The sequence below is a fragment of the Delphinus delphis genome, chromosome 2 (genome assembly GCF_949987515.2).
Source record: "Delphinus delphis chromosome 2, mDelDel1.2, whole genome shotgun sequence".
Classification (NCBI taxonomy): domain Eukaryota; kingdom Metazoa; phylum Chordata; class Mammalia; order Artiodactyla; family Delphinidae; genus Delphinus; species Delphinus delphis.
This window is the reverse complement of record NC_082684.1, coordinates 42,226,971-42,515,328: the sequence shown is the minus strand read 5'-3', so window position 1 is coordinate 42,515,328 and position 288,358 is coordinate 42,226,971. Positions and strand designations below refer to the sequence as shown.

Below are 288,358 nucleotides of genomic sequence, written 5' to 3'. Positions count from 1 at the left end.
TTTAAAGGGCATGTGTCAGAAACTTCAACAAGAAGGGTCAGAAAGATTAGAAGTATCAAAGTTTTAAATAAAGGCAGAATTAGTAACAGTGCCATTCTGAGCCATGTTGAAGTCTGAAGCAATAGGGAAAAATCAGTCATACTGATCCTACCTTTATTTTAAAATTCGATATTTTGTTCTTCATAGATTTTTTGCATACCTTTTTTTATTTTACAAAATATTGCACTAGCATATGATATACCTTAATGAGAGCTTTGGTGCTCCCTTAAATTTTGTGTGAGCTGGTGAAATTTGAAGAGCTGAAAATTTTCACAAGCTCAGAGAATAACTTACAAAATGTTCGTAAAGTATGAGACAAAAGTTTTTATGTGTAAGTCAGTCAAGAAATTGACTCTACAATAAGACAAAAACCCACAATATTTCTCACATGAAAATCTCAACAGTATAAACCAGGGACGATATAGCAGTTTCTAGGCTCCTAGCTTGTTGCTCTGCCATCTCTTAAAATGTTTTCTGGGCTTCCCTGGTGGCACAGTGGTTGAGAGTCCGCCTGCCAATGCAGGGGACACAGGTTCGTGCCCCGGTCCGGGAAGATCCCACATGCCGCAGAGCGGCTGGGCCCGTGAGACATGGCTGCTGAGCCTGCGCGTCCAGAGCCTGTGCTCCGCCATGGGAGAGGCCACAACAGTGAGAGGCCCGCGCACCGCAAAAAAAAAAAAAATGTTTTCCTCATTCATAAGGTTGAAGATGGTTCACTATGTTTATGCAAAGGCAGGATTGTACCTATTTGCCTCCCTGCCAGCTTAGTTAACTGTTTGGGACTGAGGATGGGAAAGGTTAGAAACACACAAGTACAGAATATGGAACGTAACGGGAACTTAAAGCTAAATGAATGAATAAATAAATACTTACATTGTTCATATCACTACCAATAGTGTATAAGTATGACTTCCACTTATAACTATAAGCAGAACATGAAAAATTATGAGGCGTATGATTAAAATCTATAGTTCAAAAACTTCTTTTTAAGCTCACTGGTTATGAATTATTTGTCAGTTCTATGGGGAAGAAGATTTTGACACTGATATCTGTACCCTCTGCATATCTTTTTTTTCTTAGTTATAAATTTTCATGTATAGCAGACTATGAACAATTCTCATTAAAATTTTTAAAAGTTAAAAACAAGCGGCAAAGCTAGCATACAAATGGCCACCACTGAAGCAGAACTGATTGAGGAAAGAGAAAAGTGTCTTAATGATTCAAACTCATCCTTTAGTTTGAAAGTATAAAATGAGGTCACGCAAAAAAGCAAAAGAACAAAAAACAGAAAAAACCTGTTACTCAAAATATTAAAAATAAAAGGCCTAGAAGTATTAAATACTCAATAGAGATGAATACTAGAATGGACACCACTGAAAATGTAAATTAGAAGAATGTCAAGAAAAATTTATCCGGAATTCAGAGGGAAAAAAAAAGAAATATAGAATTAAAATGGCAAATACAGATGTCAAAAAAGATACTTTTAAAGAAGAAAAAACTCAATTATCATTTTGAAAAATGACCCCCTGCCAATGCCTTCTGCTAAAATTCAGCATCTCAGAGAACACTTCATAATCTAGAAGGAGATGGAAGGTCCCTTTGCTTGATAGACAGTGTCTTTCAGAATCAGAGATATACCAGAGAGAGTCCCATCTAAGTTTGAAAAAATTCCGTTGCCTTTAATTACCACTTAAACATTATTCTGAAGATATTTGATGCATAAGATAAAGAAGGACTAACAAATTCTAGAAAGGATGTCAATTATTACTGTTTCCCTAGAAAATCTAAGAAAACAACTAAGAAACTATCTCAACTAAAACTTTAAATCAAGTAGGAATCAATCATAAGCATGCCATGTTAGAATAAAAATAAATATATAAAATCTAATAATTTTTGCATACCAAAAATGATTTTTAAAAAGTAGTGCAGACATGAAAAATGTTCATCTCCTGTCTTCTTCAATACTCTGTTTGGGTAAACCAGATTGGTGAAGAAAAGGGAAGGGACATCATTAGGAGACAAGCGATTTCAACAAATTTCTGGAAAAAATTTCTAGATGATAGCATAGGAGAAAATCTAGGTGACCTTGTGTTCAGTGATGAGTTTTTGTATATACAACATCAAAAGTGCAATCCATGAAAGAATATTTGATAAGTTGGACTTCATTAAAATTTAAACTTCTGCTCTGGCAAAGACAATGCTAAGAGTAAAAAGACAAGCCACAGACTGGGAGAAAATATTTGCAAAACACATATCAAAGGACTAGTATCCAAAATGTACAAAAAAGTCATAAAACGTAACATTAAAATAATTGGGCAAAAGATCTAAGCACACATCTCATCAGAGAAGATATACAGATGACAAATAAGCTTAAGAAAAGATGCTCAACATTAAATGTTATAAGGGAACTATAAAACAATATTTAGATAAAACTACATTATTTGTTAGGATGGCTAAAATCCAAAGCACTGCCAACATCAAATGCTGGTAAGGTTGTGGAGCAACAGGAACTCATTTATTCATGATGGGAATGCAAAACAGTAGTCACTTTGGAAGACAGTCTGGCAGTTTCTTACAAAGGTAAACATAGTCTTACCATACAGTCCAGCACTTGAGCGCCTTGGTATTTACCCAGCTGAGTTGAAAATGTATGTCCACACAAAAACCTGCACACAGATGTTTATAGCAGCTTTTTCAAAATTGCCAAATAGGTGAATAAAGAAACAAGTATATCCACACATGGAATATTACTCAGCAATAAAATTAAATGAGCCATTAAGCCGTGAAAAGACAAAGAGGAACATTAAATGCATATTGCTAAATGAAAGAGGCCAGTCTGAAAAGATTACGTATGTATTGAGTGATCCCAACTATATGATGTTCTGGAAAAGACAAAACTTATAGAGACAGTAAAGAGCAGTGGTTGCAAGGGGTTCAGGGAAAGAGAATGGGATGAATAGGTAAATCACAGGGGATTTTTAGAGCAGTGAAACTATTCTGTATGGTACTGTAATGGTGGATACATTATATTATGCATTATCAAACCCCACAGAACTGTACAACACAAGGAATGACCCTTAATGTAAACTAGAGGACTGTAGTTAATAATAATGTATCAATATTTGTTCATGCATTGTAACAAATGTACTATGCTACTGCAAGATGTTAGTAATAGAGGAAACTGCTTTGGGGAGGAGAGAAAGAGGATGCATATGGGAATTCTCTGTATTTCTGCTCCATTTTTCTGTAAACCTAAAACCCCTTTTTTATAAGTTTATTAATTTAAAAGGCACTGAATTAGTATTTCTGAGATAAATGTGGTATTTTAAAAAACCCTAGGATTCCAGAGAAAATAGAAAATTCTTTATGTTATGAGTGAAATCTGGTCCCAATATTTGCCAGGGTCAGAAGAAACCTTGCATTAATCTCCCATAAAAACCACTGTGCAGTATGTATACTTCGTGGTGACATTTTTTTTTTCTGACCCTTCTTTTTGCACTATTGTGAAATAAAAGGTTATTTTCTTGTAACTTCAACTATGACTGCTCCCAAGAAGCAATCCTTTAGCATAAAAGGATTATGGAGACTCGGTTGGCTGGTTGGTTTCTGGAGTGGACTTTAAAACATTTCATCCTTAACCTAGCAAACCTTTCCAAGCACCAGAAGCATCCAGAGATCTTTGCTTGAATATCAACCTTGAGGTGCTCCACCAATGTCTTCCTCCAAACCACTGTAGTCTCTAACTTAGAGTCATACATAAGCTTCCTGACTGGACTCTGCCCTTTCCACGATCTCAGTCTATTCCTTTTTTTTTTTTTTAACATCTTTATTGGAGTATAATTGCTTTACAATGGTGTGTTAGTTTCTGCTGCATGAAAAAGTGAATCAGCTATACATATACATATATCCCCATATCTCCTCCCTCTTGCGTCTCCCTCCCATCCCCCCATCCCACCCCTCTAGGTGGTCACAAAGCACCGAGCTGATCTCCCTGTGCTATGCGGCTGCTTCCCACTAGCTATCTATTTTACATTTGGTAGTGTATATATGTCCATGCCAGTCTCACTTCATCCCAGCTTACCCTTCCCCCTCCCTGTGTCCTCAAGTCCATTCTCTATGTCTGCGTCTTTATTCCTGTCCTGCCCCTAGGTTCTTCATAACCTTTTTTTTTTTTTTTTAGATTCCATATATATGTGTTAGCATACGGTATTTTTTTTTCTCTTTCTGACTTACTTCACTCTGTATGACAGTCTCTAGGTCCATCCACCTCACTACAAATAACTCAATTTCATTTCTTTTTATGGCTGAGTAATATTCCATTGTATATATGTGCCACATCTCATTTATCCATTCATCTGTCGATGGACACTTAGGTTGCTTCCATGTCCTAGCTATTGTAAATAGTGCTGCAATGAACATTGTGGTACATGACTCTTTTTTGAATTATGGTTTTCTCAGGGTATATGTCCAGTAGTGGAATTGCTGGGTTCTATGGTAGTTCTATTTTTAGTTTTTTAAGGAACCTCATGCATCTCAATATCAAAAAACAAACAGCCCAATCCAAAAATGGGCAGAAGACCTAAATAGACATTTCTCCAAAGAAGATATACAGATTGCCAACAAACACATGAAAGGATGCTCAACATCACTAACCATTAGAGAAATGCAAATCAAAACCACAATGAGGTATCACCTCACACTGGTCAGAATGGTCATCATCAAAAAATCTACAAACAATAACTGCTGGAGAGGGTGTGGAGAAAAGGGAACCCTCTTGCACTGTTGGTTGGAATGTAAATTGATACAGCCACTATGGAGAACAGTATGGAGGTTCCCTGGAGCTTTTGCCTTTGGGAGTGCCTCTGTCTGGTGTGTTCTTCCCCCAGATATACCTCTGGCTTGCTCCCCCACTCTCTTTAAGTTTTTCCTTACACATCACTTTTACAGTGTGGCCCACATTAACCACTACATTTTAAATGTTTCCCTTTTTTTTTTTTGATCTGTAGAAATTATTATTTTTTAATATACTATTTCACTTTGTTGTTTATTTATTTATTACATTTATTGCCCATCTTTCTTTCCTGAACTGAAAACCCCATGAGGGCAGGGATTTTGTTTGCTTTGTTCACAGCTCTGTTCCCAACATCTAAAAAGTTGCTTGAAACATAGTAGATACTCAATAAATATTTATTGAATGAATAAAATGGGTAATAGTGCCCTCTAAGAGCAAACTTTTTGAGGCTTCTATAGCAACACCCATAATAAATCTGCATCGCTTTATAAACTGATTTACTTTTACTTGGTTTTCATGGGCATGAAACAATGTTTTATCTGATTTACCTTTCCAGTGGAATGGCCCTAAATGTGTACTGCACAAGAGTAGAATGTAGAAGATGTTAGATGTGGCCACTGATTATCTTGAATAATTTTTGAAGACCCATAGCCTACATCCCACAATCATGTAAATAATAATTGTTTCTTCCAAAAGCAAGTGTTAAATATAACCCTCTTTTCATATTTTGGTTAAATGTGTCCAAATTTCTTGTAACGGTACTTCCCGATTCATGCACTTGATGCATATTTTTCATTACTAGTTTTATAATACAATGTCTTCTGAATTCAAAGAAGCTGATCTGTTTATTACATTTCTAAAATTGAATAATGGTTATTGTATATCTGCAATGCTATTTAATGCATAAGAGTAGAGTAGCACGTAACCATCTTATTTGAGTAACTGCCTCAATCGGTTGAGTTCATACTGACATCTGGAGGCCGGATTTGGTACTACATAAGAAGTACCAACATTACATATTTCATCAGTGTCTCATCCTCTTTAAAATAAGTTTAATTAATTAGTTAATTTATTAATTAGTTAATTAATTTTGGAGATACACTTACAGTCACAAAGTGATAATGGATATAAAATATTAAAATAAAATTTTTAAAATATCTGAAATATTTAAAATATCAAAACGTAGTGGGAAAAAAGTTTGATTTGAATGTTTTTCGTGTCTTCTACATAGAGCTCTGTTACTTGGGAAAAGAATAACAGTACCTGTGGCTAACATTTCTTGAGTGCCGGTTAGATGTTAGGCAGTGTGCTTTACTTGCAACAAGTCATTTCATTTCAGACCACCCTATGAAATAAGGACTATTATTATTCCCATTTTACAGTTGAGATACAGGCTCAGAGAGGTTGGCAATTTCTCAAGGTCACTTAACTAGTCGTGGTGAAGCAGAACTTGTCCCCACATCTGTGTGACTCCAGAACCCAGCTGACAACTGTTGCAGAGGTTCTGCAGCTGGGACTGTGTTATGGAATCAAAAGAAATTCCTGTGAAAAATAAAGCTCTCTGAGTCATTCCCACAAGGAGCTGAGTTATACCACTTCTTAAGTCATAAACACTGAAATATGCCATTAAAAAATGTTTCTTAGGAGGATAATTGATGGGAGAGGACAGGAGTGTCTCAGAAATAATATCATCACTTGCCAACCAAGTCTGAGGTCTACTTGTGAAGTACATTCTTGGGTCAAGTGAGTTGGGCCCAGCTCTATCCTAATGGGGATCTCAGACCATTTATTTGAGGTCCACATTTGTGAAGGGCCTCAAATATCAGTCTCCAAATGGGATACACTGAACACATTGAAAGACAATGACTTTCATCCTACATTTTCATGCTTGTATCCCATTAAATGGCAGTCTAACCCCATCACGTATTATGAATATATAACTTTTGCAAATGTAATTACCTTCTAAATAGCATAATTATGTTTTACTGTATTTCTGTATTAAAAGTATTGTTATTAAGTGTAGAGATGTTAATCTTCAAGTATTATAGCTATTTTGACATTTAAAAATTTTTAATAAATTAAGAGCCTCCAAAGATAGAAGGGGCCCATGTCTCTATTGCCCTTTTAAGTGCCCTAGATGCACAGCTATACAATTCTACAGCTGAATTTTAAATGCATTGGAACATTTAGCCAAGAAAGTCCTAAACTTTGATTTAAGGATGCTCTTCCCAAACTCAGCCTCCTCTTCTAGTACTTTCTGTAAGGTATTGGCAGGCCTTCACTGATGAGTCAAAATACTCAAAAGCTAAAGGTGTGGTTGAAGATAACGTCTAAGAAACTAGAGGGAGGTGTTTGCTTTGGTAAACTGGTTGATTAAGTAATGAACTTTATCCAGAGCATCTTGGCCAATGTGAGGTTCTTGTACTTGGCTAAAGGAACTTAGCTCACATCAGTGTCTCTCAGTGATTTTATACTCCCAATAAGGAGGTTATGCTTTTTTTAGAAAGAGAAGGCCTTTTTTTTGTTATATTAAGGTGGTAACAATTAATGAACATCTCAAAAGAGAGAAAGTCAAATTTTTCAATCAGAATTCATTGTAGGACTGGTAAATGTCAGTAGGCTCAGTGTTTCCTCTCCTCCTGTTCCTAGCCATATGCACAGAGATCATAAAGCAGGGAAGTACTTCTTACGCTGATCCCTCCCGTACTTTCCTCTGTTACAAACTCATCAACTCAGTATGTTGATGATAGCAGTCTGGCAAGTGCCAGTTATCTGTCTACCAGCTTGGGAGAGAAAGGAAGATCTGTTAGGACCAAGACTGTCCTCTTCTCAATGGCACTATATATAGTTTCTGCGAACCAATAAAAGACACTTACTTCAAAACCCTTTATGTCTCCTATCCTGTGCAAATGCAATCTGCTGTTATCGTTATTACTTAGTGAGAATCATACATGATACTGTGGGTAGTTGGGGTGGAAGATACCCAAGCTGGAAACCTCAGTCATCCTTGACTCCTTGCTTTCTTTATTCATACCACCCCAACCTCTCCCACCAAAGATAGAGAGAGACAGAGAGACAGAGAGACAGAGAGACAGAGAGAGAGACAGAGAGGTGCCACCTAGTCTTTTTGATTCTCCTTCATAAAAACACTAGAATAATTCCAAGATCTTCATGCACACTGTCACGGTCTTGTAACTGTGTTCCTGCCTCTAGTAGACAACTCCTCAAATGTGCCTTCCATACTACAGTTAGGGTGATCTGGTTAAGGGTGGTGTCGCTTATGTTAAGTAGATTGGAGTTTGAGCCACAATCCTATCATCTACTAGCTGGGCAAGCTATTTACCCTTAATTTCCATGTCAGTAAAATGAGGATAATAATTATATTTACCTCATAAAGTACATGAATACATTCCCATAAATGGCTAATAGAGGCTTCTATACAACTTCATTGAAACGTTAAGAGTTTATTGAAATGAACTGACCTTTTAATAGGTCATTTTCGGTTGGAAACTGTGATGGGTAATTGTGTCACCTTGGCTAGGACATGGGATACCCAGATATCAATGTTTCCTAGCTAAGCATTATTCTAAGTTTATCTGTAAGCGAGTTTCTGAATGAAATTAACATTTGAATGGGTAGATTGAGTAAAGCAGACTGCCTTCCCCAATGTGGGTGGACCTCATCCAATGTGTTGCAGACCTGAATAGAACAAAAGGCAGGGTGAGGAAGAGTTAATTCTCTCTCTGACTGTTTTTGAACTGGGACATTGGCTCTCCAGGTTCTCAGACCTTTTGACTCAGACTGGAACTATACCGCTGGCTCTCCTAGGCCTCCAGCTTGCAGACAGCAGATCATGGGACTTGTCAGGCTCCATAGTCATGTAAGCCAATTCCTTATAATAATAACAACCTCTTTATATAGATACAGATATACATATACATATATATATATATATTCTCTATATGTATTCTGTTTCTCTGGAGAACTCTAATACAGAAACCAAGCTAGAAGCTACAGTAAATTGTGTAAAATATTCTGAAATATTTGTAGTTAATGAGCAATTTCAAATGAATTAATGTTTCTAGGCATTATAATTTATTAGATCTTATGTCAGAAGAAAGACATGTAGAACATTAATTTTTGCCTGTTTAGGTGAAGAAGTTACGAAACCAATTGAAAGAGTTTGACTTTGTATATTAATTAAGGAATCTGCCTGGGTGTGAGCAAGATAATTCACTAGAAACTGCTCAAAATTTTTGTTTGCAAACTTAATTTGGTAGTCATAGTGTTTCAAAGTCACCACTTCGGAATATATACTTTAGATATCATAAATCATTTTATACTAACTTGGAAATCATCTTTGGTATTAGACTATAAAAATAATAAAGTAAAATGTTTGGAATATATAGAAAGTATCATATCACTTAAAATTGACCACCACAGAGTGTCCAACACAAAGAATGAACCCTACTGTACACCATGGACTTTAGTTAATAATAAATATCAATATAGATTCCTCACTCGTAACAATTGTACCACACTAATGCAAGATGTTAGTATTAGGGAAAACTGTGCAGTGAGATAGGAGGTAACTGGAAATTCTCTGTACTCTGTATTCTCTGCCCAATTTTTCTGTAAACCTAAAACTTGTTTAAAAAAAAAAAGTGTATAAAACTTAAAAAAGGGCTTCCCTGGTAGCGCAGTCGTTGAGAGTCCGCCTGCCGATGCAGGGGACACAGGTTCGTGCCCCGGTCTGGGAAGGTACCACATGCCGCGGAGCGGCTAGGCCCGTGAGCCATGGCCGCTGAGCCTGCGCGTCCGGAGCCTGTGCTTCGCAACGGGAGAGGCCGCAACAGTGAGAGGCCCGCGTACCGCAAAAAAAAAAAAAAAAAAAACTTAAAAAAAGTAAACCCATACATCTATGGTCAATTTATTTCTCCACTCTCACTTCTATTCTGTTGGTCCATATATCTATCCTTGTGTGAGTACCACACTGTTTTTATTGCTGTAGCTTTGTAATTTTTTAATCCAGGAAGTGTGAGTCCTTAAACTCTGTCTTTTTCAAGATTGTTTTTACTGCTCTGAGTTCCTTGAATTTCCACATAAAATTTACAATTAGCTGGTTAATTTTTGCAAAAAAAAAGAAGTTGAAATTTTCATAGGAAAACTCATACATTGAATCTGTAAGCGTTCTCTTAAAATACTCTTAAAAGAATATTCTTATCTTACAACATTGTCTTCCAATAAATAAACATAAATCTTTCCACTTATTTAGGTCTCCTTTTTTCAAAAATGTTTCGTAGCTTTCAGTGTGCAAATCTTGAACTTTCTTGGTTAAATTTAGTCCTAAGTATTTTATTCTTGTTCCTGCATTTGTAAAGGGAATTGTTTTCTTAATTTCATTTTGAGATTTTTCATTGCTGGTGTATTGAAATACAGCTGATTTTTATTTATTGATATTGTCTCCTTCAACCTTGCTGGCTTTCATTTATTCTGCATTTTAATTATTCCATTTTTTAATTCTGGAAAGTTTGCTTGATTTTTAACTATATTTTGCTGCTTTATGTAGTTTCTGGTTCACAAATAAATGCATCTAATGATATATCTAGTTTAGTTAGGGAATCACTGTATTACTCTGCTGGGATTAAATTATATACTATCAATAAAAACCTGTGAGGACTATCTTTTTTTTTTTTTTAACATCTTTATTGGGGTATAATTGCTTTACAATGGTGTGTTAGTTTCTGCTTTATAACAAAGTGAATCAGTTATACATATACATATGTTCCCATATCTCTTCCCTCTTGCGTCTCCCTCCCTCCCACCCTCCCTATCCCACCCCTCCAAGCGGTCACAAAGCACCGAGCCGATATCCCTGTGCCATGCGGCTGCTTCCCACTAGCTATCTACCTTACGTTTGGTAGTGTGTATATGTCCATGACTCTCTCTCACCCTATCACAGCTCACCCTTCCCCCTCCCCATATCCTCAAGTCCGTTCTCCAGTAGGTCTGTGTCTTACCCCTAGGTTCTTCATGACATTTTTTTTTCTTAAATTCCATATATATGTGTTAGCATGCGGTATTTGTCTTTTTCTTTCTGACTTACTTCACTCCGTATGACAGACTCTAGGTCTATCCACCTCATTACAAATAGCTCAATTCCGTTTCTTTTTATGGCTGAGTAATATTCCATTGTATATATGTGCCCCATCTTCTTTATCCATTCATCCGATGATGGGTCCTTAGGTTGTTTCCATCTCCGGGCTATTGTAAATAGAGCTGCAATGAACATTTTGGTACATGACTCTTTTTGAATTTTGGTTTTCTCAGGGTATATGCCCAATAGTGAGATTGCTGAATTTTATCAAAAGCTTTCTCTGCATCTATTGAGATGATCATATGGTTTTTCTCCTTCAATTTGTTGATATGGTTTATCACATTGATAGATTTGCATATATTGAAGAATCCTTGCATTCCTGGAATAAACCCCACTTGATCATGGTGTATGATCCTTTTAATGTGCTGTTGGATTCTGTTTGCTAGTATTTTGTTGAGGATTTTTGCATCTGTGTTCATCAGTGATATTGGCCTGTAGTTTTCTTTCTTTGTGACCTCCTTGTCTGGTTTTGGTATCAAGGTGATGGTGGCCTCGTAGAAGGAATTTGGGAGTGTTCCTCCCTCTGCTATATTTTGGAAGAGTTTGAGAAGGATAGGTGGTAGCTCTTCTCTAAATGTTTGATAGAATTCGCCTGTGAAGCCATCTGGTCCTGGGCTTTTGTTTGTTGGAAGATTTTTAATCACAGTTTCAATTTCAGTGCTTGTGATTGGTCTGTTCATATTTTCTATTTCTTCCTGATTCAGTCTTGGCAGGTTGTGCCTTTCTAAGAATTTGTCCATTTCTTCCAGGTTGTCCATTTTATTAGCATAGAGTTGCTTGTAGTAATCTCTCATGATCTTTTGTATTTCTGCAGTGTCAGTTGTTACTTCTCCTTTTTCATTTCTAATTCTATTGATTTGAGTCTTCTCCCTTTTTTTCTTGATGCGTCTGGCTAGCGGTTTATCAATTTTGTTTATCTTCTCAAAGAACCAGCTTTTAGTTTTATTGGTCTTTGCTATTGTTTCCTTCATTTCTTTTTCAATTATTTCTGATCTGGTCTTTATGATATCTTTCCTTCTGCTAAGTTTGGGGGGGTTTTGTTCTTCTTTCTATAATTGCTTTAGGTAAGGTTAGGTTGTTCATTTGAGATGCTTCTTGTTTCTTGAGGTAGGATTGTATTGCTACAAACTTCCCTCTTAGAACTGCTTTCACTGTGTCCATAGGTTTTGGGACATCATGTTTTCATTGTCATTCGTTTCTAGGTATTTTTCGATTTCCTCTTTGATTTCTTCAGTGATCTCTTGGTTATTAAGTAGTGTATTGTTTAGCCTCCATGTGTTTGTATTTTTTCAGATTTTTTCCTGTAATTGATATCTAGTCTCATAGTGTTGTTACTTGATATGATTTCAATTTTCTTCAATTTACCAAGGCTTGATTGGTGACCCAAGATAAGATCTATCCAGGAGAATGTTCCATGAGCACTTGAGAAGAAAGTGTAATCTGCTGTTTTTGGCTGGAATGTTCTATAAATATTAATTAGGTCCATCTTGTTTAATGTATCATTTAAAACTTGTGTTTCCTTATTTATTCTCATTTTGGATGATCTGTCCATTGGTGAAAGTGGGGTGTTAAAGTCCCCTACTATGATTGTGTTACTGTAAATTTCCCCTTTTATGGCTATTACCATTTGCCTAATGTATTGAGGGTCTCCTATATTGGGTGCATAAATATTTACAGTTGTTATATCTTCTTCTTGGATTGATTCCTTGACATTATGTGGTGTCCTTCTTTGTCTCTTCTAATAGTCTTTATTTTAAAGTCTATTTTGTCTGATATGAGAATTGCTACTCCAGCTTTCTTTTGATTTCCATTTGCATGGAATATCTTTTTCCATCCTCTCACTTTGACTCTGTATGTGTCCCTAGGTCTGAAGTGGGTCTCTTGTAGACAGCATATGTACAGGTCTTGTTTTGTATACATTCAGCCAGTCTATGTCTTTTGGTTGTAGCATTTAATCCATTTACATTTAAGATAGTTATCGATATGTATGTTCCTACTACAATCTTCTTAATTGTTTTGGGTTTTTTATTGTAAATCTTTTCCTTCTCTTGTGTTTCCTGTCCAGAGAAGTTCCTTTAGCATTTGTTGTAGAGCTGGTTTGGTGGTGCTGAATTCAGTTAGCTTTTGCTTGTCTGTAAAGGTTTTACTTTCTCTGTCGAATCTGAATGAGATCCTTGCTGGGTAGAGTAATCTTGGTTGTAGGTTTTTCCCTTTCATCACTTCAAATATGTCCTGCCACTCCCTTCTGGCTTGCAGAGTTTCTGCTGAAAGATCAGCTGTTAACCTTATGGGGATTCCCTTGTATGTTAATTGTTGCTTTTTCCTTGCTGCTTTTAATATTTTTTCTTTGTATTTAATTTTTGATAGTTTGATTACTATGTGTCTTGGCGTGTTTCTTCTTGGATTTTTCCTGTATGGGACTCTCTGCGCTTCCTGGACTTGATTGACTATTTCCTTACCCATATTAGGTAAGTTTTCAACTACAATCACTTCAAATATTTTCTCAGTCCCTTTTTTCTTTCTCTTCTCCTTCTGGGACCCCTATAATTCGAATGTTGGTGCGTTTAATGTTGTCCCAAAGGTCTCTGAGATTTTCCTCAATTCTTTTCATTCTTTTTCTTTATTCTGCTCTTGGTAGTTATTTCCACTATTTTGTGTTCCAGATCACTTATCCATTCTTCTGCCTCAGTTATTCTGCTATTGATTCCTTTTAGAGAATTTTTAATTTCATTTATTGTGTTGTTCATCATTGTTTGTTTGCTCTTTAGTTCTTCTAGGTCTTTGTTAAACCTTTCTTTTACTTTCGCCATTCTATTTCCAAGATTTTGGATCATCTTTACTATCATTACTCTGAATTCTTCTCAGGTCGACTGCCTATTTCCTCTTCATTTGTTTGGTCTGGTGGGTTTTTACCTTGCTCCTTCATCTGCTGTGTATTTCTCTGTCTTCTCATTTTGCTTATCTTACTGTGTTTGGGGTCTCCGTTTCACAGGCTGCAGGTTCATAGTTCCCATTGTTTTTGGTGTCTGCTCCCAGTGGGCGAGGTTGGTTCAGTGGGTTGTGTAGGCTTCCTGGTGGAGGAGACTGGTGCCTGTGTTCTGGTGGATGAGGCTGGATCTCGTCTTTCTGGTGGGCAGGACCAGGTCTAGTGGTCTGTTTTGGGGTGTCTGTGAACTTATGATTTTAGGCAGCCTCTCTGCTAGTGGGTGGGGTTGTGTTCCTGTCTTGCTAGTTGTTTGGCATGGGGGTGTCCAGTACTGGAGCTTGCTGATCGTTGAGTGGAGCTGGGTCTTAGCATTGAGAAGGAGATCTCTGGGAGAGCTCTCTCCGATTGATATTAAGTGGGGCCAGGGGATCTCTGGTGTTCATTGTTCTGAACTTGGCTCTCCCACCTCAGAGGCTCAGGCCTGAAAGCCAGCCAGAGTACCAAGACCCTGACAGCCACATGGCTCAGAAGAAAAGGGAGAAAAAGAAAGAGAGAGAGAGAGAGAGAGAGAGAGAATTTAAAAAATAAAGTTATTAAAATAGAAAACAATTATTAAAAATTAAGAAGTAATCAAAAAAAAAGAGAGAAAGAAAGAAGAGAGCAACCAAACCAAAAAAAGAAATCCATCAATGATAACAAGCCCTAAAAACTACACTAAGCAAAAAAACAAAAAACAAAAATGGACAGTTAGAACCCTAGGACAAATGGCAAAAGCAAAGCTATACAGACAAAATCACAGAAAGAAGCATACGCATACACTCATAAAAAGAGAAAAAGGAAAGAAAAAATATATTTGTATATAAAATAAAAAAGTAAGAGAGCAACCAAATCAATAAACAAATCTACCAGTGATAATAAGCTCTAAATACTAAACTAAGATAAGCATAAAACCTGAAACAAATTGGATGCAGAAAGCAAACCCCAAGTCTACAGTTGCTCCCAAAGTCCACTGCCTCAATTTGGGGTGATTCGTTGTCTATTCAGGTGTTCCAGACATGCAGGGTACATCAAGTTGATTGTGGAGCTTTAATCTGCCCCTCCTGAGGCTGCTGGGAGAGATTTCCCTTTCTCTTCTTTGTTCACACAGCTCCTGGGGTTCAGCTTTGGATTTGGCCCTGCGTCTGCTTGTAGGTCGCCTGAGGTCGTCTGTTCTTCGCTCAGACAGGACGGGGTTAAAGTAGCAGCTGATTAGGGGGCTCTAGCTCACTCAGGCCGCGGGGAGGGAGGGGTACAGAATGTGGGGCGAGCCTGCGGTGGCAGAGGCCGGAGTGACGTTGCACCAGCCTGAGGTGCCCCGTGCGTTCTCCCAGGGAAGTTGTCCCTGGATCACGGGACCCTGGCAGTGGCGGGCTGCACAGGCTCCCAGGAAGGGAGGTGTGGATAGTGACCTGTGCTTGCACACAGGCTTGTTGGTGGCTGTAGCAGGAGCCTTAGCATTTCATGCCTGTCTCTGGTGTCTGCACTCATAGCCGTGGCTCACGCCCATCTCTGGAGCTTGTTTAGGCAGTGCTCTGAATCCCCTCTCCTCTCTCACCCCAAAACAATCGTTTCTTGCCTCTTCGGCAGGTCCTGAGTTTTTCCTGGACTCCCTCTTGGCTAGCCATGGCGCACTAGCCCCCTTCAGGCTGTGTTCACGCAGCCAACCCCACTCCTCTCCCTGGGATCCAACCTCTGAAGCCTGAGCCTCAGCTCCCATCCCCGCCCGCCCCGGCGGGTGAGCAGACAAGCCTCTCGGGCTGCTGAGTGCTGGTCAGCACCGATCCTCTGTGCAGGAATCTCTCCGCTTTGCCCTCCGCACCCCTGTTGCTGCGCTCTCCTCCGTGGCTCCGAAGCTTCCCCCCAACCCCCCCCCCCCCCCCCACCACCGTCCCTGCCAGTGAAGGAACTTCCTAGTGTGTGGAAACTTTTCCTCTTTTACAGCTCCCTCTCAGAGGTGCAGGTCCGGATGTGTTGTTTCTGGGATCCCAACAGAAGGCCTAGGGTGTTTACCAAATCCCTCTAACTTGTTGAGCCTTAAATTCTGATTTTTGTCTCCCCAGCACCAGACTGCTGCTGAAGTCTCTGCATAGCTTTTTACAATCACAGATGCTGCTTTTGTTTGTTTTTCTGAGGTCTTGCTTTACACATGCACAATTTAGGAGTGGACCCAAAGCTTGAGAGGAATTCATAGCAGATTTAGAATCTGGGGGCTTTCTCACTCTGAAGAGTTCCCTTCTTTGTGATTTTCTTCTCAAATTCCAATCACTGTTAGAGTCCCCAAGTTCTGACTTCCTGATGCTTCAGCCCAGTAGAATTGCTGCTTTCTGCTAGGGCTCATTTTCCCCTCACCAAGCTGGGTTAATGGGATAGTGCTCACAGAGGAAAGGGCAAGGAAATTTGGAACTCAACTCACATGCTTTCTTTATTTTTATTATATTTTTAATATAATTTAATATTTTTTAATTTTTTATTGGAGTATAATTGCTTTACAATGTTGTGTTAGTTTCTGCTGTACAATGAAGTGAATCAGCTCTATGTGTACCTATATCCCCTCCCTCTTGGACCTCCCTCCCACCCCCATCCCCCGCCATCCCACCCATCTAGGTCATCACAGGGCACCGAGCTGAGCTCCCTGTGCCTTACAGCAGGTTCCCACTAGCTATCTGTTTTACACATGGTAGTGTATTTCTGTGCTTTCTTTAAATGGTCATCCCCTTTTGGATTCCGCCTCCTTAGCTTACCCTGCTCTGTTTTCCATTCTCTTTGTAATAAGCGTTTTGTTTTATAATTGTTATCAATGGTACACTTAGTCCAATGCTATATTTTCTCCCCTGACCCTCAGGATATCTTATGGAGTTCCTATACCCTTGTGATGTCTGCTCTGTAATTTTTCCTCTTATCTGTATCAGTCTTACCCCTTTACATTCTTTTACTGTTGTCTTTATGTTTCCTATTACTATAAGGCCTTGTCTTTTTTTTCCATCACTCTTCAGATGACAGAAAATTAGTGCTATTTAGGTAAAAACACACAGGAAGGCATTCTGTAAAGTCTTCTATCTACAGCTCTCTTTCACACAATTGGCAAATTTATAACTCTCCAAACGAAACCCCTTTATCTCTTACCTGCAAAAAGATTTCAAGTTCTTCTGAAGTTATGTTGACATAGTTCTTCATTAAGGCTGTTTCAGCATCCAGAAAGGAATTTTTCAACTCTTGCTGAATGTCTGTCTCCAAAGCTTGAAATATCTTTGCTCCCATCAAGTAGTAGCACATACAAGCAATCAACAGTATGTACCTAGAGACTTAAGGAAGCAAACGGCTCTGTTAAAAAGCTAAAGACCAGTGCAATGACAAACAGAGGAGGTCAGATTGCTTTAATATAAAATGTCTCCTCCCACAGAACAAAACAAAATTAAAAAGGTCTCTTCGGGCTTCCCTGGTGGCCCAGTGGTTGAGAGTCCACCTGCCGATGCAGCGGACGCGGGTTCGTGCCCCGGTCCGGGAAGATCCCACATGCCACGGAGCAGCTGGGCCCGTGAGCCATGGCCGCTGAGCCTGCGTGTCCGGAGCCTGTGCTCCGCAACGGGAGAGGCCACAACAGTGAGAGGCCCGCGTATCGCAAAAAAAAAAAAAAAAAAGGTCTCTTCCCCATAAAGAAAAAGAGCAATCTTATATTTAAACAAATATACAAAAGTAAACAATCCCAAAATATTCATGGCAAAATGAAATTTGACCTCCAGTTGTATCCTGACATGAAATATTTGAAAACTTAGGGGGAAAAAATTCTGTTTCTGGGGATGTTAGTTAACTTAAAAGTTGAGGAGGGGACTTCATCAAATACCACTATTTAATCACTCACATGCTGGCATTTAGAGGCAGATGAGTCCAATACAGCTATTCTTAGGGAAATAATTATTGTAGGTTCAAAAATATGTATTGTTACTTAGTTTGCCAAATCCAGATGAATTTGGATGGATTATTTACCCAGAGGTCTCTTTTTCTAATCCTCATTTCCTGTTCCTCTCTGTGCTGCTCAGTATGAAGGAATAAAAACTACCTATTGAGTAGAAAGATAACCATTATCTTGCTGAGATCTGACTCTTAATATTAAAGACAAGGCAGGGCTTCCCTGGTGGCGCGGTGGTTGGGGGTCCGCCTGCCAGTGTAGGGGGCGCAGGTTCGTGCCCCGGTCTGGGAGGGTCCCGCGTGGCGGGGAGCGGCTGGGCCCGTGGGCCGTGGCCGCTGGGCCTACGTGTCCGGAGCCTGTGCTCCGTGGTGGGAGAGACCACAGCGGTGAGAGGCCTGCGTACCGCACACACACACACACACACAAAAGACAAGGCAGCCAAATGATTGTCTTGATTCTCAGAGAAATTCTTTGTAAATATCCTTGATTTTTATATAGTGGTCCCATCAGATCAAACCTTCCTCCCTACTAATCTCTTCCATCGGAAACTGAATCAGATCTCAATAGTATAAGCCTCTGGGACTGTGGGATAACTTTGTTACTATTTGATTTACAAACTAAAAATTAGCCTTATATTATGGAAATGTCGTAGTCCTAACAATTAAAAACACTTCCTCAAGTATTAAATATTGAAGTCAATATACCAGTTGGAGTAAATACTTTAAAATACCAAGTGTACTAGTATAGAAACAGATAGATAGATAGATAGACAGATGATAGATACATAGGTAGGTAAATAAACAGATATTCTTCAAAGGACAATAAATTTAATCTCTCTATATACAAATAGTTCAATTTATGTAAAAAGAATAAAAGTGGGTACTTTAATTTTCTTCCAGATTTTGGTATGATAATATTGTTTTCCAGTCTGTGTTTAAACTAAAGAATAATATTAGGTTTCAAAAGAAAGAGACCTGAGTTAAGTAGGATCTATCAAATTCATTTTTATTTATATTTTAGTTTATAAATAAGGTAAAAAATTAATTCTAAGATTCACCATGAGAGTATTAAAAATGAAAATGCATCCAGTGATTTGTCAAGAAACACTTATTATACTCTTAGGAGAAAACAACCCCCAGGGAAGTCTTCACCCAAGACTAGGCTAGAGCTCATCAGGCTAAGCTTCCACTAAAATAGAGCATCTTAAAGCAGTCCTGCCTTTAAAAGAAGATTTTCCTTCATCTTCATTTATCATGCTTAGGCAATAGTCCTTCAGCATCTGAGTGGTGATTTAGAACACTTTGAGTAATCTCATGTCAACATCATAATTCTTTCTGGAATCTTGGGAGCAGCTAGTTCTATAAACAGTCCCCCTCCACTTAGTTACAATGTACTAGTTTCCCATGATTGCTGTAACAATTTACCACAACCTCAGTGACTTAAAGAGCACAAATTTATGATTACAATTTTGGAGGTCATAAATTCAAACTGGGTCTCATGAGCTAAAGTCAAGGTGTTGGCAGGACTGCACCCTCTGGAGGCACTAGGGGAAAAATCTGTTTCCTTGTCTTTCCAATTTATGGAGGTTGTCTGCTTTCATTGGCTCATGCCTCACCCTCCATCTTCAAAGTCAGCAGTACAGCATCTCAAGTTTCCCTCTGATGCTAACTTCACTGCCTCCCTCTTTCACATGTAAGGACCCTTGTGAAATTGTGCCTATTCTCATCATCCTGAGTAATCTCCCTGTCTCAAGTTCAGCTATGTCTTTAGAGAATTGAAAATTAAAACAATTATGAGATGCCATTACACCTATTAGTGTGGTCACTGCCAGCACCAGATGCTGGTAGGGATGTGGGGCAACAGGAGCTCTCATACATTACTGGTGGGAATGCAAAATGCATCACCACTTTGGAATACAGTCTGGCAGTTTTCTACAAATCTAAACAGACTCTTACCATATGATCCAGCAGTTATGTCCCTTCCTATTTACCCAGAATAATTAAAAACTTATGTCTATATAAAAACCTGCACATAAATGTCTATTACATCTTTATTCATAATTGCCAAAACTTAGAAGCAACCAATATACTCTTCAATAGGTGAATATAGTCAAACTGTGATAAATTTATACAATGGAATATTATTCAACATTTCAAAGAAATGAGCTATCAAGCCATTTAAGACATAGGGGAAATATATATTGCTAAGTGAAAGAAGCCAATCTGAAAAGACCACATACTATATGATTCGAACTACATGACGTTCCAGAAATGGCAGAACAATGGACACAATAAAAGACCAGTGGTCAACAACCAAAAAACAAAAACCCCAATTCAAATATGGGCAACAGACTTGATTAGACGTTTCTCTAAAGAAGATATACAAATGGCTAAAAAAGCACATGAAAAGATACTCAACATCATCATCATCAGAGAAATGCAAATCCAAACCGTAGATAGGGACTGATATATTGTAGATGACCACTAAGTTCAAACTGTAAATATTAATAAATGGTAACTGTTATTAATCACAGAATTATTATGTTTGATATGGGTCCTGAATCTTATTCATCTAATATTTCTCACAATAATTTTACAGTGATACTTAGTGATTACATATCACTGTGTATATTATGTATGGGTCTGCAGTATATGTCTGCTCTATGGATTGATTAGTCAGGATTCATTTGGTTAAAAGTGATAAAAACCCAACTCAAATTTTCTCAAACAAAAATAAGAACTGTATTAGCTCACATATCTGAAAAATCTAGTCATGGATGACCCATGAGGCAGACATTGGGGCTTGTCCAAACACGTATCTCTCTGTAGTAAAATTCTGAGGACTTTTGTCTGGCTTTGGGAACAGGCCCGGCCATCAAGCATGGCAAGGCAGAAGTCTCAAAGAGTTAATGTCCCTGAAAGCAACAACAAAACAATGATACACGGGGAGCTGGTGAATCAATCCTCCAGCTTCCTCACCGCTCAGAGAGGATGACCCTTACACACGGCCTGTATGGTCTCCCAAGTTCCTCAGTGGGACTGAGCCTCAGTTGCCCACATGCTTGAAAACGTATCCTTGACAGTCTTCCTTCAATTCTCAATCTCAATTTTCCACTTCCTTTCCAGTATTTTCCGTGTTCACTTCCCAACTTAATTACTTACGCTCAGTGTCATGGCATCACCCCAACATATGAACAGCAACTGTAACCCCACCAAGTATTGCCTCTAGCTGGGGTCATTCCTAGGTCTTAGTAAGGCATTCTACTAGGCAAGGGTCAGAGTGATGAGGAACGAGCTCAGAGGGTTGAGCTTCTCGCAGAGTCAGAGTTGGAGGGGAACAGAGATTTAGGGAATTGACAAATGATGGAATTCATCCTAGTGGTTTCTTGGTCTCTTAATCTTCTTAGTCTTCCTTAGTCTTAGGGAAGGTGGAAAATCAATTTAATTTTGGTGTCCTCCTTGATACTAGTCTATCAGGAATCTTGGAAGAGTCAAAGGAAGAATGTTGGAGAAGTGGGAGTGGGGACATTGCCCCAGGAGCTGGGGGAGAGGTTATCTTCCTAAGAGGATATAGAATTCTGTAGCCAAGGCCATCACGTACAGCCTGGGAGACTGTGTATGACTCGACTCCAGAGCCCACCATCTACAGAGACTCTAGTGTTAATGGCAACCCCTGGAGTTGTGCCATGCCACATCTGCATCTATATAGAAAGTCCTTATCTGTGGCTCTCTCTCATATTTTGATAAAATAGTTAAAGCTTGGGAAGGGGTGCTCTTACCAGGAACATTGTTAATAATAGTGAGAAATTAAAACAGCCTAATCAATAATGTTTGTTAGTAAAGAGAATCTAGCAGACTTTTAAAAATGTGGTACATCTATATAAGACGTGGAAAGGTGTATGGATGTGTAAAGTAGAAAAGGAAGGGTATAAAATTGTACTTATTTTTTATTTACATTTGTATTTAAATGCATCTGTATGTTTTGGTATCGACTCAAAAGGACTGTGACAGATATAATGAGTCCTAGGACAGAATTCTCATTGCTGTATCTCCTGATGCCAAGCTCTAAGATAAGAGGCCCTTTGAAAGCTTTATGTAGGCTTTCAGTGAAGCTGCCTGCCATCTGTCTAACTCAGGTCCGGGATCATGCTGCCCATGTTTTTATAACTAAACCTGCTAGACACAGTCCCAGGAAAAAAAGATGAACAGGGTAAAGATTAAATATAAAAGCACAGTGTTGAGTGTATCTTACCATGTGAAATGAGATATAGCCAGTCGTGCTCTGTGAAGTCAGCTGGGAATTAGGATCATACCTGCACAATAACTGATGCCCAATTTCTGAATTCTCTAGACCTGTGTACCTGTCTGCCATCCCTGACTCACCTTCTCAAGTGGACCTACTGACTAGAAATGAAACCTTAGGTAGGGACTTGGTCTGTACACAGTGACATCCTTGACAAAGCTCCCATTTTGATTGTCTTCTTTCTGTGTTTGAATTGATCACACACACACACACACACACACACACACACACACACACACACACACACACACACACACACACACACACACACAATGCACCCCACCCCTGGCCAAGAAAGCTTAATGTTTAGTTTGAGTCATCTGACTGTGTTTTTCTACTCCTTTGTGAAGAGGAAGTACGCAGCCATACTTTAACCTATTTGATGTGACTGTAAATGTTATGGATCCTCAAAAATAAAAATTGGTGTTGCAGTGATAATTTTGGTTGTTCATTTTTAGGCATGAACTTGAGATCCAAGGGAGTACATTAACTGAAATCCAATGGATTTCTTATTTTTGCTGTATGAGAAAATAACAAAGCCCTTTAAAAAAAATCTCAGCTAAAAAATTGTAGGGATTCTCAGTTGAATCTAAAAGATTGTCCAAAGTTCCTTGGGAAAAAAGTGAAGCTATCCCAACCTGATGCCAAAGAGCTTCTTTATATATACAATTAGAAGAATGTCAGTTTGTTCAAGATATGGCAGAAAAAGTTGATTTTTAAAGCTCATGATTAAGGGGGAAAAGTTCCATGTCTTCATTAGTTATATGTATGCTATCATGTTCAATAATTTATATTTTCTATGTGTATGTTATGTTGTTTGTTTCCTTTTAAAAATAAGTTCTTGAGCTTTCTAAAAGAACTCTAAACTTGTAACTCTGAATTTGTGGCTTTAATGTAAACCATCTGGGTTTTTAGAAGGTGTTTGAATGTCTCTAGGCTTCAAAAAATGTTTCTGTTTGGAAAAGATACCTTCCAAGTCACCAATTAAAATACTTGAGAATATAAAGCTTCCATTTATAAAAGGAGTACAAACAAACATTTTTTCAAACTTCTGTTTGAAAGAATATGCATAACTGTTTTTGCATGAAAAATGAAAAGATATATATGTTTCTCATTTCGAGATGAATTCCTAATCAGTTCATCTAAGATGTTATTATAAATTAAACTGTGGGTTGTTTTTTTTTTTAGTGACTAGGGTGATGAACTTGTGAGCTGAGAAACTGTGTTTTAACTAATACTTTTCTTTCTCAACAAAAAATTTATGCAAAAAAATAGTTTTATTTCTATACATTTCAGAACTGTAGCATGGCAAAATCACTAATATATAATCTTACGTATGTAAATTGGAATATAGGTTCAGCTGTACATAACAGAGATCCAAAATAACCGTACCTTGAATAAGTTAGTTAGAAGTTAATTTTTCTCTTGTTCACCAGACTGGAAGTAAATGGTGCAATCCTGGCTTAACAGATTTACTCCATGAGGTCATTCAGGGACCCAGACTCCTTCTACGTGGTTGTACCATCTCTAGGATGCTCCACTTATTCTCATGGCCCATGATGGCTCACCACCTTATCCACAGTTGAAGCAAGGTAGAAAAAAAAGGGCAGAGTAGAGCACACCTCCTCCACTTTAAAGGCACAAGCCTAAATTTACACACACTACCACCATTTATATACCATTGTCCAGAACTTAGTCTCATGGCCATATCTAGGTGCAAGGGATGCTGGGACTTGGAGAAAATTCAAGATCTCTCTTATTATAGAGGAAGGAGAGTTGGTATTAGGGACAGCTAGAAAGCAGTCTCTTCCACAGACTACCCCTTCAGCTACCCAAATATCCAAGTGCACATGACTTACTTTCCTTTTTCCCACAGAAGATACTCCCAAAGTCCCATCCAAGATATCATCAAGTTCATAGTCCAGATCTCTTGGCGATGAGCATTTCTCTCCATTATGTGGCTCCTCCTGGTCTGATTGGCTACAGTCTAAGAAAAGTTCTATTCTTACCAACAGTGATAGATTTGGAACAGAAAAGGGAAAAGGAGGAAACACAGCACAGTCACCATTTCCATAGCAGTAATCAAGTCCTTCTGTTCACCAATCGTGAGGATCCCTGTCCTGATGATGGAGCAAGTCCCTGATTTAGCTCTAAGAGGAACCCCGTAGTGTCTAAGACTCCTAGTTCTGGGAGGTAATTCCTTGCCCCCTGGCCCCTGCAGCCACATCTGAAGGGCACTGGAGAGTAAATGTTTCTTGGGGAACAAACAGCTTGTTTGTGCAGCCTACTTCCTGTTGGAGCATGTTTACAAGTTTGGTGGGGGCTTAGAGAAGCAAGACTACTACATATGAATCATAAGTTCATACTCGTACTTCCAATTCCAATCAAACACTACAAGATTCTTCATCTCCTTGTCCCACGTTATGTTTGTACCACCTTAATCTTTCAGTAAGAGCCTGCTTCCCATCAATATCAATATAAGTATCTATCCATCCATCCTCATTTGCTCAGTTCTAAAATATGCATAAATAATTTCAGGATGACTACATCAATATCTCTACTACTATTAAGTAATGTTTAATATTTCTTTAAGTCCTTTTTGTCCTTGGAATATGTTCCACTAAGGGTGTACATCAAAGCACTATATTCAAAAGTCACTTGGATTAATTATTTTTGCTCTGTGCAGTTATGTTATTGTTTTGATACATGTTGAGGTTCATTTGTTTCTGTTTGTATTCAATGTCAGGGTTTTTCCCATGCTTTCTGAATTATCAATTATTTTTGACCAATAGAAATACCAGTGAAAACATATCCCCCAGAAAAGGAGATTATATGGAAAAGGTTGATTTCCTTGGTGTTTAAGGTACATTTCTACACCCCTCCCCCCCCAAAATAGGCAAAAGACACAGAGATTCAGCGAGAAAAATTATAACTGGTCAGTGAATATATGAATTAATAGCACCTACCTCATTGCACTATTCTGAGAAGAAAATAAGATGCTTGGTTATCACAGTGGTTGGCCACACAGTAAGTCCTAAATTAATGCTAGCATAATAATGATCACAATCACTGTTCTGGGGAGTAATCTTAAAAAAAACGATATACCATTTTTCACATTTCAGATTAGACAAGTTTTTAAAAATTATTTTTAATATAATGATAATAGGTAGTATTGGTGACAATATTAAGAAAACAACTATTGTCATATACTTTTGTGGAGGTATAAATTATTATCTTTTTGGCAGGCAACTTAACAATATGCATCAAAAAACCTTAAAGTTTTATAAACTCTTACTCAGTAACTGCTTTTTAAGGCAATTGCCATAAGGGTGTAATCAAATAAATATGACAAGATATATGTACAAGTGTGCTTGCAGGCCTAGAAACTAAAAAGAGCCAGAAATAAACTAAAAGTCTATTTATAAAGAATTGGCTACATGAATTATGATGCATCCAGCCTGTTTTAATTTTCTTTAGACCCACTGAATAATTCAACTGTTTTAAGGTCTTTTTACCATCAGACATTTAAAAAGAAAAATAATTCTAATTTTCTTTTTAGAACAAAATGAAAGCTACAGCTATTGCCAGTGACATTCCCCACCCCTCCCAACCCTCTCACTTTTGTTTTAGTGAAAGACTTTCATGGATTCAGATATATTCCCCTTCAGAATTAATGTGTTTTTCTCCTCCTGGGTCATAGGTCATCTACGAAAGTTCACAAGATTTTCAACTTAGAATGATCTAGAAGGAAAAGTTTGAGCAGGGTTTCATCCAAGTAGGATACAGATAATACTGACTGCAACAGCCCCAGTGTATCCAGAGCTTGCAGCATTTATAGTGACTCCCCAGATTTCTGTCCACCAGAATTGATAGCTTTTTATCCCAGTTCAAAGCTATTACATCAGAAGGAGTGGGGGCATTAACTCCCTTTGGTATATATTTCACTTTAAGACTCAGGAAGAGAGGAATAGGTCAAACTAACATTGGCTCAACTGTTTTATCTAACATAGGGAGACAAGTCTAATAAATTAGAATATTCTTCTGCCTGGGTCCTGCTGACCTTCACAAAACTATCTTTTAATTCATGAGAATTCTCATGATCTTAACTCTGAATATGTGTATGGTCTTGGTTACTGTTTTTTTACAGCAAGAGGAAAAGCATCTGTAGAGGAAAATTCCCACTTAAAGACAGACTCCTGTTCACCATCATAGTCCCAGCCCCCAAGTTAGATCCTTACAATCAGGATGGGAAATCTGTCACTACCGCATACAATGGAATCCTATACAGCCTTTAAAAGAGATGATATAGATCTATATTTGTTGATGTTAAAATATACATCTGGTAAAATTTTAAGTTAAACAACTTGCAAACAACTATGTGTGGTGTTATACCATTTTTATGGAGAATCTAGAAGGATATATAATGAAATACTATCTGAAATATTCCTTAAACTAATTATTTTTATGGCTATTCATACAATCTCTATATTTTTAATCTGGTTGTTTTATTTTTATAATTATTGAGGTTTTTTTCCTAATCTTAATCATTCTTGACTTTTATTACACCACTTCATCTCATTTTATAACACTTTATCTCAACATCTTCTTTGTATGTGGAGGTACAAAGTAAGTTCACATCTCCTTTTAAGGTTTCAACTAAAGGTTTGAGTCTACATCTTCCCTTAGCAGAGTGACCCCTTGATGATGACACCATATGTCCCTGGGACCCTGTTTTTGGTCTAAGGCATCAGGCCAGAGCTGGAGCTACCCTGTGGGGCAGGACGGGTTCCTGTCTTCACTCCACTAGACCCAACACATCAGTCTTCCTTGGCAGTCACTTCATGCTGCCTCTTTCTCTCCATGTGATGATTTAAATATTTCTTAGTGTGTGTTCCCATATAGGAACCTGCTGGGCAAGTCTATTTGTAAAACAATTTAATAGCCTTCCTTGTAAGAACAGATAAAAGGGGAATGTACCACTTTATCATCCAATAAACAAAGATGTTCCTTTGGTTTTGACTTTAAAAAAAAAATGTGTGGCCTAACAGTTTGCCCTAGGATAGTCTATTTAGTAGCTAGAAATCCATTCTTAAAGTGTCTTTTTCAATCCCAGATTACTCCCTTTAAATCTGAGAATAAAGCATACAAATTGATATTTTCTGTCATTAACACAAAGACCCTCCTCCAAAGCAGCAATCCTTGAATTGTAATCTACAGGTCAAATAAATCAGATTCTGGCGTAAACCTAATGGTGGACTTAAGGAGTGCTTTAGGTTCTATATCACATTTTGACTGATTTCAAGTGAAATCACACAGTCATGTCTTTAGAGATGACAGTCAATCAAGATCATCATTGCCAGCGTTCAGACCTCCCTGTGGACTTTCCACGCATGACAGCGGCAGGTTTCCCCACCTGTGAGCTGCTTTCCCAAACACCTTCGCTGCCTTCATCATTCAGGTCCTCTCAGCTTTGTGCCCCTTGGTTATACACCTTACTAACTTTGGCTCATCTCCGTGGGCCTTAAGAAGTATTAACTCCCTTTATGAAAATGCATTGTAAGTAGCCGGGCGACGGAGCGTGTGTTTCCAAAATGGCGGCAGCGATGGATGTGGATACCCCGAGCTGCACGAACAGTGGCGCGGGCAAGAAGCGCTTTGAAGTGAAAAAGCGGAATGCGGTAGCCCTCTGGGCCTGGGATATTGTGATTGGTAACTGTGCCATCTGCCGGAACCACATTATGGATCTTTGCATAGAGTGTCAAGCCAACCAGGCGTCTGCTACTTCTGAAGAGTGCGCCGTCGCGTGGGGAGTCTGTAACCATGCTTTTCACTTCCACTGCATCTCCCGCTGGGTCAAATCACAGCAGGTGTGTCCGTTGGACAACAGAGAGTGGGAATTCCAAAAGTATGGGCACTAGAAAAAGAATTCTTCCATCAAGCTCAACTGTTTCATTAGCCATTTAATGACTTGCCCTCCTGTTACTTAATTATAAATTAGATAGAACCGTGTTTTTTCTGCTTTGTCTTTTCAGTTTGCTATTCCTGCACCCATATTGTATTCTGTGTCAAATAAAATCCAGTTGGATTCTAGAAAAAAAAATGCACTGTATGATGATTTACTTTAACTACACAGGTTTTGGGTTTTTTTTTTTTTTTTAGCACAATCCGCTCTACAAACTCTTTTCAACAACATTTTTAAGCAGTGAAAATCTCCCTCTCCCCAACAGGAAAGCATTACATGGAACTTCAATAGATGAGAAAGATCAAAGCTGCTCTGGTTAGAACCAGGCAGGGGGTTCACCCCTAAAATTCTATTCATCCCTACTCCCAAACCAAGGAGCCCCCAAATAATTTCAGAAAACCTGTAAGCTTAAAAACAAGAGGTAAAAATATAAACAAACCATAAGTTTATATCAAACAGAAATTTGGTTCACTGAAAAAGGAACTGAAAGCAGCCATCCAAGTATACCTGAAGCACTCGCAAGTTTTAAAAAAAAAAAAAAAAAGGTCTTAAGACTTCAATTTGGGGACTTCCCTGATGGCGCAGTGGTTAAGCATCCACCTGCCAATGCAGGGGACACGGGCTTGAGCCCTGGTCTGGGAAGATCCCACATGCAGCGGAGCAACTAAGCCTGTGTACCACAACTACCGAGCCTGTGCTCTAGAGCCCGCGAGCCACGACTACTGAGCCCACGTGCCACAACTCCTGAAGCCCGCACACCTAGAGCCCGTGTCGGCAACAACAGAAGCCACTGCAATGAGAAGCCCACGCACCACCACGAAGAGTAGCCCTGGCTCACCGCAACTACAGGAAACCTGCGTGCAGCAATGAAGACCCAACAGCCAAAAATAAATTAAAAATAAATAAATTTATTTATTTATTTATTTTAAAAATTAAAAAAACCCTTTAATTTGTTCCGTTCACTTAGCTGAAGCTGGTAATGAAGCCAATAACATTTTACTTTGCATATGCTTGCATCTAGTTCAGCTCAGACTTTATTTCATTGACCACATTCTATGGGCAGATCTTATCATGTTCTGAGTGTTAGAGAATGGCTCTGTCCTGCCCCATTGCCATGAATAAGTCAGATTGTAGTAGCTTTACTTAAAATACAGAAGAATACTAAAATAAATGTGTGCTTTACACTTGTGGTAGTCTAGAATTCAGACAGAGATAGGTTATCCTGGAAGGCAACAATATTTACCCAGTGTCCAGTGACTTACAGGGTCACCTGCCTTGTTCCATACTTCTTCTGGAAAGAAATGGTAATAGAGCAAGTTCTTTTACGTGTGAAGTTGTTCGTTCTTGTTTGTTAACATTATTCTAATCATGCAGAGACTTTCAGGCCTCATATGGTGCTACATTATGGTCTTGTTTTTATCAACATTTGTAACAAGGCACATCGCCTATATTTATTAATATGGTACATACAGGTATAAGTCAATTCAATTGTACTTTAGAATTTAGGGTCAAACGACAGGATACAGAAGCACAGGCTAATATACAACTAAGTAGATTATCTCATACAAACTGTAGTGCTTTGGGATTTTTCCTTGGGTACGAGGATAGTACCTATGCGCTCTTCATCCAACTGAAAATTCCAATAGACCCAGTTAAAACATGTAAAGCGTTTTAATGGCAAAGCGGACAGACATGTATGCAGGTGGTTACACAAAGCCAGAGACAAGCCAGCATGCTCTCAAACAAAGGTTCAGCTCCCAGATTCCCACAAGGATTATCATCAGCACTGAGTGAGAATTCCACCAGGCAGAGGAAGCTTCTCTTCATTCCTCTGCCCACCCTCACTCCCACCATTCTTTCCCACCTGCTGCCAACTGCTCTGAGCACAACCTGTTCACCAGGTGAAGGAACAGATACAAAACGACCCCAGCACGTTTCTGAATGTTTACTGTGAGACAAGGGAAGGAAAGGTCAGTTTCCCAGGCACAGCTTCCCTTCACGGGCTTGGACTTTAGGCCCACCAGTTTAGTTCTGCAACATGATCATGCAGACAGGATAAAATGGATTTTAAGATAAAAAATGGTAACCAGGAAGTGTAGAAGGAGACAGGCAATCCCACCTGAATTATTTCGAGGATAGTGAAACTTATTGTATAGGTTCCCTAAGTTAATGCCTTGCCAACTGGTTTGGGGGTGATCGTCATTTTATTTATTTAGTTTCGGCATGTCTTCTAGCCCTGCCTGTAGTATATAATGAAAAACAGAACCAGGTTCATGGAGTCTTCTCTGTGCCTGTTTCGCAAACTGTTCATAAAAGCAAGACTTCAAAAAAAGAGACCACAAATGATAGAAAGGGAAAGAATAATTTGATGGTTTTATAAATGTATATAGTTTACCTTTGACCAAGATTTAAAATGGAGGAAAAAAATCACAGATTTTCTCATACTGGTTACAAATATTGATTTGAAGGAAAGATTAAAAATAAAATATAATTTCATAATGTAGTATAGACCATAGTGAGACTCAACATTAATAACCAGGTAAGAATCCACCTTGGTACACAGAGACACAATATAGGGATAGAAGACTTGTTAGCAATGTCAGGTAAGGACAAACCTCAAATGACTAAACAGGTCCCTAGAGAACACTATGTAGCACACAAGTATTTTATTGTTTGGCCAGCTGGTTATATCATTAGCTGCTGTGAGCATGCATTGGGCAGCATATAGAAATAAATGGTTTGTAATACGTTTTGAAGACAGAAAGTCTTCAGTCCCTAACCAGACTGTCTTGGAATTTGCCTTATGTGTGGTATGTTAGCAGTCCCATGATGGTTGAAATCCACTATTTCATATTAACAAAGAATTACAACAATGCAAAATTTTCTCTTTCCTCCTCTTTTTCCCCAAGCAAATGAAGTGTGTTTGTTTTCTGTGTGGGGTCTCCAAATCCACAAAACGTAATTTACCTCTGTACTCTGTGACTCATACTGCTTTTAGTTAATATCATCTGGCCTTGTGCTAATTTTTATTATTGTCTAGTTCAATTTTTGGAAGTTAGTTCTCCGTCATTAACATAATAAACTTAAATAATGGCTTTTGGCTGAAACAAGAGGAGCATCTGTGAGAAATCTACAAAGATTAAGACATCATCATGCCACCCGACAGAGACAGAAGTGTGACAAAATCTCACAAGAAAACCTAGTGTTATTATGCCAGGACAGGAATGGTGCATTCCAGAAGGGCTGGCATTTCCCTGACTCCGCTGCATCCACTGTGTCAGCCCTATCATTCATCCTGCTTAAAGGGAAACCCAGAACACCTCCATTTCTGTCCCTATTCAAGGAACAGTATCTTCAAGGATATATATAACTTGAGAAACAAAATTCTGAAAAGTGTACCTCTTCAAGTCAAATTCTCATGTCATGGAGAAAACCTAAAAACACATGACAGGATAACACTCTAAAAATGAGGGTCCCATGAATTCTCTAATGTGGTTTAATTTACATAGAGCCAAAGGAAGCACAAGGACCCAAAATGTGGCTATAAAATCTCACTTATTTTGTAAAGTTAGAATAAAATTGGCATAATACAATTATCCTCGCCGTTCTTCTAGGGTCCTTTCATCTGGTGTCTGTCAATGAAGGATGCAGTTTGTCTTGGGTCCGCTTTCCAAGAAAGGACAAAAATCTCTTCTTTTTTTTTTTTTTTTTTTGCATATAGCCTTAAGCAATTGACTTTTTTTTTTTTGGAATGAGATGTCAATCCTAGCTTTATTTCCTTAGTAGGAAACTTTCTGCCATATAAAATGCAGGCACAATGGAAATCTCTTTATACTTTAGTTCCCTCTCCCTTTTTTTTAAACAAAATACTACATGCCAACTTGCAGGTGAAGCTTTGGAAGCCCTAATTTTTCTCTTCGAACCCTCAGTTGCCAAGGGTGGCGTTGGAGAGGAGAGATGCTATTTCACATACATACCCAGCCAGGTTTCCTCTCAATTACTAGTAACACCTGGTATCCCTCTAGGGTCTATTTGAGACCCATAGTTATTTCTTTACCATGTAAATGATTAAAAATACCCCTTTCCCAATACCCTGGTTCTTCCAGACTTCACTACTGGCACACCAGTGTAAGAAAAATAAATAAGTCAATTCCTAATTCCATGGTTGTGATCTCTGCCTCACAAAATGATAATCAACAGGAAGAGTGGTTCATAAGTCTGAACTAGCGATTCTAATACCAAATGTAAGATAACTGCTTTCCTTAGAAACCATCAATCTACTGTTCTCTCTTCACTATTCCTTGTGGATCCAAGACCCCTCTCTCCAGGGACATGTTTGGCTTTCAATAGTGTGGGGAAAAATTCTTTAAAAAATGCAAGTAATTTTAAAAAGACCACCCACTTTTAATTTACTTCTATGCTTTATCTTTCTATTGGCAGGAAAGCCAGATTTTCAAACCAATATCTCATTTAGGCCTGGGAAGATATTTAGCCTTAATGGATATGCCAACTCCTGTCTCCTGAGTATAAAGAAGTTCCTTTAACCACTGGATACATTCAGGTTGGAGCAAGAAAGAACACTCCTTGTACATGAAGCGACATGTGCTTTATAAGCACCTCAGAAATTACTACCAGCCTTTTTACTGAGCTGTAGGAGAATTCTAAACTCAACTCTAAGGTCAAAGGAAATACATCAAAAATCAATATTTACATGCATGTGTCTTTAGCAATTGTAACAAAATACAAATTTTAAGATAGAAAAAAGTCTGAGATCTCACTATGCCCGAGATTAGCGGTTTATAGAATCCTGCCTGACATCTGTGGACCATCCTTCCTTAATTACGCAGATATTCTGGTGTGTTCTGGGGGGTTTGCAATGTACCACTTCTCCTTGAAGAGTGGTCTGAGAGCTGTGCCCGCCTAAGTGTCTGTGACTCTTTCCTCCTCGTGACTTATCAGTAGATTGGGGCAAGAGCCTGATACACATTAAAGAGCGAGAGCTGTTATTCTGTCTCACCCCGAGAACAGACCATGGCACACCCAGCAGGACTTCACTATCTGTGCAATGAAGGAATGAGAGAAGACTTTAGGACAGTCGATCATCAAAAGCTTCTCGAATGTGTGGGGCTATCTGTAAATATGGGAGCAGTTCTAAGGATGAGCTGAATAAATGGACTAGAGTGAATGGAACAGACTTATCAGAGGAGATAAGACTTGAACTGACCATGAGGGCAGAGTAAGTTTCCTGTAAGTAGTAGGCTCTTCATAGAGTCGGGTGGGGTAGGGGACAAGAGCCAGGGCCAGGAGTAAAAGGGGATCGGCAGGGAGATCCCTTCTCTCTTTACATTCTCCACAACCTGTCTGGACAGTGCAAGGTGTTTAAATCCTGGTCCACCATCTGGGGCCTGCCTCCCTACATGCACCATGCAGCCTTCCCTGTTGTAGCCACTTCCCTGGACCCCTTCTTGGAAGCCACATACCAGTCCCCTTGTGACTCCACAGATGGGCAGAGAGGAATGTGCAGGATCCCCAGTCCTTCCTCCCTTCCCAATCCTCAGTAATCTCTCCTGTGTGTCTCCACCTGGTCTCTCAAGAACATTCTCTCTCTCTTTCTGGACACCCAGCATCACCTTATCAATGGGCTTGAAGTTTTGTGAAAGATAGGGAAAGCTTCTGGGGCTTGTGCTTTCCACACCACAAAGATTCCTGGGCTGGACTTCCAGTAGCTCCCTATTAACAAATCTTGGAGAAAAAACAATTCAGGGGGAAAACATAAATAAATATTACAACTAATGAAGCTTCCACAATTTCTGCCGGTAGCTGTAGGTCCTCTTCCTACCTCCTTAACACACTTTAAGTATATATAAATAAAAGTACAAAGTAAGTTGTCAAAATAAAAAAAAAGATGGAAATCAACCCCGAATGCTTGGTTCAAACCCATTCTCTGGGGAACTTAGAATCTAACAGAAAACCTCCAGCACAGCCAAGACCTTTCTTGTCGATGACCATGTTAATTAAATACTACAACAGGGGCTGGTCTGGGAATAGGACTACATGTGACTAAGATAATTAAATTGAGGAAAATACAAACTGAACTGAAGCAAAGAGGTTTGATTTCCTGCATGAGTCATTGAAAGAGAGTGATGATTTGCCTATTTGAGAGATGAGATTAAGTAACTCAGAAAATTTAGTGACATCGAAATTCAGCACCACTAATTTTCTCTCTGCAGCCTGCCAGTTTAGTCTCCTGAGACTTCCCAGTGTCCTGGAAATGAATACATCATGCATGTGCGGCAGCCATGCTAAGCTGAATAAAAGAAATATTTTGTTTGATTTGTACAGTAAAACCACAATTAGCTGAAGTGCTTGGAGAATAGAATATCATGGTTACCTCAGGGTTAGGTAAAGGGTGCTTTAGAAAATGCTGGCGAATTCCCTCTCTCTCTCTCATGACTTTATGTAAAAAGCTGGAGAACACTTTATAAAATCATTAGACTCGGACTTCCCTGGTGGCACAGTGGTTAAGAATCCGCCTGCCAGTGCAGGGGACACGGGTTCAAGCCGTGGTCCAGGAAGATCCCACACGCCGCAGGGCAACTAAGCCCGTGCACCACAACTACTGAGCCAGCGATTTAGAGCCCGTGAGCCACAACTACTGAGCCCTCGTGCCACAACTACTGAAGCCCGCGTGCCTAGAGCCTGTGCTCCGCAACAAGAGAAGCCACCGCAATAAGAAGCCTGTGCACCGTAACGAAGCGTAGCCCCCGCTCGCCACAACTAGAGAAAACCTGCACTCAGCAACAAAGACCCAAGGCAGTCAAAAATAAATAAATGAATAAATAAATTTATTAAAAAAAATCATTAGACTCAGTGAGCCCACTTTCCTGCCTCGGTAAGCAGGGCATGGTGAATTTTAAAAATCCCTTTTAAATTATAAGGAATTTAATATTATATATGTATGTATAATATGTCAAGGAACTTAATATAGTTAAATTATTTAAGTAACAATAATTCTAAAACTTACATGGCCTCTGAGTCACGTTTCAGTGCACTAAGGAAACTAGTCTCACCCTGCTGATTCCGCTATCCCTCAACAGAGCCCAGAGTATCGTCTGGAGAGGAGTGTTGATGAAGAAGGGGATTCATGCCTCCAACTCCACAGAAAATATGTTGCACAGTCATCTAGTCGTTCACACCAGATTTTAACTTGCCCTGGGAATGTTTTTTGAAATGCTCAAATCCATGTATCATGGCTCTTTTGTAGTTTTTTGAAAACTACTGAAAAAAGTATCCATTTACATAGAAGCTCTAATTACTTGAGCTCCAGTTAACTGGGGTTTTCCAGTTTCCCAGCCTCTGTTCTCTCCACTTGGCAGCACTTTGTAGAACAAGATAAAAAGGGCAGCTTCCCCAAGTTGTGGTCAGAAGGGAGTACCGGGAGGGGGCATGCACTGATTTTAGTGAAAAAGAATAATTCGTACTTTGGTTCTGAAATCACTCAATCAATGATGATCGAGTGGCATATTTGCCACTTGGTATTCTAGGGAGTTTCCATTTTATATTAATGCTTAAATTGGGGTCATTGTTATTTCTATTTCACTTGTTCTCATGGTTGTTGCTTTGCAAGTGTGTGTGTGTGCGTGTGTTTAAACCGAGCCTCTGAACAGTACTGAGGCCAGCACTGGTGTAGGGGTGGAGGCTGCTGCAGAGCAGAGTTTCCACCTCTGGTGTCCATCTCTAACATGGGTGGGCATGGTGCTCTTCTGGGCGTTTGCAGGGAGCTAAGCTGACTTTACACAGAGGTTGAGAAAAGTGGAGGCGATCACTGATGTCCTCCTCGCTGCTCAGGCAGCACCATCTCGCTTATTTGGTTAGTACCCATCTCCTGGTTTCCCTGTGGTGCTTCCTGCCTCAGGGCTGTCATTCCTAAACCTTGCCCCTCATCCCCCCTTAGCCATTCCCATGCCCCAGCAGTTCAAAATGCGTGTTGTCCTGCTCCTTTCTTAGGGAGCCTGCTCTCAGCTAGCTATCCTGTGGGATGGGATTTGCCAAGCCTAATTCACACTAAGATTTTAGAGATTAACAACTTAATATGTAAATTCTCCTAAGTAACAAACTCAAAATTTTTTATATCTTTATTGGAGTATAATTGCTTTACAATGTTGTGTTAGTTTCTGCTGTACAACAAAGTGGATCTGCTGTATGTATACCTATATCCCCATATCCCCTCTCTCTTGAGCTTCCCTCCCACCCTCCCTATTCCACCCCTCTAGGTCATCAAGCTGATCTCCCTGTGCTATGCAGCAGCTTCCCACTAGCCATCCATTTTACATTTGGTAGTGATTATATGTCAATGCTACTCTCACTTCATCCCAGCTTCCCCTTCCCCTTCGTGTCCTGAAGTCCATTCTCTATGTCTGCATCTTTATTCCTGCCCTGCCACTAGGTTCATCAGTACTGTTTTTCTAGATTCCATATATGTGCATTAGCATTCGGTATTTGTTTTTCTCTTTCTGACTTACTTCACTCTCTGTGACAGACTCTAGGTCCATCCACCTCACTACAAATAACTCAATTTCGTTTCTTTTTATGGCTGAGTAATATTCCATTGTATATATGTGCCACATCCTCTTTATCCATTCATCTGTTGATGGACATTTAGGTTGCTTCCATGTCCTGGCTATTGTAAATAGTGCTGCAATGAACATCGGGGTGCATGTATCTTTTCGAATCATGGTTTTCTCTGAGTATATGCCCAGGAGTGAGATTGCTGGGTCATATGATAGTTCTATTTTTAGAACAAACTCAAATTCAAACTAGTATTCCTCAAACAGTGTTTTAACCTCCCTTATCATCCCCGTATAAGCATCTGATGGTGGACTTTTAGAAATACCAATAGGGAAGAAGTTTGAAGAAAAAATAGAACTTTCCTGATATCCCTCTGTTGTCACCCTTAAAGTGCCTGCCTACTTCTATGAGAGAGGAAGGGCCTGTGTGGTATCCCCCATTGTACAGAGGTAGCTGCTGTGTTGTTCTAGGATTTATAGTCCATTTGGCTAGTTGCTTTACAGGGTCCCCCTACTAAAGTCTCAGAACCAGGAGTAGCAAGGATGTCAGCTTAACAGAATACCATGTAAGAGAGCTGGTGGAGGGCTTCCCTGGTGGCACAGTGGTTGAGAGTCCACCTGCCAATGCAGGGGACGTGCCCCGGTCCAGGAGGATCCCACATACTGCGGAGCGGCTGGGCGCGTGAGCCATGGCTGCTGGGCCTGCGCGTCCGGAGCCTGTGCTCTGCAACGGGAGAGGCCACAACAGTGAGAGGCCCGCGTACCGCAAAAAAAAGAGCTGGTGGCCTGTAACAACCTAACTGAGAAAAGAATTTGAAAAACAAGAGATACATGTATATGTATAACTGAATCACTTTGTTGTACAGCTGAAACTAACACAACATTGTCAATCAACTGTACTCCAAAATAAAACAAAAAGTGAAAAAAAAAAAGAGATTTGGTGGCCAGAGAACTGTGATTGAACACTCACTGCATTTTTCTCACTGGCTTGCAGCCCACTTTTTATCATGCTTGTTGCAGTTGTTAACGTCACCAAAGTGGGTCACAGAAATTAAATCCACACCTCAGCTGACCTGGGTAAAGCTAGGACAAAAGGAGAGCTGTTTGTTTTAATTTATTTTACAGTGACTCAAACCCTGTTTACTGTCTCTGGTTATGTTGCTTAGAAACCTCATAATTCTGACTTGACTCCAATTTACAAATGGAACATTTGGAAAACTATGGAAAATTGTTCTTGGAACTCTAGCATCATTCGAGAAAATTTTTTCCATGTTAACTCTGCGTATCTCTTATACGTAAGGACAACTGCATAGATGTAACTTAAAACTATAATTTTGGTTGTTAATCCATGTGTCATAAAGGAGGAAACATTTTCTTCTTTTCCCCAAGTTCCTGCCTCAGATGATAAAAGAGACAATTCTACTAAATCAAAGAAAGGTTTCACCCTCATTTCCTCTATTCATTCTTTCTAGGGAGGAAAGTGACCAAAACTAATAAGCAGACCTGCCCTCTGTTAGGCAGCAACCATTGCCCACCTGTGGCCTCTTGTTCTCTCTGCCACTGCTGGTGCCCACCTCCCTTCCACGTTGTGAGCCCACTGGGGAAGGACCTGTCCCTGAAGCTAAAGGCCAGTGCTTGTCTAGCTGCTTCACCAGGACCAGGTGGGTAGATGTAATTCAAGGCAATAGAAGGAACTCTTGGATCCTAGTCCAAGCTACACTCTCCAGTCCGGCCTTACCAGTAATCGTGCTGTTATTTTAATAGGTTTCTTATTCCTACATCTATTTCTCAGTCTGCCCAGAACTTGAGAGAAGAGTGAATCACTCAAGCCCAACATTTTAATATAATGAAATCATAGAATAGTAGTATATTTACCCCTGGAAGTAATCTTAGAGATCATAATTCCTTCATGTTCTATGAGGAAATGAAGACCTGGGGGCATTAAGCTCCTTGCGCAAAGTTACTTAGGTAGTCAGCGACCATGATGGGATGAAAACTCAGTTCTCTGGACTTTGGATTCAGTGATTGTTCCATTACTGTTATGTTATTCAGAGCCAGCCTTGGTCATGAGCACTTGAAATATTTGTGTCTGTCTCCGTGTCATCCTCTTGGGGGTCTTCAACATCCAAAGATGGCCCTTTAGCAGACAGGTCTTTTCTGACATTCCTCAGCTCCAATGAACCTTTGTCACCACCTCGCTTGAGCCAATCGCTATGAGTCATGCACAGAATACTGTCAATAGCTGAAGTTTCTCTACCACCAAAATCATGAATTTAAGTACTTTTATTTTCTTCTTAGCCTCTTGCCCATCCTTCCTGCTTGCTCATAAGTCACTACCGTTGCAGCTGTGTTTTAACTACACTGAGACCTCCATCAATTGACTCTCTAGCTTCTCCTCCTTGTTTTCACTTTCTCAATATCAAGCTTAGATTCCAGGGCCCTTCATTTCCATCACTCTTCTTATTTATTCCCCTAATCCTACTGATCCTTCATCTTTTCACTAGACCCTAACCAAACAACCTGGGATGAATTTAACTATTCAACTTCCCCGTTCCTGAACATGGGCAAATGAATATTGCTGAAGAAGATCACACAGCCAGGAAAACCTGTCGTGTTATCAATTCAAGGTCTCTAACTTCTCATGTGAAGGTACCATAGCCCAAGAATCTTACTCTGTTTCTCCAGTCATCTCATTCTCATATTCTCAAACCTTGTCCATGTTCCTCAAACCTGAGTCCCTTTCTCCCTCATCTCTCAACAGCAGTTGCCTCCTTGTTTAGGTAAAATACAAATCACCAGGTGAGAACTCCTCAACTTTGCATGATCAAACTCATTTTCTTCTCTTCCCGTCACAAAGGAGGAGGCATACCTCCTTCCCAAAGTCAATTCCTTCACCCATGCTAGGAGCCCCTCTCTCTCACCTCCTGAATACCCTACACAGGTGTTTCTCTCCCAATGCGCCAGAGCACACTTGAGACTCTTGGACTCTTCACACGCCTGTCAGACAAATGTATCTTTGCTATGACTAAGAACCCTCACAGTCATTGCAGAATCTGTCAGACAAAATATCAAGGGATACTGGTCCAGCAACCTAAAGTATTCTAGCACATATTTAAAGTGCGCCATCCCACTCATATAAAGCCAATCCCTCTGTGATAGATTATTTCAATAAGCACTTAAATATGCTGGAGACTCTATCATCTTCAAAACAAGAAAATGTATGAGCAGTGGACAGAAATGCTCCCTCCATTCTTCTTTATGTCTCTACTACCTTATCTTCTCAAAAGGATGTCTGCACTTTCTCCTTCCATTTCCTCACCTCCCTTCACTCTTTAACTCTCATCTGTTTGTCTCCCCACCTGCCCCTATAACCACCCCTTACTAAGCTCACCAGAGAAAGTTCTCTTTCTCTTCTCACCTTACTTGGTGTCTCAGCAGTATCCATCCCAGAAGACCATCCCTTCCATCCTAAAACATGAAGATGACGTTGTCCTCTCCTCATTTCCTTCAGAATCCACAAGCCGTCTGTCTCTCAGTCTGTTTCACTCCTTGATTCTGGTGGGCACTATGATTACCTCCTTAATATCCAGGCTCCTTTATTTTGATAACTGAACCAGTGTTGTCCAGATAGGCAAGCCTCAGGCTCACAACCAATGAGCAGTAGAGAACCTAACTTCACTCTCAACGTTTGTGTACGTTGTACATGGTTCAAATTAATCACCATAATCCCATTCTCAAGTTTACCAAATTTTGGCTCAGAGATAGACATGTGACCCAACTCTAGCCAATGAAAGGAGAGCTTTCCCTGGGGACTTCAGAGGGGGAAGCCTCCTCCTTCTCTGAGAAAACAGCAGACCCACTCTCCCTTTTCAGTGTGGAAAAAGATGCATGTAGCCTTCGAAATTGTAGGCAGCCATCCTGAGACTGCAGAAGGACTCAGCCTTAGAAGGAAGCTAACACCACATGAGGCAGCACCGAGAAGTGGGAGAAAAGAGAACTTGGTGACACAATTAAACTGATGAATCTAATTAAAGCCCATGTCGCCACTGGTTGTTCTTATGTCATAACCCTCTATTGTTCAAGCCAGTCTGAATTGGTCTAATATTTGCAACCAAACTCATTTCTGACTCACTGACTGGCCTTTAATCTTTGGATTTCCTCTAGTATCTGGTTGTTTTTTCTCTTCCCAATTTTCATCCATCCCCATGGCACCAGTAACCGTTTATATGTTGACAATCAAAATTATATCTCTAGACCAGACCTCTCCTCTAAAGGCTAGCTATATATATTTCAACTGCTGACTAAGTATCTCCCTCTGCATGGCTCATAGGTAGCTTATACTCATCAAGTCCAAAACTAAAGTTATCTACTCCTCCCCCTACTCACCCAGGCACTCACATACAACCCATTCCTCCTACAGGTTCCCTGGCTTAATAAATGCACCAAGTCTGAAACTTTTGAGTCCGCTATATCTCTTCCCTCTACCTCACCCCTCATATTCAATCAATTTTCACATTCTGCCAGTTGTACTCCTGAGTAATTCTAACCTATTTTTCTCCATCTTTACTTCTCTCTTAGTCTAAACCTCTGATATCTTTGCCTGAAATATGCAATAACCTCTCCTATCTGGTCTCCCACCTCTACACCTGCCACTCTCTAGTGTAGCCACTTTGCAGGCTGAAGGAACTTTGTAAAATGGAAATTCATCATGATGTTCTCTGCTTAAACTTAGTGCCCAAAATCATTATAGTTAATATTATAATCTCACATAAGTTCTTCCCCAAAGCAATAGTAACTGTTATCGCTTTCTATTTCATTTATTTGGCTCATTTATCAAACTCCTAAGTTCTTTGCAATATGTCATTTACTCTTCCCAAGAACACTGTGGAGAAGCTTATATGTTGCCATTCATTTACAAGGGAGGAAACTGAGGTTCAGAGAGGAGATTAAGCAGCTTTCCCAAGGTTACCCAGCTGGAAATAGGAGAGTTGGAATTTGCTCGGTTCCAGTGGTTGAATTCTGAACTGGTACTTAGTATGACTACAAGCCTCTGTATGACTTGGTCCCTCCTCACCATTCTAGCTTCATCTCAGGAAACGCTTCACAGCTTAATAATCCAGTCATACAGTCTCTTCCTGTCTCTCAAATATGTAGCCCTTCCTCACCAGTTCTCTATGTCTGGAATATTCTCTCCCTTCTCTGAAACAGATCAGGTATCAGAACTTGCTGATGGGGTGTCTCATAGATATCATCAAAGACCCAGGTTCTTGGGCTTCCCTGGTGGCGCAGTGGTTGAGAGTCCGCCTGGCGATGCAGGGGACATGGGTTCGTGCCCCGGTCTGGGAAGATCCCACATGCCGCGGAGCAGCTGGGCTGTGAGCCATGGCCACTGAGCCTGCGCATCCGGAGCCTGTGCTCCGCAAAGGGAGAGGATGCAACAGTGAGAGGCCTGCGTACTGCAAAAAAAAAAAAAAAAAAAAAAGACCCAGGTTCTTTACGCTCTCTGCTGTGACATCCACAGCCTCTGTTTCATCCTTCTGGGCCATGAACTAGCACATGCAGTATTTAGACAAGCAGTAGAAAAGGCTGTTTGGTTCATTTATGGGATTTCCTGGGTCTGATTTTTCTTACAATGATTTGGGCCATTTGCCCTTGGGATAGTTTGACACTTTGGGGCCAGTGGATATAGTTTAAATTGCAGGAATATATTCTTGATAGACTGTATAGTACAACATTAGAGGCTGAAGTTGACAAAATTGCACCACAGCTTGCTGCAAAGGCTTGTGTGGACCTGAGAGCCAGTTCAGTGTTTGACAGCAGGTGGAATTTGAAGATAGCCTCCATGGTCATTATCAATCCACGCACCCTTCTCATGGAAATCAAGCTGAGCACTTCCATAGACTTATCCCTCAGGCTTTCAAAATTAGAGAGATCTGTTATTGCCCACCACTTTCTGGACCAGACCCTCGATTGCTATTCAAACTCAACATGAAGGATTTTCTTGAAGAATCAGAGAAAGAAGACCTAAATATCACTGTTAAGAAACAGAAAATTGATACTATTCTCATTCAAGAAACCAGGAGCAAATACTGCTACCATGTATAGTTGAGAAAAGAACAAGTTGATTTAAAATTTGTAAGACACAGGATATATGAAGAATGCAGCAATCCTTATCTTTTTTATGTTACTTTTAAAAAAATGATGTTTGAAATGAAAAAGAATGAATATTCAGCATCAAATCATGCAATTACTGGTATTATCTAAATTCTTCTACTAGGTGTTTATTTTTCATAAAATATTGATGTATTTTAACCTATTTAAAATACCTTCAATGAGGAAAATGCCATAGAATAAATTTGTATTGTACGATTTTTTTTAAAATTCTGTAAACTTTCATAGGTATAAGATATGGCAACATGCTTCCTCTTTCACATCTGGCTGAAGAGAGAGTAACTGTTTTTACCCAACTATGGAACAACACTTCTTCCCCCTCAAAACTGAGGCCACCTTAGGCCATGGGCTCTCTACTGCTGAACAAGTAATTGTCACTAGAAGTATGTCATCTGTGACAAGGGGTATGGGATTACTAATGTGGCTTAGACCATTAGTATGTATCCTGGAAGCAGAGGCCAATTTCCCAAACTGTATTGCTGTGACACGGTGACCAAGGGGATGGAGTAGACATTGTTGCATCAGCTGTAATGTTCTCAATATCAACCCTAAACCAGCTAAGTACCATTAATATTTCAAGTCTCAGTTTTAAACTGAGACCGAAAATTAATTCATTCAATGCATATTTTTTGGATTCTAGACATTAAGCTAGGCACTAGGTTTACAATGATGAGCAGAATAGATAGGATCCCTGTCTTGTGGAGCTTATAGTTTAGGGGGAAGGATAGTAGAAACTGAACCCAAGCAAACATGTAATGATAATGCATGGTGGGTGCTCTAAGGGAGAACAATTAGTATAAGAGTAATGGTCAAATTAAGATATGGTGTTAGCTACCAAATGTAAAATAGATAGCTAGTGGGAAGCAGCCGCATAGCACAGGGAGATCAGCTTGGTGCTTTGTGACCACCTAGAGGGGTGGGATAGAGAGGGTGGGAGGGAGGGAGATGCAAGAGAGAAGAGATATGGGAACATATGTATATGTATAACTGATTCACTTTGTTATAAAGCAGAAGCTAACACACCATAGTAAAGCAAGTATACTCCAATAAAGATGTTAAAAAAAGATATGGTGTTAGAAATGTCCGTCTTGAAGAAGTGCAGATCAGCTCAGACCAGAAAGATGAGTAGAAAATTGCCAGGCAATAGGAGAAAGAAACAGCAAGTAGAAACAAGTAAGGAAAAAAAAAAACAAAAAAAACCAGCCCAAGGTACCTGACAAGCAGTCTGGTCTCCTTTCACTTCACCAATCATTTGCTTCTTTATTTTTCCTTTCCAAAGGATGTGAGCATCTGTGGAGACTCGTAACATAAAATTTGTAAGCCTATATATTATCAATATAAAGGCATCACTTCCAGCAGGTGGAAGGGGGAAGTGGGGAGGGAAGATCAAGGATGGTAAGGGTAGCTAATGTCCCATTTATACAGAGAGGCTTGAAATACTGGCTAAATCAATGGGACTAGAAATAAGAGTATAAATATGTTATCTTTAACATTTTTAAGATAGACATCAGGTTTAATATTAAGTGAGCAAAGGCTTTCTGTGCCTTCAAAGTCCCAGTGAAGAAAAAAATATAGAAGTGCTAAGCTGAAGAAAATCGTAACAAGATAGCAGGGAAACAAAGAGGGAGGGCAAGACCCTGTCCTTGGAATTCAGGCCATGGTTAACCATATAAAAATGTCAGTTGTTCCTAAGAAAATATCATATAAACTCTATTAATAGAAGTTTCTCTGCTTTCTGTAAAGTGAAAGTAAATAAGTGAATAGAGTGTCCTTTTCAATGATTCCATCTTTTTAAAGCAATAAATGCTGAATCCCAAGCCAGATACAAAACAACTAACCTGTGCTCCTTCTACTACTGTTGTGTTGCATCATGACACTAGTTTGTCACCCATGTCTAAAGTAGAAGAAACCAGAGGTATTTCCTATAAAGACTTCAGAAGTGTTTGAATATTTTGTTAGCTTCATTTGACAATTTGAAATTATATACTGCAATCTACAGTATTTTGCAAAATATGTTTAAAATGATGTATTTTAAGTAACAGTGGCAGAAATTCACTGAATCAATGAAAGCGGATCATTTAAAGCCTGGTGTTGTTTTGGAGGAAACTTGAGAAGTTCTTCAAGGTTGGCAATTGCTTTTGCTCCTCTCCTACCTGGCAACAAAATTCAGGAAGTACAAGATGAATCACACATTTGGCAAAAGCTGTGAGATGAATCAAGTCCTGGGTGAGAAAATTTAGAAGTACCATCCATGGAAAATCTGAGAAAAACAAGGCCTTCCAGCAGGAAGGCTCAGCTCTCTAAAGCTCTACAGTCTCCCTGGTATGATCTCGGTTTCAAGTCTCTGCTATTTTTAATTTAAAGTGTGCATACTGCCATTGCTTTCACGATTATCAGCAAACAGAGTCAAAGGACTATTAGGTTTCTAACCCAAGGGGGGGAAATGGGCAAAATATATTTTAAACAGTTAATATTACCAGATATTTCACACATCCAAATAAGCAGATGGCGATTCAGCAGGACTGGTCTAAGTTTCATGTACATGGAAGTTATCCAACTTGGAAAAAGCTCAGATTTAGGCTCTGACAACCTAGGTTGCAACCCCAGCTCTGGAAAATTTCCAGCTTTTAATCATAGAAATAAAATTAATGTATATTGCACAGGGTTGATTTGAGGATCATTTGAGATCATGTGAACATTTTGTAAACCATGGCACACTGGGCACTGTGTCCTCCATCCCCACTTACCTGTTTCTAGGTCATATCCTTTCCACCTCCACCAGGTTTTTGTTCCATAAAGAATTCCCGACACACACAAAGGAGAATGCCATGTAAAGATGGAGACAGAGATTGGAGTGACGTGTCTTACCAGCCAAGGAAGACTGATTGCTGGCAACAACCAGAAGCTGGGAGAGAGGCATGAAACAGATTTTTCTGTCCAATCCTCTAGAAGAAACTACCACTGCAGACACCTTGATTTTAGATTTCTGGCCCCCAAAATGTGAGAGGCCAGACCTCACACATGGTTGTTTTAAGCTAATAAGTTTGTGATTACTTGTTAAAGCAGCCCTAGGAAACTAATATAGTTTTTCATCGAAAAGGTAAATATTCAAATTTCTTAACACTCAGCAACCCCATTTCTAGGAATATGCCCAAAGAAATTTTGCACGTGAACACCTTATTCATAAAATGATGCATTTTGTTCACAATATGGTACAACATATTCCACCATTGATTAGACAATGTGACACAGTCTCAAAGGGAAATGTTTATACAGCAATGAAAATGAATGAATTATGGCTACATGCAACAACACGGAGAAACCTTGGTAATCTAATGTTGAGTAAAAGAAAGTAAGTCTCAGAAGACTGCACATGGTACAATTTTATTTTTATAAGACACAAATGCTAGCAAGATTAAGCAAAATATCAACTATACGTGTATCTGTGATTAAGCAGTTTCTTAAAAAATAACTAAATATGTGTTTACCATCTGATTTGGCAATTTTACTTTCAGGCAATTATCCCAGATAAATGAAAAGTTAGACTTACACCAAACCTGTACATTAATGTTCACTGCAACTTTATTTGTAATAGCCAAAACCCAGAAACAAACTATATGCCTCCAACAGGTAAATAATTAAGCAAACTGTGGCACATCTATACCACAGAATACTACTTACCAATTAAAAAAACCTATTGATAAACATAACAACTTGTATGGATTGCAAGAGAATTATGCTGTGTGAAAAAAGCCAATCTCAAAAGGTTGCATTTTATATTCCATTAATATAGCATTCTTGAAATAACGAGAGGACAGATTAGTGGTTACCAGGGGTTAAAAAGGAGTAAGGGGGCAAGGAAGATGACTTTGGCCATGAAAGATGGCCTGAGAGATCCTCGTGATGAAACCGTTCTGTCAGCAGTGACCACACAAATCTAAACATGTGATAAAATTGAATAGAACTAAACATACACACACACAAACAAGTGCGTGTAAAACTAGTGAGATTTGAATAAAGTTGATAGACGGTATTAATGTTTTTAAAAAAAACAGTTGAATTCCCTCTTTATTTCAGTTTTCATTCATTCATTTCATTTGTTCATTCAACAGCTATTTGCTGAGTATACTGTATGCCAGCCACTATGTGGTCAAACTAATTCATCAAAGTTGCGAGATATGTTAAAATGGAAAAATGTCCGATGCCTTCAAAATGTAAAACAGGGAGACCTCGCTCTGTCATTTGTGTCAGTGAAGTCTTTCCTGAGAGAGAAAGCATTGCTTAAGCTAAAACTTAATGGATGAGTTAGTAGAAGCTAGGTAAATAGCTAGGATCCGGCTTGGGGGGAGAAACTGTTTCAGGAGGAGAAAATGTATGTGTTCTCTCAAGTATTGCCTTGAGCTGGGAAGCAACATGGCTTAGAAGAACTGAAAGATGTTCAAGACAGGAGCACAGAGAGTGACAGGGAGAGAGGTGCAAGATGCAGATGAGGAGATATTCAAGAGCTAGATCACCCCATCAGAGTCTTGTAGGCAAGTGCATGAGTGGGGTGGCTGGGGAGAGTGAACAAGGTCACTGGAGATGAGGGTACCAAGGAACGAAGACATCAAGGAGTTGTATGGGCCTCCATATGAACAATGATGATTGCAGACACCCAGTCAAAGAGGGGATGGGTGCCAGAGTCTTCAGCAGATGATTAAAAGTTTCAATCATGGTACCAAGGAGTGGCTGGGGAAATTTTATTTCCCGCCCCATAATCTCCATCAAACCTCCCAAAGTCACCCAAATAGTAGTAGTAGTCATGGTAGCAAAAATATCAATATGGACAAGAGATCATTTGTTCTGTGGTGGGGCGGGAAGTTAGGTGTCAACTGCTAGATCAGGTTGATGCCTGGGGAAGGTACCCTTTTTTAAAAAGTGTTTATTGGAGTATAGTTGATTTACAATGTTGTGTTAGTTTCAGGTGTACAGCAAAGTGAATCAGTTATACATGTACCTATATCCACTCTTTTTTAGATTCTTTCCCCACATAGGCCATTAAAGAGTATTGAGTAGAGTTCCCTGTGCTATACACCAGGCTCTTATTATTAGTTATCTATTTGATTTATAGTAGTGTGTTTATATCAATCCCACTCTCCCAATTTATCCCCGCCCTTATCCCCTGGTAACCATAAGTTTGTTTTCTATTGATACATCTGTGACTCTACTTCTGTTTTGTAAATAAGTTCATCTGTACCCTTTTTTTTAAGATTCCACATATAAGCAATATCATATATTTGTCTTTCTGTGTCTGACTTACTTCACTCAGTATGACCATCTCTGGGTCCACCCATGTTGTTGCAAATGGCATTACTTTGTTCTTTTTTATGGCTGAGTAATATTCCATTGTATATATGTACCACATCTTCTTTGTCCATTTCTCTGTTGATGGACATTTAGGTTGCTTCCATGTCCTGGCTATTGTAAATAGTGCTGCAATGAACATCAGGGTGCATGTATCTTTTCGAATCATGGTTTTCTCTGAGTATATGCCCAGGAGTGGGATTGCTGAGTCATATGGTAGTTCTATTTTTAGTTTTTTTAAGGAACCTCCATACTGTTCTCCATAGTGGCTGCACCAATTTACACCAACAGTGTAGGAGGATTCAAAAGTGACCCTTTTGATAGGGCTCTACTGTCTTCAGCTTCTCCCTCTCTACTGGATTCTTTCAGTTTGCAGATAAGTTCAAATCTTCCTCATTGCAATATTCTCCCTTAACCCTGCACCCACTCTGGCAACTGCTCACAGCTAAACTTGCTGAAATGCTGATGGCTGTGGATGATGGTGTCAGATTTGTCCTTGGGGACAGGAGAAGGAACTTGGCTGTAAAGGTCACCTCTGTCACTGTCATTCAACTCCCACTTCTATACCAGGCTATGGGTGTCCACTGAAATGGTGGAAGATTCTTTATCTTTTAGCCTGGCTTATGAAGAGAGAGGGAAAAAAAGCTGGGAAAGACAAAAGGCCACTTCTTGTCCTAAAAAGGCAGAGGAAAACTTTCTGAAGGTGTGAAGTTGGGCAGCCTTATCTATCTAGTTACAAAAAGTAGCCACAGGGAGGTCACTACTTCTTATCCAAGTGAGGTGAGATGGACCACTTCTGCTTATCCACCTGATGGGAGATAGAGCAATGTAGAAAACACATTAAAGGCCAAGCAGAACACAAGTAAGGCTAGAGTCACCTGATGACAGACCTGAACCTTCTGCAAAGGACGTTGATGGCTGAGGGCCGTTTCTCTCACAGCACAGCCTTCAGGGGAAAATAGCACCTGCCAGGATTTCAGGGTGTCCTTAACAGGAACCCAAGTGCTTGAGCATTTTAACATTAGAAGAAGAAAAATTCAACAGAGCTGTGTTTTGGATGCAAAGCCCCCAAAGATAGCAAAACAATAAAAGAGAAGAAAGGGCACCAAAACTGCAGTTCTACAGAGGATGTAGTGTTCCTTGTGGCTGACAGTGAAGGAGGGAAAAAATGCAAGCAAACAATGAAAAGCTGAAAAGTCAGACTCCGTTAAGGTCCAAGAGAAGAGACTCGTTATAGACGGTGCCTCTGGAGTGAGGTCAGAGCCACAGGGCTCCTCCCGCATTCAGACACAGCCACACCCTGCTTAATGTTGGGATGGAAGTCTGCAGAAAACACACAGAAAGTCAGATTTTCAATGTCTAATCTTCTGCCCATAGACTGTTCATTTCCAGAACTTTCTCCCCCCAGAACTCTCTGATGGCATTCAGAAGGAAATTATGAATAATTAAAAAGGAAACCAAGTGAGTGAGGATTCAGATAGCACAGAAAAGAAAGGAGAAGAGAAGAGGGGAAAAAACAGGAGAAAAGAAAAAAAGCAAACCTGTGCGCTCTAATAGGGCTATCATCAAATAATTCCCTGGGAGGAAAGGGGTTGCCAGGATTAGGAGACAGTCACTGTGACATTTAAAACACATATGTCCCGGGCTTCCCTGGTGGCACAGTGGTTGAGAGTCCGCCTGCCGATGCGGGGGACGCGGGTTCGTGCCCCGGTCCGGGAAGATCCCACATGCCACGGAAAGGCTGGGCCCGTGAGCCATGGCCGCTGAGCCTGCGCGTCCAGAGCCTGTGCTCCGCAACGGGAGACGCCACAACAGTGAGAGGCCCGCGTACCGCAAAAAACACATGACTAAGTCACTAGAATTAACTAGTAGACTAATCTCCTAGGTGTTTAATCTCCTCCAATGAAAATTAAGTTACCTGGAAAAACAGTTTTAAGCAACTATCATTTGCTTCTTTTTAAGTTCAGAATTATAAAGTATAAATTTAATCCAAGTATGTTATATGTAATATTAATCTATAAGAACATGAAAAAGAATGCAAACTCTACTTAATATGAAAACCTGAGGCTGCCTTTTATTTGAAACATGCATGATTAATACTTTGATTTGCATATTTCACGAATTCACTTATGGTGTGTCAGTTACACACCTCTCTAAATGAAACTTTATGTGTAACACTCTGCAGTTAACAGACTGATGTCTTCGTACTAGCCAGAGAAATTTCAGATTTCCATTTTATGAAGTGAGAGACCAAATTATTTTTCCTGTTTTTTAAAAAGTTATGAGTATATATATCAACTGGAGTGTATGAAAGCTTTACTGTTTTATTTGTTTATGATAGAAAGCATTACCCATCTCTTTTCAATGACCAAGGATTTATCCTTTGGTTCATAGTGATACATGAATGGAAGTTTGTAACATCTGATTGCAGGAAATCAATAAGATCAGTATATGCTGTGATAATGTATTGAACATCATCCGCCCATGCGGACTCTGCCTCCTCAGTGGATAGCAATATGACCTTTTCTTCCACCTCTGTGTTAAAACTGTTGGTAAACCCATTTGGTACCTATTTGTACCCTCATATTATTAAACTTTATAAAGCCTTGGGTCCCTTGATCACCCTTCTTATATATCCCTACCGTCTTCCCAGACACTACATCTTTCTGGTTCCCCATCTACTGCTGTAGTTCCTTTTTCTAAATCTGCTCTGTGGGCTTATTCCCTGCCCACCCCCCATCCCCCCGCCCCAACTGAGTTCAACCTCCAAATATTTTTCAAGGTTCCATCCTCAGTTCAATTCAACAAGGGTTTCGGAGTACCAACTAATGTACTATGCATAATGATCAATGCTGTACATGCAAAGATGACTAAGACGTGCCAATCATGAGAGAGGCATATAAACAAGTATAATCTAATCTATACTTAAGTGCTATAAGAAAGATGTGTACAAGTGACTCACCCACAGCGCCTCTGAGGAGAGACTAGTGAGCCTTGTCGTCTTCTCTCTTTCCCTACTCTTCTGGGTGTCTTAGTTGGACCCTTTCATTATAAGAGAGAGGTTCACACAAGCAGATTCAAACAGGGAAGCGTTATTATGATTACACACATGGGGCAATGAAGGAAAAAGGTTTCTGAATGGAAAGAAACAACAGGGTGTGCTCTGTTTTCCTCTGCCACATCACTCATGCTACATTATGATTTCTGCTTCCTCACAAGATACAGTTTGCACACAGACCATCGTTTTTCTTTCTCTATCTTGTAGCATTTTCTCAGTGTCAGCAACCACTACCAATTGCCACATTTCCTCCATGTTTGTCAACACCAGCTCCTGAAGGAAAGAATCCTGATTGGTCCAGCTAACCTTTTTGCACTAGGCTTTCTCAGCCTCAGAATGGACCCCACTCCCAGCCCAACCCACTGTGGCTGGGAGTGGAACATGATAAATCAGATGTTGATAACCCCCTGTTTACAAATCCACAGAGTCTTGAAAGAACTCTGTCCTCTTCACCATAACCTACACGGCCCCACATGATCTGGCCTTGCCTGCCTCTCTAACTTCATTTCAGGATGAAGTTTGTAAACCACATCAGGGGTTTTTTCCTGCCTAAGCGCTACGCTATATGCTCTTCCCGCTGCCCATTCATGACTAGAATGGGAGCTCCACGAGACAGAGACCTTGTGTGCCCTATTCACCGTAGAATCACTCATGCTTGGCACAATGTCAAAGACAATGGGGACTCAGAAAGTGTTTGTCAAGTGAATGTTGAACTAATGGTAGACACACAGCTGCCTAAGGCAGTGGTTGGAAAAGATACTTACTGATATCTAGCTCATTGGCTGAGAGCATCTCCTCCCATGTTCTCTACTGCTGTTTTCCACTGACTATATATTATCAAAGTTCTATTCCCGATTTCTGATCCGCATTTCCATTCCTCTGAATATCTTCAACTAGACATTCCTCACTGATGTCAGGCTTATACTGGTCTCACAACCCTGCACCTCCTTCTGTGTTCCTTCATTCTTATGTTTTCTCCACTTAACTGCTCACCGAAATCAGAAACCTCATAGTCATCCTTTGTACCTGCCCATTATTTACCCCTTAAATCAATTCTCTTATGAAATTATTTTTACTTTCCCTTTTTAAATAGCTTTCAAATTCACTCTCCCTTCCCTGGTCTCATAGCTGATCCCTTCCTCCCTCTCTTGCACATTTCCCACTCTTTTCTCCTGCCCTTGCCCATTGTTCCCCTGTGATACTGAATGCCTTATTCTTTGAAAACTCCTATATTTATGTGCATCCTGTTTCCTCTACTTGGAATGCCTTTCCCAGCCACCCCTGGTAGCCTTAAACTCCCAGGAGAACCAGTCAACCTTTAAACACTAAATGGACAAACCCTCTCTTCCGGAAAGAATGATGAAGGAAGTTGAAGAGGAAAAAAAGTTCCTGCTATGTTTAAAGTCTTTAGGAAAAAGTAAAAGAACTTGGAAGACATGAAGTCCAAATATCTGAGTGTTTTGCCCACGGGACACTCTTAAAAGCAAGGGGAAGATTACCAAGACAATACTAAACACTGTCACACAGAGCCTAGTAGATGAAACTGGGATGACTAAAATGGCAAGAAAAGCTAGCAACTACTACGTTCCTGTGTTAAATGCTCCAAATTAGCATTTGTCATCAGGATCAGAGGTGCTCATGACATGAGCCTTTAGGTCTGAAAGATGTTGCACCTTCTTCACTGTCACCAAGTCTTCAGTGGCTAGTCTGTTAAGCTCATCTCATACCTGAAGTAAGTAAGTGAACTGGTCCTCAGCATAGTTGTGACAAAATCAATAATCTCTTATTGCACCATCATTCACTAATTCTGACACCGTCTGCATAAAGGATCTGATCTATACCTCTATAGTTGGAAAACATTTCAAAGAGACAGACAACTTATTATGGCCTTTAAGTTAATTCTGCATGGGGTGGGGTGAAGAAAGAAACCACCCGTTTAAATTTTTTGAGGAGGACATACTGTTAACAGGGAAAACCAGACCATTTTAGATCATATTAAAAGAATGAACCAAAGAGTCCACCAGTGACATGGATGTCATCTCTTCTGTGAGCCTTTTCATTACGCTGTACATCAGGATAGAATTCATGCTCCTATGACCTTCTCTTGCATATTTATATTATCACACACATCTCACTCCGCTGTGGTTATTTGTTTATGTATCTGTCTCCCCTATAGGATTGTAACCTATTTAAGGACAGAGACACTTTGCACCATTTGTCCTCTCTGTGTCTGCTCAGGCTTGACCCTGATGAACTAACTATACTAAACTTAACTAAAAAAGGACTCTCTGTGTCCTCCCAGAGATGTTACTGGCACAGGAATACTCTAAGCCAAAGTAAAGAATATGCATGTATTTTATTGACTACAACTCTGATGCCTAAGTAGGAGCAATGTCCAAAACAAAGCCAAGTTTCCTAACAGGACTTTAAATCAAGTGTTCTCTGTTTTTGAGAATCTATCCCAACCTCTTGCTCCGTCTGTCTAACTCTTGATGATTGCTTAATGCTCTGCAGCTGTTTTCACTTCCAAGATTTTAAGTTTTTCTTTCACTGACCAAAAGACACTGAACAGCTTATAAGGAAATAGTATTTTGAATGGAATTACTTCTCCTCTTTCCCTCCCAATTTTGCTCCCCTGCCACCATCTGCCGCAAACATAATCTAGCCTTTCTCACACGGTCCATCCAATAGCTACCTGTGAATTCCATCACCTTAAATTCCTGTGCAGAATTCCTCACTTATGCACCAGCTCAGCACATCCATCTATCCCAAGGCTTGTTGGTGATGTAGTTTCTACTCTGCTTTCCTTCATACATGCTGCACATCATCGGACAATCCATAAACTCAAATTGTCTATGAAAATGCCGCCGAGGAAGCACAGTCCGTAAATCTTTACCTGGAAAAACTACTAGAGGAGATGGCCTAAGGATGACTTGGGTCAAGTCCCAATAGCCCAATAGAAAGCGTTTCTTTTGCAAGATAGATTGTCTAACTGTCCCGTTAAAATGATGTTCTCTTTGCATATTCTTTGCCTGGGATGTTTAGCCAAGTGCCAAAGCCTAAAGAAAAGAGCAGAGGGCTAGAAGTCCTGAAGCCAGGGCTCTAGACTCAGCTTGAAACTAGCTCTGTGATCCTGGCCAAGTTGCCTACTTCTTTCAATTGTCATTGTTGAGTTCACCAGGCAAGCGCTTGGGCTAAGGAAACAAAAGTACTGAACCTGTGATAAAGGTGCTCTTAATAGTGTCAAGAACTGTGAAGGGTCTGAGATTGTAGCTTACTTAAAATATAACAAGTTAGTCTGCCATAATTTTGTGGATGCTGGTAAAAAACAAACAAACTATGAGATTCCTGGATCAGAGACCAAGGACTTTACTATCATGACTTAGCAAGCAGCATGAGCACCTGCACATTTGCATCAGTTCCCCTTGCCCCCAGGTTGCACAGGTATGACGCAGATGGCCCCAGAAGGAAGCCTGTGTACCACTGATTGGATTTCAGGACAGGGGTCCTGAGTTTATGGATCCTGGGAGTAATGCAGTATTCTAAAGAACAGTTTCTGCCAGAAGGTGAAACTTGGCTTGCTGTGGATACCACGTCATCAGGGACTAAAGTTTTGTATATTTTTCTGGTATGTCTCTGACAGATCTGAATACAAATCACTGGTATATTGTTTTAAATTTTATTGAAGTATAGTTGATTTACAATGTGTTAATTTCTGCTGTACAGCAAAGTGATTCAGTTATACATATATATATTCTTTTTCATATTCTTTTCTATTATGGTTTATCACAGGATATTGAATCTAGTTCCCTGTGCTATACAGTAGGACCTTGTTGTTTATCCATCCTAAATCATTGATATTTTATTTAATGATTTCATATGTGCTTTATAAATATAATAGGAGATCTAATTCTAGAGAAATGAGACAAGTATCTTATATTAAATGAAGGACATAGATAGGAAATAAGAAAAAGTAGAAGTTGTGATATATTTCAGGTTGATGTTTAAAGATTATTTATTGTTCCCTGTCTGAAAATTGCAATATATAACCATGTGCTTTTCCATTTTGCTATTCAGATCCTGTCTTCTAATAATGAGCCAAACAATGCCTTTCATGCCCTCTACTGGATGTTGGAAGTTAAACATCGATAACACTGGAAGGCAACCAAAATAATAACACACATAATCATCAAAACCTTCTTTCATAGCGTTTTAAAATTAAAATTCGGCTACACTGGTTCATGAATGTCAGAATTCCTTTTTCTGTGCCTAAAATGCAAATTTCAGCATCAGCTTTTCCTACTGCATAAAAATTATTGGTTGAGGGGAAGGGAGTGAATACATGTAAGGCTTGTATCACTGCCACCTTTGAGGCATCTCTAGAGTGACTGTTCCGCTGTGATATTTAGGAAGCCTCTATTTTATTGCGGTCCTGGTTCAACAATAATATCTAATGACAGTTGAAGCTTGTATTAGAAGGGCAGCATGGTAGAACAAGCCCATGACTGAAGAACTTCTCCATATTAGTTGCTTCATCGCACAATTAGAATCCATCAGAAGGAGGGCACCGCAGTACTTTACTTGATCATCCGATCTCCTATGACCGTCCCTACAGAATACCTTGGGGGTGTCTGGGAAGATATCCCCCAACCTCAATTCAGCTCATCCACTCTCTCCCAAGAGCTGAATATTACTCAACAGAGAGAGCCATACTAGTTATTAAATATTGAAGTATTCCATAACAGTTGGTACACAGACACTGTCCTTGGCTACCACATGCCACTCACCGTATTTTACTTTCAATCAAGTAATTGAAAGGTCTAGACCTTGTCTACACACTCCAGGAAATTGCCTGATCCAGTCCACCCAGCTGTCTGGAGCCTTCAGGCCCTATGCACCCACTTGGGTGCAGTCCTGTCTGACTTAACTGTGACCTCCAAACATCACTCCCATAATGATATTGCACACCTACAATTCAGCAGGGTCAAGGAAGAAAGCAGGGCTATACTTTTCTCTCTACGTAGCAGAAGTAGGTAAGATTGAGGGAGCACTTATATGCCAGGCACACTATGCATTATTTCATTCACTCTTTACAACAGCCTTATTTTACAGATGAGTAAACCAGAAACATCTACAGATGGTTCCTGACTTATGATGATTCGACATGATATTTTGACTTTATGATGATGTGAAAGCGATACCCATTCAGTAGAAACCATACTTTGAATTTTGAATTTCCCAGGCTAGAGATGGGCAGTGTGATCCTCTTTCTTGATGCTAGGCAACAGCAGTGCTGAGCCTCAGCTCCCAGACAGCCACACAATCATGAGAGTAAACAACCCATGCACTTACAGCCATTCTGCACCCACACAGCCATTCTGTTTTTCACTTTCAGCACAGTATTCAATAAATTACTTGAGGTATTCAACACTTCATTATAAAATAGACTTTGTATTAGATGAATTTGCCCAACTGTAGGCTAATGTAAGTGTTCTGAGCACATTCAAGTTAGGCTAGGAGTAGTAAATGCACTCTTGACTTATGATATTTTCAACTTATGATAGGTTTATCAGTACATAACCCCACTGTAAGTATAGGAAGAAATGTAGTAATTTCCACAAGATCCCTCAGATGGTACATGGGAGAGCTAGACTATGAAGCAAATCTGACCAATACCAAAGCCAGATAACTAGTGAAATTCACCCAACGCTGCAAACCCAAGGACAGTCAAAAGAATATGCAGCTGGCTCTGCAAGCACTTCCAGCAGAGGAGCTTCAGAAATGGTTTACACAGAGGCAGGATCACTAGGAAGAGCATGGAGCCACCCAACAGGGAGAGCACATCGAGATGGAGACAGTCTCTTATCTTTGTTTTCATATAGTCTCGGTCACTTTCAGTCGCACCCTCTACTCCAAGGAGGGCAAGGGAGCTAAACTTTGGATTACCTGTGGTGCATCTCCACAGGTAAGTGGGAAGGGCCCCAGACTACCCCTCCATTTGTTTCTTAATACTGAGAGTTAAAGGAACTTAAAAAAAAAAAAAAACACAGTCATAACTCTCATACAAATACAAAACAAATATGTCAAAGCTTTCATTTGACTCGTTAATTAAATGAGGCAACTGGTAAAATGAGGCCTCAACAGGGAATCCCATTAAATAGATAGAGTACAATTGCTTGGTGGTTGACAGAGTACAGCTCCAACAACAACCAGTTCCAAGGAGAAGCCAAAAGGTAGAGACGTTTATAAGTCAGGAATATTGAAAAGAATTTGCAAATGGAAACAAAAACAAACAAAAAACAACAACTGGTGCTTTTTGCTCGGAGGGGGGGAAGAAAGTCAGTCAACTCTCTACTGGACAGAATTTATCTGTATGTTTATTGACATATTTGCATTGCTCTCAGTTTTCTGCAAGTTAACTTTAATCTCTGCAGAATTATAAAACAGCCTAGTCAAAGACGAAGGTGCATATATTTCTATAGGCAAATAATCCCCAGTGGTTATAGCATTCCCTTGAAAAGATACTAATCTTGTGTGCTTATTCCAATGTCTCCAGTGTTTCCTTATGTGGATCAAGTGGAATGAAAATGAATAGGATTGATCCATGAGTACTTTCCTTCCCTTATGAGGTGCTATCGGGCTTGGATTGGAGAATCAGCGAGAGATCAGGAAAATTAACTATTTACTCTTCAGCATCAGAACCAGCAGAGTATTTCAGAGATGAATTATAAAAGCAAAGACATTTTCACATTCATTCATTCAGGCAACTAATTCTTGTTGATACCTACTATATGCCCCGCTCTAGGGAAGCTGTGGGTCCAGGTGAGGTTCCAGGGAACTCACCCCTGCAAGTTACAGTCACAGTTACTCCTGTAACTGAAAATATTTAACCCCGAGTAAGGTGAGCTGCAGGTCTAAAAACACGGTGTGGAAAATCCTGTTCACCTGCTCACCACTTAGGCCGACTCTCTGACCACCTTACTCACCCATTTTTTTTTTTCATGTCTCTACAACTTGTCTGTGAATTTTTCACCATACTCTCCCTTCATCCACTCTCATCATCCCCAACCCTAGTGCCAGAACATTCTTGGTCATGTTAAAGGTCTATCAGAATACCCCCAGTAAAGTAGTGGGTCTTAAAACTGACATCACAGTGAGCCTGGGGTAAAATTTTCTTTGATATCAAAATCGAATCCCTCTACAAGTCAAAGGCCTTATTTACAGGCCTTTAGTATTCATCTGTCTTATCTAAGATATTATTTACACTTGATTTAAAGTTTGCAAAACTTCAAAGCAAATTAAATCTTTACTGATATAAACACAAACTATGAATGGGCGGGAGTGCCGTCAGTGGGCTGAAAGAAAGATGACACATATCTACCAGAAGGTGGCAGTGTTGACTCTCCTAACAGCTCAGATCAGAAAGGCTCTTGAATGGAAGGACAGAAGCTAGGTGTGGCTATTTCTTGACTCACTTTACATTTAATTCATAGGCATCCTTTACAGAACTGAATGCGACTTAGCTCTACTTCAAAGTTCACCATCACCATAATATTCAAAATATACACAGAGGCAAAACACAATAAGTATATTTTTTAAATTAATTTATTATTTTTGGCTGTGTTCGGTCTTCGTTGCTGCCCGTGGGCTTTCTCTAGTTGCAGCGAGCGGGGGCTACTCTTCATTGCGGTGCGCGGGCTTCTCATAGCGGTGGCTTCTCTTGTTGTGGCGCATGGGCTCTAGGCGCACGGGCTTCAGTAGTTGTGGCACGTGGGCTCAGTAGTTGTGGCTCGTGGGCTCTAGAGCACAGGCTCAGTAGTTGTGGTGCACGGGCTTAGTTGCTCCGCGGCATGTGGTATCTTCCTGGACCAGGGCTCAAACCCGTGTCCCCTGCATTGGCAGGTGGATTCTTAACCACTGTGCCACCAGGGAAGTCCTAGGATATTTTTTTAAGTAGCGTGAGTCCACAGACATATATTGAACCATTACAATGTGGAAGGTTCCCTGCTGAAAGTTCTATGTGGAAGACACAGAAAAGCAAAGGACCTCAACCCTTAAGAAGTTTGGAATATACTTTAGAAGAACTTTATTCATAAAATCATCAGAATTTCTCTTTTAAAATTCTGGCCCCAATCTAACTAGATGCTCCTGGATCTTTTCTCCTCAGAGACACTAAACTCACTGATTCCTGTCTAACTGTAGGGTCTTTCTTTAGCCTTAGCCTATCATGGCCATGTTTTCTTCACCGCTTTTACTTGTTTGACTTGAAATATCTCAGCTCCTTACATTTTTGGTGCCGAAAGGCAAAGAAAATAAGTCTTGGCGTGGCCCCTTACCAGTGGAAGTAAGGGGGACTTTTCTCAACACTTCCTCCCAGACAGCCAAACAGCTCCAAACTCTAAGATCCTGGATTATGCCCGACTTGCGTCTTGCAATCCTCCCAAGGCCAACATGATATTTCCCACAGAAACCTCAGCAGCCTACCCACACTTAACAAAAGTTTAGTAGCCAAGAATTTAAAAAAAAAAAAAAAAAAAGGACTTATATTGCTTATATTCCCAAATTTAACCATTTCACAATCTGCATTTCAGGATATTTACTAGCATGTTATGACAAAGAATAATAATTAACCCGAAGCTCCTCAGCTTGCTTAAACAACAACGGCCATAATAGTAATTAATAGCCTGTTCTAGGTCCTTCTGTGTATCATACTAAGGCTCTTATTTGGTTTCAATGCAATGAAAATCACTGTAGGAGCACTGCATCTGTGTTACTAGGCTTGGACTCCGAAAGCCCATTAATCTCAGTGTCTCTGGCAAAACTGCACAGCTCTAGAATTCCCATAGGTGGGGTAGAAGGAGGAATTAGCTGTGTGTTAGTTTATTTACAGGCAAAAGAAATAATATAGTCAACTTCTATACCATCACTGAACATCTACTGCTCCCTCTTCTCTCCACCACCTCTCAGGTTTGTGATTGTTTTGCTAGTTAAAGCTCCTTGCTGAGAATGCAATGGCTGATGCTACAGAGGGGGAAATGCCAGGTCAGCAACTGAACTGCTAAAGGCATATGCGCCAGCTCCATAAATGCCCATTTTTCATCTTTAGTGGGCTTCAGAGTTTAATAGCTAAGACAGACAATGCAAAGAAAACTATGACCACGGCAAAACACAGAAATTGCACTTTGGCTAAAATTAAGTCTTCATACCAATCATGCATTTTTAATGTGAACGTTTATGGAAATCGTCTCAACGTTTAGGCAGTATTTTTCTTCATTGGTTATTTATGATGCATTGAGCTGGAAACGTGAGCTAAGTGGGAAAGGCAGAGAATGGGATTTACTTAACAACCACAACTCTGTCCTAACATAAATAAAAAGAAGAAAGCCCATCATCTCTTCAAGTTGCATCACGATAAATAAACCTAAGAAGAAAAAGCTACTAGGATTCATCACATCATTTTTTTCTTCCCAACATGGAATTCCCTAATTCATAATATCTGATTGGTTTCTTTTCTCTATTAGGGATTCTCTGCCATGTTGTTTAGTTTAATTGTGCCATGTTATTATTCAGAATGTGAACACAGAAAAAAATTTTAATAAAATTGAAGAGCTTAATAATTAAATGCCTTCAGCCAAACGAAAATAGGTGGGGGGGTGGGGATGAAGGAGAGTAACATAAAATTAGGTCTGAGAGTAGGAAAAAAGGAAGGACTTGAGAACCTCAGGAGTGAAACTGGCCCCCTAGTCTGTTCAATTCTTTAGTGTTGTTGCCGGGCCTCTCAAATGCAGCCTTTACTTTGGAATGTGAGTGTGAGATTCCCTAGGAGATGATTAAAGTTCTGCAGTGGCTGTAGCCCTGGGATTTAGCTTCTGCAAACAAATTTGCTACTGTAAAACTGAGTAACTGAGCCTACATGCTGAGGCTCAAGGCTGGACCATCATATATATGTATATCTCTCAAATTTAGACATGTTTCCTAAACAGCCATGCACACAATTCTAGCATCTTCAGAGAAGCTGAGACTGACGCTAGGTACTGTGTCTTGAAAGAATGCATTAATCCCCACTTCACTCTGAGAATAATCCCTGGAAATATTGTAAACAGACTTAAAATGCCCGGAGTAAATAGGAAATCTGGGACCCACCAGAGAGAACTTGTGAGGTAGCTTATTTCTGTTTCAGGAGGAGATCCCGTGAGTCACCCGTGACCATTCCCATGTCTAAAGGAGCCTTTTCAACTTCTGTTTTTATGAAGCCAAGAGATTTTTGCACTCCATGGTAAATAAAATGTAACAAACAGGACACAATAACTGCCTTAAGTGGTTTCATCAGCCTGCTCACTGTCAGGAATGATGGTTTCCCTGCAGCCAGACTATGACATGGTTCTAAATTTTCACAGCAGGTTTGCTGATAAAGGTGAACTTCACTTAGCCCAGACCTGGCAGACTATGGGTCACGCTGATCTCTACCTTTTGTTGAGCTCATTCTTAAAATAGTACCTTCCTGCCTGGATGCCCTCTGAGGTGATACCTAGAGCTGGAAGAGAGCCAGGGAGGAGAGGTTGAAGTGGTTAATGGAAATTAAAGGAGCTGTCATGCCTGCTGAAATGGCTCCAAAGGTGAGGATTAGCTAGGTTGGCCCAAGAGGGCAGCTAATTGTCAAGACTGAAACATTTGGATCACTGCAGATCCCCTTGCTGTGTAGACAGAATCTAAGGACTCTGATAACAGGCAGATACATTTCTAGGAGGAATCTATAGTTGGGCACATAGCCTTGGTACTAACCACCAGTGGGTCAACCTATGTGAGCCCAATAAGTGTATTTTAAAATAAAATAAAGTCACAGGTATTTCTTACTCTGAGTTTTATTGAGTGTGTTCACTATGTGAAAAATCACGAAGCAGTCCACCTAAAATTGTATATATTTCCGCATACTTCAATAAAATGTTTGCTTAAAAAAAAAAGGCGGAGGATTGTTCTGGATACGGGGTCAGCAAATTATGGTCCCTGGACCAAATCCTGCCACCTACTGTTTTTTTACGACCTATGAGCTATGAATGGCTTGTATATTTTTAAATGGTTGAAAAAGAACAAAAAAATAATATTTTGTTCATATGAGTTTTACATGAATTTCAAATTTCGGTGTCCATAAATAAGGTTTTATGGAAATAGCCACATCCTTTCCTTTACATATTGCCTATGGCTGTTTTTGGTGCTACAAAACAGTTGACTAGCTGGGAAAGAAACAGTATGACCTGCAAAGCCTAAAATATTTATATTTATATTATTATTATATTATCATATATTATACCTAAATATTTGTATTTATATACAATCTTTTACAGAAAATGCTGACCCTTGTTCTAGATTTAAGGAGACAAAGGACATCAGACAACCAAATATAATACATTATTCTTGATTGGACCTATATCAGAAAAAAATGCTATAAAGGACATTTTGGAAACAATTTGGAAAATGTGAGTATGTTCTGTGTAATCAGATAATATTTTTATAACCATGTGAAATTTCCTGGTGTGATCATGGTGCTGTGGTTGTTTATGTGGAAGAATGTCCTTGCTCTGAGGAGGTACATAGGGCTGCAACTTACTTGCAAATAGCTGGGGGAGATGTATACAAAGGGTGCACGAATTTATCACAAATGTGGTAAAGTGTTAGCAGTTAGTGAATCTAGGTGAATGATATCCTACTATCCATTTCAACATTATTTGAAGTTTTCAAATAAAAAGTTGGGGAAAATAATAAATACAAACCTAAAAACAATATTAATTTTAAAAGAAGCAGGATACAAATGATCGATCGGTAACATATGCTGAGGGCCGATCAGTTAATACAAGTGGTTTGAGTTTTGCACATAAACCTCTTCAGCAGTTATGCTGGGGGGGTTGTCATCTATCAGCCAACGGCTCTCATCCTCGTGGCTTTTCTGAATTCTCCTGTCTGTTTTTTCTGAGCCAGTTCCAGACTGCAAGGGGTTTACCAAAGATTTACTTGTTATTCAATCTCTACATTCGAACCAAAAATGATAGTCAGTGTTTATCCTGTCTTTTGAGAAACTAAAAAAGTTACCTCCCACATAAATGTACTTTTTAGTTTTTCGTAGTGGGACATAGAAATCCATCATTAACTGTCACTTTGCCTTTTAGAAATTATTTAATTCCTCAAAGATTTATTATCTTTTTAATCAGAGCAAACTCCTAATGCATCAGTAATGATCAGTAATGTACCAGTAATTATACACCATTTTCAACCTATATTTCATCTGTGTATTTTTATGAAAGATGTTTTTCTAAATTACGCTTTTGTCTGTGGGCAGTAATTTTGAGGTTTAGGAACCAGCTGAGGTATAGATTATCTTGAAAGGTTGCATATGGATCTGCAAGGGCTTGGGAATTCCGTGAAGAAGCACTTGTGGGCAGGGGTCACGAAGCATTTTTGGCTCTGCAGTGCAGTAAATGTGATTGTCACTCTTCAGGACCAGTCCCTTAGCTCCGTGTCAGGTTGACTCATTGGAACATAAAATCTATTAGATCACAATTCATTTTGTCTCAGATTGTCGGCAGAGACTATATAGGTTGTGGCTTCTCAAGGAAACAGAAACAGCATTTGTTTTACTAATAGAGCTGATGGTCTCTTCAAAGCAAAAATCTAAATCAGAAACAAATTGTCCTTTACCCACTGGCTGCGATTTAAAACAACTCCCCAACTGTCACAGAAAGGAACGAGACTGAATTTGATGTAAAATGCATGAACCAGTTTCTAAAAATAAAATTGGAAGCACTTTAGTTGATACAACCTTCATTCCAGGAAAATGAGTTATACGAGTGTCTTATATTGTTTTATGGAAGTTGGAGATTAAAATTATTTTTGGTAGACATTGTGTCGGCTTCCTATTCGAATGAGTCCAGAATGAAGCTGAATAGAATTATAGGGGGGAAAAAAATGAATGACCATTACTGGCAGTGAAACAACCAGGCATTGCCAATAACTTTTTAAGCACATATATACACACTTTACACTCCTTTCAAATTTTTTATTGGTTCTGTCCATGTAGAATGAAGGTTCTATACCAGTGATACCTCTCAAAGCTGATCCCTGATGACTCAAACTATTTTATGGCTGATCCACTCCAGAGTTTGGAGAAAGGGGATAGTGGTCAGCTCTTTGTAACCCCATGTGTCCCATTCAAGGCCAGCAACTGGTAACGTCATCCTCCCTCCTCCAAGAAGATGAGCCCCACAAAATGCTTTTACAAAGTGAAGTGTAAAAGTTAAAAAATCAGACATATGTATTCCCACATATATGTGGGAATAATGTTTTTTATCTCTTCTTCTTGGTAATTTCTTTTTATTCTCCAGTCCTTATATCATTTATTCTGAACATTAATGCTGAGGCTTATTGCCCCCGTGAAGAGAAGACACCAAAAATCTCAGGAAGAGCAAAAGAATCAAGTCGTAGGCTCAAACACCTGTACTGAATTTCAAAATAGGTTCTTCAACCTATGACAGAGGCAGATTCAAAGGGCGAAAACAAAAAAAAAATGTTCTCTTGAGCTCCAGAAGGAAAAGAACATGAAGTGCTCAGAACATGGTGTTTATATGACAAAGTCCTGTGTTGATTTCCTGAAACACAAAGAAAAAATAAGAACACTTGAGGGAGAGAGCTAGAGAGATGTGGGAGAGTGAAAAGACTTAAAGGGAGTGAGTGTTGAAGGCCTTTGTAAAAGGGCCTCTTAACGCTGTTGCCTCTGGGTCCAAATCCCCAGGAGGGAAAGGGTGATGGAAACCCCCGGAAAGATGTGGGAAGACAAGACAGGAGGGGACTTGTGCCCTGTGTCCTGTCTGGAATGGTGGGAGGAAATGGCCTTCCTGGGTACCCCACACCAAAGTGGAGAAGCCACGGTAGAAGGGGAATGACAGGGCAAGTGCAGGAGAAAAAGCATGTGAGGAAGACCCACATCACACATATGACATCTTAAGTCTCCATTTGTACCTGCAGTGCCTGAAGGAGGTACTTGAGTGAGCACAGAGAGAACTAAAGTATAGGATTACAGAGGAGGGAGAGGGACTCTCACAGCAGAGGCTGGGAGTGGGCAGCCAGAGTCGGAGATGAAATGGAAAATGTTGCTGAGTTTCAGAAGCTCAACGGACCCCAGCCAGAGCTGAGTCTGGAGCCCTGTCAACAGGGTAGAAGACTGAACCCAGAAGAGCAATTGCCCTGAGGTGAACCTGTTGAGATAACAGTCTTTGAGTTACATCAACAGTGGATGCCAGCAGAAAAGTGATTGCAGCCAAGGTTTCTCTCTCAATGCCAAGATTATACATAAATTCCCCAGAGCCTCTGACTGCTCCTGGGGAGAGCGAAGGAGAAGGGAGAAGAGATGAAATAGGAAATGATTACGTACCCCTAAATGCCATGGTTCTCAACCAGGAGTTAATTTTGTTCCTTGAGAGACATTTGAAAACATCTGGAGACATTTTTTGGTTGGTACAGAGAGGGAGAGGATGTACCTACTGGCATCCAGTTGGCCAAGGCCAGGGATGCTGCTAAACATCCTACACTACAAAGAACAGCTCTCCCAGCAAAGCATCATCCTGCCCCACATGAGTAGTATTGAGGGTGAGAAACCCTGAGCCAAAGTGACCGAGTTACCCCCATCAATAGAAATAAAAACATGAGAAATGTTTTTGAAAAGCTGTATTTTTGCACACCTGAGTTTCTGTGACTGAACGGACACACACACGCTACAATACCAAGATGGAGACTTGAAGAAAATGGTGAGTGGAACACAAAATGGTAAGGTATATCCCTGAGGACGTTCAACATTTAAAATTAGATAGGAGAAACCAGTAAAGACGATTTTAGGAAGAGGCAGCGAGGTACAGAAGAAGCCAAGAGAGTATGTAGTATCACAGAAGCTAAGGGAAAGAGAAGCTCGAGAAGGACACTCCAAGAAGTCAAGGTAACTAGGAAAAAATATGTCAACTGAATTCCGCCTCCTGCCTATTTGGGAAGGGATGAGATCCAGAAGACATGTGAAGGGATTAGCTTTGGGTAGGAGAAGAGATTCTTCCTCCTCTGCAACAGGACAGAGAAAATGAGAATGGGTGCAGATATAGGTAGGTTTGTAAATTTTATTGCAAATAAATTGTGAATTTCCCTCATCAGAGGCAAAATAATCTGCTAAAACTGAGAGAAGAAGAGAAGAGGAGCCAAAGAGTGTGGAAGCTTTGAAATAGTAACCATGGAGAGTAGGTGGGTCAGTCAAGGGCAACTTGGCAGGATGCACGGGCAGGGTTGAGCACTCAGTTGAGGCTGGTGATCATGAAGTTGTAGTGATAATGATCAGCATGTTATGTGATATTTCCCTAGCACTTTTCAGCTGCCTGATGCAATCACAGAAAAGACCGATAGCTAGATTAGCTAGCATGGGGTTTGGGTAGGAGCAGTGGTTCTTAATCAGAGTTTGTGTCAGAATCACACTGAAATTTTTTAGACGCTCTCACATACATGCATGTACTATATCTCAGAGCTCTGGCTCTATAATCCTGATGGTTGGTCTGTACATCCCTCTAGTTTATAGGAAGTCTTCAGTGATGTGTATCCCCCAGTTAGCGAACATTCATCTACTTGGTGCAACTACAGACAGACTGGCCAGGGAGTTAACAAGAGCTGGATTAAAATGATGGGCAGTAAAATCTAAACCAGATTAGAGTAAGAAGTAAAGACACAAAGTCTCACAGATAGGGATAATATGGATCTTCCTCAATTACAGTGAGGTTATGTCCCAATAAGCCCACAGTAAGTGGAAAATATAGTAAGTCGAAAATGCCTTTATAATATACCTAAACTACTGAGCATCATAGCGCAGCCTTGCCCGCCTTAAACGTGCTCAGAACACTTGAATTAGTCTACAGTTGAGCAAAATCATCTGACACAAAGCCTACTATAAAGTGTTGAATGCCTTGTGTAATTTACTGCATACTGTACTGAAAGTGAAACACAGAATGGTTGTAGGTATATGGGTTGTTTACCCCCGTGACTGTGTGGCTGCCTGGGAGTTGCCTCTGCTCAGCACCAGGCGAGAGAATCATACTGCATATCACTAGCCTGGGAAAAGATCAAAACTGAAAATTTGGAGGACAGTTTCTACTGAATGCATATTGCTTTTGCACTATCATAAAACTGAAAAGCCACAAGTTGAACCATCATAAGTTGAGGACTGTCTGTAGAGAGATTGATATATAGGAGGTCCCAAAAAAGTCAAATAACATGTCCTATGTAGAAGAGTGCTGATAGCAGGTTCGAATTAAGCAAATTTAGAGTACATTTTCATTCCCACCATAACTTTCTGTAGAGGAGAAAAAAATAACTTGTAATCTCCCAGAAAGCTGCGTTTTTTTGTAAGTGAAACGCTCAGAAATGTCCAGAAATGCTCATCATTTCTTTGATGCTAATTAAACACTGAAGTTTCCAAAGAAGGATTATGTCACATGATGCTGCCCATAGGGGTTATAAGCATCTCCCCCCGTTCCTCACATGTCTTCCCACAGGAGATGGAGAACAAAGAGACAACACATTTTAAGCATTGAAAGAGGACGATGAGAAGGCTGTCCCTATACTGATGACTGGACCTGCTGAGGCCCTTCAGTCATTTCACCATGAACCTTCATGGTTTCTTGCCTTCCATACTGTAAGACAGGAACACTAAGAGGAAAAGTTGTGACTTTCTTATGTAATTCATATGTTTCCATTTTATAATTTTTTTTAGAGTAGATAAAGTGATTGCTAAAAAGAGAACATTATTTTAGGATGGAGGCAGAAAGAAGATTTTGGATAATAAGGGCCTTCTTAGGAAATGAATTTAGGAGAATTATTATTCCTGATCCATAAATTATTTATACAGATCATCTCTTTAAGACCAATGAATCTTTAAAGTTGTCTGCTTCTAATTTCAAGAATATGATCACCGATTCTCATCCCCCAGCAACACTTCTGCCCAACTCTATCAACAAGGGAGATTATTTGTGGGATGGGTTCCATATCTGACTCAACTGCCACAGGATGGAACTGAGTTGTCACTGGTCTGGGGGCTGAGCAAAGTCTGTGAAGAGCAGAGAACACCTCCAAATACTGGCCTCCTGGCCTGGCCTCGTGTGACTTGGCCTGACACACTTTCTGGGGTTCTCCCACATTGAAGTTGCGGCCCCTCCGTACAACGTTCTCTCAACAAGTTGTTGTAATTTAGCGGCTCCCCAAGTTTTGCGTTTTGTTTTCTATTTTTGCAAGATTGGAGTGGCAGAAGATGCTCTTCATGGTCCAACCCCCATCTCCTATCACCTTCCACCCTCTCTCTCTGAAGCCCACACTCCAGCCACACCAAGTGATGGCATTTCTTAGTGATACGGCATTTCTTGCACATCTGGAGACACATTTCCCCAAGCCATCGGGTTAAGAAACAGAGACCCAGCTTCTATTCATAGCTTTGCCATCAGTCATACAGGGGGCCTCAGCTTCTTCCTTTACAAAATAAGGGGGTTAGGGCTTCCCTGGTGGCGCAGTGGTTGAGAGTCCGCCTGCCAATGCAAGGGACACGGGTTCATGCCCCGGTCCGGGAAGATCCCACCCGCAGAGCAGCTGGGCCCATGAGCCATGGCCACTGAGCCTGCACGTCCAGAGCCTGTGCTCCGCAACGGGAGAGGCCACAACAGTGAGAGGTCTGTGTACCGCAAAATATAAATAAATAAATAAAAAATAAATAAATAAAAATAAGGGGGTTAGAGACATAGCAGTTGCAAAGTTGTGGCCCATGGGTCAATTCTGGCCCCAAATATCCTTTGACAGGCACAGTATGTGTGTGTGGGGGGGGGAGGTGGTAGTGTTTATTCCACTCCCCAGTCCGACCTAGTCCCCACCACTCCCTCTCACGCATGCCCAGCAGCACACACACTTACCTTAGTACCTGGCCTGTGAGTGCACGTGAATTGGCCACCAAGAAGCCAGATGATCTGTAAGGTTTCTTCCAGGTCTGATAACATGTGAAATAAATTAACTCTAAAAACACAGGCTCAAGCAGATGGTAAATGTGCAAGAAACACATAAAAGACCTCAGCTTCAGGTACCAGAGCCCCTATCAAATAGTCCTGGACTGACACCAAGACCTTTACAAAACAATCAGATTCCCTTGACTGATCCCATATGGCTAACAAATTTGCTTTCTTTTACCATGTGGCTTAACAGGTATAATCACCATTGCTCCCAGGATGGTCTGTTTTTCCACACAAAACCAAACTGATTTCTCCACAGAACACTTGTTCCTTTTGAAGTTGTAACCCAATGATCAATAATCTTTATTTTCCTTCCTGTATAAATAATTTATATGAGAGAAAATAAAGGTCCTAATATTTCTCATTTTAGCACTGACTAGCATCTGTAAGTTTCAGCTGCAGTAGAGGAAATCTGGAGCCCATTTCTCTCTACCACTTGATTTTGACAGGATCATGAACCACTGGAATTCCAGTCCACCCTGGGGAAACTTGTTGTTCAGACTCTGTGATATATGCTCACCTACTCCCAACATCCATTTCCTTTGACATAAAGAGTATGGCCTTTTCTTTGACCAAACCCATCTCATCTTAAACTAGTTTAAACCCTTTTTACACTAAACTCATGCTGCTCAGGTGTGACCAAAACAAATAAATCATCCAATTTGCCCCAAAGAGAAAAGGCTATGACAACTGCTGAAGGGCAAAGGGCTAGATCTGATGGTCTCTTAAGACCCCTTCTAGCTCTGCTATTTTATGATTCTAATTTAAGTTCATTGAAAGATTACGCCAGAACTGTGCATGCCTCAGAATATCTTATGAATAAAAAGTACTGAAAAAGAAATGCTATTGGTCTACATTAAGAAATCTCTCTCCAAAAATGAAAACAAGGGATCATTGAGAATGTACATGTGAAGACACCAACTTCTGAACATCAAAGAAGAGGCCAAAGTAATGCAGGGCCGGAATATGCAGAGTGGCACCCGGAGATTTGAGAATTATATTCAGATGATGATCTGCAGCTCTGGAGAGTCCAGGCCTGGGATACTCGAGATGATTTATGACTACAGAACTATGTGCAAGAAATTTTTTTGGAAGTGGAGTAAAGAAAGATGAGCTAGAGTCTCAACAAGTGCTTGCAATCCTCTGAGAAATAGCTAAGCCCTTGGAAAGGTTATAACCAAATATGTGAACATTTCTAATCTTGATCAACCTCTTGGAAGTGAGTACATATTGTGACTGGAAAGACAGAGCGAGTACTCATGAAAGCAGAATTATTGCCTCTTTCAATTAATTTCATTCATTTGGAAATCATCTTTCACCTCTGCAACTCCTTTGGTTAGGCAGTGCCGAAACTAAAGCTTAGAGATATTGCCCAAGGTCACTCAGATAATAAACTCCTGAATCAAACTATGCCTGACTCCTGAATCTGGCCTCTTAATCATTATGCAATATTAACTTTCTATTAAAGAAATCCATTGTTCCTTTATTCAAACACCTCTGTTGACCAGAGAGCCAATGGAAGTTTTAAAGCATGAGCAGCCTTGTTTTTTAGGAAGCTCACTCTGGCGGTGGCGTAGGGAGTGAGCTATGTGGAGGAAGAGGCTAGTGGCAGGGATACAGTTTAGGGTGCTATTGCAGTAGGCTGAGCAGGACATGAGGAAGCCTGCTTAATGTAGTAGCAGTGGAAATGGAGAAGAGGAATCAAACTTAAAATATAGTTTTATAATAGAATTATTAACGATGGATGAGAAACTGGATAGTAAGAGGTGAGGGAGAAGGAGTGATTGGGGATGGCTTTGTCTTCTAGCTTGGAGCCTGAGTGATGACCTTGATGAAAGATGGAATATAGGAAGATAAAAAGGCCAAGAAGAAGTTGATGAGGACAGTGGAGATAATGCATTCAATTTGGGTGCCTGAGGCTATTCAATTAGATATGCAGAGCTAAAGATAGTCATGGGTAAGAGTCATGACTGTATATATGGAGGCTAAAGTGAAGGGAACAGGTGACATCACTCAGGGAGAGTTTATATAGAGTTAGAAGAGAAAAAGACGAATAGCTGGCAGCCTGTGAAACACCAGCATTTACGGGCAGAAAAGGAGGAACAAGCAGAAGACAGAAGCAGAGTGCTGAGTGGTAAGAGAACTGTAGAGTCATATTCAGGAAGCAAAGGGAAGGGTTTCAAGAAGCAAATAATACAGGGAAGCCAAGCAAAAGAGGTCTAAATATAGATCTATGGATTTAGCCATTAAAAAGCCATTAGTACAGTGGAAATTGAGCAGGGAAGTCATTGTCATTTTGAGTCATCAGAGCCGGTTTGGGATTAGGAATAAACTACTTTCCTGATGGAAGTTGTAGGAGTCTTACTATGGCTTTGAAGACTATAGGCCAGCTATTTGGTGTTCCTGCAAATACAGATGGCATGTTTAACTGGATTCAAAATGCTGACATTATTTGATCTAATTTTTTATCTAAAGTCAAAATCAAAATGAGAGGCATTCAAGGTAATAAATATTGATATCCCATAATTGTTTTTATGTGAGGAACAGGACCATGTTTTACGAAGGATAGATGCCCAGAGACTCGATTAATTCAGGGCTCACAATTATTTCAAGACCTGTGTTACTCAGGATGAGTCCTGTTGAGAGAAAGCATGTATTTCTGTTTCCCTAAATGGTTAAAATGAAGTTCTCACGTTCCAGGCAACAGTATCAATAATCCACTGGGCCCACCAGTTTTGAAGTCATGTGATTTGTGATACATTTTTAATTTGGGGACTCTCATCTCAAGTTCTGTGCATTAAAGAAAACTTTATTTTTATATTTATATTGTGTTATTTAAATGCAGATAATTCAAATTCACACAAAATACACTCACAATGTTTGTATTAAATAATGTTACTTTATATATTAAATACCTAAAAAGGCCTTTTAGAAGTTAATATGTGACACATTTAACTGAGAATATATTTTTTTTTACTTTACCATATTACTTCATTAAAAAGTTCTATACAAGTATAAGGTATATTAGTATTACCTTTAATCAAGTATTAAAGTAGTTTAATAATATCTTACTATTTGAAATACTTCTTTAAGAAGCTGATGGAACTTGTAAGGTATTTGTATCACTTTGAACTAATCTCCACTTTGAGTGGGCCGCCTCCCCAACCCTGTGTTTTATGTGACGGGCATAAATTATTCTGTTTTACAGCTGAGACGCTGGGTCTCTGAGAAAGTGAAAAAAACAGTTTGAGTTATGAGCAAGTTGGAGATTAAGTCAGACAAAAAATGGACAGATTTCTGTGCCTCTAGGCCTATTCTTTCCTTCTTTGTTACATCACAAATAGGCTGCTTCTATACCCCTTACCCATTTCTACCAATCTGATGGAATCAATTGTGTTGTGTGGATTAAAAAAAAAAAAAAATTCCTGGTTTTGTCATTTTCATTTGTAGTAACTGGTGAGATAACAATCTTACAATATCTAGAAGTATCTGTTACCTCAAAATTACAAATTCCAATAATATATAATAGGTCAATATTAACATGTGAATAAAATTAACATTGATGTTGCCTGGGAAAGAATGGCTACATAAAATACCTCCAGCTGCAAACATGCTATAGTCACAAAAATAGGAAGGGCTCTTTGAGATCGGAAAGCCATTTAGTCTGAAGGCCCCAGAGAAGACTTCAACAGCAGTTGAGACAAAAGAAAAAAAAAACTTTTTATTCATAATCCAATTCAGCAAAGACTGAATTCTAACTGATTAGCAGGCACGTGACAGGCAAATGGGTCTGAACAATGGGACAGAGTGTGGTGGAGGGATTTAAGTGTGGGTCTAGGAAACTGGAGTCTAATTTTCTTTAAGGTCTTGCCAATGACTTGCAGCCTGACTTTACCCTAATTATTTATGTCCCCTCTTTCACTCCAATGTTTTCGATCTCTTTGCCTATAGAAAGTGTCATTTGTAGTATGCTTTGTACGATGCATGCCAAAGTAACAAACTATGATAGAGAATTCTGTTCAGTTCTAGCTGGAGATGAGTAGATTGGCTAGACCACGACCCTCCAGAGGCAACTTAGAGCATGGGTAAATTTTTAACAAGCAATTATCTTCTTTCTCTGTTTTACATTTCAGTGTGAAAAATATTGGAAAGCGCAGAAAAATAAAGATAATTGAAATTCACCCATAAATCCAGAAATCATCACTGTTGGCATTTGGTGTATTACCTTTTAGTCTTGTGTATGTGTGCTTATGACACACTATTAATACAATTAGTACACACTGTTAAAAAGGAAAAATGTTTTCAGTAAATTACAATCATACTACATATAGTGCTTTGTAGCCTGCATTTTTCACTGAATAGATAATTTATTTTTAGTAATCTGTGAGGATTTTGGGTGGCTCCCATATTATTCTATTTAATGCACTTAACATTATTTATTTAATCAACACCATCTTGTTAGATATTTAGGTTATTTTTAACTTTTTGCTGTTTAAAAACATGCTGCATTAAATATCTTTAAACTGAACCTTGTAGCTAATTGATGATATGATTAAGATAAATTTGGGGCATTAAAATCACTGAGTAAAGGAATATGAACATTTGGGCTCTTGCTTATATATTCTCTAATGACTTTCCAGAAAGGTTACAACAACTTGCACTCTGTTCAGTGTTATATGAGCGTGTACAATTTCCTGAATTTTCTTTTTTCTTTCATCTTTACTATTTAATAGGTTTTTTAAAGAGTATTTTACTTGTTTTCATTTCTTTGATTATTAATGAGCCATCTTATTGAAGTAGGTTAAGTATCTGTGCATTTTTAATTGAATCTCTTATTTTTCAACCTAGAAGACAAAATCTACCATCTCATTAAAAGAATGTCTAGAAGTGCAAACTTCCAGCTTACAGTTAGGAAGGAAGTTGAAACTGAAAGCCCCCGGGGATACTCAGATATCTGCCAATGACCTATTGATAGAACAGGGATGGAAAATTTATGCAAATATATGATGCCTTTGTTCTCCCCCCCAACCCCATTAATTGGCAGACACCCCTAAGTGATCATGGCACTCTTCTCATTGAATCTAGATACTCTGAGAATTCTTCTCAACCCCAGCCACGCTCATTCTGAGTTATTAACCCTCTTGCTTTGTGCTTGAAATGAAAGCAGTTTGCCTTTTTGGCTCGGAGTGTAGCCTACAATTACATTAGAAAAGATAAAGGTGGGGAACCTACAATGTTACATGGCTGCTGAATGCTTCCTCTGCTCTAGTCCTCTTGCAAATATATATCATAGAAATGCAGTGTTAGCTACACACAAACGTTCTATTGTACATACTCCATTAATGCATACAATGCACTTGTGGAAGTTATGGCCCCTTTTCCATGTCCTCTTTAGTTCTAGAACAGTACTCCTTGAAGGTACTCAATAAATAGCTGTTGGCTGTCTAACAATGTGATTGTCAGGATTCTTCCACGGTCTCTTCAACCTCAGTATATATTCTTCCTCCAAAGTTTGCCTTCACTGCATGTGAAGTTTTTAAGCCATTTTGAGTTTATTTTTGTGTATGGTGTGAGAAAGTGTTCAAATTTCATTGATTTACATGTGGCTGTCCAGCTTTCTCAACACCACTTGCTGAAGAGACTGTCTTTTCTCCATTGTATATTCTTGCTTCCTTTGTCGAAGATTAATTTGTCATAGATGTGTGGGTTTATTTCTGGGCTCTCTATTCTGTTCCACTGAGCCATATGTCTGTTCCATGCTGTTTTGATTACTGTAGCTTTGTAGTATTGTTTGAAGTCTGGGAGGGTTATGCCTCCTGCTTTGCTCTTTTTCTCAGTATTGCTTTAGCAATTCTGGGTCTTTTATTGTTCCACATAAATTTTAAGATTATTTGTTCTAGTTCTGTGAAAAATGTCATGGGTAATTTGATAGTGACCACATTAAATCTGTAGATTCCTCTGGGTAGTATTGCCTTTTTAACAATATTCTTCCAATTCAAGAGCATGGGATATCTTTCCATTTCTTTGAAATCATCTTCCATTTCCTTTATTAATGTTTTCTTGTTCTCAGCATATAAGTCTTTCACCTCCTTGGTCATGTTTATTCCTAAGTATTTTTTGGATGTAATTTTTAAAAGGATTGTTTTTTTACATTCCCTTTCTGGTATTTCATTGTTAGTGTAAAGAAATGCAACTAATTTCTATATGTTAATCTTGTATCCTGCTACCTTGCTGAATTTGTTTATCAATTACAGTAGTTTTTGTGTTATCACTTTCTATTTTAATGTCCCTTTTTAATGCAACTCTTACCATTCCCTAAATTGACATAATGTTATGGGATCCTGAATGGTCATGTCCATTCAATAAAAATATAAGAGGGTGGCTGCTTTGTGGTATCTTTAGAGCGTCAGTAAAGTCATTCTTATGTAGACCATCCATCTTGGAGAAATGGTACCCTTTTATTTTGCTGCAAAAGAAGGAAGCAGCTGGTGAGGAGCTGATAATGAGAGCTTTACTTTTGATGAGCAGCAGGAAGGACCAGTCCAGAGGAAGTGAGGATGGGATGACTAGTCAGCCTTCCCAGAATGGAGCTTAGCCTGGCTCCCAGTCTCTGCATCTCTCCTCTTCCAACAGCTTGAGCCACTGACAACCAATCCTGACCTTAGGCAGGAAGGATTTTAAGATGTTCTAGTTCCATTTGAGATTCGGTACATCTGGCTCTGACCTTGAGCACAAGAAATAATCATGGATCTTCCCACATATTCAGTCATTTATTCACTTAGTCAACATGTTTGAGTACCTATTATGTGCCAGGCACAGTACTGAACAAGATAAGCATGATGCCTGCCAAAGGCAATACAACAAATAGTTTGGGGAGACTTTAGATACCCCATATTCTCCGTTAGCCCCCCACCCCACCCCAAATAAATTCCTAACCCTTCTTATAACCAGATTGCCACTCAAATCCTTTCATCATGGAAGTTCTGAAGCCACCACTGGTCTGGTCCCTGCCCTCATGGAACTTACATTTAGCGGGTCAAACACCAACAAGTAAGAAGTCAGTGACATCCAAGTATCATAAGTGCTCTGATGGGGGCACTAATTGGTGCTGTGGATACCAAGAAGGACATCAAACCCAAGTGTCACAGGAATGACATCCAAGATGTGACTTCAAGCATGGTTGTGACTTACCAAGAGTCAGTGGAAAGAGTCCTAAACAGAGCATTCAGTATCTACAATGCCTAAAAGGAAAGAAAAGACGACATATTCTCAGAACTAAGTGTTAGTTTTGAGGGTAGAGTGGGCAAAGTGTAAGAGAAACAGAGTAAATAATAAGATATGAGGATGGGGAAGTGGGCAGGGCCAGATGGAAGAAGGCTATAAGCCATGAAGTGAGGTTAGCACTCTATTCTAAAAGAGATGAGAAGCCAACGCATTTGAAGCAAGCAAATGAACTGATAGGTTTGTGTTTAGAAACATTGCTCTGGCCAAGAGTGGAGAATGGAGGGGAGAGAAGCAAATTTGGAGAGGAGGGCTGCACCAGGAAGCTGCTGGAGGCATCCAGGCAACAGATGGTCATGTGACTGGAGCCAGGGGAGGGGTGATGGGGATGGGAAGAAGTGTAGGTTGTATTAACTTTCCAGGGCTGCTGTAACAAAGTACCGTAGTACTGGCTGGCTTAAAACAACAGATATTTATTCTCTCACAGTTTGGTGGGGGGCGCTAGCAGTTTGAAGTCTGGGTGTTGGCAGGGCCATGCCTCTTCTGACACCTCTAGCAGAGAATCCTCCCTGACTCTTGTAGCTTCTGGCATTTGCCAGCAATCCCGGCTTGCAGACGCACCGTCCCAATCACATCATCACACCTTCCTCCTTCTGTGAGTTTCTGTCTCTCTGTCCAAATTTTCCCTTTTTATAATACCAGTTATATTGGATTAAAGACCTCATTTTAACCTGATTACTTCTGTAAAGACCCTATTTCCAAGAAAGTTCACATTCTGAGGTACTGGGGATCTGGACTTCAACATATCTTTTTTGAGGGGCCCAATTCAACTCATTACAGAGTTTCTTCCTAAGCCCCAGTCTCCTCCTGATGCCCTGGGTCAGATGAGTGCCTTGTTCCCTTGGTCTGAGCCCCTGTCCTCCAGGATAGAGCACTGCCTTATTCTTAATAGTCCTCCTTCCAAAGGCTAGAGACTGGTCTCAGTTGGGAAATGGAATCTTTGGGACTTTCCTACTACCACTGCTTGCCAGTTGAGCCCTCAGAATATTTTCTGCATCTGAATTCCTCAGCAAAGGCTCTATTCATCTTCCATGACAGCCCACTCCCAGGATGCAATATTCCTGTTGCCAATTACTATCCCTGACTCTCACCTGTTACCCATTTTGCAACCCCCTAGAGCAGTGTTTCTCAAAGTGTGGTCCACAGCTCACCTGTAGCAGAATCACTCAGGAGTATTGTTTTAAAATATTATTTATTTTGAGCCACCCTACCCCACTGAATCAGAAGCTCTAGCTCTGAGGGTCAAAATTCCATGTTTATAACAAGCTGTCCTAGTGGTTTTCACAAACACTCATGTTTGAAGACCACTAGACTATGCATTCTGCTTACCTGGAGTTCCTGCCAGCCCCTGCTGCAAGGTTTACCTCTCAGTGTTGGCACTATTTCTGGAGGTAGATCTCCTTCTAGGCCCTCCTCCCTTTCCAGTTGGCCCCATGCTATCATGGTTAAACAAGCATTCCAAGCCACCAATTTTTATCTCACAACCAGAGGGAGACGAACATACTGAAATAAACTATTCTTATGAAGAAAAGACCCAAGTGTCAGGATTTCACTTAGCCTAGTGAAGATGTGTAATTACATACTACTGATGAAAATAATATGAGAATAAAACTATTTTTTGAAGGACTCTAAGGATGCCCCCCAAATTAAAATCCTGATAGATAATGTAACTACAGCAGAATAATCTGAATGTTAAATATATTGTATATATTTATGTATGTATAAAATGTACAAATATATATATATATTTATAATTGAAAGTAGAGATGGGCTATTCAGAGCACTGATTGCTTCCCTTAAGCCCAAATACTCATCCCCACTCTACTCAAAAAACAAAACAAGTCATAATCTGAAAGCTCTCAATCACCTGATATTTAGTTTAAAAGAGCAAGTCTACCTTCTTCTTGGTGCTTTTAAGGATTTAGACTTTTAGACTTTTGGGATTTGGCTCCAGTGCAAGTGAGTTATACAGTAGATGTAAGTATATAAAACTACTAATTTTTAGAGCTCAGTTCACAAGTGAATTCTTAGAATTTTCTTTGAGGGGTTGAAGTTTCAACTCTATTTAACCACCAGAAGAGAGCAGGCATGGAGCCCAGTGCAGAAACAGCACTCCTGCGTGCACCAAAGAAATATTTGGGGCTTCCCTGGTGGCGCAGTGGTTGAGAGTCCGCCTGCCGATGCAGGGGACACGGGTTCGTGCCCCGGTCCGGGAAGATCCCACACGCCGTGGAGCGGCTGGGCCCGTGAGCCATGGCCGCTGAGCCTGCACGTCCGGAGCCTGTGCTCCGCAACGGGAGAGGCCACAACAGTGAGAGGCCCACGTACCGCAAAAAAAAAAAGAAAAAAAAAATTTGATGATGTTGATCACATTCTTGCCCAAGGCTGAGAGATTGTCACCAAGAGAGGAATAGATGATCATCCCTCAAGTGGTTCGGTCTTATTTGTACGTAGAACTCATATCAGATTTTTACCTGTTAATAATGTTGTATGCTATAATGATAGAGGAGTTTTCTAAGTACAGATGCCTACCAGGTATTTGTAAGTAAAGCCTTCATATGTAGAAGAGGGTTAAGAAACTCCAAAATAATGCATGGGACTGATCTAACAATTAAAGTAGAGGAAGAATTAAAGTAATTATTTAAATAGATTAAGTCTAAATAAACTGATGTGGACCTCAATTATATTTCCTGGATATTTCAGTCAAATTAGGATGTTATTCACTCCGTTTGCTCATTTTATAAAAATGAACCCACCATATTTACACTAAATATTTACATATTTACAGTTAAAGGAAAAAATACTTCCATTTAATTTTTTTAAATGCAGTAACCTTGTATTTCTAACATCAACAACAGCCAAACTGTATGTAACCAACATTTGCTATGTCTTGTTCATCTGTCTTTTTTAAAAAATTAATTAATTTATTTAATTTATTTATTTTTGGCTGCATTGGGTCTTCGTTGCTGTGTGCAGGCTTTCTCTAGTTGCAGCGAGCAGGGGCTACTCTTCCTTGTGGTGCACGGGCTTCTCAGTGCGGTGGCTTCCCTGGTTGTGGAGCACGGGCTCTAGGCATGCAGGCTTCAGTAGTTGTGGCACGCAGGCTCAGTAGTTGTGGCTCACAGGCTCTAGAGCGCAGGATCAGTAGTTGTGGCGCACAGGCTTAGTTGCTCCGTGGCATGTGGGATCTTCCCGGACCAGGGCTCAAACCCGTGTCCCCTGCATTGGCAGGCAGATTTTTAACCACTGCGCCACCAGGGAAACCCTGTTCATCTGTTTTTAATCTTGCTTTCATAATTCAAAAAACAAACACTTTTCATGATTATTTCTTTCCACCTTTTTACAGGTATGTTCTGTAAAGAGCTGATGCTAAGGGTGAAGGTGTTTTATAGTAACAGACAAAGCAGGAGATTGTTGAACCTCCAATACTAGAGACCTAGCAAATCTTACCTAAGAGGAAGCTTGTCTTTGCTGCCTTTTCTCCTCCTTTTCAACCCTGGGCCTGCCATCTTCACAACACCCTCAATGCTGAGCCTCCCCAAGTTGTCCTCTGTTGTCCTCTGCAAACTCTTATTAAAATCCCTCTTAGGTTTCACAACCCAGCACCATCACCAAGAACCCTGTAAAATAAAAGATATAAAATACTGCCACTCTTATTTTCTTCACTCCATTTCAAAATTCTTCCTTAGCTAGGAATTAAGAAAATGTAGCTACATTAAATTGTAAAAGAGGAACATGTTAGATTAAGTGTGGAAAGACAGAGAATGAAATAGGGTTCTCAGTGGCCTTCTCCATGGCTGTCTACTTTTCTGTGACAGGTGACCAGGAGGAACACCTGGGTCCTCCATCTTTGAAAGGATGCCTCCCCATCTTCCTGTTTACTCTATACCTTCCAATCCACTTTTCTCTGAGTGGTTAGTCTTAGCTTTTCAAATATAAACATGACTATGCTTTGATGAGCTTATGTAGACCTCAGAAAGAATTACTCTTTCCCCTACCACCCTCAGAAACCCAAACAGAATATAAGAAGAAAGCTTTGATCTTCACTTCATTTTGTCTTCTCTTTACAGAAAATAATTTTTCTGTTTTTAGATATTGTTGGTAATTTGGGAATCCCAGTCTATGTAAATAACCACACCCTTCTCTAAGTTTCAGTTATACATAAATTAAACTGCTTCCTTAAAAGACTTTTTGGAAAGCAGAGGCCAGCTTTGAAAATGTGTGTCAGCTTTTTGTTGAACACAATTCAAAACCAGCCCCGGAGTGTGTTGTTAGCATTTGTTTTTAATGTGCATCTATAAAGGAACTCGTTGGGACAAACATAAAATTGAGTTTTAAAAGGCCAAGGTAGTGGGATTTTTTTTTTTAGTAGTTGCAGATTTTATAAATTTTGAAATTGTGAACTGGTGTTCTTTACACACACAACATATTTCTTTTCCAATGGGACACATTAGGTTAAGTTCTATTTTTCAGTATATCTGAGCCTATATAGAAGAGATCTAAGCAAATGTCCAGGACACTAGTTCCAGTGAGACTGTAACCTCCAAGACCACACCCATCGAACTGACTGAGATTTACAGCAAAAAGGACAAAGATCTGGGTGAGATGTGGTAAAGACTTTTTAAATACATCAGTGTGGTAGAAAAAAACATGTGATTTGCAGTTTGGCAGAACTATGTTCAAATTTAGTCTTTGCCACTAGCCAAATGTATGATTGGGAGTACATTTTTTAATCTCTCTGAATCTCAGTTTCCCTCTCATATAAAATGGAAAAATAATGAGTCACTATTGAGGCTGTTGGGAGGAAGCAATGAGATGATGCACGTACTTACCGTAGCACCTGGCTCATAGAAGCAACTGAGTACATGTTGGTTCCCATCCCATTTCCCTTTGTGCGCAAGGTGGGAGGGAAATCCTTCCATTCGCTGACTATTTTAAAAACCCAGTGCAGAAAGCTTTCTAGGATCGGATTACCAGTTATTCTTTTCCTGAAAGGCAAGTCTTAGGTTACACAGTTTTACTTGTAAACATCTCCAAAACACTGCCGGCAGAAAGATCAAGGAGATTTGCAGTTCCTAGAAGGATTCATGATATCCCATGAAAGTTCATATTTCAAGGCTGGCCTGCTGGTTGATGGGATTCTGTCATCAGGAGTTTTCTTTCTCCATGTGGCTTCTTAGAAAATAATCTGACCTTCACAGTTTATTCCCCACAATTTGTCCCTTTGCACGGATAGTATTTTCTATCCCTTTGGCGTTCAGAGAATATTTCTATTCAGAATTTGCCATATGTGATGGCACTGAACTCTTTCACTAACGAAGAATCTCTTTATTTAATCAGAACTTTCAACTCTTCATCATCTCTCCTCTTTCCTCAGTGCTAAAATCCTGCCTGCCTATATTGCCAGGGTAGCAATGACTGTAAAGTTCAAGGTCACTTTCAACAGATAACTCTTTGTGTGGTACCCTAGGGAGGTAGAATATGGATCCTTCAGAAGGAATATGCTTTTATGGTGCACATGATCTATAAGTTGCTGGACTTAAAAACATCATTAGACTAATACTAATCAACAAATAATTATGTATTTGTAATTAAGGATGTGTACAAATATTAATTGTAAAAATGTTCACCCCCATATTTTTCAGTGTTTCTACTTAATAAAATATTTCATTAAAAAATTCATTTAAAAGTGCAAAAAAAACTAAATGCCCAACCCATAAAGTTCACAATTATCGAATTCTATATAATAGAACATTATTTAGCCATTAAAAATGAAGTGGTAGAAGAATATTTCTTAACATATTTATATATTAGCAACCTCCATGTGTAACAAAGTTATAAAATTATGTATTATACAATCCTATTTTGCTGAAAATAAGACTAGATATTTATTATATGTATTATGTGTACACTATGAATATGCTAAGGAAAATGTCTAAAAGGGTAATATGCAAGTGTCTAAAATGCAAGTGATAGAATTACAGTTGAATTTATTTCCTTCTTTTCTCTTGACTATAGTTTCAGTATTTCCATAATGAATGAACATGCATCACTGGCATACATTTTAAAAGTTATTGTTAAAGTAATTATTTTCTGATCACCACACTAGGCTCCATGAGATGTAAGGAAAGTGTAAGGTTTCATGGTGAAAAGAGAGCTTAGGTGCTAGAAAAGGCAATGAATTAGAAGACCAAGCCTCAGCTGAACAGTAGGATACTTGAGTCCATAATAAGTTCACCTCTGTGCAACATAACCTTAGGCGAGCCATATCCCTTTTCTGTACATCACTTTTTCCACATGGAAAAGCACAATGACATTCCACACCTCGATATGATATCACTTAGGTTGGGTGCATACCCCTTACATGCTCTGGGTCACAGGAAAAACCCGCATACTGTTAGCACTCTGGATTTCCATTAGTGATGTGAGCCGTGGGTTTGTCGTTCTATTTATTTAGTATTTCTGTTTATTTTGCTGTTATTAGATTATGTTCTGGAAACTTTTCCATGCATCATGGAGAGAGGCTTCTCTGTGGGCAATCTTGAATTGATAATCACTTCCATCAGGGGCAGAGAAGCGGTTTTACTTTTTGCTTTTCTGTTAAGTTCGAGGAGATCTTTTGTAAGTCTCTGTATTGTTTGGGTTTGCAGTGCAGGCTTTACCAAAGCAGAATTTCGCCTCTGACTAGAAAGCTGGTAATTAGGTGCAAGGGAAAGTAAGAATTTGTAATGACTGTTTAGACAACATGCAGCACACTGAAGAGAAAATAGATTGTAAGACAGAGAAATACCATAAAATTGTGCAGGTTGGTCTTCAGCTTTTATAGCGTCTTTATTACTTCTGTGTGAGACTCTGTGGTTCATATGCTTGAATCTTTGCAATGTCTAATGATATGGGGAAATTCTCATCTAATCATTTAAGAAGAGCAGAGAGAAGGGGAATTGCTATCAATTGTTTCTACAATTTAAACTTAACAGGATAAATCTGACATTGAGAATTTAAATCAGAATAAAGAATGATATTAATAAGCCTTAAAGTGGGTTTCTGAGACTCTTTTCCTGATTAGCTCTATAACATGCATACTTCTACAGCTGGCAGAAACCTGGAATACTGAAAATCTTACTCTGAGGTTTCAGATGAACAGTGTCAGGTGGCTAATTACGATTCATTTTCTATTCCAATTTAACCATGAATTAAAGTAGGTATCCTTGACTTAACAGTCAGTGCAAGTAAAACTCAAAAAAAAATGTGATATACACTCCTCCTGAAAAGCCACTGACTGTTTCCATTATCTCCTTCCTATCTGTTGCTCGTGGTCGCTATAGTAACTAGCATTTAAGAGGCAAACACACAAAATCAAAGTGCTAGGCTGATGCGACCATTCTCAAATGGCTTTGTTCCATGTCTAAGATTTCCCTGTCTGCTCTTGCATCATATTTCACCTCCAAAGCCTCAACTGACTAACTTACTGCTTGTGGATGGGCAAGATAGCGGGGAAAGGGTAGGCTGGAGACAGGCTGCATTAGGGCCACCTTCCCTTTCAGAGAAAAAAAAAGTAGATGTCCAGTGCAGTTAGTGAGACTCAGCCCCCTGCTTGCTTTGCTGGGAAAAAAAGAGGCTGGTCTGCGACAGCTGTTGCATTATTGTGAGCAGTGTTTGCCCAGCCCCTCCAGGGGCACAGATGAGGTCAGGCCATGCATTGCCCGTCCACAAACTCACCGTAATCTTGCTTGGGCAGGGGGTGGGGTGGGAGTGTGGCTTCCAATTCTACACCAAAAATGAACAGATGATTTTTCAAGTGTTGAGTTCAAAGCAAAGAGGAAAGGAGCAGTATAGAAGAAGGAAGCTAAGCTAGAATTAATACTCTGATCATTTATGGTAAACAAATTGGGCCAATGATTTTTATTTGGATTTAAATAAACATTTTGGTTTATTTCATCTATTTTTGTAGCAGACATGGGCAACATGTTTAAACAGAAAAGTGGTAAATAGAAACTATTCCATTTGGGCATTTATAATTTCAACATAAAGGGACACTGACAATTATATCCAAGACTGGCCTATACGCTAAAATTCACTTTTCTGGCATTCCAGTAATTAAGAAAAATTAGATCACAACCCAAACAGGAGAAATTGCAGACCCCAAAATATCCCTTTTGGAAGACTACATATGACATTACATTACCAGGCACATTAAGCTTGGTTGGAATATTTTTAGACACATAAACCTTTAACTGAGTGATAAACTAATAATTCCCAAACATTTCTTTAAAGGGAGCTTAATATTTTGGTTGGCACATGTGCCCAGGGGAAGTAATACATTAATAATACTTGCTTTTTACACAGTTCCTTTCTTTATGTAGTCAGAATGCTTTATGGTGGCTCAGATCCACAAATTGAGAAGAGAATGAATACATTTTAGCTTTTATGACTTACTCTGTTGAAAGAATACTCTCAAAAAGCACAAAAATAAGGCCTGGTTGCATGCCTGAGGGAAAGATTAAATGATTAATGGCTTGAAAAACATATTGAAAGTTACAATATATATAAGGATATAATCCATTAATCAGATGTGGGAAAAAATACACAATATTGCTTTGCTAATGAAGATTATCACTGTGTCATCTGGCCTTGGACCTACCCAAATTAGGTTGGACCTAAATCCAATGATCTGGAAATAAAAAAATATAAAGAAATGATGACCCATAATACAAATGCTCCATTTCCTCAGCGCGCTGGGCTCAGTCACATCTGTTGGGTGAGTTCTCTGACACTACTCAGTGGAGAAATGGCTTGTGGAAAAGAGTTCTAGAACTTCCCTGTGTGTCTTAAGTGCTGCATATGACAGTTAGGCCTGAAAAGCTCATTTATTAGTTTAGTTTCATGGTCAGTGCCCATGTAAGGGGTGGGCAAGGCGAGGAAACTAGGAGTCCCATTCTGTTCATCTCATCTGCCTTTTTAGTGCCAAGCCCAAAAGAAAAGCAGCAGCAGTTAAAAAGGTACAGCTGTTGGAAATGCTCTTTTCGTTTCAGTCAATTGGCAGACCAGGGTAATGTGATTTCTTAATGCAAAGGGAGAGATGCCATTTAATGCAGCCATTAGCAAAAGAAGGGTATGTCTTATTGATTGCTATAACTAAGAACTGTGCTGATAAATACAAAGTTGACATACATAAGGGTTTTTGCCCTGAGCAGTTCAGACATTCACTAGGCTGGACACAGGAAACCAAGGGTTTCAGTTACAAGTGACTTAGTAAGGCTGCTTGCCTGACTCTTTTGAAAGCCTCAGTCCAAAAGCACAGCAACCTTCAAATAAAGAGTATACAGGGGCACTAAGGACAGGCACAGGGAATTGAGTGGGCTGGGACAGGGCTCATCCAATCAATGTACCAAAAGTCCCACCAAAGCCAACACCCTACCTGTCTGGATTCCCCTAGAGTCACCCTGGAGCTAGGCTTAGAGGGACCGGAGGGACACGATTTTAAATAATAGATGTGTGATCTTGGGCAAATTATTTAGTCTCTCTGAGCCTCAACTTCTTGTCTATAAATCAATGAATTGTTTTGAGAAATAATTTAAAGTATACAAATGCTTACTTAGCACAGTGCCAGGTACATAGTAGGCCTTCCCTCTTCCTTGTCAATCTCATTCCCTCACCATTTACTTCTCTGCTTTAAACCTACATGACAATATGAAGGCTGTTCTTTTGCTTACAGATATGTTCATTTGCTCAACATCTTATCTGTTGTCAGTCTTCTGATTTTTCCACAATTGAAAAGAACCACAAAAAAAGCAGAATGGCACAAAGTAATCACGAGGATAAAAAGAAGTAACGCATATAAAGTGCATGTTGGAGGTGGGATTTGTATGTTCATTCTTTTCACCAGGGCTTGCCGTGTGTGACTGCACCAGGCGCGGGAGCCAGATTGTCCCCAATCTGGATGGGACGGTCTAGGAGTATGGGAAAGTATTGGGGCAGAATGGGGCACAAAACCACTTCCAAAAGAAGGTAATGCTTGAATCGAATCTTGAAAGAGGGAGGCAGCCAGTCTGGGAACAGGGGAGAGTAGAGAGGGTGTGTTAGAAAGCGGGGAATGCAGAGGGAAGAAGTGCCAGGTAAATACAACACACCTCGAGCTTCCAGGGCATTTTTCAGGTTCCTACCCTCAGACCTGAGCAGCCAGGGAATGCCACTGTCTGGTGAGAGTTCCTAACATGAAAATGAAAGAGTGCACCCCGAAATAAAAAAAGAAAAGGTCAGTGCTTTGAGGAAATAAAAATAAGGCAAGGAGAACTCTTTTTTAAAAAAATTAGTATTAATATCATCATCGAGATTAGGGAAGATATTGTACCCATAAAACAAGAACAAAATACTATAAAAAATTAAAGGACCAAAAAAGAAAAAAGCTCTTGGAAATGAAAATCTTGAAAGCAAGATCAAGGTAATTGAGATGTAGAGAAAAATCTAAAAAGAGAAAAAATAAAATAACCTGACTTTTAAGATGGACGAAGCAGAAGCCTGTTACTATGTCACAGATTTTCATTTCCTCCATGAAAGTCTATACTAGAATTGTTTCTAATACCCAAAACAGCTGACTCTGAGATAGCTGATGATAGGCTAAGGGTGAGGGGGCCACCGAGAAGAATGAAAAGATTTAATTCCTATTCTTCAGTCTAGAGAGGAAGATTGCTGTCTCCCATCCTGAGAGAGCTGTTGGTCACACCATCACATGGCAAAAAGTGGTGAGACTCTGTTCCTAGTGTCTCATCTGTTAAAGAATTACGTTTACAAGAGAATAAAATAACGACTCTCCTACAAATATAAAATAAACACATATGAAAAATTTTATTTAACTCACTAATAATGAGGGAGCCGGTAAGATATTATAATCGGTTCAGAAGAGAACTCAAAGTACCGCACATTTATAGCGAGAAAATGAATGCTGGAATGAATTTGAAGGACAAAACTTAGAAACTGTATTTTATTTGCCTTAGTTTTTAATACTTGAGTCTAAAAAAAGCTATGAAGTGTGTTAAAAATCTTAGTAATAATTGCTCAGTTTTGATGGCCTTGCTGTCGTTTTTTTTTAAACTGATCAATGCCTTTGCCTACAACATGAAGGGTCATTCTTTAAGTGTAATCTGCCTAGATAATAAAAATCCTGGGCCTTACCAGAAAAATTTTTGTGCTTCATGTTGACTTTATTATATCCTTTATTATTCAAGGCCAAAAAAAGTTCCTTATTTATGATAGAGATATCGTTCTTTTTGTGTTATTTTCTACGTTTATTTTTAAATTTATTTTATTGAAGTATAGCTGATTTACAATACTATGGTAGTTTCAGGTGTATAGCATAGCGATTCAGTATTTTTGCAGATTATACTCCTTATAGGTTATTACAAGACAGTGGGTATAATTCCCTGTGCCATACAGTATATCTGCACTGCTTATATATTTCATATATAGTAGTTTGTATCTGTTAATTCCATACCCCTAATTTGTTCCTCCCCGTTTTCCTCTCCCCTTTGGTAACCACCCAAGATCACTTATTGTATTATTCCATTTACATGAGATGTCCAGAATAGGAAAAACCATAGAGAAAGAAAGTAGATTAGTGGGCTGAGAGGAATGGGGAGTGACTGCTAATGGGCAGGCACATGGTTTCTTTCAGGGGTGTTGAAATGTTCTAAAATCAGGTTGTGGCAATGGTTGCATAACTCTGGGAAAATCCTAAAAGCCACTGAACTCTACACTTTAAATGAGTGAATTTTATGGTATGTAAAGTTTATCTCTCAATATACCTGTGTATATTTTTTAAAGTCTCAGAAACATGGAGTAAGTTTGAATGAGAAGGGAAAAGCTTTATGAAGATTTATGAATTAAAGGATGAAGAGTAGTTTTCCACATAAAGAAAGGTAAAAGGACTTTTCAGGCAGAGGGACAAGCAAGGAATTGTGAACTACATGGTATTTGGTAAATGAGTGGTCAGCACACGCCTAGTGGGAAAGGAGACTGGAAAGTAAAATGAGGGTCTGAATTAGCCAGAGTCTGAGCAGGAAAGAGAAGGAATGATCAAAAGGGGGTAGTTAAGGAGAATGTGATGAAGAGATTGTCCCCAGAAGTGTGTGCAAAGTTAAAGGAACCCAAAAGGGAAGGTGAAACTTCCCTGGGGCCAACTATAGCAGGAGGTCATTAGGATCCCTGGGCCTAATGGTCCAACGGAGGAAAAAATAACCAGAACTCAGCGAGAGCTGCAGCTGTAGGAAAGAACCAAGCCGGTTTGGACTTTAAGTAGAGGAATGCAGCCACTGCCAAACCTTGGAGGAAAGAAGCCCAGGGGGAAAATATTGTGACTTTCTCTTCCCACCCTCCAGTCTCCCGTCTGCTGACACAGAAGGTAGAGAGCACAAAACCTATTGGTGTAGTCCACACAGGTCAGCTCCCTGGGGCAGAGAGCTGGGCCAAGGGTGAAGAGTGAGTCTGGAGAAGCAGCAGCTCAGGGCCAGATCATAAAAGACTCATGTGCCTTGGGACTTCCCTGGTGGCGCAGTGGTTAAGAATCCGCCTGCCAATGCAGGGGACACAGGTTCGAGCCCTGGTCCCAGAAGATCCCACATGCTGTGGAGCAACGAAGCCCAGGTGCCACAACTACTGAGCCTGCACTCTAGAGCCTGTGAGCCACAACTACTGAGCCCGCGTGCCACAACTACTGAAGCCCACACGCCTAGAGCCCGTGCTCCACAACAGGAGAAGCCACCGCAATGAGAAGCCCGCGCACCACAATGAAGAGTAGCCCCCGCTCGTCACAACTAGAGAAAGCCCACGCGCAGCAGCAAAGACCCAACGCAGCCAAAAATAAATTACTTAATTAAAGAAAACAAAACAAAAAATAAATTAAAAAAAAAAAAAGACATGTGCCTTGCTAAGCAGTCTGGACTTTGTCCTGCAGACAGAAGGAAACCATAAAAGGGATTTAAGTAGGGAAGTGATGGCAATGTGATGGTTTGGAGAGAGAGAGAGAGAGCCTAAGACTGCTTCTCAAAGTGTGGTCTCCAGAACAGCAGCATCCACATCACCTGGGAACTTGTCAGAAATGCAAATTCTCAGGTCTCCTCACAGAATCAGAAATTGTGTGAGTCGGGTCCTGCCGCCTGTATTTTAACAAGCGCCTTAAGGCGATTCTGATGCGTGCTGAAGTTGGAGAACCAGGGGCCTAGAACATTATCCCTGAATCACATGCTCAGCAGGTTTACCGGAAAGGTGCAAATCCCACCTGTTTTGATCCCTGGGCCTAATGGTCCAATGGCCGAGCCACACCTAAGCAAGGCCACCACTTACGATGCTGCAGGTTGGTTGGCAGTGCACATTTCTAGAGCCACCATTCAGGTAGATGGCTGGGACCCTGCTGAGGACTTGGAGAGGTGGAGGAAGTAAGACATCCCACACATTTACCTTACTGATTAGGATTTCCAGAAGTAAGCCTGAGCCTACATTTGTTCAAACCGACTGGGTTCTTTCCTACAGCTGCAGCTCTCGCTGAGTTCTGGTTATTTTTTCCTCCATTGGACCATTAGGGAAGGAAGTGTAATAATCCTATGTAACAGGATAATGTAAATCTTCATTCCTAGAATAAACTGATGCTTGTGGAAAGAGTGTGATTTCTCCCCTTGGAAGGAGACTGTATGAAAGATTGCTTATCCTATGAAGGAATCAGACAGATTCTCTTTTGAAAGTAATCATATTTGGAAACAATCTAAATATTTAAAAATAGAAGATTGGCTAAATAAATGAGTGTACATCCTGAAATGTAATACTTTATACCATTATAATTTATAATTCTTAAGAACATTTAATGTCATTAAAATTTTTTAATTACAATGCTATGTTCTAAATGATTTTTTAAAATTATGTGAACATTTTATAAGCATAGAAATAATTTGGAAGGATATACTTCAAAGTATTAGTAATTCTTATCTCTAGGTGGTAAAATTACATGGGTTTTACTTTCTTCCTTTAATGTACTTGCACTTTAACAATTTTTCATAATGAACATGCATTTTGAGATAAGAAATTAAAGCTATTACTTAAAAGAGAAAGCAGAAAATATAGTGAAAATATGTTAATGTTCAAATACTTAAAATTTTAAAAATATGTGCATATAACTAAATTACTATAAACAAAGTTAAAAGAGATGTCTAACTGGGAAGATATTTGCAAAGTATATGACAGTGGGTTAATAAAAAAAAAAGAATGCCCAATATAAAAGTTGGCTAAAATCATAAAGTGTAGTCTATAAAAGAAATATGGATGTATTTTTTAAAAAGAAAAAATATTTAACATTGCCAGTAATCAAAGAAGTGAAAAATTAAAACAAGGTACACTTTTTGTTTATCTGATTGGCAAAGGTTCAAATGAATAATCAAGTTTTGTGAGAGTGTGGAAAATAGATATTTTATCGTGGTTTTGACAAGAATATAAATATTTACAAAAATTTTAGATGGAAATTTCAAAATATGTTTTGAAAGCCTTAAAATACAGTTTTAGACCAGACACGAATTTTTCCTGGGACTATAATAAAATAGTTGTACATAAGTATATGTTTAGCTAATAAACATTGAAAAGATGCTTAATCTTACTACTTATCTGAGAAACTCAAAACAATATGCTATTTTTCATCCATGATACTGAAAAATTTTTAATTTTTCTAATGTTAAGCATTGTCAAGTTTCTGAAAATACAGATACGTACTGCTGATAGGAAACTTAACTTGGCATACCCACTTTGGAAGACAAATTTGACACTGTCTGTTTAAAAAAAATACTACTGTGTGTTTACTCCGTGACCCAATGATTCTAATTTTTGGTGTCTAATCTAGAGAAAAAGATACACATCCACAAAGAGAAACACATAAGGACATGTTCAAAAACTCTTCATAATAGACAAAAAAAAAGAAAGAGGGGGGAAGAGCCTAAATTTCCATACATAGGGAAAAGATAAATAAGAGATGGTGAAGTCATAATATGAAGGACTGAATTAGATTTATGTATAACTACATGGGAACAGATGTCAAAAACATATTGCTGCATGAGAAAAGCCAACTGCAGAACGATATATGTGGAACAATGTTATTTAAGTAAAAAAGCACAACAAGATGTTACTAGATGCTTTTAGATATATGTTATGCATAAAAATGGATTACAATATGCACCAAACTCATCACTGTTATTTCATCTGCAGAGGGTGAAGGGGACCAGATTAGAAGATTACAGCCAAAGGGAATTTTCATTTTACTTGGAACTGTCTCATCTTTTTTTAAAAGAAGAATATTTGCATACTTTTCAGATATTTATACACGTGGAAAGGCTGGGAAATAATGTATTGAAACATTAATAGTGGTTAATTCTGAGAGGTGGAAAATGGGTGTTAGTTACTGCTTTGTATGTTTTCATTTATTAAAAATTAAGCCTTTCTCCCAAAAAGAAGTATATAAAGAATCTTTCCCTTAGCTTTGTTAAAAGAAAAAAGGGGAAGAAAAAGAAGAAGAAGAAGTAGAAGAAGAAAAGAAAAAAGAAATCTGAAAGGCTACATAGTGTATGATTCCAATTATACGACATTCTGTAAAAATCAAAACTCTGGAGGCAGTAAAAAAAAAATCAGTGATTGCTAAGGACTGGGGGAGGGAGGGATGAATACGAGAGCATAGAGGATTTTTAGGGCAGTGAAACCACTCCGTATGAAACTGTAATAGTATTATACATTTGCTCAAACCTATAGAATATACAACTGCAAGTGTGAACCTAATGTAAACTATGGACTTTGGGTGATTATTGTGTGTCAATGTAGGTTCATCAGTTGTAGCAAATGTACCATTGGGAGGAATGTTGCTAATCCGGCAGGCTTTGCGTGTGTGACGGCAGGGGGCATATGGGAAGTCTCTGTTCCTTCCTCTGAATTTAGCTGTGAACCTAAAACTGTTCTTAAAAAAATAAGGTCTATTAAAAAAAAAAAAAAAGTAAAAGTTCCAACATAGAGGGTTGATGAAATTATGGTATACTGGAGAAGAAACTACCATTAAAAACAATAGTAATACGGATGAAGACATTTTTAAACATAAAATGAATTATAAGGTTAAAATGGAGGGAAAAAAGGCAGATACAACAGAATTTATGTTTATTTAGGAATCCATTTTGTAAAAAAGAAGCAAACATTTTTGAATGATGGATCTGTAGGTAACTTTCTTTTCATTTTATCTGTATATTGACACTTATCTAAAGAGAGCCTTACTAATTAAATAATTAAATTGATAAAAGAAAAAACAAAAAAGCCTAACAAGGATAGGGAAGAAAAATAAGTCAGTGTCAAACCTAGTATCACCCTAAGTGATATTCGATTTTTATTTAGCTTCTATACATCCCTTTTATTATCTGGAAAAAAAACCAACAACAGCTGTCCGGCAGCTCCTTTTCCCAAAAGGACACAGAATTTTATGATGCCAGGAAAACCTTCTGATGAGCAAAAAGGATTTGCAACATACTTTCATATGAAAATGCAAGTGATTTACTGTGTTACCACCTGATATGGTACAGCTGAGGACACAAAGCAATGACTTCCATGTATAGGAACCTGGGTTCGAATACCCACTAGTATTTCTAAACTGTAGAGCACCAAGCCACATGACTCAGAATTACTTGCAGGGCTTCTTAAAAATGGAGCTCTGCACAGACCTGACCCTCAGGTCAAAAAGCCCTGGTATCAACAGTAACAAACGTCCTCAAAGCTTCCTATGCACACTAAAATTTGAAAACCTTTGCCTGAGATTAATCAGGAAGTCACTGTGATATTTTTCAGAAACGTGGGTTCTTTATCAAAGTGCCAATCCTAACAAAGGTACATGAGGATAAAACACCATAGCACTCTTGAGATTGCTTTGAAAGATCCAAACACAAGAGAGGTGGGAGCTACTGATATCAGTTACACTCCTTTGGAGACAGAGCCTTGGCATTTGAAAGAGGACCAGAGACAGAGGAAATGCCTCCAGGGTGAATTATCTTTGGGTAGTCCCAGATAGGAAAGATACTATGGATCAGGGAATTCCTCTCAACCCAAACCACAGAGGAGACTGCGCAAAAAGCCAGCGCCAGGCCTATGGGTGGTGAGCGTGCAGGGACATAAATCAGACTCCCGAGAATGCAGGGAATTCTTCTGATTCATCACAAGGAAAGTCTGCTTTTGCCCAAGGACGCTTTTCAGTCCCAAAGTACCTCAGGATGATAACAAGCATTGCTAAACTGCTCCTTGGAAAACTTTAAAAATGATCTGCCCTATTCCTTTCCTCCCTCCAACCAATTTCTGACTGTAGGAAATGGAGCCAGAATGAGAAAGTGAAGTGTCCCTTCCTCACTAAATATGAGCTTTAGTTCACATGGAGCACTCTCTGGAGTGGAATGTTCTAGCCCTGTGCTGGCCGGTAGGTGGCCACTGGTCACGTGTGGCTATTGAGCCCTTGAAATGTGGCTAGCCTGAATTGGGGTGTGCTGTCCGTGTAAAATACACACTGATTTTGAAGACTTAGTGTGGAAAACAAGGATGTAAACTATCCAATTAATAATTTTTATTTGATTACATGTTGAAAAGATATTTTGAATGTATTTGGTTAAATATATATTATTAAAATTCAATATTTCTTTGTACTTTTTTTTTTTTTTTTGGTACGCGGGCCTCCCACTGTTGTGGTCTCTCCCGTTGCGGAGCACAGGCTCCGGACGTGCAGGCTCAGCAACCATGGCTCACGGGCCCAGCCCCTCCGCGGCATGATGGGATCTTCCCACACGGGGGCACGAACCCGTGTCCCCCGCATCAGCAGGCAGACTCTCAACCACCGCGCCACCAGGGAAGCCCCTCTTTGTACTTTTTTAATGTGGGTACTAGAACATCTTGAAGTACATATGTGGCTCATGTAATATTTCTATCAGACAGTCGTGCTCTAGGACAAAAAAGTAAGCAGGTGCGTCCTAGCTGAAAACGTAAGTGACAAGTAGTTACTCTCTTGCCTTTCTACTCAGTCCAAAGAGAAGCACAATTTCCATTTCAGAAACACTTCTGACTGGCTCAAATTGCTGAGGTTTTCCCCCTTTCTCTGGTGAAGTTCCCTGTGGTGAAATGAGAGATGCACTCACTCTTATTTTTTTATTTCTCAGTTCCTCAAGGCCAGAGGCCATGTTGCTTTGTGTTTTGCATGGTTCCCCACCCACTATAAATGCAAGACAAAGATTTGACCCACAATGATCACCATCTGTGCAAGCTCCCTTCTATCGTTTACACCTGGTAATTGTTTATCAACATTTGCAGTTGTTCATTAGTGTTTAGGTTTATAGATGAATAACTATAGCTAATTGATAAGCATTTATTGTTAATGAGTAATGGCTGAGTGAGAGATGAGACTGGAGAGTTCTGGTTAACTCTGAACAATAGATCAAAAGGCAATTTAAGCACCAGAGGACACCTGTTTTTTGCAAAGCATAGGGGAGTAAGTGTACTTTTAACTAGGAAAAAAGCAGCAATGAGATTATAATTGTAAATAGAATATGTACAGTAACCACAGCAGGAGGACCTTGGTCTGAGAAGGGAATAGCTGGACAGAAGGAATTATAGATGTGAGTTTGGATTTTAGAGCTGATTAAGACGTCTCCTAAATTGGGCAAGACTAGAGTCTGTTGCATGTTTAATTATATATTGAGCTCTTCTTGCAAAATGATAAATAGCTTGTGTATGCATCCATACATCTGCAACCTACTCCAGCACTCATGTGAGTGCGTGTGTGCACACACACACACACTCACACCGTCCCCCTTCTATGGCTGGAAACGTCACAGTTCCCATTAAAAAAAAAAAACCCTTGTGAGAAATGTGTGAGTTTTTCAAGTATGAAGGTGAAAAAATGTAGAGAATTGTAATGTTTAATCTTGAAACATTTGTTATTCTGCTTGTACCAGTGGGTAATTACCAAAACAAGGATTAGTTCAAATCCAAGTTTGGCCAGTTCAGGAAAATCTGTAGGTCAAAGGGAAGAGTTTGTGAAAATCACACATTTTAAAGGATTAAGCAACTAGTTTGTAGGGTGCTCTGTGCCCTGTTCCTTCCTGTTCCAACACTCTTCCCCGACTCCTACTCTCGCTTTTTTGTAATTTTTGTTTGTTTTTTATATGTCACAATATACTGCCAATTAGAAATAATTTATGTTTGCAAAATCTGTTCCTAAAAATTCAAATGGCTCTGGAAAATTAGGGACTATCAGACATTCACACATATGTGTAAACTTGTCCGATGACACTTGAGACCAGCTGTGCTAGAAAAATGGATGGATGGGCTATGACTGAGGGTAGGAGAGAGCAAGTAAGTTTTGGAACTTGGAGCACTTTAGCAATTCAGACAGACCTTTGAAGGTGCTGTGGTGGAGAATACAGAGTATCGTGAGGGAATGGGAGCCTGGTGAGAAGGATTATCAGATACTAGGAGAATAAGGCATTAAGTGAGGTGAGGGGGTGGATGAGAACAAACTTTACTGGTTCAGATTTTCCTATTTCACCATGCATTGGCTCAGGAGAAGGAAAAGCTATGCTTTTTTCTTCTCTTCTGCCTTCTTGTGCGAAGAGAAGACTACCTCTTATTGCTGCGAAGACTATCTCTTTCCCTACCATTCAGACTTCAGGCTAACAAGATGAATGGTATGACAACTCCCAGAATACTGGGATGTATTTGCTTTTTTTGGTCTAGGCTGGAAACCTGATCACCATTTATAACATTAAATTTTCTTAAGAAAAAACAAGTATTCTCTAGTGCAAGCAGGGAAAATGGGTACAAAATGGACTTTGGGGACAAAATAATTCATAAGATATAAACTACCTATGTATATATTTTGGATAATAGTTTCATGCTTCTAATAAAATTGTCTTTATTACTCTTGAGATGTTAACCTATGATCCCTGAATAAGGAACAGTCCTTGTATGAAAAAAATTTCATTTCATAAAAACTCTACACATTGTCTTTTTAAGATTATTTTTATCACTATTTCGTAGACTCGTGAAAATGTTTTTAAAGACAGCATGTGGGACTCTGTTCTAAGCTGCTGTGTAGTCATGCAGCCTCAGTGCTGGTGCCGTTATTCTAGAATTCTCTCTGCATTCTCTCTGATACCTACAGTAGCCCCAGGCTGACTTCCTTCTCTTCTGGGTTCAAGACAACTACACCCCCTACTAAACCTATCACCAAGTTCCTCTTTCCTGTTGGAGCAAAAATGCACAGCTCCCTGAACCCAGTCAGGAACTGGGCTCTTCTCAGCACAGGATCTGATGCCACACTTCTGCCCAAGTTGAGTGTGATGACACATGTACTCCACTTCTAGGACCCAACAGCAGAACGAAGTCAGGAGAGGAAAATACAGAACATTGCATAGCAGTTAGAGAAGGGTTCTTCTCTTCTGCAGCAAATGCAGGGGGAGGAAGATGCCAGTAACCCTTCAACAACTGGATCGGTGGGGGAAGCCCTACTTCGTAGCATTTGCAGGTTTCCATGATGTAACTTCTCCACCATGACTGATTTCAAGCTACCAATGTGATGTCACTGAATGTGGATTTGGGAAGAGAAGTGCAGCAGTAAACCATGATGTAGTATTTCTGCCATTCAGATTCAGGTGGAACCTCAAGATCGGATAATAGTAAAATGTAGCAATTACTAAGTGATGAGTTCTGAGTATTTATCACCTTTGTTTTTAATATAATTTATTTGTAATTTATATACTTTAATTTTTAATATTAACTGTGTTTAACAACTGGCTAACAAAGTTCCTGAAATTTCACAATGGGTTTTTGTGAGGCAATGTCATGGGCTCCAACGTAGAGCCGCCTTGAGCAGGGGACGCTTCACCTGCACATTTTAAGAAGGGACATGCATAGTGAAAAGGCTTCCTGAAATGATGATTGTGGAGATCTGCTGCATCTAGTATTAGGGATACAATGAAACTTACTTTAAATCCTGTATTCATCTCTGAGAAATCTGGGTTTTCTTTAGAAGTTCCCATCCTAGCATTGACCTTACTCAAAGCTACTCAACTTGCAAAATGTAGTGGGTTTGTAGTCAGAGGTGAATTTCCAATATAGTTAACTTAACATGCATATGAGGAAGATTATACTGTTATTCAGAATTACTGTTACATGACTGAAAAGTAACAGGGTCATATTGTACTTTCTTTAACTATGTTTAGATTTAAATGAATATAATTTTCTAAAACAATAACATAAACCCCAGAGAAGAAAACCTGTCGCTTTCAGGAAAGCAAAGCCAGCATAAAGCATTCCAATATCTCCTTTTCCCCTTTAACTGGGTGGCTAGTCTTCTGACAACCCAAAATATTATCTTAGGAGCTTGAGACACAGGGAGAGGGCATAGACAACCCAAGAGAAAAGGTTACAATCACAGTTTGGTGAAGAGAAAATATTCTCACAAAGATAATGTACCATGACATACTGTACTGAAGTGTGGCTTTCCATGAGAAATTCCACATCACAAGGTTCTCATGTAATACAGGACTAAAGTCATCCCTAATCTCCAAATCCAGTGCCTAAGTGCTAGCACAACCTGCTGTGATACAAGGCTCTTACATAAATCCTACAAGCTGTAATATTTCAGCTACAAAGGAGAACGTATCTGCCAGGATAATTCCCAACGAGGAAAGTTACAAAACCGAAAAAAGTAAACAGAATTCTTTCTCTCCGAGGAACACCCAGGCCATCCTTTACTTATAGACAAGGTTTTGCCACACATGAACTGCCCATTTGAGTGTTTAAGAGCCCATGCAGAGATTTGATGTTTAAAGAGAAAAAGAAAATGAAAATTGTATGACACACTCAGTAGGGGATATTTTGAAAGCTAACTTGGGATGGTTTGTCTAAAATGTATGTATGGCCAAAGAATTTTTACCAGTGGAAAGTCTGTGGAGTCTTCATCTGAGAATTCTTGATCAAGAGTGACAGGACTGGGCTTCCCTGGTGGCGCAGTGGTTGAGAGTCCGCCTGCCAATGCAGGGGACACGGGTTCCTGTCCCGGTCCGGGAAGATCCCACATGCGGCGGAGCGGCTGGGCCTGTGAGCCATGGCCGCTGAGCCTGCGTGTCCGGAGCCTGTGCTCTGCTACGGGAGAGGCCACAACAGTGAGAGGCCCACATACTGAAAAAAAAAAAAAAAAAAAGAGTGACAGGACTGTGTACCTGGAGGCAAGACGTCAGCCTTCAAAACTAGAGTCAGAATCAAGGCTTCCGCATATAATGCAGGAAGCACTCTGTATTTCTGTTTCTGTTATTCTTGAGAAGTTTCAGTTTGCTGTCTTCGGATTTTTGATCCTGTCTATATCTTCTAATCAGATGTTCAACTGCTTTAAAATGTATGTGAATATAGCATGCTGGTGTATAACACTGGTGCTGAGAGCAAGAAGGAGTTTTCTCTTATTTGGTTTTACCTAGTGTTAAGGGTTGAATTGTGTTCTCCCCTCCCCAACAACAAAAATTCTTGCGTTGAGATCCTAACCCCCAGTACCTTAGAATGTAGCCTTATTTGGAAATAGGGTCTTTACAGAGGTAATCAAGCTAAAGAGATGTCATTAGAGTGACCTCATAATCCAGTATTACTGGTGTCTTTATAAAAAGGGGAAATTTGGACACAGGGACAGACACACAAAGAGGGAGGATGAAATGAAACATGGGGAGAAGATAGCCATCTACAAGCCAGGGAGAGAGGCCTGGAATGGATCCTTCCCTCACAACTCTCTGAAGGAACCAAACCTGCCCACACCTTGATTTTTAATTTCCAGCCTTCAGAGCTGTGAGATAATAAATTTTTGTTGTTAAAGCCACCCAGTCTGTGGTACCCTATTAGGTATCCCTTACAAATGAATACACCTAGCATATCCTAGAGGCCAGATAACTAGGGACAGCAGGAGTACTTCCCTTTCCCTTGGACATTCATTCTTATGGTAGTTCCCTCAACCAGCCCATTAGCATGATTAGACTTTGTCTCAAACAGTTTAAGTTGCTTTCAGGACATGATTCAGTTCTCTCAGAGAGGTTACCAGACCTACGTGGGCTCACAGGAAACATCAACCATAATATCAACAAATAATAAAAACAAGTATCTGGTCAATTTGGCAATCTATCAAAAGCATTAAAAGCCTTTATGTTCTCCTGTGCTATATTTGTACTCCTAAAGGTACAATCATGAATGGGCACAACTGAACTAGGATGTATATCAGTTATTGATAATATCAAAAAATTGGAAATGACTTATTCTATAATAGATGATTGATTAAAAAATGATTACCTTCACATGATAAAACATCATGCAGCCATTAAATGTAAAAAAATGTAAAAATAAATCAATGACATAGAAAATTCCCAAGGTATATTTTTAAATAAAATAATCCATAAAATGATCCTGAGTTTGAAAGAGAAGGAGGGCAGGAGAAAGAAATGTTAATCTTTCTCACTTGTTTGTAGACTTATGCAAGATTTTATCACGTTAAGTAGCAAGATTTTCTAAATTCTCTACAAAGAACATGAATTCCTGTTATAATTAGGAAAAGCAAAAAACTCGCGTACCAGAATTAGTGAAATAATTTCTTATGGGCATGATGTTGAGATAATTTGACTTAGTTTTTAATTTATATAAATATTTTATTTTCATATAATGCACATACATAAAATCACACAAATCATTGTGTACAGCATGATGAATTTTCACAAAGTGAAATACCTGTATAACTCAGATAAAAAATTTGAACAATACCAGCACCCCAGAGACTTTCTTCATGCTCTTTCCTATTACTATCCACTGAAGGTACTACTATTTTGTCTCTAACACCACCATTAGTTGCACCTGTTTCTGAATTTTATGTAATCACACCATAAACACTTTTTCACTCAATGTTATTTTGTGAGGTTCATTCATATTCTTACATGTAGACACGACTCATACATTATCATTGCTGGATAGGCTGTAAAACTATTTCCTACAGGCCAGCTGACTGTTTTTGTAAAGAGAGTTTTATTGAAACATAGCCGTGCTCATTCATTTACATCTAGGGCTGCTTTCATGCTACAGTGGCAGAGTTGAGTAGTTGTAACAGAGATCATATGGCCCACAAAGCCTAAAGTATTTACTATGTAGCCCTTTGCAGAAAAAGTTTGCTGACTCTGGTTATATAGTATTAATTATGTGTCTATTCCACAATCGATTTATGCATTCTACTTTTGATGAACAATTGTGTTGTTTCTAGTTTGAGAGTATAATAGGGTTGCCAGATTTAGCAAATAAAAATACAGAACTCTCAGTTAAATTTGAATTTCAGACAAACAACAAAGAATATTTTTAATATAAGTATATCCCAAATATTGCATGGCAACCATGGGCTGAATAGCATAGCTGCGAACATTCAAATATTTTTCTTTCGGTGAATGTATGTATATACACGATTCTGTTGGATATATTTCTAGGAGTGGATTGCTGGGCTATATAAAGTATGTGAATGTTCACTCTTAGTGGATACTAACAAAGAGTTTTCCAAAGCGGTTACACAAACTTATACTTTCACTGGCAGTGTAGGATTTAAGTTGCTTCTCATCTTTGCCCATCCTTAATATAGTTAGTCCTTTTAATTTTTACCAATCTGATGAGTGTGTAGTAGCATCCCACTGTGGCCTTTATATTTCCCTGAGGGCTAATTCATTTGAGTATCTTTTCATATGTTCATTGACCATTTGGATGTTGGGGGTGGCACGGTTGTGTGTGGTGCCTATTCAAGATTTTTGGCCATTTTTCGGTTTGGCTATATGTTTTTTTTCATGGTGGCTGGTGATTTATAGTAGGAATTGCCTTGAAATGGTGAACTGGAACAATCAGATTTTTTCCCCCTCTCTCTCTTTCTCTCTTTCATTCTTTCTTTCTCCCTGGAATTTGACCTGGAAAAGATGGGGGGGAAAGGGTAGGTTTCAGCATGGTGGGATGAAAGTTCATGAGGTAAAAGTCTAGGGCAGTGGTGTCCAATAAAACTTTCTGAAATGATGAGAATACTCTATTTCTGAGATGTCCAATACGATATCCACTAGCCTTGTGTGGCTTCATTGCTTGAAATGTGGCTATTGTAACTGAGGAACTGTGCGTTTGCATTTTATTTAATTTTAATTAATTTAAACTTAAATAGCCACATGGGGCCATTGGTACAGGATTGAAAAGTGCAGGTCTCAGGACTTCCCTGGTGGCGCAGTGGTTAAGAATCTGCCTGCCAGTGCAGGGGACATGGGTTCGAGCCCTGGTCCGGGAAGATCCCACATGCTGCAGAGCAACTAAGCCCGTGAGCCACAACTACTGAGCCTGCGTGCCACAACTACTGAAGCCCGCATGCCTAGAGCCCATGCTCCGCAACAAGAGAAGCCCGCACGCGGCAGTGAAGACCCAATGCAGCCAAAAATAAATAAATAAATTTATTAAAAGAAAAAAAAAGCACAGGTCTCATAGACAGGCTAAGGGTAAGCAAGTTATAAATAAGCTGATACAGGGATTGTAGCTAAGATAGTCAAAGAAGAATTTCTGTTTCTAAATTCCCAGAAGCTCTTCAGATGAGACTAGTCTGGAGAGAGTTTGAGTGGGTGGAGCTATTTTCACAACCCCTGTTATTGTGGCCTGACGGTATTGTTACTGTTCTTAGATTTCTATAAGATTCCATCTCCCTTGTCCTGCCCCAATGCTGGTTTTTCAGCTTTTCTGTGTTCTCAGTTAAATACAGTGAAATGAATCTTTTCCAGATGCCTTTGCAGTGACTAAATTGATTTAGTTGGTTCAGAATGCTACAAAGTCTTCTCCCTCAGGAAGAACCAAATTTTACCATTAAGGTCCTGACAGATTTACCAGCTTTACCTGACACCTCTTAGGGGTGGCTGCCAAGTTCACAGCACTTCTTCCTCTCTGGGAAGACTCCCAGACACACAGGGATAGGTCCTGAGTGATCATATCTGAGCCACACGATATTGTAATCTCTGCTATAGACAAGTGGTTCAAAAACTTTCATGAGTGTCAGAATAAGCTTGAGGACTTGTCAAAACAAGATTGTGGGACCCAGCCCTAAAGTTTCTTTTCCAGTAGGTCTGTGGGTGGGGCCCCAGCATTTGCATTTCTAGTAAGTGCTCAGGTGACATTAATGCTGCTGATCTCGGGCCCATACTTTAAGAATCACTCCTGTAGGGCTTCCTTGGCAGCGCAGTGGTTAAGAATCCACCTGCCAATGCAGGGGACACGGGTTTGAGCCCTGGTCCAGGAAGATCCCACATGCTGCGGAGCAACTAAGCCTGTGCGCCACAACTACTGAGCCCACGTGCCACAACTACTGAAGCCTGTGCACCTAGAGCCCCTGCTCCGCAACAAGAGAAGCCACCGCAATGAGAAGCCTGTGCACCGCAACAAAGACCCAACACAGCCAAAAATAAAATATAGATAAATTAATTTAAAAAAGAAGCACTGCTGTAGATAAATGTTACAGATAGTCACTCTGAGATGGGGTAATCAGTTTCTCTCAGGAATTTGAAATTTGGAACAAAGAGACACAGAAACTGAAGGCTATTAGAGCAATGCTCTGGAGAGAAGGTCCAAAACCTACCACTGTTTGGGTTCCCAGGGCTGGTCTGGTTCCTGCTCTTAGGTGGAGCCTTGGTTGTTCAGTCCTTTGAATAAATCTTAATACTTTCATTATTTTGCATAAACTGGCCATAGAAAGTTTCTGCTGCTTGCCCCTAGAAAGTTTCTGCTGCTTGCCCCTAAAAGAACTTGAACTAAGACATGAGTATATTAGTTAAGTGTTCCACCACAAAAACAAAAACCATTCTAAGTATTTAAAACAGATATAATATAGGACAGGGAATTGGTCACACAGGTGATGGAAGGTCTGAGAAAACAAACATGCAACAAAAGATTAGCAACAGCAGGAAGCTACCTCCACCTGTAGGCTGGGGGGACAGTCGGAGAAGATGGCATTGACAGAGGCCAGGGTGACCTGGAAGAAGCTGGAACCACGAAGAACCAGTTCAACGGGGAAAATGCTGCTGCTGCCGGAAACATCTCCCAGTGCAATTCTGTGGAGGTAAAGCAACACCCTGGCTTCTCCCTTCCTCCTACCTCTAATCTCCCGGCAGTGCCTTGCCAGGCTGTGAAGCTTGGGGAAGATGACCTGGGATACTGAGGACAGCTTGGGGCTGTGGAAGAGCAAGCCATGGATAAGAAAACAAGTCGAGGACCAGCACTGTTTAATTTGGATTTCTCATTTCTTTTCATCGAAGGACGTTTTGCCAACTTACAAATTATTGAGATAATATGTGCACTGGATAATTTCTAATAATTTCTTAAGGATAAGATTTTTTATTTAACTAGGTTTTTATTAACTTGTTCCATAATTAGGGCTGACATTTCTGAGATAATCTTCAGGGGGAAATTGCAAATAATAACAAGAACTAGCACTTGTACAGTTCTTTTCAATTTGAAAAGGGTTTTTCTATGTCTCACCTAATTTAATCCTAAGAAACCTTATGAAGTAGGTTTATTGTTAGCTCCATTTGAAAAATAAGGAAACTGAAGCTCAGAGAAAATAAGCAACATGAAATAAGCAAAGTCACATTGCTTGGAAGTGGGAAAATGTCATGATCCCAAACCTGGGCTCAGCACACAACCTTAATTGTTGTGAAACACCAAGCAATAGTGTGAAAACACATGCAGGGCTACAAACTTAAAATTCTTTCTCTGTTGATATCTCACTTCCTTCCATATCTAAAACCCAACATCTAGAGTAAAACCTTGTAACCAGAACTGAGAGAGATTATTTTGAAAGAACGGCAAAATATCCCATAGTGCCTTTCCCCCTCCTTCACCTGTAGATGATCAGTTAAATCTATCTTCAGTGGTTCCATGGGTTCCTAATTAATAGGCAATGATTATGGGAAAAGACAAGCCCTTTCTTCAGATCATTCTAGAACAGCAGCAGTCCTTTAAAAAGAAAAGAAACAAAGTAACAGAATCCTTTGACTGAGAACATAAATTAAGCTAGACAGAATGGGTGTTTTTGTGGCGCATGAGACTACTTAGTCACCTAGGAAGAAATACAAACACACACAATAAGTGTACGTGAATGTGTGTGTGTGTGTGTGTGTGTGTGTGTGAGAGAGAGAGAGAGAGAGAGAGAGAGTTTCTCCATAGAAGTTGTTAAGTTTCCTCTGGTCCCAGGTCCATGGACTGCATTTCTGATGCTTGAAGAGCCATCTTTGTTTCCCTTGGTTACCAATGAAATAGTGTGCAGGGATCAGTTCAGATCCATCACGCATAACAAAATGCTTCCAAACACAATGCCTTGCTTTCAATATTTATTATCTAAATTTGTATCTATTTAATAGGAAGGGCAGCTCACATGCATACATCCACACATTTCTGTGTTTATAATCTAGTGTGTATGATGTCCTTTACATATAAAAATGAGCTGTGTAACATGGCACATCCCTATAATATTAATTGCTATAGAGAATGGAATTTCTTCTTCAGGCAGGTTTCATCCTCTCCTTCATTACCGAAAACCCAAGAGAATTTGCTGTAGGGTGATTTATCCTATAGGGTTACTCCTCAGAGTGTACCTCAATATTGTCATATAATTTTATCTGTAAGGCTAAGTCCTGCCTTATAAAGAATCTCCACATCCAATTTGACTCAATAAATTTCGAGCTCACTGATTATATTTCCATCTAAAAGCTTTACACAGTTACAAAACTGGGAGAGCTTTTAGAATCATCCCAGGTCAAGTTTCTTTCTGAATATTTTCTCACAGTGAACTGCAATACATTAAGACTACCCATTAGCTAGAATATCACTGATTGTACTCTTGATCTGTTGGCCAATGGAACATTTGTATTGTCTAGGTTCCATTTAAGACAATATTTGGAATGGACAGAATGGCTCAGAACAGGAGAGCAACATTCAAAGTTATCTTCCTTCAGTAGAGAAAAATATGTTTGGGCTATACGGAATTGGTTTGACAAAAGAAAAGCAGAATTCAGTACTACAATCCCTCTCTCAGCAAAACAAAGCATTTCCCTCTCCCCTGAGGTCCTCTAGTTCCATGAATATTTTTCTCTTGAACCCAAGTTATTGTTGCACAAACACGTGAGAAAATAAGAGTGATAAGAAGACTGTCACCAGCAATTAGGTGGAGAGTTGTTTGAAATTTTAATTGTGAACTTTCCTTTCACAAGATGTAGTCTTCTAAGATTTTGCTAGTGGAAATGGGGGTGTGAACTGATCCTTATATGTGATTAAAACCTCGAATGCCATTATAATTTACTCTACCTTTACAACTGGAATAACTAGATGTATTGATTTTTCTTTTTTCGTTTAAAAAGACACCTAGAGATTTGCTCTCAATGTTAATTTTTCATAATATTTGGTACTCATTGACTAATGAAAAGTGCCACGCAAAATTTTTACATATTAAAAATAAAATTTTCCTGAAGGTTCAGAATTCTGCTACACACCTTTTGCTTACTTTTAAACATTTAGGTGTATTACTATCACAGCTCTTCTTGAACAGCACAGTGTTTTTTGGTTTAGGTCATTTAAAACACTTGAGTGAGAGTGAGGTATGTAAATTGAGAGGAGGGTGTTGTGGATTTAAAAGTACATGTATGCATATACGTCATTTATTAAAACTTTAGGCAAGGATGTTGTCTTCCTGGGAGTTGAGAGCCATGAGAGCGGGAAGTCTGCTGCAGGGAAGAACAAAAGCATGGCTGCGCGATAGTATTATCTCTGCAGCAGCAGCTGGCTCCCGGACGGAGGGTTGAGGCAACTATCTAGTCTGTTACACTGCATTTTTATTAGTGACACCCTCCGTTATTCGGTCAGCTCAGCCGACTAAGCTATTCTCCGAGTTCTGGCTGGTCACCCTGACTCCATTAAATGGAAGAAGGAAAGAGAAGACAGAAGGGTAATTTGGACCAAGTGGGGCAAAGGGGGATTCCTCTCCTTCGGAGTCGGCGTCCCTCATCCTCCGGGACGTGGGGGAATTCCAGGACCGTATTTAACCCATAAAACTAATGCATCCTATTAATTAGTTGCTACGCGTAGGGAAGGCAATGAAAGGCTTCATCTTCTCTTTCCAGCTGGGGCCAGCAGAGCCCGGTTGGTCAGAGCTGCCTGGCTGGTGCACACTAGCCCCGGACCCCTCTGGTCCCTCAGAGCCCGCATGGGACCGAGTGGAGGTCAAGTCAAAGGGCATGACCGAAGGGTGCTTGCCCCCACGCCCGCCCGCTGAGTCCGCAGCTCGGTTTTTGAAAGACCAACACTAACACTGCAAGGCTGGAGGGCGGGGAGGGGGCGGGTCGCGGTGGGGGCGGGGCTGGGGCGGGGACGAAGAGGCCCAGGAATGCGTCGGGAAGTGTAGTTTCAACACCCTCAGTAGCGTAGCTACCCAGGCTCTGCTTGTGGAATGTGAACTACAGCTCCCAGGAGTGTGCGGGCCCTGCCCGGGAGTACATGCGCAGTGAGCGCCGCATTGTATCCTATCAGGCGAGGAGAGGGTGATGTCACCTGCGAGTTGGTAACCTACGAGCGGCTGTGAAGGAAACTGTTTAACCGGATCCCATTGTACCCGGAGCGCAGAGCCGCCTTTTCAGCATGCGGGGGCTGCTCAGGTAAGGGGGACGTTCCGCGTCGCCTGCCGCACTCCTTCATTAAGTGGCACCAGGAGGTGGCGCGGGGGTGGGCGTGCTTCTTCGGGCCCGGTGCTGGGTTAGCGGCGCGCCCTCCCGCTGCCTCCCCGGAGCTCCGGGGCCAGTAGGTAAATATTAAACCCGTCCTTCAGGTTGAGTCTGGGTGGGAACAGAACCTAGACAGTTCCCGGCTGCCAAGCAGGGTTTGGGAAAATGGCTGCAAGCGCGGTGCAAAGCAAGGCGAGACCGGGGGAAGGCGCCCCCGAGGACGGGGGTGCCTCCCTTGTTTCTTTCTGAGGTGCTCGGATGCCAAGAGAGCCGGCAGGGTACCACTCGCCGCCTTGCTGCTGACACCCCGGGGCTGGGGCGCTGGGGGTCGTGGCCTTGGCTGAGTGCTGAGGGCACTGCTGCTGTCGGGAGCTGCTGGTCCGGGAGGCTCCGGGAGGGACAATCCCGAGGCAGGCTTGGTAGACTCGGAGGTGTAGACCGAAGAGGAGGGACTCGTTTACTCGTTCGCGTCCCAGCAGAACCCCCACCATCCCGGGCACCCTCACCTCAAGACTCATTCGAAAGGGATGGGGTGACTGTAATTTAGGCAAAGTTGGAAGCTAAAGGTCTCAAACCAGAAAGAGGAGGGAAAGCCGCCTTGCGGAAGGAGTGAGGGGTGTTGGCGGACAGCAGCGAGGGGCGGCCTCGCAGCCTGCGGACCGGGTTCGAGGCGCCAAAGAGCGCTCCCGCCTCCCGTCCCTCTGGGTAGGGCGCATCTTGGTGCCCCTTGCACTGATGGTTCCCTCGACAAAGAACACCTGAGCTGGGACAAAGCATCTGCTCGGAGCGCTGGGCTGGGACGTGGTAAAGCGGTAGGGAGTGTCGAATAATCTAGCGATACGACTCGCAGCGGGGCAGGAGAGCTGGGTAATCGCTTTTCCCAGCTGGTGGTGAAAATCCAACTGCTTGTGATCCGCTTGGAGACGTGCGCGGCGCCCGAGAACTCTATAAAGTCCTCTGGATTTCCTTTCCCTAGCACTCTTATCCGTTCTCTTACTTGTTCATCAAACCCATGCTAAAGGCTCTGTTCTCAAGTTAATCGCAGCCTGCGGTTGGAGTGTTCTGTCTCTTGCGTCCATAAAATATTTTAGGGGACCCAGGAATAGAATATACTTCAACCCCCGTTCCCCACCCCGCCTCCCATCTTCACCCGCAGGAGAGCATCAAGAGTAAATGCCACCCGTGACCGTTTTGCTCCTCTTGAGTTGGTAGTTTCTTGAGGCTCGAGAAGGACCTAGTGAATTGTAGTGGGGTTTGCCTGCAAGATGAATCCCGTTGCCATGGCGACTCCTGCCGTCGGAATCTTAACTGCTCCCACTGCTGTTTCAATTCAGTGTGGCTCTGCGGGCAGCTGGGAGGGCGTGGCCAGTAGGTGTGGTTAGATGCTCTCCCTGGGCCCAGCTGTTCTCTCCTAGTCACCGGTTTCACAGCCCCGGGTTCTCTCCATTCTCTTGTAAATAGCTTGGACACAATTTTTGGACCCCCTTCCCTGTCGCGTCCCCATACCTGGTCTCTCCACCTCCCTCCCCAGAAAAAGCTGTTAAGAGCCTTTGTACTGAGGCAAACTCTGAAAATTACAATCAAAAGATCTCTCTCCTTTCAGGCTGATCTCTCATTTCAAAAAAATGAAAACATACATTTTCCTAATAACGTATATTATAGTGCTGTAGGCAGCTTTCTCCAGGAGGGAGTTCTCCTCTGTTATGTGTGAAGAGAGCTCCCTGGCCACCAGTAAAGGTCCTCAATTTGCCCGAGGTGCAATTCACTGGAAGTTTTTAGGGACAAGTAATAACTGAAATTGAATTCTGGAAGTCATGGCTATCCCTTGTGGTTCTCATGAAATCTAAAGACCCGTCTAGAGGTTGCAGATCCTTGAGAGGGTTGGGATCTAGGAAGCCTGGGTCCTGCTCTCGCTCTGTCATTACTGGGTTCCCCATTCTGGGGTGAACCCTCTGCCTCTGGGGACCTCAGTCGTTGGTGATGTGGGAAGAGGGGCACAGCAGTTTTCCTAAAGTTGATTTTCGGTATAAAATCTTGTGACTCTAAGGAGTTGTTCATTGTCTTTTATTTTTCTCAAAGAAATCTGAAGATGAGAGTTTAAGCCCAGCTTCTGACACTGATATCGGGCTAATATCTCTGAGCCTTACTTGTATGGCAAAATAGCCCGACTTTTCATGGTAATCCCTCAAACTGGGCAAGGCAGCTGTATTAGTATTTATAATATTAGTTCTACTACTACTATTATCCCAGTATCTGGACTTCTTTTTATCCTTTTATTGTAGAATTGTTTAGATTTTGACTTTTTATAGATTCTTGTTGAATGCAGTTATTTGTAATTTAATTGCATTAAGAGTAATTGAATTATGCAAACATTTTGCCTACCTTCTGCTTTCATTTCATACCAAAGTGGATTATCACAGACATTGCAATTAAGGGGGGAGGGTGTATATCTGCTAGCATCTATGCGTATACATTCGTGTGCAGCTAAATGCTTGGGGTTGCTGTGTGCCAGGCGGTTGACATTCATCATCTTGTTTTAAGTAGGTGGTTACATCCCCACGAGGAAACAGGATCAGAAATTTCACTCACAATTTTTGTCATAGAAGTTAGCACTGACTGAAATCTCCTTCAGTTATCTCCTTACTTCCGACTGCCTATAATTCTGATAATAATGCCAATGTGTGTGGGTTTTTCCCACTCCGTGAAGGTCTTTGAGAGCAGTCTTTGTCTTGTCTATCCCTGTCTATCCAGCATTTAAAGCAGTGTTTGGCCATTGGTAGGTATTTTATAAATATTTGTTGAATCACTACTGACTAGTAGAACCATGATTGGAGATCCAAGATCTATATTCTTTCCACTGATAGTTTTGTCATCAGTTGTAATATTCCTCTTAGTTTTCTGTCAAGCAGTTTCATCTCAGCATAAATCAAAACTCCTGTGTAGCATGTGACGAGGTATAAACGGCCTTCCATGTGTTTGAAATAGTCAAATTGTAACTATTTGCTTTTGGAATATATTCACTCACAGAGACTTTTCCCCCTATAATTAATTCTTTATATAATTCTTATTACCCCAAACCAGACATTTCTAGATTTCTCTCTGTTGTACTGTCCTTGGCCCAGATAACTTTCCCAGGAGCTAAATGACGGGAACAGGGAGAGAGAGACCAAGGCCAAGATACCTAGAGACTTTTGCCAGGCTGCCAGTGGCCCCAGAGGCACCATGTGGGTAGAAGAGTGGGCAATAGCTCTCTCATTTGGGGTGGGGTTGTTCTATAAACAGGGGTAAGTTGTTCAGGCTGGCTGATGTGAGAGGGGAACAGGGTAAAAGACATTTGTCCAATATTTGTAGCACTCAGTTATCATGCAGTAAGTTGCATTCTGTGGGTTTTCCGTAGTGTGAATTAGTGAGGAGGTGTGATAGTAAAGAGGGTGCAGTGGGTCATGTCCTTGGGTGGTGCTTACAGGAGCTCAGTGAAAAGGTGCCAAGGAATTTGAACCCTGGCTTTCTTGCTTTGTGGACATGCCTCTGGGTGTTAAGAATTTGTGTGTCTGCGTGTGGTTTTATTTGAGCTACTTTGTTTAAAAGGCTGCTTTTAGTGTTGATACTGTGGTCATCAGAACAAATAAGGTGTTTACAAACAAAACATAGTTAAGACTGAAAGTGTTTCACTTTGTAAATATTTGGGGGATAGTATAAAGAGTGGCTTTGGCTTGAGAATCTTGAGGTCTTCTGTTAAATTACTTAAAAACTTACAGCTGTTGGATCAGGGGAAACAAGCTTTTCCAACAAAGTTTGGTACCACTGAGAGCCTTAGGTGTTTGGCTCAGGAAATAATCACAGAGCCTGTAACTTCTGTGGGGCCCTCCCTGGCTTCGTGTCATGCTCCTGGTATTTCCAAGTGTTAAGTCTATCCTTACATTTCAGGAAACAAAGCAACTTTGCCAACTTAGGTTAGCAAACTAGTTGAATCTCTAGAGGGGGCACCAGTCAAAATGAAAATTCTTCTGTTTTGTGATTTTTCTTCTTTGGACAAGGAATGTGGACTACTGTCACTTATTTTGGCACCATAATTTCTAACTTGGTAATGGAAGGAATCTTTTAAGTGAATGTATATCTTAAACACTTACCGCATCAGATGATAGTGGTTTCCCTGAGAGCTTGGTTTAGAGGCAACTGCTAGCACAGGTAATATTTCAGAACTTGGTAAGTAGGGCTTTTTCTGTAGATTGGCAGGGCTGGGTGGGGGGGCAGGCTGGGGCTAGGATACCTCTGTTGAGGGTTGTGCTTGGAGTGGCTGAGTGGCTGAGATTGGAATTGAAGGATGGATCTGAAGTGCCGCTCCTCCCCCTTCCTTCAGGCTACCACTTATTGCCTCCACTGAAAGAGGGACAGATGACGATGAGATGCAAGTTGATTTTGGTGACCTACATTCCACTTGAGCAGACTATTTCCACAGCAAAAAAAAAAAACATTTACCTTTGTATTTTCTGGCATCCTTTCCACTGTTCCAAAAACAGAGAAATGAGCATTTCAGAGTGAGTTTGCATTCATAGTACACATATCTAAAAGTGATTTAAATGTTAAGTCCTAGGAGCATAGCAACAAGCACACAGAGCCTGAGCACCCCCCCTCCCCTGCCCATTAATCCATTAATCTGAGGTTACCAAATATACCCTCAGCCTTGGTGAGCTTATTTTTCCTGCTGATGTTTAAGCACACCTGGTTTTTATCCCTATCTGTGCCTTTCTGCAGTAATGGCTCCCCTCATCTGGAATGAGCACTCTTCTGAGCATCTGAATTCTCCTTGTGCTCTCAGATCCAGCTTGAGTGCCATAGCTTCTGGGAAGCCTTCCCTGCCTGTCCCTCCGCTTTCGCCACCACGCCCGGCTCCTTGCTCCTTAGCGCCCTCAGCCTGACCATGCAAACAAACACTCATACCTAATGTGATACTAACAGTCAAGGGATGTGAGGTGCTAAACTTGGGTCAGGCCGTTCCTAATACTTTACATGAGCTTAACTATAGACTCCTCCACAGCTGCATGAGGTAGGTACTGTTATCACTATTTTACAGCTGAGGAAACTGAGGCACGAAGAACTTAAGGAACTCACCGAGCTCAGGTCACACAGCTGGTAACTGGCAGACCCTGTTAGGGACCCAGGCTTCCAGTTCTTTACACCCCCCCACTATTGCCTTGCCCCTGGTTTTCCTATATGTTATTCTTTTCTCGCCATTGAGTTGGGGGAATCACAACTTCCTTTGTGTCTCTTGATTCTGAAACAGTGCTAGGTCAACAAGTGCTGGATTGATTAAGAGTAAAACTGCTTTTTCACTTAATGGTTTCTTAGAGTCTGATTTTCTGGAACAGAAAATGTTGTATGAGATTTAAAATGTTGCATTTGTTTATTTGAATGTTAAGAATTTTTGAACTCCCTCCCTTTTGCTTTGTGAATGATGGGCAAATTATTCGAAAAAGGAAATGCTCTTAAATGCCATCTCTGAATCTATGTGGAGTTTGTCCAGCATTAGACCCTCTTGTTAACTGAGATAACTTTTCAGTAGGTTGAATCCCTTATCTGAAGAAAGCCCTTCTCACCCAGAACAGGGCCACAGAAGCCTGTCTTGAGAGTTAAGACTCCCATAACTTCTTAGCTTCCCAACTCCCTGTTGTCTTTTAACATAAATTGTGAAAGCTCTTTTGAAAAGAAAATGAAAACTTGAGTAGTAGTCAAACACGTAATCTAATACTGGGTATCCTTACACATTAAAATAAGCTTTTTCCTCACTCACCTTAGAAGAGAGACTTACTTTTACAGTGGAGCAAATTTGGCACCAAATATACAATTGCAGTTCTTTTAAACCATAGCCACTATTGTGAATTAAATGTGGAAAACTAGGCAAGCAAGTTCAATTTCCAGTGTAGTTGGTGTGATTTCCTGACTTACAATAGATCTTTTACTTTTGGCTTAACACTGGATATTGTGCCACTTTGACAATATTTAATGAAGACAATTGAATAAAACACAAACTGTGTCATTTAGAGAAATAATAGGAAAGTTATGCCCTAACAGCATATTGCCAGGAAAGGAAAATGAAAACAAAAGACTTGTTAGCCCTTAGGCTGCTCAAACATAATATTCATTTAACAGACATTAGTTTCAGAAGCTTTTTTAAATTCGTCTTGTTACATTTCCTAAGTATGTCATTCACCTTTAGTAATAACCTGAGCTCATTCTGTTCTATAAATTGCACCAGGATCGGAGTTGAAGGTTCCTTGTACTTCTGCCAGGCACACAATTAGGGACACGTATTAAACTGGTCTTTGTCCTCTTCATTTCTGAAAAAAATACCTTCTGTACGATTGGCAAACATTGCCCATCTGATGGACTGTCTGAATTTAGACTTCCAAGTGTAGATAGCCTAGATCCGATCTTTGGGCATTGTCTGGGCAATACAGATGCCCATCTTTTGTTTTTTGAGATGAGTTCTTATATTCTGGCTTATTGGCTAAGCTCAGTTTGTTAGTGACGTACAAACCAGGTCAAGGGCATGGGTTAGCTTTGCCTTGTCTTGGAGTCACCAACTGCACCTGTAATTCTAGTAACTCTTTTTTTTTTTTTTTTTAACTCATCATGCTCTTGGTCACAAAGGACACTAGACAGTGGAGGATAGACCCTGTGGATATATCAGTGCATAGCCATCATCACTAAGGGCAAAAGATGGTGCCATATTATAAAATGAACTGATGAGGGTCTTAGTTTTTTCAGACCCCATAAGTTAGAGGTAGGGCTTCACCAGCAGTTTGCCTAGGAACTATGTTTATGCTTCTGACAGGTGTCCTCCTGTGAAGAGTGTGGGTCAGGACTAGGGGCAGCTTCCTAAAACACAGCCTTGGTCTTTTCCTTCCCTTTCTTGGGGGTGTGACCACAGTCATTAATGTGTGTTTTGGTGCCCATTCTGGGCTTCACTCTTCTCCCATAAAATTCTGCAGATTTGCACCCCAGAAGAAGAGTGAAGGATCGTGCCCAACATCCTTCACCAGGTGAGTTAGATTGTTCACATGTGTCTAGGCTTAAACTTGTATTTGATTCGTAGAGATTTGGTAAAACTGAGCAGTGAAATGTCTAGACACGAATTAAGTTAGAAACTACAGTTCTGTGACAAGAGGGTTAGGCTAGGGACCCTTCTAAATCCTGAGAATTTACTATAAAACTTATTGTAAAAAGTTAAAGGAAATGAAATGGACAAATCAAACCATTTAAAGGTCCTTGCTGCATTCTCTACTCTTGAAAGTTGGTGAAATTTTGAATATAGAAAATGTCATGGTTTTGGCCAAGGTAAATGATTTAGGAATTAAAAAAAAAAAAATGCTGCCACAGTTACCCCATGTTAGCGGTGGCTATTTGAGTTAGGATGATGGTGGCAAAAGAAACAACATTTCTGTTTGTTTCCCATTCTGTTTGTGTGTGGCAATCTAGTTTGCATTAGAGGTTCTCCTCCCCACACCCCCCTCCCTGCTCAGCACTCAATGGTCATTCAGAGTAAAAGTCAGAGAGGGTGTGGAATGAATCTTGCTGGAATTGAAGCTGATAGCTAAGACTTCATTATGTCCTCAGAAGGTTACATGAAAGGCATGTTATTATATTTTTGTATTTTTAAAATCAAGAATAGAGATTAGATTGGACTAGAAAACTTCTGTGACCCATTTAGGGCTTGACACTCAATGAGTAGGTGACACTTCCAACTACAGTTCCAGGAACCATGGCAAGAGACTGCCTTGCTTCATATTTTATGCTAAGGAAGTGAGTAAAAAAAAATTTTTTTTTAAGTGTATAAAATTTTTGGTTTGACCCAATTTCTTTTCTTTTCCTGTGACGGAAGGTACCTTTCTTCCATACCCCAGCTTTTGCTACTATACTCCTTGGATTGCAATTTGAGTCTGAAGGACCAGTGACCTACTTCCTTGCCAGGAACCTGTCTGTGGGCAAAGGGAGACCGTGGTACCCTGTGGCCAGGTTCCATACCAGGGAAGCCACACTCACCGACCTTACAAATGGTCTTCCCCCTTAACCTCCGACTTAGAATAGGCAGCTGTGTGGCAGCAGAGAGGGGATGGCTTACATTTTAATTCTCCCAAGCTCAGATTGTTTTTCTGATGGAACAAGTTGGGGGAAGTAGGTGGAAGGGAGGACAGAGGGAGTTATTGGGTTTCACTTATCTTATCATTTGTTTCCCTCTGGATTGCCTTTGTTTATACAGGTCAGGAATTCCTCCAACAGAAAGTATGCGTCCACACGGGGATGTTCAGATTGGGGCTTCCTTCTCCTTGTGCTCAGGTTGCTGACTTGGCTTTCCTCTCTCCAGCTTAATCTGAAAGGAGGGCTGGAAATATTTAACCTGCTTTAAATTTTTCTGTTATATGAAAAAGAGATCCTAAAATAATGACTTGGGGCAAATGGATTAATGATTTTTCTGACAGGGAAAGGGGATGATGCTGAGTAAGTTTAACATCTACGTATAACTTACTTATGTTGGTCGAGCGTTTAGACACGAATGTTTGACACCCTGAATAAAATCCCTTCGCCTTTTGGTTGCTGCTTGGCAATTGCACAGAGGAAAAAGAAACACCATTTGATTTTAGGTTTAGATTTGCGTGATCTTGGCCGTTCCTTTAAACTTTCCTGGGCCTTTGTTTCCTCATCTGTGAAACAATGTGAAAATTCTAAAATTTTATGAGAATGGTTTCATCTTAACATAATGACCTCACTTATATGGTGCTGTGTAACATTGATGTAATGTCCACTGAGTTTCCCTAGAATGGAGATCAGTGTGGAGGAACTCTATTTTTTCCCTTTCAGAATTTCCAACATTGGTCTCTGCTCTTAGCGCAAGGTTTCTGAGACCCTGTTCTTGGCTGGAGCTAAACCCTCAAGATCTGATCTCTAATCTCCTTAACTAAACAGCTTCTAGTCACGTTCTCCAGTCCTGGGGCTTAGGAAATTCCGTAGGATATAAGTAAGGGATGAGGCTAGATGGTGTCTTTGCGTGGCCATCCAGTTCTCTTTAAATTGATCATCTCTTTAAACCAGAATTTGATTACCACCATTGCCACACAGGATGGGTGTAGCCAACAGTCATGTTTTATTTGGCCAACACAGTGTTATTTTTAAAAAGGGAATGGTTTTATTGAGCATTTACACTCTAATTTGTCACTGACCTCACAGCACCCTAGTGCCTCATACACAGCCACTTTGTTTATGTGATATTTCTTTACCTCCTTGGCCCTTGAAGGCATTTGAGTCTTCAATCCCCATTTTAAACTAAATTAAATTGCAATAAGAGTCTCTTCAAACGTTTATCCAGCACTGGGCTGGCAAATGACCCAATCCAGGGTTTCTCCATCTCAGCATTTTAGGCATTTTAGGTGGGATGGTCCTTTGTTGTTGGGGATTGTGCTGTGCATGTCTGATATTCATTAGCATCCTGGGCCTCTACCCTCTAGATGCTAGTAGCAAAGTTTCCCCCAGCTGGGACAACCAAAATGTCTCCAGACATTGCCAAATGTCCCCTGGGGAGCAAAATTGGGCCCAGTTGAAAGCCGGGTGACAGATTTTGGATGGCCTGGGAATTTTAAACATTGGACCAGGCTTGGATATTTAGGGATAAATTGGAATTCATCTGGGAGACCAAGCTATCCTGCTGTTTTTATTTATTTGGGTAGTTGGTTAGAGCAAAGTGAAGGTCAGTGGATTAGTCTCTTCAGGGTCACTTCTCCATGTTTCCATGACCACTGCCTGGGAGGCCAGGCATAGTTTAAGGACATGTCCTTGGTCACAACAGGGGACTCTGTGAGACACTGACGCTGGGTCAGGGCAAGCCCACCAGCGCTAGTGGGAAAACAACTTTGAAGCCCATAGCCTGTGTTGGTAGGTCAGTAAAGTTATCTGTGGATAAAGAAGATGAGGCTTTGGGGAAAGAAAAGATCATCTCTGTTGTTATTATCAAACGCCAAAATGCTTAAAAAAAAAGAAAAAGGCATTTGCCTTTAAAAATGACAGTTTATCTCAAATCAGCAGTGAGGGAAGAACTCTGAAAAGGATTAGCAGCAGACTGATGTCCCCCTTTTTTTCTCTCCCTCAAAAAAGAATGTCTGAAAAGTTGACTCAAAAACTTGGGCTTTGGCAGCACTCAAACTTGCCTTGTCACTCAGAGTGAGTTTCCGATCAGACTCATCTCTGGCTTCGTAAACATGAGGCAGATTTGTTTGTTGCAAATTTCCTAACTTGGCCTATGCCATGGGCCATCATGGAGGATTTCAAAGTCTCGAGTTATAACTACCAAAGGTGGGAAACACAATAAAATGGCTCTGTTTACTTGGATTTTACTTAGAATAATCAGATTAGATCCAAATTTCTATCAAGCGTATCAGAGGCAAGTGAATAACTAAGTTAAGGGGAAAATATTATATTGAGCATTTTATGGACTATCTCATAAGCTATGGAAGTGACACCTTAAAGCATCATTTGTTTATTCACTTGGCAGGTGAAGAATGTTTTGATACTGGGTGTGAGCATATCAGAATGCTGTTTTAAATTCCAGATTTTTCCCTTTGGAATATAGAACTCTTGTTTTACTAAATAAAGCTCAGATTATCCTCTGTCTTCAGCTTCTGAAATAAACAAATTACATTGTGCAATAGGTGAAGACTCTCCCCAGTGAAAGAGTCTTTGCTTTTCACTGGCAAGTAATTTCATGTTTTGCTTATTTGGATCATGTCCACGTTTTCAAAGGAATGTTCCCAGCATCACTTATAGGAAGCAATGCTCTACAATCCCAAATCAATTGTTCCAATATCTGTTATTCCTGCAGATCAAATCTTTTACCCTCAGCTCTTTTCTCCCCTAAATGCTGATTTTGAGTCTCAGATGGCCAGTGTTTTCTAGTACTAGAGAAAAATTTGTTAGCATGACATGGTGTTAAAGAAAGAATGACAGCTAAAAACAAAAAAAAGCAGAATACGGGTTTTTTTTTTTTTTTTAAGGATGATGAAAATGTTCTAAAATTACTTATAATGGTTACCAGTTTGTAAGTACACTAAAACCCCCTAAACTATACATTTTAAATGAATGAATTTTATGGTGTATGAATTATGTTGAAACAAAGCTGTTATTCCCCCCCAAAAAAAGAAGGCTAAAAAGAATCAGACTAAGTAAAACCTTGGAAACAGAATTTTAGACCTTGGGGATAATATCTTTGACTTACTTTTCTATTTCTTTTCTTCATGTACGTCTCAATGTTTTCTTTAAATAAATAGATGTATAACATGGACAAAGTGTAGTTGTGATAATTCCTCAGGACCACCTGAGCCATGGGAAACTTTGTTATAATGGAATTTTGTTGTAATGGAATCAGGCTCATATTCTTCTCATACCTCCTAATTGTGAGCTAGGGCATTAAAGGATAGAAAGCTTTGCACTGTTTTATACCTGATGTGATGATAAGCTAAGGTTTTGGTGATATGTTTGGCTTAGTCACAATTTGCTTTAAACTTGCTCCATTTGATTATTTTGCAGGATTTTTCTCCTGTAGAAGACTTCACACTGTAAAAAGCACTCAGGTATATAACTTGCCTGTAAAGCTAACTGTGTGTGTTGGACAAAGAATATTTCATTTATAAGGGATTATGTAGCTCAAGGTTTCTCAAATTTGGATTCATGATCCTTTGAGAAATACTGCATTAAATGTTAAGTTGCTGAATGTTTAGCTACTCACTTGGTGCCACTGGGATCATAAACTCGTGTAGAGGTAGACTTTGAGGTCCTATTTGGGTATAAGGTGCTTTTCCAGACATATTAGTTTTATTGCTGCATAATGAATTACCACAAATTTAGCGGCTTAAAACACCACCAGGTCAGGAGTCTGGGCATGCTGTGGCTAGGCTCTCTGCTCAGGGTGTCTCCAGGGCAAAACTCACGGGTCAGCCAAGGCTGCAGTTCTCATCTGGGGTTCAGAGGATTCCTCCAAGCTCTCTGGTTGTTGGCAGAATTTATTGCCTTGTGACTATAGGACTGAATACTCCTAGCTGTTGGCCAGAGACTGCTTTTAGCTCCTAGGGGCAACCTACATTTTATGCCACATGGGCCTACACTGGAAGTTCACACAAGGATGTTTGGTTTCTTCTAGGATGTTTGATTTCTTCTTCTAGGCGTCTTCTTCAATCAGCCAGAGAAGTGGGTGATTTTAAGGTCTCATCAGATTTGGTCAGGCCCACCCAAGATAATCTCCCTTTGACCATATAATAGAACATAATCACAAGAGTGATAGCTCATCATATTCATAGGTTCCACTCACCCTCAAAAGGTTATGGGGCATCATTTAAAGTTCTGCCTTTCATACCAGATAACAGAAATTATGCTAATATACTGCTGATGATTATTAAGGTGAAAAATCCAAAATCCCAAAATGGATGACACTTCACAAGTATGCTTCAGGACGCCCTCTGTCTTTTTAAGATACCTCCCCCTCAGATTTATTGCTTTCCATTCCTGCTTTTCTTTTTTCAAGTAGAGTGAAAATGAAGATTAAAAAAAAGTTTTGTTATTAAAAGTTCCTACACACCAGCACATAGAATGACTAATATAGCTAATATGAGAATCCTCCATATACCCACAGCTTCACCAGTTATCAGTTCATGACTAATCTTTCATTTCTTCTGCCAACTACTTTCCATCAACTCTGGGCTTATTTTGAAGTAAATTCGAGACATTTTATAATCTCATCTGTAAATATTTTAGTATTTAGTTTATGTCCAAAAAAATCAGGACTCTCTTTAAAAACATAAATGAAATGTTATTATCATACCTAAAATAATTTGTATTATTTCTTTTTTTTTTTACAAGTAATACATTTTATTAGAAGTTGAGTATCTGTTAATTAGCATGCAGCTATATAACTTACTATAAAGCCACTACAATTCAAACATTGTAGCACTACTACATGAATGAACACATACAAATTAAACAGAAAAGAATATCCACAAATAGTTCTAAGTATGTCTGAGAAGTTTGATTGTGATAAAGTGAAGTTATAATCTTTAAAATTGATGCCTAGAGAACTGCACAGCCATTTAAAAATATGGAACGCTTCACGAACTTGCGTGTCATTCTTGCACAGGGGCCATGCTAATCTTCTCTGTATCGTTCCAATTTTAGTATACGTGCTGCCAAAGCGAGCACTGTATTATTTCTTTAAAATTACCAAACATTTCATCAATTTTCAAATTTACTGTTGATTTTTTAAAAAGTGTTCAACTGAGAATTCCAATAAGGTTCATACACTGAATTTTTTTTTAATGTCCGTTAAACCTCGTTAAATCCCATGTAGTATTTTTCCTTGAAACTTACTTGTGAAAAGAACTGGATTATTTGTTCTATAACATTTCCTTCAGTCTGGCCCTCATGGTACAATATCTCTGTTTCCCCTTTTTCCTTTAAATTTGTTAAGATGAAAGTAATTGATGCCATGGACCTATCTGGTCACTAGAGGTAGAAAAGCTTATTTGGTAAACAGAATGTGTAGATATAGTTTACTAGATGCATGTGTGTATAGATATTTAGAGATATATTTGGGAGTAGAGCAAGTATGTTAGGTTTTTCAGATTCCTGTTATTGAGAGCAGTCTAAGTGTTATATACTTAAAGTGAGTGAATTAGTGCAGTTTAAATTCTTGTGAAAAATATACCATATACAGATTCATTAAGTGATACTTGGATTTGTTTAGTCCTTCAGCCTAAGTGTTTTTGTTAAGTAGAGTTTTAGCTTCCATAAAAGGAAAAAAAAATTTTTTTTTGAGGAGGAAGGTATTTCAGTGTTAGTTTTGGAAAATAACCAGATTTTTATTTTTTTATTTATTTTATTATTATTATTTTTACATCTTTATTGGAGTATAATTGCTTTACAATGGTGTGTTAGTTTCTACTTTATAACAAAGTGAATCAGTTATACATATACATATGTTCCCATATCTCTTCCCTCTTGCGTCTCCCTCCCTCCCACCCTCCCTATCCCACCCCTCCAGGCGGTCACAAAGCACCGAGCTGATCTCCCTGTGCTATGCGGCTGCTTCCCACTAGCTATCTATTTTATGTTTGGTAGTGTATGTATGTCCATGCCTCTCTCTCACTTTGTCACAGCTTACCTTTCCCCTCCCCATATCCTCAAGTCTTTATTCCTGTCTAACCCCTAGGTTCTTCATGACATTTTTTTTCTTAAATTCCATATATATGTGTTAGCATACCGTATTTGTCTTTCTCTTTCTGACTTACTTCACTCTGTATGACAGACTCTAGGTCTATCCACCTCATTACAAATAGCTCAATTTCGTTTCTTTTTATGGCTGAGTAATATTCCATTGTATATATATGCCACATCTTCTTTATCCATTCATCCAATGATGGACACTTAGGTTGTTTCCATCTCTGGGCTATTGAAAATAGAGCTGCAATGAACATTTTGGTACATGACTCTTTTTGAATTATGGTTTTCTCAGGGTATATGCCCAGTAGTGGGATTGCTGGGTCATATGGTAGTTCTATTTGTAGTTTTTTAAGGAACCGCCATACTGTTCTCCACAGTGGCTGTATCAATTTACATTCCCACCAACAGTGCAAGAGGGTTCCCTTTACTCCACACCCTCTCCAGCATTTATTGTTTCTAGATTTTTTTGATGATGGCCGTTCTGACTGGTGTGAGATGATATCTCATTGTAGTTTTGATTTGCATTTCTCTAATGATTAATGATGATGAGCATTCTTTCATGTGTTTGTTGGCAGTCTGTATATCTTCTTTGGAGAAATATCTATTTAGGTCTTCTGCCCATTTTTGGATTGGGTTGTTTGTTTTTTTGTTATTGAGCTGCATGAGCTGCTTCTAAATTTTGGAGATTAATCCTTTGTCAGTTGCTTCATTTGCAAATATTTTCTCCCATTCTGAGGGTTGTCTTTTCATCTTGTTTATGGTTTCCTTTGCTGTGCAAAAGCTTTTAAGTTTCATTAGGTCCCATTTGTTTATTTTTGCTTTTATTTCCATTTCTCTTGGAGGTGGGTCAAAAAGGATCTTGCTGTGATGTATGTCAGAGTGTTCTGCCTATGTTTTCCTCTAAGAGTTTGGTAGTTTCTGGCCTTACATTTAGGTCTTTAATCCATTTTGAGCTTTTTTTTTTTTTTTTTTTTTTTTTTTTGCTGTACGTGGGCCTCTCTCACTGTTGTGGCCTCTCCCGTTGTGGAGCACAGGCTCTGGACACACAGGCTCAGCGGCCATGGCTCATGGGCCCAGACGCTCCGCGGCATGTGGGATCTTCCCAGACCGGGGCACGAACCCGTGTCCCCTGCATAGGCAGGCGGACTCTCAACCACTGTGCCGCCAGGGAAGCTCTGAGCTTATTTTTGTGTATGGTGTTAGGGAGTGATCTAATCTCATACTTTTACATGTACCTGTCCAGTTTTCCCAGCACCACTTATTGAAGGGGCTGTCTTTTCTCCACTGTACATTCCTGCCTCCATTATCAAAGATAAGGTGACCATATGTGCATGGGTTTATCTCTGGGCTTTCTATCCTGTTCCATTGATCTATCTTTCTGTTTTTGTGCCAGTACGATACTGTCTTGATTACTGTAGCTTTGTAGTATAGTCTGAAGTAGGGAGCCTGACTCCTCCAGCTCCGTTTTTCGTTCTCAAGATTGCTTTGGCTATTCGGGGTCTTTGGTGTTTCCATACAAATTGTGAAATTTTTTGTTCTAGTTCTGTGAAAAATGCCAGTGGTAGTTTGATAGGGATTGCATTGAATCTGTAGATTGCTTTGGGTAGTAGAGTCATTTTCACAATGTTGATTCTTCCAATCCAAGAACATGGTATATCTCTCCATCTATTTGTATCATCTTTAATTTCTTTCATCAGTATCTTATAATTTTCTGCATACAGGTCTTTGTCTCCTTAGGTAGGTTTATTCCTAGATATTTTATTCTTTTTGTTGCAATGGTAAATGGGAGTGTTTTCTTGATTTCACTTTCAGATTTTTCATCCTTAGTGTATAGGAATGCCAGAGGTTTCTGTGCATTAATTTTGTATCCTGCTACTTTACCAAATTCATTGATTAGCTCTAGTAGTTTTCTGGTAGCATCTTTAGGATTCTCTATGTATAGTATCATGTCATCTGCAAACAGTGACAGCTTTACTTCTTTTCCGATTTGGATTCCTTTTCTTTCTTTTCCTTCTCTGGTTGCTGTGGCTAAAACTTCCAAAACTATGTTGAATAAGAGTGGTGAGAGTGGGCAACCTTGTCTTGTTCCTGATCTTAGTGGAAATGCTTTCAGTTTTTCACCATTGAGGATGACGTTGGCTGTGGGTTTGTCATATATGGCCTTTATTATGTTGAGGAAAGTTCCCTCTATGTCTACTTTCTGGAGGGTTTTTATCATAAGTGGGTGTTGAATTTTGTCGAAAGCTTTCTCTGCATCTGTTGAGATGATCATATGGTTTTTCTCCTTCAATTTTTTAATATGGTGTATCACGTTGATTGATTTGCATATATTGAAGAATCCTTGCATTCCTGGGATAAACCCCACTTGATCATGGTGTATGATCCGTTTAATGTGCTGTTGGATTCTGTTTGCTAGTATTTTGTTGAGGATTTTTGCATCTGTGTTCATCAGTGATATTGGCCTGTAGTTTTCTTTCTTTGTGACATCCTTGTCTGGTTTTGGTATCAGGGTGACGGCCGCCTCGTAGAATGAGTTTGGGAGTGTTCCTCCCTCTGCTATATTTTGGAAGAATTTGAGAAGGATAGGTGTTAGCTCTTCTCTAAATGATAGAATTCACCTGTGAAGCCATCTGGTTCTGGGCTTTTGTTTGTTGGAAGATTTTTAATCACAGTTTCAATTTCAGTGCTTGTGATTGGTCTGTTCATATTTTCTGTTTCTTCTTGATTCAGTCTTGGCAGGTTGTGCCTTTCTAAGAATTTGTCCATTTCTTCCAGGTTGTCCATTTTATTGGCATAGAGTTGCTTGTAGTAATCTCTCATGATCTTTTGTATTTCTGCAGTGTCAGTTGTTACTTCTCCTTTTTCATTTCTAATTCTATTGATTTGAGTCTTCTCCCTTTTTATCTTGATGGGTCTGGCTAATGGTTTATCAATTTTGCTTATCTTCTCAAAGAACCACCTTTTAGTTTTATTGATCTTTGCTATCGTTTCCTTCATTTCTTTTTCGTTTATTTCTGATCTGATTTTTATGATTTCTTTCCTTCTGCTAACTTTGGGGTTTTTTTGTTCTTCTTTCTCTAATTACTTGAGGTGCAAGGTTAGGTTGTTTATTCGAGATGTTTCCTGTTTCTTAAGGTAGGATTGTATTGCTATAAACTTCCCTCTTAGAACTGCTTTTGCTGCATCCCATAGATTTTGGGTCGTTGTGTCTCCATTGTCATTTGTTTCTAGGTATTTTTTGATTTCCTCTTTGATTTCTTCAGTGATCACTTGGTTATTAAGTAGTGTATTGTTTAGCCTCCATGTGTTTGTATTTTTTACAGATCTTTTCCTGTAATTGATATCTAGTCTCATAGCGTTGTGGTCAGAAAAGATATTTGATACAATTTCAATTTTCTTAAATTTACCAAGGCTTGATTTGTGACCCAAGATATGATCTATCCTGGAGAATGTTCCATGAGCAGTTGAGAAAAATGTGTATTCTGTTATTTTGGGATGGAATGTCCTATAAATATCAATTAAGCCCATCTTGTTTAATGTATCATTTAAAGCTTGTGTTTCCTTATTTATTTTCATTTTGGATGATCTGTCTATTGGTGAAAGTGGGGTGTTAAAGTCCCCTACTATGAATGTGTTACTGTCGATTTCCCCTTTTATGGCTGTTAGTATTTGCCTTATGTATTGAGGTGCTCCAATGTTGGGTGCATAAATATTTACAATTGTTATATATCTTCTCCTTGGATCGATCCCTTGATCATTATGTAGTGTCCTTCTTTGTCTCTTCTAATAGTCTTTATTTTAAAGTCTAGTTTGTCTGATATGAGAATTGCTACTCCAGCTTTCTTGTGGTTTCCATTTGCATGACATATCTTTTTCCGTCCCCTTACTTTCAGTCTATATGTGTCTCTATGTCTGAAGTGGTCTCTTGTAGACAGCAAATATATGGGTCTTGTTTTTGTATCCATTCAGCCAATCTGTGTCTTTTGGTGGGAGCATTTAGTCCATTTACATTTAAGGTAATTATTGATATGTATGTTCGTATTCCCATTTTCTTAATTGAATAACCAGATTTTTAAATTGTGAAGATCATGAAATAACTGCTTTTCTTTAATAGGACTTTGCTAGTTATTTCATATCTGTAGGCTCTCCAAAGACAAGTCCTTTGGCCTCAAAGAAGGTGATGTATAATTTAAATCCTAACCATTGGAATATTCTATTTAAAAACATGTAACAATATTGTTTTAAGAGAACAATTTTATAAGACTGCCATTGAAGGAAAGTAGAAGAGGCTGTCTAGTTGAAATTTTATTTTGGAGGAAAAATAGTATTTGGTTGAGAAAAGTAAAAGCTTAATTAAGAGCATAACTTAGAATGGGGCATACAAAATTTTTCTGTAAAAGGCCAGATAGTAAATACTTTAGGCTTTGTAGGCCATGCTGACCCTGTCAACTATTCAACTCTATCATTGTAGGAAAAGCAGCCACAGACAATATGTAAACAAATGGGTGTGGCAAGTTGGGAAGAACTGACATCTTGACAATATTGAGTGTTATCCATGAACATGGAGTATCTCTCCATTTATTTAATTCTTCTCTCATTTCATTCACTAGAGTTTTGTAGTTTCCCCATATAGATCTTGTACATTTTTTGTACATGAATACCTAAGTATTTCATTTTTGGGATGCTAATGTAAATAGTGTTGTTTTTAATTTCACTTTCCACTCCTTCATTTTTGGTATATAGGAAAGCAATTTACTTTTATTATTAACCTTGTATCTTGCAGACTGTTTTTTTGTAGGTAGTTTTTACCAAGTCGAGAAAGTTCTCCTATCCCTCGTTCACTGCAAGTTTTTATCATGCATGAGTGTTGAATTTTGTCAAATACTTTTCCTGCATCTATTGATATTATCATGTGATTTGCTTACCTGGGATAAATCCCACTTCCTTTTGGTGTATAATTCTTTATACATGTTGGATTCAGTCTGCTAATATTTTGTTGAGGATTTTTGCATTTATGTTCATGAGCAATATTGGTCTGTAGTTATCTTTTTTTAAATATCTTTGGTTTTGCTATTAGTGTAATGCTGGTCTCATAAAAAGAGTTAGGAAGTATTCCCTCTGCTTATATCCTCTGAAAGAGATTGTAGAGAACTGGTATAATTTTTTCCTTAAATATTTGGTAGAATTTACCAGTGAACCCATCTGGGCCTGGTGCTTTCTGTTTTAGAAGGTTATTAATTATTAAACTCTCTGGTTTGGTTAGTCTTATGGCCTGTAATGCAGAAACTGATCTGTTTGTAGATAGTTAATGTTAAAAGAATAATTTTCAAAGAGTTTAAAAAGTAAGATTCTCACAATTATAAAATAAACATGTCAACAATTTTTATTTAACTTATTAATTAGTGAAGGAATCAGTAAGCTGTCAAGACCAGTTCAAATGAGAATTTGAAGAGCATATATATGTCTGTCTGTCTGTCTATCAATCCATCCAAACAGCCACAATCAGAAATGCTGGAATAAATTTGCTAGTGGATACAAAACTGATTAATATCCTAAAGGGCTATACAATGTAATATTTTCTTTCATACATTTACATAAATCAATTTTATCTCTGCCAGACAAAATCCATTTGCTTCCTTATAGATAAAAGCCATTACATTACTGTGTGTTTTTTTACAAGTTAATTCCTACCCCTACAGAGTTGTGAAATAGTCTGGCCCAGCACATTCTCAAACTTTTCCATTTCAGGACATTTTGACCCTATTAATAATAATATTGAAGACTCCAGCGAAATTTGTTTAATATACAAATCATATTGGAAATCAGAATTGAAACATTTATTTATTGCTTCCAACTTTTGGCTATTGTTAATAATGCTGCTATGACCATGGGTGTGAAAATATCACTTTGAGACCATGTTTCAATTTTTTTGGATATATACCCAGAGGTGGGATATACCCAGGGCCTGAATCATATGGTAGTTCTCTCTTCCCTAGCAGCTCTACCATTTTACATTCCCACCAACAAAAGTGCACATCCTTGCAATATTTATTTTCTGTTTTGTTTCTTTTTTGAATCGCTGTCCTAATGGGTGTGAGGTTATTAAAATTTTCAGTAAACTTCTTAGATGACAGCATTTATATCCATTTTATGTGCAGTATAGGGTTATCATTTTCCTAATGTCTTCCCATTAAAAACTATTATGAACTTTTTTTTCTTTTTCAGATTATTTTCTTAGGATATATTTCTTAGAAATGAAATAAATGGGTCAAAAGGTATATAATTTTAAAGTTTTTTATTAAGTACCGCCAAATTGTCCTCAAGAAAGGTTTTGCCGGTTGATGCTGAATCAAGATATTAAAGTGTCTTTCATTTCATGTCTATGCTGTGAATATCATTATCTTACAATTATCTGTAACAACTGACAAATGCTATCATATTGTATTTTAATTTGTAGTTAAAAAATTTGTTAAACAGAACTTTTTTCTCTAGGCCATTTGTGTTTTTCCTTTCTCAAATGGTCTATTTGCCCATTTTCTATTTAAATCCCAGTGTTTTGAAGAGATCATAAAAGAGATTAATTAGCAATGCAAATATGAAGCCACAAGGACTTTACACAAATGTATAAATAATCATGGAACCCCTTAGCAGAAAACTTAAGAGATCTCAAGGCGCATTTTAAAGTGACCTGAAGTATTTCTCTGTGATTAACTGTCTCTGGCTACAGATTTGCATAATTAATTATGTTAACAAGCCCTTTCCTCATTATCTGAAGGGAAACCTTAGGTCAACTCCTGCCATTTTGTGGCCAATTTGCAGTTCCTGGAGTTTGGCTCAGTGGTTTCTTACTGTAAGTGGTTTTTCTGCTGATAGTGAGACTAATACAGAAGGCTTTTCTGAAGGCAGAGAGAACAAGGGAGATGATATGTAGTTTTTCCATTGGACTGAAGATGTTTGGAAGAATAGGAGGTAGAACAATGAAATAATCCAAATATTATGAGGAGGGAGGCAGAAGTTTACATTAGAATGGTTTATGCGATTAAAGAAATGTTATACCCAATTCTTTTTGTTTATATATGGTGTCGCAAAACAGATACTCAGCTGCTTAGCTAAAATATTTAAGGCATTGCCTGTACAGCACCTAATGTTACAATAATGCTGTACTCATCACAGTCTGATTGTCTTCATGTCGATATATCATAAATCAGTATTGTGGGAATGTGGCTTCTCTCCTACATTTAAGCACTTTAGGTTTGTTTTAATTTAAACAGAAAAAAAAAATTCTCTTCCAAGCATTGAGAGAGAGGTTTGTGTTTTGAAACTAATTTTAGATAGTTATGGTAACCCGTGATAGAATGTCACGCTGAGTTTCCTAGTACATCCCAGCACATTTTAGAGAAGACCACCTATTCAGAATTATTATGGTTCTGTTGACATATTTTTTCTGGAACTCTGCTTTGAGGCACTGTGGCTGTCCATCTTTGTTCAAGAAGTAACAAACGAACAAAATGCACAACACATTCTATGGAGCTTTCTGGTAAGGCAAGTGTTGGCAGGTAGTCCCTGTGTGTTTGTTTGGGAAACATGGTTTGACCCAGTGGTATAGAGGTTATTATGAAAGGATTCTCTGGAGTAAGGACTAAGATCTAGGGGAGAAGGTCACTTTTGCATTCTCCTCCTTGAAACATCAATTCATGACGTCCTAGCCTAGAAAAGGATATTTCTCCCCAGCTCATTAGTTAGTTCCTAGGCACCATTCCGATCACAAGTGTTTTGATTCATTATAAATTGACTGATGGAACAGAATTTCCGAGAGTACCAAAGCCTTTCTAAGTAAAGAATCAGACCCTTCACTTGCACATTCTGTGGACAAATGACACCTCTAATGTAAAATGGACTATGAGATGTTTTGTCTTAATTTTCTATCATGTTTTATTGATTTGCAATGGCAAAATCTTGTGAAATATCTTTAATATGAAACAGAATAGAGTTTATAAAATCTTTTATTCTGTGGCCGATAAAATCCTAGGCTAAAATTATTCAAACATACTTTTCTATCGATAGTTAATGTTTAAAAATATAGGGCTTCCGTTGTGGTGCAGTGGTTAAGAATCCACCTGCCAATGCAGGGGACACGGGTTCAAGCCCTGCTCCAGGAAGATCCCACATGCAGCGGAGCAACTAAACCTGTGCGCCACAACTACTGGGCCTGCGTTCTAGAGCCCACGAGCCACAACTACTGAGCCCGAGTGCTACAACTACTGAAGCCTGTGCGCCTAGAGCCCATGCGCCTAGAGCCCGTGCTCTGCAACAAGAGAAGCCACCCAGTGAGAAGCCCGCGCACGTCCACGAAGAGTAGCCCCCACTCGCCGCAACTAGAGAAAGCCCATGTGTAGCAACAAAGACCCAACGCAGCCAAAAATAAAAATAAATAAGTAAATAAATTTAGTTTAAAATATATATATATATAAAAGACTGCTCTGTCATTTTCTGATTAGCCATTCCCTGTTAATTCTTCTTATAAAAGTTTTGGATGGGGGCTTCCCTGGTGGCGCAGTGGTTGAGAATCTGCCTGCCAATGCAGGGGACACGGGTTCGAACCCTGGTCTGGGAAGATCCCACATGCTGCGGAGCAACTAGGCCCGTGAGCCACAACTACTGAGGCTGCGCGTCTGGAGCCTGTGCTCTGCAACAATAGAGGCCGCGATGGTGAGAGGCCTGCGCATCGCAAAGAAGAGTGGCCCCTGCTTGCCACAACTAGAGAAAGCCCTCGCACAGAAACGAAGACCCAACACAGCCAAAAATAAATAATAAATAAATAATAATTAAAAAAAAAAGTTTTGGGTGGATTATATGATTGATGGACTCACATTTTGTAACTTTCTTTATGTAGGTTTTATTTTTTAAAGGGACTTGGCCTAAGTGGGTAAAGCGTTGACGGTTTGTAAGATATAACATCATTAATTCTCAACTGTTATTTGGTTTGTGTTTATTGAGATTTTCAAATGTATTATTTATCTTGTTTTGTTCTTTTGAAGAAACAGTTTTAATACCTAGGCTTAAAAGTGACAAAGTATATGTCCATATTATAGCAATAATGCTATAATTTATTTAGTACAATCATCTAGTTGAGAGGCGTGAACTTTTTTGAAGTGAGAATTTTTAAAAGTAATATCAGACAGAAAGCCTTTAAATTATCAATTGTCCCAAGGAGAACTAATACAAGTAATTAAGTCAAAGTTTCAAACCGTGTATTATGGCTCACATTGTAGAAAACTCTCCAGCAGGGAAATGTGGATTCTTTAGCCTGCTGTCTACTGTGTCATTTTGGCCCACAGTTTCTTGGGTTTCAATTTCCTCACGTGTAAAATGTGAGGTTTGGATTAGCTCACGAGTTCTGTGACAGTTTTGTCCCTAGTGGCTTTTAAAGGGGTGTAACATTCACTGTCTGAGTTGACCCTAAGAGTTCTGCATCAGAAGTCAGGATGACTCCTTTTTAGATCTGGCAAAATTACTGGAACGAGTAATTTGCCTAGTAATAAGTTTAGTGTAATGACAGAATCAGAGTTATAACTCAGGTCTCCACTACCATCACATCCTAGATGATTATCTGACACAGCCCTGGATGTCAGATACACATGTCCCTTCCCCTACCTCCTATCCCTCCACAGTCATGGCAGACAGTGTTTATCTAATGCTTACCTAATGGGACATTTCTTTTCCTACCCAGCCTGGACATGGCTTCAGAATCCATCTCAAAGCAACATTCTAGTAGCCACAGCTAACAGACAAGGAATTCTAACTAGTTTGACATTGTGGATAGTAGAGTCATTAAAATATAAAAGGCCACTCTAAGTTTTTTTTAAGGAAGTTTACTTATATTGTTTAATTCAAGTGGAATATTGTTGCCTCCTTTTTAGCAGTGGTTCCCAACGTGATGGTTCCTTTTTAATTAAAAAAAAATTATAGATTCTGTATTATAGATGACTCTGAATTCAGTAACACTTTCAATGAATTTCAGTTTTATTAATCACAGTATATAAATTCATTTGGAGAAGTGGGCATACATACATATGAAACATTTACATGCTTCTGAATGAAAGACTCTTGTAATACTTCCAGCCCCCTCCCCCTCCCCCACCCCATCCCCAATCCCCAGAAATCATTATTCTATATTACTTTGTCTTTTTTTTCTTGGTTTTAGTTTACGTAGGATTGAATTTTTGTTTTAAGGGACCTCATCAGTGGTTTCCATTCTGTGTGCTGTGGAGTCCCAATTCCAGGAGGTGCCTCAAGGGGAGCCCCCCTTGTCCCACAGCCCTTCCAGGTTTAACCAGCCAGTCTACTTCAAACTCTTCTATATACTGCGGTTCTCCATGAGGTTTCATTTAGATAAAGGGTTTCACAGATTTTTAAAATTGAAAACCACCGATAATCCTACCTGCCCATTTTATACACCGTGTTTTGAGGTTACCCTATTAGTTAACACTGGAGCCAAGATAAGGACCACTGTTGTGCAACTTGCAGGCCACTCTTCATCCCCTTACCCGAGCTGCTATTCATAGGACAGTGGAGGATGTAAGCTGATACCACCACCAGCTCTGAGTTCAGCAGATACTTATATGGAAAGAAAAATTGTTCACATTGTAATACCAGGGAACTCAAATCTATTTCTACCCTTGAATAAAAGGTTATACGGTGTACATATTTGTAAATATTTGTCTTGTTTGGGTGTGGGCTTCTTTTACTGTTTGGGGTGGGTGGAGGGATGGTGAGGCTTTTTCTTTTTAACTTAATTTTATTTTAAAACAGTAACGAGTGATGCTTTGGGCAGAAGACAGTTTTCTTTCTCTTCTTCCTGTGCTGTGTGATGCCTTCTCCCCACGCTGTGTTTGTGGCGTGCTTTACTTTGTCCTGATTTTAACCATTGTCTCAGCAGAATCTCTGATCTCTTTCCTAGATTTTGCTGTCTATCAGAGGACAACCTTGGAGCTCATTTCTCTGCATTGGTCACCTATTATCATTATTAAATCAACATGACTTCAAGATATCAGCCAAATATGGTACTTAACATACCTGGTCTGGGCTACCTTTTTTTTTTTTGCCTGGGATGTTAGTCTGAAGCCAAATGTCCCTCTAGAGCTCAGTGTGAGTTTAGGACTTGCTTACCTCAGTTTACCTTACACATTTGAGGCTGTAGGTGATCCAGAATAGCTGGAATAAGTGTCTGGTGACAGTTTGCAGAGGGTGCTGTGGTGATCCCAGCACGATGCCTGGGTGTGGGGTGTTAAGTGTTTCCGTTCAGATTCATCTGGGTTGGCTGCTCCCACAGACCCTTGACAGACTGCTTTTGCTTCCTTGCCTTCCTTGGAAGGTCATCTCCCGAGCAGAGGTGCTTCTCTGGTAACTGGCAAAGCCAGCCATTTCACTTCAGTCAACAGTTTCAACCTGCTCCTTTCCCATATGTTTTAACAGGCCTGATGCTGAGAAACTGAAGTGACTTGCTCTGGACCAGTTCACTTTTTACTTAAAGTAGAAGTGTCCAGAATTAGGAAATAAAAGGAGGAAAGAAAAAAAAAAAACTGTCAGACAGTCTTACGTTGGAAAACTGAAACTATCTGTTGTCTTCTTGTTTTTTAATTTTGGTTTCCGCTCTGATTTTTTAAAATTAATTAATTAATTAATTTTTGGCTGCATTGGGTCTTCATTGCTGAACGTGGGCTTTTCTGTAGTTGCGGTGAGCAGAGGCTACTCTTCATTGCAGTGCGTGGGCTTCTCATTATGGTGGCTTCTCTTGTTGCAGAGCACTGGCTCTAGGCACACGGGCTTCAGTAGTTGTGGCACGCGGGCTGTAGAGTGCAGGCTCAGTAGTTGTGGCTCACGGGCTTAGTTGCTCCGCGGCATGTGGGGTCTTCCCTTACCAGGGCTTGAACCCGTGTCTCCTGCATTGGCAGGCGGATTCTTAACCACTGCACCACCAGGGAAGCCCTATCTGTTGTCTTTAACAGAAGATATTTCCCTCTCATCCGTCAGCCCTTTAACAAGTCTGTTTTCTTTCAGAATAAGTTAGGATGGCTTACTGCAAGTTCATTGCCCACCTAAGGGAAGACTGTATGAGAGCTTTAGTTACCATAGCTCATCACCAGTGCACTAGAGGCTCACCAGATTCCCTTGTGGGGCATTGGGGAGAGCGTGGTGAGTAACATGATGAGTTTGAAGGGCCCTCAAAGTATATACAAAGTTAATGTGCTTTGGTGGAAATGGTTCATTAATCGTAACTTCATTTTCTTCTCAAGGCAAATTCGGATCTCGGAGGTGTTAAAATGTCCACCAATCATATCTGTGTCACTGGAATTATTGATTAATTTGCTGTAATCACATCTAGAGTGACTGCTGTTTCAGGTAAAAAGAGTAGGAATGTAACCTGAACGATTATTATCCAGAAACTGTTTCTTAAAGGCATCCCTAGAAATCTGGGTAAATCTGTAGTCTAGTTAACTGTAATGTGTCAATATCAATTTCCTGGGTTTGATAATGTATCATAGTTATGTAAGGTATTACCAATGGGGGAAGCAGGGGACTTTTCTCTCCTTCTTCTTCTTTTTTTGTTTCCAATTTCTTATGCGTCTAAGGTTATGGCAAGATTGAAAAGTTAAAAGAAAAATACCCTGAGAAGAATTACCATTCTGGGTGAGACACTTCACTTCAGATCTGTTATCTTTCATTCCTTCCTTCTTCCCTCCCTTCCTCCCTCCCTCCCTCCTTCCTCCCTTCCTTCCTTCCTTCCTTCCTTCCTTCCTTCCTTCCTTCCTTCCTTCTTTCCTTCCTTCCCTCCTTCCCTTCCTCCCTCCTTCTTTCCTCAGCTTTACTGGGATATATTTCACATATATAAATCACCAATTTTAGAGTACAGTTAATTGGTTTTTTTCACAGTTCATTGTTTATCCACAGAGTTGTGTAACCATCACCACAATCTAATCCCAGAACATTTTCAACTCTCCAGAAAGGAACTCCATAGGCATTAGCAGTCATCTGTGTACCTTTCCTTCCCCCACCCCCATCTTCATCCCAGGCAACCATTAATCTGCTTTCTGTCTCTATGCATTGGCCTCTTCTGGACGTTTAATATAAATGGGGTCATAAAATATGTGGTCTTGTGTGACTGGCTTCTTTCATTTAGTATAATGTTTTCAAGACTTCATCCATGTCATAGCATATATCAGGCCTTAATTCTTTTTTATTGCCAAATAATATTCCATGTTATGGCTACACCACATTTGTATATTCATGGACATTTAGGCTGTTTCCATTCTGTGGTTATTATGAACAATGCTTCTGTCAGCATTCATGTATAAGTTTTCGTGTGAACATATGTTTTCAGTTCTCTTGGGTAAATACCTAAATATGAAATTGCTAGGTCGTACGGAGACTCTGTGCTTAACGTTTTGAGGAACTGCCAGAGTGTCTTCCAAAGGGGCTGTGCCACTTTATATTCCTACCAGCAGTGAATGAAGGTTCCAGTTTTCCATAGCTCAGGTGTTTCTTAAACACTTTGTTTTTGTTGTGTTTACTAAATGTTTCCTCTTGTCTTGGTGGGTGTAAGAGTAGGGAGTTGAATGGTAACTTTGGAGGAAATGAAACAAATGAAAATGAAATAAATTATTTTCAGATAGGCTGAATGTAGTTCTGGAAGCCTTTCAGCCCCTAGCCTATAAACCTTCCTGTTTGACTGGATATGACATTACCAGGAATTTTACTGTCCTGCTTTTTATTCTCCCTGAAGAGAGAAAAGAAATACGTCTTTTCCTCAGCTAGACATGGAAGGTTCAAACAAACATAAAGGACCCCTGAGTTATTAACAATTCCATGGGAACATGTACTTGGTCTGTGCCCAGACTAGTTTCTCTAAAATCATTCTCTTGGTGCTTTCCTCTGTGCTGTTCTCCACCGCGTGTAACACAAGGACTGAATCAAGGTTTCTTGAGTTGGTATTTGGAAAAGAAGCGATGACTGGATGCTGGTCAGCTGGCTCGGGCTGTTGGCAGGCCTACCCCGGACCGGGATTTCTGCAGGCCACAGCCTCTCTGTTGTTACAGGCCTGCACCAGGCAGTGGTGTTTGCATTTGCCCTGTCCGAGCTAAGGGTAACAAGGCCTTTCATACTCCACCAGGGCAGTGAGCAGGCAAGTCCAGAGATCTTGAAAATGGCCCAGGACACCAGCCAAAGACAAGATCCCAACTCCTTTGCCCTGTCTGGCCGACTTCGGGAGTAGGCAGGGAAGGGAACAACAAGAAATGTCGTTTCTTAGTTCTGATATGTAGATCTGAGAACTCCCACTATCTTGGTTACTTTTGGTCATATATTGGCAGTAAGCAATTTTGGCTGCTGAAACCAAACTGTAACAAAGACTCGCCTCTTATAACCACCTTTCTCAGGTTCCCCCCCCCCTTTTTTTTTTTCCAGAGAAGGTTATATTTTTTTAATTCAAGTAACTGCAAAGCTAGAAGCTAGAGGGGGGCCCCAGGCTGGGACAAATAATGGCTACCCCCCTCCCCTGCCGTTTATCTTCTTGCAGAGCAGAACTTTATGAATGATAGTTGCAAGGGTAGATTCCCTACAGATTTTCATGAACACACTCATTGTGCGCCTCTGTCACTCTCCTTTTGGGTGGGGCTCACTACACACAGGTAGTGTCTAGAAGGTGAGTGTTTGTCCCTACGGCCTCTCCAGGCCTGTTTTAGCTGGCAGTCTCCTCCTTGAGCACTCTCGAGCCATACCTCCTTTGACTTCCCAGAGTCCTTCCCTGAAATGCCTTGCCCAAATCAGGAGAGGACCCCATGTTCCTTTCTCCTCTCCATTAAAAACTGTCCATCTCAGGCACATTCTTCCAACATCCTATATCACCTCTGTCAAATCAATATCTTGCTTCCATTAAAATGATGTTGGGGGTATGAATGTATATGTGTAAGTGTGGGTATGTGGTTTTTGGACAGCTGTCTATTACAACCATGCAAATGTCTACCCATTTTATTAAGCCTATATGTCATAGATTAGGCCAAAAAAATTTTTTAAGTACATCCATTTCAGGGGTCAACTTCACATCTCCATGAAGCATTAGAATACTTTAATGTTAGAGTAACAGTTGATGTATTTTCTTTTGGCTAGCCCATTGTGTAATTTCTGTAGTAATTAATGTATCTGGCTTAATGACTTCAATTGGAGCTATAAAAAATTGAGTTTATATACAATACATATATATTGTTTTGACTTGTTTTTGGCCCAGCCAATGCTTTGACTGGATTCAGAGTTTATAATGCCTTCCCAAACTCCCTCAGATAGGAGCTTCCAGCAGTTAAAATTTTTTTAAAACAGATCTTTGATATACATTAGTTCATCTGACATTGTGTTTGACTTGGTCTTGGGAGAAAGAGAAGTGTCTACAAAAAGGCTGCCTCATGCAGGTAGGGGGTGGAAAACTGGCTCTTCCTAATCTGTATATGTGCCTTTTTTGTTACTGACCACAGTGGACCCAGAGAGGCAGCCTGTGTGACATGCCAGGCCTCAGGACCAGCTCCCTGGGAATGTGTTTGACCGATTTCTAAGGCAGTAGGGATTGATCAACCATCAGTCACCATAGCACTTCATACAGCTACCTTCATCTTCAGTAGTGCGAGTGGATTTATCTGCATTACAGCTTATCCACAGAACATCGTCCTTTTATCTCTTTGTGACATTTTCACCTTTGATGGCCTTCTGACTGTATCAGTGTGGCTTATAACTGTAGTTATGAGTGGAAGTCTGCGATCCGATTCTTCTAAGTAAACATGTCCTGTGCTGTCCAGTAAAATAGTGACCAGTTGTATGTGACTATTGATAAGCAGGTGTGAAACATAACAAAAGAACAGAGAATGAGTGATCCTTCACGAAGGAGAAAATGTGAAGCCACTTCTGTAACAAGAACTGAAAGAACTTGTCCCAGAAGACAGCATAGAACAAGGACCAGGATGCTCCCACAGCATGCCGGCGGTCTCCCCAGGGGCTATGCCACGAGCTGGCTAAGTGCTATGGAGTAAGTTTTTCCAGCCTGCAGAAAAGATCATTTAAAAGCAAAAACAACCGAAAACAAAACAAAACACCAAACTCCCACAACCTCACCTACAAAGTTTCTGAAGATAGGCTGGTGATAGGGGTGGTAGTGGAGTGTGTTAAGTTCCTCTTCAGCATCACACACTTGGCCTAAGTTTGGAGAGGAATTTAGTTATAATTTTGATTTGGGCACCATTGCTACCAAATGCCAACATTAAAAAGAACACAGTTACAGTAGCCACATTTCAGACCCTCGTTAGCCACATGTGGCTAGTGACTACTCTGTTGGACATTGCAGAGAGAGAACATATCCATTGTCACAGAAGGTTGGCTGTTGGCTTCTTTTCAGTCCACAGTAAGTTTGTATGCAGACTATTATATAATACTCTTTCCTCCAAGAGTAAAACTCAGACTAACGTCTAGGAAATTGGAATTTCTGCTGGCCAGAACTGGATCTTAGATCTACCTAAGACTTAGTGCCAATGTCTTTTATATGTTTGTGAACATATAAACATATAAGGCTTGGTTTAACCATGAACTTGGCTGTAATGCATTCTGATTCATCCTGTCCTTACTTACTCTGGCTTCTTGTTCTCAGGATCCTGCCTTTCTAGTATTCCTTTGGTGCCCACTCCTTTGCCTCAGGGACTGTGGTACTGCATTTAGCCATGCCTTTATTCATTCTTAACTGTGGTCTAACATCTTGCTCCAAATGTGTACACTTGCCTTGTCTGGGTGTTAGCCATAGATTGTGTTTGGACCCAAGAGTGGTTCCTGCTATGGATTTTCCAGAATGGCTTCCATTGTCAATCACTGAACCACAAGGAAAAGTATTGTCTTCACTTAATTTCTTGATTTTAAGCATTTGACCAAAGTTTCAAGCCCTCTCCTCCTGAGATTTTGTTTTACCAGAAGCTTCTGGCAGGAGATAGAATGATCTGAGGAAGAGATTCATGGAAGTCAGAGAATCGGTGTCTCTGTCCTTTAAATGTTATGGAACGTAACTAAATCGTAAGCTCTTGAAAGGCAAAAGCAATATATTTTACTTTATCGCCTATATTTAACCTGAAGTACTTAACCTATAGTACTTAAACTATAATTGGCTGATTGATTAACTCTAGAGCAGATGTGCTCAATGTGGTTTTTTCTTTGTTTTAATTTTTGTTAACATTTAAAGGTGCTAAAATTGAATATTCTCTATTGAAAATAAGCTTGCCTAGTTTTGAACGATGAACTAGTTTATTACATGGTTTCCTCTTGAACCACACTCATTCTTGCTTCCAACAATACTTACTATGAATCTGTTAGTGATAATTAATAGCTCTCTTGATGAAGCCAAAAAACGATGTGGTTAGTGAGGCAACACTGATGAAACAATGTTTTTTCCTCTAACACAAAATAGGACTTGGGCTCCGTTCTTTGCCTTTGCTTCCTCCCTGCACCTTATTCCACAGATGTGTATAGCCCCATTTATTCCATTAGGCAGTGAGGACCCCTGGAACTAAATAGAATACAGCTCTAGGATTCTGGATGCAGTAGAATGCTGGGTGTGTTGGGCAGACATCTTGATCTGAGCCTATCCTTGGGTCGGCTTTGCCACTACTAGCTCTGAGTCCGGGGAGTTTTGCTCTAATTTCTCTTTTGATAAAATGAGTATTATGATGCCTGGCTTCCCTGTCTACTTAGAGGGGGCTTGTGAAGATCAAAGGAGAAAGAGTACATGGAAGCATTTTGCACAGTACTATGAAATGTAAGACCTTGCTACTAAAAGAGTAATACATTACTCATGTGTATCTGTGCGTTGATATTTATACTCATTGAACCGTCTTATTTATGTGTCAAGAAACTCAAGCCTTATGACACTGGGGCAACTAAGAACAACTGCAAGGAATCTAATGGAATATATGCCAAAATATATTTTTGTTGCCTGAGGATAATTTTTTTTTTTTTGCATTTGAAAGGTCAACTTGGTACCTCTTATTATTTTCAAGTAGTTTGAGAATGGAGTGCAGGACATTTTTATTTGGTGGTAGACTGTTCCCTGGAACATTCAACGAAGTAGAGGGGGGATTGAACTGATGTCTACTTCCTTGTGTGCTGTTCTCTGGGCTGACTTGGTTTGCACCTCTGTAAGATCATAGAGAAGGCACCAAGTAGCACCAAAGTGGCTATTTCTTTGTTCTTTTTCTTTTAGTTGATGCATCAGAATTATTTTGATTGCAAGCAAAAGAAATTAAACTTAAGCCAAAAAAAAAAAAAAAGAATTTGCCAGAAGAATATGGGGTAGCCCTAATGCAAGCTGGAAAGCACAGGTGGCTCTGGAGATTTAGAATTCCAGGGAGAAAGTCTACTTGTCCTATTTTAGGTCTTTGCTCAGCACTGGCACATTTTTGGCAGGATTGGAGGGGTGGGGACGAGACACCAAGAGTGTAAGGAGCAAGGGTGGGTCATTCCCTATCAAATCGGTGTGCTAGAAAGGCAAAAGTAACAGTAGATTTCAGCAGGTTCTCAGTTCTCTGAAATTAGGGTCCAACTTAACATGCTCACTCCATGTATCTGCCAGCCTGGGTTAAACCTCCCTTCCCCTTTTCTTAACAAGAGAAGTAGAAGTTGAGAAAGATTAAAGAGGGCAGGATCTTCACTGCTGGGCACCGCAGTGTACACCCAGGACTATGGAATGGGTGGTCCTTACCTCTCCAAAGGCAGGCACTCTTATATAGTGTAGTGGGATCCTTTGGTACTCCCTTTTTTTTTCTTTTTTGCTTTACCATTGTAGTTATATAATTTTAAATAGTGGGGAGAAAAGAAGTAAGGCTGTTACCTCAACTGGGGGCAGCACGGAGCATAGAACTTGGTTCTAGTAGATACCCTTTAAATATTTTTTGAAGAAGTGCTGGAATTACAACATATTTTGGCCTTTCTTACCATATTCTTCTTTCTTTTTTTAATCTTAAGGGACGGAAAACGTCCTACCAGTGATACTGAAATCTTTTAAATTTGTGGCATGATAGGAAAATGTAATTACAGTGTCGACATTCTGTCATCCTCTATTCATCATTCTTTATGGAAAAAAAATAATTACAGTGGTTCTCACTGACACAATTCCAAGGAGCTAATGGTTTCCCATGACATAAGTTGGATATTAAGATATTTTACCTAGAGATAATATCAGCCTCTCATAGAATTTAGAAATGACATTCTTGCCCAGCATCGTTCTTTGTCCCCCTCCCTTTCCCCCCACTTGGAAGAGAAAACTAAAGGAAGGAGAAATTGCATTTTTACTATTGGTTGAAAATGGTTTAGAGCATCACTTGATTTGATGATATCTGGAAATTCACTTAACTTAAACTGTTTTGTCTTCCCACACATTTTGAACGGATGCTAAAAGGGAAATAACGCTGTAGAAGCAGAAGGGTTATTTTTAGATTGCACTCCTATATTTGGGCTTCATTACACAAATTTTTTTCCCCAGGGCTTGGGTCATATTTATGTGTACTGTGCTTGATGGCTTTTCCTTATTCTTCTCTTTGCCCAGAACCACCTGGAAGCCAGCACGCACTGTACGCGTCAGTCTGTAATCTGAATAAGCCGTGTGTCTTCCTTGCCTACCTCTTCCTTCCACGCTTCCCCCAAGTGTTGCAGATCAAAAGGTTACTTGTTTCAGATTTACCTCTGGTTTCAAGTAATTTATTTCTCCAGTGACCCTCCCTTGGTAGAACGAATGCTCTCCATTTTTTTTCCCCCTGAGTTCTCAAACACCATAATTTTCAATTGATTTTTTTTGAGTTATATATTAGGAAATGTTAGAGAAGTAGTCTAATGAATTCCTTTTTTATGAAGATTTGACTGAATATATATTTGTAGCTCTGATTAGCCAGCAAGTATTGAAACTAAGAAGCTTAGTTTAGTGGGCTAATTTGGAAGATGTCCTCTGTGGGTGTTTCCTCTGTGTGTGTCATTTTGCACGTTACACATCAGTGGAAGGTATTGATTTAGCATGTTTGCCAAAGACACTCCTGGTTTTCACTGAGCAGGGGATGCTTTTTGTAGTTTGGTTTCCATTACGTTTGGAGGAGATCTTCCTGACACCAGTGTATCATTTAGTGTTTGTTTTTTTTTTGTTGAGTTTGATTTAGAAATTCACTTCACATGGTTCTTAAAGAGAGATAAAAACCAAGATTTAAAATATACAAATAAGATTAAAAGGAGGACCCAGATTTACTTGTAATTTGTCCTGGCCCTTTGTATATTCATTCTGCTCTCAATTTTGAAGTAAATACAGTTGAAATATTTCTCCATTCATGTACTGTGTAACAGGTGGTCAACAGTGTAGTCCTAAGTTCTAACAACTTGGTAAAAGTAAATAGGTTGTATAAAACCTGCCTGATATACTTCTTAGTTGAAATTCAAAGGAATGAGGCTTCCCCCACCCTGTGGGTCGGCTTCTGTTCTTAGCAAGCTGTCAGAGGCTCTTCAGGGAAGCCATGGCTCTAGATGGTGTTTCCATCCTGATGGGTGGCCAGGGCTATTTTCCTGCCTATAAATAGTTCACTGGGTTGCAATGAATGCCAAATAAGTTTCTCCCCACAAAACCCTTTTTTTTTTTTTTTTTTTTGCGGTACGCGGGCCTCTCACTGTTGTGGCCTCTCCCGTTGCGGAGCACAGGCTCCGGATGCGCAGGCTCAGCGGCCGTGGCTCACGGGCCCAGCCGCTCCGCGGCATGTGGGATCTTCCCGGACCGGGGCACCAACCCGTGTCCCCTGCATTGGCAGGCAGACTCTCAACCACTGCGCCACCTGGGAAGCCCTCAAAACACGTTTTAAGAGTATAATGTTTGAAATAATGGAACAGTGATAGCACTGTCAACCTACCGGTGTAAACCTTAGTTGATTTTAAATTCAAGGCCTGTCGTTAGCTCTCTTTCCCTTACAACTGGAATTTCAGCTGTGATGCAGATGAAGCAAACCACATGACAAGTCCATTGTTTCTCTATGAAACAGTGGGTATCTGGGTGAGCCTTTTGCCGATTCCTTACAAATAGGTCCCCACAGGTGGCCATAGTGGAACTTGACTCACGGAGCCTTTGCCAACTGGAAGTGTGACTAGGGTAGCACAGAGACTGGTGTAACTGGAAGCAAACATTGCAGCTGAGCAAGCAGGGCAATGGTGATGGTGGTGATGTGGTGGACAGGGACACTTAGAGGCGTTTTCTTAAAAACAGGGGTCCCCTTACCCAGGGAGGCAGTAGTGTTCAACAGGATACCATCGGGCCTCTTCCTCGGCCTGGGTTTCTTGCTATCCAAGCAAATTAAACACTTAAAAAACAAAAAAGATATTAATTAAATTGACCATTTGAATTTAAGAAACGTTGTTCCATGGCACGTGGGACTCCTTTCATCATCCTGTTGTCAGAATTAAAAGTTTTCTCTGTTGAGCAACTGTATACTTGCTGTCAGCATGTCTTTTGCTGCTTACAGTGATGTAGAGGTTAAAACGGATTAAATTCAAATGTTTTAGCAGGTGGGTAATATAACTCAGCATGGGAAGGAAAGCAGTTATTCATTTTGCATATTAAACACACAAGAATATTCGTTTCCACTCGTCTCCCATTTTTCTTCAGACATGTGGCACACTGTCGTCTGTTTTCCCATTTTTGTTAGAAATGCAAGTGCAGGAATTATTTTACCATCCTCCCAATTAAGTGCAAGTGATAATGATGAAAAACGGCAACTGACTCCTGGCCTTGGTGTTGGAGAAGGAGTAGGGAGTGGTGGGACCTTGGCAAAATTGTGCATCAAATTGCTGCTGCTTGGGAATGAAAGCCCTATGTTAATAGAATGCCCAACTCTTTGACAATTAATAAAACCACAGTTTTTAAAATAAATTAATTTATTTGATTTTTGGCTGCATTGGGTCTTCGTTGCTGGGCGCGACCTTTTCTCTGGTGGTGGCGAGTGGGGGCTACTCTTCGTTGTGGTGCACGGGCTTCTCATTGCGGTGGCTCCTCTTGTTGCAGAGCACGGGCTGTAGGCATGCAGGCTTCAGTAGTTGTGGCTCTCGGGCTCTAGAGCGCAGGCTCAGTAGTTGTGGTGCACGGGCTTAGTTGCTCCGCAGCATGTGGGATTTTCCCTGACCAGGGCTCGAACCCGTGTCCCCTGCATTGGCAGGCGGATTCTTAACACCTGCGCCACCAGGGAAGCCCCAAACTACATTTAAAAACTTTTTTTTTTTTTTTTTTGCGGTACGTGGGCCTCTCACTGTTGTGGCCTCTCCCGTTGCGGAGCACAGGCTCCGGATGCGCAGGCTCAGCGGCCACGGCTCACAGGCCCAGCCGCTCCGTGGCATGTGGGATCTTCCCAGACTGGGGCACGAACCTGTGTCCCCTGCATCGGCAGGCGGACTCTCAACCACTGTGCCACCAGGGAAGCTCCCTAAAAACATTATTTTTAAAGGAGACTGTTTGGTCTAATGATTAAGAGTTTGGCTCTGGAGCCAGATAGCCAGGGTTCAAATCTCAGCTGTGCCATTTGTTAGCTGTGTGACCTTGGACAGTTATACTTAATCCTTGAGCCCCAGATCCTCACTGAGAAACAATGCCAATAATAAAAACCTCGTTATAGGCTTATGGTTAGAACTTGATGAGAAAGTCCATTAGAAGAACTCAGTGCCTGACCTGTATATGGTAGTTAAGTGCTTAACAAACACTAGCTGCTACTATATTATTAGTCAACACTGAGTGCGTCTACGAAAGTGTTTGAATGAACCACCAGTATGCAGCTTGTGTTTAAGAGCACCGACTTTGGAGCCAGCCAGCTTTGAATCTAGGCGCTACCATGTACTAGCTGAGTATCTTTGGGCAACTTATGTGACCCTTCTGAGCCTTTGTTTTTAATCAGTTGTAAGTGTGGCACAGTAGTACCAACGTCCGGGCTTAATGAGGGTTCATTGAGGTAAGGCATGTGAAGTAATTGGCTCATTTGATAAATATACTGTTTATTGAGCACTTGGTAAAGTCTCCACCAGCCTGAGGGTTAGTATTGTTTTATCCCCACTTTACAGGGGAGGAAACTGTTTGCAAGTTAATTCCTTTGGGAAGTTGTGCACTGGCTTTTCTCCAGCAGTGCTTCAGGAAGGTTCACGCTCCTACATACTTTTTCCCATTGTTCTTCCATAGCCTGTTCAGCTGTGCTCATGAACATCCATACCTGTCACCTCACAGCGTTCAGCATGAAGAAAGCTGGTTCTGCAGATCTGTGCTGCAGATCTGTGCATTGTCACGTCTTAGGAAAGCCAGTTGAATGTCATATCGCTAGAATATTTCATAACTACTCATTCTTCATAAATTTACATTGTTCACTCAGAGTCATGGTTTTATCAGAGCACCTCTGACTTGGCATTTCTTCCGAATGCTCTTGATTTCTTTTATTCTTGGATCTAAAAGTAGAAAGTTGTCTTTTCAGATTCGTAAATTGTCTGAAAAATTGGAGGGAAAAGGGCATTGACAAAGGAGACTGATTTGGTAGCTGTTCACCAACATATTGAAGCTCTCTACCCTTGAAACAGCCCTCCATTTAGTTTGGAGATGGTGGACCAAGCCATATGGTACATCTTTGCAGGCTTTCGAGGAATACCGCATTTTGTCCAAACCAGCTAACTGCTTTGAAAGATTTCTGTTGGGACATGTGCACAGCTGGTATGCAGAGGTGACAAGGAAGCAGAACTCACTTCTTCCAATGAACAGCCTGGTAGACTTAGGAAAATAGGCTTAATTATGCTTAATAGTGGGAAATTCCCTTTCTTAAAAAAAAAAAAGTCCCATTTGAAATGACATAAAATGGTCTTTACAAGGAGGAAGGCAGTCAGTTTTTTTGCAGGGAGTGGGTAATCATGTCCTTAGCAGAAACTCTCTAACAAAGTGTTCTTTCTTGAGCTTCTAGGCATTTGAAGCTTCAGGTAATTTTCAGCAGGTCGAAAGAAAGAAGTTGCGGCAAAGTGGAATTGCCAAAGCAATGCTTCCACTATGATTAGTTTTCTATCTAGTCGTGGTTTTTAGTAGCTAAGGACCTGAAGACGGAAATTTCTTAGAATCATGATTCTGCTCATTACTCATCACACAAAGTCTGGTCCCTGCTGAGCCCTTTGTCGTCGCCTTGTGCCTCTTCCTCTTGTCCATCGTGCTGCAGGCACATCAGCCACCTTTTTGTTTGTCAAGTGGCTTCGCATTTCCTCCCCTCCAGCCTTTGCTGTTCTCCCTGCCTGGGACAGTCTTTCTTTAGATTTTGCATGGCTGGCTTCTTCTCATCATTCAAATATCAGTTCCAAAGGCATATTCTCAGCTGTCATCTTCATGACTTTGCATCTTCTAAGGAATCACTGCCTCTTCAGAATCCGTGGCCACTCTCTAAATATCCTGTTTCATCTATCTGAAATTAGAGTACTTATGTTTGTCTCCTCTCAATAGAATATGATCTCCATGAAGATGAGGGCCACATCTTTCTGGTTCATTGATGGGTCTCGAGCACCTAGAACGGTCTCCAAAGGTGCTCAGTATATGCTTATTAAATGAATGAATTTATTTTTAATACAAGTGTTTTTGAAAACCTCCCCCGAATTCTTTTGTTTCATGTGATTAGTATATACCAGAGGTCAGCAAACTTTTTCTGTAAGGTGTTAGTAAATGTTCTAGGTTTGGGGGCCCAAAATACTTCCCCGGCAACTACTCAGGAAGCAGCCATAGCCAGTGTGTAGACATGGGTGTCGCTGTGATCCAATAAAGCTTTACAAAAACTGTTGGGGAGGGGAGGGGTGCCGCATTTGACCTCTGGGTCCATTCCTCATGTAGGGTCCATCAGTTTTAACCTACACATTCTGGAATGTATGTGAAAGAGTGTGGGATTTGAAGAATAGCTGTCTTAATCAGAGGCTCAGTTCAGCTGGTTTACAACTAGGAAAGTGTGACTATCTATTCCTGTTACGTTAGAAGGGAACGTGTAGTGAAAATTATCTGTAGCATGATAGGAACATTCCAAAAGAGAGATATCCCATATGCATGTGGTGGAATACACATTAGAGAGTGTTGTGACAGAAAAGTTAACTACTGATCTAGCATTGCGGTGAAAATACCGGGAGAAATATTTATAAGAATTAGAAGTTGAAAAAGTTTATTTTGACCACCTCTGGCTCACCTAAGCCAATATAGGATTTAGTTGAGGCTAATGCAGCAAATTTAGGAAATGGATTGATGGGAAATTAAGGAGCACTTGATGTACTTTTCTTCTGAAGGAGGAGTAAACTCAAGGATACCTAAATGCTATCAAGCATACTTTAGAAAACTTGACTCTATAAAACGTTTTGTACCAGGATTGACACAGGCTCTGTTGTCTCTGATAAGGCACTACCACATGACTGAGCGCTCCTAGAAGCTGAGGAGACCGTTAGTCCCTGGACTTTCTGCCTCCTTCCCACACTGCTCCCCAAGGCAGGAACCAGCTGGTCAGTGGGAAGTGCCTCTGAACTGGCTCATTCAGTTATGCGAAGGCTCACAGATTCACAAGTGATATGCCACATAATTTGCCTGTGGAGCTGGTTTCTAGTTTTCTTTGACTGAAAGTGTTTAAAAGAATGCAATCAAAGTTGACTTATTCTACTAAGTAGAGTGTACAAATCTTGATAAAATTTCAAACAATGTTTAAAACAGCATCATTATAAACCAGAAACATTCATACAGGTTTTTTGTTCGTTTGTTTTTAATTTTGGTAAAAAACACAGTCATACAGGATTTTGAGATTCATTTGCTAGGTCAGGCTATCTGGTAATCAAGAATCCATTTAGAATCCCTCCTTGAGTCTTACTTAATTGCTGTGTCTTAAATTAGTGTGTGGCCTTGAGGAAGTCTTTTAATCTCCCAGAGCCTCAGTATCTATAAAATGAAGATGATCTCTCAAGCTTCTTTTATAATCTGGGGTGATTTTTAGTTGAGCACAGATGCTAGCTCCAGTTTTGCTGGAACTGGGAAGATTAGTGAAGCCCATATATCCCTTTGAAGCTATTAGCATGCTTTTAGGTGATACATTCACAACTTGCTTCTCCTTTAAAACGAAATGGGTCTGTTTGGAATGATTTGTGAGGATATAACTGACAATTTTGCAGAGTAGGATATTTGTTCTTTACGTTGTGACCTTTCCATCCGTGGACACGAAGGCTATTTAGAGAGAAATCTTTGAAGTACAAATAATTCGTATTTTTAACATAATGGCTCAGGTCCTAGTAAGGTGAGTGTCTTGGTTGTCTTTTATCAGTTTTGTCTGTCTGTTTTATGAGATGCCTTTATGACCTTGTGACTGAGAGAAAGCTCAGAGGGGTCCAGGAGGACCCCTGTCCTCAGCTAGATGGCTGTGACAGACCCATATGGAACCCAGAGTTTCTCAGGATGTCTCTCTACAGGGAGCAGGCAGCTGGTGTTAGTAGCCCCTTCCTTCTGTTCTGCTAAGATGTAACAGTTTTCTGAAGGCCCATTCATATTTCATCTGTTTCAAACATTTCTGAGGTCATCATAATTTGGAAGTGCAGTTTATGTCCTCTGAATCCCTATAGTACTTAATACCTCTTTTGTGGCATTTATATCTAGTGCTGTGTGTTTTGCTGTGTTCATCAGTCTCTGTTAGACTGTAAGCTCCTGAATGACTGGAACCAAGTGTGATTTCTCTCACTGTCTCCCACCCTATCGAGACAGTCATGGGTATAGTTTTTCCTTCCCCTGTGTTCTCATCGCACATCTATCTGCTGGGCAGCCTCTCCCTTTTATCTACTTGCCTTCTAAAAGGCACAGAGGATGGCGCGGTCAATTTTGTATTCCTAATCCTTCACGTATAACCCCTGACCAATAGCTGCTTAATGGAAGAGGAAGTAAAGCTGCAGTTGACCCAATAAAACACTGGAATATCTACATTTGTATAATTTTTGCTGATCTAGACACCTCCTGGAAGTATCATGTATTAGCCTCTAAAACATCGAATGTGTTGATGACACATAGTAATCAACTATTTCACACATAATTTATATGATGTTTCTTTCATCTGAGCCTTTTCGTGAAAGAGCCTCAGGCTACTTTATGAGATGATTCTAGGATGGGCAGGATGGCAGTGCAGAATACTGGGAAAAGGAGGCCTGAATTCAAGTCCCTGCTTTGTTGCTTCAGAGTATTTTGACCTTGTGGAGGTCACGTTAGTGCTCAAAGAAGTTTCTCATCTGTGAAGTAGAAATAAAGACAATATCTGATTGCCTGTGCCTCCCTCTTCCTCTCTCAGGAAAAATTTGTTGGGAAAATCAAATGATACAGCACATACACAAGTACTTAGAAAACCATAAATTAATTTACGAAGGGACTATACTCTTACATATTATAAAGGAGGATTACACCCTATGGTTTTAACACTTAGATTTTTTGTGATTCTATGAAATAAGTAATCCAACCTATAATTAGGACAGTTGGCTATAGGGTCCTCAAGTTCTACCTGTTACACCCAAGTCCTGCAAAAAGGATGGTAATACCCAATTAGTTAAACACAGTTTCCTTATTGCCTTGCTAGTTCTTTTTCTAGGTAGAAAACGAGAGATAACTAATGAATTTTATGCCCAGTGCAGAACACTAAACTTTACTCACCACCTCTTGCCTTTTCCAGTTTCCCAGTCTCTTTCTCATCGCACCCAATGGGTTTGATACCTTTCCCTGTGACACTTTCTTTTGCAGGCTCAATGGTAGTCTTTTCAGATTCTTGACACTTTTCTTCCATTTTGCCTCGTTGTATGCTTTTTTTCCCTCCCTGCCCTCGTTATACCTTCTCTGCCACACAGCTTCTCTCTCAAACTCTACTGCTGGGAACAGAGTTAGAGATGAATGTCTAAAATCTTGGATTGCGGCCTGTCTTTGAGAAAGAGAAAGACTGGTGGTGATTTCTGAATGCTCCCTGTCTAGCAATGATGATGACTTTTACATTCTAGTAACTCTGTCTTTTTAGCACTGTATATACCAAAACTTCTGTTACTTCCCAGCTTCAAGGAGCAAGTCCCCCATAGGCTTATTTAAGATTCCTGTAAAGTCAGCCTTGTAAAATTTGTTTCCAAAATAGGAATCCTTTGAGAAAAGAGGTGTTAACAGTAGTCATACTGATTTGTGAGCAGCAACATCTTTAGAGCCTTCTCTAAAACGAGACATTTGTGTTTGGATTTGTGGCTTGATTGTTAGGTTGACTATTAGGTTGATTCTTGGAAAATAATAATAGTAGCTTGAAAGAGCTTATGGTTTGAGGGGTGTGGTGTGTAGAAAGAGAATGGCTTTGACGTGAGACAGGCAGGGTTTAAACCCTGCCTGACATCTCCTAGTTCTAAGGATGCTGTTCGTATCTTTCTTTATTATAAAACTGTGATACCTGCTTCCCAACATGACTATAAAAATGAGCTGAAATGATGCACATTGATGTCCCACATGATCTCTGACACTTGGGAGGCACTCAGTAAGTGGCTGTTTCCATCTCATTTAGTCAAGTGGAGCATGAATCAGTGTTCTTTGCATTGTTTAGGGACAGAAATCCCAGTTAAAATGGCCTAAGGGGGGGGAACCTTCATTGAATCATGCAGTGTGAAGTTCAAAGGATATTTGAGTTGAAGCTCAGCTGGATCTAGTAGTTAAATGATGTCATGAAAGCCTCCCTGTCTCCCTAGCCCCCTTGTCCCATCTCTCATTTCTGCTTTTGTCTATGCTGGCTTCATTCTTGGACAGTTTCCAACACATGGTGGAAAAAGCAGCTATTGTAAATTCCAGGGGTAAATGGTCCTTATATCTCGTGATTCCAGGAAAAAGAGAGCAACCCCCTTATCTGCAGCATCCATCCACATAAAAACCTCTGGTCTTCTCTGTGTTATGTGCCCATCCTAGATCAGTCACTCAGTCCAGGGGGTGGAGTGCCTTGACTGACCAAGATAGTGCCATGTGCCCACCTCTACAGATGGAGAGGCAGGACCACTTGGTTGATTACTCCATTAGAATCATATGAGAAGGAGATGCAGAAGTTCCCAAAGATGTGCGAGGTAGACAGATAGGTTAGAGACATGCCCATTAGGGGTAGTGATCGAGTAGATGTCCCACAGACAGACAAAATGTACTCAAATTTTACTCTGTATCTGTGTGTGCATGCACGTGCATGTGCTTTAAGGACTCCTTCAGTGTGTTTTGGTTGTGTGTTACTTTGAACTAGAGTTCTTGGGCTGAGGCCCATGTGGTGAGCTACAGGGGATCTGGTTCCTGCCTGAAACCATGTACAGCATTTTGTGTATATGAACAAAGAAAATTTTTTACTGTTGCACAACATGTTCTCTCCAGTAAAGTTAATAGGGGTGTTTTACTTTAAAGACTCTGCAAAATCTCTGGCTTGTCGTCTGCAAAATGTTGGGAAAACTTTAGGGAAGGTCCTTTCACAACTATTCTTGGAAGATCAGCCATAGATTCATTCTCTTAGGGTTCTGTCATTTCCTATTGCTTCCAGTGGAACCTTTATCTTGTATGACATTTACCAAAAAGGACGACGTTGATTTCTGAGACTTTGCTAAAATTATCTGTGCTTTGTAAGGTTTAGAACCAGTTAATTTTGTAGGAGCTTTTATGTTTGTAGTTGATAGCTTACCAATTGTGGTGCATGCTGGTATAAACAGTGGGTAGGAGAAGCTAGCTGTTTACGGATTTCTTCTTGTTTCTCAGGCATAAGGAACTTCTACAGTGTACTATGTTTCTTCTCAGTTATAGAATCATAGACAGGAGAGAGACTTCTCTGTTTTATTGGAGCCAACTCAAAAATTGGAACCAGAAGGAAGAGTTCCCTACTTCCTCTAATTATATTCTTTAAAAATATTCAAATATATTCAAAATATATTCAAAAATATTCAAAACAACAGCTTACCCAGCAATGGGTGGAAACAGTGGGGCTATTGCCCTTCTTCCCATTTTTAGAGGATAAATCAGGTAGTCTTGGTTCTTGATTTGGGTTCTTTATGTGTAGACGTTTATATTAATCCTAGATCTAGAGCTTATTTCTTCCAGCTTTCTTAAATCATAAACTTCCCTTCCTCAAAATTATTTGTTTTCTATGTGGGGATTTGACACTCTGAGGATTAAATTGCTCAAAAGACAGGAAAAACATGCGTCTAAAATGGATCCTCTGGTTCACTTCATCGGATGTTAGAACTGGAAGTGATCTTCAAGATTCTCATCCTACCTCTTTAAGGATGAACTAAGCCTCCGACAGGCTAAATAACCAGGGTCACAGAGCAACTTAAGGGGCAGAGCTGGGATTAAGTCTAGGTCTCCCCTCAGACTAGTATCTTTTTTCTCCCTCAGGTATCCTCACAGTTTTCTCAGACAAAATTTTAACAGATTATCTCCAGAGCGTTGTTTTCCTTATGACACAGCACAAATATGAACTTGGAGGGCAAGAACCAAATTGGTCCTTTTTATCATCGTATGCCTGGTAGTAGCATTAATTAGTAGTAGCGGTAGTAGTAGTATAATAGTAATAATAATGATACTAAAAAATACATCTATAAGAGCTTACTACGGCCAGACATTATTCTTTGTACTTTACATATATTTACTTACTTAATCCGAACATCAACCCTGCGGGCTGGCTACTATTATTATTTTTATTTTTCAGATGAGCAAACTGAGGCCCAGACATATAGGCTTAGAAACATGCATAGAAAGCACTCAGTAAATATTTGCTGAATCCTCGAAATTTCCAAAGCACTTTTGTAGTCATTAAATAATGTGATGACAGTTCAAGGGAGAGTATCATTCTGAGGGAATAGTAGCCCAGACAGCGTAAGGAGCCTGACTGAGGTTAGAGGGATAGTTAGTAGTAGACTTGGGAACTGCTTTGATCCTGACCTTCTGACCCTGTTGTTGTCATCGGTGGATTTCTACAAAAGCGCATCCTACAGGTCAGTGGCTCGGGAAATTCTGAGGTAGTGTCTGGTTTTCTGTTTACCCCCAGGTTGGCCGTTTCCAGCGTTCTGCATTGCTCTGTGTGGATCCACGTTTCTATCTGGTATCAATTTCTCTCTGCCTGAAGGACTTCCTTTAAAGAGTGTTGGCCTTTGTTCTGGCACACGGTTAAGTTCCTTGGGATCACTGAGATCCTTTTGATGTTGCTTTTAAGCTTTGTCCAGAGCAGCCTGAGTCTAGGACCCTTCTGGAGACTCTCCCTGATGTTTTATGTAGTCTGATCTCTTTCTCTTCAGGCTGGTGGGAATGCATGTCATTCCCAGCCCTGTGTGGATCCTAGGTCCATGTGCAAAGCAGTACTCAGCTAAAGATTTCAGGGGACCCCTCTGCAGATTTCCAGAGCACTAGCTGCCTCAGCCTCCCTGAACTTTATCTCTGCCTCTGCAGCTCAGCAAGACCCCTGAACTTGGCTTGGGTTTCCTCTTCTTGCACTAGTGCCTGGAGTAAGGTGGGGAGACAGTAGGGCTCACCTCACCTGGAATTTCCTTCTCTCAGTTTCATGTATTTTGTCCATCTTTGTAGTTACCTGTAGTGCAATTCCCACAGTTAATCCTTCATGGACAGAAATGGGAGTCCAGTGTCTTGTTTGAAGTTCCGAATGTTAGCTCTCAGGGGTAACTCTACATCCCCTGTTTCTCCAGAACACACACATCACCCTCTGCTTCCTTTTCCTTCCTCTCCTGGGTGCTCCATATTCCAGGGGACATGGAAGTTACTAGTAAAAACGAATTGCTATTTGAAGCAGGCAAGATATTTGTTCTTGCCTCTCGAAGATGGGATGACAAATTGGCCACTCCCTCCACTCACTCACCATCTGTCTTCTCTGAGCCAGGGTCTGGAATGTTGCAATGGCTTGAGCAGCCAGGGCTCAGGTGTGCCTGTGAACTAGCTCTGCAAGGGCAAGGTGCACATCTGCTTTGTTCATGCTTGTATCCCAACGCAGAACAGGGGAGTGGGCACACCCTAGGTCCATGAATGAATGAATAAAAATGATCACACACGCAGAATTGTGAATTGGGGATTGGTGTGTACCTGTGTGGGGAGGGGTGGTCCTTGACTACCTGTGAATTGCCTATGTGGAAAAACCAGTTTGACGTGTGTGTGGGTGTGGGTGTGGGTGTGGGTGTGTGTGTAGGTTGATTATCTGTGGGCATCTCTGTGCTGGTGGCTTTTCCAGTATGAGCAAGTATGGTTGTTACCCAGCATGTTTTTCCACAAAGGAGCTGCCTGTTACCTTACACTTGCCATTACCCAGTGAGGTGGGACGGTGGAGGGGGAGTAACCACGGAGGAGCCAGTAGCCAGCTTAGCGAGAACGCTGACCACGGCTCTGGTTACTGCTGATGAATAGGAGGGAGATCTAACAAAAACAGGCAGTCTTGGTTGATTACTTTCATGGAATGGAGAGTGATACCTGTAAGGTAATCGCTGATTTTAGGAGAAAAAAAAGAGACGTGGGGTGCAGGGGAAAGGTGATGGTATGTGTGTAGCCATCATGAATAAGTAAAGGTTAAGCATTTTTCTGTCATGTCTTCAAGTGGATTGAATGATCCCTTGAAATGCAAAGCCTAACTTTCTGGACTAATTTGAGGGCTCTTTTAATGTTATACTGCCTCTTGTTTTGGCATTAATTTTCTCATCCTTCTTTAAAAAATAGTTACCAATGTTTGCCTTCATCTTTTAGGGATCGGCTGTTATGCTTCCATGGGTGCCCTTTTGTAATTTATTCTTTGCATTACTGTATTCGCCTGCTTATTTAAGGTTGGTTAGAAGCCATGAATGTAACAGGATACACTGTACTGCTCTTTCAATAGCTTTAGAACTGAGCTTTAGGAGGTAGGGTTTTGGATTACTAAGCAAATTCTTTCCTTTTGGATCAAATTTGCCAATAAATACCTAACAAAAAATTCCTTAATTAGACACTTCTAGTTTCTTACGTAATGTTCCTGGACCTGACTTCTGGAGAGTATATGTTCTAAAGATAAAGGTAGCAATATTTACTTCTGTAGCAAAAAATATAGCGGGTTTAAGAAGATTCTGAATTGTACAATTTTGGTGAAAGTGAACAGCTATGCATTCTGTTGCTATGGTGATTAGATGCAACTGCAGCGATATACAGCCTTGTCTTTGGTAGTTTCCCCTTCACTCCCCCCACCATTCTAAATTAATTATAAGTTTAAAGGAAAAAAGTCATTGCTCATATTGGTGTTTTACAGTTGAACAGATTGTTTTCATTTTGAGAACTAACAATTGTAGGGGTGGGTGTGGTGAAATGGAAAAGTGCAGAAATGAAAGCATTCTGTGAACCAGAGCCAGAGCATAGATATTCATTGACAGTGGGCTGCAGTCCCAAAAGGACGAAAAGAGACACTTAAGGACTCATGGCTTATCTCTTTGATTAACCAAGATAATGAATGGATGTAAAGGGAATTGAAAGTGCCTGGCATGTTAAAGAAGATTGATAACAGAGAGTTATTTAATTTTTAAAAAGACGAGTTTACAAACAAATATTGCTAAAACTTTCAGAAACAGCTTGATAATTGAGGCAAAAAAATGTAGTCCAAGCCCATACTTAAAAAAAAAATACAATAGAAGGAACTAAATGCAAGCAAGATCCCTTCCTTCTCCAATCTCCATTTTATTCTCCAGAAGGAGCCACTCTTCCTGGGCTTTTGTATCTGCTATTTTGTCACATGCTCAACAATTTCTCTGCATATTTAAATAAGTATATCCTTCTTACGTTTATGGTGTACCATGGTTACTATGCAAATTGGACTTTTTATTTAATATACTTTAGACCTCTGAACATCAGAAAAGATGGCTCATTCTTTTTGCGGTACGCGGGCCTCTCACTGTTGCGGCCTTTCCCGTTGCAGAGCACAGGCTCCGGACGCGCGGGCTCAGCGGCCATGGCTCATGGGCCCAGCTGCTCCGCGGCATGTGGGATCCTCCCGGATCGGGGCACGGAACCCGTGTCCCCTGCATCGGCAGGCGGACTTTCAACCACTGCGCCGCCAGGGGAGCCCCGCTGGCTCATTCTTTTTAATGGCTGTATGGTATTTCATTACACAGAAGTACCCTAAATCATTTAACCAGTCTTGTATTGATAGCTTCCCATATTTAGCCACATGATATCTTTTGGCTGTTTAGCAATATTCCTCAGAATATGGAGTCCAAATATTAACCCTAGTCCAACTACTCCAGGCGTGGTAAGTAAGTCAAAGTAACAATTTAAAACAGAGCTTTTCTTATCTCATTTACAACAGATTTTGCAAGACAGGCAATCTCTTTATTCTTCTTGAATTACCCAATAAGGCAATTACTGCTCTCACCCAATTATATAGAAAATTACAGAGTTGGGTGGAGTGGGCATATTGGATAGCATCAGCTTTCTTCACACTTTCATTTTGATGATGGTGAAAGGACATTTTTTTTGGCCTGGCTTTAAATCAAGAGTATGGTAATCCATGTATAGTAATTAATGATGAAAATTTAGTAAGGATCCTTCCTCACTATTTGTTTGGCTCCTGCAGTTTCAGAAATGTTTATAAGGCTATGTGAATAACTTCCCAAGGATACTTATCACATGGAGAGAAATCACCAGTGAGAAAACACACTCTTTATTGTAGCTGCTGGTAGTTTCGATTTGTGTTGACTGTTAGCTTTGTTTAATGAAAAGAGGTGATATATGTTTATCAATTCACCCACTCCACATATGTGCTCTTTCGTCCTTGGTGTGTGCCCGCTTAGCTCTCACAACTTTACCTTTTCCCCCATCCTCAAGGTCTCTTCATTGCTTTGATCGTGTACAGGTTAGGCAGTTTTGAAGTGCGTATTAAAAGAAAAACACTCTGTTTTCTTAAGAGCACGTGCTTCATCTTTGTACTTCTTCAAGGCTCTACTTTTGTATGAGTTCTGAGCACCCAGAAATGGCGTCATTATCCAGTTCTCCGCAGGCCAGCTGGGATTTCTGGAAGTGACTTGGAACTCAGTTTCCAGAGGAGTTTATTAACAGATAAGTTTCTGGTGTCTTCCATATTTTCCCAAAGCTTGATAGGCATGTCCCATTGATGCTGATTTGTTCAGACCCTGTCATCATTGTCTGTGAGCTGTGCATGCTTATGTTCTAGTGTCTTCTAACGATCTCAGAAAAATCCATTTTACTCTTCCATTTACAATAGGCATTGGCTTCCAAAGTAATGGTAACTTTGTTTCGTTGGGACTGATACCAGTATACTGGTGATCATTTTGCCGTTCTTAGAATCATTGATTTTTTTCCCAGCTGTTTGCAATGAATATTTAGTGATATTTGAAGGAATCAGGTTTCAATGGCATAAATTTTGGGGAGGTATGGCCAGGAAATAATTAGAATCTTGTCTCACAGGACTGTTGTCAGCATTCAGACCTCAATTTCGTAAAATTCCTTGATAAAATCTTAATGTGGTCCTGGAAAGACCATCTCTTGCCTCATAAATTCATACAATCACCATGTTTTCATTTGGTTTCTATAAGCAGTGTGATTACATTTTTATTGATTGATAAGGAGGACCCCAAACATTTCACTTTTTAAAGATGGAACCTCAGGAACATGTACTTGAGAGAAAATTGCTGGAAAACAACTTTAAAGTTGTTGTAGCCAAACATTTGGCATCCAAGTAAATATGGATTATGCATACCTGTTTTCAAAGTACCTAAAGGTAGAGAAGAATTTTGAAAATTGTACTGAATTTACCTTTATAAAAACACAATTTTAAAGTATATTTGATTGCATCTTAAACACACACCAAGTACTAAATTTTCTTCATGTAAGAGCATCCTGAAATCTCCTGTTCTGGTTATATTTGTGATACTCTTATGATTTCTGATCCACAGTAGAAGTATAATTGAAACAGAGCCAAATAAAAGGAAAAAATAATAGAACTGCCCAGCCTCTCATCTAAGCAGCCCTGTGGCCATCTGAAGAACTTCCAACATAATGGCTTTAGTGAACCAGAAATTCTCCAATAATTGCCTCTTGAAACATGCAGAATTTATAACAACAAAACATTTTTTTAAAGTGTGTCATGTTATCCCTATAGCTGGTACCTGCAGCCTTGGGAATATTCTTCCTCTATATGTTCATTAAGGTTGTGTCTAGCATTACAATTGAAGTTTTTAGATTTGGCTGACGTGCAACAACTTTGAAATGGGTCATTTTGGTGGGGCGTGGGATTCAAGTATGAAGAAAGCAAGCTGTAATTTTAAATAAAAGAATCAGTATAATGATTAACGAGTTATTCAGGTATATACGTAGAGTTTTGATGGAGTTTTATTGAGAAGTCTTGCAAAATTTCTAGTTTCAATAGAAAACTTGCATCTGTATCATGCACTTATAAGAGTTCATCATCTACGTGAAACTATTCCAATAGACTCCCCCAAACTTGGGACACACATGGAAGTAATAGCCACCATTTATTGAGAATCTTCCATGTGCCAAGCATTTGGCTAAATACTTTAGCGACTTTACAGTTAATACTTCCAATTCTGGAAGCATTTCTATGCATTCACACATATAGGGGTGTAAGTGTGTGTGCGTGTGTGTGCACTTGTGTGTAGCTACAAATACGGTTTTGTTTGAGTTTTAACATAAATGGTGATAGATATGTATTATCATGCAACTTGATTTCTTTTTTTCTTTTCTTTTTCCACTCTGAATGTGTTAGATCTTTCCCTGTCAGTATCCATGGACCTAGCACATTCTTTGAAACCAGGCATAGGATTCTATAGCACTAGTTCTCAAACTTGCCTGCACATTGGAATCACCTGTGGAATTTGGAAAATTACCCAAGCCTGGGCCCTCAGTACTAGAGAGTCTTATATGATTGGTGTGATGTAAAGCCTGGTTATCAGAGTATGAGAACCAGTGTTTTACACTATGGGTGCCCCAACAGTTTTTAAAAGATTCCCGTTTTGAAGAACACTTAGATATTCTCTATTACAGATAATGAATCCTGTTTTCTTTCTATTACAATGTTGTAGTGCACATTCTTGTTAATATATCTCTGTGCTCATGTGTAAGTATGTTGGTAGGTTAATTCCTAGATATGGAATCTAGGAATTCTTAGATGTGGGTCAATGGGCCAGTGCATTATAAGCAACAATAGATACTGCCAGGTTGCGATACAATTGATTCCCATCCACTGGTTATTAGATGGCCCATTGTGGGGCAGAGGGTTTTTTGCTGCCTTTTTTTTTTTTTTTAAACTGGTCTTCTGCCTCGCCTGCCTTGTTCCCACCCCGGTTATAAAAAACTTTGTTCAGATTTTGGAGGGTTGTACATCTGAGTGCTTACGGAGGTTTCCAGCATGAAGGGAGATTGGGGAAATCTCACGTCAAAGCTTTATTTTCTAGGTGTTTTTAGTACTGTGTCTTTGGAAATTAGTTTCATAGGCTGACAGGACAGTCCTGGCTTCACTTCTAATCATTAGAGGAATGTGCATCTCTTGCAGGGCTGGGTGGTTCTGATTTAAAAGCAGCAGCTCCCAGAGCCACATGAGACCTGAACAGGTGGAGGCCAGAGTGCCTCTTTACTGCCTTCTTTCTACAGCTGAACTTGCCTTCAACGGAAGCTTTTACTATCATCTTTCCATAAGCCTCTCTTGAAAAATTATTATGTAAGATTTATAGGTAGAATTTTTATGAAGGGTAGGGTGCCTCTTCCGAAGGGAGTTTCAGCTTTCATAATGTGACTCCATCGTCTGGTCCTAGTTGTTTCTGGGTGGCTGCTCTCTCCGCCTCTTGAGCAGGACTCATTAGGAACAGCCTGAGCATAGGTGTGGTGCTGGCCTTGCCCCAGCTGAGCCCCTCAGAGCAGCAGGGGTGTAGAGAGACTCAGCATCTATCTAGTAAACAGCTCACCACTCTGTAGTTTGGAACCCAGGATCACCATGTACTTAGCTTTCCATAAACATTTTTCACGTCTCCAATGGCAAACCGTGGCTGTGTTCACACTTGTTCAGACTGCTCTTTCTGAGGCAAAACTGGGAAAGCCAGTTGGTAAAACCTTGCAGTAGGTTTTCTACCTTGGCGACCAATTCACAATTACTTTCCTGGGCAGACAAGATGCCTTCAGATGTCGAAAGGAGAATAATAAATAGATGAGATCACTGAGGAAAATGTGAAGGGGAATCAGGTCAGTGTTGCAAACGTCAGTGTCGTTGCAGTGGGTGTGCTCTGTGGTAGTTTTCGTGTACGTGGTTGGATCGAAATATTAAACCTGTTGAATGCTTCAACATATACAGGAAGGCTAAGTTTCTTTTTTAATGCCTTTTCCACACTGCCCCAAAACCCTCAAGAATTTCCCACAATTTGCAGATAAGCTGACTAACCTGCAGAGCCCCTGATTTAGTGGTGACAACTGCCCTATGGAGATTAAACCAGCCTCATTCCAGGAATTTGTTCTGCTGATACACACAGGAATGTCAGGGAAAGGAATCTGGTTAACATATTTCCACCAAACAGTAGCTAACAAATATAAATCCCCCTTCCAACTTTTTTATGTAGTTCTCACTCCCCTTTGTAACGTCCACTTAAAATCTATCAAACACTTATAGAGGACTTCGGGGTGCTGAAGTCTTTTTAAAGTCACTCACCAAAAAAAAGTGTTTGAGCTGGTATTTGAACCCAGGTCACGACTCCACGGCTGCCTGTCGTATTATATCTGCTCATCCGTTTTTCCCTAACTGAAAAGCTACATTTGCCATGAAAAAGATGGGAGTTTCTTAACAGTTATCAGAGAGTGAGGCCGATTTTAACAAAGAACTTTTGTTCTACGTGGTATTTTATTTTCTCCTGTTGCAATTGTAATAAAGTAATCTTGGCATAAAAGTCATTAGAAGAACATGAAAAGACGAAGGTAATCAGTGAGTTTTAAAATTTGCATTCAGTAAACATGAAAACATATAAACCCTCTAAGCAAGTTTTTATTTATTTTCAGTCCAGAGACCTGTAGTTTCCCTATGATACCAGGAGACGGAGACGTTATTTTCCATGGAGGCGTGTGTAGAAATAGAAATTATACCTACTTGGCCTTGATAAAATGTAATTATACAATTTGAGAAGGAGTAAGATTGAACAGCATCTGGTTTGGGGCTGTGAGGGTCAGCAGCAGTACTCACGTTTCCAGGGGACCATGTCTTATGGCCTCACTGGGGAGATAAGAAAAGAGTACTTGTACATTTTAGGACATCAGCCATCACCTGTAGTCTATGTGCTCTGGTCCTCTGCTGATAATATTACTGGGAGGATGCGTCGTGAGTCCTCGGCCTAGAGTGCCCCCCAGTTTATCTTTTCTAAATCACACTAAATTTTGCTTGAAGATTTGGAAAACATAGTTGTTCAAACCAAGTACAGTTGACCCTCGAACAACACGGGTTTGAACTGTGAAGGTCCACTTGTACCTGGAGTTTCCTCAACAGTAAATACTATAGCGCCACATGATCCGCACTTGGTCGAATCCCCGTTTGCAGAACCGTGGATACGGGAGGAACCGAGTATGCAGTGGGCCAACTGTAAATTACACTCAGATTTTCTACTGTGTGGAGGATCAGAGCCCTTAACCCCCTTGTTGTTCAAGGGTCAACTGTATTTATCTGCTCACCCTCTTTTCTCTCAGGATTTGCCAGAATCATTTCAGTTAGGAGGTTCCAAAAAATGCCTAATACTATGTTTCTTTTTAGACAATGTCTTTTTAATGTCATTTGCATATTCCTTGTGGATGACACCAGAGGGTTTGGGAAGGTCTGAAACCTTAAGGGCCTCAAGTGTGGTCATTTCGGTGGGGAGACCTTTTAAGACGCAGCACGTTGACCTGAAGTGGTGAAGACTCTGACCTTTAGGGCTTGTTTCAGTCGGATCACCAGAGGACCAGAGCATATAGACTACAGGTGATTGTAGATTGGTGGCAGTGTACCCTTTCTGAAAAGGGCTATTAGGTGATTCAGGAAAGTTGCATTCTTTTACATATTCGTTGAAGAACAAAACTTGGCCTCTTGGAAGAGTGAGAGCTTCCGATGTGACAAAGCTGGCCGTTTGAGTGGTAGCTTCTTATGTTTGTATAACCCCCAGTTATAGGGGGTTTGTCTCAATTTGTCTTTAAAGACTCTGAGTGGGTCCCTTAGAGTCAGGGAGGTAGAAAACTCAAAGGGGGAAAATGATTTGCATTTCTTTCAGCGTGGGCTTAAATTTGTTTATTGACTTCCCTCACAGACTAGTAACAGGCCCTCTGGCGAGGTTGCGCTTTGTTTGGTGGGGAGCTCCAGTGACACTTGGTTTGGCTCTTCTCCCAGATGATCTAGACTAGATGTCCTGGCTTCCAGACTGGTTTCTGTCACGTGAACAGCACAAACTTCCTAACTCGAGATCTGTGTTATATTGGCTTTAGGGATTTATGCCCTAAACCCACGGTTAAAGTATTGAGTCATGACAGAATAGTCGTTGCCAGCTTTTCAGGGTAGAGACCTGGAGGTCCCCTCCTTTGCTCTTTATGTGAAGAGGGGCTATTCTCTGGCAGGAGTCCATGGCTTGGGCCTGGAACAAGACTGTTGATTATGTGCTGGTTGAGGCTTGGTCTGGCTTGAGGGTGTGCATGCACTTCATTTGGGTTCCTTCCTCCCTTATCTCGGGAGGAAGTAGGGAAGGAAGGGGACTGGTTCTGGCTTCCACTTTGCATGCCCCCCCTCCCCCACAGTGATGCGGGCAGACCCAGAGGAGGGAGTGTGCTTTGCTTTTGCTGTGCTGCTTACACAGTGGAGCAGGAAGTGTTTTCAGGATGGCAGAGGCTTATTTGAATGTTTGGATTTTGGTTTCCCCGTCCATGGTGGGATGCCCTCATTGTTTTCCTCTTGTCTCAGAAAAGTCACTGGGTTGAGAGGATTGACTGCTGGGTGAATTTCCAGGAGCCACTCCAAGAAATGCCCTATTAGAACATCCTTTTGGGACCAAGCGTGTGGGAAGGGCTGTCCCTCCACTGGACTCACTGAGAAACGCCCTTTCCGTTTCCTGATGGAGAGGATGTTGAAACTTACGGGGAAAACACATTCCGTTTCAGACGTTTCTCCTACAGCCTTTAGACTGCAACCCATCATTTTTTAAAGCTCCAAATAGTATTTGGCATCTGGTGTTCTTGAAATGAAACCAGACATGAGGAATGTGAGATGGGAGAGAGATGGCCAAGGAAAGAAGCAAAGCAATTTTTTCCTTTCACATTCTTCTTGATAAGAGAATTTGGGTTAACATTAACATGTTGAAACCCAAGTCGTATGTCAGAGCCCTCTGCAAAATGTGAGGTAAACTGCAGCTCTGAAAACAATAGGTTTGCTAATTAAAACTGAGGGTTCTCTTAACCTTTCTGTTTAAAATTGCATTTGTGGCATAATTTCTTTTTCTTGCCCTGCTTTTTATGTCTGTGACATTGTTTCAGAAATTCCAGAGACCATTTATAATAAACAATGACAATATTTTAGTGGTAAAATGATAACTGGAGAATTAAATGCAAAATACTATCTTGATTAAAATAATAGACGTGGAGCTCGACATACATGGTGCCCACTGCGTTTCGTGTGTCCATGCAGAAATTCTCAACTGTTTAACCAAGTTGGTAGCAGGAAGGGACCACCGTCTCCTTCTTTCCCATCCTTCAGCATGTAAGCTGTTGTTTCCCCCGTAACCACTTTGGTTAGAGGAAGACCTTGGTAACTTAGCCAGTGAGTGTATCCCTCAGCCATCTTATAAATGTGGCCATAAGTCCCTGATGAGCCAGCGAGACTGATGTACGTATCAGTGCAAATCTGTTTTGTCAACACGACCTTCCATTTTCCCCCATATGTTAGGTACTGCTCATGTGTAGCTTTGTGGAAGGCAAACTTTCCATATTACGTATGTGTTGTGACTTGGCATTATCAAAGGAAAAGTATTAAAGGGGGTTTTCTTGTGGACTGTTTCTGTTCTCTAGTTTTGTTTTTTTTTTTTTACTCATCATAATTGTAAACAACATTCCTGCAAATTTGGTCCTCATTTTTTGACTGTTATCACATTGAGACTCTTGTTTGTTTTGGTAAAGAGCAATACAAATGACTCTGACTTCGAGCTAGGCCACAGATGGATTAAATTTCTGATTCTTTGCTAAGCAAAATGCACCTGCTCCAGAATCTTAAGCAGCTTTTTAATTGCTTCCTTGTGCACGGCATAGCAATAGTCATCTGTAATGCTATAGGTGGATTGCAGTTTGGGTGTCCCAGAAGCACCTTCTCCCCTCTGCAGCAGGGCCAGAAGCTGAGATGAGAAGATGTGTTCTGGTTGAGGGCCCAGCTGTCCTGGTGGAATTAGTCCTTTCCCTCAGGCCGATCTGATTGAAAAGGGGGCCAAGATGTGGAAACATCGGCTGCTGGTTTCAGTAACTACACATTTCCTCTTCAGTGGCCAAAAGGACCAGCTTCACTGCTCCCTAAATGTCCCCACTAGGTGTGATCTCCCTAGTCTGTGAGTTTTCTTCACCTATTTCTCTAGCACCTAGCACTGAGTCTGGCCTATGGAGGCTCAGGTATGATAGCTGAGTAAGTGAATACATCTTGGGCGAAGTGTTCACTGAATGTAAGGAGGGGGGAAAATGTCTAAAAGATTCTATCAGCGGATTTGTTTCCAATGGAGTTTACTTGAGGATGGGTGGAAAAACCAAGTACCAGCCAGTTCGGCCAGAGAGAAATTTCTCACTGTAGGGAAGCTGCAGATACCGCCAGGATGAAGTCTGTTTGTGAGGCTACTGTCAGCATCAGAAATCTTGACAAGTGGCTAAAGAGCACTTGGCAATCTGATTGCCTTCAAATGTTTTGGCAGTTGTGAAAAACAGATCTACAGGCAACTGTGGGAAGAACACCGAGTCGCACCACCCTGAAGTTCAGAGATGAGACCATCTGTTCACTTAGGCATTTGTGCTTTTGCATTCAACAGACATTTATTGCAGATATACTGTGTGCCAGGCACTGAATGAAACTTGGTCCCTGCCTTTAGGATCTCATAGTTTAGTGGGGGAAACAGACATGAATTAAAAAAAACACCCAAACCAAAAAAAGACTCAACTATGTATATGGTGCCGGGGGTGTGAAAAGAAATGTGTGACCATCTCTGGGACATTGAAGGGTCATAAAAGCAGCAGTATTGGAGTGTGGTCTTGACTGGTAAGTGGAAGATAGTCAGGTAAAGATGGAAAGGAGCACCTAGGCTGAGGGGACTGCAGAGGGATGGGCTCAGAGGTGCAACTACTGCTGCGGGCATGTGTGTATGGGGCGGGCACAGGGGTGCACAGCAGTTAAGGTGTGGGAGAAGAGGGTAGAAAATAAAGGAGGGTCTTTATTTGGTCCAGGCTGGGAAGTTGGACCATATCCAGGAGACACTGCAGAGCCCAGTGACACAGTCGGATTTATGACGTGCTGAGAATAAATCCCAGATTCCTCACTCCGGTGTACAAGGCCCTGGGGTCTGGGCCCCTGCCCCCTGCAACCTCATCTCTCTTAACAACACTCCCATTACTCGCTATGCTCCAGCCCCACTAGTCTTTCTCCCTGATTCAAATGTGCCGAGGTCCCCACCTGCCCTGGGCTGCTGCACACACTCCTGCTGCCTGGAGTCCTCTTCCCTGACACTCTGCAGAGCTCGTCCCATTTATGCATCAGTCTTCACTTTAAATGCCCCCTCTCAGATCACACTATCTAAAGTAGCTGTCCCCTCCCACCAGCACCATCACCAGCATTTTCTTTCATTTTCTTCTTGCATCCCCTGTAACACTAACTAAAATCAGTAATTATGTTATAGTTTACTTGATTCTTTTACCTGCTTTCTTCAAATCAAATAAGCTCCCTAAAGACATATTCTCTTATTTTCAGCCTTTTTTCTTTAGTACCTAGCACAGTGTTTGGCACCTGATTGATGCTTGATAAACATTGGACACAATGAATTAAATGGATAAATGTGATGGACTAGGGTAGCTGTTGGCAGCCTTCAGCCCATGGGCCCACGTGGGCACACCACCTATTCTTGTATGTTCCATGAGCTAAGAATGATTTCCACATTTTTAAATGGTTTAAAATCAATATTTGTGACATGAGAAAGTTATATAAAATTCAATTTTAGTGTCACAAATAAAGTTTTATTGGCACACAGGCACACACCCTTGTTCACAGAAATGTCTTTCATGTTGTGGCAGGCTTGAGCAGTTGTGATAGAGGCTTAATGGCCTACAAAGCCTGAGATATTCACTATCTGGCCCTTTTCAGAAAAGCTTTGTCAACCCCTAGACTGGGGTCAGGAAGAGGAGTTAAGAAGCTGTTGTAGTCATTCACATGAGAGATGAGAGGAGGCTGAACTAAGCAAGCAGGTTCTCTGACCTCTGCAAACCCCACTCCCAGCAATTAGGCTGTTCTGAATAAACATCTCTTTGCCTTCACCAGCAAATCAAGTCTCTCGCAGATTACTCTTCCTAATTGCCCCTCTCCCTGCCAAGTCTCCTTTTAAATCTCATGTGTCAAATGGGGATGATGGAAAGAAGTGATGGGTGTGAATGTGCTTCTAGAATCTTGTACACAGGCCGTTGTTGGGATCACTCGTTAGTGAAGTGCTAGAGCAGTTAAGAGAGCTGGGCCAGAAGTGCCTACTGCCACTAAGGGGTCAAGTGAGATGATTACTTTTGCTTCCTGTTTTGGTCTATATCCAGGAAACTAGGCTCTGAACAGTGGAGCTCCAAGTAAGTGCATTAAAAACGGTTGCTTGTTGGAAATCTCAAAGTTTTGCCGTCATCTACAGTTTAAGGATGGGCTTAGTGGAGGACCTTGTATTTGGGGTTCCACGGAAGAGCCAGAATAAAAACTTGGTCTTTGGGATTTACTGAGGCTTTTAAACACAAATCACCTATCAAAGGCAATATTTGTCCTTTTTAAAATGATGTCAATTAGGTCCTTAAATGTAATAGGCCCTGTATCTCATTACCCATCTTAGAAATTAGCCAAGACCCCTTAGTATTCTTCTGTTTATAGAACTGTTGGCATATTTTTAAGACTTGAAAAATGCTTTGGACTGAATTTTCTTAGATCTTAATGTCTCCTCTGCTCCCCTCTTCTATACCGCCAGAACGTAGTATAACTTGTGTTTAAGCGAAACAACTTGTAAAATGCAAAAGTAAAGTAATTACTCTCTTTATTAGTTTCTCAAATACATTGATTACCCTCCTATATGTGTGAGGCACTGTGCAACACATGCCGTGGGCACTTTTCCCTATGGAGTTGACTCTTCAATGGGGGAAGAAAGACCCAGACCACAGATTACCGTACCTGTTGGCTGTGCATTGTAGAGGGTCTCAAAACGCTAAAAGGCCCAGATCATGTTCAGATGGGTGGGTAGGTTAGCAAGACTGTCTGCCAATGAACTTGAAGGCTGAGCACGGACCCTCCATGAGCTGGCCTTCGCCTGCTTTGTTTCCTTGACCTCATCTCCGAGCAGCCTGAACACTGCCTCCCCTGCCCCCTTCCACACACATGCGTGTGCAGTCGGACCTTGACAGTAGCCTCTGAACAGTCTCTCTTCAGTTGACGGACCAGCAGTGGTAGGGTATGTGGGACACTTGAGTGGGAGGTGGTTCCTGCCCTGAGGACACACACCGGAGACAAACGTGAACAGTTATAGTTTAATGAGATAAGTCTTATCTCCCATCTCCTGGTGTACATCAGTGCCATTGCTGCCTACCTGCTGGTTAACAAAGTGCAAGAATTGTACACTTAGAGAAAGCCTTATAGCAATTTGACATCACTGAGATATTTGTACTGTATTTTACAAAAATATGTTTGTAACAGATTGGTGGGAAAACCGTCCTTCACCACAGTTTGAGAAGCTGGTGTGTAGATCACCATAACTTAGAAGTTTTTGATAGGAACAGTTTTGCGTACACGTTTCCCCCTCCTCTGTCACAGAAACAAATAATCATATAAAGTGTTTTTTAAAAATCTTATCTCGTTTTATTAATTGTGAAAGTAGTATTGTGAGAACAACTTGGAAAGTACAAGAGTTTTGGGGTTTTTTAAAAGTAATCCGTACAGCTGACATGAGCTAAATGCTGCTTATATTTTAGTGTATTTCTCTTGTCCTTCTTTTCTGCCCATGTATCAATATATACATTTTTTTCATACATAAATGGGACATTGTGTACCTATTTTTTATTTCATATATCATAAGTATTTGCATGTCATTAAATATTCTTTTTAATTTTTTATTAAGTTATAGTTAATTTACCATATTATATTAGTTTCAGGGGTATAACATAGTGATTCAAAATTTTTGCAGATTATATTCCATTTATAGTTTTTATAAAATACTGGCTATATTCCCTGTGCTGTACGATATATCCTTGTATTAAATATTCTTTTTCAAAGGATTGCATGGTGGTCTATCATCTAGTTGTACCATAATTTATTTACCTTTTTCATATAGTTCTCTATTACTAACACCTATTTTATGCCCTTGTTTATTCTTATAGCTTTGTTCTTGCATCCCCTTGTTTCAAAGCTCTTATAGCTTTGAAAATTTTTATAAAAACACCTTTGATAGTGTCTCTGAATATATCCGTGGAATATATTTCCAGAAGTTGAAATTCTAGGTCAAAATTGTGACTATTTTAAGGGCTTAATAAATTGCCCTTCAGAAATGTTGAACCAAATTTCATCTACCACCAGCAGATGAGGCTTACTGCATTGAGTACTCTCAGGACTGGTACTGTCAGGGTGGGGACACTGTTGACAAAGATAAGGGCAGAAGAAATGAGTGGACCACCTGGATGGAAGATGTTGGGAGTGCAAGATATTTATGGGGCATGGAAAACGGTCTGTTGGCTAAGTGTAGGATACTTTTAAGGAAATAGAAAAGATAGAAACAGTGAGTTGGAATTGGATTTGATAGCACACTGAAAGCCAATTTAGAATGGTGTTGGTAGGTTTTAAGTAGGGAGATGGGACTCTCCAGGGCTCAGCTACGGGAAGATGTTATACAGCACCACCTGTACCGTACCACCCCTCAGTCCCCGTGTACTTGCCCCTTCCCAGCTCATGCCTTTGTTTGCACTGGTCCCTCTGCCTAGTGCCCTGCTTTCTAACATCTGTCAAAATTCCACACAAGCATCAGGGACCAGATTCTTCCCTACATAGTTCCTGCTTGATTACATAGCACTTAACTGTATAACATGTCATATTACTTTTGTAATAATTATTTGGTGCACTACTCTCTCCCCCCAGATTTTAAGCTCCTAGTGACCCACTCCTTTCTGTATCCTTAGGTATCTACTATCACGCCTGGCATATAGTAGATATTAATACACATTTACCAAAGGAATCCCAGGTACTGCATATGTCTCATATGACCTTGCATAAGTATTCCTTAGGTCAGGAGTTGTATGCTTCAACAGAATGGGATATTGGTATCTCGGCTAAGTCTTTATCCCAGAGTCAGTTAGGTCATCACAGAGGGCTCCATGACCGATACCTTGCTCTTAACCTCTTTTCTCCCTTCCCAACTCAGGACTTCAGTTGCTGGCTTTCGGAGGCCACTGTCCCTTAAAGTGAGTGGAGAGCTTGTCTCTAGGAGTGTTTGCGAAACATAGTTGTTTATGAGAATTTTTACCCGAGTTTGCATCATTACACAATCAAGAAACTGGTGACAGATTTTGGAACTGGATTCTCTGATTTGGAAGAGATGCTGAAAGTCCATAAGTTGGATTTTACTTATAAAAAACTTAAGAACAAGAACAAAGTTCAACGGAGCCATCCATTTCCTCACTATGCAGAATTAACCATTGTTAAATGTTGACACACTTGCTTCTGGTCTCTCTTCTGTGTGTATACTTTTATTTTTAAATGCATAAATGATGTATGGATACATTGTTCTTTAAAAATTTAAATTGTACAGATAAAGCTTAAAGACCCCTTGACTTTCATCCCCATGCCCCATAGTCTAAAATTTTTTTGAAGTAAAGTCCTTTGTTTAAATGAGACTTTATGTAAAAGTCTGCTGTTAAATATGTGAGTATCCCATGTACATGTGTCCCATGTACTGTCATGTGCTGGGGGCACAGCAAGGAGCAATATATGCAGGGCCCCTGCCCCCATGAAATAATCACAGTGGATAATTTGAAATAGTGGTACTTGCCCTGAAGAACTTCAAACAGGGTAAAGGGATAGAGAGTGACTGAAGCATGGAACAGGACTGGGGCAGATACAGTGGTTGGGGATGACTTTCTGAGAAAGTGAAATTCGTGCTGAGGCCTTAATGATGAAAAGAACCAGCCGTGCACAGATGTGGCCAGAACACGCCAGTCAAGGACATGGCTGATGCAAAGGCCCTGAGGCAGGACCCAGCATGGCTAGTGTAGTTGAAGTGCAGTGACCCATACGAAGAAAGCTACAGGGTGAGGTGGGGAGGCAGGCAGGAGCCAGATTGTGATGCCCTTGGAGGCTGTTGCCTGGCCTTTGCATGTTCTTATAATTGCAGTGAGTAGCCTCAGGACGTTTTTATAAAATAAGATCGATACCCAATATATCAATATCCAAAAAAGTATAAAAGCAGAGCTGCTGGAATTGAAGCTGGAGTGAGAAGCTCAAGTCAACACACTTGCTGAAAATCTCTAATCTCTCTCCCGTTTCCCATCTAAGAGTTGGGGTACCTTACACACCTTAGGCATTTCTAACAGCTAACTTCAGTCTGAAGACAATGGAGCCAGGGACTCCTCACCTGCATCCTATCCCAATCACAGACATTAGAAAATTCTTCCTTATGTCTCCTTACAGCTTTACCCATTGTTTTGTTTTTAATAAATTTATTTATTTAATTTATGGCTGCATTGGGTCTTCGTTGCTGCATGCGGGCTTTCTCTAGTTGCAGAGAGTGGAGGCTACTCTTCGTTGCGGTGCGCGGGCTTCTCATTGCAGTGGCTTCTCTTGTTGCGGAGCACAGGCTCTAAGCGCGCGGGCTTCAGTACTTGTGGCACGTGGGCTCAGGAGCTGTGGCACGCGGGCTCTAGAGTGCAGGCTCAGTAGTCGTGGCACACGGGCTTAGTTGCTTCGCAGCATGTGGGATCTTCCCGGACCAGGGCTCGAACCCCTGTCCCCTGCATTGGCAGGCGGATTCTTAACCACTGCACTACCAGGGAAGCCCTACCCATTGGTTTTAAATTAATCCTGGGGGGTGACACAGCTCTGACCCTGTTTCTATGGATTCGCCCATAGAAATCAGTTCGACGATAATTGCGGGCCTCTGCCTCCCCCTCAGGTCTTCTCTTCTGTTTCAGGAAGTGCCTGCTGTAGTGTGAGCCCCGTGTCTCAGCACGTGCTGTGTTTGTCAGGACGGGGACATTAATATATTGTCTGATCATCTGTTGTGCACTCTCTGTGGTGCTCAGCGGTCACTGTAGCTTCTCCATCAAAGTTATGTGCCCACAGCTCTAACGAATGAGTAGTCAAGACCCAACCACATCTGCTTTCTCTAATTTTTTTTTTTTTTAAAGAGAGAAATGTAGGGGAGGCTTTTAAGTCTGACTGCCAGTTTCTGTGGGATAAATCCAGACTCCTCAGCTTGGGTTGCAGCTTCTCCACACCAGCCCTCCTCTCTACGCTGACTCCCCCTGGCTCCTCCCTGGAATTCACGCCCTTGTTCCTACCATCTTCCTGGCACAGATGTGGCTCTCCTCCTCTGCCCTTCCAGCTCACCAAGGGCCAATTCATAATCCACCTTTCTTTTTCCTTTCAATCCCATCTCTTTTTAAAAATTGACAATCTACAGAAGTTATACAGGAATATGCTCTCATCATAAAATATATATATATATATATATATATATACACATACATATATATATATATAATAAAAAGTGTGTTTCCTTTCTTGCCTTTTCCCCAACCCCTTCCTCCCTCAGAGTTAGGAAATTGCTGTGTATCTTTCTAGGCCTTTTGCTATGCAGTCCCATGTAAATTATTTAGGTTTTTGTATAAGATTGTTTTTAAAAGACATTATGGCACATGTTATACACATTATTCTTTGAGTTGCTTTTTTCACTTGACAGTATAACTTAGAAATTTTTCTAAGACAATACATGCAGTTGTAACTTAAAAAAAAACTATGCAGTCATTAAAAATGTATTTTTATGGTAAAAATTCAAATTCAAAAGGGTATAAAGTGAAAAGGAGTAGTTCTCCCATCCCCTCTCTTTGGAGGTTACTGCTGATAACACTTCCTGACATATATTCATAAATGCTTTAAAACATGTAATCCTGTAGTATATAGTATACATATCACATAGTATCTTGAACATTTTTCCATATCTACATGCACAGACGCCTCGTTCTTTTTAGTGAGTGTGTAATGTTCCATTATGTGAATATACTATCATTTATTTAACCATCTCTCTATCAGTGAATTCATTTGATCTTTTCTGTTTGAAAATCTCGGACCCTTCTAGCTCGTGTTAAGTCACTCCTCCTTTGTTATGAATTTATTCAACACAATAAACATTAACTGAGTGTCTTCTGACTTCCTGGTGCTGTGCGGGGCACTAGGGCCACCAAGTTGCTTGATACACAGCCCCTTCCCCCTGCTTTGAGTTCTGCCAGTCTAATAGGAAGACACATTCCTAAGGAACTTTGACTGTGACATGAGCTGGAATGGATAGATATGTCTTAGCATATATATTATTAATTCTGCTTGGGGAAAGTAAAGGAGAAATTGCAATCGAACCCTAGAGGATAAGTAAGAGATCCTCTAGGTGGCAAGGAAGAGAAGTTCATTCTTGCAGGGGAGTAACAAGAACAATATGGGTTGGCAAGAAAGAGCACACGATGTGCAGAGAACGGCCCGGAGCCCAATGGGACTGGAGCATATGCCATGGCGTGAGGTGGCTGGGGTGTTACTGCTTGCTCAGCAGTGGGTCATAGGAAACACTGAACAAGTGCCTAGACGGGCATGTGCTCTCTGCCCACGTTGTCCCCTATGCCCTGCAGACGTTGCCTGCAGATGTTGGCTCCACTGACATTGCCTCTGGCTCACCAGGCTCTTTCTTGAATTGGTCTGACTTGAAAACTATATAAATCTTATCCTTTTTGTATTCTTAACATGTCATGTCCTCTTTTCGCAGAGTTTAATCGGTCAAGAAACAGAACAGAATTCAGCTATGGCCCCGAGGAAGAGAGGTGGACGGGGGATTTCATTCATCTTCTGCTGTTTCCGAAATAATGATCACCCAGAAATCACGTATCGGCTGCGAAATGATAGCAACTTTGCGCTTCAGACCATGGAGCCAGCATTACCCATGCCCCCTGTGGAGGAGCTGGACGTCATGTTCAGTGAACTTGTGGTGAGTCTCAGACTTCCATCCCAGGGGTAGTTGGGGCTATCCAGGAGGGAGGGAGAGGATGTGGACAGTTTGGTTAGACACAGGCTTGCCTTTCTTCAGTGAAATGGCCCCCATCCGTCCCTTCGATCTGCACCCCCAACTGTCAGCACTGAGCCTGTGGAGAAGGAGAAAGAAAAGGTAGCATCACTACATCAGAGGGCTTTGCTGGTGCTTTAAGTGGAGGGATTTAGATCTTTAGGTCTTCAGATATGTGGCACGACTGCTTCCTAAGTTGCCCTTTCTAATTCCTCCCCATCCCAACCTGAGATACTTGTGTGCACAAATATTTCCTTCATCTGCTTCACACCTGCTGGGATTACCCCATGCTTCCCGCCACTCCCAGTGTGTAGTAATAGTGTCTTTTAAAAAATTAGTCATACTATCCCTCCCGTCCTTGATCCTTGGATGAAAGACATTATTACTTCAGTAGAGTATAATTATTTAGCCTAATGATAGGACTGCAATAATAACTGTTGTGGGAAGCTTTTTATAGATACTATCATATTTTAGAATCCACTATACTGAAGTGAGGGATGTATCTAGTGTAGGACCCATTCATCAAGAGATGTAGGTGCTCTCTTCAAGTTTCTGAAGCGCCTGTGAAGTAGTGTTCCTTTCCATTCTGTGTTCCGGAGGTTATTATGGTACAGTTAAGGGCACTGGCACGGGCATTAGGAAGACCTTAGTTCAAATTACTGCTCTGACTTTATTATCTGTATCAGTATGGAAAAAGCATATGACTTTTCCAAGCCTACATTCCGGAAAGCAGAAGAAAAAAAAAAACCACCTTCTCCTAGGTTTGATGTAATGTTTAAATGAGAATAATGCAGAGTGAGAATGGCCCAAAGCCTGCCCCTTCTTAGGGGTTCAATAGACGTTACACGAGGGCTCTATCCTCCCTTGATCACCACTGGCATTTTGTAACGGAGTTAGTTCTAATCAGACCATTTATATTGTTCAACAGATACTAGAGACTGCTATCATTTTACATGAATCTTAGGTCAAAAAAGTAACGTAGGCTGTGTCATTGCCCTCAAGGGCTAATAACTGAACTGATTGTCACTCCAGCTTTGATGGACCAGGATTCACCTATAAGCTTCTCTTACGAGATAAGCCAAGAAGAGAGAGTACTATGAAGCTGATGTTTGAGTTCTGGCCTCCTCAGTGGATTAATGGGCTGATTACCAACCAAAATCGGTGGGGAAAAGAGATGACTCCTGGCAGCATGTTTACACTTGATGACGTTGAATATTTTCAGTGTTTCAGGCATCTCTCTCTACCCTCTCCCATTCCCACTGCATGCAGAACTCTGTTCTAGATGCTAGCAAGGAGATTCAAAACGGAAAACTAGAACCTGCTCCCAAAGAGCTGGCAGTTTCAGTAGTATAACAAGAGGTATAATGCCACCAAAGGAAGAGGCACACACACCTCTGTGTAAATGTGTTTTGGGGTGTAGGACACAGTGATGAGGAGGGTGGTCAGGGAAGGCTTTCTGGAGGAGGTGAGTTGTGAGGAGGGATAGAAAGTGAGAAGAGAAGTGGAGGGGATCATTGTTCATGGCCGTCTCGGTCATCTGCAGCTAGTTTATCCTGTGATAGCAAAATCTTAGTGGTTACAACAGCAGAGGCTTATCTCTTGCTGATGCTGCATGTCCAGTGTGAGTCAGCTGTGCTTCCGCTCTGTGCCATATTCTGCTCAGGACCAAGACCCAGGCCTGATGGAATAGGAAAGAGAGACATGGTGAACTGCTAGCAGGCTCTAAGCTTGTGCTTGGAAATGACACGTGTCACTTTAGCCCACATTTCCTTGGCTAATGCTGATCACACAGGGTAAGGACATATCATCCTTCTGTAGAGACTGGCACCACAAGTCACATGGCCAAGCCTGAGGTCATTGGGATGGGTGGAGGACACAGTCCTTTCCCAGGGATGGGCAGTGAATCATGTGTCAGGATGGCTATCAAGAAAGGCAGTAATGATGCACTGATGTGCTTGGTGTTATTGCCCAGTTAAAGTATTTTAAAGCCAAAAGTCAACCTAAGGAGACAGATATTGCTGAGAGATGAAGGCCTCCTCAGTGGTGGAGCTGGTGGGCAGAGCGAGTACCACTCAAAGCATCCACCTCCATTGTCCTTTCAGTTGTATTCTGTCAGCCTCCCAAAATGAGACCCAAGCCAGAGCCTTTGTGGTGGCAGCTCCATGTACATCTTGAAGACAGCTCATTGTTCTGTATTCATAAAGGAGAAAATTCCACTCTCTGCCTTATTGATGTCTTTATTCTGTGTGAAAATTGCCTACAGCTATTAGTTGCTAAAAAGCCAATGCCAAACCAGAACTTTAAGCCAAAACCATTGGAAAACAAATTATCTTGAGGTTTGTATCTGTCCTGGTGAGTGATGGATAGATTTTTGTCTACTCTTGACTTCAGGGACTTAGACCACGGATCCATCCAACTGCCGAGGGTGTCCTGTGACACAGGAGGTGGGCTCAAAGCCACTGGGAACCTCTGCCCTGGGTTCTCTTGACTAGTCGCGGAGCAGTTCTGCCTGTGCCCATGCATAGGAGAGGGAGTCCACGTGGCCTCTGGAGTCAGAGCACGCTGCAACCTAGGGTAACTTCCTCTGAAATGGTTTCTATTGGAATTTGAGTTTATTTCCTCACCTACAAAATGGGGATAATGCCATCTCTCTGCTAGGGTTGGTGTGAAGATTAAAGAAGACAGCTTCTTTTAAAAGGCTGGCACCTAGTCATGGGTGCTTTATACCCCACATCCTAGTACAACGAGAAGGATAGGAGGTAGTTCAGGTATTTTCTGGACACAACACCCCGGGCAAATATCTCAGGCTTTTCCTTTTCTTGAAAGCTGATCTGCCTGCTGTGAGCACGCCAGTGTGGGTCCTAACTTGCAGACCATTCTGCCTCTATCTGGTGGAAAGCATCTCATCAGAGCCGGTTGTTATAAACTAGTTTCCTTTCTCTCTTCTGATGAGTCACTCATTTTGATGTATTTTAAAGTGTTACCAAATAGGTTGGTTTCAGAATTACTTACTGCACCCTTATCATAAATCTCATAAATAAAGCAGGCGTGGGTGAGAGGTCAGCCGTGTGAATCTTTAAGGAATGGAGGCCCTGAGCAGTGCCTCATACTCTAACAGTCTCCCTACCACAGGCGGGGCAGTCCAGAGCAGTCCAACCTCAGGATGTAGTGATTTCTGGAGGTCCCAGACCCACACTCTGCCCCATACCACCCCCCACCCCCCGCTTTGTTTTTAGTAACAGCTTTGTAGAGGTACAATTCGCATACCCTATAATTCACCTGTGTAAAGTGTACAATTCACTGGTTTTTGGTACACTCACAGAGTAGTGCCCCCATCACTACAATACATTTTAGAACATTTTCATCACCCCCAAAAGCAACTCCCTTACCCATTAGCCACCACTTGCCACTTCTCCTCAACCCTACCATCCCCAGGCAGCCACTAATCTAGTCTCTGTTTTTGTGAGTTTGTGTATTCTGGTCATTTCATAAATGGAATCATAATATGTGGTCCTTTGTAACTGCCTCCTTTCAGTTAGTGTAATCTTTTCAAGGTTTTTGCAAGTTGTAGTATGTATCAGTACTTCATTTCTTGTTATTGTTGAATAAATTCCATTGTATGGACACACCACATTTTGTTTATCCACTCATTGCTGATGGACAGTTGGGTTGTTGCCAGTCTTTAGCTATTATGAGTTTTGCTGCTCTAAATGTTCATATACAAGTTTTGTCGTGTGGAAATATAGTTTCAGTTCTCATGGGTATATACCTGAGAGTGGGATTTCTGGGTCATATATAACACTGTATATAACTTTTGAGGAACTTCCAGACTGTTTTCCAAAGTGGCTGCGCTGCACCATCTTACATTTCCACCAGCAGTGTATGAGAGTTCCAATTTTTCACATCATTGCCAACTCTTGTTAGTTTCCACTCCCTACCGGTCGACCAGCTGCTTTTAAAACGGTTCTATACCTCCTGGAGAACTGAGGATGTGTAACTTGGGAATGTGGTGTGTGTGTGTGTGTGTGTGTGTGTGTGTGTGTGTGTGTGTGTGTGTGTGTGTGTGTGTGTGTGTGTGTGTGAGAGAGAGACAGAGAGAGACAGAGAATTGCCAAATAGAAATAAAGTCTTCTTGCCAACAATTTTTAAATGATTTGGGATATTTAAAAATAAAATATTGAGCATTAGTGTGATGTCTGCATATATTTTATGCCTTTGAGCATCAATCCTTTTTCTGTATTACCTCCTCCTCCTCCCCTCTCCACTTCTGCTTTGTCCTTTGCCTCAGCCACAAATCAAGAATGTAACCAGGGCTTCCCTGGTGGCGCAGTGGTTGAGAGTCCGCCTGCCGATGCAGGGCACACGGGTTCATGCCCCAGAGAGGCTGGGCCCGTGAGCCATGGCTGCAGAGCCTGCGCGTCCGGAGCCTGTGCTCCACAGCGGGAGAGGCCACAGCAGTGAGAGGCCCACGTACCGCAAAAAAAAAAAAAAGAATGTAACCAATCTGAGATTCAGCATTTTTCCTGGAAAATAAGATTCAGCTGAAGTCCTGTCTTTTCTGCAGGGTTTTTAGGTCTTAGATTATCCCCACCAACATATTTGAAGAGTGCTGGGGATGATAGCTCTGTGCACTGTCCTTGTTCAAGTAACTTCTTCCATCTTAACGTTAGCAGGGGAAGATTTCCTTGGGGAAAAACAGAAGAATGTGTTATTAATTGACAGATCGATTCTTTTGATGTATGTGTGTGTGTTAAGTGCCTGCTCTGTGCCAGGCCCTGAGGCAGCTGGTCCTTAATGACTATGTGGGGCGGAAGGTCTAGCAGGGGAAACAGGCAACAAAACAGGCACTCTTATCCACTGTGACTGAGGGCTGTGAGAGGGGCCGCTCCAGCAGTACATTTTCCTGGGGAAGAACCTTTATTCCCCTCTTTTTTCACAAGGTGAGAGTTGATTCCCAGGTTCTATTTCCATCACTCTTAGCTCTCTTGCTGGGAAGTAATATTCTCAGCTTCTCTTCCAACTCCTCTTTGGAATATGCATAGCTTAGTCTCTCTCCCTTTCTCTAATTCTCTGCAAATCAACCTGCCTTCAGAAAGCATACATTCTGTGACCCTTGGTGCTATAAATTTCATAGGTTTGAACCCCCTTGGGGAGTTTGCAATTGTCCAGCTGTCTCCATGACGGGTGGCTAAGTGTCTAATTCAGCACTGAAACCTCAACAAGCCCACTTGTCTACAGATGAAAGTTGGGTTCTCCAACCCAGCTTTCAGGAGTGAAAAGGAAGGTATTTTGATCTCCATTTGCTTGATTTCTTAACCTAGCTGTCATTTAATTCCATTCTTGTTGGGGAAGGAGGATGCTGCTTACTCACACCTACCCCCAAGCCTCACAGGTACCTAGTGTGGAAGGATCTTGGAAGCCTTCCTGGAGGAAGTGATATTTAATGTAAGACATGAAAAACTAGAAGGAATTATCCAGGCAAAAAGGAGAGAAAAGAGTGTTACAGACAGTGAAAACAGCATGTATGGTATTGGGAGATGAGAGAGAAAATGTGGAAAGCTCAAGGAACTGAAAGTTCAGTGTGGATGGAGTGTGAAATAGGAGCCTGAGCGGATTGGGGTTCTGAGAGCCAGGAAAAGGGGATGGGGATGGTTGTGTTGATTTAATTATATATCTCAGATTCTTATTTGAACCAAAGGACAGTACCTCTGCTTTCTTACAGGTTTTCTCAATGAACTAAATATACCAAAGTACATAAAAATATTTTGCTGTCTGGTTATATTTACAAAAATAACCCTTGCTCATTGCAGTCTCTTACTGACACCTCTTACTGAGCTATCAGTAAGTTTTAGCAAAAAGTGTCATGTCTCCTTGGGTAGATTCTGAGTATGTTTTCCGTTGAGTCCAGTTGTTGAGGTGAGATGCCTTGTTTCAATGCTTACCTCCTCTGCCTACTTTAATTTTGAAATGGAAAGGAAAGAGAATTTACTAAGAGCTCCCTTCCAATTTTCTATCCAAATACATAGACTCCTGAATATGCCAAGAGTTGATGGGCTGAGGGTATCCTGCAGAATATTTCACAGGAACAGCCATATTGGAACTGGTATCTCCTCACAGGTTCCCTCAGTTCTCTTGCCTTGTGAGGTTTTAGGTGCAAAACCAGGTTTATGACAAGTATGATCATTATTTTAGAATGGTACTTGGAATCAGTTTCACAGACTGACCAGAGGAAAACTTTCCTTTCTAATATAGTACATCACTGTGAATTTATAGCTAGTTGGGAATAACACGCAGTATGGACCCAAGTTTTCCTAAGCCTGAAATGTTACCAATTCCATTTACAGTGTTTCCTGATTAATCTGCCTTCTTTCAAATTCAGTGTTTAGTCTACCATTTATTTGGCCAATGGGTCTAATGTTCTGGGATAATTTGTTATACAGTGCTGTGCCTTCCAGGAAACATAAAATATTTTAAAGAAACTTATTGAGAAATTTATTAATGATCACCTTTTATGCAATTGAGGACTGTCAACAAAAGTTAACGTCTCAATGGGGAAGATAGTGATGGTGGATAACGAGAAGATTTGTATGTTCATAAATATAATAACTTAGTATGGGTCAGTTTTATCGTTATTAAGTCCTGAGGACACTCTCAACATTAGTAACCAGAATAGACTTTGAGAAATGAAGAAAGTAGGAATGAGAGGATTTAGTTGATGTATCAGAGTTAGATGAATTCACAGTCAAGGTAAGCTGTGCCAGATGAATTCCCTTGGGAACCTACATCAGTAATCTCTTCATTTTTCATTATGTTCTGAAGTCACTTTGGTATGAAAAGAGCTACAGGAATCAAAGTTAGTCTTATGATTTACCAGTGTTCAGATTTTGTTCTTTTACTAGCCATGTGAATTGGTACACATCTTCTCAGGCTATCAACATAATTTCTTTTATTACTAGGGCTATTTTAAGCGCTCTTCAATAATAAAATTTTTCCATTATCACCAGAATTGATGAAAAGTTTCAACACTTTTTATCTGTTTATTTTTAAAACTTGCCTTTTATACGAAGACCATGACTAAGAATAGAAAGTTTCTTGCAGGAGCTATTCAGTTCCTTGTCTCCAAGAAAGATGAAAAAATTGGGTAGCAGGAACATTTGATATTAACCTGATGGAAGAACCAAAAAACTGCTTTGTAAGAAGTCATATTTTTAATCTGTTGTTCTTAATTGGAGTGTAAAGGATTGCTTGGTAATTAAGCAGAGGAAATCAGACTGTATAAAGACTTCAAAGATATATCTAGAATAGTCTCAAAATGTTCAGTTGTCTGGAAGCCAAAAATCATAGTCTAATGAAGGAATTGATATCAAAATTGTTCAATTTCCATGAGGTTAATTTTGTTTTTTCAATTGACAAACCTATAAAAGTCAAAAGAGAAAATCCTGTTTATCTAAAGCACATAGTTAGTTGACAGAAAAGGAAAAAAATACTGAGTAGATATTCCCTTGACACTGTGGCATTTTTGGATAAATCAACTTGATGGGTTCATAGAAAAATGTTTGGAACAGTATGAAAACATGTAATACATCACAAAGGGAAGTGGGAGTGTAGATATGGGCTTAAATGTGTTCAGTGCTAAAATTCCTATGGGGTAGATGTGAACTACTGCCAATATACAGTCAATTTAAAGGTGACCCTAAAACAATCCTAAACCCAGAACTTTATAAACAAATTATTTAGGCCCTGAGAACACCTGATGATTTGCGAAACAGGGGTTGTGGATATAGGTGGTTTCGCTTGCTTTTATCTATTGTACTTTTGAACAGAACTTTGTAATAAATCCAGGAATCAAGTAGGATTGGCAGTAGATCTTCATCCCAATGGACAGTATACACTTCTTTGTACTGGTTGAGGTCCTGTCTGCTTAGAGACAGTAAGATGGTCAAGATGGTTTTCAAAGTTTTCTTCAATCTTCTGATTCACAAAAACAAATCCAGGAACGCTTAAGATAAAACCACAAAACCATTTTACTCCTTCTAGTCCTAAATTTATATCTTATCTCATCAAGACCATTCCAGATGTCCTTTTCTCCATTTACATTTTTTACTTCATGTTAGATAGTTTGTTATCAGTCCATTTATTTCTGGGTGCTTCTTAATTTAGATTAGGGACTGAAATGGGGGTGGGGACGCAGGGAGAGATGGAGGAAAGAAACATGAAACCTTTATTTATTTATTTAATACAAATACTGTAAAACCATCTCTGAACTGATAATGTTATTGAGAAAATGTTTATGAGTCCCCTTGGCCTTGATGATTTTCATTATTAGGAGTCCTAAAGAGACGCTGAGCGGTATGTATCTACTTAGCTTTTGGCTACAACTTAAAATCTGATTGTTTAACTTAATCCTCAGGCTACCATGTGCGAGTTACACAAAGTCAGCAAACTGCGCTACTTGCCAACTCTTTACGTGTCCCCTTACAAACCAATATAGGTTTTAAAGACTGGGAGGATAATTTGATCTCCATAAGTAGTGTGGTTTAGGTAAGCTTTCAAGTGTAATTTTGAAAATGTGTTTCAGTAATGGCTAGTTTGTACAAATAACTGCACTTGAGAATATCTATTGATGCACTGGGAATCATTTAAACACCACTTGCTCTCACAAAATATATGTCACATGGCCTGCGGGAGGTGAATGCCCAATACATGGATCGTATATTTCAGTTGTAAACTGTCCTCAACTCTTTTTTTATCTGCTGTGATTGGAATCCCCTATCCTCTACCTTCAATTCCCAGAATTCCTCTGGAATTTCAAACTGTTTCTTGATTCATGTTGTAGGAGCTCAGTACCAGCTACCTCTTTTAGTTATGACTTTCTGGCTCATGGATGAAGGAAAAAATATATATATATATGTAATATATATAATATATAATATATATTTTTAAAAACGAGATTCCTAAAAAAGGAATTTTCCCCCTCTTGTCCAATTTTAAATGAATCTACTGGAAACATCCTACAGCTGCTAGATGTTTATTTCATTACACAATATAATATTTAAGAACTAAACTGAACCAAATGACTGGAAGCTCACTTAGAATATATGCATGGGTTGTTTTCAGAAAAGATGGGTATTTCTCAGATATAGAAGAGAAAGCAAGTCCTTTGCCATCTTTTAAACAATTGGTTTGAGTTTATTCACATATGGACACTCATTATGTTAAATCCACTGTGAACATGCCTCTTTGCATTCAGAGAGCAGAATGGTACAGGCATCCTATCTGGCTTTTTCACTCTCAGGATCCCCAGAGCAGTACCTGACCCAGAATCAATGCTCAGTAAATGCTTGTGGCCTGGATGAGTAACTTACTACTGCAGGATTACACATGAGATGCTCAGGATGTATTTGAGTGAATGTATGCATGTGTGTATGCAGGAATTAATGACGGCTGAATCATCCAGCAGTTGGGTTCCTATTTTGAATTATTCTTGAAGTAGTCCTGATAGATTTGGGCTGATTGCTGCGCTCTTCCTGCATCCCTGCCCACCCATTGTCATTCTGTTTACTCATCTTCATTTGGTTGTCAGTTACTGTGTGAGCACCAGAGTGGCTGGCATGAAGGATAGCAGATTACAAGGCTAAGGGTGACAATGTCTAAGAAATATTTTCTGTCCTCAACAGTCTCTCTACCCTATATTACATGGTAAAATAAATAAATAGCTGCAGTGTGGGAAGAGACTCATTGTGCTAGATATCTTTTGACCCAATTAAAACTTAAAAGTGTCAGCTGAGCTGCCCAGCAAGTCTCTGGAGGACATGCTGAGCTGGTGGGGAGGGGTCTGGGCGATAGCAGTGCTGGTGTCACTGAGGGAGGGGGACGTGTATGGAACTTGGCTTCACAGTTGTCCACAGGCCCTTAGGGTGCCTCTCTCATCTGTCACTCTATAAGCTGACTCTGTGTCTCAGGAGACAAAGTCCCTCCATTCACTTAGGAAAACACTGCTTAGAAATTCTCTCAATTAAGCCTTGTCAACAGAAGTCGTATTAGATTATAAATATAAAAATTGGAAATTTGGGTGGCTGGATGGGTATTGGGAGATGATTTTAACGTATGTTTAGAACAGAGTTATTTATTTTAGATTACTGGAAAGCTGCTGGTGATGCAGACTAATTAAAAATTAAAGTTACTCTAATGAGTTTCTAGTTGAAATAACGCGAGGAAGCCAAATAAGAAGCCTACAGGTTTAGCAGCAGACTTTATCTAGCAAACTGGATAGTTTGCATTGCCTACTATTAAAAGTAGGAAAGGAAATAGTATAAAACAATTAACCATGGATAGTGAGGTACTAAAAATTATTTCTATTAGTCACCCTTTGCTTGTGGGATTTCTCACTTCTTTTTTTTAATATATCGAATGAAAACACTTCTATCAGACACAGAGAACCTTGTTGTATAGGTGGTGGTGAGTCACATTGTGGTATTTTGTGTAATGACTAAGAACGTTGGCAGAAATCGTACAGGCTGAAAACCTTCCAGGTTTGTTCTCTGTGTGTACACATCCCTTTTGGGACTTAACACTCTCCGTTGTTTTCCATTTATGTCTTTCCTGACTGGTTAGGAATAGGTAATAATTCACTGAATGCACCTCTGTTTAAACAAACAAAAGTCGTATCTAACTTTCAGGTTTCCAAACCACCTCTATGAAAATAAAATACTGTTCTCAGGGTCATCGTGGTTAAATTTTAAGAGCTGTGATGTCAAGTCATGGCTCCTTGATGCGAAGGTCATTTGCTGTGGTAAGGCTGGATGTTCATAAATTTAATGATTTAGTACAGCTGAATAATACCTTTTCTCCATCCGTTTACAAAAGGGTAATTTTTTTGTTGCCACAGTGTCACCCTTCAGCCCTCCACGGCCTTGTCTGGCCTTTTCCCCGTAATGTGGTGCTTCTCACCATGTCACGTGAACTTCAGGCCTGTTCACTTGTCCCTCTGAGAGGGTTTGACTTATATCTGGTGGTGTTGAGTTGTGGGATGGGAGGCGAGGGTGGACGAGGGAGAGGGCTAAATCCACGGAAGGCACTGCTGGTGTTGGCTGTATGTGAGGTGAACCCCAGGGGGTTGCTGCTTGCTGGGCATGTGGGAAACCTTTGGTGGATGGGGTTAGGATGGGTGACTTGGGCCCGTTTGCTGTGGGTAAATACCGGGTGTATTTAATTTGAAGGAGAAAAGTTAGCCTTGTGTGAATAATAAAATGTTGAAAATTCTGTGAGCTCTATACAGTGAGTCAGATGGGTGATTACCTTGTCAGGGACTGTTTAAAAACCAAAACCAAAACCAAACAAACAAAGCCAAAACAAGAAACCCAAACAACCCAAAACAGAAGCACATACAAAACAATGGGTTGATTGGCAGGGTGACCCCAAGGACCTGTCTTAGCTTCTCCCTCTCCTCATTTTTTTTTTTTTTTTTTTGATACGCGGGCCTCTCACTGTTGTGGCCTCTCCCGTTGCGGAGCACAGGCTCCGGACGCGCAGGCTCAGCGGCCATGGCTCCCGGGAGCAGCTGCTCCGCGGCATGTGGGATCTTCCCGGACCGGGGCACGAACCCGTGTCCCCTGCATCGGCAGGCGGACTCTCAACCACTGCGCCACCAGGGAAGCCCTCTCCTCATTTTTTTAACCTCCATTTCTCCCAGCGTTCATCATATGTCTTCCTACTTCTGTGTGAATATAGAGTTAGCTTAACTCATTAGAAGTAGAAATCCTGAGTTCCTTTATTAGAGATTTCTCTTGTTAGCTGGAAACTCACTTGCTGTTGGCTTACTGAAATCTATTGACGTGGTAGATTTTCAAAGAATAAATGCTTTAAATATTGGACTGAAGGTGTTATAAATAATCTCATATTTCAGTTTAGCTCACATCTCTGACAAGAGCTTTTCAACTCATTCAAGACCCTTATTGTATATTATCTCAAAATTCCTTCACTTGCTTTATTTAGCAAATCATTCCATTTCCTTAGATTTGTACTGTGCCAATTGTTTTCTGATTACATAGATTTCTCTATAGAGCTGCCTGCTTACTCTAGAGTGTAGGACTGGTGGGGTTTCTTTGTACAGAATCTTTTAGAAGTGGGGCTTGATAATATGCTTTGTTAGGGATGAAACCCAGAATTTTAGTTCCTGCAGCTGGGCTTCCTTCAGAGTTTTTTCTTCTTAATAAAAAAATGTCTAATTATTACCTTTTCTCCAAGATATTATAACTATATGAAATAAATATTTTATAAAGTTATGAAAAACATAATTGATATCTTCCCAAGAAGAAAAGCCTTTAGGGTTTTGTTCGTTGCTTTCAGTTTTTCAGAAACTTGAGCTTTCCGTGGAGAGGAGTGATGCTTGGTGCAGATGTTTCTTTTTCTTTCATTTGCTAAATCATTTTCCTTTAACTTTTAAATCTCTGTCCAAGAAAGAATAATATGAAAAAAAAAAATTCTTTGGCCGATGCAAGGAGCTAGGCCATCCCAGTCTGAGGTATAGTAGCAGGAACTAAATTTATGCTATTCATCTTTGCATTAATTGCCAATCCCCAAAACAATATCTGACATAGCTGGATTGCAAAAAGGAAAAAAATAAAAAGTAAGGTGAGAGGTAAAAAGTAAAAGTAAGGTGATCTAGAAGCAACCGGGATGGAGGTTGGGCTAACTACATTTGTTTGTTAATCTTAGTGAAAAACTTTGCTATTAACCCGCAGAGGAGCCAATACTCTTCTCTAGTCCACCACTCAGGAAAGACAAAAAACACTGAAAATGTTCTTCAGGACTTCAATCATTAATATTAACCTATCACCTAATTTAATGTTAAGGGACATTGGGGAAACATTGCCTATCTCTTGGCCTAAATGGAATGCATACTAATAGAATCTATGTAATTTCCAAGGAAAGGACAGGAATATTTCATGGAAGTGATCATGGTTTCAAACAAAAATTGTATCTGAAGTTGTCCCATTTCCAAGATTGAACTACTTACACTAAAGAGCTCTGCTTTTTCCCTTTCCGTCCTCTTCATACATTTGTTTTCAATCAGTTTCTCTTCTAAAGCAATTCCTCGGTTTATCTAATGTTCAACCAGAATTTTCTTTCCTTACTGTGTACACAAGGCTCTATTTTCTCTACTCTGAATTCTTTGTTTTCCTGGGGCTCCAACAACCAGGCTTGATTTTTTTTTTTTTTAGAACTTTATTGAGATATAATTTACAAGCCGTAGAATGGACCCATTGTAAGTGTACGGTTCAGTGCATTTTTCTAAATTTATACAGTTTTGCAACTATCACCACAATCCAGTTCTAGAACAGTTCCATCACCTCATCTCCTCTTGTGTCCATTTGCAGTCTGTCTCTGCTCCTGCCTGTGGCCCCAAGCAACCACTGATCTTCTTTCTGTCTCTATAGATTGACTTTTTTTCCTTAAAAAATTCATGTAAAGAGATACTATCTGAGGTACAGTGATCCTAATTGTTTTGTTTTCCATGATTGCCTCTTTCAGTATTTGAGTTAATTATCAAAATGAAAAATTCTCTTGTAATATTACATTGAAGTAATTTCATAGCTTTGAAGAAACTAATGTGTGAGATGATTTCAAATTAGTTTGTACTCTGTTATTTTTCCTCCTTGCATTAATTGTGCTTCCATTCCCCAACTTGCCCAGCAGTGTATCTAAATGCGTGCAAGTAGCTGGAAAAGAAAGAAGGCAAAAGCAATCTATCCATTTTGTAACCAGAGCATGACCCCAAGAGTGGTGTCTGTGAGATGGGGTGTAGCTTCAAACACAGAAGGTAAAACTAAAGCTAGCAGCTTCCATAAGAAACCATAGAGTATTTTTTTTGATCTGCAACTTGCAGAGATTTCTTGCAGAAGACAAAAAGCACTAACTCTAAAAGAAATAATAAGTTATATTTTATAAAAAAACACTTAGTGATCAAAATAGACTGTTAACAAAATGAAAAGACACAGGTGAGGCAAAATACTCTCAGTACATACCTCTGACAAAGGACATGTTTTGCAACAACAAGACAGACAACTCAGAAATGGGCAAAAGATTTGAGTAAATACCTCATAAAAGAATGCGTATGAATGGCACGTGAACTTGTGACAAGGTATATTCAGCATCAGTTGTCATCAGGAAAATGCACATTAAAACTGCATTGAGATACCACTTCACATAAACTAGGATGGCTAAAGTTAGAAAGATGCAGCACCAAATGTTTGTGCGAATGTGGAGTAACTGGAACTGCCATATATTGCTGGTGGGAGAGTACAATGGTACAAGCAGTTTCAGACGCATAAAGTGCAAAAACCACTTCAGTGTATACCTTTGCCGAACTTGAAAACTGTATACTTAGGAGTGTACATTTACTGTATGTACATCTTACTGCAAAAAAGAGAAAAGAATGTGTTTTAATCTTCGAAACTCATTGATCTTCACTATGTCCCACAGTAATCCCCTCTCCCTCCTTCCCAGCTGCCCCAGCTTCCCTCACCTTACTTTTTTCTTTGCAATCCAGCTACGTCAGATATTGTTTTGGGGACTGGCAATTAATGCGAAAATGAACAGAACAAATTTCATTCCTGTCCCCTGGGGATGAGTCTAGAAAGGGAGTCATACATGCTGATCACATAACTGCAGCAATGTGATAAATGCCGTAAGGTTAGGAGAGCAGAGAGGGGCTGCCCACCCCAGGAAAGTCAGGGTAGACTGCCTGGGGGGAATAGCAGATCCCTTGAAAAAGCTTAGATAAACAGGATTGACTCTTAGACGTGGTGGGAAGGGCTCTCTGGGAAAAGGGAACAGCATGTGCAAAAGATTCAAAAATGGGCAACTTGTGATCCCACGTGCTGAAAGGTGGCTGCTGGTGGTGGAGGGGGGAGGGGAGGGGAGGGGAGGGGAGGGGGAGGTGACAGCCGGGGCAGCAAGGTGGGGCAAGTCAGCAAAGGCCATACCATGAAGGGCCCTACCTACCAGCTAAGGAATTTGGACTTTATCCTAAGGAGAGGAGCTGTCGAAGCCTTCTGTCCTCTTGTCTTCCTAACTAGAATCTGAATTCCATGAGATCCAGGTCTGTTATTCATCTTTGCATCCTTTGTAATGTCTGGACACGGTCCTGGAATGGGTAGGACATCGAGTAGGTGTTGATTGATCTCTAAGGCTGTGTGATAGTCTCTTAGAATCTTGCATGCTTGTTTCAGCCATATTAAAACGGAATGAGTCAGAGCAGAGATACTTTTGGAATGGAGAGATGGGGGTCTCATTACACTCTGGGCATTGTGCCTAGGCACTCCCAATTATTATTTAATCTGTGTCACTCTCCTTGCTCAGATCTACCAGTGACCTCTGATTGCTCTCAAGATAAAGACCAAAGCTCACAGTGGCCTGCAAGGTTGCTGTTCACTCACTGTCTGCAGTGCTTTTTACCTATTTAATTCCTATTCATTTCTCAGGTCTCCCTTCAGTTCACTCACAGCCTTCACCGCCCCACCTCTCCCCACAGTAAGTGGGTTCTCACAGCTCAGCTCCGTGTGACCGTCCCTCGGACTGTGTGATTATTTGATTTCCCTTCTGCCACCTCGAGCACATGAGCTCTGTGATACCTTTCTACCCCCTGCATCTACAATGCCTAACATTTAGTAGACACTCAAAAAATGTTTTGGTTGCATGAATTTGGTTGCTTGAGAGAAGGCTATCAGATATATATTATTCTCATGTTTGAGGTGAAGAAATTGAAGTTCAGCGGTTAAGTCACCTGTTAAAGGTTACATAATCCATAAGAGCCAGACCTGGAACTCAGGGATGTCTGACAACAAAATCCTCCTCTTCGTGCGAACAGTCAGTCAGCAGGCCCAGCAGGCCGCGAGTGCAGCTCATGGATGCATTTGCCTATTAGCATCAGTGCCATGGCTCTACCCACCTGTTGAATGATCAATAGAATAATAGGCTAGTGGTTAAGAACATGGCTCTGGACCCAGAGAGTCTAGCCTCAAGTTCCTCCTCCACCATTTACTAGCTTTGTTACCTTGAGCAGGCTATTTAATCTCTCTGATTCAGCTTCCTGGAAAGTGGGGTAATATTACCCACTTTATAGGATTATTGTGAGGATAAACTCGATTAATCCATATAAAACGCTACTATTAAGCACACAGAAAGTGCTCAATAATTGTTAGCTATTACTATTATCACGACCCATGTATTCCTTCCCATTTTCTTACTATAATCCCAAATTATATCCAGAGGACCTATAGCAGTTTTTAATTTTTTTATTTTATGGACATTCTCTCCTTTGCATGGAGCCATCTGCCCTAAGTCCTAGTTCAACTGAGTCCTCTCAACTCAAACTTGGTCATTTCTGTGTCTCAGCAGGAGCAGGTTTCTAACAGCAAAATATGGTAATATTAATCCTCTTTGCTGTGAATTTCTAGGTTTTTAGGATTTACACATTTCTTCACACCTCTGTTCAATGAGGAAAAACACAGTGCTGAAGTGTAGTAGAGGAAGCAGTATTAATAGCACTGTTCTCTCTCACAAATCACAATCCTTTCCCCCAGATTAAGCACCGTATCATCAAGCTCTTTGAATAACTGACCTGACCCCCACTCCCAGAAAACCCTAATTGTTGGGAAGTGATTTATGTCACCATTCCCCCCCATTCATTAATACGTGAGAGCTGGTGTAACTTACAGGAAATTAAAAAAGGAAGAAAGGAAGAAAAATAATTAGTTCACATATATAATGGTTGCACGCCAAAATTTTAACATTTTTAACATGTTCCCTTATAATGCAATTTTCTGTAAATATTTTTCATTCCTTCCCTGGTTTTCCATTGTTGAAATTCTTAACTAATTTCTTGTGGTTAGGGTGTAATAGTGTGTGGGTGTGTGTTTTAATGACTTAACTGTTTACCTTGCTCTTAAAAGAAAATAGCCCCTGATTTGTATTTAAATGATGAGAGAACTAACTGCAGTAAGGTTGCCCCTGCCTGTGCCAGGCATCGCTGCCTGCTGAGTTGATGTTGCAAATCTTCATCCAGCCCTGCCAGAGAAATGACACGCCCATCCTGGAGGTGAGGAAGCAGAGGCTTAATGAGATGAAGAATTTCCCCTGGCAGGCAGCATGTGTCAGACCTTGCGTGGCTAGGCTCTGGAGGTACAGGTGTTAACAGGATAGGGCATAAGGGATAACCAGAAGCAAGCCTGGTAAATTAAGTTGGGGTTATAAATAGAAGACCTCAAAAGACAGGCTGAGGGATATATAATTAATTTTGCAGGCAGTGTGGAACTAATGACATTTTGCACTTGCTCCCACCTGCTCAGTCCTCAACGCTAGGCGATCAGTGATGTAAGGAGCCTTCCAGGTGATTCTGTTGCTCACTCAAGTCTGAGAACCGCTGCTGTAATGTATCTGTGGCCATGCTGTGGGAAGGATGGAAAGGGCAAGGAGGAACAGTGGGAAGGCTGGTGCCAGAGCCAAAGGAGAGGTGATTAGGACATAAGTTTGGGTAGTTTCATCGGAAACAAAACAAAGGGAAAAACTGTGAGATTTTTCAAGGAAGAAATGATAGGACTTGATGACCCAGTGAAGGTAGGGGTATAAGATGGGAGGCCGTTGTTCACGAGCGGCAGAGCTGCAGATACACCCCAAAGGCATTATACGCCTCAGATATTTGAACCTTATTATTGTGCCTTAATTTATAGCAATTTAAAATATGTCTCACACCCATCAATCTGCTGCCCTTAACTAGATTTAACTTTCCCTATAGGGATAAAAATGTACCAGACGCTCAATACCAATAATAATGTTGACCATGGACTGAGTTATCAAATGCCAAGAACTATTCTCTATGCACTTTACAGTCATTATCCCATTGTTGTTCATTAGTTATGGATGCTCATAAATTGCTTTCTGTTAGTGTCCAATCTAAGCTGCACACCACTATAATATTAATGTTCCAGACCCTGATCCGAGAGGCTGAGTCTGGGCTCTGGAGTCAGGTGGCTCCAGGCCGAAACCTCAGCCCCATCATTTACCAGGTGTGTGGTCTTTGAGGAGTTTACTTACCCAACCTTCTGCCGTAATTTCCCCCAGCTGTATTACAACAGGTATTATTACTACAGCGAGGATGTAATCATGAGTGGAATTCTTAGGGTTGTTGTGAGAGCTTAAATGAGAAAATGCCTGCACAAGGCTTGACACTTAAAGTACTTAATAAATATTGATGATGCTTTTGGTGATGCCTATGGGGATGCAGATGTCACTCCCTTGCTCAGAACCTTCAGTGGCTCTTCTTGGTCAAGAAAATAAGCTCCTTAATCTGGCATTTAAGATTTTCCACCAACAAGTCACTCCTTACCTCTCAAACCTTTCACCTGATGATTCTTTGCATAAACCCAGGGCTTCAGCTAAGCTGATCAGTGTCCCCCGCAAACACTCCAATCCAATACCACATCCCAGCCTTTTGTTCTGTTCCTCCACCCCTCTCATCATGTCCCTCAGGGCCCATCCCGCTAGTCACTGTTTGTGGAGCCATCCTTACCAAACCCTCGTCTGCAATACGATTAAATCCTTCCAAGCTCTGGAGCTTTAAAGGCCTTTAATGTTCGATGGACCCTCTGGAGCTTTAAAGGCCTTTAATGCTCGATGGACCCTCTGGAGCTTTAAAGGCCTTTAATGCTCGATGGACCCTCTGCTGCAGTACAAGGTGGCCCAGAACATTCTGCCCATGTTCAGCCGCCTTTTCCTACCCTTCAGTAAATGTAGGGCTGTGCCTGTCCCTCTTACTGTGCTTGGTGCCTAGCCCCAGGCCAAGGACCTGCTTTCTTAGTGCTGGTAACAGACACCTATACTTAGCTTCTTGGTTTTTCCCAAGTTCATTTAAATATGTGTTGGTGTTGTTTTCTCACCCTGATAATGCTGATAACTTCCCTTATAGGAATAACATTTAATCTGTGAAATAATTATTATTATTTTTCTTCTCAGGATGAACTTGACCTCACAGACAAACACAGGGAAGCCATGTTTGCACTTCCAGCAGAGAAAAAATGGCAAATATACTGTAGCAAGAAAAAGGTAAGCTATTCATTATGATTATGATTATGGTTAACTGGAAAATGATCATTTTGGATGCCCTTTGCTCTCCCATTTCATCACCAGAATTCAGGCAGCTCTTTATAAGGTAAAAACCAGATTGAATGTGTCCTGTTGTGGCCTCGGTGCTACATGCAGTAAAGGGCCAGCTCCTTGGTTGTTGTTTTTATCAACACTTCATTGCACCCCACACCTCACACCATTATTCATAACGCTGTGTAAATGAGACCCAAAATAACATCAGCTTACAGAAGACTGAAGTGTTTTTCCCTTGTCCTTTACATGAAAGTTTGTGTGTAGGTAGGTGAGAACTAACACTGTGGTTTCACAATTGTGGTTTCACAATTGTGGTTTTCACAGCCCTCTGTGACTCCCTTCTAACAACTTTCCATTTCGCCATCTCTAAGGTGTGGCCTGTCCTCGTGCTGTGGGATGGCTCTCCAGCCATTTCACATTCCAGACTAGGGGTGGAGGAAAGGGGGAGGCACAGGCTCCCCACGCCCCCACTCTTAGGGCCACATCCGGGAGTTACAGACCTGAATTCCCCTCACATCGCACTGTTAGCTACATGGCCACACTCGCTTGCCAGGAATGCAGTCTTATTCTGGGCAGTCATCCACACATAAAAGCAGGGGATTCTAGTACCTTTGGAGGAGGAGAGAAAGGGTATCGGGGGCAGCAAAAAAAACGAACTATTCCCTAGCCTAGCACTAGGCATCACCCTATGGACTGTATCTCCTTCAGTAAAGCTCACTCTGCCATCTTTTAAACCCCTGTGGCAAATTCTTAGACTGTTCTCTCACCCATTTTTGGAACCAGTGCTGTTCATGGCCACCTTTTGCCACTTTTCCTTCTGTTCTAGGAGAGACTTAAATCAAGACGGGGAAGTGGGAAAGGCAGGGCTAGCACCTAAGAAAAATGTTACCTCTCCAACAGGAGTGGGCACTCAATTACTAACCTCTGGAAGCAGGGAAACAGGAACAAAATATAAGAATCCAGTATCTTGTCAAAACACGGTGTCAGCCAGGGAAACCTTTTCTTAGGGGACTAGGATGCATTTGGGGACCTCCATTTACCCCCATGGCTGCCCCCCACCCTTTGCCGCCTTGTGTAATTGGCATGCCCCCCGCCCGGGAGCATCTCTCCAGCAGTAAGCCTGTGTGTGCCCCTTTCTCGCCAGGCTTTATAACCTTTGTAACGCCAGCATCTGATACTTGGAAGCAAAGGTAGGATGAATGAACCACTGAATTGTCATGAGTGTTATACTGGACTCTCAAACAATCTAAAGCACATTTAATTTTCCACCTGAGCCATTGTAATTGATAAAACCATGTGTAGGGTTTGGTTCCCTGGGCCTTTGCTGAGAGACGTGTCCAGCTGTAGCCTTTCAAGATGATTTCTGAGCCATTATCAGATCAGATCAGTTGGAGCATTAAGGGTTCCTAGCCCCGTGGTAACCAGTAAGATGTGTTTGTGAATGAGTATATCCTCTTCTCCTCTTTCTCTCTGTGCACATCTTACCACCTAGAAAACCTCTCTTCTGTGGAACTGATGGTCAGTGGCTCAGGAAACAGATTTTAAAATGAAAGAATTTTAAAATGAAAATTAAAATGTGTCATGTCCTGTTCTGAAAGTGATGGTAGTGTATGGTCTTGAAAACAAGAGAACTTCTCCTGCAGCTGTCTTCAAGACCTGGCCCCTAGAACTGAGAAAGAAAAGCCCTTACGTGCCCGAGTACACACAGGACATTGTCTATTTTGGCTCATCCGAGCGCAGATTTTTTTCTCAAAATTAGGAAACAACATGAAGCGGGGATTGAGAATATGCACTAGAGGAAAGGAAAGGGCAGGAAAATGGGAGCAGCTTACTGAAGGGAAAGTTTTCTTCTTTCCCAGATTTTATTACACCCTTGACGGCAATTGAAAGTTAATCATGGAAACTACTGCCCCTTAGATTAGAAAAGGCAAACCCTGGAGGATAGTAATGACCCCGGGCTCACAGCTGCTGCTCATTTTTCAATTTCCAGGCCTATCAAATCCCCTTGCAAACCTTGTCTCCTGTGTGCGTGGCGGGTTGCCTTTTTGTAGGAGCATGGATATGGTTGTGGCCACTGGCCTCAAATTCCCATTTCCTGATGGATGGGCTCTTCCTGCGAGTACCTGGCCGGATTGCACAGATCTTTGGAAATGCAGTTCTCCTGCTAGCTTCATTCCAGCAGCTTGGATTCCTTTTATGACTTAGCAGTGGTGTGGCTGAGTGGGAAAGCCATCTTAACTCTTTGGCGAATCCCATGGGTTTATAGATCTGCCTCACATTAAAATGGCTTGACTAAGGATTTTCTTGATTAGAGCTTCTCAGACTGTTAAAACTATGCTGTGCCTTTGGTCTGAAACTGACCTTTTGGGGCCCCGTAATAAATCGGGAAATGGCACAATGAATAAGAGAATGCACAGCCCTCAGCACGAAAAGGGCACGATGTTTGCCTCTCTTCCGAGAAGGTGATCCCCTTCAGGACAGGTTGCCCATTCTCCGAAGGAAACCCGTGGTGGCCATCCTTAACGCCGAGAACAGATTGTTTTCCTTGGACCATCTCTTGAGTAACCTTTTCAAATCAGACACGTCACCAGCAAGCCTGACCACATCTATTTCTCAGGCCGAGGCGAGGGAAAGCTACACCCCTATGGCTCCTTCAGACTTTCCATCTTTCAAGATTAGAACCCAAGGCATCGGAGATGTTCTCACACATAGTGAAGCCATAGAGTAAGGGCCCACGAACGCCAACAGAAACAGAGTTGGTGAAAAGCAGGCTTTCTGTGTAAAAGTGCACAGCAGTTGTGGAGACAAACGGGGCTGGGAACTGAAGATGGGGCCAGGCCTTCCTTGGCCAAGTGGCTCTTTTCCATCCAGTAGAGACTTGAGTCCCAGCAGTGGCTATCTGCTTATCAAGCTCTGTGTTCATTTCTCAAACGGCTCTATCTGAGTCCTCTGGTTGAAAACCCATTTCCAGAGCCAAAATGAAAACTGCAAAAGTATTTCTGGGGCTAAAAGAATTGGAAAGAAATTAATTGGAATTTTGCCTAATTGAGTAATCCGGGGGAGAGCAGGAGATGGATGTCGCAGCCTTGAAAGTCCAAACAAGTCTGTAAAAATGACTGAGCCGGTTGGTCAGCCGTGGTTCGTCCTATGCCGCCATCCACTGTCAATTTTTTCAACTTTTACGAAAGGTCCAAAAAAAGGTTCTGTTGGTGGGGCTGGGGGTATTTTCAAATAGGAAATGTTTGTGGTTCTTATCTTTAAAGGTAATTCCCTTTTTAGTTCCAATCACAACATGCTCTTTTGTTTAAGTGAGGTTTTTCCCAGTCTTCAGCCAGAAACTGCATCTGTTAACAATCTTTTGGATTTTAAACTGAAGCCTTTTAAACAATGAACCATCTGACCACGAAAGGCATCTGGCCATGCTGTATTTGCTTATTGTTAACATGATTTTTAAACCCTGGGAAAAGTAAGGAGTAGGTCTTCAGAGAGGAGAAACTAAGATAGCGTACGAGCCATACTATGGCCACAGCAATCTTATCAGTACAGGCAGAAAGCTTCTTTAATCACACTTCTTCACAGGAGCAGTTGCAATAGTTGTGTCACTTAACCAGTCCTTGTAAGTGTCCAGAAAATACTTGTTCCCCCTCCATGAGCTTCAGAGTTCACAAAGTCAGTGAATGGGGTTAGAAGCTGTTAGCTGTAGTAACATCAGATATTTGAGGCAAAGATCAGAATTTGATGACTGTACCTAATTTTTCTTCCTTCCATTTCTGATTCCTAAGCCAAGGCTTAAGTAAATGGCTCTAGATTCTCCATATTACATTTCTATATCTTTATATATATACATATATATATATATATATATTTGGTTGCATCAGGTCTAGTTGTGGCTCACAGGCTCCTTAGTTGCAGCACGTGGGCTCCTTAGTTGCAGCACATGGGCTCCTTAGTTGTGGCCTGCGAACTCTTAGTTGTGGCATACATGTGGGATCTAGTTCCCAGACCAGCGATCGAACCCGGGTCCCCTGCATTGGGAGCACGGAGTCTTAACCACTGTGCCACCAGGGAAGTCCCCATTTCTGTATCTTTTGAGGTCTGCTTTGGAGAAGGTGAGTTTTTACTCTACTGCTGAGTTTGACTCTAGTTTAATTAAATCACTCTAGAATCTTGTCTAACCTGGCTGCAGTTGAGCCGTTAAGCTTTGTGGGAAGTGCTGATCTGGTGATAGGCATGTTCTGAAGACATCTAGGAAAAGGGGCTGAAAATTCTCCTGATACCTTTCATTCACTCCCTTTATTTGGTTCACATATCCTAATTGGATCACCTCCCCACTCCTCTCCACAAGAAGGAATTCTCCTTCACCACAAACACAAAAAGATGTATGGTGAATGGTCATCAGGATCTTTTAGATCCTGGAGAGTCGAGGCCCTCCTGTGTTGGGAGCATGGGGAGGAAGTGGTTTGATCAAAACAGGGATTTAAAGGAACATATGCTAAAGTAGAGGAATTAGAGACAAAAGGAACCATCGGTCTGCACGACTGTCAAACAAACCAGCTGGACAACAAGGAAGTGGGATGTTGATACATTAATCCTCTGGTTGTTCAGAGTCTCCTAATGGGAAGGGAAGAGGGAGGAGAAGTTAGGTCTCCTCTTCCTTCGTTACTGTAGTTGTTTGAATATGCAGTAGAGTGAGCGTTAGGTTTTCAGGTGCCCACTTTGTTAGAGATTTGGGAGAGGGAGCCAGTAAAAAGGGAGGAAACTAGATATCCGTAACTGTATTTCTAGACTTCTTTAGAAGTACCTGGTTTGGTCTCCTGTCATTGAGTTTTCACCCTGGTAATGTATTCCAGTTGGCCTTTGTGCTCCTAAGTGCTAAGGGGTTACAGAATGTGGCAGACATAAAAAAGATTAGAGATGAGATCGGGCTGTCTTTCCCCTTCTACTTCTCTGAAGAACAGATGAGGGAAGCACAGTAGCTGGAGGATAATGGGTATTTCCAGGCTCTGAAACTCGCTGCCTTGTCTGCATGTTCCCTGGCTGTGAGAGATGAGGATGTCTGTTTAATCCCAGATTGAAGCAGTAAAAAAACAGTAAGCTTTACGGATCTGGTGCTTCAGTCAATGAAGCAATGCAGTTGGTAAAGGACTAGTTGGTGTGTGATTCACCCCGACGTGTACTGAGTACCTTCTCTGGGGCAGATTATTGGCTAGATTCTGAGGATGATTAAACAAGTAAGTCAAATTTCCTGGAGTGGATGGTCCAGGTAGAGGAAGCAGATAAAATCAAATAACTGACAAGTCTTGCCATGAGCTCCATACTAGGGTAAGCAGACAGGCTCTGGGGCACAGAGGAAGGAGCCTCCAAGCTTTGGGATGTGTGTGTGTGTTGGAGACAGCAGTTCGTTCCTTCACCACTTTGACCCCTCCTGGGGTTATGCCAGTGAGGGACCTGTTGCTGTCGTCATGCTTTCATCCCATCATCTAGAAATGGGCTCCTTTTCCAGCAGCTGAGCTATGTTCACATATGCTGTACACTTTCCCTCTTGATATGTACTTTGTTCTTTTTCCTTTTTGCCAATGCTTAAAAGGTCAAGTTTAGACTGTTGGGTAATCTGATCTTTACTAAACACAATTTCTAGGGCTTGTTAGGAAATCTGTAGAGAGGCTTAAACTTTTGAAACATGAAGACACTGAGGGGAAGACTGAAATAACTGAGGTTTGTTCAGCCCAGAGAAGAGAAGTCAGGTGAAAACACCAACTCAGTCTGTTCACTGGGTGTGCGTACCCCAGTGAAACTGTGGTATCTGTCAAAATATTGCCAATTCCAGTGGTAAAGAGCAGCTGCCTCAAGCCCTCCCAATAAAAAACTGTCCTGAAAATCTGACCTTTCCCCCAAGGGCCCACCAGTCTTCCTTCATGATTCAGGGACTCAACGGTTAACTCCTGGCATGACAAGCAGGGGACGCCAGGACCCTGTTCCCATATTGCATCATTAGTTCTGATTCATTGATGCCCATGTTACACTGTTGATAAATATTTTGAACATTGGCCTAAGTATGAGATGCTGATGGACCTAAAGATGGTGGCCAAAACCATTTGATAATATGTACCCAGAGCCTGAAACATACATCTTCCAGGAGTCGATCCCATGGAAATGATAAAAGATGCAGGCAAAGAACTATATGTGAGGTGCTCTTTGCAGTGTGGTCTGTGAAAGCCAGTGACGGTAAACAATTTAAAGGGGGATGGTTGTATTATCGTACACAACCGTAACAGTATCTTGCTCCCACTGAAAAGTCATGCTTTCAAAGAAATTTTGATGACATGGGAAACTGCTCAGCATGTAATGATAAGGTTTAGAAAAAGATGTAAAACTGTGTAATCAGTACGATCAAAAGTTTGCAAAGAGTAGATATAGACGTAGGCCGAGAGAAACCATTGTTTGGTGGGATTGTGGGTGGTTTACATTTTTTTCTTTATACAAATATTTCCCAAATTTTCCACAGTGCATTGTTCTCCATCCTACCTTGGGATAAGGTTGTTTTGTTTTTTTCTGATTACAAAAATAAAATTGCTCTTTAAAAAAAAAGCGTAGAGTATATTTTATATCTGTCAGTTTCAGTCAGAAAAGCAGGACTACTGGGGGAAACACACACACAAAGCAAAGAGATTAACCCTTATATAATCATGCAAGCTAGCTAAGCACTCCCCCTAAAGCTGCTGTCTTTGCTTCATGTCCCTGGAGTAGGCAGTTGGGAAGGAGGGTGGATGTAAAGTGGGGATGGAGCAAGGACAGGCTGGAGCCCACAGGGACAGACTGAAGCCTGTGGTAGTTCTCACTGCCTGTCCCAGGACTACAAAATGCCTGCTGCTTCATTGCCACCCTCCACGTCTCCCTTGAATTTCTCTTGTGGCTCACCCTACGCAGAAAGATACAAGAAGGGATGTAGGCAAGTTGGTTCAGCCTAGCGTACTTGAACATTACAAAGCCACCACGTATTGCTCTTTGAAATTAGGAGGAAAAATAAATATTATTTAAAATGCAACCAGTGCTTGTGCTGTAGAGACAACCCTAGCATTTTTTTTTTTCTTTAGCTCAGGGGCCCTTTACTTTCTCTATTTACTCTTCCCTGGGAGGATTAAAACAAAGGTGAATCTGCAAACCACCCAGAGTTTTTCAATACCATTGATCTCTTTAAGCAGTAACTGTGAAAACTTGGTGATTCTTGGACCTGATGAGATGGCCTCAGCTTTCTGCCCAGAAATCCACTAAAGGCATGTTTCTCATGGCCCTTTCCCCGCTAAGTAGCATAATCTCATAGCCAGTGACCCATTTTCTGTCTTTATTTTCTTTTTGTTACAAAAGCCAGTGCTATCAAAATGAGCACCAGATTTTAGAAGTGGAGTACAAAATTTGAGGGTTCTCTGCCTCTGGCAGCCCTTAAACCAAAGTTGTACCCCAATAAAGGGCAGTTGGGGGCTTCCCTGGTGGCGCAGTGGTTAAGAATCTGCCTGCCAATGCAGGGGTCACGGGTTCAAGCCCTGGTCCGGGAAGACCCCACATGCCGCAGAGCAGCTAAGACCGTGAGCCACAACTACTGAGCCTGTGCTCTAGAGCCCATGCTCCACAACAAGAGAAGCCACTGCAATAAGAAGCCCACGCACCGCAACAAAGAGTAGCCCCCACTCGCCGCAACTAGAGAAAGCCCGCGTGCAGCAACGAAGACCCAATGCAACCAAAGATAAATAAGTAAAATAAATTTACTTTTTAGAAAAAGGGAGCAGTTGGTTCATGAATATTTATTTGCCTCCTCTTCCTATAATCCCTTTGTTTAATAATACCAGTTTGGGGGCATTTTTTCCTCCCAGTGTTACCAATTCTATCATTCCAGCTGTGCCTACTGCCACCTCTGCCATGGAGTGTCCAGGTGGTCGTGAACTCACAGTTTGTGTTTTCATTAATGTTGACTCAGCTTCATTAATGAAGAAGCAGTGAGCAAACTTGCCCGTAGAATGAACCAAAACATATCTACCTTTCTTCTTTGGTGCTTGGTGAAGTGAGCAGACATCTTCTGGATTCTTCTGTTGGGGTGTTATACTCTGGTTCTGTAGAGTTCTCTGTTTTTCAGGCTTGAGATACTGCCAGTGAGAGAGCCTCCCCTTGGGGTGGATTGTCTCCAAATGTCTTTCCATTAATGGATCTGCCTGCAGGTTTCCTAAATTATGTTTGTCCTTCACAGTTGTTCTAAAGTGTAGCGTAATGTGTCTAACACTATTTTTTCTGAGATAAATAGGAGCCGAGTAATAGCTATGAGAAAGACTTTGCATCGTCAAAGGCCATCCAAAGGGTAAGCTGAGAAGGCAGGATACCCCATTGATTCTCTAGCTGTGTGACCTGGGATGTATTTCTTAACCCCTCTCATTTCTCTCTTCTCGTCTGTACAATGAGGTCAATTTCGTAAGCTTGTTGTGAAAACTGAGAAAATATAATTTTGAAGTTGTCAGAGAACTTGGGACATGTCAATGTTAGCTGTGATCACTGGCAATGTCAGTGATGGTGACAATAAATGAAACAGTGGTATGGACTGACTTTCTGCTTGTTCACACTCATGCTAGCCTGGGATTCAGCTCCATATTGGTAAATAATGATACCTGGTTTTCTCAGAACAGTAGTAAAAGCACCTCTCCCTTAGTTGTTCACAGGACATTTCAGAGGTGGAAATAGTAAGGTGGGAGGATACATTGTGTCGAATAAGGGAAGAAACCAAGAAAGTCTTTATTGTGAGCATCAGAAGTTGGTAAAAAGGGGCCCCATTTAATTCAACAGTTTCTAGGGCAATGGTAGTCAACGGCAGTCCCTTAACTTCTGGGTAGAGCTCTGAATCTGATTTCAGGAGCACCCTTAATTTACGTCTTGGACGATGGAGGGCAAGAGGAAGTCAGACTCCAGTCCACTTCTTTCTTCCTTTCACCCACATGCCACCGCAGCACTCAGTCCCCGCTTCCCACGGCAGCCCGTGGAGATGCTCACTTCATTGGGTTTGCAAACAACATTACAATTCCTTCTTTATGGCCTAGGAAACGTAAGTGGTTGATAAATATCTTCAGTTTTCAAAATAAGACAATTAAAGAATATTTTTAGACCAACACCAAGAGGTTCCATTAAACAAGTCAATTTTCACAAATGAGTGACTTACTAGGTCAAAATGAACCGGGTTTACAGGTTCCCTTCTCAGCAACAAAACTTGTTCAGAGTTGCAGCATTGTAATCGAATAGTGCATTCTAGCTGTATGATTTCTGAAACTAAGCTAAAAAAATGTCAGTGTTGAGGAAATAGTAAAAGAACGTTTCAACACAGTTGCAGATACTGTTATTGTTAGGAGTCTTTTTATTGAAGTATAGTTGATGTACGATACTACAGAAGTTACAGGTGTACAATATAGTGATTCAAAATTTTTAAAGATTATACTCCATTTATAGTTATTATAAAATATTGGCTATATTCCCTGTGTTGCACAATATATCCTTGTAGCTTATTTTATACCTAGTAGTTTGTACCTCTTACTCCCCTGCCCCATCTCTCCCCTCTCCCCACTGGTAACCACTAATTTGTTCTCTTTATCTGTGAGTCTGCTGCTTTTTTGTTATATTCACTAGTTTGTTGTATTTTTTAGCTTCCATGTATAAGTGATATCATACAGTATTTGTCTTCTCTGTCTGACTTATTTCACTTAGCATAATGCCCTCCAAGTCCATTCATTTTGCTGCAAATGGCAAAATTTCATTCTTTTTTATGGCTGAGTAGTATTCCATTGTGTATATGTACCACATCTTCTTTATCCATTCATCTGTTGAAGGACACTTGGGTTGCTTCCATATCTTAGCAATTGTAAATAATGTGACTATGAACATTGGGGTGCAAGTATCTTTTCAAATTAGTGTTTTTGGTTTTTTTGGATATATACCCAGGAGTGGAATTGCTGGGTCATATGTTAGTTCTTTTTTTAGTTTTTTGAGAAGCCTCCATGCTGTTTTTCACAGTGGCTGCTATTGTTAGGAGTCTTAAACCTAATTACCAGAGTGGACATTCTGGGTTCCAATAAACTGGCATTCTCTAAAATTTCTAAAAAAGAAAACTAACAAACTTCTGATAACTTTCTACTCAATCATGCAATAAACTAGTATTTCCTGGTTGATTACTTTTTCTGTGTGTGGAGTTTTTATGTACACAAAAAAGTACAGAATGTAAGAAACACCCACATTTAACAAATGCTAACATTTTATCATACTCACCATGGATTTTTAAGAAATAAAACATTATAAATATAGTTGAAGCCGAAAGGTGACCTCTATTCTGAAAGTGATATGTGTTTTTTTTCTTTGTCCATATATATATTATCTTACTCTGAATGTGTATATTCATAGACAATATATGGTATCTCTTCATTTTAACTACGATATAATGTTCCATTATATGAACATGCCACAGTTTAATTATTTTTATTCCCCCTTTGGATAATGTCTATTTCCAAGTTTTCATTATTTAAAAAAAATTGCAGTGAACATCCTGTGTATGTGTTCAAGAATTTCTCTAGGATAGGCACCTAGACATGTAATTACTAGGTCATTTGGTTTGAACATTTTTACCTTTAATTGCTCTCCAAAGCAATTGTTGTAATAGCTTATACCTGCAGTGAATTAGTTGCCAACCATCTGAGGGCTTGGTATTGTCTGAGGGGTTGGAACTAGTGTCTGGTTGCCCTGATCAATCATTTTATGTAAGTTTGAATGTTTCAGGTACAGGACACTGTCATTAAAGTTCTTCAGTTTTCTCCCATATACCTTAGCCCATCAAACTAAAGTAAAAATTCCTGGAATAGGAAGTAAACATTTCATTTAAAAAAGAAAAACCCAAGGTTTAGAAAATGAAAGCGTTCCATTCAAATATCTTTAAAGCTGGACCAAAGTACAAAATGTTACAAGTACCTAAAAATGGACAATTCACTCAGCATTATGTTTATTTGGTTTGACTACAAAGGAAACTGCTCTGTGTGTGGTTCACTCTTCCTCTCCTCTAGACCTCTTTGCACCCTCAGGTCCAGACCCAGGCAAACTGTGTTTCCATCTTTAGCCAGCTTTTGACTGATATATGCCATCACCAAACACAGGAAGTTCCTCTGAGGTATCCGCCACCTCCCTGGTGGGTGACTAAAGTGCAGGTGCAGAATCGGCACGTCTGCACAAACAGGCATGTTGGCGGTGGCTGGAAAAGCACACAATTGGTCTCTTTCTTCTCCTCTAAGCAGAGCACCTTTATCTCAGTCATCTCTTTATACAAATTATGAAAGCCTCTCCCCTTTCTTGTACTCCTTGATTGCTTCAGATATTGAGTAACTGAGATGGGTAACTCACTGTCTGTCCATCCTCCATGAATCTGCTGTGTGGATGCCACCTCCCATTTTTTTTTTTTTTTTTTGCAGTACGCGAGCCTCTCACTGTTGTGGCCTCTCCCATTGCGGAGCACAGGCTCCGGAGGCGCATGCTCAGTGGCCATGGCTCACGGGCGCAGCCGCTCCGCGGCATGCGGGATCTTCCCGGACCGGGGCACGAACCCGCGTCCCCTGCATCGGCAAGCGGACTCTCAACCACTGCGCCACCAGGGAAGCCCCCCCTCTAATTAGGGAACATCAGGGTGGAAGAGGGTGGAAGAGAGTGACCCTGTGTTTTACGTTCACTTATATAGTCTTTCAAAGAACAATAAAAATAAATAAGCAATATATAGCTGAGACAGAGAAAGTTATCTTAGTTGGATAAACCAATTAATACGGAGTCATGGAGAGTATGGGGGTTGTGTGTCCCGTGGAGCTCTATTTTCCCCTCTGGAATGGGGGCTAGAGAAGCAGACACCACAGCTTTCACACCACAGCTGTCACTCATGCCTGCATCGGTGCCCCACTGTGGGGAGAACACTCCTGCTTCGGCTCCAGTCACTGGAAGAGACTTGGAGCTGTGGGTTTGAATGGAGGCCCTGGGAGGGCAGTCGTTCTCAGCTACTGCAGAGCGGCTATCTTTGGCTTCCAAATCTTAATTCTTAAGCAGATTCGTTTTGACAGCTCGGCTACAGGACAGATTCCATCAGGTGTTGATTGCAGAGTTTGGAGTACATGACAATCTTGGAGCTCTCAGTCTTTGCCATATAGTACTTGTCAACAGTGCTATTGTGGACCAAGGTTCCAAATGCAACTATGTGTGGCCCTTTGAGCCCCTTGCCTGTGTGTTGAAGCCCATAGGCACAGCTCCATTGCATTTCCAAAATTCTGCAATCTGCATGTGTAGAATTGCACATTAAATGAGTGTTCTCAGCTATCACTATATCTCTGGAAAGGGGTATCACTATGGCTCACATATGAGAATTCAGGACTGGCTGCCTGTTCCAGTTATCACCAACCCAGGGATATGTAGCTCATGAGACACTCCAGACCAACGCACATCCTTTGTTTCAGTTTTCCTTTGGACTGTGGCTTCCTTCCCTGGTTAACTGAGTGCACTATGAATAACTCCAAGCAGAGATGGCAAAAAGATTTATCTTGATTACTAACTCTAAACAACTAGGGGTTGAAGCCTGGAGCACTGAGAAGCATTTGGAGGTTATGAAGGATCTCAGTACAAATAGCGTGGTAATTGAATAGCACTGTCTGCCCTGACACATGGTGGGAGAATGTGGCATTTGTAGCAGATATTTACCCTCCTTTGCCCTTGAAGGCTACTCTTGCGCCTAGATTATGGTTGTACATAAGTATCACATTCCATGCTTCTTGCCTTTGCATCTCTCCCTGTTTCTCTCAGATTCTCTAGATGCTATGGCAGTTACTTTCATAAAAAGACCACCCAAAGCCTGCCTGACTTCACCGTCTCCAGGAGACAGGTTTAAGAAAGACATCAGTAGAAGGAAGTATCCACTTTGTAAGAGAGATCAGAGAAGGAAAAAGGCCACTTTTCCTGAGTTTTTTCTATATATATTCATTTCATTCTTTTCACTGGTAGCTCTAGCACACCTAAGGTTATTGAATCCACATTACAGTTGGTGCATTTCAGAGCCTCTCCCTTTTGGGAAGTAGGAAGAAGCTCTGAGCTTCCAGTGTAAGTTAGAATGTGCCACCAATAACTTCTATGCAGAATTCTCCAGATTCCTTACACTCTGGGAACCAAGTAATGTGTGGAACTAGAAACGGGTTACAGTAGAAAGTCTCCCAAAGAATACCAACTTTAAATTAGTGTCTTAAATTCTCTTGTTATTCTTCAGTGCACTATGGGACAGCATTTGACTGGAGCAGTCTTAAGATGGCATCCTCTCATCTGTCCCCGTATGTCAGGAAAAGCAGTTTATATCTCCTCAGTTTCTAAGAGGTACTCCCCCACATTCTCACATTTAGACATTTCTAAGACAGTGACATCTTCCAACTGATGCTTTTCTTTTTTCTTTCTTTTGCCAAAAATACTGTCATTAATGCAGTAGTATTCTGTAGAGCCAACGATGGCTTAAAATCAGAAATATGGTTATGACTCTCCTTCTAGGGGACAGTTAACCCTGCCATAGCATTTTTCACAGGCATCCTGAGAATGCTTCCCTGAATGGAATATGCCTTTACGGGCTCACTGTTTCCCCTGATTCTCTTCATAGTTTAATTACTATTTTCCAAAGTCCTCTCTTTATGGCCTCGTGTTAAGCATTATATTGCAAATCATAAACACACTTTGATTGTTTTCCCAAGAGCAGGTTACAGAACATCAAAACCCACTTTACAACATTCTGAAAGGCTGGTCTGGTAGCAAATCTGGTAGCAAGATGTGAGGCAACAAAGGCCATTGACACCACTGATTGGATTTCCACACTGTGTGAGGGTTTAGTGATGTGTGTCCAAACATGTTAATTTACCCACCAGCTGGACTAAATTGTACCTGGGTCTGTAGCACTCCCAGATGACACATGGGTCAAAGACTTGACTCTTAACAAGCTACATAGAAGTAATTTGTTTTATTTCATTACACACCTTTGTGTCATAGGCAACAGGGGGATGTGGGCTTGTATCATTTCTGAAAATAATAATTGGGGCCTGTTTCTTTTTCTTTGCCATGAAAATGAAGGGAAATTGTCATCTAAAATTGGCTTCAGATGTTGGAGTTACACTGATTGAGATGTTTAGGCTCCAGTCATATTCCATGCCATGAAATGCTTTGCCAAAGAAGTGACTTATTAAAATAAATAAAATAAATGTCTCGTAGTTTGGAAAGTGGACTGTAAAGTCTCAGCTTTTAGCTCTAGGTAAGGATTGTGGCTATTTTCTTAACTATATTAGCACATGAAATGCATTTTCCCCCAGGATCCTGTAGCATATGACTTTTAAGATTTCAATTCTGTAAAGTCAGCCAAGGCTTTTTCAGGAAAGAAGAGGGTGTTGAAACAGGCTGGGCCTCTGAGCTGTTTAAGAAATGTAGCTGGCTTCTTTACTCTCAGAGTCACATTGTTACTCTTTGTTTCACTGCTGGGATTCCCACAGAGAGACTAGATGTCTTTAAAGAGGCACTCTTTTCTTGCTTTTCTGATGTAGATGATTTTGGGGAGAACAAAAATGATAGCTGGCCGGGAAGTAGCACAAGCCTGATTTTTTTTTTTTAAGGGAACAGTGGTCAAGCGTAGTTTTCTTTCTGGCTGGGGGTGGGGTTAGGGGAGGTGGGGAGAGGGTCTAAACTCACTGAGTTCACTGTTTTTTTTGGTGAGCAGTACAAGAAGTCTCTTAGAAGTACTCCAGCTATTTGCCCAGCAAATTTCTGGGGAGGATAGATGACCAGGTGCATCTGTGGGTATAAGGGGGATAGAGTAGAACAGTCTCAGTGGATGCACAAATAGAAACCATGCCACACGGACTAGACAAAGCAACGGAAACAGGTAGAATTGAGGTGAAGTGGTCAGGATAGGGTAGGTGTTCTTCAGCAAAAGCTTTGGGCAAGCCTGAGCATTTGTGTAATTTAGGCGTGAGAGTCTGGTGCAAGGTGTTAGTCATACAGCTTGGCTTCCACCTTAACACCTTTGTAGACTACATCCTCTTCAACCAGGCAGGACTTCAACCAGTCATACAACCAGTCATACATATTTTATTTTGCTAAACTGTAGTTATATTGAAATGCCAGAAAAAAATTGCCGAATGTTCTGTCTGTAGCACTCTTCAGAGTGATCTCCACTTTTCACTATCTTTGAGCTATTTAACAAATCGGCAAATTGTTTAAAAAAAACTGATAGCAACGCAAATGATTCTTGTCCACTGAAGTAACTTGTGTCTGATGCAATTGATTATCACCATATTGACCAGTTTTGCATCTATTTGTAAACCAATGTTCATACATATCTTTGCTCTTTGAATTTTCTTTTGAACCTGTTGTAACATCTTACTGGTTCTCTCTCATTTATTAATGAGTTCAACAAAATCTTTGACCTGAGTTCATGCCATGATTTTACCTTTAAAAAAAATTATCCTTTATCAGTACAGAATTTTAACTCAGGGAGAACTGATAGAGGGGCTACCTTATTTTAAGTAATCTGAGATCTTCTATCAAATTTTAAACGAGTATATCGTATGATAGTGGGAAGCCCTCTATGAGAAAACATGCATTGTATATCAGTTTTACTGAACTTTTTATCTGCATCCACCAGAGAAGGGGAAGAAGCAGAGCTCAGGAGGTCAGAAGAGGTGTCAGGCTTCATACGTGGAAGAAGCTCCTATGATGTTTGAAGAGATGCACGTACAGGCGGGGAACAGGGACGGCAGATGTATAATCCAGAGACCTGAAAAACAGTGCCCTAAAGGAGCCTAAACTTCCCTAAAGTTTCTGGCGGCTAGTGAGCCTAGGTTCTGTTTCATTTCTGTTAACTTATATTTATGTTTTAGAGATAAAGTGTCCTCAGTCTTATAGTAAGAAACCCAATTTTACTATTGAGTTTATGTCTAACTTTTTAAAAATATGAATGCTTGATAAAATAAGGACTATCCATGTTGACCTCTGTTTCATGTATCTTTTATTCTAAATCATAAATGTTATTTTTTGTGGACCATCAGGAAAGCAAGACCTTGTTCTGTTTCCCCTTGGAGAGACATTCTGGTCGGATATCTTCCCAATGCCCTTTCAGTAGAGACCGTGTAGAGTTGAACATCACCGACAAGCATGTGAGAAGAGCCCTTTCATAGCAATTCAGATGGATGTATTGGGGTTATTTTTTCAAGTAGTAGACATGTGGGTGTGATGACCTTATGGAAAATTTGAGATTTATTTATGAATTGAGGAAGATAAACATTTGCTATTCAGTCAGTGGAGAATTTTTGGCCTGGTTAGGAGATGACTTTGGGAGGACATCATAGCTTTATTCAAATCATTTCTATATTTGCTGGGTTATTGTTCATAGGAGAAATTAGACTTATTCCATGTAGTTCCCAAGGGCAAAACTAAGGCCAACAAGTGCTTGAAGTTACAAGAAGACATCTGTCAATTCAGTTATGAGGTGAATTTTCTGACAGTCGGTGAGAGTGCTGGTTCCAAACAATTGTGGACCTTTGAAGCCTTCTTTCAGAGAACATATGATCGATCACCTGCCGGTGACCTTCTATAAGGGATCCCTGTGAGGAGAAACTCAAACTAGGGTGTCTCTAGGGTCAAAGACCTAGCTATGTAATTCCATGATGGCTTGCCTTAAAAACATACAGATGTTTTGTAGCATTAGGAAAAATGAGGAAGGAAGTTTGCTCTTCTTCTGTGATTCTAAATGCTAAATGTGAAAGCCATTGTTATCGCGAGTCACCCTCCAGTCTTTCCAGAAAATGACTGACATTCTAGGCTTAGGAGGAGGTGTTGGATTTCCTGGCAGATGCAGAAGATGCTGTTCTGTAATCAGTCCTTGTGTGGGCCCAACCGGATTTGGGCAGCAGATGCATTGGATGTGTAATTGTGGCAGTGGCCAAAAAATGTAACCAGGCTTGGCAGTCCCAGGAACCACATGACTATCTTGAAATGTGACAACATAGGAAGTATTTTTTGAAACCAACTGCCTGCCTTTGGCAAACTTTGGTTATAGGATATAGTTTCAGCCCACTGCCAGGGGTCAGAGGTAAGTGCTGGAAGGACTGAGTAAAGCTACTGTCTCAGGAGTTCAGGTTTGTGGACCCTACAAGGTTTTCTCTTCCCGATGAATGAAGAACAAGAGGGAAAGAGTTGGAGGCAAATATCAGGATTTAAAGGACCTAATGATTCTGTGCTGTTTTTAAAAGTGAGATTTCAGGAAGCAGCGAGCTTGGTAAGAAGGTACACTTTTCAGGCATGGCAGGTCCTGCTCCTTCTCTTGCAGAAATGCACATTACTGGGCAAGTTCCACACACTTATGTGCTCATCCTAACTTTTAATTGGGGCTGTTGGACATAGAGTGGCTTCGAGGAGAGGAGAAAGCATGGAAAATAGTGGGTGACCAACTAAGAATTTTGATGTACTCCCGCTCTCTTGAGAGCCAAGCTTAATATAGCACAGGGTTTGGCAAACTATGGCTCGTGGGTCAAATCTGGCCAATAACCTGTTTTTGTAAATAAAGTGTTACTGAAACATGGCAGGGCTCACTCTTTAAGTGTTATCTATAGCTGCTTTCACGCTGTACAAGGGCAGAGTTGAACTTGAGTAGTTGCAACAGACTGTGGTCTACAAAGCCGAAAATACATATGATCAGGCCCTTTACAGAAGAAGCTGGCTGTACCATACTTCATCATGGCCATCTTTCAAGAAGATGCTAATTATACTACTATTGAGCTAGAAGGGAAAGTTAGCAGAAGTCATTAGCAAGGCCTTCTGCAAAATATTTTTCCATCTTCCATCCTACCTGCTCTTCCTTCCCTGTTCCTTGGACCTGGTCTCACCCACGTTGTCATCTGTTTCCTATCATTCACTTGAATTTATTAGATGCCACACACATCATGGAGACATACCTAATAGAATAAAATATTTTGACCTGTCTGGCGCTTTCTGCCTAGTATTCTATAAAAATTCTAGGTATAGAGTGAATTTATTTAACATCTGTTGTGTTCATTAGTATATGGGGCTGAACCCATGAAATCCAGAATATGAATGACAGTTTAATGCAACAGGTGACTATTTTGATCATTAACAAGGTATAGCATTTCTTGAGCCTATATGATCATAGTTAACATGTTTTCTAAGAGAATCTTCTTTAAAAAGGGAACAGGTTTTTATTAGTGTTTAGTTGCCTTTGTCCTGTAATGAACATTATCAGAATGAAGTTTACTTTGTATCATACTGAAATAGTACCTTTCTGCTGTTGAAATTCATTTAGTTAAACCTTAGTTTGTCTCTACTGTTTTTGAGTTAATGGTACTATTATATATCGCTATAGAAGATTTTTAGCCAATCTAGACAGTTAAATGGTGTGTCTTTATTTCCTAACAAGTATTATCTAAGAACCTCATGGGTTTGTAACTGAATGGATATTTATGGCCTTTGCTGGCCAAGTGCATGTTGCTTCTGCCTGTGATTTGTGGTCTAGTGAACAGCCACAGAACGTGTCCTTTACAATTGATTGACCTTTGCACAGCCTATTTTGGGCCTTCTAAGAGCATCTTAAACTAAAGAAAAACTGTACCAGGTCGTACATACTATTACTTGATCCTATTGGAAATTTTCCCTGTGGTAATTTCAAAAGAAGTATTCTTTACATTAAGACTTCATGTTTAAACTGCACTTTGAGACCCACTTATGTCACTGAAAGACTTCAGCTGCTACCAAGAAATTGTTTGCAACACAAATATGTAAGTGTGGAAATTTTAGAAAGTGTTAGCCTGCTTTGGGTACATACATCTTAGCCCAGATCATTCAATTTCTTTGTCTGCATAAACAGCTGATATTAGGGTTAATAGTCTGTTTTAGAAATAGAAAATCCAGTAAGAGGAGATAATTAGAGAAATGTTTTAAAATAATTTGCTGTAGGGAGCAGAGGGGTGCCCCAGGGATAGAGAACAGAAACACCGCAAATGTTGCAGTTTCGACCTGATGTTGCTCATGTCACACAGAACATTAGAAAAAGCAGAGTTCTTGTCCTAACAGAACACGTAATGCTTTCAAACTTACTTCTATTTTAATTGTGAAAATAGTGCATGTTCTTAGTAAAATGACAGTTTGAATCATACAGAAGTTTATAAGTAAAAGACTTTTCCTACTGCTACCCAGGGGGTAGCCATTGTTAAATTTTATTATATCTATTTCCAGAAATGTTTGTCTGTAGTGTACATATTTTTTCTATAGATGGAAAATAATATTTTAAAGCATTTTTTCCCTTCATAATATACTTGGTCATTTTTAATATCATTACACAACTCTACTTCATTCTTTGCTACTGCTACAAAGTAGTTTATTCAGCCATTCCCCTTTCCATATACTTGTTAACTTTATTATATGCTAATTCAAACAGCACTGCAGTGAAACAAATCTTTGTAATATGTAACTGTGCAAGTGTAATCATGGACTAAATTCCTGAAAGTAGACTGACAAAGGCTGTGTGTGTTTTAAATGTGAACAATTACTGACAAAATTTACCTCCAAACTGCTCCAATTTTTTCAGTGCTAGTAACAAGGACTTAGAATAGCCATAGCTGGAGATCCTTAAAGAGTATCATTATCATCCTAGCTAACATTTATTGAGCACTTCTGTGTGTACTGTTCCCAGATCTTTATTTACTTGTATTAACTTATTAAATCATCACAATGACCCTATGAGGTAGGCACCCCTTTTACAGAAAAGGAAACTAAAATTGAGTCACATGCAGAGGTTACTTACCTTGCCTGCCTAGAAGTCACTTAAGGTAGCGAGTGGCTGAGGATTCAAATGCCTGTCTGTTGATGGTGGTAGAAGAAGTGGAATACAGTCAGCTTGGATTGAAAGAGAGAGGATAGTGAAGCGAGAGACAGAAGTCTGGGATATAGCTGTGAATGCTTACTTCAGAAAGAGTGCAGACAAATGAATAATGCAAAATTTATTCTTATGGGCAGACTGATGCTGAGAAAAACAAATGTACTGTCGAACATTTAAAGAGAATGGGGGAGGATCTCTTGGATTTTTTTTTTTAGTAGCCACTGACCAGAGATATGGAGTGAATAATGTGTCAGTCGGAAATGAAGTGAAGTTAGAAATAGACTATTTCTTAACCTTCTAAATGAGTTGGTTGATTAGAACCTGATCTAAAAAGACAAAAAAAAAAAAAAAATCAATGTTCTTGAAGGTCCCTTGCACTGTACAAGTTCCCTTTACTAGCAAAGAGTTTTTTTGTTTTGTTGTTTTTTCAGAGTTTGAGATTGTAGGAGCAAAGTGGAAAACCAAGAAAAGAGGTTAAAGCTGTAGTCAGTGCAGGTTGAAAGCAAAGGCAGTGTCAAAGTGCCCATCCAGCAGGAAATTTTGTCCATGAATACTCTCTTATTGACGACTATCAAGCTCCTAAGAAAACAGGATGAGTTGGATTAGACAAATAATAAAATAATTAACGTTGAGGAGTTTTTTTCCCCCTCTAATTACCTTGTCAAGGAATTAGCTGTTGAAAGTTAAGGGTTTTGTAACTTAGTCACTGAACAACATAATTTTTTTTTTAATTACTGATTTTAAAAATTGGGCCCTCAAACTAAATATAGTAACAAACTGTGTTTTCCATGGCATCTCACTATTAGAGGCTTGTAGACTCTTAGAGCTTGTAGGGACTTTAGAAATGGTCTAGTCTCACCTCTTGTTTTGAACAGAAGAAAAACAAGGCCCAAAGATATTCAAGCTTAGCAAGAGATGCTGATTGAATAAACCAACAAGTAAGTTCTGGAACCTCATCTTTGCATGGCCTATCTGGTCATTTTTCCATCATACCATCTCTCTGAATATAAGTGGTGTTTGCACATATTCTCAAAAACCAGTTATCAGTGGAGAATTTAATAACATAAAATGTTTATATCAATTCAATTCTAATTAATTTAATAGATCCTCTAAAGATAGGCATATATCTTAAATGCTTATTACATTTCAAGAAGAAACAAAACTAGATATTAATATGAATTATCCATTCTGTAGGTAGAACGAAAAGAGCATTTAATGTGATTGCTAGAACTTGTATTCCCATAGGACAACCTTCTCTAGGTGTCTTTAAGGGTTACCTACAATCTGTTTTAAAAGAGAGGGGAAAAGCAACTTTTTAAAAGAACAGAATGAAGGCAGTATTCTTGCTTATCAGAGAAAAGTTCTAATGGAATCACTGAAATAGGTAGCCAAAAGTAGGGTTAGAGGGGTACGGTTTAGTGAGGGTTTTGTTTACAATTTCAGTGTCCACAGCTGGTCAGTGCTATGGGCTCATCTTCAGGGGCTCTTGAGAAATCCCCATGAAGACAGCCGATAACATGACCTGTATAACAGAACGGGAGAACAAGTTAGCGAAAAGCTTCTTAAGTGCTGTCTGCATGCACACATTACAACGATAGATGAGGTGTTGATAGAGGGGCAGAAGAGTTCCCACAGAAAGTCTAGAGAGAGGGTTCAGAGGTAGCCCGGGTAAGACATCAGGCCTTAGAATAATATTCAGAAATGTTGAATGTAGCAAAAGTAGCACTAAGGGTTTAGGGAGAGGTGAACTCATTTTTGGCCGCTAACCATGTTTGAGTCTCTTGTAGCGAAGTGGTGAAGAGTGAAAAGCCAGCTTTGCACTCAATGTGTATTGCTTGTGGTTAACCTGAGGTCTAATCTTAGGAAAGAGGTTGCCATGATTCTTTCCCACTGCCTCTGAATTTCCAGCAGGATGACCTTTAGCAACACATCTGTCCTCCCTTTACTTCTGTTTCCTCTTCGGTAAAATGAGTATAATGACAGCATCTACCTCACAGGGTAAATTAAATGAAGAGCGCAGTGAGTAGAACAGCGTTTGATGCATGGTAAGCTCTGTATGTGCTGGATATTACAGTTGCTTCTATTACAACTACAGTAGTACAGTTTATACAAGCTTGTGTATTTTTCCACTTGTTTCTCTAGAACAAGTAAATAGAACCAAGACAGATGACTCAAAGAATAATACGTGTTTGAGGTTAGTAATACAGAGGACCCACCCTTCCAGGAATATTATACATGTTACCCTTCCATCAGTGATCTCTTTCATGGACTTTTTAGGAGAAAGTCTCCCCCTTGGCAAGTCTCTGTGTCCAGTGCTCTTTCAGGGACCTCGGAGAACAATTGCGTTCAGATCCTTCTGGCCTGTGTCTGTGTATCACTGCAGACTCCAGAAGCCACACAAAGGAGGGGGAGATTTGGTTCACAGGGATAAGCTTCTCTTGGCTACTGTAGCACACATCTGTATAGAAGGACCAGGGAAATACACTGCTAAAATGAAGAACTCTGAGGAGTACCTCCCGCCCTCAGGGATGTAGTGATGACACTTAGTATTTTTACGAGAAGCTTTCACGTATGTTAGCTCATTTGATTTTCTCAGCACTGGGGGCATGTAAAATAAAAATGAAGCTTTCTTCCCCTTATTTTGACTGCAGTATCTAGATCTACTCTTAATCTGTTTACATTATTTTAAAAGCATTTTCAGAGTGTAGAGATTTCTCTCTGTATACTAATCTTAAGCTTCTAAAATGATCTCTTTTCAGTAACCAGGACTTAATAGCTTACAGCAGGCTCTCATGGGACCCCAGACATGGGATGTGATTTTGTCGTAATTTTGGAAATTTGCCCTAGATTGAGGGACTAGAAAGATCTGGCACCTTCTATTTCATTTTATAGGTTCAAATACCATTGAATATCACTGTGGGTTTTGGCTTGCTGAAAACATTGGTAACAATGGGGTTTTGCAAACTTTAATACTCCATTTTAATAGGAGAGAAGTGTTCAGCATTTACGCTACCATTGTAGCTATTTTATTAACATGTTAAATAATAATCAGGGGCTGTTCTAAAAACTCATCAGATTTCCTAAGCTTTTTAAAGCCATGGAAGTGTAATCCAGTCCAACTTCAAAGCTGCTGCTCTAGCCTTTGTCCCCATGATCTGGGATGTTCAGTCTCCAGATGAAATTCATGCAACTCCCTGAGTTCAGATATCAGTTACTGCCAGCTTTCAAGGCACTGTAAGCAACAGTTACTTTGCCCCCTTTTCCTGGCTACTTAAAGACTAGTTTTGAAATTGTTTCTTTTATCTCACTAGAGTAGACCTGCCTAGAAAGATTTGTTTAGAGAAAGTTTGTTTCTCTTCTTTTAGGTAGAGTGTAGGACTGAAATTAATAGCCCTACCTTGAAGCCGGTAACCCAAGGATGGGGATCCTGACATAGTAAATAGGTAGTAACTACTTCATTGTCCGGTAGCAGCTCTGTGTACCTGGCCCAGCTCTTCTCCAAGGGGACAGGAGATGCCGATTATACTAAGGTGTTCTCTGAATGTGAAGCTAGAGAAGAGCTGAAATTTTCCCCTTCAAGTTTGTTTGGTCATACAAATGACTTGGAGCCACACAGGTTTGCAAACATGCATAGAAATCTCCCACCACAATGCCATCTTCAAGTGGACTCAATGCTCCAATGGAGCAGAGGCCACAGCCACCTGATTTGAGGGGGAGGTGTGAGCTCAGGCTGGCACAGAGCGCCCATCCACAGAAGCTCTGGGGGCTCTGGTGCTGGCTTCAAGTCACCCTGATTTGTAAGATACAGGTTTGACTGGAGCGGTTTAGGAATGGGTCCCTGAATTCCTTGGGTTTCAGTTCTCTTCAGTTCAGGTATGTTACATTTTCTCAAACTCACAAGCTGTCATGGCATGAGGGCTGGACTTGGGACTAATGTATGTTCTTTCTGTTACCTTCCATCCAATGTCGGGCTTTATGTTACCTCCTCATCTGAAGCAGTATCATCTACTTTTGGTCACATCAAATGAGACCTTTCTTCAAAATTTTTACTGTCTGCTGGAGTCTGAACAAACTAATGGAAAAAAGTCCAGTTGACAATTGGCCAAGTCCAGTGGTCATTTTTAAATTTATTTATTTATTTATTTTTGGCTGCATTGGGTCTTCGTTGGTGTGCACGGGCTTTCTCTAGTTGTGGCGAGCGGGGGCAACTCTTCGTTGTGGTGCACAGGCTTCTCATTGCGGTGGCTTCTCTTGTTGCGGAGCACAGGCTCTAGGCGCGCGGGCTTCAGTAGTTACAGCACGCTGGCTCAGTAGTTGTGGCTCGCGGGCTCTAGAGTGCAGGCTCAGTAGTTGTGGCACACAGGCTTAGTTGCTCTGCGGCATGTGGGGTCTTCCCGGACCAGGGCTCGAACCCGTGTCCCCTGCATTGGTGGGCGGATTCTTAACCACTGCGCTGCCAGGGAATCCCCCTGTGGTCATGGTTAAAGGCATCTTTTCCTCTTTTGTGGACTTCATCCAGACGTGTAGTGCAGCAATACCGTCCTCAGTGCGACACAGTACCTAGAGATCCTTTGTCCTTGCAACAAACACAGAGCCCTTCCCAATGTTATTGCGCCCCTGAAGGAAAACAGCATCATACCATGTGTGGCTAAGTTCCCATGTCAACTCCCCTTGAACGCTGGTTCAGAAAATGTCCCCTTTGTCACACCTAATTCTGACTTCAGCACTCTCTGTGGAAATTGGATCAGGAGGACCACCCTGATCAAGGGGACAGTCTGATGATTTAAAGCTAACATTAAAAGACAAATATCTTGTATCTCAGTGTCTTCTAATGGTTTGTGTGGGCCATTGTCTAGAGGCTCTGGAAGTCAGATGTGCTTGTGGCTGTTGTGTATATACATCTGGTGGTATATCACTTTTTTTTTCTTTCTCTTTAGGACCAGGAAGAAAACAAGGGAGCAACAAGTTGGCCTGAATTCTACATTGATCAGCTCAATTCCATGGCTGCTGTAGGTATCCTTTCTGTTCTTCAACTCACAGTTTAAAATGCAAGTTTAGTACAAAGCGCACAGTTGCACAATAAGTATTCACTTGAGTAAGAACCACCAAATGTCATTATCTTTCCAAACTCTATTCCAAACGCTCAGTGTTGGGGAGAAAGGGGAGGCAGGAGTGGTATTTGGCAAAATGATTTTTTTCCAGTATGTTTTAAATAAAATCAGCACATACTAAAATATAAGTGTGTTTAATGTTATTAGAGGAAATGTAATCATAAATCTGTCCTCTGTTCAACTTTAACTTGCAATTGTTCCTACCAATCATTTGGAACTTTGATAGGGCAGCACCATTCTAAAAGTTAATACTATTTAAGAGTAGTACAATGAAACTATCCCTTCACTGTTCTCATCCTTTTTTTTTTTTTTAAACGGAGGACTTAGTTCCTGGGTTCTTGATCTTAGAGGGTACGAAGGTACTCTTTTACTCGTACAAATAAGAAAAAATTTCATGGAATACGTGGTTTAGTGGAAAGGCATAATAATGATAATGCTGAGATATCCTTGGGAAATCTTCAGTATGTGGATTTTTGGTTCAGTAATTGATGAAAATGCATTCTCAGTGTCTAAAATAATGCATTCTGATCACATAGATGTCTCTGTGATGTCAGAGTTTTGAACTGCTTAGGGGCGTCTGTCGATCCAGCAAAAATACACAGCAGAAAACATGTCATCAACATTCGAGCCTTAATAGGCTGAATCTTGTTCACATTGATAAAGCTTGGAGGCTGCTCATAGGAGAGCAGTCTTTGCCTCCGTGGACACACGATTTTAAGAGTTAATCTGTTAGGCTCAACTTTGAGTTTATTATATTCAAGCAGATGATAGCTTCCATAATACTTTCTCTACCTCTCCTTTTCCTGCCATCCACAGAGCCCTTGTGGAGAATTCATTTCTTGTCACTTAGAACAAACATTCTAGATTGTCTAATATTTTGCTGCTGCTGCAACAGTTAAAAACTGACTACTATATGTGAATCATTCACACTTTTGCTAAATTTTCAGAGGCCTTGACTTTTAGCAACTTCCTCTTTTCTAGCTTTTTCTTTGAAGATGCTTCTTCTGCTGTCACATGATGAATAATAAGCACCATGGTAGACAGGGCTGTATAAATTATAGAAGAAACTGCATAAGCTTTTGCCCCAAGGGTTTCTCTAAAAGCACAGCAGAAAAGAACAGAAAATAACCACCAAGTCCTTATAACAGGCATTCTACACAACAGCAAAGATGAGAAAAGAGTGATCTCAGCATTTGTATGAATATGTTATCAGAACATGAGTCTTGTGATAACCATCAGGGATTTTTCTACATCCGCCGAAGCAATTATAATATAGAGTCATTTACAATTCCTGCACATAAAGGTTATTTTCTGAATTTTTTAAAAAATTTTATTTATTTTTGGCTGTGTTGGGTCTTCATTGCTGTGCGCCGGCTTTCTCTAGTTGTGGTGAGCAGGGGCTACTCTTCGTTGTGGTGCGTGGGCTTCTCATTGCAGTGGCTTCTCTTGTTGCAGAGCGTGGGCTCTAGGCATGCGGGCTTCAGCAGTTGTGGAGTGCGGGCTTCAGTAGTTGTGGCTCGCGGGCTCTAGAGCGCAGGCTCAATAGTTGTGGTGCACAGGCTTAGTTACTCCGCGGCACGTGGGATCTTCCCAGACCAGGGATCAAACCCATGTCCCCTGCATTGGCAGGCGGATTCTTAACCTCTGCGCCACCGGGGAAGTCCCTATTTTCTGAATTCTTGTTCTTGGCTGTTAGGGTAAAAACAAGCGGTCAGGCAGGCTGTCTCTCTTTCTAATTAAGTCAGCCTTATTTGATGTCTAACAAGGGAAGTTGCTCCTTTGTTAATGAATTCACTTCTATCAATGGAGAAGTACTAAATAACATGGATTTTTCCTTTCTTCAAATTTTGGGACAGTTAGGTTAATTTGTCCTTTAGTGACTTACTCCATGCCTTTTCTGGATTCAGCCTGACTCGTTTCCTGCCCTAGAGGGTGTGTGATGTGCTGGTATGTGACACTTCTTCAAGAGCCTCCCTTCTCCTTCATCTAGCTCCTTGGACAACCTTTTGCTACATTCATGAGTCATCTACATTTTAATTATATTTGCTTCCTAATCGAAAGCCCTCTCTAAGAGTATCATTTCCAGGCTCTTAAATTGTCACTTTGCTCTTCTTTATGGGTTAAACACCTCACAAAGCTTTCTAATGCTTGAAGGACAGAGCCAGCATCGTTCCAGGGTTAAGGGTAGAAGCCATTACAACAGGTGATGAAATAATGAGGCCTCACCACTCTTGCATCTGTAAAGGAGCAAGGAGGCCTGATGAGACCAGAAACTCTACGCTGAGTTTTCTGGTTTTTTCACCCTCTCTGTGGCCACCACATCCTCCCATAGTTCTAGCCAATCTCTCTGGAGAATTCCTGGCAGCACACAGCAGAAATCCTAAGACATTATCCCTGGGGACTGGAAAGGCACATGACTCCTCCAGATCCTTTCCTGGCCTGGCAGCTAAGCTCTTTGGCTGTCTGCTTTGGGAATTGTCGAAGGGGGGGTTATCCACAGTTTCATCATCCACTGTCTTCAGCATCAGTAGCGGCTACTGCTGTTGAGTGTGCCTCATGTAACAGGCACTTTACATGCTGTTTTAAATCCTTACAAGCACCCTATCCTCTAAGTGCTATTTATAGATAAGGAGTCTGAGACTCAGAGAAAGGTTACCTTGCCCAAGGTCATCTCATTTGGAAGTGGTAGAGCTGGAATTTAAACCTATCAGTCTAAACTCAGAGACTCCTTTCCAGTTTGCCTCTCACTAACTCAGTTTTTTAAATCCTTTGGCACGTGAAAGAGGCCTGGTAATCCCACCCCACCCCCACCCCCCCGCCTCCACCCCCAGCTTTTCTGAGGTGGGACAAGCATCTGGAGAGTCTGATAAGCAGTCCAGGTTGAGAACCGCAGCGCTTACTGGTCTGTGAAGCCCTTTGTGGAACAAGTTCAGTTACTTTGCGGAAGCTTCATAACAAGAATGCTTTGTTCTTTAAAGGACCCCTGAGTGATCTGCTGGCTTTTAACGAGTGAAAAACAATATAATAAAAGAGTGCGTGTTCCAGAGGGACCTGGGCTTTCTTGGTGTGTGGCTTCTGCGTGCAGTCTCAGGGAGCAAGGATGTGAGGTGAAGTTCAGTGTGCTTAGCGGGTTGGCTTATTGATTTCACACCAATGAGATATTTCAAACAGGAGCTTACTTAGTTCCAGACTCCATACCAGGAATGATTTCTGTGCCTGGTTTGCGCATCTCTCTCGGCCCTGCATGTTCCAGTGTAAACCTTAGCAGCTTTGACTGGAAGATCCTCTGCTAGGATGCACTTCGTCCTTTGCCCACTCCTCATGTGAACAGGGATTTAGTAAGTGCATAGAGCACCCAAGGAGGCCGCCACAAGCCAGTCCAGTGTATGGCAAGGTGCATACTGGTTGTCTGGCCTAGCAGCCGTCTTCAGAAATGTAGGCAGATCCCCTTTTCTGTCGAAAAGCTGCAAATTTAGACTTCTCCATAAATGTGAAGCTTGAAAACTTGAGGCTCCACATAAATTATTCTATTTCGAAAAGTCACATTAGAATGTCAGGTTCATCTCCGTAACCTCGACTTTCTCAATACAATAAACAATCTTAGATTCAATTCTCATTGTACTACACACAGAGAAGAGTATACTGTCTTCTGTTTTGAGAGGAAAGTAATAGTCCTTATATTGGGGAAGGAAATTCCAATTTAAATTTCTTGACTTTTCATAAATCTCCTAACTCTGCTAGGAAGAATCTTAATGTAGTCTGCCTTTATTTGGAGGTTACACCCTCTCCAAGATTGTTAAAAGGATAAATATATGCATCTTTATTTAGTATTAATGAACCACAGTAAGAAACGTGTGTAGTTTTAATTTGGGAGGTTTGGGTGACTAAGCTTAGGAACAAGAAGTGATATTCATAAAAGTCTTGATTCTGGGCTGCAGATTCAAAGTGATTGCTTAAGAGTCTGAACAAGTTCAGCTGTGCCACAGGAGATTAAATGTACTTGGCTGGATTTGTGCTCAATTTTCCAGGATATGGGTCTCACGGAGCTGTGAAGAAATTCATTGGCTATTTCTGCATGCAGCCTCTTCCCCTACCATCCTCTGGTGACAGCTGTCCGGGCGCATCACCAGCAAGAGGGCAGCTTTAGCAGAAACAATTCAAGTTTACAAAACAAGACTTTACTGATTTTTATTCCACTTGCCATAAATGATACTGATATATGTTTGCTTTGGGCTTCACCATCCTAAGTGTGAAGTCAAATTTAGGTTTTTGTTAGCATTTAGTTACTTAATGCTTGTACTGTTAACTTGAAAAAAATTAAGTAAAGTCACCCCTTGATGATGTGTGGACCTGAAAGAAAGGGAGAGACTGGACCATTGAGACACGTGGATAAGAGCCAGATGTTTTTTTCTGTACCCCAATCTGTCTCCCAACCATGCATTTTGTCAGAATGGGTAACAAGTAAAAAGACTGAGACTGGACAAGCACATGTTAAGAGTAGGAGGAAGGCAAGGGACCTGTGGTTCCGTGGGGTAGAAGCACCTGGGGCCATAAGACTTGGCGATACTTTTAGTACATTTAGGTGATCATGGCATAAAAGGAATGGAAAAGACTTTTTAACAAGTCTATGAACCTTAATCATTTCTAAAACTTAAGCATTTACTCCAAAGGAATTGTCTATCTTTGTATCAGCTCCAATTTAATCGTTCCTCTTAAAAAATAATTGGATGTAACAAAAAATGTAAAAAATTACACTTTTTTTTTTTAAGATTACACTTTTTGACTGAGAAATGGAAGAGAGAGCATGGAAAGATTGCTGCCTGCCTCTCTTTGATAGTGTGATAATGTTAACTTTAATTGTCAGATTGTTATATTTAACTATAGGTCTAATCTTCCCTTTTCTATCAAATAAATAGTAATATCTTCATCAGAGTATAGTTATAGAATAGTTACACAAGTGTTTGGACAACTTAATCTCTACTAAGATTTCTCAACATTTTCTTAAAACTTTATTTAAATTCAAAAGAAGTAACTTGTAGTACAGAGAATGAATTTGTGGAATTCTTGGCGCTTTTGGTCTACATTTTGGCTTGTAGTAAATCTTGGTCATATTATTATTGATTATTTGTATTAAAAGTGATAGCATGTAATCTGTGGGCTTGTCTTACTTGTACTATAATTAAAACAAAAATTGAAGAAGTAACTTTAGTTTTCTTTGCATAGAGAAAATCTCTGCTGGCTTTAGAGAAAGAAGAGGAAGAAGAGAGAAGTAAAACTATAGAGAGTTTGAAGACAGCACTAAGGACGAAACCAATGAGGTAATTTTTATACTGGGTAGCGTGTACTACTTGTCTCTTTTCTTTTTCTGCTTTTCTACTTTCTTCTCCCCTTGTTTTTTCCCTTCCTTTCTTCTTTATTTTTCTGCAATAGCCAAACTCTTGAGGAAGTCTTAAATTAAAAACATGTAATTGAACCGTGGATGAAATACTTTAATCATTGAACATTCAATAAATTGTTTTTCTTCGGTTAAAAGATATGCAGACATCCATGAAGGTGGCTAAAATACAAAAAGGCAGAAACTAATAAGTGTTGGTGCAGATGTGGAGAGATTGTAACCCTCATTCATTGCTGGGGGGAATGTAAAATGGTGCAACCATTTTGGAAAATAGTTGGACATTTCCGCAGAATATTAAACATAGTGTTGCCATATGAGCCAACAATTCTACTTCTCGATATATAGCCCAAGGGAAATGAAAACATGTCCCTAAAACCTTGTGTGCGAATATTAGCATTATTTATAATAGCCAGAAATTGGAAACACCTAAATTCTATCAACTGATCAATTGATAAATAAAATGTAACATATCCATAAAACAGAATATTTTTCAACCCTAAAACGGAATGGAGTACTGATACATGCTACAACATGGATGAGCCTTGAAAATATTTATGCAAAGCGAAAGAAGCCAGACACAAGGGACCACGTATTGTATGATTCCATTTATATGAAATATCCAGGAAAGGCCAACCCATAGAGACAGAAAGATAAGTGGTTGCCTGGGGTTAGGGAGAGAGGAAAATGGTCTTTTGGGGATAATTAAAGTGTTCTAAAATCAGATAGTGACCATGGTTGCACAACTCTGTGAATATATTAAAAATCACTGAATTACACATTTGAAAGTATGAATTTTATGGCATGTGCGTTATATCTCAATAAAACGGTTGTAAAAGAAATGGATGAGCAATCAGCTTCTACTGTGTGCCTCCCACACGTTCATTTTCCATTAATCCTCTAAGGTTTGGTGCGATATGGGGGTGCTTACAGGTGCATTTCATCAGCACTAGTGCTACGAATGAAGCTTGGCTAGGTCTGGGTGATGTGGTTGGATGAAATAGCTGAGAAATAAAATTCCCTATATTTGACTATAAAATGCTAGGAAAAAATGTACTGATTCCTCAAAAATCATATACAGTAGTATATCAAAAGTTTTCTAATCTGTCCTAACAAGATCAGTGTTTCCCTCTCTATGTGTGTTCTGCATTCTCAGATGTTAATGGCTATCCAAGGCTAAATAAGTTTGGAAATTTCTGGAGTAGTCACATCAACAGGTTATGTTACTTTTGAACTTTTCAGAGGCTTAACCTACAGATGTGTATTGTGAATTATTCTCATTGATTGACTTTACAGTTAAATAAGTGCTATAAATATCAAAAAATTAATGTACAGTAATAAAGTATTGCTTTTATTTGTTTTATATATTGGGATTCCATATAGCATGCCATACAAAAGAAGGTTTCTGCTATAAAACTAAGGAGATAGATTATCATTTGTTTGGCAAGTAAATATCCTGGAGTTTAAGGATGGTCTTTGACTTTTCATTGGTATGGGGCGTGCCTGGGTCAGTGGTCAACACTTAAACATGCCTGAGGACTGGATGCTATCATAACACAGGATCAGCAGATGACTTTAACCTAAGGTGAATATTCTGAATGTCTTCTTGTTCCTGGTTTTCTGTGGTTATAAGATCTGTTCATTGGTTATTCATATCGGTTAAGTTCTTTTTAACTCAATTGGAGATTTTTTTCACACTTCTGGTTAGACCTGACCATTGGGTCTGGGCCAAGGAGGAGGCCTCCAATTAAGAAGACTTCATGTAAGCCTTTGGGTACTTTAGGAACTACATCTTCTTACTTTCTCCTGCCCACCAGCCCCCTAAACCTTTCTGTTAAGGGCTATTAAAATATTCCAAAAAGACTTAAGTCTGATACATTTTAACCTTCTCCTCGTGACAGGTTTGTAACCCGATTCATTGACTTGGACGGCCTGTCATGTATTCTCAACTTTCTAAAGACCATGGACTACGAGACCTCAGAGTCTCGAATACATACCTCTCTCATTGGATGTATAAAGGCGCTAATGAACAACTCTCAAGGTCGGGCTCACGTCCTGGCTCATTCTGAGAGTATTAATGTAATTGCTCAGAGTCTGAGCACAGAGAACATTAAGACGAAGGTGGCTGTGCTGGAAATCTTGGGCGCTGTGTGCCTGGTTCCCGGGGGCCACAAGAAGGTTCTGCAGGCCATGCTGCACTACCAGAAGTACGCCAGCGAGAGAACCCGCTTTCAGGTAGGTGCTTCCTCGCCACTTCTTCATTCCTGCCTTAAAACCAGTGCCTTTCCTGGCCCCGAAGGGGGAATGGTAACTTGAGATTTTCCCCTGTGGTGAGCATTCACGATGGGACTTCAAGCATTTCCTTCTTCTTAGGTAGAGAGTAGAATGTTCTTTCTGTAGTTGATCAATCTGAGGTTGTGGATTTACAGTAGTCCCCCTCTTAACTGCAGTTTTGCTTTCCACAGTGCTAATTACCTGAGGTCAACTGCGGTTAAAAAATATTAAATGGAAAATTCCAGAAATAAATTCCAGAAATAAGCTTTAAATTGTGCAGCTGTTCTGAGTAACATGATGAAATCTTGTGCCATCCTGCTCAGTCCTTCCCAGGATGTGAATCATCCCTTTCTCTAGATACCCACACTGTATACAACACCCAGCCATTAATGTAGGAAAAACATAGTCTATATAGGAATATATATAGGGTTCAGTACTATCCATGGTTTCCGGCATCCACTGGGGATGTTGGAACATATCCCCTCTGAATAAGGGGAGACTACTGTACTGAACTTAAAAATGTAGCCCTGCTTCCTACACATTATATAAAACACTTTTTGATCCACTAAATGGGTGTTCCCTGAAAATTTTATGTGTTACCAGTCTTGATGTAGTATCGATATAAACAGTGAGATTACATCACCACATGGTTTATACTCAAATATAAAAAGTAAGCAGAGTTAACGAAGCACAGTCTTTTGTACTTTGTATACATGTATATGTAAACATATATGATGTAAGAATTTTGAAAGTAGAGTTTTTAGGACTAATCTTAAGGAAAAAAAGGTAGCTTTCTGTGGATCAATGTAATGCTGACTAAACACAAGCTTTTAAAAATAAACTTCAGAGTATTAAAAAATTAATAAAATGAGTGTACGGTTAGTAACTATTCGGTCCTTTGTTTTTACATCTGTATCCTTGGTAGACATTAATTAATGACTTGGATAAAAGCACGGGGCGGTATCGAGATGAAGTGAGTCTCAAGACTGCCATCATGTCCTTCATCAATGCAGTGCTAAGCCAAGGCGCAGGAGTGGTAAGAGCCTCTGTACCACAATTTAAAACATATATTATTAAAGAATAATTTTTAAAAAAAGATTACCAACTGTGTAGTCTAAAGAGCTTAAAAATGTATTCCATCACCCTTTTACTTTCAGGAAAGTTTGGACTTTAGACTTCATCTTCGCTATGAATTTCTGATGTTGGGAATTCAACCTGTAATAGATAAATTAAGGGAACATGAAAATTCAACATTAGATAGGTAAGTCACACTATTATGAGATAGTTCATGTGTTTTCCTTGTGTATAGTGCCAGTCTGTGAACTACTTGTGACCTAAGGAACTTGTACCAAAATGTTAGACCAGGTAATGATGTTTTTATAGTAAGATTTTCTCGATGAAAGAAGCAGCACTTGTGTAGAGAACTTAGTGTAGGTTTTGGCATTAGGCTTGAATCCGTATCCCAGTCCTGCCGCTTACCTGCTGTGTGTTCTGGTCAAGTTACTCAATTTTTCTGAACCTCACTGGGTTTTTTGGGTTTTTTTTTTTTTTTTGCGGTATGCGGGCCTCTCACTGTTGTGGCCTCTCCTGTTGCGGAGCACAGGCTCCGGACGTGCAGGCTCAGCAGCCATGGCTCACAGGCCTAGCCGCTCCGCGGCATGTGGGATCTTCCCAGACCAGGGCACGAACCCGTGTCCCCTGCATCGGCAGGCGGACTCTCAACCACTGCGCCACCAGGGAAGCCCCCTTACTGTTTTTATATGTAAAGAAATAGTGATGATGATGATAACACTATTCTGCAGAGCTGTTATGAAAGCTGACTATAAAACATGTGGAATCACATGGCACCTTTGATAGACATTCTATGAATGTTAATTTCCACTTTCCTGTTCATTTGCTCTTGTCTGCAGTCATTTTACGATTTCTAACATATCCTACCACCTTTCAGATCTTTCCTTCTACCACACTTCTCCCTCATTCACACACTCCACCATGCTTTTTTCCTTGATAGTCCATGAACATGTCAAAATACACTTGCCTCAGGGCCTTTGCACCTGCTATTTCCTCAGCATTAAAAGATCTTCCCACAGATGTCCAAATCGCTTTTTCCCTTTTGCCCATGCAGAGACCTTTTCCAGCCACTGTGTTCATATTCTTCACCTCACCTCACCTCCCATCATTCTCTACCCCCTTTATGCTGTTGGATTTGTCTTCACAGAACTTATCATTCCCCAGTCAATAATAGGGGCTCAATAAGTATTTGAATGAATAAGTGAAAGGCATGAACATTTCTTTTGTAATCTTTAATTCAGTGGTCAGTCAAGTTAGTTATATGGGCTTGTTTTTCCATAAAGAGATTCCATGAGTAGAATCTGGATTTGGTTGTGTTTGGATTTGATAAACTTTCATGAATTGTCTTCTATGTGCTGCGCATCCTAGGCTTTCAGATTTGTCTCTTGTAGTGATCTCATTTCAGTCAGATGATGTCTTCTTTCCTTAGAACATAGTTAAGAGAAGGCATTCAAATTTTGTTGTCGTACTTCTTTTAGAGATATCTCTGAAATTTTAGGAAAGGCCTTAGTATTTATGTCCTGATTCCTATGTGCCTGTGTTTGTAGGATGTTCAACTTTTAATAGCTTTTCTTTAATTGTCTTTCAGGCATTTAGATTTTTTTGAAATGCTCCGAAATGAAGATGAACTAGAATTTGCCAAAAGATTTGAACTGGTACATGTGCTTACAATTATTCTAATTTGACTCAGCAGCTCACAAATGTCCCTGTTGTAATGTGTGTCATAGAGATGACATGTAACCTAAGAGCAAAGTCAGATTTCTGTTTTGCTATCTAAGTGGCAGGATTAGCTTCTATTTGCCTTGTAATTGCTTACCTTACCTTGCAGGAATTGAAGAACTTGGATGTTTGACTTAGATTTCTTTTTCATATGAAACAGGTTCACATAGACACAAAAAGTGCTACTCAGATGTTTGAGCTGACCAGGAAGAGGCTGACCCACAGTGAAGCTTACCCTCACTTCATGTCCATCCTGCACCACTGCCTCCAAATGCCTTGTGAGTGTGTTTGTGACTTAACGCATGTGTTTGTGAATGTTTGGACATCATCCAAAGGGCTCTGTCTTCTGAACAGTGTGGCTTAGGTTGGGTGCACACCAGGGATTCCAAACCTTAGTTTTGTGACAGCCCAGTGTGTCTCTGCACAGCTTAAGGGGTGTTGTGAAGTTCTCAAAATGAAACGAATTATAACTCACTTTGATTTTAAAAATAAACATATGCCTTACAACACATTTAGAAGGGGGCAGAAAGTGCCTCTCAATCACGTAAATGGTCATCGTGTGTCAGAATTCCAGAAACGTTGGGAAGGGTTGTAAACATCTGTCTGGTTTTGTGGCTCTGGCGGGTGACCACTGTTGAAAAATATTCATTCAAGTTTTGAAACCAGTTGAAGTATCTCCACTGTTCTTTTCTTTTTTAGACAAGAGAAGTGGCAACACCGTTCAGTACTGGCTACTCCTAGATAGAATTATACAGCAAATAGTTATCCAGAATGACAAAGGTCAGGACCCTGACTCCACGCCCTTGGAAAACTTTAATATTAAAAATGTCGTACGGATGTAAGTTTCTTTTTATTTTGCTACCCTTGAGATAATAGCACCAGTATAAGACATTTGTATTATCCTACTTCAAAATAGCAGCTGGGAGAACTGAAATGTTCTAGAGGTCAGATACGAGTTCCTATATGTATACATGTAATATATATATATGTAACATCTGGGTTTAAAATGGGTTTCAGGCATGCTGAGGACTTTCTCTGCATTAAACAGTTTTTCTACCTAGAGAGCATGCATTTAGCAGTGGGCCTTTTACGCTTTTTGTAATGAATGCTCCTTTAACTATCATACAGGTTGGTTAATGAAAATGAAGTTAAGCAGTGGAAAGAACAAGCAGAAAAAATGAGAAAAGGTAAATGATGAGGTCCTGACGAGAGAAGAGGTCATGTTACTGGTTATTGGACAACTCTCCTTACTGTATATTTTAGAAATTTGCATTAATGCTTCTCATTGACTTTGGTGTATAAACAGCCTTTCCCCTCCCCCATGTTTTCAGGGCATTTTGCCTGGTTTTTCTTGAATCAGACTATCTTAGTTGTCATGTTGATTCCCAAATATTTTATCCTTTCATTATAATCATTTTTTGAAGCATTCACTGTTCAATGTTCATTAATTCAAATTTTCTAAACCACCGTTCATTTTTGGAAGCATTTTTGAAGCATTTACTGTTCAATATTCATTCATTCAAATTTTCTTAACTACCGTTCATCCCAGCCTTCCCCATAACTGCTCTTGAAAGCACACTAGATTTTAAGAACTATAATCAGGGACACCAGGGATTACCCAGAATTTTGAAAGAGAAGCACAGGCAACTTGGTTTCAGCAGCCCATTTCTCCACGTGACCTTAATTTGGCACCAGTTATAAAAAGAGAAATCATGCAGAAAATCACTGACCATTAGAGATGTACATGTTGTGAAACATTAACAGACCAGCCATTGGTGAGTATCTCAATATGTCTTTGCTATCAACTCTCAGCATCAAATGACTTGGGGGGGGCGGTCATTCGTGCCTGTCACCATGCCAAACCACTCACAGAATAAGTATAACTCTTCCCCTCCTTCAAAATATTAGCAAATTAAAGTTGGACCCTTTGAGAAAACAGTCATACGCCCGGCCACTACTCTTTCACTGTGCTGGTTAACTGACTTCCTTTTCCCTGTCCAAGTGACTCATTCACAGCCAGTGACATACAGTAGCACTCACCATAGTATTCAGTGTGTTGACAATATGGTCCAAGAGATGCTGAAGCATTTCCTTTCCTCTCATCACGTTTTGTCCATTGAGCAGAAAAGCAGGCTCACCACTGATATCGGAAAATACCGAATATGAAGTTCTGTTATATTGTGGGTTCCTCATATGAATTCAGATAGGTCTCAAATAAGTGAGGTTGCACATACATTTTTATAAATTAATTCCAGAAACTGCTATAGAAAGAATAGAGACATTGACAACAAGTTAGGGTAAAGAGAGAATTATACCCGAGAAGATGGTCAATGAGTGGTACTTTAGGGATATACCCTAGAGCATGGAGACTCAGGTGTGCAAGTTGAAGAGAGTACTTAGGACATAAGCTTTGGAGTCATTTCAGTCCTTCATGCAGTGGGTATGTACTGAATGGCTGCACGGGGCAGGCACGGTGCTGGGCTCTGGGTCTGGGTCTCAGCTCTGCCCCTGACTGACTGTGTGGGTAGGCTAAGTCATGTCCTTTACCCCTCCAGTCTTTGCCTCTGCAAAGTGAAGATTACATCTAACTCACAGGGTTGTTGTGAAGAGTAAATGACAAATATTAGGACTTTAGCATAGTACCTGGCATTTATTAGCTGCCTAGTAATGGTAGAAAGTTTTGTAGCATTTAGGCAGTTGAGGGGTACAAGAGGAAGTGGCCCAGATCAGCTGGAGGAATAGGATGGTTTAAAGTGAGGTCATGCATAGAGTGCAAAAAAGGAGATATTGTCGGTAAAATTCATTCTTCTCTAGAAGTGTCAAGTAGCAAAGTTCTATTAAATAGGGTACCTGTTGATGAATTTCTCAGAGGGTGGAGGCTGTGAGGAGACAGGAAGTACTATGGACCTGAAAGGTGGAGAATATCTGGGGAGAATTCTCTGTAGTGCCGGATACCCAGTAAATACTGAATAAAAGCTTAGCAAATGGAGACTATTTGTGGAGATAATCCTTTAGGCTGGAGCTTCCCATACCGGGCACTTTATCAGAATCCTCTAAGGAGCATTTGAAAACCACAGGTTCCTAAGGCCTGCCCCTGATCTATAGAACAGACTCCCTGGAATGTGGTCTGTGAGTCCTGAAATGTCAAAATCTCTCAGGTGGTTCTGAGGCTTGGCCAGATTTGTCAAAGGCTAATGACCGATAATAGGAAGTTAGGTCTTACATTGTCAAAGAGGAATGAAACAGAGATAGAAGAAGGAAAGTGGGATGCAGTGGGGTAGTTTTTAGATGTCGCTGAAGAAGTCAGGGAAGCATCCACAGAGTGGTAGAAGCGGGTTGACGGTTATCTTAACTCCAAGGCTGGTAAACTCCAAGGATTTTAGTGACTTGAACCTTCTCTGCAAACTCTGATTTTAGAGAACTAAGAAGAGAGAAAGTAAAAGACAGAGAAAGCAAGAATTTAAATGTTATCAAATTCAGAAATAGAGACCAGCTCTGTATAGCTCTGCCCCAGTAGGTTCTATCTCTAGTGGGTTTATTGGTATAAAAAGACTAGGGATTGGGGCCAAGTATTTGAAATGAAAATCTGCAGGCTAAACTTCATTAGTCCTCTTTTCCAAAGAGTATTACTCCTGTAAGTGCTAGAGTCAGGAGGTGTGTTGGCAACATAGGTAAGCGTTATGCTAAATGGGATGCCTTGTTCCGTTATAGCGGGGTTGGGGGAGTGAGTGCAACTACAGCTGAGAGCTAACATTTTTCTCCGCGTATTATCGTGATTCTCATGCTCAGCAGGTACTACTTAACTTAAAACCCTTAAGGTGTTTAATGATGAGATAATAACATTTGCTTTCGCAAGTTTTAATAATTGTTTGCCAGCGCATAAAACACTTCAAGTCCAAGGGGCCCTCTGAGGGCAGTGGGACCAATGACTCCACACTGGGACAAACCCTGGGTCCGGCAGCAGCACTTCCTCCCAGGGCAGGATCCTCCCTTTCAGCCCCTCTGCTAGTGGGACCTAAGCCAGCAAACCCAGCTAATGAACACTGGACTTGTCTAGTTCTCATTTCTAACTTGTGAAAAGAGGCCCTGTTAATAGTCATTTTCCCTAGTGTGACTAAAGGGCCATTTCTAGGACAGGATTCTAAATTAAATACCAAGCAGGCGCCATTCACCTCCACAAATAGTTGCTCACGCCTGTGTTCCATCTTTGGAACTGTGACCGGAGGGCCTCTTCAGCCTTTTACAGAATGTAGTTGATAAAGTTGTTCATCTGAAGCCCCCTGCAAGCACGAGCACCATTGAGCCCATGAGTTGCTCCCTTTGATGGAGAAGAGGAATGATTTTATAAATCATAATAAAGAGCCTCACAATCACCCTCAATCGATCTTCTGTTTAGAGAAAATGCTTCAGCTTTGAAGAGTTCACCGTTTTCATGTCCAGTTGTTTTCATGTGTAGAGCACAATGAGTTACAACAGAAACTGGAAAAGAAAGAGCGAGAATGCGATGCCAAGACCCAGGAGAAGGAAGAGATGATGCAGACCTTGAATAAAATGAAAGAGAAACTTGAAAAGGAGACCACTGAGCACAAGCAAGTGAAGCAGCAGGTGGCGGACCTCACGGCCCAGCTCCACGAGCTCAGCAGGGTGAGCTCACGGGCCCCAGGCTGGGTCTCCCATGGCTGGCAGCTGCTGAGGCCTCCTTATCCCAGAGCCCCCCTCCTTAAGTAGACAGCTCTGCTGGGGCCAATAGAGCCTGAACCGTCTCCTGACCCATCACGGTGGTGGTGCAACCTGTTCCCTCTGCTTACCGTGCACGTTAGCAGAGGTGGTTGAGGGTGTGCATTTGTTCTCCAATACAGATACTCTCACAAGAGCAAGGAAATCACATTAGCTTCTTAACATGAAAACTGATTTCATGAAAACCAAACTGGAGGATGGTACCAGAAGTGAGAGACACGTGAACCCTTTGCAAACGAGCCCTAGAGTGTCACACACGAGGCCTCTCAACTTACTGTGCCTTTAAGCCCACATTCTCAGATGTGTGAATTTCTCCATAATACACATGTTAGGCAAAGTTTCAGACCCTAAAAATCATCCAGTGAATTTACTTCTTCTGTTCATCTCCTCTTTTCCTATTTTTATTTTTCAGAGGGCCGTCTGCGCTTCACTCCCCGGTGGAGCATCGCCTGGAGCCCCTGGGGGGCCCTTTCCTTCCTCTGTGTCCGGACCCCTCCTCCCTCCCCCACCACCCCCGCCTCTGCCTGGTGGAGCGCTTCCTCCTCCACCCCCTCCCCTCCCCCCAGGGGGCCCTCCCCCTCCCCCAGGGCCTCCTCCCTTGGGAGGAGTCATGCCACCTCCTGGTGCCCCCCTGGGTCTGGCACTCAAGAAGAAGAACATTCCTCAGCCCACAAACGCCCTGAAATCCTTCAACTGGTCTAAGCTGCCTGAGGTGAGCCATTTGTTCCAACTTTCCCTCTAACGGATAGCACTAGCAGTGCTCTGTGTTGTCTCTGATCGGGCCACCCTGGCTGTCCAGTGATTTCATTTCCTAGTGCAGCATTCTCACTAGCTCAGATATTCAAGTGATAAAGCTTCTGAAACAAGGGACCCGATTTTTGAAGCCAGCTCATTCTGAGCATCCGGTAGAGTGAAAAATTTGGGATAGCAGCACTTTGTAAAACAAATAACTACATCTATTATTTTTGTGTCTAACTATAAACCCCAGCGCTTCTTAACTTGATGTTTGCAGAACAAACTGGAAGGAACAGTGTGGACCGAAATTGATGATACAAAAGTCTTCAAAGTTCTAGATCTTGAAGACCTAGAAAGAACTTTCTCTGCTTACCAAAGACAGCAGGTAAGAGCATGTGCCCTCCAGATGCTAAAATAATTAAGGAGTCATGTTCTTGTGCATGATCCCTGGGCCATCTGCCATAACCATGATATGTTAGGCATCTTAATTCTAGGCTGTTTGGTCTAGCCTATTATGTTCCTGCAGACAGCATGGTGTGTGGGTCTGCATGTGTGTTTAGGTTCCTGTCAGTTTATGTGTGTGTGTGTGTGTGTGTGTGCGTGCGCGCGCATGTGTGTGTACATGTTGAAGGTATACAAGCTCCTTGTTAGGGAGCTTCATGCTCTGGTGTCTTTCCACAACACCGTCTCCGTTGGTGGAAGGAGCTCTGTATCTTATTGTCACTTGTGCTTAGTCAAAGGGGCCACCAGGGGAAAATAGTAGGAGAGTTACCTAACTTGTAGTGTCACCCCACAGTGTTTGTTTCTGAAGCTATTTTAGTTATAATATTTGTATCTCAAATGGTTATTATCAGAAGTGGACTGCTTATTTGAAATAAATGGAACCTTTTGAAGTATGGGGGTTGGTAAATGACTATAAGTTGGCAGCTAGATAGAACCTAGAAAGAAGTTTTTGCTCTGTCCTGAACACGATCGACTCAGAAGTGGGGCTGTGAAGGCTGAGCAAGTGTGGGGATGGCAGTGGAACAAATAGGACCCAAGGAGCTTCTGAAAAGTGAGCAACATGATAGTATGAGAACATGCAGTTTGATTTGGTGCTTACTAACCTGGCCAAGTAGTCAGCGTCACTTAGTGAGCTTGGTCACATCTGTGCGGTACCTCTCACCCCTCGAGAGGGCATCTTAGTAGAGTTCACAGCAAAGTGGCTTGGTACAGAGAGTCTCAGAAGTACAAGCAAGAGGTGGATTGAGGTCTTCAACAGTCAATCGGAAGTCTGGGAGGGAAAAAGTGAGTCTCAGAGTGTAAGGAGAAAAGTTCAAAGGGTGACTGAGGGAGAGAAATGATGAGAGCAGAGGGTGTCTTAAGGAACAGGAACAGGCAGATGCCAGGCATCTGCGTAGGGGCTTTCCTTGGGTTTTGCTGGGAGGCCCTTAACTCCCGTGTGAATCATTCCCAGGGTGGAGCATCCTCAGACAAGCAGCAGACTTCCTAGTCTGCTTAGGCTTGGCTTGGTTCCCAAGAAAGAGTGTCTCAGAACAGAACTGCCAAGCACCAAGGGAGAAGATGGACCGAGGCTGGGGAGAAAAAACAGCTGAGGTTTTCTTTTTCAAAATGGCCTTTGATGCAACTAAAATTGAAAAGAAAAAGTAGTACATCTTTTAGCCAGAATATTTTCCCTTAAGTGAGAGAATATTTCTCTGCAGTGCCCTTAATGCTATTTTAATAAAGTACAAAAATGCAGGTGGTTGCCTGCCATGGCAGAATGACTGTAAGATAGGAGCACTCAGCTGGGACCCCTCCCAAAAGTATGACAGCAAACTTGTACAATATCATAAATGCCAAATAAAGGAAAATGAAGAAAAAGAAGATAGGACGTTGTCCAGTTGAAAGCAAGATACCTTATCTTTCAGGGGACAAACAAAAGATGTGTTGAGAGCTCTTGTATGGCAGGTACTTGGACCAGATTCATTCCTGAATGGCCACAACAGGCCTCCTCTCTCTCCCGTCCCACGATAGTTTCCTCTGGGCCTTAACATGAAGTAGGACATTAGGACATAGCCAGTTTCCTGGTAGATTCAAATAATCTTCTGACCTAATTACACGTCCTGCTGATTTCCTACTTCAGTTTCAGTCACTAATACTGGTCCATTCTAGTTGCCTAAGATGAAGGTTTGGGAACTTAGAGAAGTAAATAAAAGGAAGAGAAAAACAGCAGTTATTCCAAATGATGCTATTCAAGTCTGAGCTCGTGGGTTGCATTTATTATGAAGGCAGATGGTTGAAAGACCCAAGTTTACAAGACTCATAATTAACTGGCTTTCAGCAGAAGGTGCAGAAGGATGCTGCCAAAATGCTCTGGGACAAACATGTGGACAGTTCTCAAGAGCTCCAGGAGACAGGGTTGCAGAAAGCCTAGCAATTGGGTAATTGTCTCCTAGCAACCAATTGCTGTTTAAATAATCAGTAGTCATGCCAGTCAGGATAAACCAGAACATTTCGGTTGCACTTAACACTAAGTAGTAGACTGGTTAAGTAGAATCATTTGTGACATTTGCAGTAGTACTTCCCAGAGAAAAATTTCAGCACACCCACTCAGCTTGACTCAAGTAGGTCTCCCCTCTTGGTGTAAGAACATGAGCTGAGAATTTTTAAACCATAAAGGTGTTTCCCAAATGAAGGTAATTTGAGCCATTCCATTGAATTTATTGAATGTTGAGAGACAGAAAATCGAAAGATGAAGACAGACTAGTAGGAACACATAGGATAGACTAAAGGTAACGGGGTGCCTGTCATTGTGTCCCCATGTCTCATAACTAATGGCAACGTCAAGACCTATGCATTTTCATTTTAGTCTTGGCAGTGCTCTATTTAATTATTGTTACACTTGAATTGCTCTCTTTTCTACTCCCAAATGAATGCCGGGAACCCTTTTTTTCAATGATTTCTCCTCTTTCTTCCCTCCAGAGTTATAAAACCCTGGTCAAACTCTCTGGATTTCAGCCAGTTGTGTGGCCAAGTAAATTTCTCAGAGAGACAAAGAACCCATGAATACCATTGTCTGTGTGCATGCAACAGGAACACTACACAGAGTAAGATTTTGAAAAAAATTTCAAGCTTCAGATTAGTATAATTTAGGTGAACACTGATTAATGACATGTAGGAGAGGTTTGATATGAGTAAATGTACACACACACACACAAGATGTGCCCTGTTGATATGAGAAATATTGAATCATTAAAAACAACAGATATTTTTATTGTCTGCTTTGCATATAAAGTATGTCAAGGGACACAAATGTGTTAAACTATTGCACACGTCTATAATGCAGCTTATACTATAAAAGCAGAGATGAGGAAAATCTGTAAATAACCAGAATATAGACTAAAAGATGATAATCAATATTAAGTATCCATTACATTTTTGGTGCTGAATATAATATATACAGCCCCAATCTCATCAACCCTAACTTTTAGTTCTCAAGGAACTGATACTTATTTGTTCATTTAATCTTCACACCAACTCTTTGAGGTGAGTATTATTCCTATGTCACAGATAATAAAAATATGGCTCAGTATGTATTCAGTGTCCAGACAGGTGTACAAGTGGCATAATTCTCAGTTTCACTTTGTTCTTATTGATGGCTTTATTGATTATGAAGGTTAGACTTTGTAAAGGATTTTCTTTAACTCCAGTTTTAAGAACAAGATCATTTCTATTCAGGATTCTTTTTTTTTCCAGTGTGGATATCAAAGGTGTGAGCCGATTATGTAAGCTTATGTGCCACATGAAATGGAATTTAATAGCATACAGTTATTCCCCTGCTCACATTACAAAAGTTCATTTGAAAGTCAATGTCTTGAATCTCAGAACCTCTTTTCCTCATTGAAACTGTACTATACATGATCTCTAGGCCAGCCACAAGAGACTTATTTTAATACATAATGTAGCACATTGCATAGTAGTACTATCTCAGTTACAATTAAACAACATTCATATTTGTTTTGTGGGAAATTTTCATCTCAAGATGTTATAAATTCATTCTCCCTATTCATGCAATTTGGACAGAGAGAAAATGAGCTAAAGGTACTACATTTACCTAAAGGCACACATATCTCTGGAGCAACAAATGAACAGCTGGTTATCTCCATTCCTCTTCCCCACTCTTTGCCTGGGGACACCCCTTCTTTCTAGGTCCTATTATCAGAACGTGATATAACATTTCAAAGCCTCTCTGCTTTGAATAGTTACAAAGGATAACTATCCTAGGCTCCAGAATCCAACTCTCCACTAACATGTCATATACAAGTCATTCTTGGGGTCCCATTTGGTATAGTCAGTGGTATCTTCTGAATTTTTATGAATGGCCAAAGAAATTTCTTTTTTTATTTTCTTTATGTTTTTTGTTATTCTGTATATATAGGTTTTACATTGAAAAATTATGTGATTTAGGACATTGATTTCAACAAGCTTTGTCCTTAGTCATGGCATATGAAGACAGGAGATAAAAATTGTAAATAGTGGTTTTTCTTAGTACCAAAGTATAAGGTACAGGTTCTATATAGCTGGACAACATGGTACTAGTTAATCAAATACAGGGTTTTATATAAATATTAGTGTGTGTGCATTTCTCTGGAGAGGGATCTCCAGCTTTTATCAGATTTACAATGGGATCTCAACCTCAAAAATTTTAAGAACCATCCATATAAAGGTTGTCATTGTCTATGAAATGTCGAGTCATTATTTCATGGTGAAACCCTATTTATAGGAATTTATCAGCACTGGCTCCTGAAAATGCAAGCCCCAACTTCCTACTTATTTTCCAAACCCTAAGCCCTACACCAAAAATCAACTGGAAAAATCAGATATCCTGTTAGGTGGAGCCAAATGTAGGCAATTCTATCATGTTTGGCCCAAGCCAATTAGTGAATAATTTAAAGTTTCAAAAAGAATGTTAACTTATTTGAAATAGTCCTGGGAGCATCAGTATTTTTAACATTCCCCATCTAATAAGCTTTGTGATTTTATTTAAAATGTGATGATTAAAGGACTCTTAAAATAGGGGATTTCAAGATCTCCAATTAACCTAACTCTCACATGGCATTCTTCATCCTCACCTCTCAAAAGATAAGATACATTACTTAGCTATTAACTGTTATACTTAGTGCTGCTGCTGGTTACAAGTGGGAGATCTTGACCAGCTGTGCTTCAACTCAACTGAAAAGTAGGGCAATAGGCAAAAAAATGGACTTGATCATTGGCTTGAAAGGTAGAATTGTAGTGTGTGATAGCTTCCAAGTATGGAGCTCATAAATATGTGACAGGTACTGTACAAAATGCTTTACACGCATATCACATTTAATACAGTAAATATCCAGTTGTTTACTTCATTTTACAGATAGTGAAACTGAGCCCCAAGTCACATCCTTAGTAAATGCTTGTGGCCTGGTTCCATAGGCCACTACAGTAGAGATTAATTTCCAGACAGTGGGAACTTAGGGAGAATGAGTTGCCAGACACCTTCATACAAGTTTCTTCCTTGAAGGCCAGACAGGGAGAGCAGGGTCTAAATTCAACTTGCAACTTGTCTCTTTAAGAGAGAAAAGTAGGATAAGATGACCTCATGGAGTTCACTTCACCAGTTTTTTCTGCCCTTGAAAGGAGAAACTGCTGTTACAGGGAAAGAGTGCTAAGGATTTTCAGTGTAAAAAACTTGACAGTTACAACAGGGACAAAAGAAAACTGTGACATCAGAGGAAAGAAAAGTTTCATGTGGTTATCACTTTATTTTTTAAACGCCATTCCAGAAAAGTAATCCCCCCTTGTATGGGTGGAGCAAGGGGAGGATACATTTTGTTTCCCATTCGAAGAATGATGTGAAACAGCTCATCTGTGTAAAATTGGCCTTGGCAGTGCTGCCGGGACCAGTGAGGCCTTAAGGAATCTGCTAAGTAAACGCTGATTGTGTAAGTAGTTGGCCCAAAAACTGGGGTGTGTTTTGCACACCGAAGCTTTATTCATGCCATCACGGCAAAAATATGCAAAGAAAGCTGTGACTTTCTCATAACGTGTCAATTACTGCTTCCTCTTTCCCTTCTTCACTCCAGGTCTTTTCTATGAACTATTTTCAACAGAGGCTGTTGACCTTATACGCATGAACAGCCCCAAGGCAGTGTGGACAGGACCACCAATGGCTGCACAGCACATGAATCACTTATTGTCTCTTAATTGCAAGTTCTGTCTTTTTCCGCATACCTACCCAGAGCGCCCACAGACATTGTTTGGACTCTTGGGGAGTACTGAGTGTTGGTTTTACTGACCTATATTGTTGAACTTGTCTTTTTTCTTTTCTTAATCCTTCCTAGTGACACAAGAAGATAGGAGATTATTCCATCCCGTCAAAAAAGCATGTTTGCTGGTAGCACATGACAATGGGAGTAGTTCCCTCAGGTTGATAGAGTTGATTGATATTTTCTGCTTCAAGGGAAAACCGTGAAATCTGCTTCATGTTGAATACATGGAGCCCAGTGGTCCTTTCAAAGAGGATTTGTTCCTTCACCACTTTGAGTCTTTTGGGGGTGTTTTAAAGCCCTTTCGTTTCTGAATTTGATTTGCCACCATTGAAAATTGTGTACAGCACATGCCATCTTCTCTCTTTACCCTGAACGCTTAGTACCCTGCTCTTCAATGTATCTTCAGCCAGACTCTCATCTTCATCAACTCTCATTGCTGCTCCTGGGAGCATAAAATCATCTCTTACCCTGTCACTGATTTCCTTGACCTTCCCCCATTGGTTGCTGTGATTTCTGAACTGCATGTATCTGATTTGCCTTTTCCATGCCTCTGCCATGGCTGTAGGATTTCTTTGTGAACAGTAACTCCAAGCAGGTAAGTGAGCTAAAACCCACACTTTGCTTAATGTAACTCCTTGGCTTACTATAAGCTCGAAATGTCTTGGTTTTCCTAGGGTTTTTTTTTTTTTTTTCTGAGAGTGTAATACAATGCCTACTTAATTGCACATTGGGTTTCAACTCTTAACTGAATATTGAGAGGTATGCCTGAAATCTCAGCACAATACGAAACAGTTAAAGTTTGGTCACATGGTGCCTCTTATTATAAACTCCATGTTGTCTTTGTTTCCTAAACTGTTATCCAGTTCTAGAACTCTTTGGTTTCCTTACTTTTTTTTTTTTTTGGCCAGAGTTCCCTATTTTTTAATCTTTTTTATTTTTTAAATTGGGGTATAGTTGCTTTACAATGTTGTGTTAGTTTCTGCTGTATAACAAAGTGAATTAGCTATACATATACATATATCCCCATATCCCCCCCTCTTGGACCTGCCTTCCACCACCACCCCCCACCCCCGCGACCCCATCCTGCCCATCTAGGTCACCACAGGGCACCGAGCTGAGCTCCCTGCGCTATACAGAAGGTTCTCACTAGCTATTTGTTTTATACATGGCAGTGCACATATGTCAATCCCGATCTTGCACGTCCATTCTCTGTGTCTGCTTTCACTTCTTTCATTTTTTAATGGCATGATCTGTTTTTTAAATTGAGCCTGACCTTTAACAAAATCAAACTTGCTATTTATCAAGTCAATCTATGTTTTCACCTTGATGCCCAGTTTACTCAAACAGTATTTTATGTATAATTGTTTTATGCCTCTTCCACCATAAATTATGACTGGCCCTCATTGCTTACAGCTCTCTGTACAGCAGTAGAGTGTGTAAGTAGTGTTTTATTGTTAATCGAGGTAAATCGAACCAATGCCTTGAACTGCGCCCTCCCTGTTGTCCATCAGGCTCCAGGGTAATGAAAGGTACCATCTGGGCTTCGGAGCTTCCTGTTGCACATGAAGACGTTTGGGAGGTTTTATTGTTCAGCTTTCTGAGTGTTCAGGATGCAAATGGTTCTGGGGTGAATGGGCCCTGTAAATGGCTGGACCAGCAGTGGCACGTTTCAGCTGAGCTTGATTCATAGTGACAGTCCTTCTGTCTGCTCTCCATCGGGATTTGGGGGACAAAAGGAGGGTACCGTTCATTAATAACTTATGCATCTTCAACTTAGAAGCACTTTGTTCTTCCAAATAATGCTTTTTCAAATGTGGGTGGTCAGCTTTCCTTATTTTCCTTTGTCAACTACATTTTAGCCTTTGTTTCAATTCCACCACCTGCATACATTCCCCTGCTTACCGTCTCGGCTTTGCGCGCGCGCGCGCGCGTGTGTGTGTGTGTGTGTGTGTGTGTGTGTGTGTGTGTGTGTGTGTGTGTGTGTGTGTGTGTACAGCAAATATAAAGGAAAACTGTGTATCTGAAGTTGGAATGTCCCTGTTTGACTTTGATGGATTTCTTTCATGCTCCTTATAGAAAGAAGCAGATGCCATTGATGACACACTGGGCTCCAAACTTAAAGTCAGAGAGCTTTCGGTGATTGATGGTCGGAGAGCTCAGAATTGCAACATCCTTCTATCGAGGTATTGTTGATGTTGTCTAAACATTTCTGGTAGGACCAACTTTCTTTTTTTTTCTAATTTAATTTAATTTTTTTATACAGCAGGTTCTTATTAGTTAGCTGTTTTAAACATATTAGTGTATATATGTCAATCCCAATCTCCCAATTCATTTTACCACCCCCTGCCCCTGCTTTCCCCCCTTGGTGTCTATACGTTTGTTCTCTACATCTGTGTCTCTATTTCTGCCTTGCAAACAAGTTCATCTGTACCATTTTTCTAGATTCCACATATATGCGTTAATATATGATATTTGTTTTTCTCTTTCTGACTTACTTTACTCTGTATGAGTGAAGTTTCTAGGTCCATCTGACTGACTCTTTCTGACTTACTTCACTCTGTATGAGTGAAGTTTCTAGGTCCATCTGCGTCTCTACAAATGACCCAATTTCATTCCTTTTTATGGCTGAGTAATATTCCATTGTATATATGTACCACATCTTCTTTATCCATTCATCTGTTGATGGGTATTGAGGTTGCTTCCATGACCTGGCTATTGTAAATAGTGCTGCAATGAACATTGGAGTGCATGTGTCTTTTTGTGTGTTTTTTTTTTTTATAAATTTTATTTATTTATATTTTTTATTTTTGGCTGTGTTGGGTCTTCACTGCTACACGTGGGCTTTCTCTAGTTGTGGCGAACGGGGGCTACTCTTCGTTGTGGTGCATGGGCTTCTCATTGCAGTGGCTTTTCTTGTTGCGGAGCACAGGCTCTAGGCACATGGGCTTCAGTAGTTGTGGCTCATGGGCTCTAGAGTGCAGGCTCAGTAGTTGTGGCGCATGGGCTTAAGTTGCTCTGTGGCACGTGGGATCTTCCCAGACCGGGGCGTGAACCTGTGTCCCCTGTATTGGCAGGTGGATTCTTAACCAGTGTGCCACTAGGGAAGTACCATGTGTGTCTTTTTGAATTATGGTTTTCTCTGGGTATATGCCCAGTACTGGGATTGCTGGATCATATGGTAATTCTATTTTTAGTTTTTTAAGGAACCTCCATACTGTTCTCCATAGTGGCTGTATCAATTTACATTCCCACCAGCAGTGCAAGAGGGTTCCCTTTTCTCCACCCCATCTCCAGCATTTGTTGTTTGTAGATTTTCTGATGATGCCCATTCTAACCAGTGTGAGGTGATACCTCATTGTAGTTTTAATTTGCATTTCTCTAATAATTAGTGATGTTGAGCAGCTTTTCATGTGCTTCTTGGCCATCTGTATGTCTTCTTTGGAGAAATGTCTATTTAGGTCTTCTGCCCATTTGTGTTTTTTTTGGTTTTTTTTGTTTTTTTGCGGTACACAGGCCTCTCACTGTTGCGGCCTCTCCCGTTGCGGAGCACAGGCTCCGGACGCGCAGGCTCAGTGGCCATGGGTCACGGGCCCAGCCGCTCCGCGGCATGTGGGATCCTCCCGGACCAGGTCACGAACCCTTGTCCCCTGCATTGGCAGGTGGACTCTCAACCACTGCACCACCAGGGAAGCCCTTCTGCCCATATTCTAATTGGGTTGTTTGTTTTTTTAATATTGAGCTGCATGAGCTGTTTATATATTTTGGAGATGAATCCTTTGTCCATTGATTCATTTGCAAATATTTTCTCCCATTCTGAGGGTTGTCCTTTCATCTTGTTTATAGTTTCCTTCGCTGTGCAAAAGCTTTTAAGTTTCATTAGGTCCCACTTGTTTATTCTTGTTTTTATTTCCATTACTCTAGGAGGTGGGTCAAAAAAGATCTTGCTGTGATTTATGTCAAAGCGTGTTCTTCATGTTTTCCTCTTAGAGTTTTATAGTACCTGGTCTTACACTTAGGTCTTTAATCCATTTTGAGTTTCTTTTTGTGTATGGTGTTAAGGAGGGTTCTAATTTCATTCTTTTACATGTAGCTGTCCAGTTTTCCCAGCACTCTTATTGAAGAGGCTGTATTTTCTCCATTGCATATCCTTGCCTCCTTTGTCATAGATTAGTTGACCATAGGTGTGTGGGTTTATCTCTGTACTTTCTATCCTGTTCCATTGATCTATATTTCTGTTTTTGTGCCAGTACCATATTGTCTTGTTTACTGTAGCTTTGTAGTATAGTCTGAAGTCAGGGAGCCTGATTTCCTTCATTTTTTTCCCTCAAGATTGCTTTAGCTATTTGGGGTCTTTTGTGTCTCCTTACAAATTTTAAGATTTTTTTGTTCTAGTTCTGTGAAAAATGCCATTGGTAATTTGATAGGGATTGCATTGAATCTGTAGATTGCTTTGGGTAGTATAGCCATTTTCACAATATTGATTCTTCTAATCCAAGAACATGGTATATCTCTCCATCTGTTTGTGTCATCTTTCATTTCTTTCATCAGTGTCTTATAGTTTTCTGGGTACAAGTCTTTTGTCTCCTTAGGTAGGTTTATTCCTAGGTATTTTATTCTTTTTGTTGCAATGGTGAATGGGATTGTTTCCTTAATTTCTCTTTCTGATCTTTCATTGTTAGTGTATAGGAATGCAAGAGATGTCTGTGCATTAATTTTGTATCCTGCAACTTTACCAAATTCATTGATTAGCTCTAGTAGTTTTCCAGTGGCATCTTTAGGATTATCTATGTACAGTAATCTGCAAACAGTGAAAGTTTTACTTCTTTTTTTCCAATTTGTATTCCTTTTATTTCTTTTTCTCTGATTGCTGTGGCTAGGACTTCCAAAACTATGTTGAATAATAGTGGTGAGAGTGGACATCCTTGTCTTGATCCTGATCTTAGAGGAAATGCTTTCAGTTTTTCACCATTGAGAATGATGTTTGCTGTGAGGTTTGTTGTATATGGCCTTTATTATGTTGAGGTAGTTTCCCTCTATGCTCACTTTCTGGAGGTTTTTATCATAAATGGGTGTTGAATTTTGGCAAAAGCTTTTTCTGCATCTATTGAAATGATCATATGGTTTTTATCCTTCAATTTGTTATTATCGTGTATCACATTGATTGATTTGCGTATATTGAAGAATCCTTGCATCCCTGGGTTAAATTCCACTTGATCATGGTGTATGATCCTTTTAATGTGTTGTTGGATTCTGCTTGCCAGTATTTTGTTGAGGATTTTTGCATCTATGTTCATCAGGGATATTGTCCTGTAGTTTTCCTTTTTTGTGACATCTTTGTCTGGTTTTGGTATCAGGGTAATGGTGGCCTTGTAGAATGAGTTTGGGTGTGTTCCTTCCTCTGATATTTTTTGGAAGAGTTTGAGAAGGATGGGTGTTAGCTTTTCTCTAAATGTTTGATAAAATTCACCTGTGAAGCCATCTGGTCCTGAACTTTTGTTTGTTGGAAGATTTTTTTAATATATATATATATTTTTTTGTGGTACGTGGGCCTCTCACTGCTGCGGCCCCTCCCGCTGTGGAGCACAGGCTCCGGACGCGCAGGCCCAGTGGCCACGGCACACGGGCCCAGCTGCTCCACGGCATGTGGGATCCTCCCAGACCGGGACATGAACCCGCGTCCCCCGCATCGCCAGGCAGACTCCCAACCACTGCGCCACCAGGGAAGCCCCTGTTGGAAGATTTTTAATCACAGTTTCAATCTCATTACTTGTGATTCGTCTGTTCATGTGTTCTATTTCTTCCTAGTTCAGCCTTGGAAAGTTATACCTTTCTAAGAATTTGTCCATTTCTTCCAGGTTGTCCATTTTATTGGCATAGAGTTGCTTGTAGTAGTCTCTTACGATGCTTTGTATTTCTGCAGTGTCCGTTATAACTTCTCCTTTTTCAGTTCTAATTTTATTGATTTGAGTCCTCTCCCTCTTTTTCTTGATGAGTCTGGCTAAAGGTTTATCAATTTTGCTTATCTTCTCAAAGAACCAGCTTTTAGTTTTATTGGTCTTTGCTGTTGTTTTCTTTGTTTCTATTTCATTTATTTCTGCTCTGATCTTTATTTCTTTCCTTCTACCTACTTGGCATTTTGTTTGTTTTTCTTTCTCTAGTTCCTTTAGGTGTAAGGTTAGAATGTTTATTTGAGATTTTTCTTGTTTCTTGAGGTGGGATTGTATTGATACAAACTTCCCTCTTAGAACTGCTTTTGCTACATCCCATAGGTTTTGAGTCATCATGTTTTCATTGTCATTTTTCTCTAGGTATTTTTTGATTTCCTCTTTGTTTTCTTCAGTGATCTCTTGGTTATTTAGTAATATATTGTTTAACCTCCATGTGTTTGTGTTTTTTACGTTTTCTTCCCTGTAATTGATTTCTGATCTCATAGCATTGTGATCGGAAAAGATGCTTGATATGATTTCAGTTTTCTTAAATTTACCATTTATGACCCTAGATATGATCTATCCTGGAGAATGTTCCATGTGCACTTGAGAAGAAAGTGTAATCTGCTGTTTTCGGATGGAATGTCCTATAAATATCAATTAAATCTATCTAGTCTATTGTGTCATTTAAAGCTTCTGTTTCCTTATTAATTTTCTGTCTGGATGATCTGTCCATTGGTGTAAGTGAGGTGTTAAAGTTCCCCACTATTATTGTGTTACTGTCGATTTACTCTTTTATAGCTGTTAGCATTTGCCTTATGTATTGAGGTGTTCCTGTGTTGGGTGCATATATATTTATAATTGTTATATCTTCTTCTTGGATTGATCCCTTGAACATTATGTAGTGTCCTTCCTTGTCTCTTATAACATTCTTTATTTTAAAGTCTATTTTGTCTGATATGAGTATTGCTACTCCAGCTTTCTTTTGATTTCCATTTGCATGCAATATCTTTTTCCATCCCCTCACTTTCAGTCTGTTTGTGTCCCTAGGTTTGAAGTGGGTCTCTTGTAGACAGCATGTATATGGGTCTTGTTTTTATTCCCATTCAGCGAGCCTGTGTCTTTTGGTTGGAGCACTTAATCCATTCACATTTAAGGTAATTATTCATATGTATGTTCCTATTACTATTTTCTTAAAAAAATTACTTTTATTTTTATTTTATTTATTTTTGGCTGTGTTGGATCTTTGTTGCTGCACATGGGCTTTCTCTAATTGCACCGAGTGGGGGCCACTCTTTGTTGCTGTGCCCGGGCTTCTCACTGCAGTGGCCTCTCTTGCTGCAGAGCACGGGCTCTAGATGCATGGGCTTCAGTAGTTGTGGCGCGCAGGCTCAGTAGTTGCTCCGCAGCATGTGGGATCTTCCGGACCAGGGATCAAACCCGTGTCCCCTGCGTTGGCAGGCAGATTCCTATCCACTGGGCCACCAGGAAAGCCCCCTATTACCATTTTCTTAATTGTTTTGGGTTTGTTTTTGTAGGTCCTTTTCTTCTCTTGTGTTTCCTGCCTAAAGAATTTCCTTTACCATTTGTTGTAGAGTTGTTTTAGTGGTGCTGAATTCTCTTAGCTTTTGCTTGTCTGTAAAGCTTTTGATTTCTCTGTCAAATCTGAATGAGATCCTTCCCAGGTAGAGTAATCTTGGTTGTAGGTTCTTCCCTTTCATCACTTTAAATATATCATGCTACTCCCTTCTAGCTTGTAGAGTTTCTGCTGAGAAATAAGCTGTTAACATTATAGGAGTTCCCTTGTATGTTATTTGTCATTTTTCCCTTGTTGCTTTTAGTAATTTTTCTTTGTCTTTATTTTTGTCAGTTTGATTACTATGTGTCTCAGCATGTTTCTCCTTGGGCTTATTCTGCCTGGGACTCTCTGCGCTTCCTGGACTTGGGTGGCTAATTCCTTTCCCACTTTAGGGAAGTTTTCGACTATAATCTCTTCAAATATTTTCTCAGGTCCTTTCTCTCTTCTCCTTCTGGCACCCCTATAATGTGAATGTTGTTGCATTTAATGTTGTCCCAGAGGTCTCTTAGGCTGTCTTCATTTCTTTTCATTCTTTTTTCATTATTCTGTTCCCATGGCAGTGAATTCCAACATTCTGTCTTCCAGGTCACTTATCTGTTCTTCCGCCTCAGTTATTCTGCTATTGATTCCTTCTAGTGTATTTTTTTATTTCAGTTATTGTATTGTTCATCTCTGTTTGTTTGTTCTTTAATTCTTCTAGGTCTTTTTTAAACATTTCTTGCATCTTCTCAATCTTTGCCTCCATTCTTTTTCCAAGGTCCTGTATCATCTTCACTATCATTATTCTGAATTCTTTTTCTGGAAGGTTGCCTATCTCCACTTCATTTAATTGTTTTTCTGGGGTTTCATCTTGTTCCTTCATCTGGTACATAGCCCTCTGCCTTTTCATTTTGTCTGTCTTTCTGTGAACATGGTTTTCGTTCCACAGGCTGTAGAATTGTAGTTCTTCTTGCTTCTGCTGTCTGCCCTCCGATGGATGAGGCTATCAGGACCAACTTTTCTATCATGTGGCTCCAAACCACATGTTTGGACTCATCCTTTTACCTGGACTCTGCTGAGGGTCAGTTCTCTGAGTTTCTTCTGTCTGACATGAAGAGGACCGTTAGTGCCTCCTTTCCCTCGTGGAGTATGTCACAGCTGGATGCCTACTTTCTTGCAGTTTAATTTCCACAGACTCCTAAATCTTAAAGAGCAGAACATCTCAAATCAATGTTTTGTTTTGTTTTTCCAGAGAGCCTATAAAATGTACTTTACTGTTATTTATACCTCTTGGCTTTAGAGATTCTTTAGCCATTGAAGTAACACTGTCACAGAGTCAGCGTCCACGACGAAGGCATGAAGGCTCTTTGTTTCATTTTGCTTTCTAAAGTCACCTTTTTATACTTCAAGATTATATTATTTCATGCTCTTTGTGAACAGTTTTATGACTAAAAAAATATGTAAAACTCAAACCTCAGTGAAATACTAATTCATCCAGTTCAGCACTTTCAGAAGTATTTCTCATAATTAGTGAACCATCATGGCCTTGGAGCTTGAAAAGAAGAAAGGAAATTCGGGAACCTGGAATCTGATTATAGCTTCAGGCAATGTGTCAGGTTGTCCTGGGCACTTCAAGTAGTTTTTCTGAATCTAATTTCTTCTTTCTCTAAAAGGGACTTTCACATTAGACAGAGATACCGAGTGCTGATGAAGGGAAGGAAAATATAAAGAACCCTGAACTTTGAGGCATTATGTATAAGTCACATTGGTTACATTCTGGAAAGAATGTTATATATGTATCGAGGCTGGCATAAGGTGACTTTCAGGGAGAATAAAGACGGAAAGTAGTAGTAGTTGTAGTAGTTCTTATTTTTCACATGGTCTTAGAGTAGGTTTCTTTTAACACACAGCACCGCTGCTTGGTTTGCAGCATAGAAGTTTGATTGATAGCCAGACATATATTACTTTATGGAGCAAATGTTTCTTTTAGTGAAAGAGAAATTGAAGTTTGGTAAGACCCCTGAATTTTAATACAACTTAGTAAGGTAACATGAGCCATCCTGTTAGCATTTAATTTCTGCCTCTGGCTGGAAGCTGTGTTAGTGGCCGGGCCCTGTGTTTATCCCCACTTTTGTTCAGGAAGACACCACTGAAAATAGTTTTGAAGGGCTACATATTTTTTTCCTATGGTCTATACAATTTGTTTTGTTAAAACTTCTTTTTACAAATAATGTTTTTACTTAATAGCAAAATTAAATGAAAATTTGGGCGAAGTTTTTCTTTTAAAACCCTAGAATTTCCCCCTCTATTTTGCACTTTTGCAGTCTAGAGGAGCACTTTAAAAACAGCTTGGCAAAGGGAGCTATCACTCTGAATTTCTATAGTAATTTAAGTGCTCTAGCTGTGACCCAGTTTCTCATAGACAGATTATTCTCAGTACAAGATGCCACCGAGGGTAATTACACTAGTTATAGATAAGGTTACAACTCCTTCTGGCAAATTTCCCATCCCATTATTGGAGGAATTGTTTCATATTGTGGTATATCATTCCCTCATTACATCAAAAGTGTCAAAGGCTAAGGTGACTTAGAATGTGAATGTGTCTGAACTCTGTAGAAGATAATTTTAAGAACTTGCCTCATATCTGTTAAATTATCTATTAATATCCAATTTAATGGATAAGTATTACAATGAGCATAATTTTAAAATGTATTATGCATAACAAGGTGATTTTGAGATGCAGTTAACCTTATGGTAATTGGGCCTTATTGATCAGGGCCTAAAACCTTCTCTGCCACAGAGGATTCAGTACCACATGCTTGTCTGCTCAGTGGGCAGTGGTTTTACTCTCTCATCAGGAAAGCACAGGGCTAAAGGTAAAAGAAATTAAGCGGAACTAATTTGTTTTTATTTAGTTGTTTAACCAGTCAGCGGTTGGTTTACCTTGCTTTCACTCTCCCCTTTTCGTTGGCAATGCATGAGTACACACAAAAGGAGCCAGGGGCTTAAAGGAGGGGAGAGCTGTGATACTTTGCTTTGACACTTTTTGCTTAGAGTTATCGCTTTGGAGTGTTCATTTGCCTGGCACTGTGCTGGGTGCCATAGGGTGTCCCGAGACTTAAGGTAGCACTGTTGCCTTTGGCAGTGCATGGCTAACTGGAGAACAGTGACACAGGCAAGATGACCTGTGAACAGTTCAGGCCTTAGACTGGTCTGGCTGGAAGGAGACGGGGAGCCCAGCCAAGGTGGGGCGAGGGGGCAGCAGCAGGGTTTCCCTGAGAAAGTGGGCCTCGAGGGCCATTAACAGTTACACAGGCAGGGGAGCGGAGGCAGTTCCAAGGGTGCAGCAGGAGCAAAGGCACCAGAGGGGGTACGGGCCGGGCTATAGCGAGAGCCCTGTAATTGCAGCAGACGATTATCACTTGGATTAAATGAGACCAGGCAGGAGGGCCTGAGATCCAGGCCTGGTGCCTTTGTCAGGGCCCGAGTCAGCCCAGGGTCAGTTTATAAAATGGAAGTAATGAAAGCAGTGGGCTTGTAAGAATGAGACCCAGCGTGTGAGAAGCACTAACAGAGTGCCTGTATGTGGCAGCTGCTCAGTTAATGGCCCGTTTGTGTACCTGGGGGATCCGGAATTGGTGCCGTTTGTTCCAGAGAACAGCACTGTCTTAATGAGGTTTTGAGTCTGATCTCTGACGGGTTTGCAGGATAGGCTGGAGGGGTCAGAGCTGGAGGCACAGGCTGCTCTCAGATAGGGAGCTCTTTCTATTGCCCAGCTCAGACCTGATGAGGGACAGACTGGAGAGAGACAAAACCTGTCACTAGCATTTAGAGACTGATTTTTCTGCCTGGGGACAATGAGTAGGAATGTTTCCAAGTTGAAGTCAAGATTTCCTACCTTTCCACACTTAGTGTCTTTCTTCTTTTCTGCTTATTTCATTCCCAAAGACTGGCGACCCTCTCTGTGTCTTACCTTGCTGACTAGGAATTTAATTACCAGCCACACAGTCATTACACCAGATTCCACCGCAGTGAAAGCCCGTGGCATGTTCCATGGGCAGTATTGTGATGCACACGTGTCTGCAGCACTTGGTTATCTTTAAAAGCTCTTCTTACCCCCATACCACGAAAGTTCACGGACCCTTTGGCCAGGGGCACCTGCCACAGCCTTGCCTGGAGCCGAGAAGGCAGCAGGAAGGAAAGGCCTTCTCATCCCAGGGGCCGAGCAGGGGAGGAAGTACAGGCCCTTTTTATGTGCTCACAGCATGAGAGTCCAGCGTCCCTCACAGCGCCCAGAAAGAGGCTGTCTGGAAGGTGTGACGCTCCAAGCCACCAGGGACCCTGCCTTTGACAGACTTGAGAAGTGAGTAGAATGGACACGATGTACCCGAGAATGAGACCTGTTCGTCAGGCCCCTGGAAGAGCCAGCAACAACTTCTCTGCTGTGTGTATGTAGGCGACATGGGGCAACTTAAGATTCACTCTGCTTTATTCCCTAAAACAGACCTCTCCCTTCTGTTAAAAAAGAAAGAAAGAAAGAAAGAAACTTGGAAGCTGGCTTATATTGCAAAAAGAACCCACCTAAAATACACTTTTATGAAGTGTTCTGCCATTCTTTTTTTCCAGATGCTCACTTAACATGACAGCCGGGGTGTAGTAAACCACAAAAGGCTACTTTAAAGGAGAGGGGTTTGGCTTAAATCCACTGAAGCAGAGCTAAAGTTGATCTAGCCATCCATCCTTAACTTAGTTTAATTATGCCTGGATGTTCCAGTTCTCTGGGCAAATTTTTGAAATACCTGAGTAGAGCAAGGTGGAGTTAAATACTGGTTTTAAATGGCTGGTTTGTTTCCTGCCTTGCAAAGAAAGTCGAAGTGGATGTCTCACAAGTTGCCACCCTCCTGCACACCAGAACACTGCCAAGCTTTAAAAGCAATTAAAAGGTTAGGATTGGTAGGGTCCTTAAATTACAGAGATTAGCGACTCAATCTGTGGATGACAGATGATACTAAGAACTCTTTGGCAACCTATAGAAGCGTCCCAGAGGGCCGTGTACCCTTCTCCTCTTTCCCCAAAGGTACAGCTTTTTTGTCTGCTCCCACAGACCACGTGCAAGGCAGGATGTTGACAGGTAGATTTTCTTAAGTACTAGCCATTAAAGTCTCAAGTCTCTTTGTGGGCCACATGAAGAGAAACCAAAATTGTTATGAATTAGAGCTAGTGTTTGGTCCAGACAGCCTCTGGGGATTGAGCAGCATAAATATATACAATTTCAAAAGCAAGACGTTCTGCACTCCATATGGGGAGCTAATGAAATGCAAATCTGATACTTCAAGTATTGTTCTCACTCTGATGTTCAACTCCTTTTCTCTTAAATGCAAAACAGAAGGACTCAGCAGAAAGACACCATGAAGTGGTTTCTTCAACTCCGTGTGAAAAGGACACAGAACTAATCTTTTTCTTTTTTAAATAAGTGGAGCTTTTCTCGTGGTAACTAGACATTTCCACAGCCAGCTGGTTTTCATCAGTGGCAGTTTCAACCTTACTTAGTGTCCCACTTCTTTGGCCTTGCATGGCTACACCATGGTGTTTGCCCTTACTTGACTCAAGAGCCTTTAGTGTCCTGGAATCTAGGGCTACCCAGGGCCCATGTGGTAGAGACCCTGATGCCGGGATACAGTTTTTCCCATCATATGTTTTACCCATGCCAACTCGGCTAAATTGTTCCATTTAAGTTTGGGAGTTTTCCATTATGATGTTCTAGTGAACATATTCATGGGAAATGACTGACTCCAGAATGACTAAATCAATCTAGAGACGTCTGCCCAGATCCAGAGTCACTGTCCACAGCCCAGGAGTTATTATGGTGCTACAACTTGGACTAGGGAAGAGAATGGGTCTTATTCTAGAACATGGACAATTTGGCACGTTGCCTAGGTGCTCTATTTGGGTTTGAAAGCATGAAATAGAAGAGAATGATATGTGTACAATAGGATTCCCAAATCTGTTCCTTCCCTGGCCTACTTATTAGTACATGAAACAACATTCAGTTTCAATGGCAGGATGGATGGTTTTAACAAGATCATGTCAAAATCTGGAGAAATAGGACAAGCCAGAGGTGTCCAGAGTGGTTTCTTTCCTCCTTCGTGGGCTTTACGGCCACCCCTGCACTCATCCAACCCTCTCGTTTACCTGGGAGAGCACAGCTGACCGTGTATGCTTCATGTCCCCTTGTGTGGAGTGTTTCAGCTTATCATTAGATTCTCTCAAACATTATAACCACCTTTAAAATAAGCACCATGTCTTCTAATTATTTTTTAATTCTCCCAGGTCTAATGGGTGCTCTATACAGAGAGGAAACTCTGATGAAACAATGGGTATGAGAGCACTTTGGGAAGTTTCATGATAACCCTACTAAGCGCTGTTTATTTATCAAATAGCTGCCCTTAAATATTAATGTTACATAAGTACTGCTGCTTTCTTTTTTTCTGGGTGGAAAAGTCTGCCTTGCAGAGTATACGTATAGTTTATCGAGCCCTTTCTATGGCCAGACACTATGCTAAACATGTCTCATGCATTATTTCACTTTATACACGGACAAAAATCCTTTTTTTTTTTACATAGGTTATCATTATCTGTATTTTATAGATGAAGAAACTGAGGCTGAAGAAAAAAATTTTTCCAATTTTTCTGACACTGACCAAGAAGTGTCAGAGCCAGGCACAGCCTGTCTGATGCCAAAGTCCCTTCCTTCAAATGTTACACATGAAGGCTATATGCCTTGCTCTGTATCTGTGTGTTCATGTCTTTATTCCCAGTCCTAAATGTCATTCTTCTCGAAGATCATAAACTAGAAGAACTGATCGAATAATTGTACTATAACACGTTAGTGGTAGCTTATAAGGAAGTAAGATTTGTTAAATAAGTCTAGGTCTGATGCTTACAAGTAGAACAAAAGAATGACCCTATTGTTACAGCTAATAATCTGATTAAGATTTTTTTCCCTGGTTAAGACTTTTGGTTGTATGTAATAAAAACATATTTTTACAAGTATGTTTTAATTTCAACTCTTTTCACAGTCAGTACTTTGTTGTCCTGCCAGAATCAAGACATAAATCCTTAACATAAATTAGTAAATCATATGAATTAATGGTAGACAGAAAAACAGAAAATAGATCTGGGTTTTTGCTTAAATCCTTCCCTATGAGATATTAACTAGATAAGCATTATTTGTAAAAAGAATTTGAGATTAGCAATCAAAAGTCTTGGGTTTGTGTTAGATACTGCCCCTCTGGATATGTTTGACCTTGGGCAAATCACTTAGCCATTCTGAGGCTCATTTTCTCCCTCAATTAAAAAAAAAATCATCACAGTTAATTTGAATGCCAAATGAAATAATACATATGAAAACTCCTCAGCTATACATTTTATATATCAACTATTCAGTTTTTTAACAATAACATAGATCCTGCTAACCTTCTCAAAATCCATTTTTAATATGAGAGAGAACTTTAAACACTCCTGGCACATAAGTTAAAAAGTTAGTTTTCCCCTTTCACCTTCAATTTGTGGATACTATATATTAAAGAAAACAGGTATGTGTGGGGGGTGTTTTCCCTAGTTCTCATCCTCCAATCCCTTGTTTAAGGAAACTAAATGGTAGAACGTAACAGCTTTGTTCTCTGTGTCAGCAGAGCGTTAGAAAGCCCTGGAAGAATGTTAAAGCCGTTTCAAAAGACTATTTTTAGGGGCAACATTGTCAGGAAATAAGCTTTCACTGAGAGATTTGGAGAAAAACTGGCACTTGAAGATCAACAGCTGGGACAGCAAAATGCATTACCTTGTATTAAATGTTTACGGCTCAAGCCGATATCGTTAACAACGAGTAAAATATTCTTTCTCCAGGTTGAAATTATCCAACGATGAAATCAAACGGGCAATTCTAACCATGGATGAGCAGGAAGATCTGCCCAAGGACATGTTGGAACAGGTGAGCTGCCGGGCAACGCTCAGAGCACGGGTGACACCGGACTCTCAGCAGGGAGGGCGTACTGAGGAAAGGAATCTGGTTGTTGCTGGTAGATGATTTCCTCATCTCTGAATTGAGGAAGTTGAACCAAGGTTCCACACAGCTGTCAGAAGCCTCTAGGACTTGATTCTTCCCTTGTTTCCAAAATGATGGGTGAGAAGGACAGTCCAGACTTCGTCAAATGCCTGGGACCATCGATGCTGGAATCTGTCTCTCATGCTGCCTGCCATCAAGTTGTTACTCCTTAGCAGGTCATAGAAATCTACTAGCTTTAGTAGAAAATGTCTGTTTCACTGGAATGTTGAGAATCTCAGCACTGTGAGGTCACAGGCTGCACTGCATAAACTGAGTCATTGCTTAATCCCTGACACAATTTGTGTCTTGGTCTTGGCTCCCTGTTCCCACAACCACAGAAGCCACTGTTAACCCCCTAGCACTGTCATCTTCATCAAAACACTCGTATGTGTCATAAGGTGGGGTGTAAACTTCTTGGGGCTGGGCCTTGTCTCCGTAAGTTGTATAGCACCCTTCTTGCATTGTAAATGGCAGGAAGTTCAAATGCTGGGGATAGTAAGTATGGCGTAGATTTATACACAATCAGTATACATCCTTGTCCGTGGTACTTGAAGATAATTTGTATTCTTTATGTCCAGGCAACAAGTTGGATGTGGTGCCCTAGCCTCTCGTCATGCAGTGTTTCCATAACATGCTCCGTGCAGCCACTCCAGCTGTGTTGTGTGTTGTCAGCAGCTTAGTTCAGTTATTTCCCAAATGATACTGTTGATGATGTACTAGCAGATGCCCCAGGGATTGTTACCTATCTCTCAGTCTGGCCCTAACTTTTTCTGTGCATTGTGGGGACAGTCTCTGAATGCTCTAAGCCTGTTCTGTCTCCTTGTCCCTGCAACAGAATCATATTTTGAGAGATTTTGGTCAAGAGGCCTCCATTTGTTAGAGCCAGGACCACTTAAGGTCAACAGTGGACACAGGTGATCATGATTTCAGGCTGAACTTGAGGTATCACCTGTAGGCAGGCTCAGCTCCCAGGAGAAGAGGAAATGGATACTTTGCTCCGCTAACAGGGACCCCAGTGGAGTGCCTGTATGCGTGTGCATTTTCCACGGTTCTCACTGGTTTCCCAGAAGGCCTCAGATACCAGGCAGGGAGGAGTGATGTGTGTGGTATCACCACACCTCCATGGACCCGCCCCTCCCTGAAACCTCTGCAGCTGCAGTCATCCTGGGTGAAAACTGTCACACTTAGCAGTGGAGAAACTTTTCTTGCTGTCCTTTTAAGTTTTGATTTAGCTCCCAAAATAGCTAATGACTATGTTTCCAAGTCTGTTCGGATGCTCTGTGTATAAATAGTTTAAACGTATTCCTTTTTTCGAGCATTTTTAGCTCCTCTGCCCACTCTTCCCTCCCTCGCGGAATACGAGTCAAAACAGAGCCTCTGCCCCAAGAGAGTGGAGCCCAGCTGCCCTCTGTCCCTCCCTGGCCCCCAGGTGACCCTGCGCTCCAAATGCCTGCATCAAAAACTGCTTCACCCAGAGTGAAGAACTAAGCAGAAAGCTGCTTTAGTCCTTAGGTCTTCAGCCTCTATCGATAAGGTCGTATGCTTAAAATTCCACGAGATCTGTTTACTGTGAAATTGCAACCAGCAAAATTCCTCCTTGAGGGAAAGGATTTCAGAATCTTGCCAAAAGGGCTTGTAGTGCAAATAGAACGTACTTCAAATAAATACAAGTAAGAAAATCAGTCTACTGAAGCAGAATCTGGCCAAGTGGATACTTTTGACCTGGCCTCTGCTGATAGTTGTGGGTGTCTTGCTCTCTGCTCATCTCCCAGGCTCTTTCTTTTCCTCCTTATTCTACCCCCCTTCCTCTGCTTCCTTTGCCTTCACACAGCATCCTTTACTACTCGGTATGATCTGCATTTGAGCCACATTCCACCCCTCCTCTCCTGCTGCTTTTAGCCACTGAGATCAGATCTCAGATGAGATCCATACACTCCCCTTTCTTGGGATGCACACCTTTCTCCTTATCTCCAGCTGTTTGTCTGGCTCTTCATTCCTCTCAAAACTGTCCAAACACAGTCTGTTCTTGACTCTGACTTGAGACGGCCTGAGCCTTTAGCCTGTGCCTCTCACTGTGCTCTTGTGAGTAACAAGAGACAGATGGTGTCTGTGTTATCCTGAACAGGGGCCTGTAGGCTCAGCAGGGCAGGTATGGGGGGACCCCTGAAACTAGAACTGAATTTCCTTGTCCAGAAGGAAAAAATCCAAACTCAGGGGAAAAAATAAGCCTTGTCCTCTCTCTTCTTCCTTCCTTCCCTTGCCCTACTACCTTCCCTCCAGCACTGAGGAAGAACAAGAAGACACTTGTCCAGTGTTACCATTTGAACATGGGAACATCCATGCCTAGAAGCTCTCAGGCCACCAGACCTGTGAATTCCCTGGCATCTACTTCGTCTTTCCGCCTTCCACCCCATTAGGAGAGAGGGGTGTCCCTGGCTTCTACTCTGGCCCATCCTTTCCTTCTGCTCAGGGACCTCACCCAGGGGGCCCTGCCCCTCTCCTCAAGGTCTTCTACCTTGCCCTCTCAACATGTAACTTGTTCAGGTCCCAGCCCTTCCCACACACACCTCTTAAGACTGCACATCCCCATCTGCTACTGTCCTCTTTTTTTTTTTTTTTTTTTTTTTTTTTTTGGTGGTACGCGGGCCTCTCACTGTTGTGGCCTCTCCCGTTGCAGAGCACAGGCTCCGGACGCACAGGCTCAGCGGCCATGGCTCACGGGCCTAGCCGCTCCGCGGCATGTGGGATCTTCCCGGACCAGGGTACGAACCCGCGTCCCCTGCATCAGCAGGCGGACTCTCAACCACTGCACCACCAGGGAAGCCCCTCCTCTCTTTTTTGACACAGCCAGTTCCTGAAAGCTTGTTCACTCTTCCTCACCTCACTGCAGTCCGTCCCCCTCACCTCCCTTAAGCTGTTCTCACTAAGGATACGAACTTTCTTGTTGACAAAGCCAGGGAGTACTTTGCAGTCCTTATCTTCCTTGACGTATTGGTGGTGTGTGACACCGATGGCCACTTGCCCCATGGTGAAACACCTCTTCCCTTGGCCCTGTGATTCCACATAGGCCCCTCCACTGCCTTCTACGAAGGTTCCTCTTCTTGTTCTCATCGCATCAATGCCGGCTTCTCTCCAGCCCTGCTTTTTTCTCTTGATGGGCCCCCTGGTTACCTTACGCACATCCATGCATGTTGTAACCCAGACCAAAGCTTTGTCTTCCAGATTTCTTTGGGATTTCAGACCCATTTGTCCACCTGCCTACTAGAAATCACAACTTGGTTCTCTTGCCAGTATTTCAAACACTAAATTCACCTTCTCCTCACCCACCTTCCTCCAACCTTCTCCTCCTGGGTTCCCTGTTACACTCTGTGTACATCATTGCCCAAGCCAGAAGCCTGGACCTCATCCTTTTGACCCTCATCTACCACAGTCGACAAGTCAGGCCAGTTCAAACCCCATAAATATCTCTAGAACCTGTCCACTACCCATTCCAGGCCACCACCGTCTCTCACCTGGATTACTGCATCAACAATCTAATCACAGTCCCCAATACTTTTGATCCTTTCTAGTTCTTTCTCCATTCTGCAGGCAGAGTGTTCTTTTTAAAGTGCAAACTCATTCCCCTACTTGAGATTTTAAGTTACATCCCATGCCCTCAAAATAAAGACTGAATTTTTTGCAAGGCCCTTGCTCCTCCCTGACCTTGCCCACTGCTGCCCTCCCCCACTGCTGTGGTGGCCGCTCTTCCTCCTCTGTAAGTGCTGCACTGCCCCTTCCAGAACCCAGCATGATAAGCACTCTGCCTGGAATATATCTCCAACCTCAAACCGTTCATCTCCTTCCCTGTAGTTCCAATTCTCTTTCTCTGCTGGTGGTACCCAGACTGACTGCCTTTTCTGAGCTCCCTTAATTAAATCCAACGAACCTGCTAAATGGACCACCCAATGCCAGCATCAAGTTTATGGGGAGGATCTCAGGGTCCAGAAGCTCAGTGTAATTTTTTTTTTAAAAAGTCCAAGAATATTTGATCTAGAAAATAGCACACAAACACAGCCCTGGGCATACACATACACGTTTGTGCCTTTAAAGAAAATTAGACACATACAGAAGTGCTTTTCCTACTTTAAGTATTATTGCTATCTCTTCCACATTCCATGCTCATTTCTTCATCCAAAATAAAATATGGAATCAAAAACTTCACATCCCATTGTGTTCCTCTCACCTAACTCTACATGGAGCAAAAAATGAGATGGAATTAGATAAGCCAAAGAAATAAGCAAATTGATTAGAAAATACACATAAAATTACTCATTTCAGCATGATGTAATAGGAAAAAAACATAGAGCTGGAAGTCGAGACCCAGGTTCTATTTCTGAAGATCACACACACTTGCTTTATAATCCTGGGTGAGTGACCTAATCTCTCTGGACCTCAGTTGTAGCATCTTCTCATGAGAAGGTTGAATCTCCAAAGCCCCTTTCTAATGGACTATGTAAAGTGGGTCCTAGTAAAGAACTTCCCAATTCTGATTTGAGGGGCACTATAGAACACGTAGATACCAGAAATGAATCTTACACCGGTTTAACTACTTTCAAGTAAAAATAGAAAGGTTTTTTTCCCATTTTATTGAAATATAATTGACATACATCACTATAAATTTAAGGTGTGTGGCAGAATGGTTTGACTTACAAATGTGAAATGATTTCCACAATAGGTTTAGTTAGCATCCATCATCTCATATAGATAAAAGTGTTTTAAAGGCAAAAAACCAAAACAACCTTTTTTTCCCTTTCTGATGAGAACTCTTAGGATTTACTGTCTTAATAACTTTCATTATATATCAAGCAGCAGTGTTAATTATAACCATGATGTTGTACACTACATCCCCGTTACCGATTTATCTTGTAACTGGAAGTTTGTACCTTTTGGCCACCTAAATGGAAAGATTTAATCACTTCATTGTATCTGAACAGTCACCTGTGAGGAGAGCTTATAAATTAAATGTTAAAATTTCATCTTGGGACAAATTTAACTGAACGCGTGAAAAATTAGGGCAAGAATTTAAATTATAAACCTCAGTTTCAATATTTGCATGTACTTTTTAGCTCTTGAAATTTGTTCCTGAAAAAAGTGACATTGATCTGTTGGAAGAACATAAACATGAACTGGATCGGATGGCCAAGGCTGATAGATTCCTTTTCGAGATGAGCAGGTGAGTTTGAAAATGTTTAAAAAGCAAAGATGGGGCTTCCCTGGTGGCTCAGTGGTTGGGAGTCCTGCCAATGCAGGAGACGCGGGTTCGTGCCCCGGTCCGGGAGGATCCCACATGCCGCGGAGCGGCTGGGCTCGTGAGCCATGGCCGCTGAGCCTGCGCGTCCGGAGCCTGTGCTCCGCAACGGGAGAGACCGCAACAGTGAGAGGCCCGCGTACAGCAAAAAAAAAAAAAAAAAAAAAAAAGCAAAGATGCCGCTGGCCTTTCTAAGGAAGTGAATCTTTTGATTCCTGTTGAATTATCTGGGCCAGTTAACCTGCCTTAACTTGAAGCCTTTTTAAATCCCCGAATCTCCTCAAGTCTGAGTTGTGTGGAACTTGATTGTTTTGTTTATGTGAGTTCTTGCCCATGGGTGAGCCAGGGTCAGAGTTTCTCACAGTTATCTCTATTTCTGGGCCTCTTTGGCTCATGTACTTTAACCTAATCAAGTCATAACTTTTCTGGGTTCTAGTCAGTGTCATTCTCCTCAGCACTTTGATCCCTTGGGATTCTAGCCCACTCCTCCTTATACCTCAACATCTCAAGGTGGTTGTAAAATAGAAACAATGGGCAGACTCAGAGGTATCAACGTAGAGCCCACATAACTAAATAGCCAGGGTCTGGATGTCCAATCATGACACACGCAGACATCACTAATCGATCGTGGCACTCTTCCCACGGAACCTTGGCAAGCTTTCTCAACCCTTCTCCAGAAAGCCCCGCAGCAGCTGCTGCTCCGTAATTGAGTTTGGCATGTGAGCCGAGTTGCTTTGCCATCCCAGGCCTAGCGAATTGATTCTGCATTGGACAAGGACCAGTGATCCTGAAACTCTCAGTCAACCCCAGGGCAGAGCTCCTCCCCTGAGTGCCAGTGGCCTACATGGTGGCCAAGGTGAACATGCCACTCTGCATTTCTGCTATATCTGGACTTATTTTTGTTGTTTCACCTCAACTTGCCATTTTGCATACTACTGTAGAACAAAGGATGGTTTTGAAATTTTGACACGTATGCCCAGCAACCCTTCGTGTAGACAAACACATGGCCACCTGCAATAACTGCGCCTTAGTAACTGTCTAGATGTTTGCATGTGTCTTAATCCTGCTATCAGCCCTGCCAGGAGGGCTGTCAGGCAGGGAGGTATTCTCTGCTGGCAACTGGAGGAGTTAAGGTTCCTGCCCAAGGTCACCTAATAAGAGCAGAACCTGGCCTGCATCTGTCTGATTATATGGTATAGTTTTGGATGAGGGCCGATCACTAGTCCTACTGGACTGAAGTTTCCTCCGGAGAGCAGGTTAGGCAGCGAGTTCAGAAGGCCTGGGCAGGTATGCCCACCCTCACCCGCTCAGAAACACCAAGCAGCCTGTATTGGTGGTGATCACAGGCCAGTGGCCTGTTATCTCTAGTCGCTAGTCGCTATCCTGGAAGGCAGAGCTTTCCAGCCCTGAGGGGTGCAGCTAGGGACCTAACTGTGAAGAAAGAGGAAGGTTTGGGGATGTGAGTGGGGAGAGGATGGTGTGAGGAGAGAATGCCGGAGACAAGTTTTTCCCTACAGTTCTGCAAGGCACACTTTGTGGCAAGTGAAGCACCATGGCAGGAGTGCAGGCAACTGCCCTTCATTTGCAGCAGAAGCGGGGAGTCTTTACATTTTCATTCCTTTTTATCGCTTTTCTGTTCTCAAGAGCTACTAGGACTCTGAGGAAGTGAAGGGGGCTTTAGTCAACGGCAGTTAGCTCTCACTTTCTTCTAGCAATTGCATAAGCTGATTGGAGCTAAGGCCCTGCTGCACTTGCCCGAACACTCCCTGTAGGGCACTGGGAAATGGGCTCTCCAGGTGCAGTTGGCCTCAGGCCCTGTGCTCCTGTCCAGGAGAGGAACTCTGTGTGTGTGTGTGTCCGTGTTGGGGTGGGAGTGCTCTAAGGTACCATCACCTCCATATTCATTGAGTGAACATACGTGTATTAAGTACATGTTCATTAGTTGATGCTTGCTCTTACAGAATCAATCATTATCAGCAAAGACTGCAGTCGCTGTACTTCAAAAAGAAGTTTGCAGAGCGTGTGGCGGAAGTGAAACCCAAAGTGGAAGGTAAAGTCAAGCTGCCCAGACTGGCAATGATGTTCATCTCAAGTACCCATTTACAAGTGCAATGCAAGTGCATATAGTAAACTGGATCCCTTTGGTGATTTTTTTTTTTTTTTTTGCTTGAAATCTGTTGGAATTCTGGCAGATAATTACTTAAGGTCTGTCCTTGGCTTGATGGCCTAGCCTGGGTTCTGGAACTCACAGCACACTCCCTGGACTCCTCTGCAGAACTGGGCTTTTGCTATCTGGGTATTGGTGAGGAATTTATTTGATCGCTACTGGCATTAAACCTACAGTTAGCTTTCTTGTAATGGGGCCTTACTGGATTTTTCTGAGGGAAGATTTGAGGCTGATACATGGTTTGATTTTGAGGCTGTTAAATTTTTAGGTGCTTGAAATGTGGGCAACTGAAGAGCACAGCCACAGAGTGCAGGCTGACTTTGGGGTCCTGATGACACCTGCCAGCTGTGACATGTCACACATTTGCCCAGTTTTTCTATCAGTGGAATTGATCAACTGTCCTGTGATCTGACTCACACCAGGCAAGAAAGGGTTTGCAAAGGAATGTGGAAAAGGCAGTAGCTGCTCTATGTATTCCTAACTGCTTATGGTCGGTGAGTCAGCCAAGAAAAAGACTGAGGAAGGCTAGGACTGTGCACCTGTCTCTGGGTCTCTTGAACAACTTGAGCTGGCTCTCCTTGCCCCCTTGCTCTTGGCTTCTGGTAAAGGTGTTCAGAAAGTGCTCCCTGGTAGTCTAACAGCCCCATCTTACATCTCCAGTATCTGTTATCAGGTGTGTGGATTTAGGATGGGTATCATTGAAAAGTCTTGTTGTAATAGTTTTATGTATTTTGTTTTGAAGCAATTCGTTCTGGTTCAGAAGAGGTGTTTAGGAGCAGTGCCCTGAAGCAGTTGCTGGAAGTGGTTTTGGCATTTGGAAATTACATGAATAAAGGCCAAAGAGGCAATGCATATGGATTCAAGATATCCAGCCTAAATAAGATTGCTGACACAAAATCCAGTATCGATAAGTAAGTATGGAAGATCTGGGAGCTTAGGTCGGGGCTCAACTTTGTACGCTCTGGTCCTCCTGGGCCTCTTCATCCCAAAGTGTCTGGTCTGCACTTCTCCTCTCCTGCTCTTTCCTTCTCCACTGACTCCTCCCTTCCTGTCTCATGACCACACGTATCCCCAAGTTCCCACTGGGCCAGTTATCCTTCATTTTCATTCCACAAGGATATCATCTAGTCCAAGTTTTTTGTGTTTGGGGTTTTCTCGGGTAAACTGATTACAGTGTAATACACAAAAGACAGGTTCACTCACCGTAAAGGTACAGCTTGATGACTTTCCACAAATTGAACACATCTGTATAACTAGTGCCCAGTTCAAGAAACAGAACCTTACCAGCACCCTAGTAGCCCCCTCACGGCCTCTCCTAGTTGCTACTCCTCCACAGAGTTAAAAAACTGACAGCTGATGACAATGTGAAGTTTGTTGGCTTTGTAGGTTATGGTTTCCTTGGTACCTGGAAGCTAGCAGCTACCTTAAAAAATGACAATGTGTAAATGCATTTTGGCTGTTGGTATTCAGCTGCTCATCCCGAAACTCATTAAAATGCTTCCTAGAAAGTGTGTTTTAGGTGAACAGATTCCTGTTAGAGACACCAGAAGGTGAAAATGTGCTAGTGTCATTTCCAGGTAAGGGCATTAGGCATATTAACTCTAGCTTCCCTGAGAGCTGTGTTTCCCACTGACTTGGAAGGAATTTGTTTCTAAGGTAAACTTCTCTGTAACCCGAATTATTTTTAGAAGTATAGGCTGTTCACCCTAATTATTCCCAACCAGTGAGACTTTTTATTCTATATTTTCTATAGGGTCAGTGAAGCATAGCATTATGGCAACCCTGAATCCATCGTATAAGAAACAAGCAGTGTGTTCAGTTGTGGGGCTAAACCTTATTTTTGCATTGTGTAGAAATAGATTAACAACGCACAGCTGATACGTTCTATCAACACCACCTTATTTTTCCTTGAATTTTATTATTTTTTATACAGCAGATTCCTATTAGTTATCTATTTTATACACATCAGTGTATATATGTCAATCCCAATCGCCCAGTCCATCACACCCCCACCCCCACCCCCCCACTTTCCCCCCTTAGTGTCCATACGTTTGTTCTCTACATCTGTGTCTCACTTTCTGCCCTGCAAACCAGTTCACCTGTACCATTTTTCTAGATTCCACATATATGTGTTAATATATGATATTTGTTTTTCTCTTTCTTACTTCACCCTGTGTGACAGTCCCTAGGTCCATCTGCATCTCTACAAATGACCCAATTTCGTTCCTTTTTATGGCTGAGTAATATTCCATTGTATATATGTACCACATCTTCTTTATCCATTCATCTGTCAATGGGCATTTAGGTTGCTTCCATGACCTGGCTGTTGTAAATAGTGCTGCAGTGAACATTGGGGTGCATGTGTTTTTTTGAATTATGGTTTTCTCTGAACACCACCTTATTTTTAATGTAAGCACTTGATCCTTTCAGAGCCCGTTCACATTTGATTGTCACAACAACCTGTGAGGTCCCCAGGCCAAGTGTTGTATCGCCTGTTGTCAGATAAAGAAACCGAGGCAGGGTCAGGTGGCTCATTTAGCTTGTCTGAGGTCACAACCAGCAAGGTGTTTGGCCTTACAGGTATTTGACAGTTGTTCTAGTGGTCTGCCCACAGCTCTCCGCTACCAACAGACCGATTTTATTTGGAGGTTGCAGTGAGTAACTGCAGCATCTTACTTGCATATAAAGAGCAGCCATCTTTTAAGGAACGGTCTCCTCTTCAACTGGGCTTGCAGGTTGGGGAGGAAGGAAATCCTCACCACCAGTCAGTCCTATTCTCTCTCTCTCTCCCTCTCCCCTCACTCATACACACACACTCACACACACACATTTGCCCCCCACCTTCCAACTTACTGATAAGCTGGTACTTACTACATGATTATCTGCTAGTTAATGATATAAACTTTATCCAATACACAATAAGCCTTTTCAAAACAATAAATTAAAAACATTTCTGATCTTTTTCTTTTCCCTCTTCACTCTGCATTAAAGGCTTGTTTCTGGTAATGACCAGAGAGTAGTCAAATGTGAGGCTGTTTAGTTGTTTTTATTATTCAGGAATTTATCTTCACTCATATGAGGTGTTATTTGGATAGCAGACAAATGTGGTTTGCTATCCAAATGTGATCTGGTTTTAAGTCTTTCTACACTAAAAAAGGCATATATGGTTAATGAAATAAATTTCTCTAACAAAGCATTTCTCTGAAATAATGAAGGAAAATGGCATTACTCTTTCTCGCGATGGTTGCTGGGATTTTGCCTCTCATGCAGCCGGCACATGGCAGACACATAGATTCTGTGAAAGGCAAAATTGAAGTGGAACAATACAGCTGAACACCTGCAAAATAAGTGGCCAGAAGTATTAGCCACTGTTTTACTTTGCTGAGCAATGGTTTTCTAATTATTAGCACAAGAAAAATAAGGGGAAATTTTTTTCCGTGTGGGACTCAGTTGACTCCTCTGAGTTGACTCAGAGAATAGGATTGCCTTGACCTCCAGGAAGCTGCAAGGATAACCAGAAATGGTTTGCGTTGCTACGGGGAAAAACTGTTCGGCAGCTCTGCTTTACTTTTGTTGCGGGGGGGTGGGGGGGTCCTTAACCTTGTGAATTAGCAAACTGCCTAAAAATTATGGAAATGTTTTTAAAGAAATGCATTTGTGTCCTCCTGATTATGCTAACTTTCAATAGCATAAGTGGTTCTTGATTTTGGCTGTTAGTCTCAGTGGGGAGTTTTAAAAAATACCCACATCTGGTCCCACCTCATTCCAATGACTGAATCTCAGGTTGGCCCAGGCATCTGGGGTCCAGGTGATTGTAATGTGCCTCAGAGTCAGGGACCAGGGGACCAGACTACCACAGCGTGGCCTCTTAGATAGTGTTATCAGATGCCCGCCTTTTCAACCCAGGTCAGTCAGGGTTCAGCCCTGTCACCACCAAAGAGGGAGCTGGTTGTGCAGTTAGGAGCTGAAGTGTTGCTAAAATTAGGCCGCGAGGGTATCATATCCATGATGGCACAGTCCTGGCCCATTTCCAGGTCCTGCCCTGAAATAGGGGGCATTCTAACTTTCAGAAGGGAAAAATGTTATCACCCAGTTGAAAGAAACCCTTAAATGAGAATTGTCAATAATTTTCATCAGTGAGTTGCTGCTCTGTACTTTCAGACTTGAAAATTAGCTGTCCTCTCTAGTGGATTAAACATCCCTCACTCCCCACCCCACCCTGCTTGTTAGGAACTTGCAGGGCAGGCCTCGTCTTTGGGTGGATGCACTGTGAAGGGATGTCCCTTTTGGCAATGGTTCAGACCCATTTCCATCACCCATCGCATTACGCAGATTGTGAAGGATCCCCATTATGGGCCAAAAACGTAATTCTTATCCCCTGCCCTTCCCTTTCAGAAGATGTGTGCTGCTTTTGGCATATATTTTTGTAAATCCCACGAAGGCTCTCCTCTTCTCCCTTTCTCTTAAGAATGCCTGCCTTTCAGGAACCTACACATTTTGAAAGTAATGCAGGGACGTAGCATTCTTGTGGAAGTAATCACTTGAATATACAAATCATATGCAGATATTAACCATGTTTAATACTCTCTCCTTCTGTAATTGTAGGAACATTACACTTTTGCACTATCTCATAACTATTGTGGAAAATAAATACCCCAAGGTTCTCAATCTAAATGAGGAGCTGCGGGACATTCCTCAAGCAGCAAAAGTAAAGTAAGTACTTAGAGTGAATTGTTTCAGTTTTTAAAATCCGTTGGACTGTGGTTTAGCCGTTGAGATAGTTAGCGTTGCATGAAGAGGGTCCTTCTGTTTGCTTTCCCCTGAACAGTGTATGAAATAAAGTTTGAATAGTATCCATGTCACTCAGATGTTTTACATGAGTTTGAATATACGGTTGACTCTTGAACGGTGGGGTTAAGGGTGCCGGCACCCCCCGAATCCCCACTGCACAGCTGAAAATCCAACATATAACTTCATAGCTGACCCTTCCTGTGCGGGGTTCCTCAATACCCATGGTCCCACATCTGAGGATTCAGTCAACCACAGACCATGTAGTACATAATTATTGAAAAAAAATCTGCGTATAAGTGGACCCGTACAGTTCACACCTGTGTTGCTCAAGGGTCACTGTATACTTGTTCTAGCTGTTTCAGAATATTCCTGGATGCAGTTTCTAACTTCTACAAAACCTAATTTTCTGAGTTATGAAGAGTCTAGGGAAGCAGTGTGGTTTCACTAGTAGTTGGAAAGGGTGGTCTCTTAAAATACAGGTGGGAGCACACTTAGTTAAATGAGGATATGAGGATACATGTTTAAGCAAATGGAAGTCCTGCAGGTCAGGGTGTTGCTAGTAATTTTCCCATATGTACACACTCCCAGAAACCAAGCAACCTTTTAATGGAAAGCAGTCTTTATGCAAATGAAGGAACTAAAAATAAAGTGGAAAATCACTAAACTGTCCCCACAAACTTCACACCACTTTTCAGAGACCTCATGAGGGGTAGGCACTTTTCCTTGCTGTTCTTCCTGCTTCCTTTTGCCCTCACCCCACCTTTTTAAAATTTACTTTTTTTTTCCGCTGCGTTGGGTCTTGGTTGTCCCGCACGGGCTTTCTCTAGTTGTGGCGATGGGGGACTACCCTTTGTTGTGGTGCATGGGCTTCTCATTGCGGTGGCAGAGCACGGGCTCCAGGCGCGTGGGCTCAGTAGTTGTGGTTTGCGGGCTCTAGAGCACAGGCTCAGTAGTTGTGGCGCACGGGCTTAGTTGCTCCACGGCATGTAGGATCTTCCCCGACCAGGGCTCAAACCCGTGTCCCCTGCATTGGCAGGCGGATTCTTAACCACTGTGCCACCAGGGAAATACCCCACTCCCCTTTTTTAAAAACATATTTAAACTGCATCTTTTTGCAGTGATTTTAAAAAGCCTGATGAGCAGGCTAATTTTTTCCCTCTGTAGAGTTTGGTAGAAGTGTACCATGTAAGACATGAAATTAAAATGTTCAAGTAAATGAAGTGTCAATGAATTTGTTTACATGTGAATTCTCTGTGAGAATTAAGTTGTAATCTCTCATGTTTAAAAGCTGTCAAATAAAAAGCATTATGGGAGAAGCCCAGGAAACTTTCTCTGTTTAAAAAAAAAAAGTCAATGAAAATGAAAACTAATTAGTAAAACTTTAAGAAAAATCATTGTTGATTGAAATTTAGGCCATCACCTTGTAATATTCATACTACTACAGCACTCATGAAAAGCAATATAATAACGATGAAGAGCACAGCACACACGATTGTGGATCGACTGTTTCTTTGCCTTGTCCAAAGGGAGCCACACATGGCAAGAAATTTATTTCCACATACAGTAATTTGCTTAAGTGAGATTTTTGTGAGATTGAAACATGACATATTTCTATTCTGCCCTTTTTAACCTATAAATATTATACCTGCTGGCTGTGGAAAACAAAAAACCCCGTAATTCCATACCTAAATTTCATAAGTTTAAAATGTTGCTGTCTTTCTGTGAGATCTGAACACTGAAGGGAATTTTAAACATTTAAAATGAAGTAGTGTGGACTTCCAAGCATGAAATATTTAAACTCATCATATATTTAATACAGTAAGTGTAAGTCCCATGTTGGTTACTAAAATGTTGCCATTTACAACAGCATGACTGAGCTGGACAAAGAAATAAGCACCTTGAGAAGTGGCCTGAAAGCAGTAGAGACGGTGAGTATGTTTCTCGTTCTAATTCCCAGTCCCTTCACTCTCTCTGGTGCTGGTGACGGCATCCAGCAGAGGAGTTGCTGGTTGCCTTGGCATGCAGGATAAACATTTATTGTTTAAAAAAAAGAAAAAAAATGCAACAACGAAGAAGCAAAGGCAGGCTGTGTTTAGCCTGGTGATGCAGTGGCAGGCAGCAGGATGTCATGGGGGCATCAGGGGAACAGGAACTGGGAAATCGGACCCGGAGTTCCACCACTTTCCTACCTGTGAGGCAGGACTCATGAAAGTGGATTGGCTAGAGAGTCTTCAAGGTCTTCTCGGTGTTTCTGTTTATAAATGATGTTTACTCTCAGAGCAATGGAACTTCTCTGTTGTCTTTGAGCCGGTCCCTTGGGGAGTATTTTTTGAGCACTTTGGGGGTACAGTCCATTCTCAAGGCGAGGGGATCACGATGACTCAGAATCCTTACCCTCCAGGTGTTAACAGTGGCCAGGAGCAGTCAGTCCAGTTCACCTCCTAAGTGATGACAAAGGTGCCTTGAGGAGGATCGGGGATTTAGGTTAGCCCGAGGCTTCGGGAATGGCTGGCATGTGTGAGAGGAAGCTTCTCCTCTAGACGAGATGAATTTTGAGCTGTGGCTTAGAAGGAGGGTAGGGTGAACTTAGGTACAGAGGAGGGAGGCTGTCTCAGCTATACGAGATGACCTGGGCCCGGGCTCCATGGAAGGAAAGCAGGTCAGGGTGCCGGAGGCAGTGGAGCCGGTGGAACTAACCCAGACTGTGAGGGCGCAATGCCCCGTGGGTACCGCACGAGGGCTGCTGACAGCGCGGGGGCGGGTCAAGGTGAGAAGCCTCGCTCGGGAGAGCAGAGCTCTGGCCTGGCACTTGGTGAAGGAGGCTGGTCTGCAGGCAGCTCGGGAAGGTGCCCCACAGATCATTTATTAGTAACGCCAGGAGGACCCTCCTCTTTTAAAAATAAATTTATCTATTTTTTATTTTGTCTGCATTGGGTCTTCGTTGCCGCTTGCCGGCTTTCTGTAGTTGAGGCACGCAGGCTTCTCAGTGCGGTGGCTTCTCGTTGCGGAGCATGGGCTCTAAGTGCGTGGGCTTCAGTAGTTGCGGCACCCGGGCTTCAGTGGTTGCGGCACGCGGACTTCAGTGGTTGTGGCTCGTGGGCTTAGCTGCTCCACGACATGTGGGATCTTCCCGGACCAGGGCTCGAACCCGTGTCCCCTGTATTGGCAGGTGGATTCTTAACCACTGCGCCGCCAGGGAGGTCCCACCTCCTCCTTATAATCATAAAACTGTGCCATAGAAAGTAGTTGACTTCATTAAAGAAACAGCTCTAATAAAAACTAGAGTCACGGTGTCTAACCTTTTCTATTTTTAATAAATTAAGGAGCATGTAAGGTTTTCTTTTTTTCCTTATTTTGGGGTAGGGGGTAGGGGTGTGTCGCTGTTTAAAAAGAGCAGTAGATACTCTTTTTTCCAGCCCCTGTGGGCTGAGAGACTGTGAGTGCGCGTGGAGGACGGTCCTCGTCTTTCAGAGGCCAAACTGGATAAGGGCAGTTTGAGACAAGGCTTGTGTTACAGTCTTCACTCTGTGGCCATTTCCTCCCAGTGGAAAGCTTTCTTGAGACTAGCATGGCAGTGACTGACAGTCCTAAAGCCTGACAATGGAGGCTCTGACCCCTGCATCTGAGCTGGTTCAGAGCAAGGCTTGAGAGAGGGGTCCCAAGGAAGTTATGTGTTTGGGGGGGTTATTAAATGTTGTTTTGCTGAAATCTCTCTAGCCCCTGGGTCATGTACAATGTAACACACTCTTCACAGAAAAGGGGCTACAGAGGCCTCCCCCTTCCTCTGGCAGCTTAAATGTTAAGAGGAAGGAAATATTGGGAGGCAGACTTTAATTCGTCGAAACATTCATGTGTCCCAGTTGTTCTTTTCACAAATTGATTACATTGCTTGAAGGTATCAAAGACAGAATTCTTATGGAATTATACATTCCTGAAACACTTTAAAATTGCTTTCACATCTCTGCACCTCACACACATACATACACTCCCTTTCCAGGTCAAAGAACTAGGATTGTGGCAATTTCTTTTAATCAGAGCAAGTTTCATGATTTATAAGGGTTTCCGCTTCTTTTCTTGCATTTGATTCCCATGATGATGTGTATATTACCCTCCTTTATTTATTTTTAAACATCTTTATTGGAGTATAATTGCTTTACAATGGTGTGTTAGTTTCTGCTTTATAAAAAAGTGAATCAGTTATACATATACAAATGTTCCCATATCCCTTCCCTCTTGCATCTCCCTCCCTCCCACCCTCCCTATCCCACCCCTCTAGGTGGTCACAAAGCACCGAGCTGATCACCCTGTGCTATGCGGCAGCTTCCCACTAGCTATCGATTTTATGTTTGGTAGTGTATATATGTCCATGCCACTCTCTCACTTTGTCACACCTTACCCTTCCCCCTCCCCATATCCTTAAGTCCGTTCTCTAGTAAGTCTGTGTCTTTATTCCCGTCTTGCCCCTAGGCTCTTCATGACTTTTTTTTTTCCTTAGATTCCATATATATGCGTTAGCACACGGTATTTGTTTTTCTCTTTCTGACTTACTTCACTCTGTATGACAGACTCTAGGTCTGTCTCAGCAACGAAATTTCGTTGCTTTTTATAGCTGAGGATTATTCCATTGTATATATGTGCCACATCTTCTTTATCCATTCATCTGTTCATGGACACTTAGGTTGCTTCCATGTCCTGGCTATTGTAAACAGAGCTTCAATGAACATTTCAGTACATGACTCTTTTTGAATTGGTCATTCTATTTTTAGTTTTTAAAGGAACCTCCATACTGTTCTCCATAGTGGCTGTATCAATTTACATTCCCACCAAGAGTGCAAGAGTGTTGCCTTTTCTCCACACCCTCACCAGCATTTATTGTTTGTAGATTTTTTGATGATGGCCATTCTGCCCGGTGTGAGATGATATCTCATTGTAGTTTTGATTGGCATTTCTCTAATGATTAATGATGCTGAGCATGCTTTCACGTGTTTGCTGGCAATCTGTATATCTTCTTTGGAGAAATATCTATTTAGGTCTTCTGCCCATTTTTGGATTGGGTTTTTTTTTGATATTGAGCTGCATGAGCTGCTTGTAAATTTTGGAGATTGATCCTTTGTCAGTTGCGTCATTTGCAAATATTTTCTCCCATTCTGAGGGTTGTCTTTTCATCTTGCTGATGGTTTCCTTTGCTGTGCAAAAGCTTTTAAGTTTCATGAGGTCCCATTTGTTTATTTTTGTTTTTGTTTCCATTTCCCTAGGAGGTGGATCAAAAAGGATCTTGCTGCGATTTATGTCATAGAGTGTTCTGCCTATGTTTTCCTCTGAGAGTTTGATAGTTTCTGGCCTTACATTTAGGTCTTTAATCCATTTTGAGTTTATTTTTGTTTATGGTGTTAGGGAGTGATCTAATTTCATACTTTTACATGTACCTGGCCAGATTTCCCAGCACCACTTATTGAAGAGGCTGTCCTTTCTCCACTGTACATTCCTGCCTCCTTTATCAAAGATAAGGTGACCATATGTGTGTGGGTTTCTCTCTGGGCTTTCTATCCTGTTCCATTTATCTATATTTCTGTTTTTGTGCCAGTACCATACTGTCTTCATTACTGTAGCTTTGTAGTATAGTCTGAAGTCGGGGTGCCTGATTCCTCCAGCTCCATTTTTCATTCTCAAGATTGCTTTGGCTATTCGGGGTCTTTTGTGTTTCCATACAAATTGTGCAATTTTTTGTTCTAGTTCTGTGAGAAATGCCAGTGGTAGTTTGATAGGGATTGCATTGAATCTGTAGATTGCTTTGGATAGTAGAATCATTTTCACAATGTTGATTCTTCCAATCCAAGAACATGGTATATCTCTCCATCTATTTGTATCCTCTTTAATTTCTTTCATCAGTGTCTTATAATTTTCTGCATACAGGTCTTTTGTCTCCTTAGGTAGGTTTATTCCTAGATATTTTATTCTTTTTGTTGCAATGGTAAATGGGAGTGTTTTCTTAATTTCACTTTCAGATTTTTCATCATTAGTGTATAGGAATGCTAGAGATTTCTGTGCATTAATTTTGTATCCTGCTACTCTACCAAATTCATTGATGAGCTCTAGTAGTTTTCTGGTAGCATCTTTAGGATTCTCTATGTATAGTATCATGTCATCTGCAAACAGTCACAGCTTTACTTCTTCTTTTCCGATTTGGATTCCTTTTATTTCCTTTTCTTCTCTGATTGCTGTGGCTAAAACTTCCAAAACTACGTTGAATAATAGTGGTGAGAGTGGGCAACCTTGTCTTGTTCCTGATCTTAGTGGAAATGCTTTCAGTTTTTCACCATTGAGGATGATGTTGGCTGTGGGTTTGTCATATATGCCCTTTATTATGTTGAAGAAAGTTCCCTCTATGCCTACTTTCTGCAGGGTTTTTTATCATAAATGGGTGTTGAATTTTGTCGAAAGCTTTCTCTGAATCGATGGAGATGATCATATGGTTTTTATTCTTCAATTTTTTAATATGGTGTATCACATTGATTGTTTTGCATATATTGAAGAATCCTTGCATTCCTGGGATAAACCCCACTTGATCACGGTGTACGATCCTTTTACTGTGCTGTTGGATTCTGTTTGCTAGTATTTTGTTGAGGATTTTTGCATCTATGTTCATCAGTGATATTGGCCTGTAGTTTTCTTTTTTGGGGCATTTTTGTCTGGTTTTGGTATCCCGGTGATGGTGGCCTTGTAGAATGGGTTTGGGAGTGTTCCTCCCTCTGCTATATTTTGAAGAGTTTGAGGAGTATAGGTGTTAGCTCCTCTCTAAATGTTTGATAGTATTCACCTCTGAAGCCATCTGGTCCTGGGCTTTTGTTTGTTGGAAGACATTTAATCACAGTTGTAATTTCAGTGCTTGTGATTGGTCTGTTCATATTATCTATTTCTTCCTGGTCCAGTCTCGGAAGGTTGTGCTTTTCTAAGAACTTGTCCATTTCTTCCAGGTTGTCCATTTTATTGGCATAGAGTTGCTTGTAGTAATCTCTCATGATCCTTTATATTTCTGCAATGTCAGTTGTTACTTCTCCTTTTTCATTTCTAATTCCATTGATTTGAGTCTTCTCCCTTTTTTTCCTGATGAGTCTGGCTAATGGTTTATCAATTTTGTTTATCTTCTCAAAGAACCAGCTTTTAGTTTTATTGATCTTTGCTATGATTTCTTTTATTTCTATTTCATTTATTTCTGATCTGATTTTTATGATTTCTTTCATCCTGCTAACTTCGGTGTTCTTTTCTTCTTCCTTCTCTAATTGCTTTAGGTGTAAGTTTAGGTTGTTTATTTGAGATGTTTCTTGTTTCTTAAGGTACGATGGTATTGCTATAAACTTCCCTCTTAGAACTGCTTTTGCTGCATCCCATAGGTTTTGGGTCATCGTGTTTTCATTGTCATTTGTTTCTAGGCATTTTTTGATTTCCTCTTTGATTTCTTCAGTGATCTCTTGGTTATTAGGTAGTGTATTGTTTAGCCTCCATCTGCTTGTATGTTTTACAGATTTTTTCCTCTAATCGATTGCTAGTCTCATTGCATTGTGGTTGGAATAGATACTTGATATGATTTCAATTTTCTTAAACTTACCAAGGCTTGGTTTGTGACCCAAGTTATGATCTATCCTGGAGAATGTTCCATGAGGACTTGAGAAAAATGTGTATTCGGTTGTTTTTGGATGGAATGTCCTAAAAATATCAATTAAGTCCATCTTGTTTAATGTATCATTTAAAGCTTGTGTTTCCTTATTTATTTTCATTTTGGATGATCTGTCCATAAAGTCCCCTATTATGATTGTGTTATTGTCGATTTCCCCTTTTATGGCTGTTAGTATTTGCTTTAGGTATTGAGGTGCTCCTATGTTGGGTGCATAAATATTTACTGTTGTTATATCTTCTTCTTGGATTGATCCCTTGATCATTATGTAGTGTCCTTCTTTGTCTCTTGTAAGAGTCTTTATTTTAAAGTCTATTTTGTCCTATATGAGAATGCTACTCCAGCTTTCTTTTGATTTCCATTTGCATGGAATATCTTTTTCCATCCCCTCACTTTCAGTCTGTATGTGTCCCTAGGTCTGAAGTGGGTCTCTTGTAGACAGCATATATACACGTCTTGTTTTTGTATCCATTCAGCCAGTCTATGTCTTTTGGTTGGAGCATTTAATCCATTTACATTTAAGGTAATTATCGATGTGTATGTTCCCATTCCCATTTTCTTAATTGTTTTGGGTTCGTTATTGTAGGTCTTTTCCTCCTTTTGTGTTTCTTGCCTAGAGAATTTCCTTTAGCAGTTGTTGTAGAGCTGGTTTGGTGCTGCTGAACTCTCTCAGCTTTTGCTTGTCTGTAAAGGTTTTAATTTCTCCATGAAATCTGAATGAGATCCTTGCTGGGTAGAGTAATCTTGGTTGCAGGTTTTTCTCCTTCAACACTTTCAATATGTCCTGCCACCCCCTTCTGGCTTGCAGAGTTTCTGTTGAAAGATCAGATGTTAACCTTATGGGGATTCCCTTGTGTGTTATTTGTTTTTCCCTTGCTGCTTTTGATATATTTTCTTTGTATTTAATTTTTGATAGTTTGATTGATTAATATGTGGCTTGGCGTGTTTCTCCTTGGATTTATCCTGTATGGGATTCTCTGTGCTTCCTGGGCTTAACTATTTCCTTTCCCATATTAGGGAAGTTTTGAACTATAATCTTTTCAAATATTTTCTCAGTCCGTTTCTTTTTCTCTTCTTCTTCTGGGACCCCTATAATTCGAGTGTTGGTGCCTTTAATGTTGTCCCAGAGGTTTCTGAGACTGTCCTCAATTCTTTTTGTTCTTTTTTGTTTATTCTGCTGTGCAGTGTTTATTTCCACTATTTTATCTTCCAGGTGACTTATCCATTCTTTTGCCTCAGTTATTCTGCTATTGATTCCTTCTAGAGAATTTTTAATTTCACTTATTGTGTTGTTTATCATTGTTTGTTTTCTCTTTAGTTCTTCTAGGTACTTGTTAAACGTTTCTTGTATTTTCTCCATTCTATTTCCAAGATTTTGGATCATCTTTACTATCATACTCTGAATTCTTTTTCAGGTAGACTGCCTATTTCCTCTTCATTTGTTTGGTCTGGTGGGTTTTTATCTTGCTCCTTCATCTGCTGCGTGTTTCTCTGTCTTCTCATTTTGCTTAACTTACTGTGTTTGGGGTCTCCTTTTCGCAGGCTGCAGGTTCATAGCTCTCGTTGTTTTTGGTGTCTGTCCCCAGTGACTAAGGTTGATTCAGTGGGTTGTGTAGGCTTCCTGGTGGAGCGGACTAGTGCCTGTGTTCTGGTGGGTGGGGCTTGATCTTGTCTCTCTGGTGGGCATGTCCACGTCTGGTGGTGTGTTTTGGGGTGTCTGTGGCCTTATTATGATTTTAGGCAGCCTCTCTGCTAATGGATGGCGTTGTGTTCCTTTCTTTCTGGTTGTTTGGCATAGGGTGTCCAGCACTGTAGCTTGCTGGTCGTTGAGTGTAGCTGGGTCTTGGCATTGAGATGGAGATCTCTGGGAGATTTTCGCCATTTGATATTACATGGAGCTGGGAGATCTCTTGTGGACCAGTGTCCTGACGTTGGCTCTCCCACCTTAGAGGCACAGCACTGACTCCTGGATGGAGCACCACAAGACTTTCATCCACATGGCTCAGAATAAAAGTGAGAAAAAGGGAAGGAAGGAAGAATGGAAGGAAGGGGAAGGAGGGAAGGAAGGAGATAAAGTTATTAAAATAAAAAATAATTATTAAGAAATAAATTTTAAAACGTTAAAAAAAAAAGACAGACAGAACACACAAAAAGAGAAAAAGGGAAAATATATATATATCTTTTGCTCCCAAAGTCCACCTCTTCAATTTGGGATGATTCGTTTTCTTATTCAGGTATTCCACAGATGCAGGGTACATCAAGTTGATTGTGGAGATTTAATCTGCTGTTCCTGAGGCTGCTGGGAGACATTTCCCTTTCTCTTCTTTGTTCGCACAGCTCCCGGGGTTCAGCTTTGGATTTGGCCCTGCCTCTGCGTGTAGGTCGCCTGGGGGCGTCTGTTCTTTGCTCAGACAGGACGTGGTTAAAGGAGCAGCTGATTCGGGGGCTCTGGCTCACTCAGGCTGGCGGGGAGGGAGGGGTACAGAGTGCGAGGCGAGCCTGCGGCAGCAGAGGCCAGCGTGACTTTGCACCAGCCTGAGGTGTGCCGTGCGTTCTCCCGGGGAAGTTGTCCCTGGATCACAGGACCCTGGCAGTGGCGGGCTGTACAGGCTCCTGGGAGGGGAGGTGTGGAGAGTGACCTGTGCTTGCACACAGGCTTCTTGGTGGCTGCAGCAGCAGCCTGAGCGTCTCATGCCCGTCTCTGGGGTCCGTGCTGATAGCCGCAGCTCGTGCTTGTCTCTGGAGCTCCTTTAAGCAGCGCTCTTAATCCCTTCTTCACGCACCAGGAAACAAAGAGGCAAGAAAATGTCTCTCGCCTCTTTGGCAGCTCCAGACATTTTCCCGGACTCCCTCCCGGCTAGCCGTGGTGCACTAACCCCCTGCAGGCTGTGTTCACGCCGCCAACCCCAGTCCTCTCCCTGGGATCCGACCTCTGAAGCCCGAGCTTCAGCTCCCAGCCCCTGCCCGCCCCGGCAGGTGAGCAGACAAGCCTCTCGGGCTGGTGACTGCCAGTCGGCACCGATCCTGTGTGCGGGAATCTCTCCACTGTGCCCTCCCCACCCCTGTTGCTGCGCTCTCCTCCGTGGTCCCGAAGCCTCCCCCCCTCTGCCACCCGCAGTCTCCACCTGAGAAGGGGCTTCCTAGTGTGTGAAACCTTTCCTCCTTCACAGCTCCCTCCCACTGGTGCAGGTCCTGTTCCTATTCTTTTGTCTCTCTATTTTCTTTTGCCCTACCCCGGTACGTGGGGAATTTGTTGCCTTTCGGGAGGTCTTAGGTCTTCTGCCAGTGTTCAGTAGGTGTTCTATAGGAGCTGTTCCACGTGTAGATGTATTTCTGATGTATTTGTGGGGAGGAAGGTGACCTCTGCGTCTTACTCTTCCGCCATCTTGAAGCTTCCTGCCCTCCTTTTATGAGTGAAGAAACTAAGGCCCAGGCTACTTGCCATGGATAAGTACCAAATCAGTGGTAGAACTGAATCAGAACCGCTAGCCTGTGACCTCTACTGTCCTGCTTGTTAGAATCTCTGCCAAAGCAGGTATGGAAGAAAACAGAGATCCAGATTAGGTCAGTAGGTACACAGAATAGTTGTCACTGAGACCCTGGAGTCAGGCAGACGTGAGTTCAAATTTTGATTCTATCACTTATCAGCCACTTGACTTTGAGCAAAGAATTTACTCCCTCTGAACCTCAATTTATGTGTCTGTACGATTAGGATAATAATGCCTCACTTATAGAGGTTTTGTGGGATGAAATAAGAAAATGCATCTGGCAATGGTTGAACTTATTATTGAAATTGATTTGAATAATCTGTGTTCATCACCTTGGTAATGGAGAATACGGATGATTAATGAGACACGAATACTCCTACCTGTCTGCTCACAAAATCCAAATGGTATGGATGAGAAGAAAAATGGCGTTATGGTGCCAAACGCTGCAGTTGAAATTCTGCTGACCTAGATATCACAGTTCAGGAAATAAGTAGACTTGGAAGAGATGGAGAGAAGGAAAAAATAAAAAGTACCAGAGCTCTGAGCACAGAATATCAACAAGCAAATTCTCTTGCTTTCAGTCACACACCTTTTGAATCCAATTTGCTCTCCATTATTTGTTTAACTTCTGTTAATTTTATCCAAATGCTAATCTCCTTACATTCTAAAGCCAGTATACAAAATCACACCAATAAAGTACTCAGATGACTGGTTAAATTGCATTTTGCAACTGTGTGTGGGCACATGGGCTTGGCTCTGTCAGGGTTGGTGGAAGGGCAGGGGGAACTGGACGATCATAAAATGTTTTACACTAGTTTTGATGGGTTTGCCATTCTGACTTATTAAATTTGAGGCATAAGGAAAATGAGACAAAGGGGTATCTGTGTTTGAAGCCTACATTGACATTATCCATTTCCTGTGTTTAAGGAGCTGGAATATCAGAAGTCTCAGCCCTCACGGCCTGGAGATAAGTTTGTGTCTGTTGTCAGCCAGTTCATCACGGTAGCCAGTTTCAGCTTCTCTGACGTTGAAGATCTTCTAGCAGAAGCTAAAGACCTGGTAAATTTCCCCTTGCGCACTGAGTGTTTCTTGACAGAGCTGGTACTTTCAGATATTATAAGTATACTTTCATTTCTAGGGCTGTGATCAGTTGAAAAACATGCTTTCTATCTAACTGGCCTTTAGGTTAGTAAGACCTTGAAGTATCTGAATGGTGTAAAACAAGTAAATACTTTGACAGTTTTAAATATTTTGATAGTTTTTCCCTTGATTGTTATTATAATTATCTCTGGGAAACAGAAAAGAGTGGACTATGAAAACCAAGGGCAGGATGAAATGTGACATCAAGGTATGACTGAGGCCTTGTGCTTCAGAAACTTGTAAGATGCTCACCTGAGATAGAGACTTAGGAGGGCAGGATATTCCCTCTTTAAATGTCTAGAAGAACTTACTAAATGATAGGCACTTTAATTCAGAGCCTCATTGCAAAAGACATTTTTTTTTTTTTTTTTTTTTGCGGTACACGGGCCTCTCACTGTTGTGGCCTCTCCCGTTGCAGAGCACAGGCTCCGGACGCACAGGCTCAGTGGCCATGGCTCACAGGGCCCAGCCGCTCTGCGGCATGTGGGATCTTCCCAGACCAGGGCACGAACCCGTGTCCCCTGCATCGGCAGGCGGACTCTCAACCCCTGCACTACCAGGGAACCCCAAAAGGCATATTTTTAATAAGACTTCTTTAAAAAATGAATTTTGCTATTACAAAATCTTGTTTTCCTGTAAGGGAAGAGTTTTCATTGGCAAGTATCCAACACCTTAAAATCCCCCTGGCCCCATCTCTCTGTCTCTCTCTGGTTATTTCCGCTTCTAAAATTTATACACATTCATATACATGTGCACATTCTCTTGTCCCCTTCTCATTGTTAACAAATGTCATTAAGCTGCTATCCACCCTACTGAGTTCCTCCACACTGCCCATCTCTCAGTTGTGACAACACTCTTTTGCTTTCACTTGAATCTTTCCTTTGAAACTTGAGTAATGAATCTCATTTTTCTGTGGTCCCCTGTTCAGTTGTAGATATGGATGATTGTATATGTAAGTGTACACACATACTCATTAAAGTTCAGAAGTAGACTATGTTAAGACACACTAGCTAATCTCAACATTGAAACCCCACCTCCAATGTTAGTAAATAAATGCAAGACAAGCTATGTTTGAACGACTGTTGTTAGAGGTCCAGCCCCTGGTACCCCTGATTGAAATCAGTGAACTGATGTCAGCAGCCTCCCCTGTGATGGCCCCCACCTCAATCTAGGCAATACAGTACCTACTTCATCACGGGCTCAAACATTTTTCTAAGAATCAACTGAATAGTTAATTTTTGATTTATACACACTCTACTTTTTTTTTTTTTTTTTCAATTTTAGTGTGGGAACTTTTGTCTGGGACTAGTTTTGTTCAGATTTCTAAGACTAAAATATACATGACTTCATCATCACTAGAATTCCTAGATAAAAAGATCATTCAGGATGGCTTTGACGTGCCTGAACTTCAATGTTTTAGAAACTCCATTGTAGTCTATCTGTTGCTGTTTTGTTCATACCAGAACTTTTAGAAATTAGCTTATAAAACCATGCAGCAACTGAAGCGCTGCATGTGGTGTATGAAGAATGTCGTATTTTTCCCTTAAGAGCTTAGTTTCTAATAAAATATTTCCAAATAAGTAAAAGGTTGAGAACGCCTCGATGAAGAGAAAAATGGTAAAAAAGCATTATTATAAATTTAAAGATATGAAATATAAAACAATTGAAAATTGTCTTATTTAAGAATAAATGTTGAAAATATTTCCTTTACAGAGATAGGATCACCAAAATGTCAGGAAAACTTAACAATATACTAAAGACAAGTAGTGCAAGAAAAATAAAAGCAATTAGACCATGAAGTATTTATGCAGTCCTCCCCAACCTAAGAGTTTCAAACTGTGAAGAAAATGAAAGCTCTGGAAATTTTGAAGTAGTTGATTAGGCATAGGGAGCGAGAATTTGTTTGACCTTGAAGTTAGAAACACTGTCCGTTGTAGTTTAGATGTAATAGCATTAGATCCTTACAGAAGGAGATATAGTTCTAAAAAACAACTTGACTGGCACTGAACAGTATTTGGATGGTCATAATAATGCTAAGACACTTGAAAGCATACTATCTCGAGTTGTGAAGATAACAACCAGAAGAACTAAAAACAGAAATGTTAAAACTAAAAAGACTGGCTGTGCTATTTTGTTAGCCTATATATTTTTTAATTTAATTTTTAAAAATTCGCCCTTAATATTTTGCATTTTATCTGTTTTTAAAAGATTTGCCTTGAAAGGGGTTCTAAAACAAAGGATTTAGAATAAAATTGTATTCTCAGTTATGAATTTTGAGTTGCCTTAATGATTCCATAATCAGTGAGTGTTTTCTAATTGAGGCCCAGGAAGTACAGTAATACCAATATTATTTACGATTAGTAAAAGCAGCTAAGAAACACTGTATCCTATTTGCTTCTGATACTAACTACATGGCACCAATAAATGATACTAAACTACTTCAAAGAAAAGTTAAAAGTACAAGTTTCCTTACCCCTGCTGAGTTCGCTCTTAGTTTTATATCCTGAGTGCTCTGCCCTGTGATATTCTGCTTTCTTGTTTTTACTACTGTTTAGTTAATAAAGAGTCACAGGATGTAATCATAGATGTTAAGCTGAAATGAGGTGGACAGGGATAAATGGTTTCACAAGTCGTGGAGTATTACATTTTTTCCTTTAGAAGCGATTGATAGACATGTTCAGCAGCCAGGGATAAATCCAGCGAGTTATATTTGACTCAATTTGACCTTTAGCCCCTTGAGAGAGATTGATATTTATGTGATCACGGCGTTCTCTTGGAAGACTGAACTTCTTAAAACCTTCTTTTTTCCAGTTTACTAAAGCAGTGAAACACTTTGGGGAAGAGGCTGGCAAAATACAGCCAGATGAGTTCTTTGGCATTTTTGATCAGTTTCTTCAGGCTGTGTCAGAAGCCAAACAAGAGAATGAAAACATGAGAAAGAAGAAGGAGGAAGAAGAGCGCCGAGCTCGAATGGAGGCTCAGGTAAGTGGGTGGCCAGTTCCACCCCCAGAAAGTTCTGTTGCTGCATCTCCTTGGTTTTTAGGAAGCGCTCTGCCATGCTGGCAAGAAGGAGGGCATCAATGTCCTATCTAGAAGGCTGCTGGGAGTTTCAATTGGTAGAAAGTTTCTCTTGGGCAATGTGGCTGTCTATATCCAAAGCCTAAAAATATATATCCCCTTCCTTTGATCTGGAGTTCCACTTCTTAGAAATCAGTCTAAAGAAGTAATCATACATGTGCACAAAGAGAGCAGCAGTCTTTATGATAAGCCTTAACCTGGAACAACCTACACGTTTACTGACTGGGCATTAGTTCTAAATGATGTAATAGCTACATAGTGGACTGTTTACACAGTCCTTAAAAGTCATGTCTTTAAAGAATATTTAATGATGTGAGAAAGCTTAGATAACAATGGTTATCTCTTGATAAACAAAAGGGGAAAAATTATCCTTAATTCTTTAAGGATATCTAAATTTTCTATAATGTGTGTGTATTATTTGACTCTTAATAATAGTAACTCTTGCATAGAAGGTTCCAGGCATCCACAGTAGATACAGGCTTAGCCTTTGATGTCAGGAACGTGGCCTAATGAGCATTTGCTTTAGTGTCTCTATACCATCAAAGAAACCAATATTTGGGGTCTATTTAATAGTGATAACTTTCTTATTCCATCATAGAAATATGAGTAGCCTTAATTGCTCTCTTTTTAACTAGAATATCATGGGGTTTACCCAGATTCTAGACAGCAAGAGTCTAATCACAAAGTGGTGGGCAGTTTTTTCATTGTTCCTTGCTTCTCTGATGAGCCCTCATGTCCCAGTCATCCTCTCTCATGACATCCAAGGGGGCTGGCAGCTATCAACAAATGTGGCTCAGTGGACTGAAGCACCATCATGTTCCACAGAATTCATCTCCACTCAATACAAAACACAATATTATTTTGACACTTCTCTAAGAGGTCACTTTCCATTTGCAGCTCAAGGAACAACGCGAAAGGGAACGGAAAATGAGGAAAGCAAAAGAGAACAGTGAAGAAGGCGGAGAGTTTGATGACCTGGTTTCCGCTTTGCGCTCAGGAGAAGTGTTTGACAAAGACCTTTCTAAACTGAAACGGAATCGCAAGCGCATTACCAACCAGATGACGGACAGCAGCCGGGAGAGACCGGTCACAAAACTTAATTTCTAATTTCCCTTGAATACTTTTTTAGAAAGCTCATTAGCGGCCCTTTGAAGTGACTAGAACTTTTCATTACACTGCCTTGCAATCCAAACAGTGGCAATTTCTCCTTTCATCTGCGAGTGAATGCGTGAATGTGTGTGTATGTACATGTATGTGTGTGTATATATGAAGAAATGTATATAGAAATCTGAGAGTTGTCTGGAGACCTATATGTTTGGTTAAAAAAAAAAATCTATGTTTATGTATGTGCTCAGAACCCGTTTGTGTATATGCATTCATATTGAGTGTGGCTCATCTTCTTCCCCTGAACACCATGACTGTTCAGAAGCACAATACTATCTCCTCAAAGAGATACAGAGACATTCCCTAGAGTAAAAAGAAAAAAAATAAAGCTTGAGAAATATTTTACAGTTTCCAAGCTTGATATACTTTGAAATTATTTTCACTGGTGAAACTGGTGTTGGAAAAATATAGATTTAAAATGGTTTTTGATAGTTGACAGTATGATGCTGGTGCATCGCATCAGTAGTTGATAGGACCAGCTTAGAATTTCTGACATTGATGTGGGGATGCAGTCTGTAAATGTTTATTGAGAACATCTGGCACAAAATCTGAATTATGTAGAATGTCAATCAGAGTTCTTTTATATGTTTAAAACTTGGACATCAATTTTTCCCCCCTAATTTCATCGAGTTCTCTGCCAAGCACTCTTGATGATTTCTTTACATTGCTTTTGGAAAGAACACTATCTAAATGCAATCCATGCTCTTGTTAAAGAACAAAATTACCATAATGTGCTTGTTTTCCTTACAATATAGACCTATAAACTCTAAAAATAAAATTTCCCACCCAAGACTTACAAGGAGGAATTCTCTGAAAGGATAAAAATTATTTTAAAAAAAATTTTATGGGGTGCATTTTTTTTTTTTTTTTTTTTTGGTATTTTCTGTTTTGTAGGACAAGCTGCATCTTCTGTAAATATAGGTCTGGACTAAAGGACATTTAGTGAATGCACAAAATGTCAACACCACCAACAGAGATGCCAAGAGCTATTTATCTCTAAGTATGTTTGATGTGATTTGCTGTTTATATGTTGTCATTTTAAGTTGTGTGTCAGTAACGCTACCTGTAAAATTTCAGTCCAAAAGATAAAGCTCTCAGGGAGAAATGAATAAAAACAATGAACATTAGAAAATAAAATATAGATGCTTACCATTAACCTACCAACTCTTAATATCCTTAAATTATATGATATATAAAGAGGACTGTTACTTTTTTTTTTTTTGCTTTGCTTTATTTATTAGTAGTGGGGGAGGGGAGCTAAGGTTCTCTGTTTTCTTTCCATTGATCCTGTTGTGGTTGGGTTTCCTGTGGAGAGAGTAGTTTGTCCTATTGCACTAGAACATTATTTACTCACTAAATTGAGTTTTTCAGTCAATTAACGAATATTTATTGAAACACCTACTATGTGCCAGGCATAGTAGGGCTACAGTGGTAAGCAAGACAGAGCCCCTGCCCCCCAGGAGCTTATGCTCTAATGGGGACAGTTAAGGGGCAAACAGAATACCGATGCGTGCGCTGTACAGGAACCGTGCTATTTAAAAATAATTTGTATAAACTATAATGCCTAGCGCAGATGGCAAGGTCTCTGCGCTACATGAAAGCTGTGAAATAGCGCTCTAAGAGTTGGCAAGAGCCGTGGTTTTACGTTTTTTTCCCCCTCACTGCAAACTTAGCAACTTTCTACACATTATATGGATGACTCTAGCAAATAAAACAGTCACAAATACACAGCAGACGTCGCGCTCCCCCAGCTCCTATGTACCAAGGTCTGCAAGTACACCACATTAAAGGTGCAGACGAGACTTTGCTCAAAAAAGCTTGGAGGTGAGAAGGAGTGGGATGTGCTATGTCTGTTCCTTAACTAAAGTGCCTCTATATATATTCTTTTCTATTTAGAGCAGGAGAAATTTGATCTGGCTCAAGTTTGGAACTGTCTTTTGAAAATGGCTTTGTTTTACAGTTTAAGGAATGGACAAGTGGAGGGAGAGTCACATAAAGGAGCAAGTTTGTGTAGCATGTTCCTCTCGCCCTTTTTCATCATCCTCATTTTGATATGGCCATCCTGGTAGGCCTTCTTTGCCATTTCCATTTTTCGTTTCTTTCCCAGAAAGCTGTGTGCAGGTAATTCCATGTGCCATTGTTGAAAAAAAAAAACCCTACTTTTTAGATTGGTGCTGGTGTAAGTAGCCACTTTTTCCTCTCTTGGGTGTGTATTTTAAAAGTTTTTTGTTTGTTTGTTTTTTTAAATTAATGCCAAAAAGAAAAAGCATTATAATTTGTAAACTTAATTGTATGTCTTGTATCTTATTAGCTTAGTAGTTGGAACCACTTAGTCTTTAGGCGCGAGACTGTTGTTATAGTACCAAGAAAAAATGTTGTGTTATGAGACTGTAAATTTTTTTTAAATAGCAACATGCAATAAAGAGATGAATTCATTAGGTGTTATGTATATGCTCTCTATGAGTTATTAAAACAGCATTATCAAACTTCTTTGCACTTTCCACCATTAAATTGAAATATTTCAAGTTGTTTACTAAATTAGAAATGATACATTTTTTAAACCTGTACATACTGGGCCTAGAGAAGTATAGTTTTCTGCTATGGCAGTGTTCAGGATGTCCACAGACTACCATATACTACCTCCTTCTGTAACATGTTTTTGGTATAACTCTATGTGTTGAACAGTTTCATGGTGGAGCTACTGGTGAAATTATTCAACTGGGGATATAGAAGAGGGTCTCTAATCTCTACAATCAAAATCTTTTTCATTTTGAAGCATTTCCTTTTAAAAAATTAATTTATGATATAGGTCAATACGGGAAGCATCACCATATGGAAGAAGGAGTGCGTATTCTGTTCTCTGAAAACTGGGACTCTCTCTCAGCCCCACGTCACTTCGGTTTCCTGGCCATCCTCTACCCAATTTGAAGTCAAGCTGAAAGCAAATTATCCTAGTGGTTGCTAGAGAATCCAAGCACTTCTGATCTTGAGAGTGGACTCATAATGTTCTTATAATTGCTAACATCTTGGTTTTTTCTACCTAGTCCCTGGATACTGCATAGTATCCAAAGACTACTTTGTTCTTTTACACTGGCATCCAGACGGGAGAGATCCTGCTGCATGGCCAGCAAATTTTATATTCCTCCCTACAATCATGGGGACCTACATACAGAACCATCTAGACCCTCAGCAGCCCTTGATGTATTGATAGAAACAGGGAAAAACCTGAAACTTGCAGATCATTATGCTTATTTGTACATCTTCAGTTTTCCCCAGAAAATCATCACTGGGGAAAATGTGCTTCTGTCGGGCGGTGAAGCTGTTCAAACCCTCCAGGATTCTGCCCCTTTCCTATACTTAACACAGATTGGTCAGGCAAAAGGATAATCTTTAATAAACTAGTTTGGACACAATTCTTTAAAAGGTCAAGTTCTGAAAGGGGGGAATTTTCTGTGACCTTTTTTTTAAACAACAAACACCACCTATTCCCTAATCATATAGAAAACCTAAGTTAAGACCCCCCCAAGGTTTGGAGGAGCTTCAAGATGGCAGAAGACTAAGACGTGGAGATCACCTTCCTCCCCACAAATACGTCAGAAATACATCTACATGTGGAACAACCCCTAAAGAACACCTACTGAATGCCGGCAGAAGACCTCATACCTCCCAAAAGGCAAGAAACTCCCCACGTACCTGGGTAGGGCAAAAGAAAAAAAAGAGACAAAAGAATAGGGACGGGACCTGCACCAGTGGGAGAGAGCTGTGAAGGAGGAAAGGTTTCCACACACTAGGAAGTCCCTTCGTGGGTGGAGACTGCGGGTGGCGGAGGGGGGAAGCTTTGGAGCCACAGAGGAGAGCGCAGCCACGGGGGTTCAGAGGGCAAAGCAAAGAGTTTCCTGCACAGAGGATCAGTGCCGACCAGCACCCACCAGCCCAAGAGGCTTGTCTGCTCACCCGACAGGGCAGGCGGGGGCTGGGAGCTGAGACTCGGGCTTCGGAGGTCAGATCCCAGGGAGAGGACTGGGGTTGGCTGCATGAACACAGCCTGAAGGGGGCTAGTGCACCACGGCTAGCTGGGAGGGAGTCCAGGGAAAAGTCTGGAGCTGCCGAAGAGGCAAGAGACTTTTTCTTGCCTCTTGGTTTCCTGGTGCGTGAGGAGAAAGGATTAAGAGCGCTGCTTAAAGGAGCTCCAGAGACGGACGCAAGCTGCGGCTATCAGCGTGGACCC

General features: G+C 40.7%; 1 protein-coding gene, 1 non-coding gene and 1 pseudogene across 4 annotated transcripts; 2 read left to right on the top strand and 1 right to left on the bottom strand.

Moving 5' to 3' along the window:
• Positions 1-27,747: 27,747 nt before the first annotated feature.
• LOC132419531 (E3 ubiquitin-protein ligase RBX1 pseudogene) lies at positions 27,748-28,081 on the top strand (annotated as a pseudogene).
• A 79,177-nt stretch (positions 28,082-107,258) lies between these two features.
• DAAM1 (dishevelled associated activator of morphogenesis 1) lies at positions 107,259-286,617 on the top strand. Of its 3 annotated transcripts, none has more exons than XM_060004472.1 (25): positions 107,259-107,367; positions 173,020-173,238; positions 192,328-192,417; positions 217,363-217,434; positions 222,760-222,854; positions 224,830-225,163; positions 226,128-226,238; positions 226,360-226,463; positions 227,862-227,928; positions 228,153-228,270; positions 228,692-228,830; positions 229,121-229,179; positions 232,449-232,636; positions 233,142-233,441; positions 233,742-233,849; positions 241,831-241,937; positions 255,145-255,229; positions 260,449-260,555; positions 262,592-262,680; positions 263,540-263,708; positions 267,403-267,510; positions 269,456-269,516; positions 279,676-279,807; positions 282,700-282,870; positions 283,864-286,617. In XM_060004472.1, exons 2-25 carry the CDS (start codon positions 173,056-173,058, stop codon positions 284,071-284,073), a joined length of 3,207 nt encoding a protein of 1,068 aa, XP_059860455.1. In that variant the 5' UTR covers positions 107,259-107,367; positions 173,020-173,055; the 3' UTR covers positions 284,074-286,617. The 3 variants fall into 3 exon arrangements, with proteins under 3 accessions (XP_059860455.1, XP_059860456.1, XP_059860454.1); XM_060004473.1 differs by lacking the exon at positions 107,259-107,367 and adding an exon at positions 107,447-107,513; XM_060004471.1 differs by lacking the exon at positions 107,259-107,367 and adding an exon at positions 132,375-132,752.
• On the bottom strand, positions 120,563-120,669 carry LOC132421497 (U6 spliceosomal RNA). The gene has a single exon (XR_009518741.1). It is a non-coding gene; the product is annotated as a U6 spliceosomal RNA (small nuclear RNA).
• Positions 286,618-288,358: the final 1,741 nt, after the last annotated feature.

What these genes read in the sequence shown, in the direction of transcription:
- DAAM1 (XM_060004471.1), top strand. Translation starts at nt 132,726, where the DNA reads ATGACTTCAAGATATCAGCCAAATATG. An exon ending in AGCTCCACGAGCTCAGCAGG is followed by an intron (nt 232,637 to 233,141) that starts GTGAGCTCACGG and finishes TTTATTTTTCAG; the next exon opens with AGGGCCGTCTGCGCTTCACT. An exon ending in GAGCTCGAATGGAGGCTCAG is followed by an intron (nt 282,871 to 283,863) that starts GTAAGTGGGTGG and finishes TTCCATTTGCAG; the next exon opens with CTCAAGGAACAACGCGAAAG.